Here is a 259,233-nt window from a genome sequence, read left to right on the forward strand (position 1 = left end):
GTTTTCAAAGCTGTCTTTTCAGACTTGTAGCAGAGGAAACAATCTCAAAACTCACATGGAAGAAAGTGATGACTAAAGTTGGAAACTTAGCAACAGATTGGAAAGAGAATTTTAGCAGACCAAAAATAGCACCTCAAAAATGAGATAAAACTGTTCTAGAAAGATCAATGGAGAGACAGGAGAAATAGAAGGGCCTTGTTTAGAGTAGGGTTCTTTCAAAATGAGAATCCAGGCTAGGAGGGACCACAAGGACAGGGATTAGGGTTAGGATCCAGAAACTGGCCATCTTTGCTGGCGCCTGGGGGGCTACACAAGACTGGAGCCAGGATCCCGTTGTCCTTTGAGGAGAGTACATGTCTTGTGGCCCAAGAAGCTATCATAAAGAACCTTCTTGTTTCCTACTGATCATCTAGAAGGAATGTTAGGCTACCATTGGTACCTTGAAATTTTGCTCATCAATTGAAAATTGATGAGTGTAGGCCCACTTTTAAGGGCTAAGTATGTACGTACTCATAGAGTGGAGGCCTGGGCCACTGCAAGATCGAAATGGTGTAGAAAGAAAAGTTCCCAGTGTCTGTATGGGGCCGAGAGGTGGTGTGGGGTACGCATCAGCTCTACATCCTCCCCAACACGAAGACTGCGGTGGGGCATGTCCTGTGGGCACATGGAAGTTGTTAAGAAGTCAGTAAGAAATTGACCTCCAGAAGTTCCTAAGTATTTCTCTAGTCTCTTAGATTGCTCTACCACGTATAATAGTGACCAGGCAATGCCTTGAGAGCAGTGCTTGCAGAACAGGTGCTCAATGCATGGTAGTTATTGTTTTTGTTACCGAGACCAAACTAGAAAGTTTGACTTTTACTGTTTAATGTAGAAATTCTCTTTGTTTCTTTACGACAAACAAGCAAAAAGCACTTAGTCTGAAAAGTCAGTGTAGCATTCAGATTCTCATCCCTGGAAAATCTTTATCCTAATCACCCCCTTTTCCTCGTTCCTTGATGAGCTCCTTATGTAGCAATTTGTAGAAAGAGCCACTGCCCAGGGCCATTCATGAGCTAAATGTGCACTACTCCAATCTGCTTTTTGTTCCTAATTCTTGAATGAATGTCCTAACGTGATAATTTCCTTCACCAGCTCTTTCTTTCCCAGAAATACTATGTTTGCTCTTTTGTATGTTTGCGGGATAAAAGAAATGTAGACATTTAAATAATAATGTATTTTTAAGGGCATAATGGGTTTAGTTTAGAAAAAACAAGTCATCTCACATCATCTGCAGAAGGAAGCTAATAAGTTTTGGAGTTCATTGGGGAACCAGAGAATATTCAATTTTATGAGAGTATTAAGTTTTTATTGAATTACGTATTCATTCAAGGCACTTTGGTTCATCTACTGAAAAGGGAAGTTTAACTTAGTGATCTTTGGGCTAGTAAAACTTAAACCACAATAAGAATCTTTTGATGAATAAGTTCTTTTAACAAAGACTCTGTTGGGCCAGATATTGGGTGGTGGCTATTGACTTCTACAAATTGCCAAAGCAAGCGTGTCCTGTGCCCTTACATGGCCCAAATGCAGTGGAATGAATGGTGGAAGGAGACTTGGGAACACCAGGTTCTAGTTATGGTTTCACCCCTAAAAGTTGAAGCTCCCAAACTTGTCTGGACTTCAGTTTTATCATCTACTAAAACAAGGGTATAAGCCTATTGGTGATTTCAAAATGCTGATCTGATGTCAAGTTAGTTACTTAAAACTCTCCAGGGGAGATTGTTTAAAAAAATGCACATTTCTTAGCTTAAATCTGGAGACAACTTAATTGTCCATCAGTAGGGGACTGGTTAAATAAATCATGGTCTATCCAACCATAAGTGCCTTTTACAAAGCATGAAGTAGATGTGCATGTGCTAATGTAGAAAGATCCTAAGTAATATCATTAAGTGAAAAAAACCCAAAGTACAGAGCAATGTTTATGGGAAAATTCCTCTTGTGTAAGCAAACAAGCACATATGGGACATAAACTTGTTTCAGGTATTACCAATGACAATGATAACATCATCAATTAAGGGCTGATTCCCGTCGCCTGTTTCGATGTCTTGTTTCCTTTGTGACCTTCAATAATGATCTGACCATAACAAGGAAGTAACTTGAATGAGCAGAAAGTAGATCTGAGTTTAAGTCATATACTAATTGAGTGATCTTGTGCAAGCAACTTCCTTCTCTGGATCTCAGTGTTCTCACCTTTTAAATGGGATAGTATGACTAGCTATCAAATTTGGCAGTTCTATAGGAATTTGCACATAGTTTTTATAATCTAAGGAGACACAGACATGCAGAAACACACCCAAACAACAACAACAAAATAAGAATGTGCATTAACTTTCAGCAAATATTTCAAAGCACTTTTTCTGCTAGTACTTTTCTAGGGGAACAGAAAAGAAATAACCCATCCTTGTGATATTTTTTGACCCAATTTGGAAGATAAAACATATTTGCATGAAACAGAGAATAATATGAAGCCACATGTGAACAACTCTGGGTTTCTCTCATTGTTATGGAACTCATGTTAAAATATTACTCACCTGAAACTCAAGAAAACCAGACTCAGCAATAAAAGTAAAACCCAAGTCCCTTGGCCATATTTACACTGATCTGTAAAATAAAGAGTTAGACAGATGATCACTAAGTTCCTTGGAAGTGATAAAGTTCCATGATTCTACAATCTCTGAGAGCAGATCCAAACTGAAGAATTTATTTTTCCCTGATAGCAGATTCCTCCCTGTTCAGGAGTCTCCATTTCCAATTTAGGACTTTGACAACCCCATATAACTCCTGTGCACAGAATTCCCCAAAGATAGAGCCAAAGGGAAGGTCCTACATTAAGTCAGCCCCATTGTTTCTCTTGGCTCCACCCTGTCTGGGCAGTGCAGTGGGACAGGGAACTTAGCTTGGGGCAACCAGGTGGCTGTCTGGCCTGCCTCCTCACAAAGGCTCCAGTGAGCGTGCAGACCAGCACATCACAGGGTCTCTAGGCAGGTCAGACTTGACGCCTAACTTGACCCCATTGGCAGCTAGAGTCTGATAAAAGACGTGATTGAAATGGGGATTTCTTCTTGACAGTTTAACAGATGGCTATAATTAGGGGGTCTGCACTGAGGGTATGGAGATACATAGGCTTCATTGTAGGGAGGCTAAGTGCAAGAAAGGTCAAGGCCAAAATATGGTATGAAAGAAGCTCAGAGTTTTCCAATATGAGGGAGGAGTGAGTCTGTAAGGAAATGGGTTTACTGAGCATGACCAAATGTACCCATTTCCTGTCAGTTCCTGGGCCCAGCATTGTCATCAATGGTGGGTCTTTGTAGTGGAGTTTCGACCCTCAGATTGTGGCTTCAGAGACTAGCTGTGTAAGGGTGGAGCAGAGAAGATGTACTTTCCAGCTTAAGAGGTTGTATGCGGGAGATCCCAGAAAGCAATGGGCTTTCTTTTCTTCTCCTAGAACATTCTCCCACATGAATAATAATATTGACGATGACAACAATAACCAAAACATGCCTGTAGATTTTTAATGTTAAATTTAATCAATATTTGTCATGTCTGTTTATGCTTCATTGTCAAAATGATGATTAATGAAAGTGGCTTTAGGCCCAAAACACTTTCCGAGAGTTTTTAGGCCTTTTTCTTAGAAGCAAGAAGTCACAATGTGCCAGCCATAGTAAGATCCAACTTACAATGATCAAAAATACAGTGAGTAATGGCAATAATGTCCTCATAAAGGAAAACAACAGCTCACGATTTGGACAGAAACCCAGGGAGTTAGTGAAACTCCCAAACGTGTAGGGGTTAGAGGCTGGACTTGAAAATATTCTTACCTGTTCTCAGCACTAGTGAATTCATTTCCTGGTGAAGATGGTAAAGCAGACATCTTGAAGGAGACTTATTAATCAAAGAATGAGATAATCCCAGCTTTGGCAAGGATTTTAGAGGCTCCAGAACTTGCATTGTGCCTCCAGTGTTCCTGCCAAGTAGCTGACCCTTTGCTGTAAGGATCCTGGTGACAGGAAGCTCTACCTATTTACAGCCTATTCCACTTTGGGCATTGACCAGATAAAGCAAAAGTCTTCCCAATATTGAGGTAAAACCTGTTTCTCTCCACTTTCCAGTGGTCAGTCCCATTGTGTGTAACTAGGCCCAGCCGCATCACTTTCAGGGCCCATGCAAACTGAAAATGTGGGGCCCCTTGTTACCAATTATTAAGAATTTCAAGATGGTAGCAACAGAGCCTTAAGGCGAGTCTGGAGCCCTTCTAGGTGCAGGCCCTCATGGCTGCTCAGCTAATCCTACTTTGGGGAACAGTTTGTTTCTGAAGGGCTGCACTTGGTGGGATGCAAATAGGAAAGAACTTCATTTTTCCTCCACTTTGTATTAAATTCTTTTAAAATTTCTTCTTCCTTCCTGAAGATCCCAGTTCTGGTCATTTTCAGATTTTCAAAAGCCCAGTGTAGTCTTTTACCAAACTCCAAACTCTCTTTTGACAACTACCTTTGACCTTCCCTGTTGAGGCCTGCTTGGGGCTGGGGAGCCTGCTGAGATCTTCCCTTCCTGGCCTACTCAACCTTCCTGCTCTTGAGTTGCCACTGGCTCCCTCAGGGAGAGAGGTGGTGGGAAGGAGAGGCCTCCTAACTTGACTTAATGCAGATGTGACCTGGCATAAGCATCCTTGGTGTTGAGAACCCAAGTGCTTCCTCTTTCTCTCAAGGAGACTTTCCCAGGCTCCTCTGAGTCCTTCCCACTGGGGACTTTCCACAGCCATTTGGTGCTGCCTTTCTTGGCTGGTTGCTTAGGACATTCTCCCTGCCCAGAACTGGTGGTTCACCTCAATCTTCTTCCGTTGAGGTGACCCACTCTGCATTCCTCCCCCCTTCAGTGGCCCCTTGGATAGAATTTTTCAAGCTGCTTCATGGTTGGGCTCTCCCTTGGGGGCCATATTGGGACCTTGGGAAACACGTATTTTTGTCCTGCCTTTGGCACAGTGCACTTTGATAGAGCTTTCTCCTCCTTCGCCGACACAGCCTTCCCCACCCCCAAGCCCTAGTCTCTTTCTTCCAGATTTTCTTCCAAATGTGAGTCAGATACCAGCTCCACAATCCTCCCTCATTCCAAGGGACGTATGTCAAACCTGCTGGGAGGTTCTTTGAAGCTCCTTTTGGTTGGCTTGAGCGGTGGAGAACTTCAGCACACGGGTTTTTCCTAGGGAAACTTCACATTATTTTTTCCTCCAAATGGATTCCTAAACTTTCCTATCATCTGGAGGTGGGCGATGGGCTAATGAAAACAGGATAATCTTGGCCCAGCACGTTGCTTCAAATTTGGAGTGTTGATGGGACACCTGGGTGTCTCTGTTGGTTAAGCATCTGACTTCAGCTCAGGTCATGATCCCAGGGTCCTGGGATTGAGCCCCTTATTGGGCCCCCTGCTTAGTGGGAAGGCTGCTTCTCCCTCTCCCTCTCCCTGCTGCTTCCCTTGCTTGTGGTCTCTCTGTCAAATAAAAAAAAAAATTGGGGGTGTTGACACCTATTCCATGTTCGACAGAAACTGAGGTGATAAGAGATGTTCAATTTTAACATCCTGTTACACAGTGATGCGCTGTGAAACACTGGAGTATAACTACTGCTAGGGACTGAATGTGTCCCCCCAGATTCATATGCTGAAACTCCAACCCTCAATGAGACTATATTTGGAGATGGGGCTTTCATAGAGGTAATTAAGGATGGGGACCTGATCCAATAGGATTAGTGTCCTTATAAGAAGAGAGTAGAGAGTTCTGCCTCTCTCTGCCAGGGGAGGACACAGCTAGGTGGCTGTCTGCAAGCCAGGAAGAGAGCTCTCACTGGGACCCAAATCAGCCAGGCCAGCATCATGCTCTTGGATGCCCAGCCTCCAGAATTGTGAGAAAATAAATGTCTGATGTAGAAAGTACCCAGATGATGGTTTTCTGTGAGAGTGGCCCATGCAAACTAAGACAATACTCTGCACTTTCCTGAGTGGTGCTTTTTAAATTTGGGCATATTCTGTTCCTGAAGTCTTTCCCAGCAAAGCCACATCTATCTGCTCACTTCTCTGAATGTGCTCCAGTTTGGTTGCATAGCAATGTCACATCCTCCATAGCAATTGGGTTCTAGCAGAAGATAAAAATGGTTTGATCACCTCACCCTTGGAAACCTCTTTAATTGCTCATTAAATATACATAGGTGATACGAATAAGAAGAGATGATGACGATATAACTAAGGCTTATTCTCTTCTCAACATCATTTAAATGATGATAACTGACTCACCTGTATTTCTTCTGACTCACCTATTTATTGTCTTATTTTCTTTCTTGTACCCTTCTTGCTGCATTTTTTGAATGCAGGTGTAGAATTTATATTTACAACCTTTTTAACTGATTTTCTTTCAGATTCAGTCCTTTGTTCCAACATTCATTGTTTTATTCAAAAGTATTTATTGATCTTAAAGTATCTCCTCACACAATACTTATTAATTGCAAAGGGAAAAATTGTAAGTTTAGAGCAGAGCACCTAGCAGATACCACCATAACCAAGTGATCAACATTAACATCTCAGGGATAAGTCACACGAACATCATGTACCACCTGATAATGTGCTTGGAGAAAGACAAAGCATCACTCTTTGATCTTCTTGCCAAAAATACATAACCTCCATCTAACCTTGAGAAAATGCTAGACAGACCCAAATTGAAGAACATTCTATCAAATAGCTGATGAGAACTCTTTGAAAGTGTGAAAGTCATGAAAGACAAAGCAGGACTGAGGAGCTATCTCAGGTTGGAGGAGATGAAGGAGACATTACAGCTAAATGCAATGTGGGATCCTGGATGGGCTCCTGGGTGAAGAAAAGGATCTGGTGGGTTTGATGCTGATACCAGTTCCAGTGTGTGTTTCCCACACCACCAAGCAATTAACTCAGTTCTGACATTATCTACCTGAAGCAAGCATCAGATCCCACAGGTTAAGGGCTCAGTCTTACAAGACACCCAGCCCCTTCCCCCGCCACACACACACTTCAGATGTCAGTTGCAAGCTCAGGTTGTCACCTGTGCTTCTGACAACTGGGCAAGAGGGTTAGAGGTTCCCAGTTCCTGGGGTTCCATGAGTTTGCTAGAATGGTTCACAAAATTTAGAGAAACATTTACTTACATCTACCAGTTTACTATAAAGGGATATAGCTCTGGAACAGCCAAGTGTAAGAGACATGTAGGGCAAAGTATGGGGAAGGGGTATAGGGTTTCCATATTCTCTCCAGGCAGCCACTTTCCCAGCATCTCCATGTTCACCAACCTAAAAGCTCTCCAACCCCATCCTTTTGGTTTTGTGGAGGCTTTGTTACATGGGCATGATTGATTAAATCATTGACCATTGGTGACTGAACTGGAGATGAGGGGAGGGGACTGAAAGTTCCAACCCTCTAACCACATGGCAACCAGCCTCCATCCTTATGTGACCTCCTCTGCAAAGGTCAGCTGATTAACATAACAAAAGGCAGTTTAACTGTTTTCATCACTGGAAATTCCACGTGTTTTAGGAGCTCTATGCCAGGGTTGGGGATGAAGACCAAGGATATGCTTCATATTATAAATCAGAATCTCACAGTAGGAAAATTGATAAAATTCAAATAAGATCTCAAGATTAGTTTAAAGTATTGGATCAATGATAATATTTTGGTTTCAATAATTTTACTAGGATTTTACAAGATGTTAACATTAGGGGAAGATGGGTGAAGGATACATAGGAACTTTGTGCTATTTTTGCAACTTTTCCTTGAGTCTATCATTTCAGACTAAAAGGTTAAGCAATATATTTACTGAGTATCTATTCTGTGCTATTCTCTGAGCTGAGGAGACAGTGGTGAACAAGACACGGACATTGCCCTAGGAGACTTAGAGCTTGGTCTGCAACAGGACAAGTAAGCATGCATTTTTAGTAGGACATTAAGTTCAGACAAGTCTATGCACTCAGGGCAATGAAGAGCACATAGGAGGATCAGAGAAGGCCAAAAGTAACATCTAAGCAGAGCCCCGAAGTTTGAGTAGAAGTTATCCAAATAAAAAAAGGGTCCATGCAAGAGAGATATGGGGAATCATCTAGGAAGAGGGGATAAGTTATGAAAAGCAGAGACTTTTGGAGATATATAAGTCCTGTGTGCACTGCGGGGCAGGAAGGGCTGGATGTGTGCATGGTCTGGGGGAGACCAGAGGGGAAGGGTGTCCATGGCACAGAACAGTGAGGGTGGAGCAGTAAGTGGGACCAGTTCTTGAGGCGGAGGCCTCCTAAAGCCCTGCTGAGGACTCTGGAACAGGAAGCCATTGAAGGGTTTCAAGTGGGGTTTTGAAATGAGAGTTAAGATTTAGTAACGGCACTCTGGCTGCTGAGAGATTGACTCAAGATCAGAAGAGGCTGGAAGGTGAGCTAGGTGAGGGGACAGTGGCCTGGTTGGTGTAGAAATCCGCAGATGATTCAGCGTCTTTGTGATTTCCACTTCTCCCTCTGGAAGAGGAAAGGAATTCTGTGAGTGCCCACTGTGAGCTGGACACTTTGTTTACACCCTTCACTTATGTGCCCATAAAAAGTGTATGTGAGCAGCTCAGCTGTCCTCATCTTATTCGTAGGTAACTGAGGCCCTGTAAGTATCCGTGATTGGCCTCTAGTCATTGAGGAGCAAATAGAGCAGTGGAGATCCAGCCCAGGTGTGCACGACCCCAGCTCTTCCTCTCTTTATGATCGTAAACATCACATCTGATGAACCATCAATCCCTGTCAGCTTCATGTCTCCAGCAAACCTGGCACCCATTTTTGGCCAGCCACATGAGAAACACAAAGACAAGGACGCTGTTATTCCTCTGGGACACCTCCCCTGCAGGAAAAGAGTGCTGGACACACACAGGTTACGCAGGGCAAGCCTTCCTTCACCACAGGGTCAGAGCACCCGACACCTGGTCCCTGGTCCCTCAGCCGCTCTGCACCCAGACTTCCAGGTGAGATGAGCATTCACATGTTGCTCCAGTTCGAGATTTATTGAATGACTTTAAATTATTTCTTGTTCAGATTTGTGCAGTTTTTCTTTTCCACACTTGGCCATGCTTCATGTTTTACTTGAATCTGGGGTCAAAGTATTTCACAAGATGGCCTTGGATAATTCGCTATAGAGTTCAAGGAAAGCAGGGACATTCACAACAAATTAGGCCTAAAATCATACAATTCTATGAATGGTTCAGTCTACAAGTACATTCTTGTGTTGCCTCTCCTCTCCTTGGGGTCATCATGGTATCTCTTGTCTTTGTAACAGAGGTTCTGGATGTTTCTCCTCAAGACCTGTGTGTTTGGGTCCTGATGCCTTATTTCCCCAACCCTCCTTGAAACCTCTCTTCCCACGTTACAACGTTTTCCAGATCTTCTCACGTCCATTAGTCTGTAGCTGTGTTTCTCCCTACAGGTGCTCACCATGGCTCCCATCCTTCCTCTTTCCACTGACTCCCAGAAAAAAACCACACTTCTCACTGAACAATTTCAGCCTCAACTTAGGGAATCCACTTAGGGCCCAGAGCCTTTGGTGGATACTGATGCAGGTAGTTTGGGTTCTAGATAGCACAACGATGGTTCTTGTTAATTTAGTCCTCCTGGGACGACAGGCTTCTGGCCCTCCTTAACACCAGCTGCAAACAACAATAACAACAAACCCTCTACTGGAGTTCTTTTGGGAAAAAGCTACTTAAAAAGAGAACACCCTAAGGAACATTTTAATCCTCAGAATTGAGGTATTTAACATCTAGAAGCACAGCCAATCCTTATGTTACCAGGTCCTTTGGGTTATTTCTTTAAGACTTCAAGGCTGGAGTGATTGTTATGAGTTGTCGGGGCAGGTCCTAGGCAAGAGGAGAAATCTGCTTTAACCCAAAGGAGTAAGTTTCTAATGATAGAAAAATGTAGGTGCCATGCTGGCAGTGGGGAAAGATTTTGTGCAGGAGGCTCCTGCCTCCCAAGGGCTCCCGTTGTATTCTCCTGTGATACAGACCTTCAGAATTTCCTCTCAGTTCCATGTAGCTCCTCCCCACGTGGAGGAGCGGGGATTTGACCCTCCGTAGAACCTCAGAGCAAACAGCCAAGCAACTATCTGCAGCAGTGGTGACCATTCCTTGTGGGAAAATAAGAGGGGGAGTGGGATTGACTGGGAAGCCTGTGGGTCCTTGAAAGCAGGGGCTGAGGGCTGGATTCATCAGGGTGCCCTTAGCACAGTGCTGGCACCCAGTCTGTGTGCTGACTCCCTAGTGACGAGTCCGCAACAGGAAACAATCAGACCAAAGACCAAGGATTCCACTTCTCCAACAAGCGAAGCTATAAACAGGGAGAACATTGTCTGTAGAGTTTCCACCCTAATACCGCCAGTCATGATAAGCATTCCCATCCCAGTGCCTTCCTGACTCCCCAAAGCTGTGGTGCCTGACAAAGCTGCTGTTGTCCAGGAAAAAGATGGTATTCTCATTTCTTTATCCTTATTTATTCAATAAAGATGTGGGAGAGGGAGTATAAGTAGACGGAAGTTATGGGCTCCAGCATCGAACACACCTGGTTCCCTTCCTGGCTCTGTCACTTATGAGCCATGTAATGGTGCAAAAATCCTTTAATAATGCAGAGCCTACTCTTTACCTATAAAGGAGTAATAGCACAGATTACCTCAGAGGGTCACTGTGCAGATGCCGGGGACGTGGAAGTCCTGTGCTCATCACAGCCACTCAGGGACTCCGGCTGACGAAGCCGCCACCACCTTGAGCGCTGCCAGTTGGCTGAGCTGAAAGGCAGAGAGCTCTGAGGGGTCCCTTGTTAGCACTCTGAGTGGGTACCAGGCCCTTTTACGTCTGATTGGCTAGAACCAGTCACATGGTGCCACCCGCCACAGAGGGCCTGGGAAGTGCAATTCCCACAAGTGCCAGGGAGGCCGAGAGCCGGAAATATTTGGCAATTAGTGCAACGTGTAAAGTACCTAGCACTATGACTAGAATGTTCCAAACGCTCCATCCACACTAGCTGTATTTTAGTTTGGATCTGTTACATATAAAATCTTGTTTATGTATTACTGTAGTATATTCAAAAGTGTTAATGGCTGATAATTAATTGATGGAGGATGTTCTTCCTTTCAGAAGTACCCACAGTTTCATAGAAGACTCTTAGAGGGACCCCTGGGTGGCTCAGCGGTTGAGCGTCTCTCTGCCTTCAGCCCAGAGTGTGATCCTGGAGACCCAGGATCGAGTCCCACGTCGGGCTCCCGGTGCATGGAGCCTGCTTCTCCCTCTGCCTGTGTCTCTGCCTCTCTCTGTGTCTCTCGTGAATAAATGAATAAAGTCTTAAAAAAAAAAAGACTGTTAGAGACATGATATCATAATTCAAGATGTGAATCTTGCTGGGAAGTGATGGTGGAAGGATTCAGGTTTCCTGGAGGAGGCTGCATCTGGGACCCAGCAAGATGTTTGGGCAACAGCCCAGCCACAAAGGGCCAGGGCTGACTTTCCTCGTGTGGCGCTGAGCACCTGAGTTCTCTGCTTGGGGCCTGGGGATTATTTACCATTTGCTCATTTGCTCATTGATTCAATTACTTTTTCATCAAGTGTTTATCGAATGCTTCTCTGTGCCAGGCACCAGGGATATGTCATTGAAGAAAGCGTCAACAATGCCTTCACGAGCTTGCATTTGATAGGAGACACTGAACGGCGACAACCTAAAGGAGCACATACATAGCAAGTAGATGGTGAGATCTCTTCCCTATGACTGAAGCCAAGTAAGGGGTGTAGAGGGTGGAGGGTGTTGCCATTTTATCTGGGGTGGCCAGAAAGGGAATGAGGGAGTAGGCTCCATGGAGACGTAGGAGAAGAGTGTTCCAGACACAGATGCTGGGACCTGCAACCTCCATGGCTCTGAGGGGAGAACCTTCTGAGCCTAACTGAGGAGAGAGCAGAATGGTGGAGCAAACAGGACCAGGGGGCTGGGGCATCGGGGCTTTAGTCTTGGTTCTGCAGCTGATTTACAACAGTTCCGGGAGCGACTGGCTTGTGAGGATGGGCTTGATTTGGATCCTTGACCTCCCTAAGCATCTGTTTCACTTTCTGTCAAAATGTCCGTCAATATGGACACTTCGTGCCCTCCCTGGGATGATGAAATGGGTTAATTCACATGGAGTATTGGAATCAGGATCTGGCCTCCTGGGCGCCCTCCCTTGATGGTAGCTGTTTCTACCAGAGCAAGTTGGTTCCCTTATGTGGGGTTCAGTAGCATGATCTGGAGAGATGGTCTCTCTAGGCTCTCAACTCAAAGATTTTTTTTTGGAAATCTGATGCTAATTTACATGTTATTCTTTGGACTATTTGCATGTCATGTGTTCCATTCTCACAGATTGTTTTTTTTGTTTGTTTGTCTCCTCCTCCTTTTTTTTTTTTTTTACACAATCTACCCCCTTCACCATCCTCCTGTTGGATTCAGCTTCTTTCCCGTGATGTTGAGTATGGGGTCCTCCATTTGTCTTTGCTAGATTTCCACTTCTCTCTGCCTCACTGGTGGGTTGTATTCCTTCCGGGAACTTCACATACTTCAGTACACTTGGTTGATTAAAAACATTCTTTCCATAAACATCAATACACTGGCAAGGATTTTTGTAGCAGAAACTTTAAAAAATGAAATTTCAGGCTGTTTTCTGTTTGGAGGCTGAGCATCTGGGAGAGGCGACATTAAGGGTGCATGAAGTCACAGACACACATGGATGGCCCTCTTTGCAACGTCGTCCCAGATGCCGACAGAGCATTGCACCCGGTCTAACGACTGCCCTAGCTGTAATGCCCGTGCAATGATGCATTTGCAGAACCTCTCTCATCTCATTAGAACCCGTGGTGCACCGTGTGCTGTCAGTGCTGGTGACCAACTGGTGCGCATTTTAGAACAGGGGATTTTAGGGTGAAGACTGAAACCAGAGATCCAACATCTCTTTCTGTGAACACAGCATCCTGTGTGAGACATCAACCCCTCTTTATGGCCTTCTAGGTCACAGAGTGAGTAAATGCACTGGGTACCAGGGTTGCTGGACATCCTTCCCCCCAGGATTGCTGGTCACTCAAGGTGAATCGTCCTGGTGAAAAGGAGAGAATGTGTAGTTAGATCAGCAAATCCAGAGGGCCAGCCCCACCACTTATGAACCGTGTGTCTGAGTCTCCTGTTTCTCATCTATAAAACATGAACACATTTTTTCTGAAGAATTATTTTAGAGAGAGATCAAGAGGGCATGAGTGGGGGTAGAGGGAGAGAACGTCAAGCCAACTCCCCACTGAGCGCGGAGACCGTGAGCCTGAGATCATGACCTAAGCTGAAGTCGGATGCTTAACCGGAGGAGCCATCCAGGTGTCCCCTTACCTATGTTTCGATAAATAAATGACAACATGTGCTTTTATAAACTGGTGACTTACTATCTTGTATGAACAATATGCATATTGATCTTGCTAAATAAATATATGGCTGCTCTTCAATTTTAGATTTTTAACAAGTTCATATCCTAACGAGCATGTGGAACTCCTTGATCAGGAAGGACAAAGAGAATAATGTGCCCAGTGGTGACTTCAAGTCAGGCTAAAGGTCAGCCTGGGTGGCCCAGCAGTTTAGCACCTGCCTTCAGCCCAGGGCCTACTCCTGGAGACCCGGGATTGAGTCCCATGTCAGGCTCCCTGCATGGGGCCTGTTTCTCCCTCTGCCTGTGTCTCTGCCTCTCTCTCTCTCTCTTTATTTCTCATGAATTAAAAAAAAAAAAAAAAAAAGTTGGGCTAAAACCCAGAAGAAGGTGAATGTTGTTCTGATGCCTCTCCCAATCCTGCCTGGCCCTTAGAGGCTACTTCCTTATCTCCTAATGAGGGCAGACTTATGCACCTGTAAATTGACACATGTGTCAGGGACACAACGGGTCTCCGCAGGAGTGTCCCTTCCTCAGAGCACGTGGACCACAGGCCCGTGGAGGGACATCAGGACGGGGCCTGTAAACCCCAGCCTCCTGGCCCCCGGGTCCTCACCCAGCTCCACTTTCTAGCATGACTCACCCACATGAGAGCCCCACTCACCTACCGGGCTGTTTCCTGCCCCCGCCTTGGCTCTGGCCACTGCCCCTCGGCCCTTCCAAGTCTCCTCTACCTGCATGGTTCCCCCTCAGCTCCCGGACTGGAATCCCCAGGAACTACTCACCGCCCATCAGGGGTGATGGGGGCTGCAAGGGGGGGGCCTCCCTCCCTCCCTTCCCTCCCCAGCCTGTGACAGTCTGGTTATGTGGCCTCCCTGCCCCCCCACCCCCGCATCCTGCACACGAGGCCTCTGGCCAGGACATGAGCAGTGTTTTCTTCTTCTTCTTCTTCTTCTTCTTCTTCTTCTTCTTCTTCTTCTTCTTTCTTCCTTTTTAAAGACTTTATTTTTTTATTTTTAATTTTTTTTAATTTTTAAAATTTATTTATGATAGTCACACAGAGAGAGAGAGAGAGAGAGAGGCAGAGACACAGGCAGAGGGAGAAGCAGGCTCCATGCACTGGGAGCCTGACGTGGGATTCGATCCCGGGTCTCCAGGATCGCGCCCTGGGCCGAAGGCAGGCGCCAAACCGCTGCGCCACCCAGGGATCCCAAGACTTTATTTTATTTTTATTTATTTACTCATGAGGGACACAGAGAGAGAGAGAGGGAGAGAGGCAGAGACCCAGGCAGAGGGAGGAGCAGGCTCCATGCAGGGAGCCCGATGCGGGACTCGATCCCGGGACCCCAGGATCACCCCTGAGCCACCCTGCGGGGTCTTGCATCCCCAGCCCGCCTGGCAGCCCGCATCCTAAGCCAAGTTGGCTGAGTGCATGACAGGTCAAGGGAGCTGCGGGAGCAAAAGAAGCAGCGCCGAGGTCCTAGCAGCTGGGGGACCCCGGCTGCGCGGGATCCGGGATCCGGGCGCCGGCCCTAACCCGGGGTGGGGGAGCGGGGCGGGCCGCGGCCGCGTCGCCCCGCCTGGGGACACCTGCCGGCCACCTGCCGGCCACCTGCCGCTCCTCCTCGATGGGCGAGCCAACAGCGCCACCTGCTGGCCGCAGGGCCCCGGGTGCCCAGCGACGCGGGAGGTCTGGGGCGCCCCCTCGCGGGCGTTCGGGGGCCGCGCGCAGAGGACCGACCCGGCGGGGAGCCGCGCACCTGCGAGGCCTTGCAGCGACCCAGGGTGCAGGCGGGCGGGCGGAGGCCTGCAGGGGGCACGCGGGTCCCCAGCGTCCGCAGAGCTCCTCCGCGGGCACCTCCCGCCGTGGGGGGCAGCAGGTGGCCTGGAGGCACTCGTGCAGGAGGGAGGCGGGGCTGGGCGGCCAGCAGGCCTGCAGGGAAGGGGAGGCCAGGCTGCTCGGACCCACACCCCTGCTCCCCGGCTGGACCGCCCAGAAGGCCTTTCCAGAAAATCGAGCTGGAGCACAGAGGGCCCTTTCCAGCCCGCCCGGGCATGTGCAGCTCCCCGGTGCGAGGCGCCCAGGAGCATACCCGGCCCCGAGTCTCCTCTCCGCTCGCTCCTGTTACTGACGGTCCCCAGGGCCCTGGCCCGGGCTCAGCCTCGGCTCCGGTGTCAGCCGTGCAAGAGTGTCCGTGTCCTGGGAACGTGCGTCCAACTTGCAGTGCACTTCCTTGAAAGGCTCACTTTGTTTTGGGACAAGCCGCGTGCCAGTCCGTCCTGCCAAGAAACGATTGCTGTTGAACTGTTGGTTTTCACTGCTGTCAAACGCAATCTTAGGAGAAGAGCAAGGGGGCAGCCACCCTCGAGGGCCACCTGGGAGGGAAGACTTGGGGTGGGATTTTCTTAGAGCCCTCTGGGGAATTAGAAAAAAAAAAGAAGCAAAACAAGGAAACCCTGGAATGGTTGTGGTCTGATGAGTCGTGACAGCGACAGTCAGCGGAACCCCTCGGCAGAGGCACTGGGTGGCCCCGGGCCATTCCCGCAGCGCCAGCACCTTGCAGGGGCCTCCAGACCAGGCCCAACCAAGACCTGGAGCCCCGCTGCGGCCGAGCTGTGAGCATGAGCCTCGAGTTCCTCTTTATTCCAAACGGAGATGGTCCTGCAGGGTTCCCGCCTGAACACAAAGGTTGGGGGAAATAAAGCAGGAATCTCCAGTATCTGTGCGGGTCTGGCTACTGAGGGGCGTCGGACAAAATCAGCGGAGATGCTTCCTTTTCAGTAACACCTCGGAAAGACCCCGGGAAGCATGAAGAGGTGAAAGTTGATGCAACTGGGTTTGTTCTCTTGTCTGTTTTTGGTTCTAATAAGAAGTATTCAAATGCAAAACCACTAGAAGACTGGTAACCCCGGATTTGTTCAGGCGAATTGTCACGTCAGGCCATGTTCTAGGAAGAGTTACTATTAGAAGTCAGACATACTAACTTTTTCAAGTGCTTATCCCATTCGTTTTTCCCTCCCTGGGACTCAGCTTCCCACTCTGTACAAGTGAGAGTTGACCTCCTTTCAAGGACCTGTTATTTTTATTATTATTAAAGATTTTTATTTATTTATTCATGAGAGACACAGAGAGAGAGAGAGAGAGAGAGAGAGAGGCAGACACAGGCAGAAGGAGAAGCAGGCTCCATGCAGGAAGCCCGACGTGAGACTCGATCCCGGGTCTCCAGGATCACACCCCGGGTTGAAGGCAGATGTTAAACTGCTGAGCCACCCGGGCTGCCCTCAAGGACCTTTTAGATAGTTCTGACGCTCTTTGGTTCTTTGTTAAGGAAGCCTGTGCTGTCCCCCAGCGGACCCCATGTTGCATCATTTCCCAGAAGGGTCCTTACTTTGCAGACAAATATTGGTGTGCTCATTCATCTTCCCATTCGTTTAGTGACCAAGTATCAAGAACCTACAACAGGGATCCCTGGGTGGCTTAGCAATTTAGCGCCGCCTTCAGCCCAGGGCGTGATCCTGGGGTCGTGGGATCGAGTCCCACGTCTGGCTCCCTGCATGGAGCCTGCTTCTCCCTCTGCCTGTGTCTCTGCATCTCTTTCTGTGTCTCTCATGAATAAATAAATAAAATCCTAAAACAAAACAAAACAAAAAAAAGAACCTACAACATTCCTGACATGGCTGTAGGTGCCACTGACAGGCTGTGAGAAAGCCAGGTCTTGGCCCTCATGGAACTTGCATTCCTGGGGGTCCCCCAGAAGAAGAGATGTGAAAATACGCAGCGTAAGGTAATGTAGGACAGGATGGTGAGGTAAGGTCGGCAGTAAGTGCTGTGCTGAAGGATGAAGCAGGATGGGCCTTATGGGACCAGGGCCGCGGTTCTTTAAACAGGGTGGTCAGGAAAGTCCCCTCTGAGAAGATGGCCTTTGGGGACAGGAGAGAGGCAGGTGGAGGTGGGGGAAAGCCCTTGGGGCAGAGGGAAGAGCAAGTGCAAGGGCCCGAGCAGGCGTGCCTGGTGCGTGGGAGGAAGGCGCAGAGCCGGGCCTCGGAGACGAGGCTGTGTGGCCGCCTCCTGGGTTGGGGCTGAGGCCGGGAGCCCCGGAAGGAGACACGCGGGGTGAGCTCGCGGGGGACAGGACACACATGGCCAAGCGCGCCCAGACCGGCCAGCTGCACCCCGCAGTCCCCTGTGGTGCCGGCCGGGGAGGCAGGTGCACCCGCCGGGAGCTCGCGCTGAGCCGGGGCAGGGCCAGGAGGGCAGGGCTCTTCCTGCGGGAAGGAGGGAGCGTGGGGGAGGAGGCCGGGCGGGCAGGGTGTTTGGGGGATTTGTGGGATTTTGGGGGATGGCTTGGCTGGCACAGGAGCCTTCCTCCAAGCGGAAGAGGTGATGCAGGAGGGGACCCCCCACTCAAGGGCGGGTGGGAAGGTGTCTCTTCAAGCCAGAGTTAGCTCATGGTCAAAGCGCTCAGGACTCCCACGGCCTCCGTGACCTGGGGGGGCTGAAGGTTTCCCCTCCGAGAGCTGAAAGGGGTGGCGGCCTCGGGGTGCACCTGCCCACCTGCCACCTGCCGGGCCCAGCGGTCCTGCCGCGCGTGCGGGGCCCCTGCACCCTGGCCGAGCCCCCGGGGGCACCAGGGGTCGCCCGCGGGAGCCTGTCTGCCCCTCAGCTCGCGTTCCTGCCCCTGCAGAGAAGCTTGCGGGACCCCAGCTGCTGGGGGCGCCGATGGGCAGCTGAGCCTCAGGCCGCCTGTCCGCGGGCCCGGGGACAAGGCCTCGCAGGGCCACCTCCTGACCCGGCCTGCCAGCAGCACGCCGGTGCCTGCCTGCTGCCACTGTCTATGAGATAATGTCTCTCCATTTTGGGGTGGTGACATAGCTCCGTGCGGCCTCCACGGCCAGCGCTCGCATTCCAGGCCCGAGACCAATGTGACAGCAGAGAAATCTGAGCCTCGAAGGGACATTCTCAGGCTCGAAAATCACAAACCCGACAGGGAAAGGCATTTGATCAGAAAACGACACCATTCGGGTTATTTTAATGCCCTGGATTTGTGCTGCCCTTTAAGTGGAGCCCCTCGGGTCACAGGCCTTCGGTGCCAAGGGACCCTGGCAGATGGCTTCCACTTGTAACCACAGAGCGAGGTCACGTCTGGCCCGGGTGCACCGTGAGGGGCGCAGACCGTGGACGGAGGGCAAGCCTTGGTCGAGGGTCAAGCCCTCCATGCACACGGGGTGCAGTCAGACAGTGGCAGGGGCCAGGTTCCCAGGCTTTGTGGCAGCCAGCCTGGGCGACAGCAGGGGCACCTCGCCGCCCTCCCCCTCCCCTGGGACGTCTACTGCTCAGTCACTGTGGGGTTAAATGCCATCGAGGCAAGTTCTTTGATCATCCTGAACTTGCAACTAAGAGGGAAGGACAATTGTCAACCCCTGGGAGACTGCGCTATCGTCGTCCGCTGGGCCACCAGTCGGTTCATGAATCAAGGACCACTTAAATACCTGCTAATTCATCACGTGCAGTGAACACACACCTGCGTGCAACCGTCGGGGCTCTCAAGGAGTCGTACTGAGAGCAAAAATCCAGGCTTGCACGCAGGGAGCCGAAAATGGTCAAATACTGAATCGTCTGGCCCTGATGATAATTGGGGTTGGAAGGAGACGAGGGGAGACTATCCCAGGGGACAGACAGGATACGGACAGCCCTGCGGGGAGCAGTGCGCGGGCCCCGTTGCAAGGAGCCGTCTCGGAGCCTTTGCTCTCTTCCCGCGGGGGTGGAGGAGTCCGCCCAGGAGGCTGGGAGACGGCCGTGGGGCACCAGAATGCTTGCTTTATGACGTGTGAAGCCTTGAGAGCAGCGGAGGGCAGCATGGCTTACTGGTGGAAGGACTAAATGGGGTCCGAAGACGTCGGTTCTAGACCTCTGTGTCCAAGAGGGGCTCTGGGGGTGAGCTTCGCACCTAGGCGTTGCAGGCTTTAGGTTCTCGTCCGTGGAGTAAGGATAGGATTGGCGTCGGGCAGCAGAAACATCGCCAAGCCAGGTGTTGGAAGACCCGGGTTCTAGTCTGGGCCTCGCCAATAATGACAGTGAGGACGTGATGTGTGCTAGACGTTTCCCTAAGGATCCTAAACACATGAACTCATTTAGCCCCTTCCCCCGCCTAGTCCCTGGGAGGAAAGTACCGTCATTATTCCAGTTTAATGGATAAGGAAACTAAGGCCCCCCCCCTTCCCTCCCTCCCTCCTTCCTTCCCTCCCTCCTTCCTTCCATCCCTCCCTCCTTCCCTCCTCCCTTCCTCTTTCCTCCCTTCCCTCTTCCCTTCTTTCTTTCCTTTCTTTCCTTCTTCCTTTCCTCCCTCCCTCCCTCCCTCCCTCCCTCCTTCCTTCCATCCCTCCCTGCCTCCCTCCCTCCCTTCCTTTTGCTTCCCTTTTTCTTCCTGAAATTGAGACCCAAATGAGGTGGGAGAAAATCTCTACTGAGATAAACTTCGAGATGAAATATAATAACACATTCATCTCCACGACAAGCATGCAGAGAGCACTGTCGCTGCTCCAGAAGCGGCCCAACACCTGGACGGCCCAGCTCGGATGCTGCAGGGCCGGGCGGGCGCTTACCCGCTACAAGGTCCAACCTGTGTGCGGAGGCAAAATCCCTCAGTCGGGCCAGTAGAGATTTGCCCAGGATCACCCCGACTCCGACTAGAAGCCGGTTCTTGCAATGCCCGGGCAAACCTGCTACTCCCATTTGTTGCTTCCCTTCCCTGAGTTTGGGGTGAAGGGGTCGTGTCATGTGACAATTCCAAAGAAGTGGTCATTTGGTAAGGCTAATGTTTGAAATGTTTCCGTCCCTGCCCTCTCGCGCCCCAGGGTTGACTAGGCCCCATTTCTATGGGTCTCACGGGCACTACTGCTTTCCTGTGTTCCCGTGGGAAGGAGGGCTGTCCTTTCAGATTAGAGTCCGCGGGGAGCAACATTACAACCACATCCCCCTCCCCACAGCAGAGCATCCTCCCGGAAGATACTCCGACCCTTTGGCCGTGATGCTCCCAGCCCACATTAGCTCAGCATCCTGAACACAGAAGATAATGAGAAGGGGAGGAACCCTCTCATGGGAGGCTAGGCTGGGGACTGGAGAGTACGTCTCTTGGAGGGGGGAAAGCAACACCCCCTTTTGAGCCCAGAATTCATCTGATTGCTCCCGTGTAACAGGGAGGCCCCCTCAACCCAGCGAGCACCGCATTCCAGGCAGCAATGTGCTTCTGAGAGGGGGTCATGGTCAAGAGCTGCCAGTCCAGGGTCTGCTTTTGGGGACAGTTCCGCATCAGATCGGACAGTCTCAGAGGGCGTGAGGGTCAGGTGGTGGCCGGTTACCATGGCGACAGGCCCATAGGAGCTCCCCAAGTCAGACGAAGTCTGCAGCTGCTGCTGTGAAATTTGTACCAGATACCCTCCTCCGATGGCGAGGTGACAGTGGGTACTCTCACAGCGGGGGGGGGGGGGGGGGGGGCAGCCACAGGCCGGGGCTCCACCTCCGCTCCCAGGGGACGCGGTGTTCTTGCCCTCCTCTGTTAGCCAAGGGGGTATCGGGGGGTGTGGGCTCTAGGTGCGTGTAGGCAGATGGAAAGAAAATTGCCACGTGGCAGTGGGGATTCCAAGAGCAGAAGGAAAGAAAAATGTTACTCATTGACACGAGAAGGCTGCCAAGTTCAGTTGTGGATCAAGCGACTGTGCATAGGCGAAGTCTCACGGGCCTGTGTGGAGAAGACAGAGCAACTAGACAAGCTCTCTGAGAATTTGTGAGATGACAGCGTAAGGAGAAACGAGGGACGTGCCGTGGGGTTGTGCTCCCTGCTGGGGGTGGCGCAGCACGCCAGACAGTCTGGCTTCCAGGGCTTTGCAGGGAGGGCAGGCGGGCGGGCGTCCTGCAAGCGGCAGCTTAGGGGGCGCACTACCCCGGCCTCACTACCCCGGGCCTCGTCGAGACAGCTGCGCACGTCTCCAGCACGTTGTGCTAAGTCCGGCCGATTTAAGATAAACTTTTAATTACATTTCATTTTTTAAAAAGGCACTGCTTTATTTGCTGGGTAGGCCAAAGGCATACAGAACTACAGACAGGTGCAATCAGCAACCGTCTTTTGCTTCCACTCAGCTCTTTCCCAAGGAAGCTATTAATTATCCAGTATTTTGTCACCAGTTTTCAGAAAGTGCCTCTAGGAGGGTAAACTCGCAGAGGAACTTTGAAGGAGAGAAAGCTTTAGCAATGTCTCCAGAGGTGGTTTAATAATTTTTAGAGCCTGAACTGTTTTTCACAACAGGTTTTCCATGGAAGGCTCAGAAAGTCACTATATTCTCTGAGTCTCAGAATCTGGACTTAAAATCAGGGAAAGAGATGTACGAGGCTCAACTTCCTAGTTGTGGATCTCAGCTCGGGCTGCCAGAGCAGAAGACCACAGACTGGTGGCTTAAACAACGATTTACTTCTCACAGTTCTAGAGGCTGGAGGTCCAAGACCAAGGAGCCGGCAGGGGGCTTTCCTTCTGCAGCCTCTGCTCTTGGTGAGCAGGTGGCCACCTTCTCTGTGCTCACATGGCCTGCCCTTCACGTGCAGGAGGAAAGAGGAGCTCTGTTGTTTTCTCTTCTTCATATAAGGGCACTAATCCCATCATGGGGCACCACCCTTGTGACCTCTTCCAAATCTCATTACCTCCCAAAGGCCCGGCCTCCTAATACCATCACACTGGGGGCTAGTGCTTCAACATATGAATTTGGGGGAGACACAAACATTTAGCCTACAGCATTGTGCAAGTAGCTTGGAACATGGAAAAAAATTATCAAAATGTTTAATCTTAGAGATTGGTGGTGATTCTGACTTCACAGGAGGGGACAGTAGGGCAATCTTCCTCATAGGATATGAAATGTGAGTCTAATGCAAGAAATATGTTTAAGATTTACATGTAACCTTAAGTTGCTGTCCACATTAATTTATCAAAAAGATAATTAGACTAGTGGGGCAGCCAAGTCAACCCACAAAGATCAGTAAACTGATATAGGAGAAAAATTTAGGGATGAAGAAAAGAAGTTTTGGTGCTGCACACACACAAAAGAGAAAAGACAGAAATATGAAGTTTTTTGAGAGTTTTTTTTTTTTTTTCTTGTTACTTAGTGTTTAAGAAAAGGGTTTCTGAGGGGTGCCTGGGAGGCTCAGTTGGTTAAGTGTCTGCTTTTGGCTCAGGTCATGATCCCGGGGTCCTGGGATTGACCCTGGGTTGGGCCCTGCCCAGTGGGAGTCTGCTTCTCCCTCTCCCGGGGCCCCACCCTTCTGCTTGTGCTCTCTCTTAAATAAATTAAAAAAAAAAAAGAAACAAAGAAAAGAAAAAAAAAAAAAAAAGAAAAGGGTTTCAAAAATAACAAAGAACCGAGGAATTGAGGGAAAAGAAAGAAATTGGCTTAGGCAAACTATTGGTCCAATACTGCCTGCTATGGACGATACAAGGAAAGGAAAATTTCTATCACTTGGGAAGAATCCACAGAAACTCTAATCTTTTTTTTTTTTTAAAGATTTTATTTATTTATTCATGAGAGACAGAGAGAGAGAGAGAGAGAGAGAGAGAGAGAGAGAGAGAGGCAGAGACACAGGCAGAGGGAGAAGCAGGCTCCATGCAGGGAGCCTGATGTGGGACTCGAACCCGAGTCTCTAGGATCAGGCCCTGGGCTGAAGGCGGCACTAAACTGCTGAGCCACCCAGGGATCCCGGAAACCCTAATCTTATAAAGAACTCAGGCCGTTCCACCCCAACCGTGGGCATTCTTCTGTATCCAAAGCGTCGCTGAAACACAAGCTCTTGCCTCCGTGCTCCCCAGACTGCTAAAAGGAGGCGCCTAGCCCCGCTCTTCCAGCATTCAGGCTGCAGATACCACTTCCAAATCCGCACACACTTTTCTCCCCTCTTACCTGCCCAGACAAGCTTCGGCCTGGTAAATGCCACTTGCCACCCACAAGCCCCCATCTGCAAGGCACACACCTGTATGTGGGGGAGCTTTCTCCATCCCATCCAAACAGATCACCAAAACAACTTCTTGGGTCTTCATCCGTATGCAGGATGTACAAAGCTGTCTGGAACAGATCTGGTATTAATTATCCAGCGCACAACACTGGAATAAGTGGTTAATCCCAAGGAGGTTTACACTGGAGACTGACCAACCTGCCCTGGGGTGGATACAGAACCAATCTTGGCTCCAGAGACTATTCCACATCATGTGTTGTGCAAATGTTCACTGGCACCAGAACGGACTTCATTCCACAGCAGATGGGATCCTTCTTATGCAGACCTACTCTAAGATAATATATGACCCAAGCACTGTATTGTCTAGAGTTTCCTTCTTTACATGAGATGCATCATTTTTTTCATTCTCAGACTGAACCTCCTCCTCCTGTGCTCCTTTACCTGCTCTTCCTCTCTTTCAAATCAGGGCCTGGAGGCTGGCTCTGGCGCTCCAAAACAGCAGGTGACTTTGTCCCTCCAGGGCCAACATGTTGACCTGTCGCTGATCCAGGTGTCTTGGATTCATTAGTTTTCATTCTTAGGGCAGCTGCCTAGTTTTGATCCGTCGTGTTTGAGCAAATAGCTGCAGTGGGAAATGTGGTGCAACCACCTGTAAGAGCGAGGGGGAATTTATGCTAGCCTTTCTTCTCTTCAAGGTTATTACTTTGTCTTTGAAGAGTCTTCCTCGCGGGATCTTAGCCGTGGCTTAGATAAGCTGTTGGAGAAGGCTTGAAAAGAAGAATTTTAAATCTGGGGCCAAAGGATTTCCAAGACAATTTTAAAGAAGTCAGGTAGCAAGCAAGTCTTTCTCTTCATGGTAATCACTTTCTTACAAATTTGTCTGGGGCAGGGAAGAGTTGAGAATATTCCCTGCTGATTTTTGTTTTGTTTTCTGATCCAGGAGGTGAAGGTGGGGCCTAGAGAGTAGACAGGGTATGTTGTGTATTTTGTGACTGGAGGATTTTTAAAAAATATCTTCAAATCAGGACTAATTTTCTTTAGAGAGCTCACAGTTTTAGCACCTTATGGCCTCTATACTTAGACTGCAAATAGTACCGTTATAAAATGGTGTGGGTTTTGGCACAGGAAATACAAAAACCAATTTCTTTCACTTGATATTTGCTATTAAACAAAGACACAGTGGTCAGAAAAACGAAAATGTGCTTCCCCCTTGTCTTTCTCTCACATCTCCTGCTCCCAGGAAATTCATTGTGTTAACATGTTTTACCTTCTAAAAGTTAAGCGGCAGAATCTCCTTTAATTAAACGAGGCTCAGCATTTCGTTTGTACCCACTATCCACTAGGTGAATCTATAGGAACGGTGAGGCATAGGGATATGATGGGGATAAACCAGATAGTATGTTCCTTGCCCTTGAAGAATTAGGATCTTACCGAGGACCCCTTAAAATGCACATTGACTTTGATCGCATTGACAGGCAGTGTACAGTCGTACAGGGGAAGGAGAGAGAAGTTTGGCTGGCACAGTCAGATAAACCTCCATGGGGAAGTGAGACTAACTGGCCCAGACAGAGGGTGCCCACGTGTGCACAGCCGGAAGAACGTGGGTCACAGGCCAGAAGTAGGAAAGGGTAGGATGCAGGCCCTTGGATTTCCGGGAAACCATTTCCCTAAGACATTCTGTCTCCCAGCAGAAGTCCTCCTGCCAACCAGCCCCATGCGACTCTCTTGGAGACTCTTCACGAAAGGTGCCCTCAGGATTCTTGAATCATTTGCGTTTACAGGCAAACTTTTGACACAAGTACATGAAGCTGGAAAGGAACTCGCTTGCCCATACTTTGGATTTGGACTCCGTGTTAGTACAGGTGAAGAATGTACACTCCAAAAAGGCTTTGTAAGTTTTTTCTCCTTAATGAGGTAGATCCTCCCTAAGGGCAAACTACGAAATGCAGACACGTTGCCATATCTTTGTTAATCTCTCCGTTGCTACTGGGGCAGGATGATTCTCCAAGGAGCACAGACAAAAGGGGCGATGACCTGAGCTTGAAGGTCACCAAATCCAGTTCAGCCCCGAACCTCTGTAACCTTCTCTTAAGTCACAGATTCTGCACACATGCCAGAGCCTTTCTCTGTAATCGCAGACTTTCGGGTTTATCTAGCTTGGCCTTTTCCCTCATTGATTAACACGAGTGTTGGAAAGTAATTATAGCCAGCTTGCCATCGCTTTAACAGGCTGCAACAGTGACAGGGAAAGAGTGAAGGGGGAAAAAAAGCCACGATATGGATGTAGGTATGGACACAGACTTCTCTTCTTAATCACTAAAACACCCTAATACTGAAATTAGCTTGCATTTCCTAAAGAAACTCTGGTGACAGGTCTGTTTTGAGTTGAAAGTAGACAATGTTTCAAGACATTCAAGAAATCATTTCTGAGTTTGGATCTTGATGCCATTATTTTTTTTTTTTTCCTTCCCAAACCTCCACGCCTAGAAACAGCCTGCTAGTGACTTCTACAGCAGCACTTGCAGGTAAGGTTCCAAGGGTCAAGACGTGGAGAGAAACGAGATTTTGTCATGTTGAAGACACATGAGAGACTGGAGTTCTCTGCAGCCTGTCACATTCTTGTTTTCACTCCTGAGAAAGTAGAGTTCACACATGCTTTCGGACCAGAGACAGGTGAGGGGTGTAGGGAGGCGGCAGGAGGGCTTGGAAGTCAGAGAAGAGCACCACGCATCTGCCCCAGTGGCCGTGGGTACCATTGCTCCACCATGTCACTGCCCTCTCGGCTTCAGGGCCCACTGGCTCACAGCGGGAAGGGGACTCCGATGAGTTTTACTCGCTTGACACATTCTTCTGGTTTTTTTTTTTTCTTTCTAAAATGAGCCAGTGATGTCTTTGTGTAATAAACACTGGGTGAGTCGTAGGCTACGGAGGCGAGAGCTGTGTGGTCTTCCCTGCCCAGCTCCTGGCTGGGAAGGCCCTGGGTGCCACGGCCTCCCTCACGCCCTCTGCCGCAGAGGGTGCCCTTTCCTTCTCCTGTCCACAGAGGCGGAGCAAGTACTGCCTGTGATTTCTGGCACTCTCGGCGGAAAGGAAATGGGGATGCTAAGCCCCGCAGGAGCTTGCCCAGTGGGGCCTTGGACTACAGAAGCATCATGGTTTCCTTCCCCCCCTGGCTGGTTCCATTCCCATCCGTACCCAGCAGGGTTGGCCAACTGTCCCTCCTCCTCCTGGGAGAACGCACAGGGCAGGTTCTGAGGGCTGGGGAGCAGGGTTCGCCAGAGGGCAGCGAGGCGTCTCCACTGGCCCCCGACCAGGCCACCAGGGAAGTCTTCATGTGGTCGCCACACGGCACTTGTTATTTGATGAAGCTTGTTCTGGGAATTCACTTCTCAGAGTGGTTGTAGCGTCTCTGCCCCTTTCTGTGAGAGAGGGATCAAAGAGCCACTGAGGCTCGGTGACCGGACCCCGTCCCCACAGCCGCTGAGTGCGGAGCGAGGGGGCAGCAGGCCTTCCAGCGTGGAGCACCCGCACTCTGCAGGGCCCCGAGGCCATCTCCGCAGCAGAAATGAGGGGAGCAGACTCGGGGGAATGGAGGCTGGGGCCGGGAGGTGACAGAGACACGCGTGAGTCCAGGGGAATAGGACTAGGAAGGGCCGTGGACGTGTGCGGTCCCACGCCCGCGTTTCCCGAGCAGGAGCTGTGAGCTTGGGCGAAAAGTACCCCTCAGGAAGGTTCCTCACAGTCCCCACCATGCAGAGGGAGAACAGGGCCGGGTTCCTGGGCACACCGCTCTGCCTGTAGCTCTCCATAGCTTTTCAAAATTTTACGTCTCTTGATTGTGGTACACGGAATCTCAAATGGACCATCTTCACCCCTTTCAGCGTACAGCTCTGTGGTGTCAGATCCACTTGGGATGGTGTGAAAACAGATCTCCAGAACTTTGTCATTTTGCAAAACTGAAGCTCTGTAATAGTCTCCTCTCTAATTCCCAACAACCCTATTTCTACCGTTTCTGTGAGGTTGACCATTCAGGTCCTTCACATCCGTGGAATCATCCAGTCTTTGTCTTTCTGTGTCGACTCTGTCTTCGCACACATCATTCATTGTTCCTCTGGATACCCTCCCCATGTTTTCACTACTTACTCATCTTTCAGGAGTCACTTCAGATACTATGACCTCAGGCTTTCCAGGGCCTTCCACTCCCAGTGAAGTGCCCGGTCCATGTCCTAAGCCCTTGCTACTCAACGTGTGGTTGAAGATCTGTATGCCCACTGGCATCCATCTGGGGGCTTCTTAAAAATGCAACATACTCTTCAGTAGGGCCCCAGGTAAATCACACATTCACTAAAGTTTGATAAGCGCTGTTCTAACTCCTTAGACAAGAGGCCTGCAAACAACTCATGGCCACACGTGCTCAGCTGCCTGTTTTTGTAGGTAGTTTGATTGGAACATACAGCCGGCCCTCCCTATATGCATTGTTTAGGACTGCGTTTACGCTACAACGGAAGAGCTGAGTGGCTGCAACGAAGACCACCACGTGGCCACAAGTCTGTAATATTTATTCCTGCCCCATTACCAAAAAAGGCTTACAAACTTCTTCACTAGACTGTGAGCTCCTTAAAAATGAAAATCTGGTCTTATTTTGCTTTGTGTAAGAAGAAATGCGGACGAGGATGATGGTGATTATGTTTGTTGGCTTGAGGGGAGACCAGCAGGATTTGTTACCTATGCTCTGCCATTTCTTCAAGTGACTGCGGGCAACTCGCGATCTGTGTTCCTCATCTACGAAATGGAGACACGTAATAGAACCTACCTTACAGGGCTGATGTATGGGTTACGTAAGTCACTCTAGGGGAGTGCTTCATGTAATGCCTTCAGCGAAAGTTCAGTTCCAGAGTGCCATGGGGGATTTGTTGATGTACAGATGATAGAACACTGTCTGCTAGCACCCATTCTCTGCTTCTTCTTGGGTAACATCTAATAATTTTTTTAGGTATCTAACTTTCCTGGAGGATGATCTCCTCTCCGGGGCAGGGAGGTGGTGTGGGGTGGTAAGTACTATTGCAAGCCAACCAGGTAATGGCATTTTCAATGGCTGTGGATTGGCCTCGGGGTGGACAGTTCTGGCCAATGGGTCATGAGGAGAGCATTCCTGAAGGGCTTCTGGGAAAAGGTTTCCTCTTTCTTCAGAAGAAAACATGGGAGAGATGCCCCTGTTCTTTCATAGTTATGTACAAATGTGATGCCCAGAACTGCAGCAACCATGAAAGTAGGCAGTCTGGGAACAGGACAAGCATGTTTATAATGGCAAAACAGAAAGATGGGAAGAATCTGAGCCCTTTATGGGGTCAGAGGTGCTGAATCCATCATCCCCTGGGGCTTACCTACTCAGGTATTCATTTTATAGAAGAAAATAACACTTCCTAGGAGTCTTCCTTCAGTCCAGAGCATCCTGACTCATACAGCCATATACATGTATTTTTACTCCACCTAAGACCTAACAGCTGTTGTTGGTGCTATGAACAAAGAAAATAGTAGTAACTGGAAATGAATGTGCTGGATAGCACAAAAGAAAAATCAGGAATGTTCTGGGTTAATGCAGGCCTGATTCTTCATTGCCTTTTATCAGTCTTTCAGCTGGGAGCATCTCTTCTTAACACCTGTGGCTCCCTCCCAAGTGCTCATCTCCCTTGTTGTCTGTGCCTGCTACCCACACTCCACAGGTAGGTTTTGATTATTTCCTTGGGGATACCCATGATTTCCCTTCTGGGTAGGAGGAGGGCCTGAGGACAGCTTATGTTTTGGGACAGACAACAGAGGTGGCATCTCATATGTAACATGAAATACAGGCAAGTTTTCTTTGGGTTGGAAATATCAAAAAATTCCTTAATTTACAGCCACAAGGATTTTATGGTATGTCAACTGACGTACTGGCTTTGTGTGACATCTGGGCCAGATCTAGCAGCAGAGATTCAAAGCGATATAGGTGGCTAAGTACATATGAGGGTGAAGTATGGGGAGAGAAGGGTAGTAGAAATGAGCTGGCTACTGCATCTATCCCGATGAGCATCCTGGCCCTCGCTGAAAAAGGTGGAGGATCAGCTTCAGTGAGCGAGGCAGGACTCCCTCCAACCCCACACTCCTGCAAGTACTTCCTAAACCTAGACATGCTGAGCTCCTTCTGCCCATGATTGTCCGGGGTGGGAGGAGCCCTGGAGCCATAAAGTCACTGTAACAATCGTATTTTAAGGCTAGAGGGTGCCATGAGACATGATCTCATTCATCTCCTTGTCCTTAGGCAGTAATAGCCTACCTAAAGCTTTCCAATCATAGCAGAACACTTTATGGGTACAAGCCTCCAGAGGGGTAAAAAAAAAAAAAAAAAAGGTAAGAGATTGCACAACATTCTCCCATAACCACTTTAATTGTGTGCACATCATCTACTTCAGAGTCTAAGAGAACTTGACGCTCATTCTAGACCCTTCCCATTCTCGTCAGTCTAACCCCAAGATCCCCCTCCAAATGGGAGGATCCATAATTCAGTGACAGCAGGGCACTAACAGGCAGGCTCATGGGATGAGGGCGGCACAGGTCTCCCGGGACCTCCTTAAACCTCTTCTGTTAGCTACTCACATGCATTTAATGTATAGCACTTCCCTTGTCACTCTGTCTGCCTCCCTCCCTACCAACAATTTCTCCTAACTGTTCCATTCTTCTAAGATATTACATACCACCTTTGCCTTCATCTTCAAGTTTTCTTAAAGACTAATCAGATCTTTAAGGAACAGGAAGTAAAAAGCTTCTCGTGGGTGAGCAACTCCCTGCAGGTTTGCTAGTATTATCGGTTCAGGTTAAAAGTCCCCTGCTGGAGACTGGTGAGGAGAGAAGCCCCACAGCCACCTGGGTTTCCTACTCTTTGGGCATTCCCAGCTATGGAGCATGTGTCCCTTCCTTTGGAAGCACTGGGCTGAATAAGCGATTTGCCATGTGATTCTGCTGAAGGAAGACAGAGAAGGTCACAAAGACCAAAACCAACTGCTCTTGGGGACGGGCTGGGAGGAAAGCTAATACATAAAATCTGTGACACAGATTTTCTCTTTCAGGAAAGGGTGTGGAGAGTGCGGTGGATCTACTGAGAAGTTTTGGAAGTCGCTCCGAAGTCTTCTGAGCAGGAAAAGTGTAGCCACCCGGGGAAGCAGCCTTCAGTGACATCCTCCATGATGTGTTGGAAAACAGCCAATCAGCAAAAAGCCCCTTGAGAAATGTTTGCCCTCCTTCTTCTGGAATTGTTGGGAAACGAGACAGAGTGTGGGGCTCTGGCTTTCAAGAGTGGTCCTGGATGAATTTCGGTTGCCTGGTGGGAATAGAGAGCTCTAGAAAAATGCCTACTCCTCCAAGGAATCTGGCTATCAGTTTTCTCTTGGGTCTATCTACAGCTTGTGTATTGGTGGCTTAGGAAAGTGCATGCACAGGGCCAGGCTCCTGGCAAACAGCCTCAGGGAGGAGGGCAAAGGAGAGGCAAAAGGGGCTCATTCTTCTACCTCACAGATTCCTTTTCCAGGATCTACCCACCAGCAACAATCCAAACACCATAAAAACAGTACGGAAATGTATATGGATACAACTGGTACATACTTCCCCCATCACCTGCTACGGCATCTGCTCTATGGAGTAGAGCCAGGGGACAACTGTGCCCCGGGGACCCCAGGCCTTCTGAGCTACAGGCCAGCTGCAGAGGGCACAGGTTCCTGATGGTCGCGGGGTGGCAGAGCTACTCTCCTCTCTCAGCCTTCCAAGAATGGGCGAATAACCTATGGTTAAGGGGAGACACCCGTTCTCTTGGGGTTGCCTGGGGTATCTGAGGCAGAGGCGGTTACAGTAGGCTCCTCAACAGAGGCACTGAGATCCAAGAATTCCAGGATGATGTCCCAAAGGCAGTAAATCAAATGCCTGAAACAAATGGACAAAACAACTTAGAGGAGGGTCTGGCTCGGTCAGCAGACACCAGATCCTGTTTATGACATTTGTTTTCCCTTCCCCCTCTTGCCCATGACTGATCTCCTTAGTGAACTCTATGTTTCAATAGCTTGATGAAGCTTCTGCCATGAAATAAAAGTCTGGTGAATAAAGGTTATGACCCTGATGAAGGTGGGAACAGAACTTGAGACCTGATTTTTGGAAGTTCCCCATTTATTTATCTAGTTATCTTAGCACATCAACTCCGCTCTGAGGAGCTGTGAGGGAGGGAAAAACCCCTGCGATATCAACTTACTGAGCAGAACTCCTGACTATGGCTGTTTCTCGTAATTAATCATTATAGATCCACAGGTGACCTTATAGGCAATGAAACAAAAGCCAGAGCCCTTGGGTGGCGACAGTTAATAGATACAGTCCACTTTGGGACAGGGTCTGAGAAAGGACTGGAAGTCCTGAATACTTCTCAGAAGACTTGTATCCCACGGTACCAGCCAGGGAAATATCTACCTCTTCTGGATTATTCTATAGCGGTGTTCACGCGGTATTTCTGGTCCTTTGATCAGAGTCCAACCTCAATATCTTGTCTCCTTCCTATTAAGCAAAGACAATTCCTGATTCTAACACTAATCAGCCTTACTGTGAGGCCCTGAACATAAAGCTGAAAATCACTATCCCGCCTGGGTTATATAGGCCAGGGGATATTCTCAGTGTTCACGGGGACTGGCAGATGCTGAAAGAACTGTTAAGCACACTGAATAAGCCTGGAGGGTGATAGGGCATTTCACTAGCTCATACGGGGCCTACGCCGAGTTCTTCCAAGTACAAACAGTGGCTGGTCCAACACTGGCTCACTACCCACAATAGCCTGCTCAGAAGCCGGCAGTGTGGACTCCTTAGTGTGTGCAGATGTGGTCATCTCGCTCTGCAGTCAGAGTCCAGGGCAAAGAAAGACTGCGGTTCCGTTCTTCTCAGTGTGGGCTGCTCTCTCAGAAACCGTGGACACTATGAGGCCAGAGCTGCGGAGATGCTGTGTACACGTCTTTCAGCCTACCTGTTGATGAGGGGTTGCTGTAGTGACTCCAAGACTAGACTCCAGCTCAGTCGACATCTGTTCACCCCAAGGATTTCTACCACAATATCTGAGGAGGAAAAAACAGATGTGGTTTCAGTGTTACCACTGAAGCCCCAGGTTCTAAGATTATCTCATGATATCTGCTATCTGTATTCAGACTGAGTATTTCTGGCAAACTTCTCAACCACACAACCACACCAGAACGGAAAAGCTAAGAAAAATGTTTCTTAAGTGTTTAAATAATTCTGTAACCTGCCATAGAAGTGCAGGTACTTCTGATGTAAGCTTAGGGTGGAGAACAGAAGTTGATGAGTATGTAACAACGTGGATGGAACCAGAGGGTATTAGGCTAAGTGAAAGAAGACAATCAGAAAAAGACGATTATCATAGGATTTCACTCATATGTGGAATTTAAGAAACAAGACAGAGGAACGAACATAGGGGAAGGATGGGAAAAATCAAACAAGATGAAATCAGAGAGGGAGACAAACCATAACAGACTCTCGATCCTAGGAAACAAACTGAGGGTTGCTGGAGGGCAGGGGGGTAGGAGGATGGGGTCACTGGGTGATGGGCATTAAGGAGGAGATGTGAGTAAGACTGATGAATCACCGAACTCTACCTCTGAAACTAATAATTTTTTAACATATAATAAACTATATGTTCACTAATTGAATTTAAATTAAAAAATACATATATAACGGAAAAAAAAGAGTACATAACACTGTCCTAAGAGCTAACAGTTCACTATTGCACCCTGGTTACCACAGCATAGCCACAGGCAACACGCTGCCTTCCCCACCTAAAAACCTATAGAAAGTAAAGAAAAAAAGATCCTCTTCAGGTTTGTTTTTATCTACTGCTAAGACCTTATTCAATGACCCCAAGTTATCAAGGATGAGCTTCTGTGGGACATACCGTTTTCTTCCCTGGTCCGAATACCAGGAGTTGGCAGAGAAGCCGAAGTCTTCATCTGGTGGGAACAGTTCTGAGACCTGCCTCTGTGGTGGAGGCCGAACTGTTATTACCCCAAATATCTGTAGGATTCTCACCTACTATTTATGGTGTGCTCACAGCGATCCTTTCCATTTCCTTAGCATCACTTGCACGAGGGGTAAGAGGATCACAGCTCTGATCGTTTACCTATTAGCCTGAGAAATGGTGGGTCCACAGGGTTTTGAGGGGTACGGGGTAATGGTGGCAAAGCTGGGCAGGAAAGGAGTATAACCAGTATAACCAGTCTCACTGTCCAATTACCTGGCAGGATTCCCATCAGGCTCTGCAAGGCCTGTTTTTCAGCAGCCACTTTCTGCTCCTGGGTCCTTGCGGGCCGTGGATACTTAGGTAAAACCCCACCAGGCCAGATGGACTCCTGAAGAAGTCGGAGGTACTGCACCCAGCGCTGTGGACACGTTAGATTAGCCACCTGCACCTCTAGCCACCTGTGGTGGAAGAGAGGAGAGAGGTCGGATAAGCGGAAGGAAAGGAGCTACGTGCTGTACTAGGGGTTGCACAGAACAGAGCACGCAAAGGGCCCCCGTTTCTGGGCAGGGTTGGAGCTTTCCAACTATCCTCTGGTGAGAAGCACTGTCACGTCTCAGCAATGCGCGCACACAGCCTTTACAGTGAAGGGCTTGGTGATTTTGTACAAACACGTCTCCCTTTGGCACCCTGTCCATATCCAGCTGCTCCTCCCGTCCCCACGAGCTGTTCTGAGAGTCCTTCGTCGGTCCTTTGCTCATAGTGTCCCCTCACTGACAAGACCCTCTTCTTTCCAGTAGAGAAGCCCACGTCCTCCACAGAGTTCCTCTAGATCATTCCAGCTAGCTAAGAGTGCCCTTTCCCTCCTTAGACCTCCTTTGGCATGTAGTTCTACAGCTTGGGTTTGGAAATATTTCACTTTGGAATATAAATTATTTCCTCATGTGTTTACAGCTTTACTTTTCCAACTAAATTATAAGCATCACAAGAGTTCTATGTCTTACACTTTTAAAAAGTTTCCCACAGTGCTCTGGTGCTCAAGAACTGTTTGCTGACTGACTAGCAATTGTTCCTATTACGATGAAGATGTCCTCTTTCATCTCACATTCAAAAAATGAGGCAGTAACTCTGAGGGGGCAAACATACCAAATCTGCAGTTCCTGCGAAGCATTTCACTCTTACCCTATTGCTCCTGCCTGTTTTCAGAGCGATACAGTCACTAGCTGAGGCTCAAGACTGCCAAGGCCTCCCCAGTATGCAGCAGGGCCGACACTGGCAAGGCTGTGACTCTAACGGGTGGACCATCGACCACTCCTGCTCTGTTTGGTTCTGCACCACATGGCAGCTCCTGCCATTGCTCCTATACCCGAGTTACTTGTCGCCCATCCAAGAGCAGGAGGGGCTGCCAAGGCAAACTTTATTTAACCTCCACTCTGCCAGACAGTCTGCATTCCACTCAAGCTAGGCATTCCAGCCTTGGGGGCTGCAATCCCCCAAGTCGAGAGCTCACAAATGATTCTAAGAATAGGAAGTCCGAAAGGTAATGGCAGGGCAGGAATGGCAGACACCGATGCAGATCAAGAGCGGCACAAAGCTGCTCTTGCCCAAAATAGCCATCACGATCGTATTTGTTATTATTAGGGTCGCATCTCCTTTTTATAGGGTTTTTCATTCAGCGAGCCTAAGACGCCTGATGAAAGGGATCCAGTAGCAAGAATTTCTGCTCCTGTTTATAGAAGAGGGTCAGCAAAGGGAGGTGGATGTGATGCCCTGATCAGATTCTCTGCAGGGGATCAAGTGACCCAACTCTCGTTCTTCACCTCGAGCCACAAATGTTTGTGTGACTTCTGCTAAGGTGAATGATGTGTATCCGGGTCTCATCTGAGTGACTGGAGGGAAGGGGCAAGCATCTGAAAATCAGAATCTTTTTTTTTTAAGATTTTAATCATTTATTTGAGAGAGAGAGAGAGAGAGAGAGAGAGAGAGAATGAGCAGGTAGAGGGAGAAACAGACCTCCCGCTGAGCAGGGAGCCTAACGTGGGGCTTGATCCCAGGATCACGACCGGAGTCGGAGGTACACGTGTAACTGACTGAGCCACCCAGGCGCCCCTGAAAAACCAAAATCTTGAAGTCCTCCAAAGAGCCAGGAGGATCTGTAACAAGAGGCCTTCGGCTGGAATTCGTCTAGCTCAGTTTCTCATTCGCATTTGCACATTAGCCACTGTGCCCTTACTGTCGTCCTCTGGGGCCACGGACGCCTGTGACTCCTCCGAGGCACCTCATCATCCACTCAACCCTTCTTAGAGCAGAATGTTCAACAGCGCATCTGGGTACCTCGGTCACCTTCTGGGCTTGTCTTACGATGTAGGAGACTGACTGTTCTGAACTCCTGTCAGCTCACCCGACAGGAACAGGCCCTTGCGCTGCATCATGGCAAGGACGTCCTGTCTGTTCTCTTCCATCGTGCCTTGGTGACTCAGGCACACCAGCTGAGTGCAAAACAAATCTTAGCATGTGGCAAAACACGAATGTATAAACGTACACAAATTTACAGGACGACAGCTTATTAAACTCTGAATAGGAATGTTGGGAAGAGGAACCAAAGTAGGGAAAAGTAAAAATAAGCCCTTTCATGATGAGGATGAGTCAGGGAGTCAAGTCAAGTCGCGGGAGTTAAGCAGAACTGACAGAGAGAACTCGAGTCTCCAAGTAAATGTCAACTGCCGATAAAGAAACTGTCAAGCACTGTAAACCCTGAGGCACTGAACTGATCAACAGAAGGCCCTAGAAGAGTCAGTCCCAGGCATGTGAGGAACATAAGAAAATTAGTCTTGTGCAAACCGGCAGAAACGAAACAGGCTGCACGTCTATAGAGGCACGTAACGTAGAAGGCGGCTTCCACCTGCGAGGTGCCGTGGTTTCCGTCACCCTTCCTCCTCTTCATACCCTGGAGGTAACAGACGTCAACCACACTCCGGTACCGTGCAGATGTGAACGTTCACCCTTTGCAGGACTCTCCTCTTGCCCTGGTCCCGCCCACCCCTGCTCCTCCAAGAGGACAGAGGCTTTCCCCTGGACATCTGGGGCTGGCCGCGTTCATTTCCGACCCCACGCCGCCTGTGCAGAGAGGCAGGGCAGCAAACCCCTCTCACCCTCAGACCTTCTGAAGTCGGCTGTCTTGTCAGGAATGCCGAGCATCCCAAAGTGGAAGGAGAAAGGGGCACAGCCCAAGCCAAGAAAATGACCAGGGCCGACTGCCCCTACCCCCAAACTGCCCTGCCCCTCGGACAAAACAGAAAAACACCCGTGAGCTTTAGAACAATTTCTTTTCTTTTAATTTTATTTGTTCATGAGAGACACACACACAGAGAAGCAGGCTCCACGCAGGAAGCCTGCCTGATGTGGGACTCGATCCTGGGACTCCGGGATCACGCCCTGGGCCAAAGGCGGATGCTCAACCTCTGAGCCGCCCAGGTGTCCCTAGAACAAAGATTTCTAAGGCCTGCTTCCCTACTTCGTTATCCCACAGTAGGTGTTCCTTAAGTTGTAAATGGCCACATGCGGGGCTTCTGTATTATTTGCCTTGCCTACCACCTCGCCTAGAACCAACAACTGATGACAAGGAAGAGGGCAGGGGTTTCTTCGTCCAGTGGGCTCTTCTCCCCCTCCAGTCCCCGTTCTCCCTTCCTCTTCCTCTGTCATCCCTCTCCAGAGTGGAGCTCCACACACCACCACGCTTTACGCTTTATGCAGCCTCACTAATTCCCTTCATCCTGCTCGGTTCACTCTGACACTGGGCGAGAGCAGAGGAGGCGAAGAGATTAACTTTGGAAAATTAAGAGAGAGACTGACGCCTTAGCTTCTTATCAGTTCCCTTCATCTCTCTGCTCCACATGTTGTCTTTCTATTCTTAACCTACGAGTGGGAAAGTTAAAAAGAAATCTGTGTCCCTATAGCTCTCTTGAAGCAAAAGGAATGGAATGCATGTGTCTGAAGTCCACAGGAGCTGTTCCAGTATCAGTTTCTGGAATCTGCTGGTACCGCTTACTAGCTTACTACTATGTTTGCAGAATCTAAAGTTTCAAGGTGGACACACACACGTATCCCTTGGTTTATTTATTGTAAATTATTTATAAGAATTCATTTACTAAATACAAATGTTATTGTTTATGTAATTCAAGACGCATGAGGTAAATACGCTAAAATAAATATGGAAGAGAATAGCCACAAATAGCATTGGTTTCAGTTTCTACTACTGTTCCAGTTCTGATATTTGATTTAGAGCTACCTCCTTCTACCATCCTACCTTTTTCCCAATGAAAAGACAGAGGGGGGGAAAAAAAGCCAAACCAGGTCTGTTCTCTCAGGCTGCCTCTGAATGATTCAGAGCACATGGCAGCCATACTAGTGGGCCCAGAAATAGCCAATAAAATGAGAAAAAAAGCAACAACAGATTGACACTGAGATATTCAAGAGCTTTTCTGATGCCAGACGTGGAAGGAGGGAGATGTGGAGATTAGGGCTTTCCATTACACCGGGAGTGCATGTCTAGTCCGTTGTTCACAAGAACCTGGTCTGAAATAGCTACAGATAGAGGAATGAAGCAGAGGCTAAAAAGGAGACAGTTTAATACTAGGGCTTAAGATGGCACCTCAAGGTTAGCAGAAGGTCACTTCCCATCAAAACAACAGAATCATGTCTCACGAGTAAGGGGAGAAAGCTTCAGGGACCATGTCTAATCTAATTAGCCAGCGTCCCTTCACTTCTTTGCCAAGAGCTGCTAGAGCAGAGTGAGGAGGGACCCTGAGCAAGTTGGTCTAACAGTGAGGACAGGGGGAGGAGAGTGAAGTTGGAACATAGAAAATATTCCTATTAGCAGTAACGATATTTTAACAAAATTGCCTGGTGCAGTCTAAATGAAAGAAAACAACAGACTCATTGCTTGTCCTCTTTGTATCCACCCCAGGACGATGACCCTCCCACCTCACCTTGCTGTACAAATTATGGTTCAAAAAAAAGAGAGTAAAAGAAGATCATGTTAAAGCTTCTACCATCGTAAACAGATCTACAGCACATTTGGAGCGTCAACTCATTTTATTACCCTTAGATTAGGGTTTTCCAACCTTGGCGCTACTGACATTTTGGACTGCTAATTCCTTGTTGCTGGAGGGCTGTCCTGCGCAGTATAAAATGATTAGCAGCTTTCCAGCCCTCCCAGGTACCTCTTTTGTACAATCAAAAATGTTTCCAGTCATTGCTGCATGTCTCCTGAGGGACAAAATCATTACCATTTGGGAACCACTACCTGAGACTTAGGGTCTTGGATGCCAAGTGCTGGGCTATTTCCACTCGTTTCAATACTGGTGGTTGTAGCACAATACTTCTCAAAATTGTGGGCTGAACAGCACTAGAGGCAGCCACGCACTCAACTTTGTGGTTTGTGACATTTAAAAACATCTCCGTAGAAACAGATTAGAAAACCTAATATGCGTCTCGTGATCTGGGAGCCTTTTGTTTCCTATATGGATGCACATAAGGATCTATCGGACGTGTATTTCTGTGTGCGTGCGTGTACCGTGCAGTCACAGTGGGTCATGATGTGGATGTATTTCTTACTGTGGGCTGAAGTTTAAAAATAGTTAGAAAAACACTGATACAGTATAAGGAATTAGGAGTTCCAAGAAAAGGGGGAAAAAGCCCAAGCTACATTTTTAGCTTCCTGGAAATGCTCCCCACCTCCACCCACCCCCAAGTACCCTGTAAAATGTTTACAATGGCATAAAATGTGAACACTGTGTTCTGCACCCATAGTCCTAGCACCGTACTAGGAGGATTTGCTCATTAAATCGGTAGCCCCAATGCATTGGGTGGAGAGAAAGGCAATCTTGAGGGCGATGGTGTGGATCCAGGGTATTTCCCATTAAACGAGCTGTTTTTGCCAATTTCACACCTGATAAAAGTAACACTTCTCTTCCCTGATTCCTTTCCCAGGGCTCTGCCTTCCTGTCACAGCCCCTGTTTACAGACGGTTCCTCCTCGTGAGCGTGAGCGCTAGCCTTCTCGGTCCTAGCACTGGCCAGGCCCAAGTTACTCAGCTGTGCCTGAACAATCTCAGCATTGTTGCCCTCTGACTGTGTATCTAGGTCACCATCCTTTCCTGCCCTGCCTGGGGAGAAGAATGGGGAGGAAATAAACTTCAAGGGCAAGAAACTCCTATTTCTTTTTCTCAATGACTATTGTGAAATCTAAAATGGCTCAGAGTCTACACAATTTCTTCTTTGATTTTTGCTTTCATGTTTTAAATCATGGACTCACATCTTTAAAACATGTGCTTCAAGGGAGGACGACATACTTGCCTGAAAACCATGCTTTAAGAATCTGAATTCCATGCTTCTATATCTAGCCACAGCTTTTGTTTTTGATTAGTAACCTACAATCACAGCTACAAATCTAATGTGCATTAAGAATTAAAGCATTTTGAATCAAGGGAGGAAGTCAAAGAGTCAAAGAAATCATTTGTTGAATCTTAGAGGTTATCTATTCCAATAATCTCACCAATTGACATGTGAAAACAGACGAAAAGGAGCACTGCATAGCCAAAGACTTATAGGAACATATAACTTCATAGCTGGAAGGAAACAGACGATCCCTATCTCACCTCCTCCCAGAGTTGAAATCCCCTGTGTATCATCATGGCAGAGCCAAGGGTTCTGGTCCGAGAATCTAGAAAGTTGGGCTTTTATCTTAACTCTGCCGCCAATTAGGAATGTGACCGTGGGGAAGTTGCTTAATTCCTGAAAAGGATAACCTTATTAGACTTATTAGAGATGCTCTTTAAATACTGGCAACCAAAATCTGCCTCGTTGAAATTTCTGGTCATTGTTCCTACTTCCTACATTGTTCCTCTGGAGTTAATGGGAAATACTAAAGTTACTAGGTCAAATCTCTTTCAAAATGGATCAAAGACCTAAATGTGAGACCTGAAACCATAAAGCCTTGAAGAAAACAGAGGCAGTCATGTCTTTGACATTGGCCATAGAAACATTTTTTTTTTTTTTTTAAATTTATTTATTTACGATAGTCACAGAGAGAGAGAGAGAGAGGCAGAGACACAGGCAGAGGGAGAAGCAGGCTCCATGCACCGGGAGCCCGACGTGGGACTCGATCCCGGGTCTCCAGGATCGCGCCCTGGGCCAAAGGCAGGCGCCAAACCGCTGCGCCACCCAGGGATCCCATATAGAAACATTTTTTAAGATATGCCTCCTCAGGCAAGGGAAATGAAAGCAAATTAAATTATTAGTAACACACTGAAATAAAAAGCTTTTACACAGAGAAGGAAACCATCAATAAACGACAAGGCAACCTACTAAACGAGAGAAGATGTTTGCAAATGATATATCCAATAAGGGATTAATATCCAAAATATATTAAGAACTCACATGACACCAAAATCCCTGAATAATCCAATTAAAAATGGGCAGAGTTCCTGAATAAACACTTAGTTTTTTTAAATTCAACTGTTATTTCTCCAAGTCTCTTTTATATCCTTGATTCTGGCAACCTCAAAGTTGAGCCCATAGAATGCACTCAATAAAGGTCTGCAGAATGAAGGAGAGAAACAAACCATTCCTCATCCTGGTTCCATCCCCTGGGTGTGTGCTCCTTTCGGTTCTCTCTTAAAATGGAGTACCCAGAACCAAACACAGCCTCCAGATGTGCCCTGACCAGCAAAAAAATGAAAGAATGCAGAGGATTAGTGCCTTCCTTGATCCATACACTATACTTCTATTAATATAGTCAAAGACTGTGCTGGCTTTTTGGGCGCACACTTCAAAGCACTGACTCATACTGAGTTTTGTAGTCAACTAGGACCCTAGCTCCACATATGTACTTTAACAAAAAATCACATGCTCCTCTGTTAAGCCTAGTCTTGCCCTTCTGTACTTGTGCAGTTTTTTTAAAAAAAATCTAAATTCTGACTTACAATATTTTTATTAACTTTATCTTGTTGGTTTTGACCTATTATTCTAACCTTTTGAATCTTGATTTTGTCATCCAGAGTATTAATTATACCTCCAAGATTAGTTGCTAGCAAATTTACTGATGAAAAAATTGACCAGGATAAAAACAAGAAAAATGATCTATCACTAGAAATTTCCCTCCAGGATGACATAAATTTGTTAGATACTCTTGGGCTAAAGAAACTCAATTAGCCATGAATTACTTAAAAGTACTACATACAGTCCTTGCCACACCTGGGTGGCCCAGTCAGTTCAGAGTTGGGACTCTTGATTTCGGCTAAGGTCATGATCTCAGGGTTGTGAGCGCAAGCCCCGAGCCGGGCTCCACAGTCAGTGCAGAGTCTGCTGGGAATTCTCTCTCTCTCCCTTCGCCCCTTCTCCCATTCACGTGCATGTTCTTTAAATACATAAATAAATTCTTAAAAAAAAAAAAAAACGTACTATAGTCCAGGCCATGTATGTCCATTTTGTCCACACAGATATTAGGATAATACGGCAAAAGCTTGCTGAAATCCACCTACATTTAATAACCAATGCATTCCTTTAATGGTTGAATAATCACACTAAAGAAAGAAACTATGCTAATCAGGCAGGGCACCTGAACACATACTGATTTCTGGGGCTCGCCATTTCCCTCTCTGAGCATGTTCACAAAACGCCTATTTAATAATCTGCTTCAGAAATTTCTAGAGATAAATGTCAGGGTCCAATGATTTGCATCCATTTTTTTTAAAAGGCAAGATATTTGTCCATATCCAACCCAGCATATCCTATATGCCAACTTTTTTTTTTTTTTTTAATGATCTTAGGTTTTCAATGATAAATACACTTTTTTTAGTTCCATAGAGTATAATTCATCTGGGTCACGTACAGGAGCTTTAAAATAGGTTAAGTGCTCTCTTATTTACATTCCTAATTTGGTCTTCTGGTTTAACTGTGTCTGTCCAATTCTTGTCAAACCATTTTCCTTGAGAGAAAAAACCCAGAAATTAAACAGCTTAGCAAACAGATCAATTCACTGTTGAATAAATGAATAAATGCTTTCTCAATATAGCCAGTGAATAATATAGCTTCTGTTTCAAAAGATTTACCTGTATTTCCTGTGCTTTTCTTGTTTTTCTTAAGTCTTCTCCCCTAACATTTATCTACAACTTACTGGACATCATTCTTATTAGTTCTATTGCTATTACTTTGCATTACTGAGGACGTGTCCCCCCCACCCCTTTTTAAAATATGTGCATACTTGTAGTCTGATCTCCGTTAACCACCCTGGTTTCATCTGACCTTGATTCTTCCCTTTCCTTACTGGAATTCTGTGTTTAATTTGTTTATTCCATTTACTCCATACATACTGGTGGAGCTTTGTGTAAGTGCCAAAGAATTAGATTGTAAGGTTTTGTGGGAAGGGATCTTACTTAATGCAGTTTGGTATCTTCCTCAGCATTTAGCATCGTAGTGTCAGTCATACAACAAGCCATCGAAGTGAATGAATCAATCTTATTGCAAAATTCTCAGTGATAACTTCTGAGTTAGAATTTTAAGTTAACTCATTATTATGGCCTATAAAATGTTATTATTTTTTTAAATCTCATTTGCTGTTCTCATGTGAATTCTATTAATAACATTCATCCACTTCCAGTCTCCTGTTAGCTGTTTTCCGTAATATCCAGTGTTAGCTTTTTTATGTCAAAAGAAAAATTTTTTTAAAAGATTTTATTTATTAATGAGAGACACAGAGAGAGAGAGAGAGAAAGAGAGAGAGAAAGAGAGAGAGGCAGAGACACAGGCAGGGGGGGACGCAGGCTCCATGCAGGGAGCCCGACGTGGGACTCGATCCCAGGTCTCCAGGATCACGCCCTGGGCTGAAGGCGGCACTAAACCACTGAGCCACCCGGGCTGCCCCAAAATTTCTTTTTTTAAGCTTCTTGGTCCTCAATGAATTGACAGGTCTTCGGCTGTGTATATTCTCTCTACTATCCTTGAGTTTTGCTCTACTCGAGTGGGGAATCTGCCATGTGAGCATCGTGTGCCAAAGAACAGAAAGTCAGAAAGCCTTCCCTTTGTGCCACCTACACATCCCACATTTCCCTTTTTCTTCCCAAGACAAAAGAACTTGCAGAGAGAAGATGAAGGATACAATCTGGGCTCCCAGGTCCTTAAGTTATCTCAAAAAATCTCAGAATTACTAGGAATACAGTCCCTGCTTCCTCGTGTATCGTCATTTATTTCTACACAAAAGGAGATAATAATCTACTGATTTAATGAGTAGCTGTGGACTTTTAATCACACGTCGGATATGGTCAGAAGGCTGCTATGCTGTCCTCTGAGTTACGCATCTCAATCTACACAGTAGAACACGGGGTCATTCTCTGCTCCTTCCCTGTTTGGAATCCACACACCTCCCGACAACAACACAGAAGTACATAAACAATCACTGAATCTAGGGGGTGCTACGCCTCCGCACCCTTCCCCACTGCTGCAGCCGTTCCTCAGCAGCCTTCATTTCTACTGGTGCAACCCCTTCCTAATTTGTCTCCCTGGTTCTAACTTTGCCTCCTACTAATCCTCTGGGGCACTCTTTCAGTGATTTCTCTAAGTTACAAAGTTGATAGTGTCATCATCTGTTTGCACGTTGTAGAAGGCTTCCCCACAAATGGGGGAAAACTTGATCTGTGAATGGCTCGTAGGCTTTCTTCAGGGTAATGTGGCCACTCCTGCTGCATATCTTCTATTCCTTTTGTTTTGTCTTTAAAGGTTTTATTTGACAGAGCCAGCTGGAGATGAAGACTGAGATAGCATGAGCAGGAAGGAGAGGGAGAAGCAGGCTCCCTGCTGAGCCCCAGGACCCTGGGATCATGACCTGAACCAAAGGCAGATGCTCAACCAACTGAGCCACCCAGGGCTCCCATACATCTTTTATTCCCAATTATATATGACTTCTTTGGATTATCACAAATCTGCCAGGCTGTTTACTGCTCTGCCACCAATACTTTGGTCTCCAATGTCTGCTCTGAACTTCCCTTCATCCTTTTCAATCCTGTCTCAGAAGTCATCTCTCCTGTGAGCCTTCTCTGGACCTCCCATCATCCATCACTTCATCCCTTCTATTCACCACATATAGTTCTTTTTAAAATCCTCACTTTATATTCCAATCCCTTATTTGTAAGATTGTACCTCCAACTGGATATTAAACTTTCCAGGATAGGAATCTGGGGTCTTCTTTGTATTTTGATCACTTAACATACTGTTTGGCACAGAATGGGTAATCAACAAATATTAGTTACTAAAGGAAGTAATGCTCTCTGTGGGAAAAACAATGGTCTTAAAGGATTAAAGGTCAAAATAAGCTTTGCAAAAGGCAAACATCCCAATACTTAAAGCAGCAAAAGAATAGTTAAGTTCTTCAGTATTCATGCTTATGGGGAAAGACAGTAAGAGATTTAAAAAATCATGGACAATTTAGAAATCCTTTGTATTTGGCATTTGTATGTATTTATATAAACATTTGGCAGACTTATTTTCCTAATAACCTTTTGTTTTGGCTAACATTAAAACTAAACTGTGTGCCAACACACCAGCTGTAGGGTAAATGTTGTAAGTATCCTGGGCAGTAAGTCAGCTGAGCTAGAATTAAGAATTCATCATGAATAATCCATGCAATTCACACCTGGTTATGCATTCCCCTGGAAGGCAAGAGAGGTAGAAGGAAGGGAGTGGGTCAGCCATGCTTCGTATCTGGCACACTATAAATCCTAGAGAAGAGAGACACCTGCCAGCAGTCTATGTTTTTGTCACTTTTCCTGGCAAATAGGCCCAGAGGACAGAAGAAACTCAAAGTCAAACAAAAGCAAAGGGGTTATGAGGACTGTGAGTCACACTTGTATTTTGGGAAGTGCCCCTGATGGATGCAGCAGCATCAAACTGATTCCAGCCCATTACTTGAAACTAGTAAGAAGAAAAGAAAGTGGCACAATGTTTGGGTAAAAAAATCACCAAAAGCAAGAGTGAAGTTACCTTCCTAACAAAAACAGGAGAGGAACATACTTGAGAGGTTCTGTGTTCATGGGATAAATGAGACGAACTGCAAGTGGAGAGCTCTAGAAGTTTGTTCTAGATTTGAGTATCGTGATACCCTTAGGCTTCCAATTCAAAAGCTTCTTTACACAAATCTAGTATACCTCTGAAGACCTTCAGATCAACTTTTTCAGCTCCTTACTATGTTGCTAATGCACCATAATCCAGCTTTGAAACATCACAGCTGATAGACTTTAAAGCTAGGCAAAATCAAAGTCATGCTCTTGGATGACTGCCTGTGCTCTTCGTTTGATCCATGTAAAAGAAGCAGCAGGACATCTGTCTCACAACCAGAAACCCCCTAAGAGTCTCTGGAACAGTCCACGTCTCTGCTCTAAGCCCAAGAGATTCCTCTGTCACCACAGTTTTCAAGGCAATACAGAGTATAAAACTAGTTCATACTCTTCTGTGGAAAAGCACTCTCAGTGGTGAGAAGAGCCACAAAGGCTTCACACAGGCGGTGTGCTGCAAAGAGTGGAAATAACACTGAAAAGTTGCAGTTTTGGGCTTGGCTTGACCACTTGCATGAACTGAGGTCTGGCTTCCTTCTTAATAAAATGGGCTAATTCTTGCCTTGTCTTACTCACTAACAAGAGCAAATGAGAAAAATGAAAGCATTTTTGAAAGTGCTTGTGTGTTGGTGCATGAGTTGAAGAAAGACTCCTTTGGATCCTCTTAAAAGACTCTACCAGGCCCTAGGAACTTAACATTGGCAAGATCCTGAGTGAGCTTTTTGCATTTCATGCCTCAGTTGTCCCTTTTGCAAAGCGGGTTCTCCTCCTGGCAGGCTCAGCAGTGTAAATATTAGAACAACGAACCATTTCTGTCCTGTATATTTAAGACTGGGGGCAGTCCCCAAGAGATTATGGGTAATGTGAAGAAGATTATATTTAGGAATCCTTCCTAAAACAAGACCCTAGAAACTTTCACTGCAAGTGAAAGTTTTAGACTGCATGATCCAAACATCTTTTTCTTCCCTTCTTTCCTCGCTCCTGTGTGAATAGCAAGCTTGGGTCATTCTCAGTCACCAGGCACCTATCCTGAGCCTTTCTTTCTCAGCACCTGGGGCAGGAAGGTGGGGAAGGCTGATTAAAATGGCCACCCATTCAGAAGAATATTGAGTCCATGGAGGGGAAAGGGCAGGGAGAGGGAGAGAAATGCTTAGAACTGGAGCACTGGAAGAAAGGTGAGACACAAAGGAAGGCAGAAGGCAGGAAGTTCATTGTTGTCTTGACAACCACACCTCTGCTGTTTCCAGTGAGTTCACCCCACAGGGAGGTGTCCAGCTCTGCTCTGGGCAAACCCCATCACTGTGGGAGGGGAGGGCAGAGGGAGAACAGGAGGCTGGAAAGGTGGTAACTGCGTGGTCTACATGATGGGACCGGCTCCCAACTTCTACTAGACTGCAGGTTAAAGTATGCTCAGCCATGATCTGGGAGAGAATTAGGGACTGGGCTTAAATAAGCACACGTGGTAGGGCTCCAAGTTATGCTGAGGAAGCTTGAAAAGACTAGCCTCAAAGAACGAGGCATGGACAAAAACAGATGTCAAAGAAAAACACTGAAAGGAGGATCGGGAAAAGTAACTATAATGAACAGAATCACCTTGGGGTAGAAAAGCTACCCAAAGGTATTCGTTTCTAGTTTCCTGTCTATAGGCTGAATTTTAAAATCTTTCCAAATAGAAGGTTATCCATCCTGATACTAAGGGTGTGGAACAGATCTCTGGCGACGACTCCAGAATCTCCACATAGTAGGGATTCTGGGGGAACCACTTGTGGTTAGAAAACAAGGGGCACAGGGGAGGAGGTGGCCAAGGGACTTATCTTGAAGCTGCATTTACACAGCAAGCATACCATGTTTACAGATTATATATTTATTGGGGAAGGACTAAATTCCCCCCAAGAAAATCTCTGGCACCATAATTACATCAGCAGTAGTATTTCCTACGGGTTTACCTGTACTCCCTCCCTGCTCTAGTACCATCCAGGTCTACTCCACGGGGCATCTGGTGAATCTATATCTAAAGATAGAGGTAAAGATCAAACCTCAAGCATAACATATGGCTATGTCTCCAATATGTCTGTCTCCAAGTTAACAGGAAAAGGCAAATAATCTCCCCCCATGGCTGAAAGCAGTAGGAAATACCCTGGATCATTTAAGAGGTGGATAAGATTCCCAACATGGGTGCAATCTGACCCCTCAGTGAGATGGAAATCTAGGATTCTGGTCTCCAAAAAGGAGCAACTAGCTTACAGAGAGTGTACCAACAGTTTTTTTCAACGTTAGATGTCCAGCTGGTTTAATTACGTAGACTTTCTGGTTTACTCCGGGTTTCTGAGTCAGAAATGTTCTCCAGTGAATCAGCTCCAGGGCTGACTGCCTGAGGGGTGCGATATACTCAGCAGGGCACATCTGGCAGGACATCCTGCTCGAGGCAGCAAGTGTCCACTGAAGACCGATCAGAACCGAGGGGAGGAGGGTGAAAGATACAAAAGTCACTGGCCCAGAGGAGAGGGCAGATAAGCAGCTTCTGAATCGTGGAGCACGCACGACAGGGAATGGTTTCCGTGACTATCCCCAAGACCAGGACCTGTAATCCCCAAGTGAGCACTCCCTCCAAGAAGCGGACCGGGTATAGGTTAGCCTGCAGCGCCACCTGGTGCCCAGAGGGAGGATTCCTAGTCCAAGTCCCCCACGTAGCAAGAGCTTGCGGCGCTGAGATGTGTTTAACAAAATGATCTTTCTCTGTCTTCTGGGCGCATGAACACTCTGTCTCGCACACACACTGTTTCTGCCTCTCTCAGGTATTAAAAATACATTTAAAGGTTACTTTTTCTCTAAAAGTAGAAATAATGTCCTCTTTTAAAAATGTTCACTGTCTGGAATATTCTTTATGCAAAACCTGTCTAAATAATATTACGTCTACATTACGTCTAGCTTTAAACGCTTACTTTCCTCTATAAAGCCTCCCTAACGTTTACCCCCAAGAATCCTACTGTTTTTTTTTTTTTTTACTGTGTTTACCGTCTACACCATGGCATTTAACCTCATATTGTTCAATAGTTCTAACTGGTTCATATGGGTTCTCTCTTCACTTAGGCTAAAAGAACCTTAAAGTAGAAAGAGTCACATTATAAAATCTGGAGAGCTAGTATTCAGCTGCTACTGGATGCAGACGCATCAAATTTTATCCAAAAATTATTTGTAAAGAGGTCACTATAACAAAGACTACACAAAGTTAATTTCCTAGAGAGTAAATGAAGAGCTGGTTAGGAGCACCTGCATTAGGAGGCAGTTCCCCAGTCTGAAGAAACTCTGAGGTTCTGCTCTGGATAGGACTGGGGAAGGAGACTTTAAGTATGTAAGACAGGATGGAGAGCACAGATAAAAATCACAAGAAGAAAGGGTGAAGAAAAGAATTTGTCTTTTGCTACTAAGAGATCCAAAGCAAGCACACTATAAAGACTTCTCCAAAAAGAAACACATTAAAATGTAAATGTACTCTTTACATCAGATGTTACTGCCCTAGCAATTTAGAGTCCCCAAGGAAATGGAACACGGAGCTTGTAAACATGGACGAGAACTCACACTTAATGAGTGCTCCATGCGCCAGGCATGCACCGGGAGGCTTTCGTTATCCTCTCTTATCCTTGGACTACCTTTATGAGCTATGTACTGTTATTCCCATTTGGAGAGTAACTGAGGCAGAGAGAGGTTAAGTGACTTGTTCTGTCACAAAGATAGTAAGATGCAAAGTAGGATTTGAATTCAGATCTGACTTCAAAGCCCATATTCTTACTTCCCTGTGTGGAAGGAAAGAGGTTGAGAAGCACGACAGCAGGAGATGCTTCCAGAGAGGGCCAGCTTCCATGGGCCACACGGTGGGAGGTCCACAGCAAAGAGGTCACTACGTTCTTTTGGAAAGGAGAATGGAACTAGGATAGGAGAGGGCCTGAAGGGCCCAAAGGAAAAACCTCTTCTCAGGTTCAACTGTGGCTCTGGGAATTCAAGGTCCTCACTTAGAGAGCTGTGGAGGAGGCATGTAACAGACACTCAGTTTACATTGTTGTTTCCGGTCCCCCAGCACTACTGAGGAATCCCTGAGATCCTCGCTAGTGATTATACAGGGACTGATTGGAATGGCATGTGATGTTCATTTGACCAAATTTCCATGTGTATTGAGAGAATGAGGAATAAGACAGAATCCTTGCTCTCAGGATACTGACAGTCTGGAACTGTCCTTCGGAACTATCCTAGGTTCCCACGTGTACTTATGGACGGCCATGAGACACCAGCAACTTGACTTGAAGAAGGGTTCTGAGGTTTAAATAGCTCCTGATATTGTTTTATTCTTAATAGATGCAATGATCAATTCTGCCTCTCTGAGTGTATGAGAATTTACAGGCAGAAGGACAAAAACACACAGGCACAGGCAATCAGATACCACCTACCTGTTACAACCTTAAAGATGTATTCAACTAGAATATGGTATGATATTACCATCAAGAGGGTATTATCTAAGGGTATTATCATACCCTATTATCCTCAGGATATGATAGAAAAAACATGATGTCTTCATCCTAAGATGGGTGTAGAGTAAGTGACACCCAAGAACTATAGCAGGGAGACCTCTGGGGCCCATCCTGGCCCAATCTACATAACTTGAGAACTCCCCTTTGTCAAGGTCTAGTGGAAGAGGCATGGGACAAGCAGTGCTCCTTTCCCCCAAGGAAGCACAATACAATGTGAGCAAAGCCATAAGTGCAAAAAATTATTTTCAGTACATCTAAAAGCTACTTGAGTCAATAATGAGAGGGCCAGAAAGTAATCTGACAGGGTTTGAGATAATTTTGAGACTTAGTTTGTGTCTGGGGCTCTTGCAGAAGTATGCTACCTTCCTACAGAACCTGTGCATAGAAAGAGATCAGGTGTAAGAAACCACAGGGCACCAGAAGCAAATTAAAATAAAGAGAAGTTTATGGAGGAAAAAAGAAAGCTGCAATCTGTGTTTCTTGAGTAACTCTGAATCTTAACTCTGAAAATCTTTTTCTGATTGGGAAGAGGATGTAGACTAGGGATACCTAAGGAGACCATGCAATCTCTGATCCAGGAATGTTAAATAAAAAATATGCAGACAAAAATGAATCTATATACTACCATCGTATGCATGTGTCCAAGTCCACTCAGGTGGAAAGCAAGAGAGATTAGTTGCAAACGAGGGAGGCCGAGGGACTCCCCAGTGAGGCCAGTTCTAGTGGCCATGGCTTGGTGAGAAACTCTGCAGAGTGAGGAGGTGGGGGAGGCAGTATGGAGTACCAGAGACTGCATGGACTTTGAGGCCAGGATGATCGAAGTGGAATCTTGGGGGTGGTACTTACTAGCTCGATGATTCTGGGAAGGTTAATCTGAATATCCTTTTCCTTACTTGTAAAACGTGTAAATATATGTGTTTCACAGAACTGCCCGGCATGTTAGTACATGAAGCACACAGCTGCTTAGCTGGTATTGTTAGTGTTAGTATTAAATAAATGTCAGCCCCTTTCCTGTTGCACTTGCTTGTACCCTTTGGTGGCCTGGAGTTTCCCTGAAGATATGACCAATACGGAAAGACCCTTTAGCCACCTACTACCTAGACATGAGCACATGGACTCCACTTAAAGAACACCTAAGACTCCAGAGAGGCCGAAAAGAATTAGTGCAGGCAAACAGGACGTGGTCAGCCATTCAGACGGTCTCTCAGAGAGAGGACATTCGTGCCTGGCAGCACAGCCCTCTGCGATGGTCCTCTCCTCGCTCTCCACATGCCTTCTCCAGACTTTTCCTGGGAGATGGTTTGTAGAGACTGCGTTTCTAAGAAAACGAGTCCATGGCCTGGCATAACGTCCAGAGCTGGCCATTTAATTTTCTCCTGGGTCCCCTGTTTGTGGGACTCCTTAAACCTGACACATTCTATCTTTTCTCCTTCATTTCTCTATAATTCCTGATTTCACATACTTTTCTACTCTCCTTTGCCCACAGATTCCAGAACCTTCTCCTTTTTTCCTTCCTCTTTTCACACTACTCCATTCTCACGTGCCCCCCAACACACACACATACGCACACAAACACACTCACTCACTCACTCTTTAAGAAATCCTGATGTAGATGCCAGGAATGTGTCTGCTGCCCTTTTGACACAGAGTCTGATGCCATCTTCGGGGCCACGGGGAGGGCAGAGCCACGGGACGTGGCATTCGTGTACTCTACTGCTAGCTTGCCTCATATTTTTATCGTGGCCTTGCTCTGGGCATCCAGGCAGGGAACCAGTCCAGCTTCTTCTCATTCCTTTGATCTACATCAGGCCTCCATAATAATCTCACCCCTTACCTTGGCTGGATCTTCCTGCCCCAAACCTTCTACCATCAATGAAGCACAGTACATCTCTCCTCTTTCCCTCCAACCTAGTCATGTCTGAGTACTTGTCCAACTTCCTAACCCTGAATCTGATGCATGCAGGGATATTGTTAAGTTTCTTCTGTTTTCGGACATGAGCGGTCTGCACAAGCTGGATTCACTCCTTGGCTTAGACTGCTCCCCCCACTCCTCTGCCCCTCCCTTTGTCTCTAATTCCAAACAAGGAGTGCTCCTTCTTACATAATTGGATGTTCCCAGCACAGAAGCTGACATACGAGGTCAGGCGCGCATGCGTGCAAGACTTTCCTTTGACTTAACAATGCCTTTTTTGGGCATCTAACTTCTCTTCAGCTCCCTTCCCCCACTCTCTCCACACCATCAACAATCAAAGGAGATTTATGAAGGCTGGCTCAGATCAGCACTCTTCCAACTTTGGCTTAGAAGGAGGGGTCATGAGGTTGAATTTACTCTCTCTTTTTTTTTAGGCTAGAGAGAAAGCTCAAGAGTGAGCGAGTACACGCTCATGATTTGGCAGGAGTCCTTGGCTTCCAAGGCAGTTATGTATATAGATCTTTTAAGGGAGCAAGGAGAGTAAACAAAGCTGAAGACAGAAGAACTTATCTTCTTGGAGCTGATAATGGTGGAGGTTGGAAAATTATGACATTTTAAGGAGATAAACGTAAGTGTGGATGGCTGCACCATCCCTGATGCCCAGGCTGCAGGGTGTTCAAGATGACCAGAGAAGTGGCAGTAGCTATCAGTGGCACCAATACCGACTCTCCTTCCCTTTAAAGTGCAGAACTTAAAGAAGGAGAGCCCAGTACTCTGCAAAAGGATACAGCTCCGATACTCGTGGCTTCAGAGACAGAACATGATGCCCCCTGAGCAGGCGTCATGGGGACAGTCTCCCAGAGGTCAACCCCGAAGCAGGCAGGGACCACACCATACCTCTTGTCAGAGTAGCACTGGTAGGTGGAGGGGTGGGGGAGGTGCTGTAGCTTTGTGGGGGGGGGAAGGGATCAAATTCCAGCTTATTTGCTTACCAAAGCAAGTAAAGCCCAAGAATGTAGCACTGTATGAACTCCTTTTTAAAAATAAAAAGTAATGTAAGCTGTCCAGGGGAGAAGTAACACGGGCTGACCTTAGGAAGCTGCAGGGCCCTTTGTGTTACGTGTGAATGTGCGCACACTGAAATGTGGTTTGGATTTTACAAAGTGACTGATAATCTCCTCTTGAGGAATGTAGACTCTAAGGCAAAAATTTTTACTGGTTTTTAATCTCTCTAAATCCCAGGGTAATCCCTAAAAGATAAAGTCATTATAGCTGAAAATCAGGCAAACGTGCATTCAATTTTGCTTGTGGTATACTTATTAGCTCTGTGATTTGGATTAAATAACCACAATTCTTTGTAAGCCTCAGCTTCCTCATCTTTGAAATGGGATCATGATCCCTCCTTCACAGAGTTGTTAAGTGGATTAAGTGATATAATATGCTGTGTGTTCAGCATAGTGTCTGTACAAAGTAAAATTGCAACAAAGGCTTGCTGGATACCAAATATTCTGAAGGTGACAAGGTTATAATGTCTACACTTTGAGTCCTGAAATAAGCCCTGTCTTGTCCATGTCTACCATACACAGGGGAACTTGCTAGTATGAGACCACAGATCCTGCAAGCCTATGGAAGGGGAACTGGAATTCTTTTTCTAGATATCCATGGTTTCCTCTTGACTCCTATCTTACAAAAGCTTCAAGAGTACTGTGAACCCAACACAAGGGATTTCAGAAGAGGGCCATGTTTATACATCATTAAAAAGATGGAATGATTTCTAGGGAAAGATGGAAGGCCTTGACCACGGAAGGATGAGACTCTTAATTCTAGTCTGTGGAGACTCGGGGTGAGAAGGGTGTCAGCCGGCTGTGTTCCCATTTCCACTGTAGCTAACACAAAACAAAATGGACTTAAGGATACACTCTGATTAGAAATAAGTAGGAACCTTTTGACAGGAAGGGATATGAGACAACTGAACAAGCACAAAACATCACTGCCTAAAAAAAAATCTATGATGAGCAAAGATAACAGATCACAGTTATAACAAGTTTTCAAAAAGTGATCAACCACAGTATTTTGTTCTTGCACAAAATTCATATTGGCTTCATTCAAATTCACTAGAAACATCCAGAATTTCCTTCCTGTAACAAATGGAGATGTCACCCCATTAAAAAAAAAAAAAAAAAAGGAAAAGGAAAAAGAAAGTCAAGAGAAATTTAGCTGTAAGCCCTCACCCTCTCCCTGATTTCGTTATGGTGTGAACTCCCTGTGGGTTTTGCCACCAGGTGGTTACCTACCCAGCTAACTAGAAGCATGGTTCTAGTGGAAGTGTCACGGAAAGGAGATGAAAAGGTTAGAAACGTAGCCTGACTCACAGTCCTCTTCATGAGGAAAGGCACTACTTGATTCCAGCAGCTCTTTCCAGGCATGTAACCAGGAGCACCAGTAATCCTGGAAAATACTACTGAACTCTGTACTTAACCTATGCCTGTCTGTGCCACAAAGAGACCCAAGTGGTCTGCTTCCCCATGTAAGACACAGAAATACTCTGCCAATGAGTCCACTGGCACAGGGTCACCCGGAAAGGCTTTATGAAGCCATAGTTGTTTAGGAGCTCTATTCTGCAAAACTCAGAGCCAGGCACACTGAGGACGCTAGCCTTTGCAGGAGAAGACTGGTATAGAGTCGGGCATCCTGAAGACATAAAAGTAGTGCAAATTTGGGGCCACTAGCAGGAGGAATTAGAAACAAAAATATTTGTTTTTCTTTTCCTTCCTTCCTTTTACTGAAGTGCAAATATTAGGACCTAACATCTACTGGACACCTTTTATGAACCTAAAGAGATTGATATAATTACTATTTTCCAGATGAGGAAGAGAGATTAATCAGAGCATAGTAGTATATTGTGTAGATAAGAGCTTGGGCTTTGGAACACCTGGGTTTGATTTCTGCCTCCACCACACCTTAGCCTGATGACCATGAATAAGGCCCTCAGTTCTAACCCCCACGAAACTGTACAAAATGTGAAAAGTAGGAGTGGAGTCTGTTTTGTTCTCTACTGACCAGCCCAGTGAATAAAGAAGTAAGACCAAAACAAATTCCCAGCTGGACAGAGATGTCGGAGTATTTCAAGGTAAAGCGGATGAATGCTACAAACAGCCTGGACAACTGGCTACCAGTATGGTTAGACCAGAGGGCATGACACATTTACTTCTGCACATCCCATCGGCTCCACTTTATCCTTTGTCTCTTCCCTATCCCTAGGGAATTTATAATCATTGCCCACTGAGAGTAATGCAACCTGGCTTAGAATTCTCAGTCTGAAATTCCCTTGTATTTAAGTCCTGTTTTAGATCTCCAAGAACCCTAACTACGTAAAATACCACTTCAATGATCTGCGTATGATTCTCGAATATATTTCTCTTTATCTGGTACTGGCTCTAGTCCTTTAATATTCCGAGTTGTTCAAACTTTAGGTAAACTTCTTCTTACCTTTTTAATATATAAATCTTAATCTTTTTAAAATTTCCCGACTCATCTATACTTTTCTGTTCCTATTGAGTGACTTCCTATGTTTTGAAACCAATTCATCATGTAAATGACTTCAAGGACAGGGGTAATCAATGATCACATACCAGCTAGTTTTAGAATCTTCCAATTTTTGGAAAGCACTTGGAAGATCAGCAAGGAGAAACTTAATAGAGGAAAAAAGAAACGAAGGCTCGGTCAGCAACGTTCACAAGTGACTGAATAAAAACACAGACTCTACTTCAAGTATGAGGGTAACGAGAAAAGAACTGTTTATTCTTTTATTTGAGATAGAAGATAATTAAATTATTGGACATCTAATGAGCATCTTCTATGTCCTGGGTCCTGTGTAAATTGCTGGGGATATAAAGCCAGGTCTAGTCCTTGGAGAACTGGTAGTCTAGGGTAAAGTTTCTCAACCTCTGCACTACTGATATTTTGAGTAGATGATTCATTGTTATTTGGGGGGGGGGGGGAAGGTGAGGAGGGAGAATGCTGTCTGTGTCATGTAGGGCATTCAGCAGCATCCCTGGCCTCTACCTACTGGATGAAATAGCTTCCTGCCTCCCTTCTCAGTTGTGACAACCAAAAATATCTCCAGATATTACCAAATACCCTTGGGAGAAAACTGCTCCCCACTCGAGGACCACTAGTTTAGGGAAAGATCGTTTCTTTAATACACTGTGATAAGTCGTACAATCATCACAACCGTGAGTAGAAAGGAGGGCTCCTTAGATTTTGGGGCAGGTAGAAGAATATGCCACAAGAAGTTTCACAGAATAAATGACATTTAATGCTTAATTTTTGAAAATATTTAGCAGTAGAAGCAGACAAGAAGAGGGAAAACTCTGGACATAGGGAAGGAGATGGAATGAGAGAGAGGAGAGAGAATGAGCAGAAGAATGAAGAGAGAAAGACCATTCTGGCAGAGATAAGAGGATGAACAAAGGCCCAGAGCAAGAGGGACCACAGAGTGTCTGGCCAAGAGGAAGGGTTTGCATGGGGCAGAATCAGAAATAAGGCTGGGACCAGACCATGTCACATAAGGAGGAAGCTGAAATTTTCATATAATAAATAAATACATACTTTAAACACAGTGGAGCCCTTTTTTAAACAAAAACTTACCTAAATCTCTAGCCTATTATACTGACCAAAATAAAATTGCTTAGACCATGGTGCACTCAGTTTTCCCCTTAGCTTCTAAAGCACCTCTGTGGAACCCTAGAACTCTGGGAAACATAGTAGAATAATCACTTTTGTAGGCAACAGGGCACCACTGAAGGATGTTAAGCGCAGACTATATGTTCATATCTGCTTTTCAGAAAAAGCACTCTAGTGGCAGAGTTGAGTATAGAGGAGGGACAAGGGGGAAAGTCAAAAGGCATGGAGACTGTCAGCCTTTATAAGTGGGTTTCACTTAAGAGACCAGTCGTCAGCTACAACACGTAGGAAAAAGCACATTGGCTTTGGACTTACACACATGTAGCTTCAAAGTCCAGGTGTCACTAACTATGGCCTTGGGCATGCTAGCTTGGGCTTGCCAAGCTCTATTTTCCTCTATAAAATGGGGCTACCTACCTCACTTGGCTGCTACAAGAAAACATATGTACACAGAGGTCAGGTGCTGGCATATGAGGAGAACTCAGCAAATGTAAAAGCACATCATCTTCTTTCACTAGGTCTTTTTATTATTAAAGCTCATTAAGGCTTCCCTAATCTTAAGTAACTCTGAGTGTGGGAGGGGAGATTTACTTGCTTGTTGTTAATGAATTTTCTACTTGTAGAACTGACACATAATTCTGTTTTTAACATTGGTTTTTCTTTTTTGGAGTGACTTATTATCATGAGCCACATGCCAACAGAGGAGGTCAGAATTTGGCTCCTTACTTTAGTATCTGCCAGGATGTCTCAAAGGAGAGAAAAAAAAAAAAAAAAAAAGAATGGTCAAAAGGTCAAAACAGGTATATCTGTTTAGTTCTGAGACCATGTCTCTGGCCATCCTGAGTTTAGCAAAGCTTGTGTCAGTTTCATGGTTAGGAAGTCAGCAACTAAAAACTCCACCCACGTACAGATCTTTTAGGAGACGCAAGTGGCTTTGGGATCACAATCCACATCTTACATCCAAGTATACTTTGATTCCTTACCATCCAATGTAAGTAACTTTTTAAGTTAATATTTATATACCTTTTGGAGAAAACAAACTTAATTTTCAGAGCACTGATCTGTTTTTTCCTTGTCTCACCGTTTATCATCCCAGTGAAAAGGTCAGTGAAGAGAAATGTCCACTGTACACAGTGAAAGGTATAGGGCTTGGGGGTTTAACTGGGTGGAGAATTGATCCCCGAGTAGGAAGAGTTAAGGTAAAGTGTCTTAAGATCACAGGCTGGGTCTATAAATCAGTGGATTATGCCAGAAGCCTCACAGAAGCAGACCCATTTATACTTTAGACATTGAGGTGATTAACACAAGCCTTTCGGTACTCTTGAGGCAGTCTCATCCCTGTGCCCCTATGAGAGAACCTGTCCTCCCTCAGGGCTGCAGGGTTCCTAGACTCTTATTTTCCTCTCTAGTGCAGAATTCAGCATCACATCCACCCTTGCCCAGCTTGAGACTCTGATACAATGGCGAACTCCGCTGTCTTACCTCTGAATTAAGGTCCCAAAGACAAGATGAAGAACTTTCTGCATGTTTTCTGTACACAGCCATCTCCACTGTTCCATGAGCAGCAAGAGGAGCAGATCTAGGGCTGTGTCAGCTAGCTCTGTCTCTGCTCCTGGGGAATGAAAAGGCATCAAAGGTAACTCAGAAGCGACCCAAGCTGGAGGAACATATTTCCATACATTGGATCTTCATCTTTAGATCAATTATTGTGTATTTCTGTAATCCTTCTATACTCAACAGATGTTTACTTTATATCTAAAAGGTTTAGTTGATAGGCTCTATATTTCTTTACAATTCCTTTGCTTATGTTCCTTAGTCACTCAATAGTATATACCTTTCTAAAAGATTTTGCATATAATTATTTTGCCCATCTAGCTGCTGTTTCTTTGGTATTTCCCCCAAGTAGCTGAATAATTCTGTTCCAAGTAACTGCTCCCAACTAGTGACTAACTGGAACTGGCAAGGCCCAGTTTCTTCCATTCTTATATTCCACTGGCCTCCACAAAGCTTCACGGAAATGTTGCGGGCAACAGATTTAGGGAAAGATTTGGGATTCATTGTCCCGTAAACAAGTTGCTTTGAAAGCATCTCCATTACACAGAACTGTTCGATTGGGATCTAGAAGGCTTCAGTTTGCTTTTGAGATCACATGTGGTTCTAGGAAGAGAACTCCACCTTTGGTAAAATATGCCACGACAATGACTGATTCCTTTCCTTTTTCAAAGACTGGAAAGACCACAAATAAGTTCACACCCATGTTAAGCCAAAGTCTCCTGAACAGATGTACTTTATGGATGGAAGCACCTGTTCTTTTTTTTTTTTTTTTAAAGATTATTTATTTATTCATGAGAGACAGAGAGAGAGAGGGGCGTAGACATAGGCAGAGGGAGAAGCAGGCTCCATGCAGGGAGCCCTGATGTGGACTTGATCCCGGGTCTCCAGGATTATGCCCTGGGCTGAAGGCAGGCACCAAACCACCGAGCCACCCCGGGATCTCCACACCTGTTCTTTAACCCAGTTCAGGGGGTCCCATGTCATCTGTGATTTGCTTCCTAGGAGATGTCCCCAGGAATACATAATATTCCAGAATGAATCTCAACAATCTGGTGCTACTGCTGCAATTAGTATCATAATCAATCATCAACACTAATTTTGTTAGTCTGGGACCAGTGGGTATTGTCTGGGCCAGCTTGCTCAAGCTCTCCTCCCTAAAGGGTTCTTTAGGACATTAATAATTTTAGATTTGGGTGAATCTGCTAGAACCGAGTCCTACTTTTTCTTAATCCCATCTGATATATATTTTTTTCTTACACTGCATTTCAAGGGGGCATGGGGACTGGTATAGTTACTTTCCAGTCATTTGCTCAAAGACAGGATATTCAGTTCCTTGGGAAACAGCACCATCCTGAGCATCAGCCACCCTTCTGGATTCTAGGGTTTTGTTTCAGTGTTTACTTAGAGCTGCCACCACGTGGTGACAACTGGTCATAACAGTAAAAAATAAGAAAGCAAAGAGGCACCAAGTCCTCTGGAAGAACACTGGTAAATTTCTTATCAGGTGAGCATTTTGAGTTTCTCAGGGCTTGAAGAGAAGCTGAGGCATAAACTATACCCTTAGAGATATGACGTTTGAAACTTACAGGCCTGACTTTGGCTAGAAGTATACTGTGTTACCCATTTTGTCTTATTTGTAATTTCTTACAGTTCTCTGATGCTTTGCTATTATCACAGTTCATTTACTTAACCGGTGAGATATGCGTGAAGAGGTGGAGTTGTGAACTTCACGTTTCACACAGTTAAGTTGAGGTCCATACAGCAGAGGTCAGGTGACTATTCAAGGGCACCTGAGAAACAATGCTGAAGTCAGCCTTTCCCCCGCACCCCTTTAGAACCCAAGATTTTGTGATCTTTTCTTTTCAGTGAGAGACTGTCTTGGTGGACTTGAAAAACCTTTTATAAGTTCTGGCTCAGCAAACAAACTAATGTCCAGGGCTCTCAATTTTTCCTCTGTGAAAAAAACATCTGTGCTTCTTCTGGGAAGCAAACCTGCCCTGTCCTCACCTCTTCTCCCTCTCTGCTCTATGTTAGGGAACTGGGAGGCAGCCTCTGCCAGGGCAGTAAATGAACCAGAAGGAAAAGATCCAGGGAAAAGGAAGGATTCCATGTTGCTCTTCAGTTGCCCTGTGGTATATCAAAGCAGAGATTTCCAACAGGCAAGTGGAAAGACAACATCCAATAGTTAGGCACCATTAGCACACAATAGATTTAAAATCAAGAGTACAAATGAGATCACTCAGGGGGAGTATGCAGAGTAAGAACAGAGAGCCAAAAATAAAGTTCTGGAAGGCTACCAAGGGAATCCACAAAGGGGACTGAGGGAGGACCCCAGGAGACGGGTACCACAGACATGAAAGAAAGTAAGTTTGCAGATAAAGGGAGTCGTCTAAAGATGCCCAAGTGTGGCAAAAATAACATAAATAATGATATTGTAAGCATGGATCTTATTTTGCTGGACCAGAACCCCGTTTTTGTGCCGTTTCTCTGTTTGACTCAGCTCTAGGGACAGTGTCAAATTCCTTCGTATCCCAGGCCTCGGCACAGTACCGCAAACACTGGTGTTGAACACATGGCTTGCCTCGCTGAACGCAAGAGGAATTAAATCCATGAATTCCAACTGTCACAGCCTGCCTCCCTTCTCTGTGGGAGCAGAGATCTTGTCACGTACCTGGATCACTACTGCTGAGGTCTTGGGCTGGCACAGGTGCATCTGACACATAACCATCCACATAGCCTTTGGGGCTTTGTTCAGGCTCTTTTTCTGGGACTTCTGTTGGCTGTATTTCTAATAACTTTGTCTGTTTTTCAATAAAGGATTCCATCCCAGACATGGACAGGATCTCTGACTCCTGAAGAAAGAGCCAGTGGCACATCACATAAAGAATGAAGAAAACAGGAGAGCATCTGTGGCACTTCCGATTTTCCCTGTTCCTTCCCTGTGTAAGTATCGTGAGAGTATAGAACCCAACTGACTCTGTGACCACTTTCGGAAAGTTTTTATTTTCTACCTAAATTGCAAGTAAAGCAATGCCTTTGTATTCTCACTGGCTGCAAATGCACTTGGGTCATCTGTTCTCTCCCTGGAACTGGCTTCCCTTCTCATTCTACCATCCTTTATTCCAAACTTATGACCCTTGAGAAGCCAACCTGCCAACCTAGACCTGGTAGGAATTAGAAACCGAGAGAAAATACTTTTAGAACAAAAATTAGAGATCTAGATGCTGGTTAAGGTGCTTTAGCAAGGCACTCACATCCCTCCTGGTTTTGGAGAATGTCTCAATTGTCTCTAACTGCGGGATTAACATCCCAGCTATTAATTTTAGGAGTTATCCAAGAACCTCTTACCACATTGCCTTCCTGGAGACAATAGAGAATCTTCTCAGGTGCCTCAGTTATATTCAGTGCTGGAGCAATCTTACTGGAGAACCTCAGTCTAGACCTGGTATTGACACAAGGCGCAGAAACAAGATGTGATTCACGGTTTTGATCCCCAATCAAGGGCTGACAAGAATTAATACCTTAAAATAAGAACACTCATAGTTATCCTTGGGAGCTTACTGTGGTCAGAGTTGCCAGGAGAGACCTGGCCCTGAAATTCCTGAAATGATATACGCTCTAGCAACTCTTAATACATAGTACAGCCATTGCCTAAGCTATGTTCACAAGGCATTTGTGAATGGGCTTTTGCTAATGTAAAACAGGGGCCAGTCTATCATGGCTGTATTCCCATAAGCTAGAAGAATGGCTAGCATACTCATTAAAAATTTGTTGGAGATTAAATAGACAAGTGGCATAAACCAAGGTTTTTGTTGTTGTTATTACCCTTTTTGCACATCCACTTATTCCCCTAGCGTTCCAAATAAAACCAGGGGAGGGACTGCAAGTGCTAACCTCATGTTTCAAGGATCTTCTAAGCACAGATATCATGGTCACCCTTCAAAATATGGGCTCAGTAGAAAAAGGCTAAAAATTGTGTAACTGCTGGTCCCTGAGACAGGAACACAAAAATAGTGAGACACACACACACGAACTTACAAACCTGCCACCCTTCCTTCTCCCCTCTCCAAAACACACACACACTCACACACACACACACACACACACACACTCACTTTCACTCACTCACTCTTTTTCTTCATAATGGTTCAGGTTCAGATATGAAGTTTGCAGTAAGGGTTAAGTGTGGAACCCTTTCCCTTCTACGTATTGACCCTGAACTGTTTCCTCTGGGACCCTAGTGCAAGAGAAGAGCCTAAAACAGGCTCTACAGGTGTCCAGTCTGGCCTTTCCTGCTTATTACTAGCATGTGCATCTTCTGAGCTAAGATTTCCAGGAGTGACAAACAGTTAAAAGCCGTCATTCTTAATAGGAAAGAAATATTTCAATCATCCAGGAAAAATCTTTCCTTGCAGGAAAACGAGATTATCTAGAGTTTGCCCTCTAGTCAAAACTCCCTGGTCAGTTAAGTCCTGGGTCCCCATGGCAAGACAAACTTCAGCAGGGTGCCTATGCTGATCTCAGGCTCCTCTAAGTTGAGCACTGAGGAGTGTGGGGTCTGGCTTTGTATAAAAACCGGTGTGTGTGACCCATCTCTTCTTCTCTCCTTGGGCTTAGAGAGTGGGGATGGGCTTGGGCTAAAGACTGACAATCAATCTGAGAACTGGCAAGGGTCCCTGGGTGACCGAAGGGTTTCTCACTTGCTAGGCTTCTTGCCTTCTGTCTGGGGCTTGCTTTCTGTCTCAGCCTCACTCAGCTCTTCTGTGGGGCTCTGGGGTTCGGAGCGCGGAAATGCTGTCTTCAATGTGTCCACAATAGCACTCACCACCATCTGCAAGGGTCAGAGGTGCAGAGTCAAACAGAAACCACCAAATGAGCAATTGTCTCAGGTGCTTTATGCAATGAAGATGAGCAGAGAGCTAGGCTAGCTAGTGGAGCCTTTTCACCCCCACCATAGTCTGAGAGCAGATAGAGTTACTGGCAACTATCCTCCCTTTTCCCTAGGGTCATAAAAATCTGCTTCTTCACAGAGTTAAGGCAAACAATGCCATAGGAAAAGCCAAGACAAACAATGAAATAAATAAAAACCTAGAAGCTCTTCATGCTAGTGAAATATTTTGCATTTTTCAATTTCTCTCCTAGTACATAAAGGAATGATTTTTAGTTCTCAAATCAATAATACTTTCGCCAAGATGTGAATAAGTAGAAGTGATATAGGTAGGAATATATGGAAAAAGGAAAGAGTAAAGATTATCAGAGAAGAAATACATTCTAGAAGCATATGTAATACTAGCATGCTCAGAGTAATTCACAAAGAACTGGTTTTTCCAGTTAATCCAAACAATTTCTCTCCTTTATAGAAAGAGTAAATCAAGGAATCTGGAGTTGATATAACTATTCATAAAGACCAAATAAAATAATCCTCACTGAAGAGTTGTATTTCTCAGAATGGGAAAATCACATATAGATATTTGCTAAAAAAGAAAATGTACAGACAAACGAAATCCTAAAATACCAAGGAAATGAAAAGAAATCTTTACTTTTCCTTTGGTGCTCCTTGCTAATTAACACTGCTAGCTCAGAGCAGCACCATGCCTTCCTTAACTCATGCTTGTGTTCATCCTCTACGAGGAGCACAGCTAGCACAGCTGAGCCAAGAAGGGGGAGTAAGGCCACAGTGAAGCGCAGGGGATAACAAACCAGGGAAACCACACGGAGCGAGGGAAGCATGAAGAGACAATGCAGCTTAAAAAATAGCACTTGCTTTCAAGGCTCACAAATTGTAGTCTGTGGGGAGGGTCCTTAACTGCTCCGTCCAGTGCCGTATCGCCAGCAGCTGGTACTTGACCAGGCAAGCAATGAGTGGATGGTGACTCAGTGAGTAAACACGTCTGCGTGGATGGACACGTCTGCACGGAATGCTGGGGACTCTACCTCACTCATCCCTTTCCAGTTTGCAGCTTTTTCCTCATAGCAGTGAATGTTTCCTAATTCCTACCACATGAAATTCCACTTTTTCATTTTATCCCCTGACATCTAGAGAGAGGCCCCCCCTTCTGCCAATGAGTCAGTGTTTTCTAACCTTTTAAAACATATGCCTTCTTTGGATAAACATAAACCTTAGACTTGTGCCTTGGAGACTTTAAAATCAGCTGGTGATCACTGCCTACAGGACACAATGTGCTACACAAACGTCCTTTTCCCACCATCTCCAAAGGTTCTGAGACACCCTCTTGAAAAAAGAGTATAATTCTTTCCACACACTGTTCTCCAGAGAATCACCACACCAATCTAAATCCAGCTTAGTGTCCAGTCTCAGGCTCTTTCCTGGGTGACCAACACCAGGAATGATCTTTATCTCCAGGAGAGACTTTCCTGCCCTCACCTATCTATGGAGTTACAAATTGATCCTTATCGCCCTCCTTTAGAATTACTGTGTCATACTATCCCCCAGGAGACATGTGTACACATGTAGTATCATAGTTGCTCACTGTCATTCAGCAAGGTGATGATCCAACCAATATTTACAACTGGTCTTGAAAATTCTAGTCCACGTTCTACGGACTCCTCTCTGTTGTCTCTCCCTGCCCCCAACCTCCTTTATTTTTCAGTCACTGCCTACACTCTGGTAAGAGACTAAAGCTGAGCGCAGTGGCCCTGCTGGTACCTTGTCTATTCTGGACACCATGAATGGTTTCTTGACAAAGGCAATACGAGCATCTGTGTTCAGAGCAAGGAACTCCTGCATCTCCTCACTGTTAGTGATCTCCGGAATGGCACAGAGTTGCTGCAAAAGACAAAAAGGATTTCAAAGAGAAATTCCCAGTCTCCAGGTCTCTCTGGCTTGGCTGAGGTATCTGGTAATTAGAATGAGAGCACAGCAGAAGCAGAAGGATGCTGACCTTTAGAAAGGATTCCAGGAGGCTCTTACGGGCTTCTACTCTGTCACTATCCATGTTTCCAAATGGAAGATCTGGAAAGAGCTTTTTAGGACCTTTCACATCTTAAAAAAACAAAACAGAAACACAAACTCATTCACTTAGCATTCACAGAGAGATATTCCATATAAAACACATCATATATGTAAAGAAAATAAAACTGTTGGATATATTCCTGCAATTTTCCTATTTCAGGGGTTCCAAATATATCCCAAGGATATAGTACATGCAATCTACTCTCGTTATCAGTGTTCATACTAAGGTACAGGAGACCATACATACAGTGGTTCGACATGAGGGCTCTGAAGTCCAGTTGCCCAAGTTTAAATTTTTGCTCCAATCCCTACTGTAAGAATGACCATAGGCAAGTTGCTTAATCTTCCTTTGACTTTTTTTTCTGCAAAGTGAGGATAATGATAGTACCTATCTCATAAGTTGTTAATTAAATGAGCTAATATGTGTAAAGTATTTAGTAGAGAACCTGGCATATGTTTTCAAGCTTGGTTTAGTAGCAACTATTATTATAAAGAAAGAAAATGTATAACTGAAACCTTTAACTTATGCCTAAGCTTATTAAAAGATTTGGGTGATCATCAGTAATTTTTTTTTTTAAACCATGTAGCTGCTTACTAGCTTATTTTTAGAGTTAAATTTTAGAGAGTTATTTTAGAGTTACGTTTTCTTACTCTTACTGTGTCTTATGGATGTCAATTAGCAAACACACAAAAAGACTGGTTGTTAAAGGATGGATGGCAAGCATTTCTGGATACTATTTTAATACTTAAGAGCAATCCATCTATATATCTGGAAAAGTTAATTTAACTCCTCACATTACCTCACAGACATAGGAGGAAACGTGAAAGTTTCTTAAGCTTACTCTAGATGGGCCCCAGAACAAAGCATTAAATAGCAAAGAAGTGCCTCTGAAAGAATGTGATCACTGCTATCCAGCACAAAAACCCAAAATATCTGAAAGCAAACTGGGGGAACATGGACCCGCGTTCTCCTCCTCTATTTCCCCCCACAAACTAGTAGGCCTCCAGCCTTTTGGATCAAGTGGCTGGATGTGTAAAGCAAGCAGGCAGTCTGGGCTAGGAAAACTCCTGACTTTTGATGAATTTTCTCAGATCTGATTTCTCTTCCAGACGAGTCTGTAGATTCAGGAACTCGCGGTAGCGGCGGTTCACGGTGTGGTAGGCCACCTGCTGCAGGCCACTGCTGTTCTCACCGTCCAGGGCGGTTTCATACTGTTGAAGGAACAAATCTGTTTAGTGCATCACCTCAGTGGCCACACGGTAAGAGCAGAGTAGGGGTAGTGGGAGGGAGATGTTCCTATGCTGTTTCTGAACCTACTAGATCTGATTGTTGCTCTGAGTTGTAACGAATAACTCCTATTCCCATAGCGGCTGAATTAAGGAATGAGAAGCAGTTCCCAACATATGTGGCCCAGAAAGAGAGTTTTGCTATTCTCCATTCCTTTCTTCCATCTCAAAACTCCCTCCTGCAAACACTTTCTTTACTTATAAAAATGGCTACAGGGCTCCTCACAGTGGCACAGTTGGTTAAGTGTCCAACTCCTGCTTACAGCTCTGGTTGTGAACTCATGGTCGTGGGGTTGAGCCCTGTGTCGGGCTCCATGCTTGGAGCCTTGGGATTCTCTCTCCCTCTCTTTCTTTTGCTTGTATGCCATCTCTCGCTCTTTCAGAAATAAATAAATCTTTTAAAGAAAGGCTACATTATTATTTTTCAAATCTCAAAGAATATAAAACAGAAGGTACAACGGCAATAAAAATGATACTGCCTCTTTTGCTCCTAAACTATGGGTTGGACGTTCTAAGAGAATAACCATTTGCCATTGTACTTCATCAGTGATGATTTAGTTAGTTGGAGGTGAAGAGCAAATAGTCCAAAAGAGCTAATGAATAAAATCATTTGTTTGCCTGGAATGCATTAAAGGAACACGTGTTTTTATTTTGCTTTGGGCAGATTAATTATTATTCTTGGAGCTAAGCTGATTTTTTTTTTTCCTGAGTACATATCATCTGTATGATTGGAAGTCACATGAAGACCGAAGATGTTGTAAGGGGTCAAAGTTTGCGGTCTTCAAATGCGTGGAGGGCCAGTAGGTGAGAAAATACAACTTGTGCTGAATGTTCCCTCAGAGCAAACACCCTGAATAGCATGGAAGCAGCAACTCAACTCAGTACAGGGTAGACTTTTTCAGAGAGTAGTTAAGATATAATGAGTGACGTGGAATAACTGTGTCTGTACTTCTTCTCGTTAAGGGTAGGTTACCATTATTGTTTGGGGGAGCTATTATATCGTGGGGCAAGCGATGGAAAAAATGGTGTCTTTGTTGGGACTTAAGGCTGTTTTAAATTTTAAAATTTTCTAGAGCGGGAGAGAAGTGTTCATTATGAACTGACATAAGCAAAGTAGTAATCCCTCAGACCAGCACCGAGAAGGAAAGGCCTAGGTATGAGACACAGAGAAAATACAGGGTGGGGCTCTCACACTTGGAGCACCTGGGAGTTTCTATGGAATATTCTGCTCCTTGGGGAACACTAGCCAATACTCATACATTCCCAAACCTGGCTGCACCTCAAAAATCACTTGGGTTGCTCTTTAAATAGATTTTGGATGAAAATTCACAGAAATGCCCTCTTCTTGTTTGGAGGCAGTCTGTCCTAAAGCTAGTTTTAGGGAGCTGCTGCTGTAATTGAACTCACCATCTGCTACATGAACCCCTTCGTATCATCTCTGCCAAGTAATTCCTACTTCTGTGCTTAAACACCTCTAAGAGTGAGGAATTTGCTACCTTCTGAGGTATATATAGGTAAATAAATCTCCTTCCTAAACAAGGTACAAAAGATACTAGTAATTAAGAAAGGAAAGAAAGAAATTCACAGGGATGTTTGGATAGAGAGTTAGTTTCTGGACAAGACTCTGTACGCTGGGAACCACTGAAACACATGACCCTCAGTATCCTAAGAACCCTGAGATTCTAGGATTGTTCCTGTAGGTTCTAAAGAGAACCCAACTCTGCTTTCTTTACAAATAATCTTCAGACCATTCACATATAGATTTCTGTCCAACTGAACCCAGCACATCAAGTAAGAGGAGCCTCTCTCCCTTAGAATACTAGCTTCATTGACTGTACTTTCCAAACCCATTCCCAGCCCGGAGTGGGTGGCCATAATTCTAATCTTGTTACCTTCACCGTGTAGAGGGTGTATGGGTGGAATCCAGTGCCACTGTGCTCTCGAGCAGTAATGGTACCAGTGATACGAAGGTTCTGGATGACAACCGGGCCATCTGGACTGGTCAGGGGCTCAAAGCTGAAGGTGGCTGAGCTGAGAGGACCGGTTGGAGAGGAAGAAAGCAGAACCTGTGGCAGACTAGGGTCTACGGAGCTCACACCATTGGTGAGATCCTTCTCTAAGCACGAGGGGCGTGGGGGGCAGGTCCTTTCTGGATCTGGCAGCAAAGCTGTAAGAGAGGTGACATCCCCTTGTTCTCCTTCTTTGTCTGCTGCGTCAATGTGGATCTCTGGGCAGGAAGTCAGCATGGAGACCAGCAACCCTGTCTCTGTTCCTGGACCCTCCTCAGCCTCTGCTCCTTCGATTCCTTCAGATGCCTCAACATCCTTAGACTCCAGAGACTGGGGACCCTCTAGGGCACACAGGGCATCCTGGATCCTGTCAGAGAGGAAGTTGCCTGGGGTCATGAGCATGATGGTTTCTTTGCTCAGTTCACACAGCGGAGACTCCAGCTCTGTGTCTTCACATAGGAACAAAGGGCCTCGAATGTCTGGCTGTAAGAAACGGGAGGAGTTGTTTCCTACTTTTCGTTCTTCTGTCACCGCACCCAGTTCTCCCTCTATGGCTTCGTGGCCCTCTTCAACGTCTGGGGAGGGGTGGGAAGGCCCGTCTGGCTCACTACAGCTCAGAAGCACCGGCGGTGCGCCTGGAGAAGGGGCTCTCACTTCTGGCAGACTCTGTACCTCAACAATCAGTGGCAGAGACGTGGGCACTGAGGGCTTTTCCAGGGCACTAGCTGCGGACGTGGGTTTAACCACCGCTGCTGGATTATTTCTGGCCTTGGAAAAGACGCCCACAAGGACAAGGTGGATCCAGTCGGGATCCGACAGCTTGCTGATTAGTGGCAAGACTACATTGCAGGTAATGAGCTCCACCACCACGTGGCGGCCAGTGCGCGTCTCCAAGTGCGGCTTGGGCACCAGTCCCTGAAGCAGCACGCTCACCAAGCCGCGCGTATAGGCCACCTCGGTGCTGGGGTTCTGCACGGCGGGGTGGGGGGCAGTGGCTCGGCAGTAGGCCTCCCAGAGCCGCGAGGGCTCGGCTGTACCACTGCGCTCCGCGGCCACCGCTTCCTTGGCCTGAATAAAGCTCTGCAGGTGACAGCTGCACAGGGTCAGCACCCTGCGGGCAAGGGCCTGGCTGTCCACCACGCCCATCCTCCTCCGGAGCTCCCGGACCAGCCCTCTCATGGCGGCCTCCATTTCCTCCTCAAAGGCCGGCTCCTGGCTCACCGAGCGGTACCAGGACGACACAAAGTCCCGAATAATCATCTGGATGGTGCGGTCGATCTCCTGCTCCAGCTGCCTCTCGGCCTCGGGGCTCGCGGGGCAGGAGGCCACCGGGATGAAGCGCTCCAGGTGCAGTCGGCCCGAGGCCCCCACCACGGCGTCCGAGCCCAGCCACCCGCCCAGCAGCGCCAGCAGCGCAGACAGGACGCACAGCAGCCACACGTTCACCAGCAAGTGGATGACCAGGAGCCAGCCCAGCACGATCCCCGCGGCCACCAGCTTCCGGCTGCTCAGCAGGCTGGGGAGGCTCCAGCTGGACTGGGCCGGAGCCTCCCGCGGCGGGGCCACGGTCTCTGCCTGCATGGCCGGCCGGCCGGACGGATGGACGGACGGACGGCACCGACGATCGATCGGCCTCTTTCTACTCCGGGTGAGTCAGGGGTCGGGACCTGAGCTGTGCACGGAGACCAGGATATCGGGGGGCGGCTCGGGCGCCTCGGCTCTGGGCCCTCGGCGTCCTACAGGCGCTGCAAACAGACAGAGGCGGCCCTGCCTGTGCCCCTCGCTCCCGCCGGGCGCCCAGACGGTGCTGCCTTCCTAACGCGGGGTCCGGGAGCCTCCACACCACTGGGGGGAGGGGCAGGGATGCTGGAGCCTCCGCACGGCCGGGGGGGGGGGAGGGGGTCAGGGATGCTGGAGCCTCCGCACGGCCGGGGGAGGGGGGCAGGGATGGTGGAGCCTCCGCACGGCCGGGGGGGGGGGGGGAGGGGGTCAGGGATGCTGGAGCCTCCGCACGGCCGGGGGTGGGGGGCACAGGGATGTTGGAGCCTCCGCACGGCCGGCGGGAGGAGGGCAGGGATGGTGGAGCCTCCGCACGGCCGGGGGGGAGGGGGGGGGAGGGGAGGGATCCGGGGTCCGGGAGCCCCCGCGCCCAGCACTCACCGTCGCCGAGGGCCGGGTCACACAGCGCCGGGGCGCGCCGGGAGCGAGCCGGGAACGAGCCGGGAAGGGCGGGGCCCAACGGCGTCCCCCGCGCCCTCGGGGGAGCCTCCGCCAGGCCGACCCGGCGACCGCGCGGGGCTCCCGGCTCCCGACCCCGAGGCCGGCGGCCCCGCGACTGCTTCCGGGTGGCGAGGGCGGAGCGGGGCATGCCGGGAGCGCGGGCGGGCTCCCCCTGCTGGTGCGGGGCGGCGGCGACGGCGCGGAGCCTGGGCGGGCGGGGCCCAGCGGGGCGGCGGGACCGAGCCTTAAGGACCAGATGGTCCGGTTGCATCCTCGGGGCGGGTGCCGGGTGCTGGGTGCTGGGTGCTCTCGCTTCCGAGTGTGCACCACGGCCGCGTCTCCATCCACCACCTGTCGGACACCGAGGCTCCTCCCTCGGCGGCGACTGTGCACGTTGCTGCTGAGAACACTGCGCTTCACTGCATCTGTATCTTTGGGGTGAATCCCCAGCAGTGCAATTGCTGGGTCGTAGGGCAGGTCTATTTATGACTCTTTGAGGAACCTCCACACAGTTTTCCAGAGTGGCTGCCCCAGTTCACATTCCCACCAACACTGCAAGAGGGTTTCCCTTTCTCTGCATCCTCTCCAACATTTGTGGTTTCTTGTCTTGTTAATTTTCCCCATTCTCACTGGGGTGAGGTGGGATCTCATTGTGGTTCTGATTTGTATTTCCCTGAAGGCCAGTGATGCGGAGCATCTTCTCATGTGCTTGTTGGCCACGTGTGTCTTCCCTGTGAGATGTCTGTTCATGTCTTTTGCCCATTTCAGCATTGGATTGCTTGTTTTTTGGGTGTTGAGTTCAATAAGGTCTTCATAGATCTTGGATACCAGCCCTTTACCTGATAGGTCATTTGCAACTATCTCCCCCCATTCTGTAGGTTGTCATTTGGTTTTGTGGACTGTTTCTTTGGCTGCACAGAAGCTAATCTTTTTTTTTTTTTTAAGATTTATTTATTTATTTATTTATTTATTCATGATAGACAGAGAGAGAGAGGCAGAGACACAGGCAGAGGGAGAAGCAGGCTCCATGCAGGCAACCCGCCACAGGACTCCATCCCAGGTCCCCAGGATCAGGCCCTGGGCCAAAGGCAGGTGCTAAACCGCTGAGCCACCCAGGGATCCCCAGAAGCTTCTTATCTTGATGAAATCCCAAGAGTTCATTATGCTGAGTGAAGTAAGTCAACCGGAGATGGACAAACATTATATGGTCTCATTCATTTGGGGAATATAGAAAATAGGGAAAGGGATTATAGGGGAAAGGGGAGAAAATTAGTGGGAAATATCAGAGAGGGTGAGAGAACATGAGAGACTCCTAACTCTGGGGAACGAACAAGGGGTAGTGGAAGGGGAGGTGGGCATGTGGATGGGGTGATGGGGTGACAGGCACTGAGGGGGGCACTTGATGGGATGAGCAGTGGGTGTTATACTATATGTTGGCAAATCAACTCCAATAAAAAGATATACAAAAATATTACTAAATGAAGCTGGCCACATCTCTTGCTAGTTAGGCAAACTCTCACTGATCCAGTTTGTGTTAATCCCATGTGGACATTCTTTCATTGGCCTAACACATTTTAACATTTACCCTGCTTCCTCCGATACACCCCCTGCAGCCCCCAAAACATAACTCCCCTACCTTGTTTTCAGGAATTGCAGAACACGAGGCGTAAAATATTAATACAGAGATAGATTTATTCCTTATATTTCATATGCTGTGTAACAAAATCCTATTTGTGATTTGGGGGTTATTTGCTGGTGGCATTACCCAAGCGATCAGATATTTTGAGGATTTGATGTATTCAGTCACTGTGAATAGGTACTGTGGACGAATCCAGCAGTCCTTGTCCTCCAGGACCTAGCAGGTAATTGAGGAGACAAGTTCCTGCATTGTGAATGGATAACTAATAACGCAGGTCAGTATGGTACACAGTAAAATGCAAAATCTTATAGATATTCAGGGGAAGGACAGATCACTGTGGGTGGCAGTGGTTTAGAGGGAACCTCACAAAGAGGGTAGCCTTTATGTTGAATCTTCAAGGGTGACAGTTGGTTTCTAATCCCCTCCGCGTTGTCTTCCCCCATTCCCCCTAAAGAGAGATGTATTTTTCAGACAATCCTCAAATGTATCTGCTTTGAAATCTTCACAGACAGAATTACCTACAGGAAGATTGACTACCTGGCAGTAGAGCTGACCATGCATAAGAATGTCCCAGTGTCACGTGAAGCCAGCTTTCTTCCTCATCTTCGTCCCTACCAGCTCTGCCTGCAGTGTGCCTATCCTTTTTATTTTGGCACAGGATGCATTTCATTTGTATAGAGCTACTTACGATTGCTCAGCTTCAGCTTTCTCTATGAAATTAGCAGGCTTCATCATTACAGCGTCAGTTCCCAGATGTTTAGAGGAATCTTCAGGCAAAATCCAACCAAACACTGTGCCAACAAGGAGCAAACATATTGTAGCTTCTCTCATTTGTACTGTTAGGGCAAAGATTTCGTTTGAATACAAAAGGAATCATCATTTAGATGTGAGGCATAGTTAGTGCCTATCAATAGTAACACAAATAGTCTGATTTAGGACAGAATGTCCACGAAGCTAACCGGACACATCCTTGAGACCCCAGAAAGTTGCCCAATGTTTCCATGGCACAGACCACGTCACTGCTGCTGTCCTTCCCGCAAAAAAAAAAAAAAAAAAAAAAAAAGTAATATAAGAAGTGGGTGCTGCCTCCTTTGTCTTCCCAGACCATTTCGTTGTTCTCAGTTAGAAGGACAATTAGATCCCGATGATGCTCTGGAGAAATATACCTGTCGCTTAGCCAAGAACTAAAAGAAGCGGATGAGAGAGAGACCAATGCGATTCTGAAGATTTTCCTGTGACCGTTCAGAGAGAAAGTTTACTCTGCAGCATAATCTGAGTGTTCAGGGCAGTAAGGAACTGACCTTGTAAGTGGGCACTATGCCACCTGACCAGATGGCCTGGAGCACGGAGGTAGCCAAGAGTGCCTTCCCGATTCTGAAATGGATTTGATGAAATAGGACTCTCAGATGAACATGCCAGTGCACTTGTCATTTTGACTGGAATGAGTTTCTGCCTAGAGATCTGGGACCAGCCTTAGTCTCCAAACAGATTAATCACAAGGAGGAGGTGAGAGGCAGAACTGATGTTTGGTGCTGGTGACGGTGTGTATATGTGGTGGGAGGAGGCTGGCTGTTTGGCCACATCACTCACCATCTCACTAAGTCCTTCCCACTTTCCTTCTTACCATTTCTTAAAACATTGTAGGCAACATCCTGGTTGGAGATTACAAGACAAATAAGACACAATAATTCACCACAAGAGACTCTCAGTCTAGTTAAAGAAGAAAGACACATAAACAAGTCAATGTAATAAAGCATTCTCATGCGTGGTATGACAGGTGCAGTAGAAATATGTGTAATAAAATGGAAACACAAAGGAAAGGTGGTCAATTGGGGAATTGGTGGTGTCAATAAATTCTTCAGAGAAAGTTGGGAAATGTTGGAAAAAGAAAAAGAAGTAAGTTATTTTAGGTGAATGGAGGATAGAGAGAGCAAGGGGATGAGAGAAGGAAGGTCTGTTAGGCAGAAACAGCAGAGAGAAATAAGAGGAACAATGAGAACAAGGGGCACTGCATCAAGGGGGCCATGCTGGAGGCAGGTCATGCCATACCTCAGTTTTCTTTCAAAAATAGAAGTCAAAGAAACCCACTAAAGAGAGGACTAGTGATGGGGCAGGTGACTTGGTTTAGAATTATTGCTATGAGGAACAGAAGGAGAATAAAGAGGGACTGAGGACCTAGCTCAGGTTAGGACCTTGAAGTCTTGAGAAGAGAGCTGTTAACATTCTAAAATCATCGTGTCCAGGTGTCTAGGAAAGGAAATGAAGCCAGGAAAGAGACAATCAATTGTGAGAATAGGGTTAGTCGTACTGAAAGACTAGTGAGCCAGAAGAACAAAAGCTTGTGATTAGAAGTTGGTTTGTTGGAGCCTGTGTTAGTTTCCTATTGCTGCTCTATCAAATTACCATAAACTTGGTGGTTATAGCAATGTAAATTTTTTTCTCAACAGTTCTGAAAGTCATAAATCTAAATTCAGCTGGCAGCGATGTGTTCTTTCTGGAGTCTTTATGGAAGAAACTGTTTTCTTGCCCTTTCCAGGTTCTAGAGGCTGCCTGCCTTCTCTTGCTCTTGGTCACATTGCATTGACTTCTGCTTCTGCTGTCACTTCTCCTCCTCTCATCCTGACCCTTCTGCATGTTTCTTTTTTTTTTTTTTTAAGATTTTATTTATTTATTCATGATAGTCACACAGTGAGAGACAGAGAGGCAGAGACACAGGCAGAAGGAGAAGCAGGCTCCATGCACCGGGAGCCCGATGTGGGATTCGATCCCGGGTCTCCAGGATCACGCCCCGGGCCAAAGGCAGGCGCCAAACCGCTGCGCCACTCAGGGATCCCCCCTTCTGCATGTTTCTTATGAAGACCCTTGTGATTATGTTGAGTCCTCCCAGATAATCCAAAGTTATCTTCTGATCTCAAGATTCTTAATCACATCTGTAAAGGTCCTTTTGCCATAAAAACGTAGTCACAGGTTCTGGGGATTAGAGTACGGACATCTTTGGGGGTCATTATTCAACTGGATGCAGAACCAAAATATCCAGAGATGAAAATCTTGTGACCTTGAAGTCTGCGTGTGGCCACATAATGAATTCCTGGAGTAGAGTGTAGATAACACATTAGGGCTGAGGAAGAAATTTTGAATCTTGTTTTTGAGAAGGATGACCTACGTAGCATAGAATGTCATTGATATTAGAATAGTGAGGACTGAGGTCTTGGTACAAAAATTCTCAGTAAATGAGGAGGATGACCAAAATAGAGTGTGATAATACCAAAATAGGAAGGGGAAATTTTTTATAAATTGGAAAACAAGTTACCTGGAAGAAGCCATGAAGATGCCTTAGATACAGTGTTGTAGAATACAGTGTTGTAGAATACAGTGTTGTAGATGCCCAGGGGGCAGCAGAGAGTATGGCATCTTAAGGGGAAATTACATCTCATGTATTAATTCATTCATCCATTCATATATCCATTCATCCATTCATCCATTCATCCAACAGGCATTAGGCTAAGTATTGGGAATTCAAAGATGGACTTTGTATGACTGTATAGTGCCGCCTTCAGTCCAGGGCATGATCCTGGAGTCCCGGGATCGAGTCCCACATCGGGCTCCCTGCATGGAGCCTGCTCTTCCCTCTGCCTGTGTCTCTGCCTCTCTCTCTCTCTCTCTCTCTCATGAATAAATAAATAGAATCTTAAAAAAAATAAAGACCACTCATTTAGGATGAGGGCCTACCCATATAACTTCATTTAATTTTAATCACCAGAGAAACAATCAGTATATATGTGTACACATGCATATAGATGTAGATTCACTGTAAGAAATTGACTCTTGCTAGTGAGGCTGAGAAATCCTGTGATCTGCTACTGGATACCCAGGAAAGCCAATGGTATCATTCAGTCTAAGTCTAAAGGCCTGAGAACTGGGGGAGTCAATTATGTAAATCCCAGTCTAAAGCCTGGAGAAGATGAGATGTCCCAGCTCAATCTTTGAGGCCGGGGAAAAAAAAGAGTGAGTTCATTCTTCCATCTGTTACACTATTTAGACCCTAAATGGACTGGATGATGCCAATCCCCATTTGGAAAGTCAGTCTACTGAGTCCATTGATTCAAATACTAATCTCTTCCAGAAACACCCTCACAGACACACCCAGAAATATTTTTTAACGTGGGCACCCTGGGACTAGTCAAATTGACAGGTAAAATAAACTACTACAAGGCCTTATTTCTAAGCACAGTCATATTATGAGGTGTATTATGAGGTGTACATATTATGAAGGTTAATACTTCACTATATGAATTCTGGGAAGACACAAAGCAGTCCATAATCGTTCCTTTCTGTCTGTGGGTTAAGTGGATGGTCACATTTTGATGATCAGGATACTGAAAAGGAGGGTGATAGTTTTTTTTTTTTTTTTAAGATTTTATTTATTCATTCATGAGAGACACACACAGAGAGAGAGAGAGAGGCAGAGACATAGGCAGAGGGAGAAGCAGGCTCCATGCAGGGAGCCCAATGTGGGACTCAATCCTGGCACTTCAGGATCACGCCCTGGGCCAAAGGCAGGTGCTAAACCACTGAGCCACCCAGGGATCCCCAGGATGATAGTTTTAATAGTTGCCAACATTTGCTTTCATAGCATACAAAAATGAAAAGATCATTGAGACATAGACTTAAGTTTCACATCTGACTGTACATGGTACTAAGTGCTCTATCTACTAGGCCTTCTCACTGCAGGACAACTGGATCCTGAATGGAAACAATTTGTGGTGAATTGATGGACTCATAAGAGGAGAAGTAGGTGATGAGTTCAAGGTACACTATCCTGTCCATCTCTCAAAACCAAAGAGAATGGAAAACAAACTCTGAAATGAAGGCAGAGTGGGAGGGCAGGGTGGCCCTAAGGACAGATGTCTTCAGCAAGACTGTAATCCAGGTTCTGAGCCTTGTTCCAGCAGAAGGAAGTAGAACTGAGCCCAATTCCTGTCTTAGTCACAGTCCTTGAGCAGAGTTTGAAGAAGTTCCAGGCCAGTGGCTTTCCCTAGCTCCCGGAAGACACAGATGAAAATCCTTTCTGAAAAAAATATTCTCATTTTAAACCCCTCAAATTACCTCACATTTGATATAGACTGAATATGAATTCCAAAGTCATCAAGTATAAGGGAAGGCAAGCCACCCTGAGTGAGAATCAAAAGAAATAACCAACAGATTGGATTTAGACCACAAAGGCCATAGAAATGGAAGTTAACATACTTATTTGCATATGAATGCTAAAGAAATGAAACATAAATATGACCTAGCAATGACAAGTGATCAAATATGGCCATGTAGATTTAAAAAAATAGTCAAAGAGAATTTCTATAAATGAAAAAACTGCTGGAGGAGTTCAGAACATGTGACCCCCAAATCTGCCACTTTGGCATTTGGATTATTTTGAACTAAATGAAAAAACAGCCTAACGTATAGTTTAATTTTCTCCTTTTATAAAGGAAATTTACACTTAAAAATGAAATTTCCATTTGTCAATGTACCTGTACCACAAAGAGAGCTACTCCCAGAGTCAACTTTTTTCCCCGGGAGAGACTCTTAACTGCACAACATGGCAACCTTGACTCACTATCTATTTCCTCCTCTTTCCTTCCCATACTTTGTCTCCCCATCTGCAGAAGCCTGAAACCCCTCTCCTCTTTCCTTAGCTCAGGTAGTATATAAGTCTTAATCATCTGGCTGCTTCATTGAATCTCATGTTTTTATGAAATTCCCATGCACGCACATATATAATTAAAATGTTTTCTCTCTGTTAATCTCTCTTATGTCACTGTAATTCTTTAGAGAGAGAGAGAGAGAGAGCTTGAGCAGGGGGAGGTGGAGAGGAGGGGGAGAGAGAAAAATCCTTGAGCAGACTCCCCACTGAGCTCCATCCCCACTTGGGGCTCCATCCCAGTACCCTGAGATTATGACTCCCCACATGGGGCTCCATCCCAGTACCCTGAGATTATGACCTGAGCCAAAACCAAGAGTCAGCCACTCGACCAACTGAGCCACCCAGGTGCCTTGATGTCAGTGTAATTCTTAAATCAGACATGGAATCCAGGAAGGTAGAGGAAAAGTTTATCCTCTGTCACACAACTGAAATAAAAATCTTAATAGATGTCTTTAATAGTTGATTATAATTGATTATCTACAGCTATATAGCTGAAGAGAGAATTAATGACTTGGAATATATGTTTAAATAAATTACCTAGACTGTATCACAGCAAGGAAATAGGATATATGATAATATATAGATAGAATGAAGAAGAGGAATCATTTAAAGAGAAATTGGCAGAGAACTGTCTGGAACTGGAATGGAGATATATATATACACAGATTTAGGAAGCATTAATAATGTAAAGAAGGTCAACAAAGCCAAAAATTGATTATAAGAAAGTCAAAAGTTGATTTTAATAAGCGGTAAGAAAAGATCAAGTGAAATTGAGAATAAAAAGGAGAGAAACACATTAACAATATTGAGACAGAATTACAGATATAGGGGAGATTAAAGATAAAAAAAATTTGTGATAGCAAGCTTAAACTCTGAGATAAAATGGAAAAAAATTAGAAAAATATAAATTACAAAATAATTTCAGGAAGAAATAGAATGTCTGGATAGATCTAACCTATTAAGAAATAAAATAATTTTTAAAGTTTACCACAAATAAAACACTGGAGAATTTTACCAGCCAATTCTCCCAAATCAAGTCCAAATGTATATGGTTATTCCAAATTTATATAATACTGTATAAAATTCTTAAGAGGATAAAAATAAAATGAAATGAAAGCAAAATAAACAAATCTCATAACAAGCTATAAGAGGCATTTAACTTACAACATCATTTTGAATAGGAAACAGAAGTATTTGCCCCATGCAGTTATTTTCTTGTTTAAATATTTTTAACGACTCGACTGAAGTAGAGTTGGCATTAGATGAATTTCACATACTTAAATTGTGCAAGTTGATTAAGTTTTGATGCATATACACATATATACACCCATGAAACCACTGCCGCAGTAGTAGCTAACATATCTGTCATCTTCAAAACTTTCCTCCTGCCCACTCAGCATTGCCTTGCCCCCTACCCCAGGTAACCATTGATTTGTTTTCTTTCACTTTAGATTAGTTTGCATTTTCCAGAATTGTATATAAGTGAAATCATACGCCATACACTTTTTTTGTGTCTGGTTTCTGTTACTCAGCATAATTGTTTTGAGTTTCATTATATTGCTGCATTAATCAATTGCTAATTGATCTATTTTTTATGGTTGAGTAATGTTCCATTGTATGGATATGTCATAATGTGTTTATTCATTCATCTGTGGATGGACATTGGATTTTTTAATGTTTATGACTATATCGAATAAGTCTGGTATGAATTTTTGCATGCAATGTATTGGTTTTTTTCAGGATTTTATTTATTTGACAGAAAGAGCACAAGCAGAGGAAGCAGTAGGCAAAGGGAGAGAGAGGGAGAAGCAGGGCCCACACCGAACAAGGAACCTGATGCAGAGCTTGATCCTAGGACTCCAGGATCATAACCCAAGCCGAAGGCAGATCTCAACCAATGGAGCCACCCAGGTGCCCCATGTGCAATTCTTTGTACGAAGATTTCCTTTTGTTTTTCTTGGAAAAATACCTATAAGAGTCTGCCAAAGGCTCTAAACAGCATCTGTATCGCCAGTGGCACTTTAGGCACCATTGATCTAATGGATCATATGGCCCAAGTAGCAGAGCAGCTTGCATGTCACCCTGGATGTGTTACAGAGCCTTTTCTTCTTCTGAGCCCTACTCAAACAGCTTTTTGGGTCACTTGGTATATGGGCCAGAGTAGCATGCCCGAAGGAGGAATATGCTGCCTCTAAAACTCGAGGGTTGCTAGGCATTGTACCTAAGTGATATAAGAATAGCTTGACATGGGGATCCCTGGGTGGCGCAGCGGTTTGGTGCCTGCCTTTGGCCCGGGCGCGATCCTGGAGGCCTGGGATCGAATCCCACGTCGGGCTCCCTGCATGGAGCCTGCTTCTCCCTCTGCCTGTGTCTCTGCCTCTCTGTCTCTCTCTGTGTAACTATCATGAATAAATAAATAAAATCTTTAAAAAAAAAAAAAAAAGAATAGCTTGACATGTATGACAACACTGAACTTCTAGAAACTTCACTGAGGGGGAGGGCATCTGAATTATCTTGTATTTATTTCTCAACCTCTGACATGCAAATTTCTTACCAATAGTTGCTAGTTTTAGCTTATTAGCACATCAGCGCCATCAGTGTAATGGGACAGTGTGATAAAATACTTTATGGAAGGGAAAGGCAATCAGGTTTCTGTGGACTGAATTATCACATAAGGCCGGAGCATTGACATACTCCTAAATTAGGATAGCGAAGGCATATTTCCATCTGAAGGTAAATTGCTTCTGGTGGTCTTTATTAACAGGTATCAAGAAAAAATACATTTTTTCCAGATCAATAGCTACATACTAGGAATCAGGGATGTGTTAATTTGTTCAAGCAACGAAATCACATCTGGAACAGCAGGTGTAGTTGGAATCATTACCTGATTAAATTTATAATAAATCCACTGTCAGTATCCAAGACCCATCTGTTTTCTGCACAGACCAACTAGGGAGTTGGATGGGAATATGGTGAAATCACCATTGCGCTGTATCCTTCAAGTCTTTGATGATGGCATCAGTCTCTGAGATCCATCTGGGAATGTGGTATTTATTGCTTTCGGTTTACTCTTTTCCTAGGTAGAAGCAGTTTTAGTGGCTTTCAGCTAGTCTTTCCCACCATAATGGCCCTTCCTCTCTAGGTTACGGAAGCAGTGTGGGGATCCTTCTAGTTGCTCAATGTGTCTATTCCAATTATGCATTCTGAAACTGTGAAAATAACCGTGGGATTTGTTTGGTGACCCATTGTACCCACTGTGAGATAGACTTGAACTAGAACCTTATTGATAATCTGACCTGCATAGCTGCTGCTCTGAGCAGTGGACTACGTTGACATTTTAGGTGTCCTAAAATCAGTGACAGTTCAGAGTCAACGTTTCAATAACCCCCAAAAGTCTAATTATTTTCTTTTCCTCTAATGTACAGTCACCCTGGTAAAACTTGATCAAGTCTGAAAACTGATTGAAGGGACAATACTTTCTGTCTTGGTGATTCAAGTTAGACTTTTGCTCACTTGACCTGAAACTCTTGATTTAGTAGATGGTCCATTATGTCTCTTCTAGGGACAATGATCAAATAACAAATGGCATAGATCTCTGTGTCGGATTATTCTGATTACTGCCTTGACCATGCTTTCCATTTGTAACCTCACTTACCTTGTCTGTGATGACTAAGTGCCACCACTGAACACACCGCTACCTTGGGATCCAGTTACAACCCATTCATCTAAGTATCCTAGTTAAGAGACAGCAAATCTCATTGTGATTTCTGGCTTACAGAGAAGAGCGACCTCAGATAAGAATGTGAAGGCCCACCTCACAATTTATTTCCCACAGTTGTGGTGAAAGGGATGTTACTTGGACCCTCCCACAGAGGCCTAGCAGATCTTACCTGATAAAATTACTGTGACATTCTAATCTTCTTAAGCTTTTGGGTACTTTATGGTATACCAAGGCAGTCTTGTCATGTTGGTTTCATTTAGCGTTGGCTAATTTTTGGTTCATGTCTTAGCTAACAAACCAAACAAACTTTTAGAGCACTTTATAACCCCTGGAGCTAAAACACTGAAATGAGAATCTCTGCTACTGTACCATATTAATACATTTGATCTGATCCAATTTTATGTTCCACACCCTTAATATCTATTCCTACATATATTCCCCAGACTTCTCTCTGTATAAATTGGAAAATTCATGCAGTTATTTTAGAGTATATATACTTCCTTTGTAACTCACCCTTGAGGGTCTGCTTGGGCTTTAATCTTGCCACAGATCTAGAAGCAAAGAGGGGTCATATGCGTGTAGCCCTGAGAAGAATTAGTAGTATCTGGCAAGGCAACTACCTCAGGAAAGGTCATTAGAGTTCTCTCATGAAAAGCAGGTTAATCTCTTCAGACAGGTGCAGCAAAGAAGTCCACTGGCAAAGAAGACTCAGCAGGACTGAAGGGTTCAGTATCTCCAGCTTCATCAGGATCTGCCCATATGTCTCCATTCTAGTTTTTAGGATCCCGTTCCTTCCTAGACAATGTCCTTAGTTGAACAGAATATATCCTTTGAAGTTGATAATTCAATTTGCTTTGTAATTCAGCTACTTGGAAGATGAGACTCTGAGTTTGGTTTTTAGAACTCTCAGTTCTGTTGCTATTAGAGATAAGATTTTCTTTCAAGCATAACATAGACATTTTCAGTTAATTTATACTGAGCTTGAGCTAGGAACTTGAAGCCCTGAGTTCAATTTCTTTTTTTCCTACTTTCTCCAGTGCACTTAGGAGCAACCAGCCAATCTTGTTATACTTGTTAGTCTAAATAAACTAGATACCAAATAGATGGTCACTAAGAACCTTGACTTTTGTAAGTATTTGATGTAGATTACCCAATAATGATATTTTGTATATCTTTATTGCCACATGGTGCCACAGACTATCACTTCTTTTTTTTTCAGACTATCACTTCTTTACCACTGGAAATAGAATTATTAATAAATTTAAGTACAGTAAGAGTAGAGAATTAATTCCAGAAACCCGCAAACCAGTTCAGAAAACTTAGCATTCTGTTTCTCAATCTCTCCATATTTTTTACATATACATATACATAACAAATGTGTATTTCAAAATATGGTAAGTAAATGATATTTATTTATTTATTTATTTATTTATTTATTTATTTATTTATATGTTATTTATTTATTCATGAGAAACACAGAGTGAGAGAGAAAGAGAGGCAGAGACACAGGCAGAGGGAGAAGCAGGCTCCATGCAGGAAGCCTGGCGTGGGACTCAATCCTGGTCTCCAGGATCACACCCTGGGCTGCAGGTGGTGCTAAACCGCTGAGCCACCCAGGCTGCCCCCCATGTATTTATATTTATAAATTATCTATATAACTATCTATCAGGAGATATTTATTTTATGGAATCACCTCATGCAATTTTAGGGGCTGGCATGTCCAAAATCTGTATGGCAAGCTCAGGCAGGAATTAATGCTGAAGTCTTGAGGCAAAATTTTCTATCTGGAAAATCTGTTTTTGCTCTTATGGCCTTTCAACTGAGTGGATGAGCCCCTCTACCCTTATTAAGGGCAATCTCCTTTACTTAACATCAATCAATTGTAGATGTTAACCGCATTTACAAAATACCTTCACAGTATACTTAGATTAGTGTTTGATTAATAACTGGGTGCTGGAGATCCCTTGGTGGCTCAGCAGTTTAGTGCCTGCCTTCGGCCAAGGGTGTGATCCCAGAGTCCCAGGGTCGAGTCCCATGTCAGGCTCCTTGCATGGAGCTTGCTTCTCCCTCTGCCTGTGTCTCTGCCTCTCTTTCTCTCTGTGTCTCTCATGAATAAAGTCTTTAAAAAAAAAACTGAGTGCTATACCCTAACCAAGTTGATGCATAAAACATTCATATTATCAACTACATTTTCTATATTTACTGAGATAATCATATGGTCTGTTAATACAGTAAGTTTCATTGACTAATGTTAACCCAAACATAAATTCTTGGGACAAGCCCCATTTGCTCATAATGTATTATTTAAAAAAAATCATATTAGATTTGAATCCTAAAATCTTAAGAATTTTTGCATCAATATTTATAAGGGATGTATATACATGTAATATATATACATATATAGTATACATGTATATTTGTGTGTATATATATATATAGAGAGAGAGAGAGAGACAGAGAGAGAGAGAGAGAGAGAGAGAGAGCGCTGTTTTCTTTTCCTATAATGTCTTAGGTTTGGATATCAGAGAAATGGTGACCTTATAGAATGAATTGGAAAAAGGCCCTCATTTTCCATTTTTCTGGCATTATTCTTTTTTATGGTCTGCCACAAATTTGGCTAACAAGATCACTTTCAAGCTGTGTTCCAGCTTTCTTTTGATCAGTGTTAGAGTGATAAGTAGTTTTCATGCATTTACTTCTAACAATGTGTTATGTTTAAAGTGGATTTTTTTTGATAACTTTTAGTTCTTGCTTTTCTATCCATCTGAATGTTTAGACCACACATATGTAATATGACTATTTATATGGCTGAGTTTTAATCTACCATCTTGCTGTTTGTTTTTCATTTGTTCTATTTTTTGTTTTCTTTTTTATGTTTTTCTCCTTCTTTTGGATTAATTGAACATTTTAGTGATACCATATTTTCTTCTTTGTTGCCTCATTTGCAATATTTTTTTGTTTCATTTAAGATTTTTTAAACATATATATATATATATATATATATATATATATATATATATAAACTTTTTTGAGGGGGGAAGAGGGAGAGAGGGAGAACTGAAAGAGGAACATAGGGAGATAATTTCCAGCAGACTCCCTACTGAGCACAAAGTCTGACCTAGGGCTTGATTTAATGACCCTGAGATCATGACCTGAGCTGAAACTAAGAGTTGGTGGCTAAACCAGTTGAGCTACCCAGGCACCCCTCGTTTAAGGTTTATAGTATGCATATTTAATGCAGTATGGTCTGTCTTTAGAAAATATATCACTTTATAATGTATAAAATTGTTGAATAACTATATTGTATGCCTGAAAGTAATATAACACTGTATGTTAACATATACTAGAATTAAAATAAAAATATTTAAAAATATTATATCACTTGGGGTGCCTAGGTGGCTCAGTCAGTTAAGCATTTGCCTTTGGCTCAGTTCACTGATCTCAGGATCCTGGGATTGAACCCCATATCAGGCTCCTGCTCTGTGGGGAGTCTGCTTCTCCCTTTCCCTCTGCCCTCACCCTGCTCATGTTCCCTCTTTCTCACATAAAGAAAATCTTTAAAAAATATTGTACCACTTTACATATAGTTTAAGAATATTACAACAACGTTCTTTTATTTTTCTATTTCTGACCATTGTGGTATTGTCATACATTTAATTTCAGCATATTTTGTAAATCCCAACATACATTTTAGTATTTTTGCTTTTGCTTTAACGAGTGAACTGTCTTTGTCTTTTAAAGTGATTTAAGTAATAAAAATAAATTTTATATTTACTCATGTATTATCAGACCTGGTGCTCTTCATTCTTTGTTGTATATTCATATTTCTTTCTGGTATCATTTTCTTTCTACCCAAAGGACTTAGGACTTCCTTAAAATTTTTTTGTGTGTATGTGGTGACATTCTGCCAGTAATAAAAGTTTCCAGACATTTTTATGCCTGAAAAAGTCTTTATTTCACCTTTGCAAGATATATTTTCTGGGTATGGAATTCAAGGTTGACAGTTTTTTTTTTTCTTTCCCTAGTACTTCAAAAATATTGCTTCACTTTTTTTTGACTTTCACTGTTTCTAATGAGAAATTTGCCATCATCTTTATCTCATTGTTCTGTATGAAATATGCCTTTTTATATCTTGCTGCTTTGAAATTCTTTTTTAAATTCTGGCTTTAAGTAATTTGATTATGATGTGCCTCCTTGTAGTTTCCTTTGTGTTTCTTGCACTTGGGTTTATTGGAGTACTTGGATCTCAGTATAATTTTGTAGTTTTCATCAGCTTTGGAAAAATTTTGGCTATTATTTTTCAATTTTCAATGTTTCTTCCCTTCATCTTCTTTTTTTTTCCAGACTTAAAATCACATATGTTAGGCACTTTAAAATCACCAGACAGTTCCCTGATGCTCAGCTCATTTTGAAAATATTTTTCCTTTCCATGTTTTGTGTTGGATAGTTTCTTCAAATTCACTAATATTTCCGTTTGCTCTGTCTCATATACTGTTGATTCCACCCATTGTATTTTCTATTTCAGACATTGTAGTTATCATCTCTTGAAGTTTGGGAATTTTAAAAAGTTTTCCCCATCTCTAGGCATGTTAACTATTTCCCCTGTTTCTGGAACATACAGATTATAGCTATGATAATGTCCTTCTCTATTAATCCTATCATCCATATCATTTATTGTTTTTTTTTTTTTTTGGTGGTGGGGGGGACCACACGATTAGTTTTATTTTTAAATTTTATTTAAATTCAATTAACATAGGGTGTATTATTAGTTTCAGAGGTAGTTTAGTGATTTTATCAGTTGCATATAACAACCAGTGCCCATTACACCAAGTGCCCTTCTTAAGGTCCATCAGCCAATTACCCCATCCCCTCACCCACCTGCCTTCTAGCAACCCTCAGTTTGTTTCCTATAGTTAAGAGTTTCTTACGGTTTATCTCCCTCTCTTATTTTATCTTATTTTACTTTTCCCTTTCTTCCCCTATGAGCTTCTGTTTTGTTTTTGAAATTTTGTTTTGAAATTCCACATATGAGTAAAATCAAGTGGTAATTGTCTTTTTTCTGATCAACTTATTTTGCTTAATGCCCTCTAGTTCTATCCACATCATTACAAATAATAAGATTTCATTTTTCTGATGGCTGAGTAGTGTGTGTGTGTATATATATATATATATCTCACATCTTCATTATCCATTCATCTGTTGACGGACATCTGGGCTCTTTCTGTATTTTGGCCATTGTGGTCATTGCTGCTATAAACATTGTTGTGCATATGCCCCTTTGTATCACTATGTTTGTATCTTTGGGGTAAATACCCAGTAGAGCAATTGTTGGGTCATAGGTTAGCTCTATTTTTAACTTTTTGAAGAACCTCCATACTATTTTCCAGCATGGCTGTACCAGCTTGCACTCCCACTAACCAAGTAAAAGGATTCCCCTTTCTCTTCATCCTTGCCAATGTCTGTTGTTTCTTGACTTGTTAATTTTAGCCATTGGCATAAGTTGGTATATCACTGTGGTTTTGATGTAATTTGTATGGGTTGGTTTTCATTGAGATTTATTTTTTCTTTATTTAGCATATTTTCCTGCTTCTTTGCATGCCTCATAATTTTTATTTTAAAAAATTTTATCTAGCTATAGTTGACATATGTTATATATGTTGACAATGCTATATTAGCTGCAGGCGTATAACATGAAATACTCACCATGATAAGTATAGTTACCACCTGTCATCATACACAATAATTACAATATTATTGACTATATACCCTATCTTGTACTTTTCATTCTTGTGACTTATTTATTTTATAACTGGAAGTTTGTACCTCTTTATTACCTTCATTTATTTTGCTCATCTTCCCACTCCATTCCTTCTGGCAACCAACAATTTGTTCTCTGTATTTGTGAGTCTATTTCTGTTTTTGTTTGTTCATCTGTTTATTTTTTATTCCTATTTCCCATCTATTTTTTAGATTCCACAAGTAGGTGAAATCATGTGTTATTTGTCTTTGTCTGTCTGATTACTTTAGTTAGCATAATATTTTCCAGGTCCATGCATGTTGTTGCAAATGTCAAGATCTCATTCTTTTTAATGGCTGAATAATATTCCATCAGATATATAGATGCACATCCCACATCTATCAGTGGACACTTAGGACACTTACTTCCAAATCTTGGCTATTTAAATAATGTTGCAATAAACATAGGGGAGCACATATCTTTTCAAATTAGTATAAATTTGTATCAGATGTCATAAATTATAAATTTTATCTTGTTTTAAGCTAAATATATTTTTTTATTCCTATAAATATTCTTTTTTTTTTTTTCCTATAAATATTCTTGAGCTTTGTTCTAGGCACAGTTAAGTTACTTTGAAACAATTGATTCTTTTGGTGCTTGATGTTACAGCATTGTTAGGTGGGACCAGAGCAATGTTTGGCTTAGGACTATTTTGCCCTACTACCTCGGCAAAACCCTTCTGGGTACTCTGCCTGATGTTCTTTGAATTGTTAGATTTTCTAGTCTGGTGGCAACAGGTACTATTCTCATCCTGTGTTGTGATGGATACTATTTAATCATTTCAATTCCCCCTGGCCTTTGGTAGTGTCCTCCTTTGCATGTGCTAATGTGCTAATGAGTACTTAGCTGAGACTTCAGTAGGATCCTCTGCAGATATTTGAGTTCCCCTCTCTAGTACTCTGTTCTGTAAGCTCTAGGCATCTTGGCCTTCAGACTTCTAGTTGTGTCTTCTCAAGTCAGGGAGGCTGCCTGTTTTTACCTGTTGCGTGGCCCAGAAACTCTCTTCAGGCCATTAGCAGGGCAATTGTAGAATTAGCCTTGTTTGTTCTTGCTGCTCAGAGATCACTTTGTTTTGTTATCTAATATCCAATGTCTTGGAAAGCATTGTTCTGTGTATTTTTTTCTGGCTCTATATTTGTTTTGGAGGGAGGTAGATATGACCTCTGTTACTCCATCTTTTTCAGTAGTGAGAGTCCTAATTGATTCCCATTCCTCTTTCATAAGTCATTCTTTTGTTCTTTTCAGATTTCAGATTCAGAGGGTGGTTAATCCTTCATTGCAGTTCATGTCAGGAAATAGCATTGGTGTACATAAGGATCTTCTCTTATTTTAATTTTCCACATTTTTCTTTTGATCCCTAGTCTCAATTCTTTCCCTCACCATAGGTAACCAGTTTAGCAAGTTAATTTGTATATTTTTGTTGGAACTTGTGTGTATGTGTATTGTTAGATTTTAAAGTATATTTTACATCTATATAAATGGTGTTTAGGTATAAATTACTTTTTTTTACTTAGCACTATGTCTTTAAGAGGTGTCAATATTCCCATGTGTGCATCTAATCTACTGATGCTCTCTGCTACATGGTAAAGCTTGTATGTTTACCACATTTACGTATTTATTCTCTTAGAGATTAACACTTCAATTTATTTCTTTTCTTTTAAAAATGTATTTATTCATGAGAGAGGCAGAAACATAGGCAGAGGAAGAAGCAGGCTCCTCGTAGGGAGCCTGATGTGGGATTCGATTCCAGGACCCCTGGATTACTCCCTGAGCCAAAGGCAGACGCTCAACCTCTGAGCCACCCAGGTTCCCCCACTTAGATTTCATCTACATCTTGTCACCAGATAATGTTATGATGAATATCTTTGTACATTTTCCCTTATAGACTTGAGTGAGAAAACTTCCATAGCTTTCCCCTTATGGCATCTAAGTTTTCAAGTGTTTTCTCTCCCCACACACTGAGTAAAACTCTTTTCTTTCTTTCTTTTTTTTAATTTATTTTTTATTGGTGTCCAATTTACTAACATACAGAATAACCCCCAGTGCCCGTCACCCATTCACTCCCACCCCCCGCCCTCCTCCCCTTCTACCACCCCTAGTTCGTTTCCCAGAGTTAGCAGTCTTTACGTTCTGTCTCCCTTTCTGATATTTCCCACACATTTCTTCTCCCTTCCCTTATATTCCCTTTCACTATTATTTATATTCCCCAAATGAATGAGAACATATAATGTTTGTCCTTCTCCGACTGACTTACTTCACTCAGCATAATACCCTCCAGTTCCATCCACGTTGAAGCAAATGGTGGGTATTTGTCATTTCTAATAGCTGAGTAATATTCCATTGTATACATAAACCACATCTTCTTTATCCATTCATCTTTCGTTGGACACCGAGGCTCCTTCCACAGTTTGGCTATCGTGGCCATTGCTGCTATAAACATCGGGGTGCAGGTATCCCGGCGTTTCACTGCATCTGTATCTTTGGGGTAAATCCCCAACAGTGCAATTGCTGGGTCGTAGGGCAGGTCTATTTTTAACTGTTTGAGGAACCTCCATACAGTTTTCCAGAGTGGCTGCACCAGTTCACATTCCCACCAACAGTGTAAGAGGGTTCCCTTTTCTCCGCATCCCCTCCAACATTTGTTGTTTCCTGCCTTGTTAATTTGCCCCATTCTCACCGGTTTTGAACTCGGCCACAGTAACTTCTTGCAAGATACATCCACGAAGGCAAAAGAAACAAAAGCAAAAATGAACTATTGGGACTTCATCAAGATAAGAAGCTTTTGCACAGTAAAGGATACAGTCAACAAAATTAAAAGACAACCTACAGAATGGGAGAAGATATTTGCAAATGACATATCAGATAAAGGGCTAGTTTCCAAGATCTATAAAGAACTTATTAAACTCAACACCAAAGAAACAAACAATCCAATCATGAAATGGGCAAAAGACATGAACAGAAATCTCACAGAGGAAGACATAGACATGGCCAACATGCATATGAGAAAATGCTCTGCATCACTTGCCATCAGGGAAATACAAATCAAAACCACAATGAGATACCACCTCACACCGGTAAAACTCTTTTCTAATAACCCAAAGTTCCATTCAGCTAATGTACCTTGTTCAAAATTCAGGTTATCTGGACAATGCTTATTTTTTCCTATGAGGCCTTATCTTAGCTTCTTGTAATTTACTTATGAACAAATAAAGGGCAAAGTAACTTCATTACAGTACTTCACACTCAGTATAAAATAATGAGTTAATGTGATGGCTGATTGTCTCTAGGAATTCATTCTCCCTTTCCTCCTTCAACAGTAGAGTTTTATACAGGACATATCCAGTCAGCTATAGACCACATTTTCTAAATTCCCTTGCAACTAGGTGTGGACAAGTGACAAAATTTGGGTCAGTGAAATATATGTAAATGTAATCTGTGTACATACTGTGATATCCCCTTAAAAGACAGTACGCTCACTCTGGACTTGTAGCTAGTAAGGAATTCATAACAATTTGGACACAGAAAAAGAGGCTACAATCATGTATTAAGAATAACAGTCCTACTTGGCCGAACCTAAGACCTTGAGTTGTTTCTTAGAATCTACTTTATTTGGAATATTAGCTCAGGACAAAATAAATTTCTATTTTGGTATCTTTTTTCTATAACTGCGTAGCCTACAGATTTACTAATACAATTAATAAAAATACAATTAGAATGAAAACTGCCACTTGGAAAGCAAAGAATGAGAAGTACCAAAGGTCATCAAATCTTGCTGGGCATGAATTATGAGATCCTCATCCTGGAAGTAGAGCAGGTTCCTTGCTTAGCATAGCTGGCTGCCCTTGTTTCTGCTCTCTGGAGGTAAGTTCACTATGCATTTTTCCTTGCTTTGCCCTCTGCTTTTTCCCTCCTTTTCCATGGCCCTCTATTCATATACCTAGAATTGGTATTAGAAAATGTGCCTTTTTTGGGGGGGGGGGGAACTGCACAGCCTAATTCCTGTTAGTGTAAGTTTTTGGTCCACGTATGGCTTTAAGGATTAAACAGTTTTATACTTCTAAAGGCAAAAAGTTTGTGGTTTTTTTTGCATTAATAAATGCCCCACAAACTAAATAGCTTTCAATTTGTGGGTTTCTAATCAATTCCCTGGAAAAGGTAACACATTCAATGATCTCTTCATATTGTAGTTTTAATATCTGTCAAATCTTTTTTAGGTTTTACCTTTTGTGTTCAGCTCATAACTCAGTCAATTTAGCGATGGCTGTATTGAGGCAATTTGCAAAGACAGTTGGCATAGGAAGGCACCATTCTTAATCTGATTTTGGCCACTAGATTATCTCTCATTCTGTAATTGATGAAAACAGTTAATGGGAGATTTTTGAGAAAGTCTCTGAGTATCAATCTCTTGCCTGCTGTTTGGGGATAGGGAACCAGTTGACCTTTCCAGAACAGCCAAACCCCAAATCATAATCTTAGTCAATTAGATCATATTCAGTTGCTTATGGTTATGATATGGAAGTTTCACATATCATTTCTGCTCACAACTCAGTGCCCTGAACCTGGTCATTTGCTCACACCTAGCTAGCTGCAAGGCAGCAATTAACCAGTCTGAAATTCACAGTGTTCTATTACTAAAAGGAAGAGACTATATATACATAATACAGTTAGCAGTCCCTGCCACATATGCAGATTAGAATAAGAAACAGAACTGTTATCATTTTCAGATATAATGACTTGTCTATATAGAAATTTCAAATAATTTATTGTCAAATTATATATATAAAATTAGAAATAAAGAGATGGTTTATCTAAATGACTGGTTAAAGAACAGTGTATAGAAATTATTTATATTTCTATATTTCTATACTTTATCAACAGAACATTAGAATATAATATTAAAAATAAAATTTACAATAGCATTTTTTAAAAAAGGTATTTAGATATAAACCTAACTAAACATGTAAAAACACTGTGGAGAACATTATAAAACTTGATTAAAAGATACTAATGTTCAATGTTCATGAAAAGAAATCCTCAGTACTATGAAATATATCAATTCTTCTCAAATGGATTTATAATGCAGTCTCAGTATAAATCCCAACAATATTTTGAGTGGAATATGAAGGACTGATTTTATAATTTATGTGAAAATAACACGGGTTAAGAATAGCCAAGATACTGAAGGAGAAGAAAAAGGTGAAAGGATTTTCCCTGTAGATACCAAATTTTACTATAAAATTGTGATGATTAATACTCTGTGGTATTGGTGCCAGAATAGACAAATTGTCCAATGAAACAAGACAGAGTCCTGAAACAGATTGATGAACATATACGACATCAGAACCTTGCAGATCAACTGGAAGAAAGGAGAGACTATTCCATAATAGTTCTGGGACAATTGGTTCTCTGCTCTAAAAAAAAAAAAAAAAGACATTAATCTGTACTGTACCAGGAGCACAAAAATTAATTCCAAATAGATTAAGGACTTAAATATGAAAGTCAATCTTTAAAACTGTTAGAAGAAAACGTAGGAGAATATATTTTAGACCTCAGGGTAGAGTAATATCTCTTAAAAAAGACAAAAATTATTAACCAAGACAGAAATAAATTTTATTACAGTAGAACTTAGAATTTCTGTTCGTCATAAGTCACAGCGAAGAAAGTGGAAAGAGAACCTATATACTAGAAAAAGCTATTTGCAACATGTGTGATTGAAAACACATTTGTATCTATAAATATAAAAAATTGCAAACCAATGAGAAAACCCCAAATAACACAATAAATAAACTGGCAAAATACACAGAAGAGAAAATACCAATGGTGAGAAAGCATTTAAAATTATTTTTGAACTCATTGATAAATCAGAGAAACATAAATCAAGACTGCAGTAAGTGCATCCATTAAATAGACCAAAAAACAAGAAATCAGACAATACTCAATGTGAGAGAAAATGTGAGTTAGTAGAAACGCTTACATACTCCTATAGGTATGTGAATCTAAAAGTACTTCAGAAAATAATTTGGCACTATTACTTTGAACATCTATGTAGTTTATTTTCCATCAAATCTAGGTATCTGTCCTACGGTACCTCTTCACCTGTACAGTAGGAGACATACAAGATTGTTCATAGCAGTATTTTCTATAACATAAAAAAAATCTGGAAACATCCTAAGTATTCATTCACAGAATTATACCTATATATAACAACTTGGATAAATCTCAGTGATAAAATGAGTCTTTAACTTCTGAAACTTTAATATGTGGGCATCTTGTTAAAATGAAGATTTTTATGTAGTGGATCTGGGCGAGTGCCCCAGATTCTGCATTTCTAACGGACTTTTGTGCGATGCTGCTGCTGCTGCTGCTGGACCTCATATGGCAAACACCTTCTTTATGAGCTCAAAACCAAGCTACATCAAACAGTTTGTCATGTGGGTAAACAGTACACACAGATGGGATAAATTAACAAAAAAAGCAATTATAAAATTCAGTGTAGTGGTTCCTATGTGGGGGAAAAGGACTGAGAGAAGTGTATTAGATGCAAGGTAATGGTAATGTTATAGTTCTTAAGCTGTATGGTATAATTTGTTATATTGACTAGCTTTATAATTTTGACCTCAACCTTTTGACAATCATTCATAATCAATAAAAAAGATAGGATTCTATTAGTAGGCATTTTAAGTCCTCAGTATGTACCAGAATCACTTAAGGAGATTTAAAAAGCACCAATACCTACTAACGATCACTAGATCATTATTCTAAATTAATTGGTCTGGGTGGAAAGTCAAGTTGTATTGGTGTTTACTGGAAGAGTGCCATATAGGGCTAATGTATAACTGGATTTGAGAACCACTGTTATAGAGCACCTTTAATGTCCCTCTTAATGCTAATAGTCTGTGATTGGAACACACACAATTTTTTTTTCTTATTAACCAGACATTTTGGGAAGGGTTTCCTGCTTTAGCTTAAGTATTATGTTTTTTTTTTTTTTTTTTTTGGTAATTAAAATAGGAACCTTTAATCTTCCTGACCAATAGGAGCTGTCATCTGGTTCACCATTGTTCCCCTATTATCTGGTACCCAGTTAAATTGTCACTTAGTGCACGTAGGAAGGTATCAGTGAATGATGGTTCACTGAACATTAACCAAAAGTTTCCTCCAAACCAACTATATTCTCTTTTAAGGGCTCCCATGGCAATTTACATTTACTGCATTAAGGTTCTACTACTTGTTACAATTGATTGTTTGCAGGTCGGTCTCTCCCACTGCACTGTGAGTTCCTCAAAGGCCAGGGTCAGAGTTTTATTATTTTTGGACCCTCAGAGATTAGTCTAGTGGTTCAATAACTGTTTAGTGAAGTGGTAGAGAAGTTATTTTTGAAAAAATTTTTACAAGGTATTATGATCCTTTGCTACTCAGTCCTGGTCATAATTGGATTGTTCAGGAGTCAGGACTTCAGAAGCATTAGTCTGGAGAGATTTGCTATTCAAGCTCTGTAGAAAACAGACCTAACATTTTAGAGTGGTTTTATGTTCACAGAAAAATTGAGCAGAAAGTATAGAGTGTTCCCATATGCTCTCTGGCCTCTGGCCCCACACATACAACCTTCCTCACTATTGGCATCCTGCACCAGAGTGGTACATTTGTTGTAACTGATGAACCTACACTGACACATTATTATCACAGTTGGCATTAGGGCTCACTCTTTGTGTTATACTTTTAATGTGTTTGACAAATGCATAATGACATGTACCCACTATGATCCCATATAGGATAGTTTCCCTGCCCTAAAAACCCTTTGTGCTGCACCCATTTATGCCTCCTGGAGACCACAGGTCTTTGTATTGTTTTTATAGTTTTACCTTTTCCAGGATATCCTATACGGTTATTCCTCAACTTACAATGGGGTTATGCCTAATAAACTCATTAAATTGAAAATATTGTAAGGTGAAATTTAATACACCTAACCTACTGAACATCATAGCCCTACCTTAAACGTGCTCATAACACTTATATTATTCTACAGTTGGGCAAAATCATCTTGTACAAAGCCTATTTTATAATAAAGTGTTAAATGTCTCACATAATTTATTGAGTACTATACTGAAAGTGAAAAGCAGAATGGTTTATGGCTATGGAATGGTTGTACATGTATGGGTTGTTTCCTCTCATGATTGTGTGGTTGGCTGGGAGCTGCAGCTCACTGCTGCTGCCCAGCATCCTGAGATAGGAATGCACTAGATATTACTAACCCAGGAAAAGATCCAAATTAAAAATTTGGAGTATTGGGGTGCCTGGGTGGCTCAGGGGGTTAAGCATCTGCCTTTAGCTCAGGTCATGATCTCTGGGTCCTGGGATCGAGCCCTGCGTCGGGCTCCCTGCTCAATGGAAAACCTGCTTTTCCCTCTCCTTCTGCCTCTGTCTCCCTGCTCATTCTCAATAAATAAATAAATAAATAAATAAATAAATAAATACAATCTTTAGAAAAAAATCTGGAGTATGATCTCTACTGAATGCGCATCATTTTTGCACCATCACGAAGTAAAAAATGTGTAAATCAAACCATCGTAATTCAGGGACTGCCTGTAGTTGCCTTCATATAGTATACAGACTTTTCGGACTGGTATTCTTTCATATAGTAATATATAGTTAAGGTTCATCTATTTCTTTTCATGATTTGATGGCTCATTTCTTTTTAATATTGAATAATACTTTATTTTCTGAATGTATTACAATTTATCTATTACCTAGTGAAAGGCATCTTGGCTGCCTCCAAGCTTTGGCAATTATTAATAAAGCTGCTATAAACATCTGTGTGCAAGTCTTTGTGTGAACACAAACTTTCTACTCCTTTGGGTAAACACAAAGGAGTATGATTGCTGGATCATGTTGTAAGAGTATGTTTATATTGCCAAACTGTCTTCCAAAATGGCTATGCCATTTTGCATTCTCATCAGCAATGAATGAGAGTTTCTGTTGCTCCATATCCTCCCCAGCATTTGATATTGTTACTGGCCTGAAGTTTGGTCATTTTAATAGGCCTATATCTCATGGTTGCTCTGATTTGCATTTCCCTAATGACATATGATGTGTGGCATTTTTTCATATGCATTATTTGTCATATCTTTTTGGTGGGGTGTCTTTTCAGGTCTTTTGTCCATATTTTAATCAGCTGTTCATTTTCTTATTGAGTTTTATGAGTTTTGTATATTTTGACCAGTAGGCCTTTATCAGATATATCTTTTAAAATATTTTCTTCTAGTCTTTGGCTTGTCTTCTCAATCTCTTGACATAGATTTCCAAAAATGTATCTCTGACATGAATCTGAAATTTGATTATTTGCCTTTCATGCCAAAAATGGGGGAAAAAAATCCTCTAATTGAGGATTTAGGTTATTATTGCCCTGATTGATTGAGGCTTTATTATCTTTAGTTTTGGCAGGCAGTGACATGCTCATTATTTCTCCATCTTTGAAAGACCGTGATATCCTCACACCACCCCATCTTTGTGCCTGATTCCTCTTCACCTCCTCTTACCTGGTCTGACTACCAATGACCAAATCCTGGGAAAATAGGAGTGACAATGAGGCCCCTCCTTTTTCTCCCCCACAAAACTGTAGACTTTCATGGTGATTGATAACCTCTGAAAAGGAATTAAGTGGATGGAAATAGAAAGACTTAACTCAGCTAAGAGACATGTTGCACTGTATATTCCTCCCTAGCAGTTGATTAACTAATAACTCCATGGATAAAAGAGGTCTTTGGAGTTGATTGTGTGTGTGTGTGTGTGTGTGTGTGTGTGTGTGTGGAGAGAGAGAGAGAGAGAGAGAGAGAGAGAGAGAATGAGAATGAGAGAGAGATTTGTGAATGTTCACAGTGTTTACATTTGGGGCTCCTTGGGAGGTGAAAGAGGATCCACAGAAGTAAGTTCTCTGTGAAGGACAGAAGCCTTTGATGACTGACAGGCAGCAGGCTGTGGATATTGGCTCCCAGAGCAAATAGCTGTGGGAAATTTCCTTAACAAGTAGCCTGGCCTTGTAAGAGGGGATCCTGGAGACCTAGGTTATGTCTTGTGGATTTCTCTGGGAAACAGAAGAGATGACAAAGTCTCTGAGAACAAAGGGAAAGGACATTGGGAGGACAGTTCTGAGTGTCGGGAGGATCACCAAGTCCTGTCCATTCCTCCTCCTGCTCCACTGGTCCCACGGGAAAAAAAAACATTGCCTAACTAACTCTTTATTCTGATGTTTATGGCCTTATGTAACTTGTTCCAGTTCATCTTTTCACCTAACTACATCTCCTTATATTTTCCTCCATGAATTTTATCCTGCAGAGACTTTTTTCCCCATTGTCTTCTTAACATGCATGATGCTTCTCTTTCTGGATTCTTCTGTTTCTGTTGGCTTTTAACCCTCCTCCCTGGTCCCGCTCTTTTTTCCCATCATTTTACCCAAAGAGAAAGAACACAAGCATACTAGAAAAAGGACTGGTCTTTTTCTGTTTTATAGAATTTGGAAAGCAGCTTTAAACATGTATAGGTACAATGATGCTGGAAGAGGAACTGGGAATTTATTGTCTTCTACCTTTAGGCAGAACCTCACTGAAGTCATTGCCAGGAAGACCAAATTCTCAAAAAATGCCCTCTGGAAATTTCAGGAACATGCAGTTTTAAGAGAGGACACATAGTGTGCTGGTTAAGAGCACAGGCTCTGGGGATGGTACCTAGAACTGATTTCATTGCCACAGTTTGAAAACTCTCCATCTTTGGCCATGTCACTGAATCTCAGTTTTCTCACATGAAGATAGTGATAGTATTTACTTCCTAGGATTGTAATAAGGGCTAAGCCATGTATGTAAAATACTTTAGAATCTGGTACATAGCAAATGCTATAGAATATATAAATGTTTGCTATCTTTTTAAAATAGTTTATTTATTCATGAGAGACACAGAGAGGCGAAGACTTAGGCGGAAGGAGAAGCAGGCTCCCTGTGAGGAGCTGGATGCAGGACTCAATTCCAGGACCCTAGGATCACGATCTGAGCCAAAGACAGATGCTCAGCCACTGAGCCACCCAGGTGCACCAGCTATTATTTTTAATGAGAAGCTAAAAATCTGTTTGTTTGTTGTTACTAGACCATATTCTTTTTTTTTTTTTTAGACCATATTCTTTAGGCTTTTGTCAGTCTTTACCTTTTCATATTCACCTTGGTTAGCGGGGTGTGTGGGGGTGGGGGGGCACAGATGAAGAAGTGAAAATCCTTCCAAACATCAAGGTTTGGTGCTCAACCCCAGGACAGACTGAACATGGGAGATTTGTGCTGGCTATCAACAGGTTTCCCAGGAGTCTCCTCTTCACATTATCATCCAGACAAAGTCATTTTCTTGCTGCAAGCTGCAGCTCAGGTTTGTCTTCTGTAGCTGCCTGCAGTAGGGACTTGTCAGAGGTGAAATGAAAAATTTTATCATTATTTCTAATTTTTCTCCATGTCTCAGTCATTGAAGGCTTCACATTCAGGGCCATTTGGGTGTCATCAATGCATCAGGTTTAAAGAGGAAAGATGATGAATCGTGAATGTTTATGAGAAAACGGCAGCAATTATGATGATGGTAATGAAGAGGGAAGTGAAGAGATTGGCCCATTGGGATATTTCTCCTGAGCCCAGGACGATGGAGGAAAGTGCTCCGGTGGACTCAGGCATTACCATCACACCACGATGGATGGGGCGTCTTACTCAACAGTCCTTCCAGATTCATTATTTTTTAGAAATATGCCTTGTGGAATCAGGTTTGCAAGTTTTACATAGAGTGAACAGCTATTTCTTATGTTAAGTTATTTCAGCTGTAGAATAGAGAATTGTTGAAATAAATGGCTGGAGAATTCAAATTGCATCCATTCTTGACATTGGAACTGACAAATAGCTTCATTCCCCCACTGAAATGGAAAGTTTATTACTCTGAGACATAGGCGGGCAGGAGAGTGGGGGCGTCCACATTTTATTTTATTGTAACTCTTCTATGATGCTGTGATAGAGTAAAATAAAATGCTTTTCTGAAATCCTCCTGGGATCCATCCCTTGCCCCATTCGCCACATTTGACTGGAATAAAACCAATTAAAAAAGATTAATTTATAACCAGGGTAAAACCCAATCTGACAGCTGGTTATTACTGCATGAGCGTGGAGTTGTCAGGTGGAAGGAAGCTGGTAGATGGTGAGGTGGCATGAGAACTCAGCATCCTGATGGGTTGAGCTAGAGCACCTGCCAGTTGCTGGGCATTTCCAAAGAGAAATAAGTGATGCTGGGGATGGATGTATGGGGTCTGAAGGAGAGTTTTGCCGGAGTCCTGGAAACTGTTCACATGAAAATGAAAGACTTCTTCTTGACATTTCCTCACTATTGGATGCCTTTCACCTCCTTGCCATCAGGGATCACTACAAGGAGAGATGCAATGAATGGGGCGTCAATGAAGCCACGAAAATGGTGAGGCATACGGAAGCTGTGGGATTGCTGGGGTTGCTGGGTTAGACTCACCTGAGCCCTCCTGTGGTGAATCTGCCCAATCCTTCTGATGGTGTCATCAGAGGAAATGGGACACAGCTGCTCATTCTCTTGATGCCATCTCTTCCTGCCTTAAAGTCCTTGATCACTGCATTTCCTTACCTTTTCTTCTTGAACTTGTCAGAGGCCTGCACATCTAACAGACTTCATGAATTATAACTTACCCAGTTCCACCCTGGAGAACAGCCACCCCATCAAATCCTGTTGACTTAATGCTGATCATTAATTTATAAAAGCCTGATGAAAGGCCTCTGGAGCCCTGGCATTGTCCATATGGAAATCACAGATTTCTACTTCATGTCTCCTCAGCATCATGTGCCCTTTATTTTCCCACTCCACAGCCGGAATCCCCAATGCAGAGAGTGGTAATCAGTGCAGCCATATGTGTGACACTTGTAGGTATTTCTGGCCACTTCAAAGCTTGAGCTATGAGAGCAGGGGAGCAGGGCCAAATGCTGGGAGCCAAGCCTCTGTTGGAAATGGAATTTGGCCCTGAGCGTTCAAGCACAACATAGCCCAGGACTTCTGGGACCCCCTCTTCCACAAGGCTTGAGAGGAGTCTTCTGCAGTTGTAGGGCTCCAAAAAGCATATGATCAGAGGATTGTGGATGTGTCCAGTTTTCTTAAGGAAAGCTCTTTCTTCGATGACCTCACAAGTCCCCCCAGTAGAACTTGCACTGGTTTCTCATAGAAGATCTAGAATCTTAATGGTGGTGTGTAACGTTTGATAGCATATGGAGATAAAATTAAAGCAATTACTACACCTGTACCCAAGTGGAATCCTCTGTTGTCCTGCTGATCTTGATCCTCCTTAGTGCAATTCATTTATCTATGTTTGTCTTACCTGAAAGCTCATGCTTTATCCATACTATCCCTTATTAAAAGGGAATCAAGAATTGAATCCTATGATTAGAGAAAGAACAGGTAGGAAAGAAAGAGCTCTCTAAGTTTGAGACCAAATAGATTTTTTGCAGTGACTCATCTGTGCCAGATAAACCTGGGGTATGAGCCAGAGCACCAAGGCATAATTTTAGGGGGCTGCAGAAGATGCTGTCATGAGTACCATCCTAAGTGTATGCATCAGAATGGATCTTAAAGGCTAGGAATTGAGTACGGTAGAAGCGATTAAGTCTCTGTCCATGAGTGGTCTGAATGTTATTTTTCCTTAAGAACTTTGACGTTCCATGGCTAGATACTAAAATGTTGATATTTTACAATAGGTGATTATTTCACGAGTTGAATTCATTATATAGCTACTGTTGCTAATAGCAGTCATCAGTTTGGAGCTTTATTATGTGCCTGCCATTATACCAAGCACTTTAATATTTCATTTTATTCAATCTTCATCTGGTTTGAGTTTTCTATATCCTAATATTCAGTGAATGGACCAGAACAATCCTGCTTTTTTACAATTTTGGTTATACTCACTCTAGACGAAGTGATAACATGATTCCCAGGGCTGTTGGATTTTTTAAAAAATATATTTTATTTATTTATTCATGAGAGACACACACACACACAGAGGCAGAGACATAGGCAGAGGGAGAGGCAGGCTCCGTGCAGGGACCCCGATGTGGGACTCAATCCTGGGTCTCCAGGATCACGCCTGGGACTGAAGGCGGTGCTAAACCGCTGAGCCACCCGGGCTGCCCTGGATTATTATTCTTTTTAAAGATTTTATTTATTTATTCATGAGAGACACACAGAAGCAGAGACACAGGGAGAGGGAGAATCAGGCTCCCTCTGGGGAGCCTGATGTGGGACTCCACCAGGACCCAGGGATCACGACCTGAGCCAAAGGCAGACGCTCAACCACAGAGCCATTCAGGTGTCCCCAGGGCTGTTGGATGTTATTTGCAAGCTAAACATTGATAAAGATTCAGAAGAGAGAAAAGAGTTATAAATCTACCAGTTTCTCAATAATATGGGAGACATGATCTAGCTTCCCTGCTAACGCAGGAGAGAGTTGTGAGCTGGTATCCCTTCTCTGTTAGGTCCTGCTCACCTAGACCTATACAGTGGTCTTTATTGATTATTGGCATTCTTCTCATTACTAGTGAACTATGACATGGTGGGGAAGCTTCCATGGGAAATTAGGTATGCACATTCTGGGACATGGTGGAGGAATTAGAGGGGACAAGATAAAATGAAGCAGGGGTTCTTCAGCCTAAACACAAGGTCTAGTTTTACCCCAAGTAAGCGTGTCACTTTAATTCGGTGGTTTTGTTCTGTCTCTGGGACATGTCCTATCTACTCTTGGCTTCTATGTCTTTGTGCATTGTTCCCTATCCCTGGATGGTCTTGGTTTATCAAATCTAATTCCTGATTTTTACTCCTAATCTTACAAATTCTTCCGTCCTACATTGGACATGTCCCTTCCTCTCTCTTACCTTCTTTTTCTTCCTTCTCCCTCTTTGATTCTTGTCTATACCATTAAAACTTTACTCATCTCATTGTTCAGTATGGAAGTTAAATGTGAAATAATGTGGGTTTTGTAGCAAGATTGTTTGCATTTCAATCTCAGCTCTTCAGTTGCCCATCTACATGACCATGGGGAAGCTCCTAACCTTCCCTGTGCCTCAGTTGCCTCATGTGTAAATAAGGTTGACCTTAAAAGCTCTTCTTCTTCTTCTTCTTCTTCTGTATCTTTTTTTTGTGTTCATGCAATGGTGAAAAGAGGCTCATTCAGGTACTGTAAGAAAAAGAGAATTAATTGTGTGGATATGAAGAGATTGGCAGTGGGAGTGCATCAGGATAGGGAGGTGCTTTGAGGACTGGTTACTCTCTTTATCTTGATCTTACAGACTCCATGGTGTCTGGGTCAAAGCATCTGCTTATTCCTTTGAATTGCACTACTGATCAACTAAAGCTCTCCATACCAGAGTAAACTTTAGAGAAAGACAATCTGATCAGTTTTCCTCACTGCTATCACTATTTCTGAGTAAAGCTCTTCAATGCAGGTCACTTCAAGATCACTTGAGTTTAGGTGGCACCTATTATAGAGACTCACACATTTCAGAGACCTAAGGGAGAATGTGTAGTCTCTTGAATTACTGTCATGAATGCATTCCGTCAAACCCTGAGGCACCAATTGAAGTAAGCTTCCACAGAAAATTCCCATTAAAATGTTTCCAGGTTTCAGAGGTATGAAGTAGTTTCTATTTCCCACGTGAGAATTCTCTCTCAACTTTCTCTGACTAAATGCAGTCATGTTCTTCAGTTATAACAATTTGCACCCTGGTGTTACACATACCTTATAGTTTTGTTAAACCACAAAGCAAGCCAACAATCTATAGCAGAAGACTAAGGGGACTTTGGAAAGAATATCTGCTTTTGAAACGTCCTGGAGGCGAGACTTAAATTCAAATACTTTTATTAATTTATTTTTAAAGATTCATTTCTTTATTTTAGTGAGATAGAGAAAGGGGCAGTGAGAGAAGGAGAGAATCTCAAGCAGATGCCCTGTGGAGTGTAGGGCCTGACCTGGGCTTGATCCCATGACCCTGAGATCATAACGACCTGAAGTCAAGCGTACACTTAACCAACTGAGCCACCCACGTGTCCCAAAGTACTTTTAAAAAGTAAAGTATACGTGTACTTTGGCTTTATCTGTATAGAGACCAAAGAGTTAAATAAGTCAGTTATGGCAACACATTTCCTGAGTTCAAATTCAAAGTTTGTCCTGGACATAGAGACAACCTCACTAAGATCCTTGTGTATTCGATGACAATAATTATCCAAACGTGACTCTAGAACTCTAAAAGGAAAATCTTTTCAATTTTAAACATCTATATTTTCAAGAAATTTTCTTGAATGCCAAGACTCTAAGGCTAGAATTTTGGAACCAGAGTCCTTATGGTACTAGAACAAGGCAAGTCTGCTTGTTCCACAGTGCTCAGGACACCCAAGAATGGAAGAGCTCACAGCTTCATGTGCTACTTAACTGTAAACTGTGGGTTAATTTTGAGGTTTCATAAATAAAAGTTCAGAAGTTCTCTTACCTTCCTAAGGTTTATGTTTGTTTGTTTGTTTGTTTTTAAAGATTTTATTTATTTATTTGAGAGAGATATAGACCATGAGCAGGATGGAGAAGCAGAGAGAGAGGGAGAAGCAGGGAGCCTGATGCAAGGCTCAATCCTGGGACTCTGAGATCATGACCTGAGCTGAAGGTAGATGCTTAACCCACTGAGCCACCCAGGTGCCCCTATATTGGTTTCATAATACATTCACTCTCAGCTTAAATGTGTTTTAAAGTCATAGAAGCTTGAACTTATAACTAGAAAAGGGACATAACTTTTCAAAAGAAGCCAAAACATAAACACTGCCAGGTAACTGCAATTATAATTTTTAAAAACAAACTTAAGCAATGTACAGAAATTGCCCATATCTGCTGGGAACCATGTGGGGTGTAGGTTATAGGAAAGAACCGGAGGCTGGCTTCCCCTCTGTCCAAAGGAATGCACATAAGAAGAGATGGCGATGGTATTATATTATGATATACTTCTCTTTTATCTATTGAGCTTTTGGCTGTGTTGGTGGATGAAGGGTGATCCACTGCTGGTGACTGGTCAAGCTGTTAGAACTGTTAGGAAGGTGAAGAGAAGTGGAATTAGGATAGGGTTGTGGGTCTGTGTTTGTTTGGGGAAGTCAGAAACACCCAAGGAAAGAAGTGAACTCAAATTGCTGCAAGTGGTAGGATTAACTGAGAAAGCACTTTACATACTTCAGGCTGTTCATGGCACAGCAGATTTATATTAGATACTGAAGCCAATGGGATCTCCAGGGTGAAAAAACCGTGGAAAAGAATAAAAGATTAACACAGACTAAAACAGAATTTTCGATGGATCTGGATGTTTTCCGTAGTGGGTAGCACATTCAATTCTATAAAGGGTTAAGGTTATTGGTTGGTATGGGATTGATATTATGGATATCTGCATGTAATCAGAATTTTATACTAAAAAGACTAATGGCAGACTTTGAGATTATAAGAAAGAATTATAGCCCATGATTAAGAGTCTGTGTTCCCTTCGCTGCTTAGTTGGAACAGGGGAATTAGCAAGTGGTTAACTAGAGCAATGAATCCCTGCTCTCTGCTTGTTACATACACCTTGGTGTTCTTTTTTTTTTTTTAATTTTTATTTATGATAGTCACACACAGAGAGAGAGAGGGGCAGAGACACAGGCAGAGGGAGAAGCAGGCTCCACGCACTGGGAGCCCGACGTGGGATTCGATCCCGGGTCTCCAGGATCGCGCCCCGGGCCAAAGGCAGGCGCCAAACCGCTGCGCCACCCAGGGATCCCTACACCTTGGTGTTCTTGAGGCAAGGTGAGATTTCCATGGGCGTGAATACATCTTTATTCACTTTATTAGGATGTTGAGAGAAGAGAAGTGTTTGAAGACAGTGCTCACTATGGCCTATCCTCTTGCTCTCTCCCTTTTATACCCAAAGGGCCGTTCTTCATTGTTCGTCGGGATTCCATCCTAGCCTTCCATAACCCAGGTCTCAGAGCACTTAGGCAAGGATCCTTAACAAAAGCCTTCTAAAACTGTACACTCTTGTCAGGACAATTAAAGGCTCTATAGAAGAAAGGCGGCAGAGACAAACTGTTGAAAATGCCTGAAAATGAAAAATTGTGCATCTTTCCACAGAGGGGCTTTCACAGAGGTATACAAATTTAGCTGAGCTGAACAAATTATTCAACTGGAATCTGCAGGGAAAACCAGGGGTAGATTAAGCAATGATTGATAAATTAAGTGGGTAATTATTTCTATTTTTTAAAATTTTTGCCTTAATTGCATTTCCCTTTAAATATGTATGGTAGGAGTCCTATCTTGAGTTCAGACAAGTCATTTGATGTTTGGCAAGCTAGTAAAGAATCTTTCAGGGTGCCTGGGTGGCTCAGGTTGTGATCCTGGGGTCTTCGGATGGAGTCCCACATCGGGCTCCCCGCAAGGAGCCTGCTTCTCCCTCTGCCTGTGTCTCTGACTCTCTCTCTGTATCTCTCATGAATAAATAAAGCCTTTTTTTTTTTTTTTTTTTTAAGAATCTATCAGTATCAGTTGTAGCTTGGAGTAAGAAATTCTAGGGGTTGCCAAGAGGGTGCTCATCCTTAGGGAAAGGGAGCCTGGCCTATAAACTTGATCTATTGTAAAAGGGAACCACAGGATCCAAAAGGAGAGTAATTCTGAGTACAGAATTACTGCCACTTGGATTTTTAGGAAGCAGAAATCACACTCTCCCTGTCCCCAGTTCCTGTGCTGGGTTCTTGGAAGAAACGTGACTATACAGAAGAAAAAACAGAAAGCTATCTCATAATTCTTTATGACTTGGAGGCACTAGTGGCATGGCTTTGGTATCACTCTGACCAAATCTACTCTTAAATGAGAGTAGATGGCCACTTGGGTGGCTCTGTCACTTAAGTGGCTCCCTTTGGCTAGGTCATGATCCCAGGACCTGAGATGGAGCCCCACATTGGGCTCTCTACTTGGCGAGGAGTCTGCTTCTCCCTCACCCTCTGCCCCTCCCTTCCCCACCTTACATGTGTGCATGCTCTCTTTCTCTTTCAAATACATAAAACCTTTAAAAAAATAAATAAAATTGGAGTAGAGGCGCTCTTGCCACATACCCTCAGACCATTTTGCAGTATTTTTTAAAATGGTTTCATTGAGAGCCTATTATATAATAGGCTGTACATTTCATTTTGAGAAAATTATATATATGCATATGATGTTTGTATATGTATATATCCATGAAAATATCACTACCATAAAGATAATAAGCATATCCATCACCCCAAAACTGTCCCTATGCTCCATTTTAATCCCTCCCTCATAAATTTCCTGAACATCCTATCCTCAGGTAACCACTAATCTGCTTCCTGTAGTTACAGAGTTTGCATTTTCTAGAAATTTCTAGAAATAGGATAATACACTTTTTATTCTTTTTTTCTGGACTTTGCATGTAGCATAAGTATTCAGAGTTCATTCACATTGTTGAATGTATTATGCATCTAAAGCATTTTCTATTTCTGAGTAATATTCTACTGTATGGATATACTATAATTTATTTATCCATTTACCTGTTGATGTGCACATGTGTTTTTTGTTGATTTGCGTTATTACAAAAAAAAAAAGCTAATACAAATATCTGCACCTAAATCTTTGTATGAACACATACTTTCATATCTTTTGGATATATAATTAGGAGTGGAGTGTCAGTTATATGACTTTTTTTAGAAATTGCCGAATTGTTTTCTAAAGTAGTTGTGCCTTTTTAATAATCCCATCAGCACTATACGAATGTTCCATTTGCTTTGTATCTTTACTAGCTCTTGGTAAGGTCAGTCATTTTAATTTGAGACATTCTAATATCTGTGTGGTGTGCTATTTCAGGGTATGAATTTGCATTTCCCTAATGACTAATCCTGCGAACATCCTTTCCTGTACATTTTTGCTATTATCTTTAGTGAAGAACCTTTTAAGTCTTTTGTTCATTTTTAATCGGGTCGTTTGTTTATTTTTACCTTATCTATTGTTGAATTTTGTGAGTGTTTTTAATGTACTCTGGATACACATTCTTTATCAGATATATGATTTGCAAATATTTTCTCCCAGTCTTTCATTCTCTTAAAAGAATCTTTTGGAGAGAGCAACAGTTCTTACTTTTGATGAAGTGTCCAGTTTATCTTTTGCTTTTGTTTTTGGTACAGATCATGTTTTGGGTGTTGCATCTAAGAAATCTTTGTCCAAACCACGGTCACAAAGATTTTCTTCTAGAAGTTTTATAATTTTAGTTTTACATTTAGGTGCATAATCCATTGTTCATTTTTTATGTGGTGTGGGATATAGATTAAAATCTATATTAACCTCCCCCTCCCCATATGGCTATCCAATTGTTTCAGCAAGTCTGTTGAAAACACAATCATTTTTCTACTAAATTTGTCTTTCCACCTTTGTAGAAAATTGATTGTCAAGATATATATGGATTGAGTTCTGGACACTATTCTATTCCATTGCTCTATTTGTGTTTCTTGATGGCAATGCCATACTCTCTTGCTTACTGTAGTGATAAAATATCTCTTGAAGGCAGGTAGTTCAAGATTTCTCTGTTCTTTTTCAGAGATGTTTTGCTATTCTAGGACCTTTGCATTTTCATGTGAATTTTAGAATTAGCCTGTCAATGTCTTCAAACTAATGTGACTTTGATTGAGATTGCATTAAATCTCAATTTGGAAGGAAATGACATCTTAACAATATTGAGTCTCCAGTTAGTGATCATAGCACACCTGTCAATTTGTTTAGGTTTCCTTTAATGTCTCTCAGAAACATTTTGTGGTTTTCAGTGTTTGAGTTTTGCACATCTTCCATCAAATCTATCCATAAGTATTTCTTATTTTTAATGCTATTATAAATGGCATCTTTTATAATTTCAACTTCTGATTTCTTTTGCCAGCATATAGTATATATACAGCTAATTTTTGCATATTAACCTTATGTCTTACCACATCGATAAATTCAATTTTTGCTTTTGCTAGTTCTAATAGCTTTAGTGTAGATTCTATCTACACAGACAATAATATAAAGACATACATAAAAACAATCTTTCATTTTGAACCTTGGTGTTTTGGATATTTTTTTCTTTTTCTTGCTTCATTGTATTTTCTGGGACTCCCAGTCAATGTTGAATATAAGTGGTGAGAGTGAACCTCCTTACTTTGTTCCTGATCTTAGAGGGGAAAGAACTATTCAGTCTTTCACTATTAAACCTGATATAGGCTTTAGTTTCATGTGGATGCTCTTTACCAGGCTGAGGAAGTTCTTGTGTATCCTTCGCATGTTGAAAGTTCTTACCTGAAATGAATGTTGATTTTTTTAAAGTATTTTTAATCTCTATCAGGATGACTTTTTTTAGTTTAGTTAATATAATGAATAATGAATTAAATTAATTTATTTTTAAATGTTAAACCAACTTGCATTCTTTAGATAAACTTCACATGGGGTCATGATTTATTATTCTTTCTTATAGAATATTAGATTCAATTGGCCAAAAATTAAAAGCTTATCAAAATTTTGTTAGTTCATGTGGGTGATAAGCACCAGGAGTTGCATGGAAGTGTTGAATCCCTATATTATACACCTGAAATTTATATTACACCATATGTTAACTAACTGGAATTTAAATAAAAACTTGAAAAAAAGAATTCATGAAGAATATTGATTGCTAGGCTTTTTTTTTTTTCTTTAACACCTCTGTTTAGTATCAGAACAATGTGACTCAGAATGAGTTAGGAAGTGTCCTTCCTCTTCAGTTTTCTGGAAGAATTTGTGTACGATTCATATTATTTCTTCCTTAAATGTTTGATAGAATTTGCCAGTGAAGTCATCTGGGCTTGGAATGGGAAGGTTTGTGGGAAGGTTCACAACTATACATTCAATCCCTGAATAGATACAGGGCTATTCTGGTTACCTAATTTTTTTCTTGAGTGAGTTTTGGTAGTTTGTGTCATTAAAGGAATTTGTTTTGTCTAGGTTGTTGAATTTATTTACATAAAATTGTTCATAATATTGCCTTATGATAATTTTGATAGACATGTAATCTGACCTTTTCAAGAAATACACTTTTTAAAAAAGATTTTATTTATTTATTCTTGAGAGAGAGAGAGAGAGAGAGAGAGGCAGAGGGAGAAGCAGGCTCCATGCAGGGAGTCTGATGCGGGACTGGATCTCGGGTCTCCAGGATCAGGCCCTGGGCTGAAGGTGGCGCTAAACCACTGAGCCACCCCAGCTGCCCTACACTTTTGATCTTGTTGATTTTCTCTACATTTTTGTATTCTACTTCACTGATTTTCATTCCAACCTTTATAAATTTATTTCTTTTGTTTCCTTGGTTATCCTTGCCCTTCTTTTTCTTCATGTGGAGGTTGAAGTCATTGACCTAGGATTTTTTTCTTTTCTGAGTTGGATATTTAGTGCTATAGATTTCCCATGTATTACTATATTAGCTGCATCTTACAAATTTTGACATGTTGTAATATGTGTATGTGTTGCAGTATACTATATGTATTTAATGTTTATTAGCTATGTATCATTGCTGTGTTATTTTACTTACATGGACCTTTAACTTGTCAAAGTCTACTTTCCAGTTACAACATAATGTCATATGTATAATATAAGAATCTTACAACAGTATATTTCCATTTCTTTCTTCTTGGCCTTTAGGCTACTTTTTACATACTTTTTACTTTTATATGTGTTATAAAATCCACAGTATATTATTATCTTTTTTTAAAATAAATTATATCTTAAATTAAGATATTTATTTATTTATTTATTTATTTATTTATTTATTTAGATTTTTTTAAATGAGAAAGAGAGAGAGCATGAATGGGATTGGGTAGGAGAGGAGAGGGAGAAGCAGATTCCTGGCTGAGCAGGGAGCCCAAGGCAAGGCTCCATCCTAGGACCCTGATATCATGACCTGAACTGAAGGAAGTCACTTAGGTGCCCCTAAAGATATTTAAAGAATGGAAAAATTATCTTAACACATACCTACATAGTTTACATTTTTGATGATTTTAGTATCTGCATTTTTTTTTACTTGTTTGCTTGAAACAACTTCTTCAATTTTTCTTATAGAACGGGTCTTCTGGTAATTAATTCTTTCAGCTTTTAAAAATGTCTACAATAATTTTTACTTTACATTCCTCCCTGAAACATATTTCACTGGGTAAAGAAATGTAGTTTTTCTCTTTCAGTACTTTAAAATAAATTGGCCTCAATTGTTTTTAATTAGTAATCTGCCATTCTTATGACATGTGTTCTTCTGTATATAAGATGTATTATTTCCATGACTGCTAGAATTTCTATTTCTCATTGGTTTTAAGAAAGTTGGCATGGTGTAGTCTTTTTTTCACATTTCTTTTGCTTGGATTTGTTGAGACTCTTTTTTTTTTTTAATCAATGGACACTTGGGCAGCTTCTATAATTTGGCTGTTGTAAATAATGCTGCAATATACATAAAGGTGCATGAATCCCTTTGAATGAATATTTTGTATTCTTTGGGTAAATTTTCAGTAGTGCAATTTCTGAATCATAGGGTAGTTCTACTTTTATTTTTAAAAGTTTTTTTTAAAGTTTTTATTTATTTATTCATGAGAGAGAGAGAGAGAGAGAGAGAGAGAGGGAGACACACAGGCAGAGGGAGAAGCAGGCTCCGTGCAGGGAGCCCAACGTGGGACTCGATCCTGGGTCTCCAGAATTAGGTCCTGGGCTGAAGGCGGCACTAAACCACTGAGCCACCCAGGCTGCCCTATTTTTTTAAAAGTTTTAATTTAAATTACAGTTAGTTAGCATACAGTGTAATATTAGTTTCACTGTACAATAGAGTGAATAATATAGTGTTCCATACAACATTCAGTGCTCATCACAAGTACACTCTTTAATTCCCATTACCTATTTAACCCACTCCTTCACCCACTTCCATTCTGGTAACTATCAGTTTATTCTCTACAGTTAAGAGCCAAAGAATACAAAAATACTTACTCAAAGGGATACATGCACCCAGATGTTTATAGTAGCTTTATCTACAATAGCCAAATTATGGAAACAGCTTAAGTGTCCATCAACTGATGAATGGATAAAAAAGATGTGGTGTATATATATATACACATACACACAATGGAATATTATTCAGCCATAAAAAGAATAAAACCTTGCCTTTTGCAATGACATGGGTGATGCTGGGGAGTATTACCTCAAGCAAAATGAGTCAGTCAGAGAAAGACAAATGCCATACGATTTCATTCATATGTGGAATTTAAGAAACAAAACAAATGGGCAAAGGGAAAAAAGAAAGAGTGGCAGACCAAGAAACAGACTCTTAACTGTGGAGGATTTGGTGAGGTTATAGTTTTCATAAAATTTGAAAAAATTTTAGACACTATTTTTTGAAAAATTTTTCCTTTCCCTCCCATCTCTTATTACCTTTGGTAACTCCAAGTTTACATATTGGACCACATGAAAATTTCCCAAATGATGTTCTTTTTTCTCCAGCCTTTCTTTCTGTTTTCATTTGGGATAGTTTTATTGCAGTACATTCAAGTTTGCTTGTATTTTATGCAATGTCTAATTTGCTATCAGTTCCATCCTGTGACTTTTCATTCTCAAACATTGTGTTTTTTTATCTCTAAAAGTTCAATTTGCACCTTTAAAAAATACCTTTTATGTCTCTATATCACATGTCAATTTTTAAATCTAGTTTCTCAGTCATATGGGAAAAAGCTAAAACAATGGTTTTAATGTCCTTATCTACTAATCCAATTATCTTTTTTATTTCTGGGTCAGATTGGATTTATTAATTTTCTCATTATGGATTGTGTTTTACTGCTTCTTTGCATGTCTAGTCATTTTTTTACTAGGTTCCAGATATTGTGAATTTTACCTTGTTGGATGCTTGGTATTTTTGTACCCTTATCAATATTCATGAGTTTTGTTTTGGGATTTTTTAAGATACTTGGAAACAATTTGGCCTTCTCAGATCTCAATTTAATCTCTGTTAAGCAGGACCAGAAAAACATTTAATCCAAGGCTGATTTCTTTCACAACCATTCAGGAAAAACCATTCTGACTACTCTACTCAATGCACTGTTAGCTATGAAATTTACCCTTATTGCTGGTAAGAACAAGCATTTTTCCCAGCTTTATGGGAGTATCATGTTGTGTTCTTTATAATCATTTTGGTTGCTTATTTTCTGATCTTACATAGCTTCCTCACATGTATGTACTTAGCATATTCTATTGAATACTTTAGAGAAATTATCTGGAGATTTTTGAGGTTCTCTTTCTGTGCAACTCTCTCCTTACTGGTACACTGCCATGCTGAATTCTAGCTGCCTCTACCTCTCTGGGCTCCCAGTGCCATCTTCTTAGTACAAGGAGGGTGCTGGGCTCTGCTGGGATTCTCCTCTTGCACTCTCTTCAGTCAGTGGACTGGGACAATAATAGGGCTAACTCTGTTCATGTCTCATCACTCAGCAATCAGTGTCTCTTGATGCCTAACGTCTAATATCTTCAGGATCATTACTACATATATTTGTCTTGATTTTTAGTTGTTTTAAGTGGGAGGTATATCTAGTCCCTGTTACTTCTTCTTGGCCCAATGTCCATGTTTTGAGTGTTGTGGGACACTGGTAGTAATGCAGGGCAGGAGACCATTCTGCCTGGAACGTGCCAAGTCTCAGGATTACAGAGTATGCTGTTCCCTCTGCAGAGAACTTTATTTCATACATTTTTCACCTAGTTAACCCCTATTAGTCCTCTAAGTCTCAATCTACACATAGGTTGTTCAAAAGCCTGTCCTATGAACATCTTTTTAAACTTCTTCTAAGCGATTCCACAGTATTTTATACTTCTCCTTTAGCCACACTCATTCACAATTGTATTTCTTTTCCTCGTCCTTCTTAACTGCAAGTTTATAAGCTCTACGAGGATAAAGACAGTTGTCTTATTGCCTGCTGGATCAATGAAAGGTGTTTAATAAGTGTCTGACCATAAACAGGAGAAGATAAAAGCAGATGTGTATGGCGGAAGCAGTGGTACCTGGTGGGTGATGGGCACTCAGAATAAACATTAACTGTGGCTTGTGTGAACCACATGGTAACTGACTGAAATTAGTGATTAGATTTATCTATATCTAAGATATATCTTAAAAAATTCCAGAAATACTTTGGGGTTAGGAAAAGAGGAAATACTATAAAGGGAGAAGGTCAGTAATATCTAGGTGATTATTATTGTGATTTAATCTTTCTTAATGGGTGGGTATGCCTCTGGATATACTATATATATTATATCATTATATCATAATATATCACTATATATTATATTGCATGTTATATTATCATGTGATATAGGATAAATATTTATTTTTATTTGCTGCTTGTTTTACACTCCTTTTCCTGTAGAATGTAAGCTCTATGAAATCAGGTACTTAGTTCGCCATGTTCTTCGCCCCATTCCTGATTCTAGAGGGTTATTTGTCAGATAGTAGATATTCAATAGATATTGGTTAAACACATAAATAGGATGTCTTTATACTACTCTACTTTAATTCTGGTTAAGCAGTATGTTAAACTATTATTTTTTTCTCTTTTGTTTATTTTTTTTAAACAAAATTACATGGGAATCAGACTACATTCTTTCTTCATTTTATCATGCCTACAGGGACTCTAGCTACTGAGATTAAAATGGCTTAACTAAGGCTCCAATGTCCACCTGGTGGCAGCTTAACTTAATCACACTCAAATTACCTCAGAGGAAATTAACAGCTTTCCAAGAGCTGAACTTGACAACTCAAACATGTAGCAGCCCTAGGGTGCCTACGTGCCCACACTGCGCCTCACTCTGGAGACGAGAACAGCACCATATTAAGCAGTGGGGAGACATCATTAAGGTTATGATTAAACTGCCTTGCAGGGCAAAAATTATCATGCTGAGAGAAGGCCAAAGTCCTGCCAAAAACATCACTGTTTTGTTACATATTACACATTTCTAGTGATTTTTCTTCTCAAATCAAAAATAGCAAGAGGAAGTGTTCTGCTTCAACATGAAGGTTGGCAGGATAAAGACTAGGAAGTGTAGAGTTGGGTGTTACAGAAGCAGTGATTAAACGCTCAGTAAGTAGAATTATGAGGGACAGTTAAGGTCAAGTATAGAGTAGGGTGCCCAGTAGGGAGCATTAAGAGCTGACCCTGGAAGGATCAGAAACATGACCAAGAAAGAAGCCCAAAGATCAGTAGTTTGAGAAGTAGTGGGAAAGCATGTATAGCACTGGTGATGATGACAAAGTGAATGGTTTCCAGGGTGATCTTAGAGCAAGAGGATGGCATCTTTCCCCCAGCTTCTTTTAATGAAAAGCTAAGCATGTGCCAGCGACCGCTGCCTGGGCGTGGGTAGCACTTGGCCCCTCACTCCAAAGCTAACTTGGCTCATAACAGAGCAAGTTCTAGAAAGGCTTGACTCTTTCTAGATACTGGATTTGATGTGTCTTTTAGGGCAAAGCAAAAAAAAAAAAAAAAAATCAAATACCAGTGCCATTTTAAAAATCCTTTTGTTGCTGTTAGAGTTCAATGCATAAAACAGAAACCAGTCTGGGTATCTTAGGCAGAAAGGGATGACTTACTCTGGAAAATTAGGTTCTTCAAAATAATTGGAATTGCTGCAGCAATAGAGTCAAGGGTTGAAATCATTGAACTCAAGGACACAATACTAAATCTGCCATCAAAGGATCAGAAAGCCACTGTCTTTGTCACAAATACCTCTTGACACCCACAGATGCTATGTTTGGCTACCATTACTGCATCTTGATTCTTACACTTTCAAGCCTTCAACTGCCAGCACGAACAGCAACAGAAAGATGACCTATACTCACTTTCATTTTCTAAGTATCACTGAAGGGATCCAGTTGGTAGAAACTAAATTGTATACAGAATCTGAGAAAAGGTGGAAGGTGGGATTTTGATCTTGTTCATAGTATTCATGTTTTTCTAGCTAAGGTCAGGACCAGGGTGACGTAAGAGAGGCATCTATGACATAAAATTTACAGAGGCACGGGTTTCCACCTCACAGGAATATTGTGATAATTAAATGAGATAAATTTTTATGGAACTTAGTGTAGTTTTTAATATGTAGTGAGTGCTCACTGATTCCTAGAACAATAATTATTAGCTGTAGGGATAATACAGCTAATATTATCCCTAATAATAATAGTAGGGATATTAATATCTGTAATATCCCATTTTTCTTTTCCAAGGAAAAATGATAAAATTTCTCTACTTCTATGAATTATTTTCAAAGAACTCCCTTGTTCAATGAATCTCTAGCTTTATGTTACATAGGCTTTTGACAGGGTTGACCGTAGGGCCAGTATGGCCACATTTAGCAAGTCCTACTGTTCGTGTGTAGCAGTCCTCTAGAATGTGTGGGCTTCTATTACCTTTATTCTAAGCTTTGAGCCTTTATCAACAAGGAAAGACCTTTCAACATCTTGTCACCCCTGCCTAATTCTTCCACACATAACAATAGCCTCTCAAAAGTCTATCTTAGAGCATCACCAGTTTTTACTTAATGATTGTATGAAATGTAGATCCTTATGGGAATTATAACACTAAGCTGTGACCAATGATACCTTACATAAATACAGAAAATATTTTTAAGTGCCGAAGTAGTGAGAAGAACATTAGGACACTGGCCCTTGAAGAAGACAGAAAAGAGAAAAGAGGAGGGATAAGAGATTTAAAATTAGAAGTTAGGTCAATAGCTACCAGGACCTATTCATAGATATGTGACTCTGGGAAAATCACTTCATCACTTTGAATTTCATTTCAGCACCCATTAAATGATAATATATATTATAGCCATGTGATTTTCATTCAAACTCTTGCAAGAGTGGGAACATTATTACCTCCCCATGCCCCCTCAAAAGGAAAAACTAAAATGAAAGTCTGTCTCTCACCACACATAAAAATTGATTCTAGATAAATTTTATGTATAAATGCAAAAGGTAGTGTAATACACATTGAGAGGACAACAGAGGAGAATTATCTTTATCCTTGAGATAGACAACGTTTTTTTTAAGAAGGCACAAAAATAATTTATTTTAAAGGAAGTATTTAGTAAGATGGACTATAGTAAAAATTTAGGAACTTCTGGTCATCAAAAGAGTGAAAAGGTAACGATAGAGTAAAAGATACATGAAATATACAGTAACCGACAAAGAACTGATATCTGGAATCTATATTTCTGTCTTTATGAAACTCCTAGAAATCAATAGGAAGGAACCAGATATCCAATAGGAAAATGGGCAATGGTCTTAATGGTCTTTACCAGGTACTTAACAAATGACCATTAAAACATACAAAAAGAAGCTTTGATCTCATTAGTCATCAGAGAGATGCAAATTAAAATCATAATGTTGTATGTATGATATTATATATAATATCTCATGTTTTCTTTATTCATTATCCATCAATGGACACTTAGACTGTTCTCATGTCATAGCTATTATGAATGTGATGAACAGGGAGGTGCAGACATCTCTTTGAGATAGTGATTTCATTTTCTTTGGATATATATACAGAAGTGGTGTTGCTGGATCATATGGTAATTCTATTTTTAATCTTTCGAGGAACTCATGTACTGTTTTCCATAGTGGCTGCACCAATTTACATTCCCACCAGCAATGCACAAGTGTTCCCTTTTCTCCACACCTTCACCAGCATATATTGTATTTTGTTTTTTGATAATAGCCAGTATCACCTTACTGATAAGTAAGGTGATATCTCATTGTGGTTTTTGCATTTCCCAATGATTAGTAATGTAGAGCATCTTTTCATGTATGTTTTGTCCATTTGTACGTCTTCTTCGGAAAAAAATGTCTTTTTAGGTCCTCTGCCCATTTTAAAATCAGATTTTTTTCTTTTTGCTATTGAGTTATATGAGTTCCTTTCTTTTTTTTTGTTTTTTTAAAGATTTTATTTATTTATTCATGAGAGACACACAGAGAGAGAAACAGAGACACAGGCAGAGGGAGAAGCAGACTCCCTACTGGGACTTGATCCCAGGACCTCGGGATTATACCCTGAGCCAAACGCAGACACTCAATCACAGCCACCCAATTGCCCTGACTTAATGAGTTTCTTACATATTTTGGATATTAACCCTTATCAGATATATAGTTTGCAAATATTTTTCTCCTTTTCTGTAGGTTGACTTTTTATTTTATTGATTCTTTTGCTGTGCAGAAGCTTTTTAGTTTGATGTAGTCCCACTTGCTTTTGGTATCATACCAAAAAAATGTTATGAAGACCAGTGCCAAGGAGTTTTTCCGTATGTTTTCTTCTAAGAATCATATGGTTGCAGGTCTTAAATTTAAGTCTTTAAACCATTTCAAGTTAATTTTTATGAATGGTGTAATTTCATTCTTTTGCATATGAATATCTAGTTTTCTCAGCATATTTTTGAAAAGGCTATCCTTTTCCCATTGAGTATTCTTGGTCCTCTTGTCTAATATTAGTTGACTATATATATGTGGGTTTATTTCTGGGCTCTCGATTCTGTTCCATTGGTCTATGTGTATGTTTTTATGCCACTACCACACTGTTTTATTATAGCGGCGTAATACGGTTTGAAATAAGGAAATGTGATGCCTCCAGCTTTGTTCTATTTCTCAGGATTGTTTTGGCTACTTAGAGTCTTTTGTGGTTCCTATGAATTTTAGGATTTTTTTCTATTTCTACAAAAAATGCCATTGGAATTTTCATAGGGATTACACTGAATCTATAGATGGCTGTGGGTAGCCCATACAACCACTTTGAAAAGTTATTTGTCATTATCCACTCAAGTTCAATATATGTGCATCTTATAACCAAAAATTTATTATGAACTATAATACTACTAAAGAATGATCAAAATTGACTTTATAATAATAAAAAAATAGACAAAGCCAAAATGTCCATTAAGAGTGAAATAGATAAATTTGGTATATTCATAAATTCTAAATATCTTTGAAAATGAATAAACTATCATTACACATAACAAAATGTAGGAATTTTATAAATACAATGTTATCCAAAGAACCTAGTCTCAAAATATTCCATTCTGTATTATTTCATTTATATAAGGTTTAAAAATAGGCCCTCTGAATTTATGGTGTCAGATTAGTAAGTCAGAATTGTATTTATTTTTGGGGAGGACAAAGGCACAAGTGGCTAAGAATGGGATGAAGGGCTTCTGAAATGCTGCTAGTGTTCTATTTTTTGTTCTAGGGATGGTAACATGAATGTGTTCTCTATATGACATTTCATGAAGCTTAAGATTTATGATCTTCCTTGTATGTTTGTTTTATTTCAGTAAAAATGTAAAACAACAACAAATAAAGGTAAGAAAAGTACCCCAATGGAAAAGAAAAAAAAGAATAAGAATTGTATTTTGTCATTGTAAATCATTTTTTACTTTAAAATTGAACAATATGCACAAAGTTCAGTTAGAACAATAAGGCTATTTTAATTACTAGACATCAGCCTTTATGCGTAATATTTGCATTGTTTGCCCCAGTGGCCTATTCGTTCTTCTATCAACAAATCCCTGAATCACAAAGATAAGTGATTCAAATGATATGCACACTTTTAAATAGTTCACCTTGCAGTTTTGAGATGGTAGGAACATTTTCCACTGAAGTCTGCACAAAACCTAACTAGTATCATTCTACTATTTAATGCATTTATTTGTCTCTTATGCATTAAAAACCAGAGTAAGGGACACCTGGGTGGCTCAGAGATTGAGCGTCTGCCTTGGGCTAGGGGCATAATCCTAGAGTCCCAGGAATGAGCCCCACATCAGGGCTCCCCGCAGGGAGCCTACTTTTCCCTCTGCCTGTGTCTCTGCCTCTCTCTCTCTCATGAATAAATACAATCTTAAAAAAAAAACAGTAAAATATATTTGTATATGCATGCTCTTTTCTTAAATATAGACAGATAGAAACCTGTCAATCAATCTATCATCTATCCATCTATCTATCATCTATCTATCCATCCATCCATCCATCACCGATCTATCTATAACGTGAATTGAATATGGAGAGTACCCTAAAAACCTGGCAGGATATAGTTTGGAACCCCTTGGCTGGTTTGGTTTGTTCAGTCTAGTTCCCACATTCTGCCTGCCTGTAAAATAGTGGCCAGGGACATAACTCATCTCCTGGGAGGAGGCTGTTTCCCTGCTTCTGAAGTTCAGCCTGCCAAGAAGGCAATCAAACATTACCTGATCTCTGGCCAAAATTTCCTATTTTCACTTGTGAGTAGAAGGCCACGGTGGGTGTTTGCTTCTATCGTAGACTGCCTGGCGGTCCCTCCTGAAGCAGAGTGGTGACTGAGGTACTGTGGAATAAGTGAATTCACTCTGTAGTGTTAAGGTGGAAAGCATAGCCTCTTGCTGTTTCCTGTCTGTCTTTGTGCCAGCTAACGGTAACAAGAATGTCTCCACAGACTTCGTGAGATCCAAAGGGTTGAGTAAAGCTGTTCCTGTTGGCAAAGTCAGGTTTTTCGCTTTCTGACTTGCTTGAAACAGATTTGACAAGACTTTGACACAATACCTATGCCTCCTTACTGTAACAGTCTTGGGTCTGTAACATGATAGCCTCGCTTGTGTTCCTTTTTACCCCACTGGCTCTCAGTAGTCTTTGCTAAATTCTCTGCTTTCCCTTAACCTTTAAACATTAGAATTCCTTTAAGCTCCATCATAATCCTCGTCTTGTCTCACTCTATATACTTTTTCCCTAGGTGATCCCATCCATTTCCATGGTTTTAAATATCATATGTATGTCAACAATACCAAATTATATGCCCGAGCCCACTATCTTGTTCTGAGCATCCAAGGAAGCCAACATTGTCAAAGGAATACAAGTTCACAAAATAATCAAGCAGCAGAGTTACATAAGGATTAACAAAGGGAATGCACAAACAATATAGTACCTATTCTAAGAGGAATAATTGGTGGAGTAGAACAAGAATTCATGATAAGTATAAAAAGTGTTTTCATAGAAATAAAGAGGTTAGAAACATGAAGCAAAAATAAGCAGTTATTAAGAAAAGCCCGACACTTGATGGGATGAGGGTGTTATGCTATATGTTGGCCAATCGGAACTCCAATAAAAAAATATACAAAATAAAAAAGAAAAGAAAAGCCCTAGTGACATCAGTGATTTTCTCTTTGTTAGAGTTGAGGAAGAGGATGAAGAATGTCTTCCAGGATGGAAGGAGCTTAGGTGAGATCCCAGGAAAACAGCGCAACCCGATGCAGTAAGATCACTTTGATAAAGGCCACAGATAGTAGGAGAAGCAGACCAAGATCAGAGGAGTCTTGCCTACTCTGAGCGGACTGATAGTCACATAGTCAGAATCTCCTCTCTCCCCTGCTGCTGCTTCCTCTCCTGAACAAGACAGGTGAGGGTGAGGCAACCAGAGTTTGCCTACTGATGGGAAGGTGAGAGTGGGAGAACCAATAGTAAGGGGTAGGGAGTGAGGAAAGAGAAGGAGAGAGAAGGGAGGGAGGGAAGGAGGAAGGGGGATGGGGAGGGAGAGAGGGAGTGGGCAAGAGTGAGTGTCTTACCTGGAAACTGGAGAGAAACTTCATGGTGACTATAAAGATAATATTTGAATTTATTTTTTTATTATATTTACAGAATATTTTTCGGAATGAGACTGAGATTTTAGTCAGTGGATGAGTAGGGGATAATAGAATATATATTGACTCCTGCCCCCCATTCCTGGCACAGAACTCCTGCAACCCTCATCATTTCTTAAGTGAATAGGGCACTTAGGACTAGCTCTTGTTCAGATATTGGTCTTTGACCCTATTCCTGACACAGAGCTCCTAAAAACCCTTGCAAATTCCTGAGTGGTGAGAATAGTAGGAACACCTTGTGTTCTAATGAGGTGACTCTGAGTCAGTGCTGGATGTCACCTGGATGGGGACTGGTCACCAGAAAGACCAAGCCATGATTAGAAGCTTGGAATCTTCAGCTCTGCCCCACTCCCACTCCAGAGAGGTAATCATGCCTGCATGATGAAGCCTCCATAGAATCCCAGAAGTATGGGGTTTGGAGAGCTTCTGGGTTGGCGATCACATCCATGTACCGGGAGGGTGACAGGCCCCATCTCCACAGGGATAGAAACTCTCATACTTGGGATCCTCCTGGGCCTCACCTTTTGTATCATTTCATCTGGCTGTTCGTCTGTATCCTGAATCATTATCCTTGAATGAACTGGTGGATGTAAGCAAGCATTTCCCTGAGTTCTGTGAGCCACTCTAGCAAATTAATCAGACTCAAGGAGGAGGTGTTTCGATCTTCCAAACCTATAGCCAGTTATTCAGAAGTATAGGTGATAACCTGAATGTGTGGCTGGCGTCTGAAGGTGTGTCTGTGTGTGTGTGTGTAGGGGGGGTTGGTGGCAGTCTTGTGGGACTGAGCCCTTAACCTGTGGGATCTGGTGGTGTCTCCATATAGATAGTGTCAGAATTGAGTTGGATTGTTGGTGTTGCAAAGAATTGCTTATAGTGGGGGCCAAACTTCCACATATTTGGTGACTAGAAGTGTCAGAAATGAAGTGTTCCATGTAAATAGGAAAGGAGACACTAAGGAGAGAAACACAGTAGGGAAGAACTCGACAGGAGGGAAAAGACTGAGCTTTTCCATTTTAATGAGACTATAGAAGTCATCACACTGGACTAAAATTTAAACAGGAATTGAATGGAAAAAAAAAAAGGAGACGTGTACTCTATGTGTGCTCTAGGCAGATTGAGCGTTCAAGGCCAAGAAAAGTACAAGAAATTTTGAAAATAAAACATATTGCCTATTATACCTAACTGAATCGAGAACTCTGAATTCACCAAGCAATTACTTGTTGACCACCAGGTATATATAAGCTATTGTCTTGACATTAGAGATAGAGCAGTTACTTTGAAAAAATCTTTTCCTTCATGGAGCTTACTTTCTAGTGGCAATCAAACCCTTATATAGATTATAGACTGAGGGGTGTCCCAGCCTACAGCTGTGTCTCCATACCAAAAAGAACACTGTTCAAGAGAATTTTCTGCAGTGGTGAAATGGTTCTGTATCTGTGCTGTCCAATAGCCATATGTGGCCAATAAATTTTATTTAATTTAAACTCATTTCAGTTTAAATAACCATCTCTGTCGAGTGGCTGTCATTTTGGACAAGTAGGTGTAGAGAGTTTAGTAACCTGCACAACCAACGTTTATGCAAAGTCCTCTTATAACGTAGGACTCAGAACCAATCTATATGACCGTTCCATGGATACTTGAAAAATAAAGCATGTCTTTTCAGAATATAAAGTTTAATAAATATCATCTAGAGATACCCTATTATTTATGCTATTTAGGATGTTGATATAGTTATTGATTACATTCAACCAGTTGATCTGTCATGGATTGAGAGGAATAAACTAAACATTCCTTCACTTAGGTGCTTCTGCTAAAGTCTCAGTTTCTAGAATTCAGTAACTTTATTCTCAGCTGGACACTGTCTTCCCTGTAATTACTGCTTATTTGAAAATAAGAGTTTCAGGAAAATGTCTCAATTAACATTTTGTATTTAACATTGAACATAGTAAGGAAATAGATATTTTCTTTGCCCCACTGCAAACCACCACATGTTTTTGGAATTTCAAGGGCTTTCCAGCTTTGCTGGAGCATGAGGCCACATAATCAGCAGTAGGCCCTTGAACTCCAAAACACAGAAGCTATCTAGACTTCACAAACATATTTGCTTGTCTCATAAATAAATGGGGGAGAGTTATGTAGAATTGGAAATAAATATCTGATAGAGTTGGTTTAGCAGCTTAATAGTGTCAGGACAGCTTCTCTGTGAATCTTTTGACCTTTACTTCATGTTTATCATTTCATGGTTATCAGATGGCTGCTGGAGGTTTAGATATTATGTCTACATTCAAGGGATGAAGGTATGAGAAAGGGAAAAAGCTTTTTCAAGTACCTCCATTCCTTTTTCCCAGAAAGAATAATCCTTCCCAGGAACATCTTGCGTATGTGTCATTAGCCATAAATGTGCCTGCCAATGGACATGGTAAGCTTTTAGGGAGAAAGCAGAAGCAAGAATTTAACCTGACACAGTGACACCCAAAATAAAATAAAAGTTTAATCAGCAAAGAAGAGGGAAATAGATATTGAACAAGTGACTAACAGTAGGGATCCAACTTATTTTTCTTCATATAGTGAACCAGTTTCCCAGAAGAGAAAAAGCAATTACTGATTTTACACAACAATCTTTAAATCACAAATCTCCCAGTCCGTGGGATTGGAATGAAACAAATGCTAGTAATAGAGCCATGGCATCCTCAGAATCACTTTTATATTTCAATGAACAGTGCTAATAGATTGAGCTCATTTCAGTAGCTGGATGCTTCTTATCCTATTAGAAGTATCCCAGGAAGCTCCTCAGCCCCACATACACTCCTGTCAAACCCGCACATCAGTCTGACATACATGCTTCAACACGGTTGAACCCCTGTGGAAATTATTCAGTGGAATAGAACAAATGGGATGGCACTCTACAAATGTGAGGAAGAGGCAAAATAGTAAAGAAAAGAAAGTCAACGTAAGCAGAATAAGCCACGGGGATACTGGCTGGAGAGATAGGAAGGGGCCGTGCGTAGACTTGTAGGTCAACGGTCGGGATCAAAGATTTTGTTTTAAGTACAATTAAGGTATTTAGCTCACACAGAGTGCATGCTTGGTTTGCAAACTTTCGTAGTGTAGTCATCCGTGGGAAAAACAGTATAATGCGTTCAGATATCTTTTGTAAAGTTGGATAAGTAATTTATCAATTTCAATATATTTAATATATTCAATGAGTTGCTTTGATAGGCATCTGCTGTACCTCAGACAGCCAAGGAGGAAAATGTAGCTGTGTGTATCGGAGGGGGCTTTCAGCAGACCTCCCTCTCCTGAACCCACAGACTTACGGAGTTCAATGGCAAATAAATATCCCTTTCATGGACTCTAGTTTCTCTTTTGTAGTCTTTTCTTTTTCTTTTTTTCAAAGATTGTATTTATTTTATTTATTTACGAGAGAGAGAGAGAGCAAGCACAAGCAGGGGGAATAGCAGAGTGGGGGGAGAAACAGGGAGCCCAATGCAGGGCTCAATCCCAGGAACCCAGGATCATGACCCAAGCTGTAGGCAGACGCTTAACCAACTGAGCTACCCAGGCACCCCTCTCTTTTGTAGTTTTATACCCTTATGTGTGAGCTTCATGACCTGTGTGCCACCCAAATAACTGGACCTATCATGTCTGTTAAAGAAACCACTGGACATTCTGACTGATTGGCGATAATGGACACAAAGAACTGTGGACGGCTTAAGATATAAATTGAAAATGAAATAGAATTAATGATGGATTCGGTTCAGGAAGGCATGAAGAGGGATTAACAAAAATAAATACTTCCCTAGTTGTGGGTAAAATAGTGCTTGCAGGGTATTGGTTATACATCAGTAATCCTATTGCATGAATGAAAAAACGAAGTTACAATAGTCACAACACGTACAATGTTCTACAGTTTTAGGATATTTATGATATTGGGAGGACAGGGTTTATTATTCTGCTTTTTTACAGATGTGGAAACTGAGGCTCGCCCTCTCATAGTTCTACTTTTGCCAATCTGGAGACTGGTCAGAGACAAAAGATGTAATGTGATAAAGATAATAAAGGCAAAGAGGGCCACCGAACTGCAAGGAAGGTTAGAAGAAAGTGAGGACCCTTGTGTAGGTAAGGAGAAAGAGGCGTGCGGGAGATACGGAGGCTGCACAATGGACTTTGAACAGTTTGGTTGTGGGTGATGTAATTTAAAAGACATAAGGAAAAGATGATTTTGGGTGTGTGTGATTACTTTTGACTGGTATTTTGGGGGTATTCCTGTTTCTACATGATTCTAGGCAGAAGACTGAGTTCATTAAGATTCCAACTCTAATGTTGCTCAGCTAATTTTGTCACCTTGAGTGCATACATGACATGTAACTTGAGCAAAGTTTTGTTTAGGAGGCAGAGCATGATTTTGGGGCAGTGGGAAAATGCAGTTGGCCAGTTTTATGTTGAACTTCGTGAAAGGCAAGATCAGATGGGCCTGGAAAAATGTAAATTAGAAAACCTTACTAACTGAATTTGTTGTATATTATTTCTCTTGCTGAAAGAAATTTTAGAAAATACAGAGAATTAGGATGAAAGTATTCACAGTTCCATTGTGTGAAAAAACAATATTTTAGGGTACTTCTTCTAGCCTTATGTATTGTATATGTAAATATGTGTATAAAAACTTCATAGTATGGTTAATAATGGAAATGATACTACACATAACATTTTATAACCTAGTAAAAGTGTTCTGTGAGGACTTTCCTGTTAAATTATCTTCTCAAAATGACTTTGGATGGCACACATCATGTGGGTGTGCCGTGAGTTATTTGACTATTTCCTTTTAGACTTTATTTGAGCTATTTTCCCATTCCCATAATGAACCTTATTATTTGCTGTTTCTTTTTTTTTGCCATTATAAATTCTACATCATTAACATTCATGTACTAAATCTGTAACTGATAAATTTTCCAGAATTAGAATTACTGATCGGAAGTAATGAACACTTGTGCTCGCTTTGGCAGCACATATACTAAGATTGGAATGATACAGAGAAGATCAGCATGGCCCCTGTGCAAGGACGACACACAAATTTATGAAGCATTCCATCCAGTCTCACACCTGAAACTAGTATGATGTTGTATGTCAGTTATACCTCAATTAAAAAAAAAAACATGATGGACATTTTTAGAACTCTTGGTAGACAACGACAAATGGCCTTTCAGGTTTGAACCCCTTTGTATGCCTGGCAATAAATGACTGAATTTCCAATTTCACTGCTTTCTCCCCACTACGGGGAATTAGCTTTTAAAACATGAAAAATAATACCTCATAATTTTAGTTTGCATGAGTTGGTTGTTAGTGAGTTTCAGCATTTTTTCATGTGTTTATTAGCTATTTTTCTCTTAAAAATTGAATTCATGTGTTCAGCTTATCTTTCTGTTCTGTCTTCATCATTTATGACAGCTTGGACCCAACACAGAGGGATAACTAAATAAATATTTTTACAATTAACTGAAAATCCATATGGACTTTCACCCAGGAACCAATAATGCATATAGTTTGCTGCTCTTCTTCTATTAATTTTCTTAAATTTAACGATTTCTCTTATCAAATGTATTATTCAGGGAAAATGTGACTTTTCCCCACTGCTTGCTATAGTCCTAAGAGACATTCTCCCAGTTGAAAGCTCTCTCTTCATTTTCACTCTACTTCATACATCAGCAGCAGGGACTCTTAGGTTATGGAAGGGCAATGTATGGACTGCATATTTATTGAACTCTAATTGTATGACTAAATGAATGCACCAGCCATGCAAATACAAATGTAAGTCTTAAAAATAATAATTTACATAATTAGCTGACAAGAAGGCCTGAGCTATTATTTAAGTTCATATATAACATTACATCGTCAAGTGTTAATTTATGCTCTGTTCTTTCCCGAGTGATTGAGCTGTTTGGTAGTTTTATTTATGACTCATGCTTAGATTCATTTTGCAGTGCTGATAATGTTGAGATAATGGGAATTTATAGTTAGCTCTGACAAGAGGCCATAAAACAAATGACTGGATGTTTTCTCTATTGCCAGAGGCTCGATTTATAACATAAAGTACTTAATAATTGTTATTAATGAACCCGCTGTGGTTGGTATATAGACACAGCTGGAAATCACATCTGTTATCAGACAGCCTGGGTTGAGTAAAGTACAAACACGGCAGGGAACTAATAGCTACAAAAGGAAATGACATCACAGAGCCATAGGAAGTGCCCGTAGATGTTAGCTATACTGAGACAGAAAAATTTAGGATACATTTGAGGAGAATTTGGAGCTTCAAAATTTTTTTCTTCCATATAGATCCCATATAGATGTCTTCAATTATGAGCTACAGTTCCAGGGTCAATCCATGTATTGAATATTAGCAAAGTTTATGTCTTATTTTTTAGATAAAAATAAATAAAAATAGTCCAAATTCAGCCTACCAACTTACATTTCCAGGCTTCTCTTCTGCTACCGCTTTAGAAACATTCTGTTTTATTCAAATTGGGTTATTTGTCTTTGTTTTTATAGACTTATGCTTTCTTGCGTGTATGCTTTACCTTATGTTGTTTTCCCCAGTTGAGGCTATTTTAAACTAGTTCAAGAGAGAAAGAAGTATTCTTACTTATTTTCTATCTATCTATCATCTATCTATCTATTGATCTATCTATATCCATCTATCATCTATCTATCATCGATCTATCTATTCCCATTTGTCCCCATTCTCAAGTTTCACTCTCTGCATTCACCATTGTCAATCATTGTAATACATATTATATGTATTATTTGATTCTATTTGAAGTATATTTGATTATGTGCTTTTTCGTGCGTGCCTGTTTATTAATTTGTGGAAGTGTGATAAATCACAGATCTCATTTTACATCTTTCACTTAGCACTGAAGTACCAGCCATGGTACTCCATGCACATCTAGCCCAGTCTTTGTAAATGTTTTGTAAGATTCCATGTGTATCCACTAAAACTAACTTGTCTACTCTTCAGTCAGTGATGGGAACCCAGATTGCTCTGAATTCCTATCACAATAAGGTAACGACAGGCATTTTTTAAAATTTTTATTTATTTATGATAGTCACAGAGAAAGAGAGAGAGAGAGGCAGAGACACAGGCAGAGGGAGAAGCAGGCTCCATGCACCGGGAGCCCAACGTGGGATTCGATCCCGGGTCTCCAGGATCACCCCTGGGCCAAAGGCAGGCGCTAAACCGCTGCGCCACCCAGGGATCCCATAACAGGCATTTTTATGTATGACACCTGTGGATCAATGGGAGCCTCTCTTCAGGCTACATACCTAGGAGGGTACTTGCTGGGTCACAGAGTGTGTGTAGACTTGATTAGACTATATACTGACAGAGTGCCTATATCCTTACATACAACTAATAGTTGGCATCACCTAGTTTTATATTTCAACTAAACTAACAGGGGTAAGATAATATTTCATGATTGTTTTCATTTGCTTCTATGATTACGACTGAGTCTGAACATCTTTTGATCTGCTTATCCTTTTGGGGTTTGTTCTGTTTTAATTGCCTATTCACATGCATGCCCCTCTTTTTTCTCTTGGGTTATCTATCTCTTGTGGACTTAAAGGAATTCCTTGTATATTTTTACATTGTCAGTTTTGATACTGCAAATTTTTTCTTACAGTCTGTCACTCCTCTATTAACTCTATCCATACTACTTTTCATTAAACAAAAATACTTAATTTTGATATAACTATATTCAACAAATTTTTGCCCAAGGATTTGTGCTTCTCAAGTATTTTTTCCTTTTTTTCTCAAGTATTTTAAAGACAATTCTTCCCTACCTCTAAATCACAAATACATATTCTGACATTTTCTTTTATTGCTTTTATATTTTCTCCTTCATTAACCTGGATTCTACTTTTTATTTTTATTTTTATTTATTTTTTTAAAAACATTTTTATTTTATTTATTCATGAGAGACAGAGAGAGAGAGAGAGAGAGAGAGAGAGAGATGTGGAGACACAGGCAGAGGGAGAAGCAGGCTCCTTGCAGGGAACCCAAGGTAGGACTCGATCCCGGGACCCCGGGGTCATGCCCTGGGATGAAGGTGGCGCTGAACACCTGGGCCACCCAGGCTGCCCTGGATTCTACTTTTTAAAAAAAGATTTTCTTTATTTATTGAGAGAGAGAAAGAACGAGTGATGGGAAGGGGGAGAGGGAGGGAGGGAGAGAGAGAGAGAGAGAGAGAGAAGCAGACTCCTTGCTGAAGAGGAAGCCCAATATGTGGCTCCATCCCAGGACCCAGAGATCATGGACCTGAGCTGAAGGCAGACGCTTTAACTGACTGAGCCGCCAGGCGCCCCTGGATTCTACTTTTTATACATGATGTATAACATCATATACAAAACAATCTATCCTTCCTCTTTTGATTTGTGGTGCTTTATTTCCATATTTATCCTATATTAGATTTTAACCTATACATGGTCTTTCTCTGAGTTCACTGTTTTCATTGATCTATTTGTCCATCGGTTTTTATATCAATACCTACCCGATTTATTACTATGTGTCAGGGCAGGCAGATTGCCACGGACCCTGAGCATCCCTGAACCTCCTGCTGAGTAGGCCAAACTGCAAGGGTTATGCGTGTCTTAAACTGAGTATTTTCTGGAGCTGGTCACACAGGCAGACAAGTAGGCCAAGTGACCACAGTGTGACTCCTTGACACTCTCTGGTGGGGGTGAGGGGGAGAGAGAGGGAGATACTGTCTTGTCTGTCGCTTACCACAGAAGGTGCTGTGACCATCTGGTAGAGCTGTTCGGGCCACTGCTGTGCACCGCTTTTATTGCTCTCAGTGCTGAGTATAATTAGTATTGATGTTTTATATGCTTATGCTGTGAACCCTCATGAAATTCGAGGGAGACTGTCCCAATTGGTAAGAGTCACTTTTAGAGAAATGAGAGTGTATACAAGAGACCAACAATTAGGCTTTCAGCTTCCTCTCATGTTGTACAGTGGAAACTATAAGCTTCCGGAAAGAGAAAAGGAAATCACAGTCTTGGCGTCTGTAAACTCCAAAGACCCTTTTGAACTACAGAGATCTGCTACTAATAACTATGCTGATTGGAACCAATAGTGGTGAATGTTCCGCCAACACTCCAATGCGAATTCTGGTGTTTGGGGATAAAATATTCATTACTATCAATTATGTCAAGTTGGTTGATAGTGTTGTTCAAGTCTTTTTGTTTACTAATTTTCTATCTGTCCTGTCTATCACTTCCTGATAGGAGTGTTGATATCTCCCATTATAATTGTAGACTTGGGGCAGCCCCGGTGGCACAGCGGTTTAGCGCTGCCTTCAGCCCAGGGCATGATCCTGGAGACCCGGGATCAAGTCCTGCCTTGGGCTCCTTGCATGGAGCCTGCTTCTCCCTCTGCCTGTGTCTCTGCCTCTCTCTCTCTCATGAATAAATAAATAAAATCTGAACAAAAAAAATTGTAGATTTGTCCATTTCTCATTTCAATTATGTTTGTTTTTGCTTTATATATTTTGCATCTGTTATTAAATGCATACACATTTTAAATATGTTATTTTTTTAAATATGTTATTTTTTTAGCGAATTGACAATTTTATCCTTAGGAAATATTCTTTTTTATCTTTGGTGATAATACTCGTTATGAAGTCTACCTCATCTGATGTTATCTTAGCCATGAGTGAATGGCTTATAATGAATGTTTATTGGCATCACCTTTTCTGTCTTCCACTTCTTTTTTTCTTTTTTTTTTCCCCCACAGAGGAATTCTACCAAACATTTATTTATTTATTTTTTTGTATATTTTTTTATTGGAAGTCCACTTCTAACTTATCAATCTCTTTATATTTAAGGTGGGTTTCTTGCAGATCACATTTAGCTGTTTTTCTTAAGTCTGATTTGAGAATCTGGCTTTAAATTGAAATATATAGACCAACGGTCAACAAAGTATCTCTGAAATGGCCAGATCGTAATATTTTAGGCTTTTGGATCATACAGTCTCTGTTGAAACTGCTAAACTCTGCTATTATAGCATGAAAGCTGCTTAGACCACACGTAAGTGAATGGGCATGTCTGTATTGTATGTCCAGTAAATTTTTAAAAAATATTTTATTTATTTGACAAAGAGAGAGAGAGAGAGAGAGAGCAGAAGCAGGGAGTGTGGCACGTAGAGGGAGATGGAGAAACAAGCTCCCCACACAGCAGGGAGCCTCCTGCAGAACTTGATCCCAGGACTCTGGGATCAAGACCTGAGCTGAAGTCAGATGTTTAATGGTCTGAGCCAACCAAGTGCCCCTCCAGTAAAATTTTATTAACAAAAAATCACAACAGGCTGTAATGACCCATGGTTTACACCCTTTATGTTTAATATAAATGCTTATAGGCTCAAGGTTAAATCATCCAACTTGTCTGTTTTCTATTTGTCTCAGTGTCATTCATTCATTTTCATTTGCTTTCCTTTTCTTTTCCCACCTCCTTTTGGACTGAGTATTTTTAAGATTCCATTTTTTAGTATATCAAAAACCTCTTTTTACATTTTAAATGATTGCTATATGGTTTATGATATATAGCTTTACCTTTTCACAGTCTACCTTACAATATTATTGCACTTTTTAGATTAAGATTCTTTTTTAAAAAAAGGTTTATTTGTTCACTTAAGATAGAGAGAGGGAGAGAGTAGGGGGAAGGGAAGTGGAAAAGGGAGACAAGCAGACTCCTGGCTGAGTGCAGAGCCTGACTTGGGGGCTGATCAAGACCCCAAGATCATGACCTGAACTGAAGCCAAAAGTTGAGATGATCAAATGAGCCACCCAGGTTCCCCTGCAGATTAAGATTCTTAAATACTCTCACTTTCCACCCAGTCGTTTGTGCTATTTTTGTCATACATTTTACCTCTATGTGGGTTATGCTGTGTACGTGCAACTATTTTTTCCCAGCTTTTTTGAAGTACAATTGACAAAGTGTTATATTATATTTAAGGTGTGTACATTGTGATGATTTGTTATATGCATACACTGCAAAAGGATTCCCATACCCCCAAGATAATTAACACCTCACATATTTACCTTTTTCTTAGGAGGAGTGAGAATACTTTAGTTCTACTCTCTTAGCAAATTTCAATTATACATATTTACCAACTACAGTAACCATATCACTCATTAGATCCTCAGACCTTAGTCACCTTATAACTGACGGTTTGTACCCTTTAATCAACCTTTCCCTGTTTCCATCCCCCCCTCCCCCCGCCCCGAGTCCCTGGCAACCACTGTTCTACTCTGTTTCTATTAGTTCAACATTGTTTTTTTTTTTTTTTACATTTCACATGTATGTGGTATTATGCAGTATTTGTCTTTGTCTGCCTTATTTCATTTAGCATAATGCCCTCCAGATTCATTCATGTTGTCACAAATGGCAAGATTTCCTTTTTTTTTCTTTAAGGATGAAGATATTCCTGTGTGTTTGTGTGTGTGTGTGTGTATGTGTGTGTTCTATCTGCCAATAGACGCTGAGGTTGTTTCCATATCTTGGCTATTGTAAATAATGCTGCAGTGAACTTGAGAGTATAGATATGTCTTTAAGATGAGGATTTTGTTTCCTCTGGATATCCAGAAGTGGGGATGCTGGGTCGTGTGGTAGTTCTTCTTTTAATTTCTTGAGAAACCTCCCTTACTGTTTTCTGTAGTGACTGCACCAGTTTGCATTCCTACCAACAGAGAGCATAAGGGCTCACTATTCTGCATGTCCTTGACAACATTTGTTATCTTTTATCTTTTTGCTAATAGACATCCTAACAGGTATAAGCTGGCATTGTGGTTTTGATTTGCATCTTCCTGATGATTAGTGATGTTGAGAATCTTTTCTTATATTTGTTGGTCATTTGTATGCATTCTTCAAAAAGACGTCTATTCAAGTGCTTTGTCTGATTTTTAATTGAGTTGTTTTATTTGTATTGAGTTATTTGAGATGAGTTCCTTATATATTTTGAATATTAACCCTGTATCAGATATGTGGCTTGCAAATATTTTCTCCAATTCCGTTAAGTTGACTTTTTATTTTGTTGATGGTTTCTTTTGCTATGGATAATCTTTTTAGTTTGATATTCTCCCACTTATTTCTTTTTGCTTTGGTTTCTTTGCTTTTGGTGTAAAACCCAAAAAAAGTCATTGCTGAGATCAATGTCAAGAAGTTTTCTCCTTATGTGTCTTCTAGGAGTTTTACAGTTTCAGTTCTTTTTTTTTTTAGTTTATTTTTATTTTTTAAGATTTTATTTATTTATTCATGAGACACACACAGACACACACACACGCACACACACACACACACACAGAGGCAGAGACACAGGCAGAGGGAGAAGCAGGCTCCATGCAGGGAGCCTGACGTGGGACTTGATCCTGGGACTCCAGGATCACACCCTGGGCTGAAGGCAGGTGCTAAACTCCTGAGCCACTTGGGGATCCCCTACAGTTTTAGTTCTTAAGTTCAAGTCCTTAATCCATTTTGAGTGATTTTTGTGAGCAGCATAAGATAGGGGTCCAGTTTCATTCTTCTGCATGTGGTTATTCAGATTTCAGATTTGCCAGACTCCACAGTGGTGTGAGCCAACAGAAACACGTCTGTCTGTGTCTCTAAACACACACACACACACACACACACATTTATGTTTGTCTATTTATGCAAGAATTTATTTTATGCAATATATATACACACACACATATATATACTATGGGTTCTATTTCTTTTTTTGAAGGGGGGGTTCTATTTCTTTGGAGAACCCTGAGTGACACAACATATAAACTTGATTCTCCCTCAGTGCACTTCCAGGCTTTCAAATATGTAATCCTCTAAATTTCTGCCTAGCTTTGCCATTCACTTCTGTGACTTTAGTTTTTATATAATTTTCCAGAGCTTATAATTGTTAGCTATGTGATAGTTAATCCGATACAAGTTATCCTCCCATTTCAAATCTAATTTTTTCCCAATCATATTGGGCATTCCTTAGATGTAATCTAATCTGGCCATTACTATATTCTTACTAGAAATTGCTTGATTTGGTTTGCTAATATTTGTTTCAGGATTTTAAGTCATGATTCATTATTAAAATTTGCCTGTAATTTGTCTTTCTTGTACCCTCCCTGTCAGATTTTAGAAAAAAGGAAATGCCAATTGCATAAAAAGGGTGTTTTTCCTCTTTTAAAGTAATTTGAAAACATTTATCTATAGTTAATTTGTTTTTCTTTTTTCTTTTAATTTTAGGTAGAACTTGCCTGTTTGGACCTGGCATTTTCCTTATAGAAAGATTAACCACTGATTCAATTAAAAATGATTATAAGGTTATATGACTTTGATGTTTCCTACTTCTTTTTCAATTAGTGTTAGTAACCAAATTTTTCTCAGAAATTATCTTTTCTTAATGCTTTAATTATGCCTTATAATTTAGTGGCATGAAGTTTTTCATAATACGTATAATCATTTTAATTTTTGCTATATCTCCAGTAATACCTATAAAGATACTTAATACTTCACTTTATTTTGTTGCTGGTAGTGGTCGCAGTATTCTCTCTCTCTCTTTTTTTTTTTTTCTCTCTCTCTTTTTTTATTCTCATTATAAATATGTGAATTTTATTGGCCTTTTTCTAGATGCTTTTTTGGCTTTGCTGATTTTCATTATCTTAATTTTTTTAATTGAGATATAATTGACATATAACATTGTGTTAAATTTAAGATATACAACATGTTGCTTAATACATTTATATATTATAATCAGATTACAGTAATGCTAGCTAACAACTATATTATATCACATATTTATTATTTTTTGTGTTGTGAAAAGCTAGAATCTAGTCTCTTAGGAACTTTGAAGTTTATAATTTAGTGTTTCTGAGTATAATCACTATGTTGTTCATTATATTTCCAGAATTTATCTACTAGTTGTAAGTTTGCACCCTTAAACAATATCTTCCCAACTCCCCCACCTCGTACCTCCTACCATTCTATCCTATTTTTACAAGTTCAGTTTTCACCATACAAGTGAAATTGTACAATATTTGTCCTTCTCTGACTTGTCTCGCTTCGCATAATGCCTTCAAGGTTTATCCACATTGCCACACATGGCGGATTTCCATCTTTCCTATTGCTGAATAATATTCTGCTTTAAATATATATGTATATATATATATATATTTATATATCTCACATCTTCTTTATCCATTCATCCGTTGACAGACACTTAAGTGGTTTCCATGTCTTGGCTATTGTGAATAATGCTATAATGAGCATGTTTATGCAGATATCTTTTCAAGAAACTAATTTCAATTCTTTTAGATATATATCCAAGAGTGGGATTGCTGGGTCATATGGTAGTTCAATTTTTAAGATTTTGAGGAAAAGACACTGTTTTTTATAGTTGTTTTACCAATTCTTCATTATCTTTTTTTTCTATTTTCTTAATGATTGGTCTTAAGTTATGCCCTTACTTTGTCTTTCTTCATATTTATTATGCACTTTTAAAAACTTCTTCATTATTATTTCCTCTTTTTATTCTTTGTTCTTTTCTTCTATAGCTTTAAGATCAGAAATTTGTCCTAAGTACCACTCTAACTGTATCCCATAACATTTTAAAATGTTTTATTTCATAATTTCAGAAATAGCTTTTAAAAAATGATTTCCCTTTACTTATTGATTTCTGTTAAGTGACTTTTTAGTTAAACAAAAATATATTGTGTATGTTAACAATTCCTTGAAATTTTTTGAAACTTGCGTTGTTAGTACTTAGTATGTTGTAGATTTTCATAAGTGCCCTTGTGAATTTAAATAACACATGCTTCTCAAGTGGTTGTTGGACTTTAGAGGGGAGCCAACAATAATACACCTGTCTTCTCCATAAGAGTTCTGGTAGCAATCAAAAAATAAAACAAAAATTTGACAGATGGAATCCAAACTATCACTTCTATAATGATCAAGCTAATGTTTGAGAATATGGCTGATAGTCATGGGAAAATAAATGTTTTAACACTAAATCTCAGGTTTGGGCAGAATTATCCATCTGGTCACAGGGAATGCTGGTCACACACACCTCTCTGATAATGGCAGTGGCTCTAATGATCAAATTATGGCATAGAGTAGTAAAGCCATGTGGTCCCTGTTGGAATCTTGGTTCTAAGAGAAATTGAAGAGGAAGGGTCTAGCAGCTACATGTCACATTTTTTTCCTTCTACACTGAACAGTCAGATTAATCCCTTAGAGAAGAGTGTGTTGAATTAGAATTAAAGAGAAGTCAAAAGTGTTACTCCAGTGAAATTCCCACCACATGAAATGACATGTCAGGACTGTTCCGCTCCCTAACATTATTCTTTATATGTTTATCATATCAAGCTTATTCATTGCTTTGTTTATCTTTCAAATCCTTATTTCATGCCAGCTCAGCGAAACATGTGAAGTATTTATATATATTACCTAGTATTTTCAAGTTTGTGCATGTGTAGGATGCATTTATTATTTATTATATATATTTGTTATGAAAATAAATGTTTACTTTTCATCTTATAGATTTCTGCCCTTTATTAAGTATCTGTCTTCTCTTCTAAAATAGTTTTTGTTGCATTTTCCCAGTTTAATAAGTATTTTTTTTTAAGATTTGTTTACTTGACAGAACGCATAAGTGCACAAGCATGGAGAGCATAAGGCAGAGGGAGAAGTAGGCTCCCTGTTGAGAGGGGAGCCCAGTGCAGGGCTTGACCCCAGGATCCTGGGATCATGACCTGAGCCAAAGGCAGACTCTTAACTGACTGAACCACCCAGGTGCCTCATATTTTCCTAATTTAAAGGGGCTACTAACTTCCTTTCATTTTTAGTTTTCCTGAATAATAGAAGTATTTAATGTCATATATGTATTTTTCTGATTATGGTTTTTACATTGCCTCTTGCTTTTGGTATTTTTTGTTTTACTTTTCTTTGATCTTAAGCACTTTTTAAAGGGGGAATAAGGTTAACATCAACACTAAGGGTGGTCTCTAAGAAAAGCTTTTGAAATAACAATAAATAGTTGGAAGGTTATTTGTGAAGATAAACCTCATTCTATAATCTTGGTGACAGTAGGAGGGAAATTTGATGGAATGTAGGCTAGTTGTTTTGATGTGAGTCACTGACTTTTGTTTTGTTTTTTTATTCCCCAAGTTGACTTGGCTACATTTTTCTGGATCCCTTCTTAAGTCAATTTCTAAATTACTATTTTCTGCTTAATGACACAGTCTCTGTCTGCTTCTCACAACTTTCCCTTCTCCTTACCTTTCAAGCCCAGTATTGCTAAGGAAGACAGTGCTCACATGGTGAAGAAGATTGGTATCTAGGGTTGTAATTTAGGTGGAAGTAACTTTCTTTCCTGTATTATTCTATCCCTAGGAATGACTTGCCCATTCAGAAGTTAATGAGAAAGAAAAGTTGGCTTTATCTCTTTCTAATCCTAGGAAAGGAGGAATGTCAATTGGAGGAAGACATAGGGGTAAAGAGGCAACAGGATTTTTCTAAGAAGTTTTGAGATCAAGTTAATTCTCCACCGCTGGTCATTTGTTATGATATACAACAATATATGACTCCTGAGTAAGTGGGTAACTGCAGTTTCATGGAGTTACCTGAAATGATGAACTTTTTGTCCTCTTGGTCTTCCAGATTAAACCATACACCTTAACAGGAAAACAAAACATTTCCTGTTATTTAATGTAAATCTTAAGAGCACAGAAAACTGATACTTCAGAAACATGCAACAACACTAATTGATTTTATTGCTTGATCTGAGATGCCTGCAACTTTATATAATCTCATTCTTGTTATACTAAGTTTTTATTTTATTTTATTATTTTTTTTTTATTTTTATTTATTTATGATAGTCACACACACACACACACACACACACAGAGAGAGAGAGAGAGAGAGAGAGAGGCAGAGACATAGGCAGAGGGAGAAGCAGGCTCCATGCACCGGGAGCCCGACCTGAGATTCGATCCCGGGTCTCCAGGATCGCGCCCTGGGCCAAAGGCAGGCGCTAAACCGCTGCGCCACCCAGGGATCCCCTAAGTTTTGATTTTAAAACAGCTTAGTACTCTTTCTGATTACTTCCATTAAATTGAACTAAAACACCAAAATATTATACATAAGACAAACATAAGACTCTGAAAAGTGGAGAGAAAAATATTGACTTCTTAGGGTCTTTGGGCCTAAGAAATGGCATGCTGGTCCCAAGCTTGTTGCTGGAGAAACCAGAATGCAGAAATGTCAATGAGTGCAGGATAAATAAAAACCCCAACAAAAGCCTGCTCTCTAGCTAAAATTCAGGACAGAGGAGTCTAGCAAGATCTAAAACTTTTACATAATAACTCCTTTACTGTAGCCACAGAAGAAACTGTGGCCCACCCCCATTTCTACCAGTAAAGGACAAGTGAGGAGCATAAACTCCCACCCTTATGTGGCTCTAATGAGACACTTTAATACCCCTACTTGGATAATGTCAGAAAAGGCCGATTGGGATGATAAGACTTTCATCTTCAATGGCTGATGACAAGGCATCCTCACCATGATGTCAATGAAGATCATGTGAGGAGCCTGGATTTCCATCCCCACCTGCCAGTAATATGATACCCCTCTCTCTTCTCACTTTGGTAGCATTATGGAAGCCCAATGGAGAGTTAGGATTTTTGTCATCACTCACTGGCAGTGAGGCCACTACCACTAAAATATCAATGGATATCACATAAGGATGCAAACTACCACCCTGCCCAACAGTAATGGGAAGTCTCTCTATCAATGAAGGCCAAATGGGAAACCTGGACGTCTACCTCTAACTGGCAGTGACAAGGTGTCATATATCCTTCCTCTTACTGGAGCAGTCTCAGGGAAAATCAGATAAAATGGAAAGTTTAGCTAAGATCCATTTTTATAACATAATACAAATATGCCCAAATTTCAATAAAAAAATCATTTGTCATACCAAGAAGCAGGAAGAATTCAAAGTGTATAAAAAAAGCAATCAATATATGGCAACACAAAAATGACAGACACATTAGAATTATCTGACAAAATTTTTCAGGCAGTTATGCTATAAATGCTTCCATGAAGAATTATGGACATATGTGAAACAAATGAAAATATATAGAACCTCAGAAAAAATAGGCATAGCAAACAAATGGAAGATATAAAAGACCACATGGAATTTTAGAACTGAAAAATATAATAACCAAAATAAAAAAGCTCATTGGATGGACTCGACAGCATAATGGAAGGAATAAAAGACAGAATCAGTTAACTTAATTATAGAAGAGTAAAATCACCCGATCTGAACAGTGAAAAATAGATCAGAAATAAATAAATAGAGCACTCAGAGACATTTTGGGATATAACAAAATAATTTAAGCTTCATATCATTGAATTTCCAGAAAGAAAGAATAAAGAGGGCAGGAATTAAAAAGTACTCAAAGAAATGATGACTGAAAACTTGGCAAGAGACATGAACTTACTAATTTAAGAAGCTGAGTCAATCCCAAACAAGATAACAACAAAAAAAAATCTATGTCAAGACACATTAGAATTAGAAAACTAAAGTCACAGGAGAAAATCCTGAAAACGGTCATGGAAAAATGATACTTTAACCATAGTGGAAAACTGCTTCAAACAGTGAGATTTCTCATCAGAAACTATGTAGCACAGAAAGAAATGGCACAATATGTTTCAGAATTGCCAATCAGCATTTTATACGGAGCAAACATACCACAAAATTAAGACATTACATGTTAGCATGAACATATCAATATTACATTAAATTATTAAAAGTTCTAAATACACAAATTAAAAGACAGAGATTGGCAGAGTGGATTAAAAAAAAGAAAGTGATACAATGATCTATTCATTATAGAAAACTCACATTCTGTGTGCAGGTTAAAAATAGTAAGATGAGAACACGTAAAATTATGCAAATACTAGTAAAAGGAAAACAGAAGTGGGTATATTAGTATTAGGTACAGTAGACATTACAGCACAGAAAATTATCAGGGACAAAGAGGGACATTATATAATGACAAAAATGTCAATACCAAATGCTCATGTACCAGACAACAAAGCAGCAAAATATGTGAAGCAAAAACTGATATAATTAAAACAAGAAATAGATCAATCCAGTTATAGTTGGAACTTTCACCCCTCTCCCAACAATCGATAGAACAACTACACAGAGTATGAACAAAGATACAGAAGAACTCAAATCTTCCATCAACAAAGAGGATCTAATCAACATTTATAAAACATTCCATGCAACAGTAGTAGGTAAGTTCTTTTGTTTTTCAAGTGTCCATGGGACACACACCAAAGTAGACACTATCTTGGGTCATACAACAAACTTAAACAAATTTTAAAATATTGAAATCATACAGAGTATATTCTCTGACTACAAGGAATAAAACTAAAAATCAAAGCCAGAAAGATAACAGGAAAATCTCCAAACACTTGGAAATCCACAGCACACTTAACTAAGCTATGGGTCAAAAAGAGGGCCTCGTGAGAAATCAAAACAGACATTGAACTGAATGAACGTGAAAATAAAACACATTAAAATTAGTAGGACACAACCAAAGTGTTGCTGAAAGGGAAATTTGTAGCACTAGATTCCTACATTAGAAATGAATAAAAGTATCAAATCAATACTGTAAGTTCCTACCTGAAGAACCTGGAAAAAGAAGAAAATAAACCCAAAGTAAGTAGAAGGAAGGAAATAACAAAAGTAGGAAGTGATAAGTAGGGAAATAAAAATGGAAAAAAATAGTGTAGGAAACCAATGAAAAAAGACCTGGGTGGTTAACAGAGGGGCGGTAGGTGGGGATATAGTGAAATAGGTGATAGGGGATTAAGGGGTGTACTTGTGATGAGTATCAGGTAATGTATAGAATTGTTGAATCACTATATTGTACACCTGAAACTAATATAAAACTGCATGTTAACTACTGGAATTAAAATAAAAAACTTAATAAAAAATTTGCCAAATCCCTAGCAAAACTGACAAAGAAAAAAAAAGAGGGCACAAATATGCCTTATGTTTAGATATATTTGGTCTATTTTTAGCATTGAAAACAAATATTCAATATGAGGAATGAAACAGTGTAATCATTATAGACTCTGCTGATACCAAAAGAGAAATAAGAGAATGGCACAAACAACTCCACATATACAAATGTGATTTTATTGGTTAACCATTTCCTAGAAAACCGCGAACTATCACAACTCACCTAATATGAAATGAATTATATGAGTAGCCTCATAACTGTTAGGTAAATTCAGTTCATAATTTAAAAACTCCCCCCAAACAAATATCTAGGCCCAGAATGTTTCACTGGAGAATTTTACCAAACATTTAGAGAAAAAACTGATATCAAATCTATGTAATCTCATTTAGAAAATAAAGGGGGAGAAAATAAAAATTTATGTTATGAATCTAGTATTACTGTGATATCAAACCAGAAAATACAGTTAACAGAAAATCCTACAGACCAATATCTGTCATAAACATAGATACAAATTCCTTTGTAAATATTCACAAACAGAATTTAGAAATATATTTAAAATATTATACAGCATGATCAAGTTGGATTTATTCTGGAAATGCATGTTGTTGGTTCAATATTTGAAATCAATCATCAAATGCACCATCTTAGCAAGTTTAAGGAAAAAAATCATATAATATTAATTGACACAGAAAAAATCATTTGAAAAACTTCAATATACATTCATGATTAAAATTCTCAAAAAGATAGGAATAGAGGGAAATTTTCTTTTTTTTTTTTAAAGATTTTATTTATTTATTCATGAGAGACACAGAGACAGAGAGGCAGAGACACAGGCAGAGGGAGAAGCAGGCTCCCTGCAGGGACCCCATGTGGGACTGGATCCTGGAACCCTAGGGTCATGACCTGAGCTGAAGGCAGACGCTCAACTGCTGAGCCACCCAGGCGTCCCTTGTGAAATTTTCTTAATTCTATAAAGAACATCTAAAAAGAAAAAAAAAGCCTCACAACTTTTACATAATAGTGAAGACTACATGCTTTCTCCCTAAGATCAGGAACAAGCCAAAGATGTCTGCTCTCTTATTCAACATAGCGCTGGACATTCTTGCCAGGTAAATAAGATGAGAAAAGGAAATAAAGGGCATATGGCTCATAAAGGAAGAAATAAAACTGTTTCTCTCTACAGATGATATATTTTTTTTTTTTTGGAAAGCAAATATCAAGGAATATTGAAAAAAGGAACTTCCAGATGGACAAAATCATTTGTGATTTTGGTATATTAACAATGAACGCTGGAATTAATTATACAGAAATATTTATAATATTTATAATTGCTCAAAAAATGAAATGCTTATGTAATAACAAAACATGTGCAGGATTATATGCAAGAACTACACAACACTGGAAAAAATCAAAGAAGACCTAAACAAATGGAGAGATATGCCATGTTCATAAATTGGAAGACTCAACATAGTAAAGATGTCAATTCTCCTCAATTTGATATACAGGTTTAATGCAATCCCTATAAAAACTTCAGCAAGCATTTCTGTAGATATAGACACTGGTATTCTAGAACTGGTATGGAAAAACAAAAGAAGTATAATAGCTAAAATGATTCTGAAAAAGAAGAAGAAATGGGTGAAGGTAAAAATAGATGGGCACATATAAAAGCCAATATTATTATAATTTTGGTCTGTAATTCTACCTTTTATCATCTACGGGATTTAAAAGATAAGTGCATAAAAATACTGTGTACATAATGTGTAAAGATGTAATTCATGACATCAATAACATAAAAAGGGGGACACAACTCTATAGGAGTAGAGTTTGCAACTGTGGTTGAAGTTGTTCAACCAGTTCAAAGTAGATAGTTCTAAGTGTAGGATGTTATATGTAAACCCCATGGTAGCTACAAAAACAAAACAAAACTCTAGAATATACAGAAAATACACATTGTATACAAAAAATGCTAAAAATAGACCAAATATGTCTAAACATAAGAGCTAAACTATAAAACTCTTAAAAACACAGGGAAAACTTCATGAATTTTCACTTCTAGGTATCTACCCAAAAAAATCGAAAGTAGGCGCTCAAAGAGATACCTTGTGCGCTAATATTCATTGCATTATTCACAATGGCCAAAAGGTAGAAACTGTCCATTAATATATGAATGAAAAAATAAAATGTGATATATTCACACAATGAATATATATATATAGATATAGATATTCATGTAATGGAGTAACCTTAAAAAGAAATGACATTCTGACAGAAGTTACAACAAGGAAAACCCCCAAAAACATTATGCCAAGTGAAATAAGCCAGACACAAGGGAACAAATATTGTATGATTCCACTTATATTGAGGTACCTAGAGTAGACAAACTTTATATATAGAGAAAGTGGAACCAGGGGTTCCAGGGGTCAGGGAGACAGGGAAATGCGAGTTATCTTTAACGGGTACAAAGTTTCTATTGGAGATGATGAAAACGTTCTGGAAATGGATAGTGGTGATGGTTCCACAATACCGTGAAGGTACTTAATACTACTGAGTTTGAACTTTAAATGGTAAAGTTTATGTTATGTATATTTTTTCCCCAATAAGAAAAGCAAAAAAAATCGAGGAGATCCCCCCAGCTCTCTCACGTGTTTTTGTTTTTTTTTTTTTTAAGATTTTTTATTTATTTATTCATGATAGTCACAGAGAGAGAGAGAGGGGCAGAGACACAGGCAGAGGGAGAAGCAGGCTCCATGCACCGGGAGCCCGATGTGGGATTCGATCCCGGGTCTCCAGGATCGCGCCCTGGGCCAAAGGCAGGCGCCAAACCGCTGCGCCACCCAGGGATCCCGACGTGTTTTTTTTTAAAGTGCTTTCACACCCGCTTTCTTGGTTCTCTGGGTTACACTTCTTTGCCCCGCTGTTTGAGGTCACCTGTACGTATCCTCTCATACTACTGATCCCGGGGAGCTATGGTGTTTGATTCAATTGCTGCCCTTAGGAGCCTGCAGACTTGGAGAGGGCAGGCTGTCTCCACCGTGGTGTCCTAGGATCTATTATGGGTTTGGCAAACAGTGGGTGTTTCAATATTTATTGTACAATAACAAGCCTCAAAGATGGGTAAAACGATTGCTAGAAATCTCAAGTCTTCTGACCCTAGATCCAGTCGTCTTTTACGGGTACAATGCAATATTTTCTAGTGATCCCTCTACTTCTAGTACTTCTAGCATTTAGGCAAGTAGCTGTCTATCGTGGTGGATGGTAGTTTTGTCTTCCCCTGAAATAGCTTTTGCAACGGGCACATTGCTTTTAGTTTTAATCATGAGTCCACCACAACCTTTGAAGGTTTCTTCCTGTCTACCTGCCACCACCTTTCCCTCACCCCTTATTAGATTGCTTGTAAAAATAGTAAGGTGGAGTATCCCAGGCAAAAACAGAACTGGAGCAATTCTGAATAAACCAGAGATTTAATCATCTATTACTGGGTTTTTCTGAAAAGTTCCTTTTCACTCCTTACATCTTCTGGCAATCCAAAAAATTTCCAGGGTACAGTGTATTCAAAACCTGGGTCAGCCACACACACACACACACACACACACACACACGTTTTCAAATGAACAGTTTACAAATGCATTATTTGCAAACATTTGGCTATTTTGGCATTTGAGGGGGATATCAGAAAAACTACAAAGCACAAAATTTTGGCTGGATCCCGGGAAGGGTGGGGGAGAAGGCTGGAGAGGAGGAGCTCTTGGACGTGCCAACACAGTGCAGTGGGCAAAGACATCCCAATGCCGACTCAGCCACCTCAGGTGCGATGGCAGGAGTGCCCGCAGCAGAGGGCGCTGTGGGTCTGCGTGAAGCCTCCTGGGTGCCCTCTGCCTCCCTCCATCATTGCAGGTGTGTATTCTTGCCATTACTTTTAAGACCTAGCTTTGGGCACTATGACCTTAGGAAAGCCTTGAGATCTGAGGTGTGGGCAATGGTTCAAGGTTTTTTTTGGGAAATACTGTATTCACTTTCTCAGGATGGAAAGAGCTCTCTCCTCGTTGGCACCAAAGATTTGGGGACAGGGACTGAAACCAAAATGAACGAGAAAGCTTTCAAGGCAATCGGCTCCATCTATTCTCCCAGACCCAGCTTCCTCTTCTCTTTGAACACCCGGCTTTGAAATCAGACCTAATTTGTGCAGGTTGCCGAGCAATGCGGGAGCATGCAAGGCCGGTGTAAGTATGGCTTTTCCTGGAGAAGTGTGCTTCCCAGACTAAATTAGCTGAGCATTGAAGACATGACAGCAGAGAGAGACAGGGGGATGATATATTTTTCATTCGACACCAAGCTAAGGGACATCTTTGTAGCTCACGCAAGAACCCTGGGAAATGCTGGGCAGTCATGAATGCTAAAGCCTTTGGGATTCCTGCCAAGGGGACCCGGCTTACATGCTCCAGGCCATAACAACTTTATAGGCAACACGGAGAGTGACAGGTTGGCTTCCGCTGGAGGTTTTACACTTTGTATGCTCGGAGGCACTACTTAGCCACCACTCCCCACTTTTTTCAGCCACCTCCACCTCCAGAGATGTTGGAAGACACCTTTTACACTTTCAGTTATCCATGTGAATGGGAAAGGAGAAGTTCTGGAAAGAATGTCTGTGGTGTCCTATCACAGACAGTTGCTGGGGGTATTAAATCATGGATTTCTTGCTTTAAAAGGTCATGTCTCTTATTACTGGGTGAATGGAAATCAGGCCTTATGGCTAAAAGCTGAGGGTAAGAGGAGAAAATTAACATTTACTAAAGCACCTGCAAAGTGCCAGGAGCTTTTCCTCCTTTAGCAACCCTGCTGCCTTGTTGTATCAGGATTATTTTTTCCCTTTTAACATTTGGTAAACTTAAGCAAGTTTAAGGAACCCATCTGAGGTCACACAGGGTTAGAATGCGGATTGGCAGATTTGTCTGCCTACAAAGTCCTGGTTCTCCCCCCCGCCCACTGGCCTTCTCTGGGCTTAAGAAGTTCAAATATTCCCATATGTGTAGTTCAGCTTCCTTACCAGGGAAGGTGCACATTGTTTGCGGGAAACTGAAGGGAAGCTGTTATAAGGGAAAAGTGGCTTGCAAGTGTGGGTATTCACGTCATGGCTTCTTTTCAGGTGTAGAGGATACAGCCTGGACCAGTCCCCGAAACTGCTTCCTTTGTGGGAAGGCACAGGCCAGGCCACTCTGGTCTAAAAGCCATATTAACCAGAGCCCGGGCTATCAGGCTCTGGGGTCCAATCTATAAAATCTCTGTTCCCCATATGCAGGCCTCTGAGGCTTCTGGGAAGAAGACATTCCCCTGAAGAGGCAGTTAGTGGCTTTATGAAAACCTCAGAGAAGGAGGGCACACTGAGAAATAAGAAATCACTGGCTATGGAGGGCTAAAAGTGTGGGACTCTAGTGAATTCTACTGATCTGCTTGCCTCATCTAGATTCTGATGCTGATGATGGTGATGAAAATGGTGCAGTGATGATGGTGGTGGTGGTGATGATGGTGGTGATGATGGTTATGCTGCTGCTGATGGTGGTGATGATGGTGGTGGGGATGATGGTGGTGATGCTGGTGATGGTGTGGATGATGATGGTGGTGATGATGGGGGGGATGATGGTGGTGGGGATGATGGTGGTGAAGGTGATGGTGATGCTGATGATGGTGGGGCTGGTCATGAAAACAGAATGCCTGGCTCAATGGTTTGTACATGCAGTAGATTTGGAGTTAGTCCATGTGAAACTGGGATGACCTTCTGGACAGCAGTGAAGTGGAAACTAAAGAAAACTGGACAATTAATATGATGGAGATAGCCTGGGAGGTGAGGGAGCTACAGCTTGGAGGTGAGGCAGGTCTCCTCTGGGCATCTTGGAGCTGCTCTTTATTCCTAAAGATGCTGACAGGATACCCCTGCAGGCTAGAACTCCTCAGTCATGGGAAGGAGGAGCTTCTAAGATGCTGTCATTTTGTACCGGAGAAGGTTAATATGTTCCCTCAGACACAATGCAGTTTAAGCCCCAGAATGACCTGGGACTCATACCCTTGTAAGCCTGCCTGTCTTTGCTCAGCTGTTCTCCCCTCTTGGAAGATTCTTCTCTGTTTTTAATAGCTGGTTGAGTCCCAATCATTTTACAACACCCAGTTGTCACCTCTCTTTTTGTTCTTCTTCATTGTCAAATGTCAGCACAAAATAGCCTGTTGGAAAGACAGAGCTGAGTTTGTTGCTTCCAGTGGTAAGGAAGGACACTCTGTTGAGGATTCTTGTAGAGTTTCAGGGTGTAGGGCAAAGCCAGGATACTTACAGGGTTTTAAAGTCTCGTTTAAGGTAGACTTTAAAACCAGAAGCTTGATTAGAATTGGATAAACATCCTGATGTAAGAGTTTATGATTGGTGGACCCAAGAAGGTAAGGGTTTTGAGAACAGAATGGGAAATGATGTGGATCATAAACAATCAGTTTGATGCTACCTATTGAAAAGCTGTCAATTTAAAATAGATGTTCAAGAACGTTCAGTTATTTGCAAATTTATCTTTCTGGGTGAAGGTTTCCTGGAATGGTGAGGACAGCAGAATACTCAAGTCATATGAGTATGAGCTGTGTGGGGGTAGGTGGTTTGGGTTCTCACCGCCTCACCATAGAAGAATGACTTCTCAGGGCGACTGGGTGGCTCAGTCAGTTAAGCATCTCCCCCCAACCTTTTTTTTTTTTTTTTTAAGCATCTCCCTTTTGATTATGGCTAAGGTCATGATCTCAGGGTTGTGGGATCAAGCCCCACATGGGGCTCTGAACTCAGCATGGAGTCTGCTGGAGACTCTCCCCCTCTCCCTCTCCCACTGTCCCTCCCTCTGCTCAAAGGCTCTTCCCCACCTCCCACCAAATAAATAAATAAATCTTTGAAAAAAAGAAAAATGGCTTCTCTCACCATGATAAACATAGCCCTTTGTTCAGATTCCAGCTCAATACTCATCAAAGGGGATGCCGATTATGAGTCTCTCTGCCAGAGTTTACAAACAATCAAACATACAAATATTGAAACCGTTAGTGGAATTAATGAAAGAAAACTTCCAAATGTGGCACCCCCACCAGTGATGGGCTATGTTACAGTTTACAGAGAAATTCTTCAATAGACGTTCAATTACACTACTCCCCCGTCCTCCCTCCTCCTGTCCTGCCTCTCACAGAGGGAGAACATGGGAGAAAAATGTGATCAATCTGATGGGAGGGAGGCATGTGAAACTACCTCTTTCATCTAGTCTTTAACCAGAAGTGTGGGTATCTATTTGGGGGAGGGGAGGTCAAAATCAGCGTTAAGAAAATGTGATGTAACTTAGAAAACCTGGCATGAAATGTTGGCAGCTTGCCTCTTTCTTCTGAATCAGTGCATGAGTTTAAAGCCAGGTTACCTTTCTGGCTACAATATTATGGTGCCTTCGTTTTCTTGCTTAATCTTCCAGAATCAATCAGAATTCAGTGTCTGAGCTTTGCTACAGTAATTGCCTAGGAGGGAGCTTGGCCAAAACTAATAAGGGTCACTTCATGAGTTTTCTACGGGGCCCACAGCAGTCACTGGAAAGAAAATGCAGCTGGGACCTACAGCTCTTGCTTTATTTGCCATTTCTGTATTCAGACAACACATGGGAAGCATCTTCCAGCTGTTTCCTACCTATCTATGGCGCCATGCAGCACTGTAGTCTGCAGCTTTTCCACTAGAACCGTCAGTGGCAGGATCAACGAAGGTGGTGGGGGAGGGAGCTGAAGCAGGGCAGGATTGCAGAAGTGCCAGATAATAAGGATGCCAATACTGCCCTGTGATAGATTCGCATTTGCATAACAGCCTTGTCAATAAAAGCTCTTCCTGCTCCCACTGAAAAAATTAAAAGGCAACAATCAATTCAACTGTTCCTACCAGGTACTTGTCCAGGCCTCTTCTCTCCTTAGAGGATGGAGCAGACCAAACAGCAGGGTATGATTTAGGGATGCGGAGTCCTGAGGAAGGGAGGAAGGAGACAGGTGAGCGCAGTCCATGTCCACCTTGGTCTACTCCTGGTCAGAAGCGCAGATCTAGACGGAGCACCATGATGCCCAAGGTTGAAGTTAGGAGTTAGCAGAGGATGGTCAGGAACCGGGAGAAGGGTAAGGAAAGGTGGCTAGCACCGGCTAACAGCTGAAAATAACAGCTAATATTTACTGAGTCTTTAAATAATTTGTCTCACAACAGGATATTACACAGGAGTACAAATGAAGAAAAAAGATCTACATGAGGACACAAACCGTTCTCTCTACCGCAACTTTAAGGGACAAAAAGCAAGTCTCATGAGACCCCGTTTTTTTATAGAGCTTAACAACTGAAACTAAATATGTTAAGTATATGTCTTTTTTTAAAATATTTTATGTATTCATTCATGAGAGACACACAGAGAGAGGCAGAGGCACAGGCAGAGGGAGAAGCAGGCTCCATGCAGGGAGCCCGATGCAGGACTCGATCCCGGGTCCCCAGGATCATGCCCTGAGCCAAAGGCTGATGCCCAACCGCTGAGCCACCCACGCGTCCCAAGTATATGTGTTTTCATAAGAATAATACAAACAGTGCTGGGCAATGATTCACACATCATTCAGGATGGTGGTTATCTCTAGGGGAGCGAGAGGGAGCTGAGTTGGAAGAGGCTTACAGGCTGATGGGTTATTGGACGTTGATCATATTACAAATGAGTGCATAAAATAAAGGACAGCCCTGCATAGGCAAATGAGGGGAGTGTGTCATAGACCAAGGATTATCATTAATTCCAATTCTGTGTACCTGAGATAAACACAGACACATACCCACAGACAAAAATATCAAATGAACAGCTGAGCACAACCAATCGGATACTAAGCACTTATCACGGGGAGACGCCGGGCTCAGCATTTTGTACGTGTCACCTCATTTCATCCTCATGACTACATTATGAGGTAGGTAATGTTAGAAACCCCATTTTATGTACGAGGGTGTTAGGCACAAAGAGGTTACATCCCTCGCCCAAGGTCATGTGGAGATGGACGGTAGAGCCAGGATTTGAACTAAGTCCAGCAGCCACATTCTACTGCTCCAGGTTCCTGGCTCAATTTCTTCTTGAGCTTGATACTTCCGGGAACTCCTCACTGTGTCAGCACCTGCTGCCTTAGAACCCAGCACGTTGTAGACAGCCCCGGTCAGTCAGTGTGGACGAAACACCTGATGTCTCCTCTGGGGTGACACGGTCAACCTGGGGCCACGGCCTCGGGCAGTTTTGCTGAGTAGTTTTTGCACAGAAGTGAGCACTGATTGATTGGATGTGGTCCCTCCCACGAGTGGTCTGGCCACAGTCTGGTGGTGTTTCTGTGAAGTGGTTTGAGGTAAAGAACTTGGTCTAGGCGTGAAGAGTGCTAAGCTAATCGGACTTGATCTTCTGGAGTTTGGACTGTGGAGTAAGGAACACATGGGCCAGCTGACAGAGAATGGAGAAAACACGCAGAGAAAAGAGATGTCTCCAGAAACGAGACAGGTCCTGAGAAAAGGGAGGCCATCTATCTGCACAGGGACACCGAGCCTAACCTGTGATCCTCCAGACACGCGTGTGGATACCTTGCTTGCTTACTGCAGCCTTCATCCTCGTGAACACAGTAGGAAGACCCAGCAGGAGTAATCATGGATGGGGTTCGGTGAGTCCCTTTTTCTTTACAATGTGTGCAAAAGACAGTTGTAAATGCATTCGCTTTTCTCCAATGAGAGATTTCCTTTCAGCAACCCTTTCTTGGAGCTGACTTGGAGGCCGCAGACAAGCGGGGCCTCTGGAGAGCCCAAGGAAGGAACCAGCATGAGGAATAAAATTAAGTTGAAAATCTCCTTTGACATTTACGAAAAGTCAACAGCCATCTAAGTGATGAGAGAGACCAGAAATATAACTGGCTGAATGTCAATTTTAAAACTAGAAAGATAGCTGCTACTTTATCTCGCGGAGCAGGTGTTTCTGAGCAGTAAATAACTCACGGATGGTCTATTAAACTTTAATGCTTGTGATAACAGCAAAGAGCATGTTGCCACCCTCCTAAATACATATATATAAAAACAAACAGCAATTTTCAACATTTATGCTTTGCACCATTTTCTTTTCACAGTTGTTTTACTGCATTATCTTTTGCTATTATCTTGACCACAAGTCCCTGCTGCATGAAGTTGATTTGCAATCGTGGGCAGAACAACCTAATGTAATTAACTATCTGGCAAGTGTACAGTGATCACTTCCACATAAAAAAGTTTCTCCCCTTGAGTGAACACCCTCCAAATAAGGCACTGATTTCACTGCTTGTAAAACAAGGATGAGATTTTAATTTTGGGGGGGTGGGGCAGAGGGGTGGGGAGAGCACGGTTTCTCCTGCTTTCTTCATCCAGTGTAGACTCCATCATCCTATGTGAGGTTTTATTGAAACAGTAATTATGACACTTCAAAGTGACTTTAAAAAATATCCAGAAAAAAAATGAAGCAACGTAATTGGAAGAAGGTTAGATACAAAGAGATCTGCAATTTGAATCAGCCAGATGCGAATTATTACCTAATAATGAGACTTTGCACTCCTATTACACAGCCTTTTGTGTCTGAGTCTTTAAAAGCCACAAGCTAATGAAGCTCCTGCCTCCCCGTGACTGAGGTCGCTGTTGTCACTGCCTGATGAATGGAGAAAATAAGCCACCAAGACCAGGTGAACTTGGCTTTTCTTCAGTTCAAACCACTTATTGATATGATGGTTTGGAATAAAACTTAGAGATCTCAGCTCCTAGGTTCTCTTGCTTGTTTCCTTTGCCCCGATTTCTTACTCCTCGCCCCTGCGCTACGAGGCCCCAGTGTACAGAGATGGTGGGATGTGCTGCTGGTAGGAGGATTTGGGGAGCTGATTTAAGAACCCACAGTCAGGGGGGCTGAATGGACTTCGCGGTGGTGCTAAATTCTCTTACGGAGAGGAGAAGGAAGGCGGGGAAATCTGGTTGTCAAACCCGAGGCAGCTTGAAATCAGTCCAGTGGGAGTCGATGCGTCACAGATCTCAGCTGACATGACAATCGGGGGCCCCCCCGGCCCTCCCAAGCAGAGGGACCAGCTCACCAGTAAGAGCGAGGAAACGGAGTGTCACAAAGGATAAAACTGTTTCGTGTCCCGCATGAAAGGTAGTATTTTATGGTCATGAATCAGGAAGTGATACCGAAATGGAGAAGGACCCTCCTCGGCAGTTTAGTAACTCAGATTCAGGCTGGATTAGCTGCTCCAAGGTTGGGGCCGTCAACCTGGTGACCCTGGGGAACCTGGTCACCTTCCTTTCCCTGGGCGTTGGGCCTCCCCTTCTGGGTGCTCGGCCACCTCCGCTCTTTCCTCCTTCCTCCATGCAGCAAGTTAGTCTTAATGCCTCTCTGAAGAAGTATTTTTATTTGAAATGGGAAGGCCAAAAGATGAGGCCAAGACCAGCGGCTAACACTTAATTTAACATTTCGCTCACTTTCTTACACACTTTATAATTACTTACCGATTCAATCCTCAAACAAAGCAATTAGGCGAATGGTATTATTACCCCAATTTATAGATAAGAAAACAGTTTCAGGGAGTCTCGTGTAATGTATCTGTATTTTGGCAGTGCCTGGGCAGAACTTGCTCAATTAAAGTTTAACTAGGAACCTCTACACGGATGTCGGGGTGCTGGAGAAGGCCGTTCTGGGCCCCTTCCCCAGTCTGCAGAGGAAAGAACACTGAATTAGACATTCAAGACCTGCATTCTAGAATTCTTCTCTGCTACTCATTTCATGTCCTAGAGACTCATTTTTTTTATACAAATGCAGATAATATTGTCTTTGTTCTGGTGAGGACTGCAGAGAATACATGGAAAGGCATTTTGGTTACTGGTGAGGTGCTTGCAAATGTATACAAGCAATTGTTTCCTTCGTGCTAGAGTCATGCTGTGTCCCTTTTCTCCTACCATCCATCTCCTTTTTCTCAGGGTCTCCATCAATCCAAGAGATTAATTTCTACTTCAAAGAAAGGTGATCTTTTAAGTCATCTCCTTAACACCTGCTAAGATCCTTGCACTGACAAGCGATATTTTGTAAAAATGCCGAGTCATCACACCGAGGGCCAAATTTATGCCTAATTCCTGGGAGAGGGGTCTCGCTCCTCAGAGCAAGCGCTGACCCGCTGCGCTCGTAGCTGTCCGGGCACGTACGTGTACCTACACATGTGTGCAGTGGTTTCATTTAAACTGATGTGGGAAATATGGAGAGAGACGAGGCCAGCCATATGGCGAGTGACTCATGCGGCACTGATAGTGGAACTGCAAGTCATCACCTCCTCTGCTGTCTGAGCTTGCTGCAGAGAGACAAGGTCACTTCAGCACACCCAGATCTTCTGCTGCCCTTGTCTCCCTGTCTCCGTTGTGCTCCACCCACACACCCTCAACTCTTGGAGAGCCTCGCTGTCCCTGCACCTCCTCTCTCAAATTAGCCTCCAAGTCTAAGCATCTACTCATCCCTGGAGGAAAGCCACCTTCCCGTGCTGTGCTGCTCATTCTGCCGCACTGGCCATCCCCAGCCCACTCCAAAGGAAACGTGCCCCTCCATCCCCACCCCTGGGCATGCTGATTGGGCAGGGGAAAGGACAGCTTGGAGAGGCCGAATCAGGGTCAGCAGGCACAACAGGCTTATATTGGTGATAGCTTAAACTCTGCCTTTGGGGTTTTGTTATGGCTCTACCTCTAATTTGCCAAGTCATGATAGTTTAAACAACTCAGACTGGGCTAGACTCTGTTCTAGGTTGGCTGCAAGGAGGAGCGTGTTTATTAAGTTGACAAGTATTGAGCATTCATTAAGTGTCAGGCACTGTCTTAAATAATTTACAAGCATTATCTCATTTAATCCTCCCATCAACCCATGAGGTAATTATCATTACGATTCCCTGTTTGTAGGAGAAGAAAGTGAAACCTTGCCCCCTTGCCCAAGCTCACACCCTCAGTGACATTGAAGAGCTAGGATTTGAATTCCAGATGTCTGACTTAACAGTCTACGTTCTTAAACACTCTTCCACTCTACCTCTTTCCAAAGTGATTTTATACATTATTTTATGTCCAAATTGTAATTAAAAAGCTAGATGGTGGGGTCGGAAAAATGTTAAGAAGACCCTATGATGTGATGTGCATCCCCTGGTGTTAATCTCTCCCCCTCTTAAGTGTTGGTGGGAATGCTTCTAGCCAACGGGATATGGCAAAGGTGATGGGACGTCATTCCTTTTGATGTTGTTACGTTATGTACAACTCACCATAGCAGGTGGAGTGACAGAGAGCCCGCTGCTGGTCTTGAAGAAACAAACAGCCATGACTCCCCTATGGGAGGCAGCCACATGGCAGTGAGCCACTTGTGACCCCTTGGACCTAAAGATGACTAGTCCTTAGCCAATAGCCAGTGAGAGGTGGAGGCCCTAGGTCATATGTCTACAGGGAAATGGACCCTGCCAACAAGCTGAATGAGCTTGGAATTGGAGTTTCCTTAGATGAGCCTCCAGATAAGGATGTAGGGTGGCTGACATTTGGATTGCAATCTCATGAGTTCCTGAACAGAGGACCTTATTAAGCCATGTGGGGACTCCTAACACACAGGGACTGTAAGTTAATGAATACGTATTGTTTTTAGTTGCTAGCTTTGTAGGAGTTTATTTGCTGTGATAGCAAACTAACACAAGTTAAGAAATTTGCCCAAGGTCACATCCATAGAAAAATTACAGAGCTTATATTTGAACCCAGTTGTCTGACACAAAAGTCACATTCTTGGCCACTTCCCTATTCTACCTCTTTCAAGAGTGTTTTTATAGATGATTTTTCTGTTCAATATTGTAATTATTCAATTTTCTGCTTTAACAACTCATACCTCATAATGTCCTTGACAGAAGAGGTCTTATAGGCACCTTTTGATATATATTTTTTTAAAGAATTCATCTCCTCTTTGACTTTCCTTTTGTTGCTGGTGGCAACGCTGCCAATTGTATACATCACAGCCCCTGTCCATTTTAGACTCAAAAGTGAACTCACAGTATTTTCAGATTTTTTGCAGATCTATACACCGTTGAGCATCTATACCTCAAAAACTCTATACACACACACACACACACACACACACACACACGTCACTTAATAGATAGGAAAATTAGATCTCTATGAAGAAGGTTATAGAGATTTTAAAGGTGAGGAAATGTAGAATAAAGAAAGATGATTAAAACAGCCAGAAAAGTGAAATAAACAAAGAACCCAAATACTTAAAGAAATGGAAAGGATATTTCAGCCTTGGGTTAGGATGTCAAATGCCTTGTTCTGACTGATTTTTGTAATCCTTGCCCTTGAGTCCAGGCAGAAGTGGCAACATAATTTGCAGAACCCAGTGCCAAATGGAAATGTAGGGCCCCTTGTTCAAAAGTGAACAATTTCAAAGGACATGGAAGCATTAAACCATGCACAAGGTCCCTCTGAGCATGAGGCTGTGTTCAAGCGCACAGGCTCGCAGCATGAAGCTGGCCCTGAGTGCAACTCACCCTAATTCTGAGACGTACTGGACCTTGTGGTTATTATTAGATGTCTATCATTATTGTAAAAGTGGTAACTCATTTTCTCTTTGTATTTCGCACTTGTCTACTTATTCAAAAGAGCTTCCAACCTGATACTTAGAATCTACAATATGCTTCTCATCCCATCACCTCTTCTGCTCTTAGCTACCCTGGGATGTTTAATCTGTGAGGTAGGGAGGGCTCTTGTCTTTGGTTTTCAGATTGGAGAATTGAATAGCAAAAATGATCAATGTCTTGATAGCAACCGTAATAGGAAATATGGTTCTTTTATATCTGCATCTTCTTCCAGTAGGATCACAAAGCTAGGTGAAGGCACATTTCTTGTTTTTGTCCTCACTTTTGTGCCTCCACCCTCCACCTCAGCCCAGCCCACTGCCCTGGCACAGTGTTATACTCAGGGCTGTGGCTCAGATATATTGATTATTTGAAGATTGGTTGAAATTCGTTGGTAAGATGGGGGAGGAGACTTTTTGTGGGAAAGAAGACAGAGCAGAGTCTTAAATGAAATTGGCTTTCTGAGAGGGGACTTGTTTTAGAGTCAACCAAGGGTTCCAGTTCCACCCTATCTGGGATTCTGGTCTTCATCACTGCATCCTTTGTTTCTCTCTCTTTTTTGTCAAGACTCAGGGGAAAGGGTTAGGCATTTATCTCATAAGAATATATGTACTTAAATCCTTTTATAAAAATTATAAACGTTATGAAAAGAATTTAGAGACTTGAGCAATGAGGTTGAGGGTATTAGATCTTTCCTATACCGTCACGTCACCAGAGACCTAGGTATGCTTCATCACCTAGCTGCCAAAGCAAGTGCTGATTCAAATTTGACAGAGCTCAGTGGTCCTTCTTAAATGTGGACTGCCTTCATTTTTCTTTTGTCCCTATACTTTTCTTTCCTCCTTGCTCCACTATCAGCACAATCTATGGCCTTAGCTTTCCTCCCATTTTCAACCTTATTTGGACATCTATTTGCCTTTTGCTCAGGTTGCATGATTACAGAATAAGTACTACACAGTCCAGTTACAGGTTTCAGAGCTGTGAGGGACATTGGACTATAATCCCATCTTCTCCTCTTCTTCAATCTTCTCAAGGTGAAAATGCATTGTAATTTTCAGGATAATACTGAATAGCACTGGATAACTTACCAACAGACACACAGCCAGGGCTCGTGGCTTCTAATTGTTTATCCACTGCTCTTTACTGCATACTTAGCAACTCCTTCCTTTACTGGGTCATTTGTTACGTTACTAGCTATGACCTCAGCATATTTTTTTCTTCCACAGTTGCCCTTGGTCCTAAGATATACATATCATTCTTCTCCAGTTGTCCTAATGGGCTATAAATGCCTTTACTAAACCCAAATCTTCCATCTTGGGTTCATCTTCTCATTCTCTTTTCTTTTAAAGCTCAGTCTTCTCTTCACAGATGGGAGTGGGTAGTAGCGGTGATGTATGCTAACCAGTTCCAATTTGTTTATCCCTTCTCAATATTTTATCTTTATTGCTATCCAGCCATTAATATTACAAAAATTCTCACTTGCACACTTTCTAAATAGTAAAGACCTAGCACCTTTACAAAAGATAAAAAGCCTTTTTCTCCTATGTCCTCCAACCTCTTGTGGCCTCTGCTTTATGCTGAATCTATAACTTCAGTGGCTGAACACCAATGGTGATTTCTCTTGTAGAGTCTCTCTTGTCCCTATAGTTTACATTGAAGCCACCCTCTTTTATGGTAGGGTTTCAAAATTACAAGGTTCTAATTTATCATGTGTTAGATACAACTATTAATATAAATTAAAATAGGGCCTAAAAGTGCCCAGTCTATAACTTTTTCCATTTTGTTCTCCTGTTTTCTTCCAATAGGAGTTAGGTCTTTGAATGAGAAGAAGGAGAAAGAAATATGAGATCAGCAAGGCACGTTTGATTTATTGGCTGGTGTTTGATGCACAAATCACCACAACCCATAGATGGAGGGAATGTCATCTTGAGAAAAGAACATATTTCTGTCACTGCTCTCTCCCTCCAAGCTGGGCCCTGAGACTCTTCTGGGGATTTAACCCAGCAATTCTATAATTTCATAAGGTTTTGTAATATCCCAAGATAGATTCCCTAGGTCAGATAAGTGGATAAGGCTGGTAATATTTATCTATTTACACCACAAAATGGAGAGGGGAGCAGAAGTACCAGAAGGCAGAAATGCCTTTTTCCTGATACTCGAAGGAGTAAGATTCTGGGAATCAGAGGGGAAGTTGAAATCAAGGGTCAATGGCCAATGAAATGCTTAATAACTCTTGCAGATTTGTGTGTGGAGGCATATCAGGGACAAATGAAATCAGCAGGAATGTGCCATTTACTGGATGGCTGTCAGAAAGCTGTTCAGAGGTGGCTAATAGACATTATGTAAACCTTAGTCAATGGTGTCTCCAAACTGTGTTCTCTTTAGTTTTCCGATCGTTTTGCATAACCCAAGTCCCTAACTAACATCCATATTTCTATTTTATACCTTATTCCTTTTACTCCCTCCGTGTGACCCTTGGCCAATAAGTCGGCTGAGTGCAGTCACATCTGTGCTGAAACCTAATTGGACAGAATGCTAATGTCCAGTGCTCTCCTATGTTTGGACAAAATGGGCCAGAGCTTGATTCTATAGGTTTGCATATGGTGTGTGTGTGTGTGTGTGTGTGTGTGTAAGTCTGTGTGTGCTGCAGGATAGGCTGCAAGCCTTTGATAACAAATAGAATAATACTGTTTATATTCACATGGGGGAAGACTTGACTATCAGAACTGAGCTCTTCACAGCGTAATTACAACTTGCTGAGTGCTGTGGCTCTGGTGAACAATGAAGATATAATCAGTGCACCTATTTGTCCTCCTGAATTCCAGCTGCTAAAGCAATTTCTTTTTCACAGAACTGACAATTTTGCGGTTCTTGTGAAAATCCACCGTTTCCCCCCCTGAAATCCTGTGAAATGGAGCTCGCCGGAGGAAACACTATGAAAGCAGCCTGGTTCCTGCATCATCTCCATGAAATTAGGCAGATCATATTTCCAGCACTGCTATCCTGATTGCATGTTTGTTTAAAATGACAGTTGATGTTGTGTATCTCTTTCATTAGGGAGGCTCAACGATCTTGACATTATTAACTAACTGCAGCACTTGCTGCATATAAACACCAATCCACAGAGACATCTCAGACAGTACTTGAGGAAAAATAAAGCTCTTTAAATGTGAGGAGCCAACAGAAGGATCTCGGCCATGTTTGCAGTTTGCCAGGTGTATTGTTAGCCATTCACGAGTAATAATTTTCCATGGGGCCTAAATACCAAGATTCAGAGGGCAAACATTGACATCTGGGTTCAAGCACTTAAAGAGGCCAAATCAAGTGGTGAGGAGGCTAGGGACTTCCGCAGAATGAAAGCCAGAGCAGCTTTCTTTCCCTTCGTTCCTTGAGCCCTGGCTGCGTTGAGCACCTAATGCTGGATAGTAAATCACATACAGGCAGGAGTGGTCACTCTATTTTCTAGATATTTTGAGTTGGCACACTAGGCACACTAAGGCCTTGATTCTAAAGTATCACAGTTTGGGGGGCTGGGAGACTTAGATGTGATTTTAATGTTTTCTTTTCTTTTTTTTTTTAAGATTTTATTTATTTATTCATGAGAGACACAGAGAGAGAGAGAGAGAGGCAGAGACACAGGCAGAGGGAGAAGCAGGCTCCATGCAGGGAGTCTGATGTGGGACTCAATCCCGGGACTCCAGGATCATGCCCTGAACCAGAAGGCAGATGCTTAACTGCTGAGCCACCCAGGCGTCCAGATTTTGGTGTTTTCTTATAAGTATTTTTAGGGTCTATGTAGAACTTTGCTCCATGGGGAACTTCCCTTTTAATATTCAGGGTACGCTGCATTAAAGGCTTTTGTGATGGTAGAAACTGGTGACACTCACCTCTCTTTCTCAGTCAGGCTCATTTGTGGCTCTTCCCTCCAGACTTGACGTTTTGGCCTCTCTCTCTTGCATTGACATGAAAACCTGCTTTGCTGACCGTAAGGATATTCCAACAAGGCCTCTGCTCCTGCTCAGTTTTTGTCTTGCCATCTTCCTATTCAACTCCTTCCTAAGTCCATCCCATCTAGTTCCTAGCCTTGGGTCTGTTTTGGTCTACACATATCCCTTTCTACCTCTCACCCTCTGGCCATCCGAGCACTTGTAAGGCTTCCCTGAGAAGCTCACAAAACTGCTCTATCCTTAAAGAGTTGATCCCAAATTAATTCTTTGCTGACCTCATGTGGTCTACTGTGTCTCCATGTAAGTCTATTTCTGGCATAAGCCTCCAACCTCCAGTTGCATTCCTATGTTAAAAATGGAATCAGTAGCTGGGCAATAATGACTTTTATGAGAAGAAAGAGATGAAGTAAAGGAGTAAAATTATGTTTAGGTCTATCAAGCAGGAGGACTGATTTTGGAATTTCAGGATTATTGTTTTTACCTCCCTTTCTTCCTTCTTCCTCTTCCCAAGAGAAGTCACTGATTTCACCTGTTGATCCTTCTCCAGAATGGAAATGAGAGAGTAGAAAGAGTATTCTTGCTCAATCGTATGCTACCTGGAGGCAGAAAGTTTATTATAGATAAATAGACTCAAGATAGGGCACTTATCAGCATAATTACATTGACCACCGCTAATGGCTTGAATGCACACTTTATTTAACTGCACAAAATACTAGTTCATAGTCAACATTGGACCAAGAAAGACCAATTTCAGAAAGCTTGCATTATATTATCAGTTCGCCCTGGAAATAGTAGTGTTCATCTCCATGTAAGAGGGTTGTCTTCTTGTTTGCCCAGGACAGTCTCAGTTTCCATCCACATCCAAGGTTAATTATTGATAGTACCTCCTTTTACTGTCAAAAGTATTCTGATTTGGATGATAAATTATATGATAACCCTACCCCGAGTTTCCTTGATGCTTTTAATTGTCCTAAGACCCAGAGGAGCCCAGATGGAAGGTTAGAAATAGTCAAAAAATTAAGGGGAAAAATTATGTCCAAATGAAGAAAAGTTTGGAAAGTGAGTTTGGAAAGAGAACAAGTAAACAAGAATACATAACCAGGCAAAATACTGGGGATAGAAAAGAAGTGACAAAAACTAGAAGGTTCCAAGGAGGTAAAACTTAGAAAAGATCCTCAGGAGTGACAGTAGGGGAAGAGCCTTTCATGGCTACTATCTTTGGGCGGAAAGAGAGTAATCATTGGCTCTAGGGGTTTGGACATTAAGATGTTTATTAATCAAGAACCTTTGATCTTTCTTTCTAGACCCTTGTCTCTTAGGTTCTCTCGAGAGTCTATATGGGTAAAATTTTCAACCAAGCCCCTTGTCAAAGGAAGTGATGACATATTTTTTTTTGTTTTCCAAAGTGTTCTTGTGGGAATCGTCAATTTCTTGAACAAGAATGCTGAGCAGGTGTTTGGTTAGACAAGGGAAACCCACCATCTGCCATAGGCCCTTTGTCCTTCTGGAAAATTACTGAGGTGCAGTATATCAGAACTCTACACAAACAAAAATCAATCGCTCAAGATTCCAGCTCTGACCACAAAGTCAATAAGAATGACAGGGATAAATTTGTTCTTCTCTTAAATGCTCTTAGAACACAAAATAGAGTGGAGCTCAAATATGGAGATACGTGTAGAGGAGCATTTGAAAATTGAGGATAAAGAAGAAATGAGAAAACCCAAAAGAGGAAGATATGGCCAATGAAAGAAAAGAAATAGGACAAGGACATAGATATGTTAGAAATTACCAGATAAAATTGATCTCCTCTTCTTCCCTGAAACATTGTATAAGCTATTTTTCTGTAACTTTTCCATGTGCTTCAAGGGTAGAACAGGATAAAATAGCTACTGCTAATAGCTTTGTTATACTTGCCAGAATGTGGGAAATGAGGAGATTACAGTCCTATATAAAAAGGTGCAGAATCAGCACATTTAGGCAAAGTAACGATGATGTTAAAAATAGTAATAAGAGCTAATTCTTTTTGCACTATTAAGATGTGTCAGGCATTTTCTGAAGTGTATTATGTTTATTAATTCATTTAATTTTTATGACTATTCTGTGGGATGGATCTTACTATTATCCTTATTTTACAGGTGAGGAAACTGAGGCACAGAGCAGCTAAGTTAATTGCCCAAGTCACACAACCATTAAGTGGCAGACTTGCGATTTAGGAGAATTAGTTGGGAGTAGAGATGAATGGAAACTCTTGGCTACAGACAAGATTCAATTCATGAAGTGAGAAACTGTGGAAAATTTCCAGAGGCTAAATATAGTTCATCTATATTATATGGTTCACCTCACATGCATATTCAAAAAAGAAAGCCAAAGCCCATGATCATGAGTAAGGTAAGTGGGTTTCTAGGTGTAAGTCTTGAAGATATGTTTATAATTAATTCAATCTACTCCTTTACTATTCATTATATATATGTTTCATAACTGGACTTGTATTATTATTGTAGCTTTTTAATGTACATTGTAATGTAATTGTAGCTTTAAATAACCTTGATGGTTATTTAGCATGAGGATTGGAGATGTAGAGGATAGGTCAGACAGTAATATTTTATGAAACTAGCAAAACTAATAGAAGATTTGTGAAAGCATGAGTGATAGGGACTCATAAGGAGAAGAATCTGCGTCTTACAGAATGGAGGATATTCATCCAAACTCTAGCAACAAGACCACAGAGCATAATCAAGGCATCAAATTATAGAAAAATTCTTTGAAGTTAAGCTGATCACTTTTGTCCTCTCTACTGCCTTTGTTCATCACTAGTAAGACAGTTCTAAAGTATCTCTTCCCTCAAGAAGTTTATAATCTAGCTGGAAAGACTGGATTTCATGAAGTACAATATTGATATTTAAATCAGGTGGACTATAGACTTTGCAAGGTTAAGGGCAGGATCATCTCAAATAAAAGGAAATACAATTAAAAAGTGACCAAGAAGACATTTATTATCTCACAGAGCAAAGAGTCTGGAGACAGGGTATACCCATATTGATTAATTTGCTGGTCAAATTCTGCAAGAACTCCAGGATCCACATTTCTGTGATTTTCTTGGCCTTTTCCTCTTAGTTGTGAAAATGGCTGCTACAGTTCCAAGAACCATGGACAATGCCAATTTCCAGAGTCAGAAAAGAAAATATCTGTATCTTTGTTTCCTCTTAAGAATTTGGGTCTTCCAGGAAGTTTCTCAATGTACTTACCCTCATCAACGATAGGTCAAAGTTGCCTCGTGTGCCCATGACTCAAATGATAACTTGGCCAGGCAGAATGAAGTTGCTATGCTCGGCTTAGACCAGGAGATCTAAGGTCTTGGATGCAAGGGTCTCTCCAACATCCTTTCAGGGGGTCAGCAAAGTCAAACTATTTTGTAATAATACTAAGAAATTATTGGTCTTTTTGACTGTGTACATATCGTTTGGCACTGATAGTGCAAAAGCAATGGTAGCACCTTAGCACCAATCAAGACAAAGTCACCAAAGGAAAATGAAGGCATTGAAAGAAAAATGAACCACACCACATTTCTGGATATGGCAACCCATTTTGGGGGTGGAGCAGGAGTTCCTGGGATCAGGAAGGCTGCAGCCCCTCACTGGTTGGGTATGTTCCTATTTTTGTGAGTTCAATACTATGTACCATTGTATTATAGTAACTTTTATAAAGAAAAAAAAAGAAGACAAATTCACCAAATGTACTGTTGTGTAGCTGTTGTGTTCTCCACTGCCGCAAGCTTACTGTAAAGAAAATTTCCAATTTCACTTAAAAATGTCCTTGATGAAACAGTAAAAATGACTAATTTCATTAAACTTGGCCTTAAATACTTATTTTTTATTCTGTGTGACAAGATCGGAATCACACATAAACTACTTCTGTTACATTCTGAAGTATGATGGTTGTCTCGAGGCAAAAACACTTGTGTGATTATTTGAGTAGTAAGATCAATGATCATTTTTACTTGAAAGAACAGCAAGACAAACTATGGTTATTCACACTTATCCACTTGACAGAAACTTCCCCCAAAATGAATGAAGTGAGTCACTTTAAGAAAAACAATTGACATTATTTTTTACCAATGATAAAATTTGAGCTTTTGAATGAAAATCAGAGTTATGGAAAACCTGTATCTGCTACCATCAGCTTTCCAACACTTAAAAACTTTCTGGATAAAATTAATGGTGACATTAACAAACGCATTTTCGTGGGGTTTTTTGGATATTACGTAGTAAAATAAGTCAACATTTGGAAGATCTGCATAATTTAGTGAACTGATCTTTTCGAAATGACCAAGGCATGCTGTTAAAAAAATCATATATGGGTAAATGATCCATTCAAAGAACAAGATAAATCAATGGACTCTAGTGCAATAAAATATGAAAAGGTCATCACTCGGTTTAAGATTCCACATTGCAACTAAATTTTTAACAAATCACCACTTGCAAGTTTTAGACTCTCAAAGAATATCCGCAATGATCTGTAAAGGAAATATTCCTCTCTTTCTAATTTCATACCTGTGTAATTAAAGGCTAAATTTTCTTTATATGCTTCAACCAAAACAAATATCACAACAGATTGGAATGTGGAAGCAGAGATGGAAATCCAGCTGTCCTCTATTAAGCCATACATTAAGGAGATTTACAAAAGTGTAAAGGAATGCCACTTGCCTCATCAAATTCCTTTGGCACATGTAGTTATTTTTTATTAAAAATATGTTATTTACATTAGCATGTGCTTGGTTTATTATTTTTTAGGACAAATTTACAAACAAGTACTTTAAACTTCTCAATTTTAAATTTTAATATGGTAAATATCAATAGATATAATACACATAAGCAAAACTCCCCGAGGAACACAATTATTCTGAAGAATGTAAATAGATCCTGAGACAAAAAAAGTTTGGGAAATCCTGGTTTAAAGAAACAAGATTTATCCCTGGGTTTGGGTGGGACACAGTCTGCCTGGACCCATGTGGCTACCTGAGCCCGGAACCAGTGAGGAACCCTGGTAAGAAAAAAACAGATGGGGGAAGAATGGTAACTCAGGGTTTACCACAGGGATTGGCCCATGAGGAATAGAAAGAGGAAGTATCAGCTACTCTTTCAGGGCAAAAGGACCGTGGCTCAAGAGAGGAGACAAGGCCAGAGATGAATCCTGGTCCTCCCTCTCCTTCTTCTCCCCTCTTCCAACCCCCTCTTTTTTTTAGAAAAGAGTCTCAATATGTTAGGCAAGGAAGATAAACATCAGTGGAGGAGACAGTATACAAAGTACAAAAAAACATAGTTGAAAAGACCATCAAATCATCTCATTATAGCTTATTCTTTTTTTAACATTGAATAATTTCCCTCTTCTGGGATTCGTAGGTACACATACATATACACACATGATTTTCAAATGCATACATATTTTCCTAGTGAGGCCTGGAACATGTATCCTACAGGCAAAACACATCATATGCAATGTAATATATGTATGTTGGGAAATATTCAAGGGGAAGCATTTTTAATATTTTGTTTTTTTTTGGGGGGGGCTGCTGAAAAGGGGAAGAGGAAAAAAAGTAAGATTAAATTGTGTTCACTATTGCTAAGCCAGATAGAGACTAGGATAGAAATATCAGAATTAAAAAAAAAAAAGACATGAAATCTCCTAACTTGACAACCATGGATCTTACCATGGAGCTGAAGAGTTGGGATCCAGTGGATCCCAAGTACAAGTCTCCACATCAATAGCAACAAGTAGGCAAAATGATGGTTGCAACTACATAAATCCATCTCTAGTTTCTAGAGCCTCCTTCCTGATACTGTCACCTCTGAAACTTGGCAATTGCTTCCACTACCATGACCTCCACATGCATACAACAGTTTTCAGCTCTCTGTCGACTGGATTAGATCACAAGCTAGTCGTGGTACTTGTTGATACTAGGTCTTTTTTGACTTTGCATTCCTAGCTTGAAGGCATGTTTGGTATATATTGGGGACTTAGTAAATGTACTTCTAGGGGCAGTTGTGACCTAAAGCTGGTTAATGCTCCTGGAAGAGAACAGATGTGGGGGCACACCGTGAGCATATATGGAATACCACTTGGCAGCCAGGTTCCATGGGAAATGAAAGGCCGGGGTTGGACATACTTTTGGACCTATCATGTCTCTTTAGACATCTATAGCCGTCTTATTCCTGTTCATTTTTTTTCTCTGGCTCCTTGATATTCTGTGCCTTCTCTTTTGTTCTTTTTGGTCATTCCCCAATCCAAGCCAAGTTTTTCTTCAACTTCTTCGGGCCTCTAGTGATGCAAATCTAGTTTCCCATCTTGCTCCTGATTCCACCTTACTCTCGCTATTGCTCCTGCTGCTCTCTTGACCTGAAATGTCCTCCCTTGTTTTCCTATCTGAAACCACCCACTCATCCCTCAAGACCCAGCCCCGAAGTTTGATGTCCTGTGAAGTTGTCCCTGAGTCCCCCAGGAAGAATTAATTATCCCCTTTTCCACCATGGCTTTTTATTTGCATTTATGTTATAGCCCCTCTTAGGGGATCAGGCTTTGCTGTTTTCATACGTTTCCCACACGTATATCCTTCAAATGCTCAGAATTCAATGAAGGAATGAGAACAGCATCTCAGGTCTGAGTCTCTGGGCTACCTGTCTAACCAAGTCTTCACTTTCTGCAGGTTCATTTGTTCATTCTCCTTTCTTTTTTCCACTCTTCTTTACCTTCAGCCAGAGGCTTAAGCCTTTCATCTGGTGCTCTGGGATCCTGCTTCTCACCCAGGGCCCAGCTGCTGAATAATCATCACCAATTAGGATACACAGGTATTGTCGTTTAGCATAAGTTTTCACGAGGCAGTATTCTGTCCATATTAAATAGTTAGTTATACATGTGGGTACACTAGGAGGGTGTTTTTCAAGTGATGACTCAATTAACCAATTAACTAGTGTGTGTTAAGCCCCAATGCCATGCCTAGAACTAGCGATGTGGGGTGGAGGGTGAGGAGAGGGAACTGAATTAGTTTTATTTATATAGACCTGCCAATATTTGACCCTATAAAAGGAGCTATTTATATAATTGGAGTGGCTTAGTGGGCATATATTGAAAGAACAAAGACCAAGGATGGATGGATATAACCACCACAGGATTATGGAGGGAAGAGTAACGTGTGGTTGGGTTGTCAGGGGGTCAGGGAGCAGGACTTGCCATGGGTCCTTCAAGTGGGTAAGTCATGTGCTGGAGGGTACCAGACCTCAATGCTGGGGGGCTGATGAAGCTCTATGTTTGGGGTGCACTGGCAAGAGCCTAGAGGGGACTTCTGCTGGGACTTGGGGTGGAAGCAAGGCTGCACAGAGGAGTAGGGCTGGGTCACATAGGGGAGTTAAAGAATAAGCCTTGAGATGTCATTGTGATGTGGCTACTGTAGGTTTCAGGAAAGGGCAGCGATTCCACAAAGTTGTGTTTTGTGGAGATCAGACTCAAAATGTCCTAGGCCTTCGTGGAAGCTCCTTTTCAGTAAATTCACCTTTTAAGATTCGCGCCCCCCCCCCCTTTTTTGACCTAGGGATACTAAATTAACAATGAAGACATGTTAAATTTACTAATTTCCTCCAAAGGATGTTTGTTCTGAAGACTGGCCCCTCAATCAAGAAGGATTGAGAAATAAGTTCCTTATTCTGCTTTAAATTTTGATGACATCTTCTGGAGGCATGTTCCAGCTCTGCCCAGAGCCCCAACATGCATTCTTAGCACTCTGACCTTGGGTGGGATGTCTTGGTGCTGGCTTCCCAATTAAAAAGGCGTCTGTAGAATGCCATTTCCTAATTAGAACTCCGACCCTGAGGTTGTAGCAGCTCACAACTGCACCTCAGAAGTTCATTATACCCACTGTGCCCTGAAGATTCAAAGAAGTCTTTTACTTAATTTTTTTTTTGGCCAGGGATTTTACATTCAACTCATTGACTCAAGGCTACATGGCTCCTGCACTGGTCTGCGGTGGGTTATTTGAGACCATGGAGGCAAACTTATGAATCTAAAAACTGACAGTGAAACTGTTGGATCAGAGCAGAGGGCGGTGCCCCACTGAACATCCTTCTATAAATGCAGACCATGTTCTAAAAGAGAAAATTGACATCACAGCTCACGATGAACTATCCAATGACGTCATTGTTTTTGTGTGAAAGCCTGTTTTGAATTTCAAGTCAAAAACCCACGCACCCATTTTGTCCCTAGAGCGACCCTGGGAGGGGAGTGGATCTTCACTTGTTCTCTTCACACTGACTCTCAGCCCTGGGAGTGGGACTTGGGAGTTGGGGAGTCAGGGACAGTTCAGGTTTATCCCTTTTTGTCCTTCGTGCCTGTTACTAGTGCCTCCTTTCATTTTCACAAGTTCCCAGTTTGGCCAATAGAGCGAAACCCGTGAGACGTGGGATGGCTCGAGTCACCCTGCTTCTGAGGCTCTAAGGGCCATAGCGGGGTCGGGGAAGGGAGGGGAGTCCGGGGACCCAAGGAGTGTCCAGGAGGGGATGCGGGCTGGTGACCGCAGGCCCCACAGGCCCCTGCGACCATGCCAGCCCACAATCTTTCTGCCACCAGGGATCATGTGAGTGCTGCTTTCTGCTTTAGGAAAAGTGTTTGTTTCCAAAGAGAAGAAGAGGAAGCAAACAAAGTAGGGAACCTGGGGAGCTCAGCTAGCATTGGGCTTGCTGAGGCTATGCCTCTTCTGCCACCAGCTCTTCTCCCCTCTGCTGGAGAGGGGCAGCAGGCTTCACTGGCTGAGACCACGGAGGACCGGGCGGGGGGTGCTCACCGCCCACACTCGGGGCGCCCCACACTCAGGCCGGCGGCAGCCTTCTCCTGGGCTGTGCAGCTGCCGGCTGAACAGAAACTGGCTGTGAAGTGTCAGCTGGGGAAGGCGTCCTGGGCCTGAGCTGTGGGTCCTCCTCCCCGCGCTGTAGAGCCAGGCCAGCCAGCCTGTGGGTTCTGCTAGCGACTCCCCCACTGTCGATGGGGGTCATCATATCAATCCACCCACAAGTAATTGCCTCCACCAAGGGCTCCCTTCCCCAGAGAAGCTAGTCCCCAAGGAGGGGGTGGGGGGACAAGCGCTGAGGAACCACAGGCAGGGGGTGAAGCCAAAGGAAAATGTGTCCCAAGAATGGGAATGGGAATGAGAATGGGAATGGCCAGGCGGCACAGTCCTCTCCAGGAGATGAGAAGGCATCAGGGTTGGGCCTTGGAGGGTCTCTAGCTGCAGAGGCACCGAGGAAGGGGGGAAAGAAGGGAGAACAGAATCGGCTTTTTACCCTGCGTGCCTCATAAAATGAATGATCAAAAGTAAATTACAGACTTGCAAATGAGTGGTTAACGACGGAGACAATGTGAGTGCAGAGAGAAGCTCATCAAAACACACTGGGCACGAGCACGAGCGAGCGAGGGAGGGAGGGAGGGAAGGCCGGAATACAAATGATGCTCTCAGGGTGGCTTAGAGGCAGGCAGCCCCCAGGCTGCCCCCAGCGGAGGCCCGCTTCCTCCCCACACCTGTGGGGGCAAGGCAAGGGGAGCCAAGAGAGGCTCCTTTCTAAGGAGGAGGGAGGGAGGGAGGGGTGGTGATCAGAAGGGCAGGGGGCAGGGGGGCCCCCGTGGTGCGGAGGAGCGGTGGCACAGGTGCCTTCCCTGGGACAGAGACCCGTCCTCTGTGCCCCCTGCAGTGGGGAGGGCCGCCAGGGGCCTGGGGCCTGGGGCAGGGCAGGGGGGGCTCCTGCACAGCCTCCTGCCACAAATGCCCTGAAGGGTGGAAGTCATAAAAGGGAGAGGCGAGATCAGGGTCAGGGAACCCCAGGTGGGTGCGCTAAGGTTCCCTGCGAGGCCCCTCACCCACCTGGTGCTTCAGCCGTCGCTCATTCCAGGGAGGCCTCCTAAAACGTCGGGGAGCCCCAGCCTGGGAGGAGGATGCCAAAGCACAATGCACTGGCACTGGGGAGCCGGGGACCCTCGGGGTGCCGGCCTGGAGCCCGGCCGCTAGCTTGGGGCAGGGGTGGGGGCCCAGAGGTGAGCCACCCCAGCTGGCCCCTCTCGGGAGGACGGCTGCTTCTGCATCCTGCACAGCCCCGCATGCTCACCGGACGGTGGTTAGTGACCAGGCAGGTGCTGTTGGGCCCCAGGAGGTGCCAGGCTCCATGCAAGATGTGCAGGGCACACAACAGGCGTGAGCGGTGGCCCGTATTTGAGAAGCCGACGTACAGCAGGGAAGAAGGGATCTGGGGATGAATATTTGCAAGAAGAGAACAACCAGCTGCGCGTTGTGGGAGGCTTTGCAGAGGGAGTGACACAAGGTCCTAACGTGCAGGTGAGGAGCAGGGTGAGGGTGACATGCCGGAAAGGGGACGCAGAGGCGACACTGGAGCCCGACGTGCTTAGAAAGGGGCGAGTCGCTGAGTGTGGCTTGAGAGCAGGACATGAAAGTGGGAGGCGAACCTGGATCCATTGGGGAGGGGCTCTAAGTTTTGCCCAAGGGCCTGGGTTTCATGCCATGGGGGTTCCTGAGGCGGGGAGAGGCGCCCACGGAGAGGCCCGGGGACAGCCGAGCGCGGTCAGTGTACACTTGCTGCGCCAGGTGCCTACCTGCTGGGACTCGGGTGAATCGGGCAGGTAGGAGCAGGGTGGGCAGAGCTGCCAGGGGGAGCCCGAGGCAGCGGATTTCTCTGTCCCTCGCAAGGGAAGAGCCACCTGCTCCACGCAGCTTTGAGCTGAGCACACAGTAGGTTGCTTTTCCACTGCCCTTTGGGCTCAGGCGGTAAATATTCAGCTCAAAGGACGTCAGGTTGCAGGACAGGGAGCGCTGAGGCCACCGCAGGCACTAGCACGGGCATCGGCCCCGCGGCTGCCTTCAGAGGCCAAGAAATCGAGAAGCTTTCCTGGGGATTTGAGCTTCTGATACATTAGCAAAGAGAACCGAGACGGTCGCTCTGCTCCCCTTGTCACTGAAGCATGGCATCTGCCCCATGTCATCTCCATTTGTTGACATTTGCAAAGGACGTGGGGACGGGCATGGGCATCATCTCGCTCTCCCCCGCCCCGTCGATCCTGAGGTCACAGCTTAGGTGTCACTTCATCAGAGGAACCATTCCCGACTCTACAGACCGGCTCTTCCTCCTACTTTTTGTCTGTCCGGGACCATGTCCTCAGCAGTGGCCATGGGTTTGATCTTCTCCTCCCTCTCTTTCTGCTTCAAGACGTATCTGCCCGTGACATCACGCCCGTCCCCCCCTCCCCAGGCCTGAAGCCGTGAGTAAACACATTCGACATATAATGTTAGGACTGAACGTGGCCAAGGGTGTCGATTTCTTGCATTTGTTAGTGGTTTATGGGGGGCCCTCATCCTCGGTACAAAGGGCTGTACCCCCGTCAACCTTCAAGTCCCGTATCTACTACATAAGCCCATTCTATGGCCTGAGAGACCCTTCATCTCTGAGCCCCCCTCTACCGCTTCCAAGGTGTGGACTAATCCCTAAGGCATAGAGACGGCGAGTTGCTGAAGAACTTTGTTACACACGAGCGTGTTAGGGAAGCAACGTATCGAACGATAAAGAGTACACTTCCTCGCCTCCTTTGCAGCTGGAGGCGGACACATGGCACAGTGTAAGGTATCGGTGGAAGTCATCAGGTGGCTTCCAGGAAAGCTGTCTAGGGGGCCTAGACTCTTCTAGCACCTACACTTTTTGCACTTCTCTTACCCTGGAGCTGGAGTGTGATGGTTAGCGCTGGAGCAGCAATGTTGCATCCACGAGGCAAAGATCAAGAAAATTCCATGGAGCTTGGCTTGGAAATTCTTGAGCCACTAGACCCATGTCAACAACTGCCTGCGTCTGGATTTCTCACTAGGTGAGAGCAATAAACTCCCATCTCCTTTAAGCCATTATATTTTGGGATTTTCCTGTTACATGCAGCAGAACTTGGTCCCGAACTGACGTACCCATCATGTTTTGCAGGCACCCTGGTGAGTGAGTCGGCCAACACTCGTGAGGGCCTGTGGCATGTGGCACCTTATCAGGCGCAGGAGACGTCTTCTCTCCTGTGAGATGAGCACCAATGAGCAGGTGCTTGTCTCTATGCTTGTATGACTGGCTTTGGAAGGCACTGCCAGACCAGCTCCCGCCCTTCGTCTAACCCCATTTCATACTGACTCTTCTTCTTCTGCAATAGTCTCCAGTCCCACTGGTCAAATTTGGGGGACACCCCTTTCTCCAGGTCATGGTCTTTGTGCTCATTGTTCTTCCTGCTTCACGTTTCTCCCTCCATCTCCGTCTCTCCCCCAACTCTGCAGGGCCTCTCAGGTCTTCCCATAAATGCCGTCTGGTATCTAAGATGAGCCCTTTCACGAGGTGCCTGGGTCACTCAGTCGGTTGAGCGTTCAACTCTTGATTTCAGCTCAAGTCATGATCTCAGGGTGGTGGGAATGAGCCCTGCTTGGACTCTGAGCTCAGTGGAGAGTCTGCTTGAGATCCTCTCTCTCCTTCTACCCACCCCCTGCCCCTGCTAGTGCACACACACTCTCTCACTCAAAAACATAAATAAAAAGCATAGAGCAAACTGTTTCCTGTTTCCATCTGAAGCCTTTTTCAGCTTTATTCACAACACTACCATGATTTGAACTTTTATTATTTTTTTTGGTTTATTGTATTTTTTTTATCAGTTTCTCTCTGTGCATCCAGCTCCCTCCCCACCCACCTCTGATCTGAGGACCACAAGCCCTCTTATAGTCCCCGGAGAGCATCCCAAGTGGGGTCAACGTGAAGGACACGCTCAGTAAGTACAGCCCATTCTCATTATGCCTGCAGCCCGTATTTGTGAATTCACCCGCTCACTAAAACGTATCTGTAACCGCCTAAATTGACAGCCACGATACTTTTGCAGATGTGTGCAGAACCGAAAAATGTGAGTCATCTCATATGTATGTTGAGGTCCAACAAGATGAGGCTCGGCCTTCTTGCTTCAGCTCTCCAACAGGTGTCCCTTCTGTGGTCTGCTTAGTGTTTGTTTTGTTTTTGACACCTTTGTGCTTTTCATTGGTGTTTTGTTGTGTAAAATGGCCCACACGCCCGGTGCTGGAGGGTCATCTGGTGATTCCATGTATCAGAAGGCTGTGATGTGCTTATTGAGAAATAAATGTGTCAGAGGAACTTGGTTCAGGTCTGAGTTACAACATTATTGCTGTGAGTTGAATATCAGTGAGCTGCAATGTATATTAAACAAGGTGTCTCTAAGCACAAAACGAGGTTTGTGTATTGATGAGTCAACAAAAATCTCGTGACCAAAGGCTTGCAGGAACCCAGCCCTGTAATTCCCCTAGGAGCCATGGTTCACAGCTCTCTGGTTCAATGTTCATGGTGACTTTATAGAACAGTAAGCACGACCACAGGTAACAAGAATGGGTGGTACTTGCTGATGGACATCAATGTTTGTGCGGGGCGTGGCCCACGCAGGGTGCAGGGGGAAGGAGAGGGGACTCTCGGCATCGGGCCAGTGCACGGTCAGGCCAAGTTCATGCTGCGCTCTAGTTGGCAGACCTTGAGGTTGTCTTTTGTGGGAAGAGGGAGGGAGGTTTCTTTAATTCTCCTGGCACCATCCTGTGGAAGGACTGTAGCGAGATGCCCCGGAATCCACAAGGTGCCCCGAGGTGGTGATGTTTTTGGAAAGGGAATTAAGAGCCAGCACCTCTCTCTGCCTGCCTGTGTCAGACAATTACAGAGAAGAAGAATGACAAGGGAAAATGAAAAGGAAATGGGCTGACAGCCTGCAGAGTGGTATTTCAACTCCAACACAAAACATTCAGTAGTAATTATAGAATAACCTTCATTTAAATGCAAATAAGCCTGTAATTAAGATAAGGGACCTACCATTTGCCAGCGTTTTCGTTGTTTCTTTTTATTTTTTAAATTTTTTGGGGGGTGACAATTACGGTTTCTCAGACATTCCCCTGCTTTATTGATGAGTAGTCATTATGTTTATGGATTGTGTTGTGAGTGCAATATTTGGATAACTGCAGAATAGAAATTAGTGTCACTTTCAGCTGCCCCCAGCAAAAGAAAAAAATGTGTACAGTGCATAATGTTGACATAAGCAAAACTTCCTAAGTGGCCTGGCCCCGGACGACATCACATAATGTGCCGTCCCAGATCACCAAGAGCCTGAGACAAATGCACTGAGTCCAGAATTAGAGGAGGAAACAAACGGCTTGCTTGATGACTTTTAGCAGAGCTGCTGAGCCCTTGCAAAGCAGCTACACTTGTACCAGGTGTTTTTTTTCTTGGTTGAAAATGGGCAGGATGAAGGATAGAATTTTTAGCCATTTTCTCAATAGGATCTTGAGAAGGGGAAGACGATGATCTGGCCATGGTCTGCGTATTAGTCTACACCACAGGGCACGTCTCTTAACCTCTTTTGCCAAGTTGATGTTGGGATTACTTCGCTTATCACCTGCTGCTGACTGTGATGGACCTACATCCTGGATTAGGAAAAGTGGGATCCCAAATAAACCAAATGGGCTACCTGCTGCTGGGTAAGCAGCGATTCATTGATTTTTTTTCGACAAATACACCCCGGCCCCAAATATGCTTTTCTTTCCTTTCTTCCTCCCTCCCTCCCTCCCTCCTTTCCTTCCTTCCTTCCTTCCTTCCTTCCTTCCTTCCTTCCTTCCTTCCTTCCTTCCTTCCTTCCTTCCTTCCTTCTTTCCTTCCTTCCTTTCTCCTTTCTATTAGTGCCAGAACTATTCTAGATGCTTAGGAAATACAGAAGGGAACAAACAGGCATCAATCTGAAATAAACCATCCAAAGCATGCCATGGGTCACTGCCACAGGCACATCTGGCTACTATTTCTGGATGGTGTGACCCAACCACCCAAACCAGTTGTCGCTGCCACTCTTCCTTAACTCATGGACTTATGTGAGGATAGAAATCTTCTTTTCTGCTGGAAAACCTTAGAGGCAGTGTGTTTGAGAGCAGCTGAAAGGTCCAGCAAGTTCAATTTATTCTTTTAATTAGCAAGGGTGTTGCTTTAATAGTTCATTAGCCATCACCTAATTAAAGAAAACTTTTCCCCCTAAATTATACAGAACTCAAACAAGAACTTTCTAAGATGTTCTTTTCCAGAGGTTTGTTAGGCTGTCTAAATGCTATGCTATATTCTTCTGGAAGTAGTTGGATAATTGCCACATTAGATTTTTTTTTCTTTTTTAATTGTGCTTTGAAAGGATACAGTATTTTCCTAGACTTGTGTGCTGAATGGGAAAAGCTTGGGACAGTAAGCGGAACAACAGGAGCAAAGCCAAGTTCAGATGGCAAAGCTAACACGTCTGACTCTGCTCGCGCAAGTGTCTCACCCCCATCCTGACCTGTCCTCTGCCACTTTCCTGCTCAACACCAAGAAGAGTTTACCAAAAATTCTGTGATTTCAATGAACACACCTTGGCCTGAAAGGTGATTCCCTAGCTTTCCTTAGGCTCGCTCTATCTCTATTGAGCGCTATCTGTTGGGCTGGCTATAGATGTTGCCTAGGGAACCTCAGATGCCCTTGATAGAGTTTACACACTGCTACCTAAGACTGAAATGTGTTTGATGGATTAACTGGAGAACTTACAGAACTTTAATGTCTTTTTTTTTTAAGTGTCTAACTTTGTATTCTCTGGGGTGATTGTTAACTTCAAAAGCCATTTCAAGGTTCAATAAAACTAATGGAGGTGAGATGGGCCTAGTAGAGCATCCTCAGATCCCTGTTCTCCTCGTTCTTTATCACCCACATGATGAGCTTGCTAAGCAGGACTTCAGTAGCCACAGATGATGTACACTCATCCTTCATCTTAACTCAAATGACACCTCCTCCACGGAGCCTTCTCTAGTCTCTCCTAAGAACATTAGAATTAATTAGGTATTCCTTCTCTACATTCTTTGAAAGAGACACCTCCTCCTCTTCACCAAAAAAATAATACCACTTGAGGGTTACCAATAGTTCCTCCATGTGTCTTGAGGTAGGAAATTAGATCCTAAAGTTGTTGGAACTTGCTATTTGGGTAATCACATGCAACTTCAATTCCAAGGTGGGACCTCAGGTGTGTCCTGCCACACAGGGAGGTCAGTGAGCCCCAGTCACATGGCAAAAGGTTGAGAGAAGACGTGACTGTCTATGATCCCTATGGAGAGACTCGTCCATGGATTCCATATATATCATAATTTTATCTTTTTATTTTTTCATCATTTTAAGTATCCTTTTTAATTTTTGCAGTTTATTTCTTACCTGAACTTCGGCACATTTCTAAACCATAACTGTCCTGGGTGAGCAGTGCTTGGAGCCACAGTGGAGGTTATTTACATCTTCACTTTGGATAAAAGGAGATGGAGGAGGGTTGTGGCAGCATTGGGAAGCATCTCTGAGAAATCCGAGGGAATGAGCAGAGAAGACGGGAGCAGTGAATTGGAGAGAAAGCTGATGACCAGCTGTGAAGACAGATCTGTGCGAGGTTTAAGCATTCCCACTTGGGGAAGGGGCTGGATTTCTTGAAGTGATGCAGACAAGGGCTCAGTCTAATAATGGGGTTCTGTAACTTAGCTTCTAAATGAATGAGAAGCTCCACCTGCCCTAGGAGAGGTAGGTTTTTTTTGGGAGGGGGGTAAATTTACTCATTCCTCCTGTTCTCTGGCTTCTTCCAGTTGAAGGGCCCACGTGGAGATCAAAATGCAGCATTAGCTTTGTTACTGGCACATCTAAATTAGAGTATAGAAAAATCCAGTTACCTTAAACTGTGGGACCCGTAGAATCCTCATGTGCATTGGGACCATCAAGTTGCAGCATGATGAAGTAAGGATAAACGTGAAAGACGTTTTCAGATACCTGCGAACAATATTTGGAAGGTTTACTGTGTACATTCAAATTATTGGGAAATGTTCAACTCAGCTAGAGAGTGGTGGTATGGATGTACTTGCCATCCAAGGTCATGGCCCCCCCATTCTATTCTTGGACTCCTGAGGGGTCTGTGGACCCCAGATTAAGTAGTGGTTTCTTGGGAAGACATTTAATGAGCAAGGAAAATATCAACTAACATTTTTTAGAGGTTAGGTAGGCTGCAAAGACTTACATACTTTACCTGCCCCACCAGATGCATCTCCACAGGGACAAAAGTCAATGACAGTGGAGCAAAGTATCTTTTGTGCCCTTGACGCCCTGCCCACCCCCTTGCCCTGTCCCAGGTCCACCCTGACTTGGGTTTTTTTGTTTGTTCGTTGGCTTCACTAGCTCACCATGCTCTGAGCAGCCTCCCACAGCCTGCCTCATTCTGAATTTCATGTCGTTCCTAACCGGGAAAAGCTCATTTAGTTTCCCCTCACTCCCTCCTGAAGGGAAAGCAACACAAGCACACACACACACATACACACACACACACAAATGATGAGTATCTTTCCAGATGCAGACAGATTCATCTCTTTCCAGGACATTTTATTTTCACGTTGACAGCATGGTACACCTGGTCAGCAATCTCCCCCCAAGGATGGTTCATTAGGGATGGGAAAGGAGCCCCCGCCAGGGTCGCTGTCTCGACCCATCGCCTGCTGCTGTGAGGACCACTGGGAATGGAATACAGTCAGAAAAGCACACGGTTGTTAGGGTGGGCTTTTTATTAATACCTTCTGGATGAACACACTGGAGAAAAAGACCCCTCAATGACTCTGTTGTCACCTTTATCCAATTAGCTGTATTTGGATATGTCAGGGACGATGAATGTCAGCATGAACCGTCAGCCGAGGGCTTACTACATGCAAGGCACTGCACAGGGTTCTGTGTTGGCTGCAGGGAAGAGTGCAATGGTAAATAACAGTCAACATCAGCTTGTCCCCCACCTTCCTCCCACCACAAATATGTCCTGGTTAATTTTACGTGTCAGTGTGGCTCTGCCATGGTGTCCCGGTGTGTGGCTAAACATTACTCTAGATGTTTCTGTGAAGTTTCTTTTTTCTTTTTTAAATGAGATTAATACTTAAATTGGTGGACACTGAGTAAATGGATTGCCCCCATAATGTGGGTGGGCCTCATCTAATCAGTTGGAGGCCTGAACAGAACAAAGTCTGACCTCCATGAGCAAGGGGGGACTCCGCCAGCAAATGACTTTCTGGCTGGAACTACGACACCGAATCGCTCCTGGGTCTCCAGCATTTCACCTTCCCTGTAGATTTTGAACTTGCCAGCCTCTATAATCACACAAGCCAATTCCTCAAGATAAATATTTTTCACACACACACTATTTTTAAATTTTTAATTGAAGTATAGTTGACATAAAATATTAAGTTAGTTTCAGGTGTACAGCGTAGTGATTCAACAATTATACACAGTATGGAATCCTCGCCATGATAAGTGTATTACAATATTATTGACTGTATTCGCTATGCTGTGCTTTTTATCCATGTGACTTATTTATTTTGTAACTGGAGGTTTGTACCTCTTAATCCCCTTCATCCGTTTCTACCATCCCCCTCTTAGCCCTCCCCTTTGGCTACCTCCATACTAAATGAAATAAGCCAGACAGAGAAAGACAAATACCATATGACTTCACATACACACTATTGATTCTATTTTTCTGGAGAACCCTGACTAATAGAGATATTCTACGTCTTTCTTTTTCGTCTGATTTGTTACTTCTAGGGCACGTCTCCTCTCCAGGGGAAGTTGCCTATGACGAGGTTCTCCTGTAATAACACTGTTCTCTACTTCCTTAGAGACTTGCTGGAGAAATTAATCTATATCTTGAACAACAGGCTAGGTTTCTGCAGGAGCATCTAAACTTATAGAAATCATCTTTGACTTAAGCAAAGTAATAAGCAAATGAGAATGATTATAGAATACTTAATGATTTCCTTTCTTCCAGAATATTTGGGGGTAAAGAGTGATTTTTTAAAAAAATCTTACAGTATGTTTGTTATAATCTCTGGCTACAGACAGGGGATAAATCCCCCATATATCTGTTTGGGGTTTAGTAGGAATAGGGTCTTGGGGTGCCTGGATGGCTCAGTTGGTTAAGCGTATGACTCTTGATTTTGGCTCAGGTCATGATTTCAGGATTGTGAGATCGAGTCCTGTGTGAGGCTTCCTGCTGACAGTGGAGCCTGCTTAAGATTCTCTCTTTTCTTCTGCCCCTCCTCTCCTCCCTGCTCTCTGATTTAAAAAAGAGAAGGAGAAGGAATAGGGTCTAACTGGTAAACAAGCTTTGGTTCTGCTGGTTTCCTGCAGTCTCTTCTCCACCACACTGTCCTCAGTGGGGCTCATCCTAATCCATGACTTCAGTTACCAATGTCATGCTGATGACTGTTATGGCCCAGACCAGCTCTGAGTCCCAGATCTGTGAACCCAATGTATCTTCTCTTCTCTTAGATGTCTCATGGGCCTCTTAGTGTTGACATGTTTAAATCTAAGTGCGTCATTTTTGCTGCAAATTCCAAATCCTATCTTCTTCCTGTATTCTCTGACTCATTAACTATGCTTCTGTTTGCCCACTTGTCTAAACCAGAAACTTGAGCTCATTAATATAGCTTAAATCCACATTTTTCTCCTTCCTTTCTTTTCATTTTTTTTTTGGGCACAGTTCTTGATACGTTCAGGACTGGATTATTATGGCTGTCTCTTCCCACGTGGCCACTTTTCTCTTTCATTTTACCCTCCACACTGCTAACCCGATGACCTTTCCAATGTGCAAATAGTTGTATAGATTTTTCAAGTCCTATAAGGCTTTCTATCAATTTAAGGGTAATGTTCAGACCTCTCAGCATGGTGTATTAGTTATTTATTGATGCATAACAAATAATTCCAAGACTTAGTGATTTATGTTTTTTTTTTTTTAATTTTTATTTATTTATGATAGTCACAGAGAGAGAGAGAGGGGCAGAGACACAGGCAGAGGGAGAAGCAGGTTCCATGCACCGGTAGCCCGACGTGGGATTCGATCCTGGGTCTCCAGGATCGCGCCCTGGGCCAAAGGCAGGCGCCAAACCGCTGCGCCACCCAGGGATCCCAGACTTAGTGATTTAAAGCAACAAATCTTCAGTATGTCACACAGTGCCTGAGTATCAGGAAACTTGGAGTGGCTTAACTGGGTGATTCCAGCTTAAGGTCTCTAATGAAGTTGTAGTTAAGCTGTTGGCCTGGGTTTCTACACACTTACCTGGGGCTGGAAGATCTACTTCCAAGATTATTCACAAGACTATTGGCAGGAGTCTTCAGTTTCTTACCACATGGGTCTTTCCATTGGAAGAGATGTTTCTCCCAAGGTGAGTATCTGAGAGAGAGAGGGGTGGAGGGGGGATGGGAAAGTGGGGGGTGGGAGAAGCTCAAGATGGAAGCCTCAGTCTTTTCTTTTTTTAAATTTTTATTTATTTATGATAGTCACACACACACACACACAGAGAGAGAGAGAGAGAGAGAGAGAGAGAGAGGCAGAGGCATAGGCAGAGGGAGAAGCAGGCTCCATGCACCGGGAGCCTGATGTGGGATTCGATCCCGGGTCTCCAGGATCACACCTTGGGCCAAAGGCAGGCGCCAAACCGCTGCGCCACCCAGGGATCCTGCCTCAGTCTTTTATAACTTATTTTCAGGTGTGATTTAACATCCCTTTCATCGGATGCTATTGGTCAGACACAACAACCTTGGTAGAATGCAGGCGGGTACTGCACAAATGTCCAGATAGCAGAACATGGTTTCTTGGCAGGGCCATCTTGGAGGCTGACTACCATAGAGGGCATTTAGCAACTTTCAAAGATCTTGCTTTTGCATACTTCTCCAGTTTCTTTTCTTATGGGACTATCAGTCTTCATCATCACTATTAACTACTTCCTTGCACTGTGGTCTTTAGTCATACTAGACTCCCAATGCATTGTGTCTTTCAAAACTGTTTACCATTATATGCAATCCCCTCTGCCTAAAGAAATCCTCTTAACTCCCTTTATTTTGCCTGGATGACTGTGTCTTGGCTTTTATTACTTCCTACTGCCAAAGAGCCTCTTGAGACATTCTTTTCCCCCAACTGTAGGTCTTTCTCTTGGCTTTCAGAATTCACATCCACCCCTATCATACTACTTTAAAATCTACCATAGGTATTGGCTTATGTATCTCCTACATTCATCAGTGATATTCCTGAGATCAGAGATGGTGGATTTTTTATAACCCATTTTATTCCCAATGTCTCTCAAAATGCTGAAACATTATAGGAGTTCAGTAAATGCATGGTGAATAAGTGAGTTAGTGAACGCACAGTTTGCCACAGAATATGAGTTGTAGGTTGGAAGGAATATAAGCTCTTTTGTCAAGTTTTATTATATTTCACAATTTTATGGGTCAGGAATATGGGAATGGTCTTCTTGGCATTGAACGAAGTCACTCAGTGGTATTCAGCTAAGGTATGAGCTTGTCCAGAAATTTAAAGGTGGATTCTCTCCCATGACTGGAACCTTATCAGGAGTTTGGCCTCACCAGCGGCTTGGGGGTAGTCAGAGTTCTTGTAGGGCAGCTGAAGGGTCTTTGAGAGAGTTCCAAGAAAACAAGGCAGAAGCTGCAAGTCTCCTGACCTAGCCTTGGAAGCATCACTGACATCGCATTTTATTGGTTCAAGGAAGTCACAGAGCCAGCCCATCTCCAAGGAGAGGAGACTAGAAGGTCACAAGCAGCAGGTGGCATGGATCATTGGGGAGCCAACTTTGCAAATTAGCTCCACGAGTTACAATCACCTCTTGTCATATTTTACCTATGCTAAGTTTCTCTGTTATTATTCTGAAAGTGTAACTCTCAAATGTTTTCATCTGGTTTTTATTCATAAGAAGGAGATAGGAGGGTTTACTGTTATACATTTAGGTCAATATGTAGCTGTATAAAAATCGAATCTATACAACGTTCACCATAAAATACATGTCAACCTTGAAGGATGTCTATACTGGCCCGACAGAGGGCTCCGTTCTTCATACCACAACATTTCAATTGATAATTTGATAAGGATTCTCAATGTAGGGGTATCTCTTTCCTAGGGGTGTTTTTGGGGTGCACAGGGCTATTTTTGATTGTCACAAGGACAATGGAATGTTGTCACTAATATTTAATTGCAGTCTGTGATATATGAAACTGTCCCATAGAGCAAAGAATTATCCTGTCCAAAATTTCATTGGAACTCCTGTTGAGAAACACTGAATACATAAAGATAAGCCTCCCATATTTGCTAATGTCATGACCTAATATGATTATGATAGGAGAGTATTGGCTCAATAGCAGATTATACGGGAAAAGAAAACATAGAGATTTTAGTTGGATGTAAGCTTAATAAGAGCCAATACCATGATGTGTTTGCCAAAAATTACTGTTATCTTAAGCTATATTTAATAGAGATTTCAGTCCAGAACACAAAAAGCTATATTGATAGAAATTTCAGGCCGCTATATATCAGACGGAGCACTCTTGGAGTTTTATGGTTTCTTCTGGGAACCTGGTTTTAAGAGTGGTATAGGTAAATCAAAGGATGGCCACCAGGAGGACGAAGAGTCCAGAAGCCGGGCTTTATGAGTAGGAAACATGATAACTATCTTCAAGTATTTGAAATACTCTGTGGAAGAATGATTAGACATATTCTTTGAGATTCTAGACAGCAGAATTAGGAGAAATGAGGCAAGACTTTTGTAATAATTAACACAGTTTGTCACAAAATGGGGTGTTATGCCTTGTGGGATAATTAACCCTGGTTGAGCATCCCCGTAGAAAGTGGACTGCTGTAGCCCATGAGGTGATTTTAAATGAGCTGAGTATTATGGAAGGGACTCCTGTATGGAGTGGTACCCCGAAGTCATCTTCCATTATTATTATTATTATTATTACCATTATTGTTTTAGGATTCCTAGACTCATATTCATGGAGTACTTGTAGACATCCTTCCTACATTTATAGTAATGCCTCAGCTCTTTATGCCTTTCTCTGGCTTGGTAACTGCAAATCAGTCCCTTAAGCTATTTGAACTTGCATTTCTTCAATCATAAAGCAGGAAATCATCATGCCCAATGTATTTTCCTAATTGGGTAGCTACGATCATCAAATTACATAATAGTTTTAAACTGTGAAGTGTCTGAAAATACAAGAATATTTTGTTGTCCACAAAAGCTGTGGACAGTTGCTCTGACTCTCCTATGTCCAAGATAAATGATTTAACAGTCTTTTTGAAGGCCATCCAAATGACTTGTAATTGTTCTCCTTTTTTTTGATAAGGTGTGAAGGTCTCTAATAGCTGTCAACAACGTGTCATGTGGAGTGATTTAAGTAGCACTTACTGTTCTCGTATTGGCTGGCCTTTATTTGGTCCAAAATAGAGTACAAGTTCTGAACAAGGGAAGAGACAAGAAAGGGTGAAGGGGAGCGAGGCTGGATAAGCTTTTACTTAACTGATGTTTATTTGAGGGGAAATGCCGTCATCATTGTCTTCAGAAAACAAATGTATATTGGCATCTACTCTCTTTGAGATGGCTCCATAGTTAATGAAACTGTCCAAATATCCTGGTTTGATACGAGCGTTCAATCACAAAAATTCAACTGAGTAAATTTAAAGATCAAATCGGCTTTATTCAGTGATTCATGAATTGGGCAGCATCCCATCTAGCAAATAGGAAGGCGCTCCATGGAGCTGCAGAAAAGGAAAGCGTTTCAAGGCAGAGGGGGAGGGGATAAAAGGAAACCGTTAGCAAAGAATGCATCCTTGCAGGCAAGGTTGCCCTCCTGTGAGGTCTATGAGCTGTCTACTTCCTAGTGCTGACCAGGAAATTCCAGGTTGCCTGGATACAGGTCACATTTCTGGGAGACACTGAAGCTGCCCTGAGGTCAGATATTAGATCTTGGTGGCGTTTAGGATAAGCGACTCCATTTTGGGGCTGCTTTCTCTTTTCTAACACAAAAAATTGTCGAAAGGAAAAAGAACATTTTGTCTTAAGCTAACTTTTGTTGTTTTTTTTAAGACCTACAAGTTGGCCAAATCATCTTCAACCTTCTAAATTCTAAGAAGGAAAACCAAGTTATTGTTCATTTAATGTTTAATTAAATTTATTGTAGCTGGTATGCTGGTTTTAGGTTGAATTTATGATATGCTAATGTTAGAGTTTTATGTGTTCTATGTACACTTTATAGCACATTGGGGTCTCTTGTATAATCAGCATGTACAATACACTTATGCCCATTTTATGTGAGTTGGAGCACAGTTTTACTATTTTAAATGATTATAGAAGTTTATTGTTATATTTCTCCCCTTATATCATATTGTTAGTGATATCTATGATTTATTCGATGCCAAATTCTTAATGTGGAACACAATTCCCAATTACAGCAATCTTCCTACAGGGAAAATGGTATTTGGTTGGTAGCAATCCACTTCAGTATGAGATTTCTAGGAACGCAGTGACAAAATGAGGCAACTGTATCCACTTTTCACTGGAGGTAAAATATCTGCTTATTCATTTGTTTTCTAAAGGTAAAGAGGATATTTCCTAACAGTGGAACCAGAAACAAGCCCCGCGGAAGTGAAAGTGATTGTTGATGCCTCTGTAGACTGACCAGGGGTCTTCACTGACAGCCCGTGTAGACTCATTCCTCCCTCCACACCTCTGCAAGTGTTCCCATATCAAATAATGCTCCAGAAGGGACTTTTCAAGAACATCTTGTCCAAGTCCCACTCTGCACAAACAAAAAATGCTGAGATGTGGAGTGCTCACTGAAGTGATTTGCCCTTGGCTGTAGAGCCTGTGAAAGTCAGTGCCACACTTGAATCCAGACCTTTTAAATTCAAGCCCAGAGAAATGAACTGGGGGATGGAAGGGGAGGTGGGCAGGGGGTGGGGGTGACTGGGTGATGGGCACTGAGGGGGGCACTTGATGGAATGAGCACTGGGTGTTATTCAATATATGTTGGCAAATTGAACACCAATAAAAAATAAATTTATAAAAAAAAATAAGTCTAAAAAAATAAATAAATTCAAGCCCAGAGCCCAGGTGTTTTTTGTTTGTTTGTTTGCAATTCATTTGTTCATTGCAATTTGCAATGCAATTTTTCCTTACTATTGCAGTGCCATTGTAGGGATGCAAGTAGGAGGTCTCATTGTTTACCTGATACCGGTCTCTGCTAGGGAAATGCCCCCTCTCTCATTTCTTCTTTCTGGGTGTTCCCATCATAATCAATAGTCTCCCGGTGCATCCAGGAAAGTCTGGGAAGTTCCAAAACCTTTGAAAAAAAAAAAAAAGGAAAATACCTTTTGAGGTGCCAGAGCAAATCAATGTGACTGATGTACTCCTCTCCAAGGTATGCCCCTTGTGATGATTGCCCCTCATTCTCTGACCCTTCTGGGCCCAAGGCATCCCATACCCAGATTAACTGATTCCTGTACACTTATTTATGTGCCGTCAGCCAATATCCTTCAGCAACAGCAGCAGCAACCTTGATTTGTTTTCCCCTTTTACAGCTCTGTTGCTGGAAAAGGTGGATGGAACATTTAATTTGGCATTAAATTCTATTCTGGGGCATCGTCCCCTGTGGCAAAGGTGATGTGGATGGTTTGCATTTATGATTTTGCTCAGTTCAACTCATTTTTTATGCCCAGAGAAGAGTTTCTGCTCAAGCTTTTCTTGCTTCTCTTGCAGTTTTATTTCTGATTTCATATAGACGATTTCATAGAGTGAAACAGTCTGCTTTCCCTTTGTATTCAGACTACCATTTTTCCATTAGAAGTGTTGGCAACAACCTTGTTTCTGCATATACGTGCAGAAGAGATTGCGCATTTGAATTCTGAGTGTAGCTCTATTCTTGAGGGATGTGGTCTGTGTCAGGGGCAGACATGACAGGGAGCCAATGTGCATGCCAAGGAAAGGGATTCATCTCGGCTCTTCCTCTGCCTTTTGCATTTTTGCCTCTGATTTCATGGTGGCTGGTACAGTGGAGGGTCTAATTCTTTTCCCCTCCTTTATCCTTGAATCACCTTCAGCAGAGCCGACAACCAACTTGCTCTGCGTATTAGTGTGTGAAAGCCCGAATGTGCTGGAAACTGCTCTCGGTTTTCCCAAGGTGAGATCTCTTCAAGCCTCATGGCTTTGCTGAGTGGCCCCTGGCCCCCTGGCCTGCCCGCAGTCCCCATCTTAAGACCCCGCAGCATCCCTAATTGGTGATCTCTCTGCTCGGTAGCACCCTCTGTTTTGATTTCTTTGCAAGGTGGCCCTCTTTCCTCAGCACAGGATCCCCAATTCTTTTCTCCACAAACAGTAAAAACATTTGTCCCCAGTGTCCTCCCCCCGCCCCAGCACTGACCACATCATCCTTTCCCTGGCCTCTCTCTCTTCCTTCACACGCATCCTTGGCCAGGAACAGCCCGTGTGTGGAGACAAGCATCCCACGGGCAGAAAACTAAACGGAGGTGAAGTGAGAGGCTGAGGCAGGGGAGGCTTCTGGAAAGAAAGACGGGGCCTTGCCCCCCACCTCTCACCCCTTCGAGGGTTTCCTGATCACTGACTTTTTTTTTTGAGGTTGATACTAGCAGAGCCTTTTGTTTCTGATGAAGCCTTTGTTCCCCACGTTTGTAAGAGAAAGGGAATACAAAAGGGTAGAAAAACACCGCTAACTGGCAAAACCTACACAGAGCCTGAGGCTTTTGAAGACAAAAAGAATTGCACAAAATAAATTGCAAAAGTGAAAGAAGGAAAAAACCCCCACGATGTTTGGGTATGCTTGGCCTATTTCTGCAATTGCACTGTTAATATGTGTATATATTTTCCTCCTAACAGTCGCCCAGGACGGTCCTGACCCCGGGGCCAGGCGGGCCTCCAGCTCGCCCGCTGCAGCCCTCCCCGCCCGGGACACTGCTCGGGGTTCCAGCATCGGACGCTAGATGGAGCCCTTGCTATGCACAACCCCTGCCCCAGGGGCCCCGGGGTCGCCGGCCAAGCCCTGAGCTGGAGGGCAGCATTTTTTAAGAGTGGTACTTGGTGAGGACAATCCATCTCTCTTCCAGTTAGGCCAGAAGCCCAGCTGCTCTTGCAGGTGCTCAAAAAATCCTCAGTATGTGGATTCAGACGTAGTATCTTTAAACACACGCACGCACATTACCTCTACCAGCTATTTGTTGGAGCCCTGGACACGGCCCACAGGCAGCCTGGGCCCTCCAGGCTTCCCCGCAGGAGCTGGAAGCTCCCCAGTTTTGGGGTGAGGCTCTCTGGCTTCATGAACACGCAGCTTCAATATAATTAGCTGTCTAATTGCTCGCCTACACTGAGCCCATGTGTGTGTTACTAATTATGATTTATTTAAAAACCCTCTGTTTGCCATTCTTTGTTCTCTATTTCCTCCCTATTGAAGGGCCAAGGGAGGGATTTGATTTGCAAACTGTTCTGAGCGGTAGGCTTTACTTTCTTCTGCAATATCTGCACTTCTCCTCCCAGTTTCAGAGTCTAGGCAGCTTCTTGTACCTAATTCCCAGTGTGCCCATCGGCCACTCGCCACCCCTCTGCCCCACAATGGTGGGTATGAAGACGGGTGTAACTACCCTATCAAATGTCACCTTAACACACCTGCCCACCCCCGAATCTGTATTTCTGACATAGTTAACCACACCTGAGCTTCACACACACCCACATCTGCAGGTGTTTGCTGGGCTTCTCCCCGATTCCCTCATGACCAGTTCCTACTCAACATGCGCAAGACTGGATTCCAAAGCTTGGGCTGCACCTGTTCTCCCTTTATACCTCATCTTGTCCTTGCTCTCCCTCCTCCCTGTTTCTATCTTTGAGTCTGAGTAATACGACTTCCTCTTGTCTCTCTACCCATCCTGTGTTCTCTGCCCCCCCCCGCAACCCGTTCTTACCGGGAGCACTGTGATGGAGCCCTGGGTCCAGTCCTGAGACCCCCCCCCTCCAGCCTGCCTAACCCACAACCTGGCTGGCTGGCCTTCCTCCTGCACCACGCGGTCAGGTCCCTCAGAAGCACCCCCCAAACTGCTAGCCCATCTTAGCAGCACTTTCCAGGGGTGCTCCCTGCCCTACCCCTTCGCAGCCTCATCTCTTGGGGCTCCTCCCACATCGAATGCTCCAGCCTCACGCAGTTGCTGCAGCTCCCTCAGGCCAGGCGGCCTTACTTATCCTCCTGCCCACGGAGACATTTCTGCTCCTTGACTGAGTACACCCCATTTTCTTCATCCGTCTCTGCTTGAGCCCTGCCTGGCCCCAGGTCCAGGGGATACCACAGTCTCGGGCACTTTGTGTCACAGCAGCTGACTCTCTTTGTCCTCCCCCTCCAGACTGCAAGCTCCGTGAGGCCCCAGGCCTGGGCCGTTCAACCCCACGGGGATCCCCAGTGCCTTGCACAGCACCTTGTAGCGACTCCCTGAGTGCTTCGTGAACCGACAGAAAGCACAACTCTCATTAGCACTGTGATGCGGTGGTGCTAATGAAATGCCAGCTGGCATTTGTATTTGTGTGTGTGTGTGTGTGAGAGAGAGAGAGAGAGAGAGAGGGACAGAGACAGAACATGAGGAATTCTGGGGTACACAGCAGGTCCTCATTCTCTCTCTTTTAGTTAATTATTATCTAAATGAGAACCCACAGGGCATATAGCATTTTGCTTGCAGCCTGGGGGAGGCTAGCCACAAAGTGAAATACTCAGAAAGTACACGGACCTCACTTACAACAGATACGTGCCCCGAAGGTGAGAAGAGCATTTGATAAAGACCTGCAGGAGCAAGGACTGCTAATCGGAGACTAGGACTCAGAGCCTTGGATTCCAGACAGAACTTGACTAGTTAGTTACCCTCATGTAGGTGCTTATCAGTGACAAAGAGGTGCGGCAGGGAACAGAGATGCTCCTGGAGGTTATGTTTTAGCTCTGAAATGATCAAAGTTAAGACCCGGACGTGGCTGCAGTACTTCTTGAGCGTGGTGGGCGTGGAGAAGTGGAAAAGGCACTGCCCAGGCCCCCGAACACACAGCCCAGCTCAGGGGCATGGCCCTGGCGGCGAGCCTTGCTCTCAGCCCCTTTAGACTCTGTCTCGACCCCGCAGAGGGCTGGCTGCCTCACCGCAGTCATGCCTTCCCAGAGCGGCCACATCTGGTGACAGAGCCCGGTGGCCGTGGAGAGGCCCAGCCACCGCAGCCTCACAAGGACAACCCTGACAGACAGATGTCACTCCGGAGCTCCCTGCAGCTTTGCTGAGGCTTTGAAGGGTCTGCATCCCAGCTGGACTTCTCTCTTTGCAACCCTGTTTTTCCTTTATTTTTATAGATGTTGACTACCGACGGATATAAAATACCTCAAATTTCATTTCTGAGTCTGTTTTAGAGAATCCAGCCTAGAATGGGATTAACCCAGGATGGTAGTTAGTAGATGTAGTTTGTGGTGAGATTTGGAGCTGGTTCACTCACTCCTTGGCTGGCGAAGTGAGGCAGGGGGCCTAAAGAGAGCCTCGGGAACAAAGTGGGAGCCCAATGGTTACCATTCACTGGGAACCTACTAGCAGAAGGGAACGTGCTAATGGGGAAAATACATCAGGTGTTTGAAAGGTGTGGAGAAAATATTAGCTATAAGGATAACAGGATTGGATGGCTATTGCTAAGGGTTATTGACGCTTCACAGAATGAAAATAAACAGCTGAGAGCAACAGGCAATTGAAAGCCAGGTGTGAAAGCCAGAGGGCGTCTTTGGTTGCATACAAAAATTCTCAAGCGGGTGGGCTCGAAAGCAGAGGACTAAGCCCAGGAATCTGAGGGAGAGCAGCTGAGCTCTAATTACTGAGTTGACAACCCAACCAAAGCAGTTCTGTTTCATCTTGGGAAGAGCCCTGGGTATTAATACCTGGGATCCTGACTGGCTGACCTGGAGTAACAAAGATAGGAAGACCGGGAACTGGGAGGGCTAGGGCAGGAGCAAGAAGGTGGGCATATGGAAGTGAGTGCCAGGTGTGGGATCTTTGTACCACATGTCAATGCCTTCCAAAGATTAATCCCCAGGGAAGAGGCACATAACAACCTGCAAGACAAAATGGCAAGTTGATATTAGCCCCGGGCGTATGGATGAAGTGGTCTTGGTGGCAAGGATGGAGATGGTGCATGGGCCCAACGACGTGGACTCCCACTTGCCAACACTAATTTTTGCCATTGCTGAGTGTTCGATCTGCCAGCAACAGAGAATGATGGCACAATTCCTTAAGGAGACCAACTGGGCATTTGAGGATAAGTTTGCCACCATCCTAGTTCTTCTGGCTTCCATAACAAAAATACCATAGATTGGCTTATAAACAACAGAAATTTATTTCTCAGAGTTCTGGAGGCTGGGAAGTCCAAGATCAAAGTGCCAACAGATTTAGTGTCTGGTGAGAGCCTGTTTCCCGGTTCACAGATGCCTCTCTTCTTGCTGTGTCCTCACATGGCTGATGCAGGAAAGGAACTCTCTGGGGTGTCTTCTATAATTGCACTGCTCCCATTCATGAGTGCTCCACTCTTATGATCTAAGCATCTCCCAAAGGCCTCACTTCCTAATACCATCTCATAGGATGTTAGGGTTTCAACATAAACAATTTTGGAGGGGGGGGATATAAATATTTAGTCCATTGCAGCCATTTTTCTATCCTGAAAAGGCCTGGGTTTAATTTTCATAGGAATACACACATAGTTTAGGCATGGGTTTACCTTTCTGGTCCACTGATCTCAGCAAGCACTGTCAGCAGAGAGCATATGAAGAGTTTGACCCATTAACTCTGATTGCCACATTTCATTGTGTCAGAGCAGGAAACCCAGTTACAGCAAGAAAAAAAATGTATGGAGTGGTCCCATGACCCTGGGATCCATTAGACATATCACATTCCACACTATCCAGATTCTGTTGAACTGATAGAGCATTGGAATGGTTGCTAAGGCATAGACGGAGCATTAGTTTGGAGGCAACATTATATAAGGATGGGGTGCCATCCTATGGGTTGCATTATAGTCACTGAATCAAAAATCTTTACATGGCACTGTGTCCCCAACAGAAAAATAAAACAAAATGAAGCAAAACAAACACATGATCCCAGGAAGCAAAGACTGGAAGCAGGGCTGAACCCACTAGGACAACCCTAAAGCCTGCTGGGGAATTTGTACAACTCTAGGCTCTGTAGGGTTAAAGGTCCCAGTTTCCTGAGGGATACACTTTGACCAGGAACATAGCAAGATTTCCACTGAGTTGTATGCCATGGCTTTGCCCTTGGCAATTTGGGCATTCGTATCCATAGATGAATGGACAAGAAGAGGAGTCAACAAGTTTGGATAACTGATCCCAATAATCAGCATTGGGTGGAGCAGTAGGACACGATGGGACCAGAGAACAATATATGAGACATTTCTTGGGATGGCCTCGTGTAACTGTGACTGTAAGTGGGTAGGTCTAGCAATCCAGCCCTGAGAATGGCATGGTGACCGGAGGCTCAGGATCCTCTTGGATTAGAGGCATTCAGCTAGTTAAACCACGGTGGGCAGCACAGGGGGATGCATCATCCAGATCCCCTTTGGGGTAGACTTGTTGTCCAGATGTGAGACAGGCATTTTCCTGCCCTCAGCTTCCCGGGGTGTAGCTCAGCTGAGGGGGTGGCCTCACTGAGGTCATACCTTTCTGAGGCAATGTATGTTTAGTGCCTGAGCCAGATGGGCCTAGAGGCCTGGCATTGGGCCCAACACAAGGTAACCATGAAGAGCATGACTTGCTCCAAGCTCCCAGCCGGGTTGGGTTGGCTGAGCTTGTTGGTCTCTATGACAGTTCCTCTTTGTCCTCTGCTCAGTCCTGCTTCTTCCCCTTTCTTTCAATTATTGATCCCCAGTGGACATCTTGCACCCCAAACTCTGTCTCACAATCTGCTCCCAGAGCACCCGACCTGTGGTGCTTGTGCATTAGCACGAGTCTTACTGCTTCTGGTTCAAATGCTTCCAGGTGCTTATGTTTAGCCTCTACTGGTCAGTGTTGAGATTCTGAAGCTAAAGATAGCCTGAGTTCTTCCTGGTAGGCCTCTTCTTCAGTTCCAGCTCAGTTCTGAGATGTACTGTCTAGAAAGCCTGAGTGGAAAATGTGCTATCTTTAGTTTCAAAAATGAAAACCCTCCATTAATCTTAACCACACATCTGATTCTTGGCCATAAACCCATCTTTTCTCATAGATTCACTATGATCCTTTCATGGAATTGAAATTCAATTCAGCGAAGGAAGCTTTAATCTAATGTTTCTGTGATTGGAGCAGAAAACAGGAGAGAAACTTGTGTTCAGGGCCAGGTGGATAGGAAGTCAACAATTTGGTTGGCAGAAAAGGATAAAAACTCATGTTTGAAAATAGTAGTTTTCAGAGAACCACAATAGTAACTGCAGTGGACCCGGTCAATGGGATGTCCTCGATCCATTGGACCGTGGCTGCTGCCCTTTCCCTAAGGCCTTCACCACTTTTCCTGAGGCACTGTCTTGTCCAGAAGTGACTGGGGCAGGCCTGGTGGCACAGCACAGAACAGAGACTAGTGAAAGGTGGGCGATGCCAAGGAGACAGGAGAGAAAATGTCTGTTTTTTTCTTCCTAATAGCTTATTCTTAAACATGGTGGTTCTGTGTGGCCACCCTGGAGATGACCACTCGGATGAAAAATAAGTGACGCCTTCTTGTGGAGCTGTGATCGTCTTGTTAACATGGGCATTGGACCTTGTATTTGCATTCCCTGCTTCCCTGCTTCTCCTCCCTTTCCCCTCATTTTGTTTTCTGGAATTTTTTTTAAAGATTTATTTATTTATTTATGATAAACATAGAAAGAGAGAGAGAGAGGCAGAGACACAGGAGGAGGGAGAAGCAGGCTCCATACTGGGAGCCCAACGTGGGACTCCATCCGGGACTCCAGGATCGTGGCCTGGGCCAAAGGCAGGCGCTAAACTGCTGAGCCACCCAGGGATTCCCTGTTTCCTGGAATTTTAACCACCTCCTTTCCCCCTGTTAAGGGTTATTACATGGGCTTTGCCCCAAGATCTGTTTCCATGGGGAGCATTTCCAGGGCAAATAGCTGCTAATTACTGAGTTCTTGCTGAATGTGACACTGTCCTTAGTGCTATATAGGTAAGAACTCCTTTCTTCTCCACAATAACACGATGAAGTAGATACTACTATCTTCTTCTTCTTTTTTTTTTTTTTTGATACTATTATCTTCATTGTACAGATGAAAAAAGTGAAACACAGAGAGTTTAGGTGACTGGCCCATGCTGGTGAATCCAAGTTGCTGAATTTGTGTTCTCACCTCCTGAAGAATGGCCACCACCAGAGCATCAGCTAAGATCTTCACGTTTCAAATATCACATGAGCTGGCACCTTTAGAAAGTCTTCCCTAATGAATAAAGGAGAAGTATTCTTTCTGAAATGAAATTCTTCTAACACTTTCTGCATTGAAGCACCTTCATTTACTCGAGCATCTGTTCTTGTTGCAGACTGAGTTCTGAAAATGAATATATTCATAGATTTGTTTTTGTGGTTGTCGTCGTTATTGTTCTTGTAATTTTCTTGTTGGTTGCCAGTTCTGTCTGTTGAGGAATGTTCTCAAGATAGCAAGGGCCTTTCTCTTCTCTTCCCCTAAGTATACAATGTTGACCAGGTTTCAATAAGCACTGCTGTCCACTCAAGTTCTAATTCAAACCATCAAAAAGGAGCATATGGTGGCTCTGTGGCCTTGCGTGAAATATTGAAGGAAAAGTGATCCCAGTGAGCAGAAACTTGGAGTTTGCCAGAAATGCAGGGATTGCTGCCCTGGATCTATGGACCTTCAACATCTGGCTCCCATGGGAATCCATGGGCACACCAGAATATCCTGGAATATGTGAAAATTTGTGAGTAGGTCAGCATCTACATTTGGGGGTATGGAGCTAAGGGAGGATATACATATTTCATCAGATTATCAAAAATGTTGCTATTATGGAAAAGCTAAATTTTAAATCTTGGTATCACTACTTTCCATGTGATCTTGTGGAAACCATTTGACAATTGGGTCTCAGTTTCCTCACGGAAGTGGGCTACTAGTCCTGCCTAATGATTATTGTAATGATGAGATAAGATGAAAAATGTGTATAGGGGTACTTGTCCTCTCTAAAGCACCTTGCCAGGGTGGGATAGGAAGGATAAGTAGTCATTCCCATCCGCTGAAACAGATATTATAGAGTATGAATATGGAAGACTCTAACAGTAATTAAGTTCACGTCTTAGGTTTGGTTCATCCAGAAGTTGACTTTGAGCAAAGGATATGAGTATAAATAGTTTATTTGGGATGTGATGTCAGGATGTATTGGCAGAAGAGTGTTTGAGTGAGACAGGGAAGGAGGGAAGGTAACCCAAACAGCGTGTGATAATGAGCAGATTGCCTCTGTGAGCAGCTGGGACTCAGTGCCAGCGTGTGGAACATGCCTGGGTTGTCTTCCTGAGGGTTGTCTTCCCTGAGGGCCAAGCATGGTCGTGCAACCAGAGAAACCTCTCAGGTAGAGTTGCAGGCGGTTGCACGAGGAGGCCACCTACATGTACCAGACTCTAAGTGCCAAGAGCAAAAATGAGAGGGGCACAGGCAGTGTCGGCTACAGCAAATTGTGAGCTAGACACAGTCACATGCATTATCCATGGATATGGATTCTTAAGTTCTAAGTCAGTGGTTCTCAAACACAGCTTTCTGCTAAAATCGCCCAGGATGCTGAAAAAAAAAATTCAGAGTTTCAGGACTCATATTTGAGAAATTTAGATTCAGTATGTCTAGGGCAAGGTCTGATAATTGACATTTTTTCAAAGGCTCTCCAGATAATTCTAATGGTCAGTCAGTTTGGGAAACAGGGCACTTAAAAACCCATTTGATACAGGTATAATTTGCTCCATTTTGAAGATAAGAGAACTGAGACCTGATATATTAGGTATTTTCTATATTCTTCCTAGATTGTGGTGGAAGCAGAATTCCAACCCAGTGCCCATATCTTTATCTCTGCGTCCCACTGCCTCAGGGACTTGCTTCTTGTTCAGACACCACATCTCTTGAACCTCCAGAGAAAGGGAGAGTTGTATCTGATGAGATATGGAATCCCAAGTCTGCCCCCATCGAAGGCATCTGTATTATGGACCAATATAATGAAACCTCGGAATGATTTTTTTCAAATATGTTTTGTTCTCATCACCTCTTCCGCCACGGCCAGGTTCTTAACATCCCATGCTTGCATTTTGAAATGCCCTTCTAACTTGTCTGCCTTCCTCAATCACTCTTTCCCTAGTCCCGTGACCCACTGCCAACACAGCCTTTATTGGCTTTATAATGACATCGCCTCCCTATTCCTTATTATTAACTGGAGTCCAACACTGTTGATGGGATATGAGGCCCTCCACATTCCAGTTCCCATCCTATGTGTTTTAGGTAGGGAATGTCAGGTAGTATCCAGGCAGGGAAATGGAAACCTCTCTAGGTATCTGGACAGAGGAAGTTTAGAATTGGAATTAATTAGACAGGTGTGAGAGCCCTGACAGAAAGAAAAAAGTGACGTTGAGGTACTGCAGAGGTTATAGCTACAGGAAGCAGCTACCAGTCCTAAGGCTGGGGGTGGGGGTCAAAGGGAACACATTGGGGTTATCAGAAACGAGAGGCTCAGAGAAGGAGCTCTGTAGAGAATCTCTGAGGAGGTAGATACACCCCACAGCTACCAGTACCTTAGGAGCTCAGAAGAGGGGTCTCTGTAGAGGAGGAGTTACTCAGCTTCTGCTCTGCTTCATGAATTCGGAGAATGGCCCTCGTGCTCCTGAGCTTGAATTCCTGATGAGCCCGCTGGGGCTTCTATTTCCACAGGGCACAACAAATCTAGGAGTCAAAGGACCCTAGAGGTTGGAACCAATTGCTGCTGTCAGGGTAAAGAGCCATTAATGGGGCAGTGATGACAGGAAGAACAAGCCAACAGGAAGGTCCAGATCCCATATTCCCTCTGCCTTATGGCCTCACCATACTGGCCCCCATGTGTGGGACTTACCGGGGAGCCAGCTGACAGGGGAGACAGGTAATCTGCAGATCCCCAGCCTCAGCACCACATGGCCCAGGAAGAATGGTGCTTCTGAGCTGGGAGACAGCAGCTTTGTAGCCGGAATGACTCCTGAAGTGGGAGACCCACCTCACATGCCTGGCCCTCACGCCTCTCAGATTTTGGCTAATAGGATCCTCTCTCAGAATTTTCTTCCCAACCGCAGATCATTTGGCTCATGTCAACACTCAGATGCCTCATCTTTGTGAAGCCTTCTGGTTTCCCCCTATTTCCAAACCCCCAAGCCAGAAAAAATCCTTTTTCCTTATCTGTTTTCCCTTCCCATTCACGCTCCTATAAAGCACGAATCACTTAATATTATAATTACTTGCTTCAAATCTGTATCTTTGAATTGAAGGTCAACTCTTCCCAGAGCAGGTTGTTGCTTTATTGCTCCTTGTGTCTCCAAGGGTTCAAGAAGTATGTGCCCAATCAAAAAGCCCGATGTATCAATGAAGAACAAATAAAGTGGGTAGGTGCAGATTCCGTGCCTTCAGAACCCAAGGCCCCCAACAGTGTCACATCTAGGGGAGCTTGGTGGGCCTTTCCCTTTCTCCCAATCAACAATCTCACTGTTGCAAAACATGGAAACAAGAAAATGACATTGTTTTAGAATTTCGAAAATTCATTGGATTTCCAGCTACTGTGTCCCTTCTGTCCAAAGAAAATTGAGAATTTGATAAATGTTTGGTTCTGTTCAGCAGGGTCCCTTCTCTGGTTCCCTCCCCTGTGCCTCTATTCTCTTATTTCTGCAGGACCTCTCTTGTTTCCCTCTAGCAATTAATTCTTGCTGAGGTGTTAAGTAATATTGGCTTGAGGTTCTGAGGTGTCTTTATTTTAATGGTAATTCTCAAACACTGGCAATCTTTCTAGAACCTAAGGTCTGTATTGCTGATTGTAGAATTTTAGGTATTTACAACAGGCTGTGAGTGAAGGCATTTTTGGAAGGCTTCAAATTCATACTTATGTTCCTAAAAACTCATTTAAATTCAGGTCCAACGTGTGCTTATCCAGCATTGGTACAGTCTAAGCATTCTATTAAGCCCTTTTACATTCATTGTATCATTCAACTGAATTTTCATAGCAACTCCGAGATTATGATCCCATATTTATAGGTAAGGAAACTAGGGATCCGAGAGGTCAAATGACTTGCTTGTGATTACACAGCAAGTAAGTGACAGGGCTAGAATTTGAATGCAGGTCTGTTTGACTCCATGCTCACTGCTCATTTTCCATTAATTGTGTTGAGCTTCACTCAAAAATGAGCCCAAATGTTGAAGGAAAAGCCAGATCACTTCCTTCTCCAGAGGGCAAGGATATCTAGATATATATTTCTCGGAAACATCAGCCCGAGGTGATACCTGAATTTCCTGCTCCCGAGGAGAAATGGATGGACTGGAGGGATGTGGTTGGGTAGCAAGATCCTTGGCTGGGAAACTAGAGGCTTTTCTGCTGGGTCATTTGACTTCCCTGCCCTTGGATATCTCAGAGGAGACATTAGACGTTTGTGTGACCTGATCTCCAAGGTTCCCTTCAGCTCTAGGGTACAGAGAGGCATGTGAGGCTCTTTTTCTTCAAGGTCATGGCCTCTTTTGAGTCTTTAAGGACTCTCAGAAGATGATGAAGGTTGAAAAATCAGTTTTTTTGGGGTCAAAGCCTCAATTGCTGGTTTTTGACCTGTGAGGGAGAGGAATCAGCAGGTCTCAGGTCGTGGCATGGACAAACGTGCCCAACATAAACTTTGGTGGTCTAGGCTGACGACTCATGACCGATCCATATGGGTTAACCCACTTACCGCTTCCTCAGTATTTGGAATGGGCCTTAACTGCCTTGGTTAAATGCTAAATAATTCATGACACTATTTTCCTGCTATTGTTGCCTTGAACGGCTCTTGACTCTGTCCTTTGCTGCTACTCCCCGGAGCTCCTGTGAATTATGGTTTGGGGAGGAAGACATGTGAGGATGCCAGTCCCCAGGGAACAGAGACAAACATAGTCATGGTTTCTATGGCACCCCCGAGACCCCAAACTGCTGAGTCTCCCACATCTCTTATCGTAACATTTAGAGCTGCCTTGTAGTTCACCCGAGGACATGTTCCAGAGAAATCATAGAATATTTATTAGCGTTATTACATTTTCTCCAGCACCTTTCATCCCAGAGGATCCCAAAATGCTTTGCTAACAAAATATCCAGGGAGATTTTACCCATTTCTAAAATCAAGCTGCTGTTCCTCACGTTTCCCTCATCACACCCCTTCTATTTGCCTTCCCTCAATCTATTTCCACCTGAATTTTTATGACTCTTCATTGCTTAACAAAAAACACTCAAAGGCCTTAACCCGGTTATATTAATTTCCTACGATGCCCATATAACAAATGACCACAAACGTGGTTGCTTATACAATACACATTTATTCTCTTATGATTTTAGAGGTCAGAAATCTGAAATGCATGTTGCTGGGTTGAAACCAAGGTGTTGTCCAGGCCGTGTTCCCTCTGCAGGCTTCAGAGAAGAATCCGTTTTCTTACCTTTTCCCACTTCTTTGGTTCATGGCCCTTTCTGCCATCTTCAAGGTCAGTAGGGTAGTATCTTCAATTCTTTCTCTGTTCTTTTACCACATTGCTTTCTCTGTTACTGTGAAACCTTCCCCTGCCTTCCTCTTAATCTTTTTTTTTTTTTTTTTTAATATTTTTATTTATTTATTCATGATCGACAGAGAGGGAGGGAGAGAGAGAGAGAGGCAGAGACACAGGCAGAGGGAGAAGCAGGCTCCATGCACCGGAGCCCGACGTGGGATTCGATCCAGGGTCTCCAGGATCGCGCCCTGGGCCAAAGGCAGGCGCTAAACCGCTGCGCCACCCAGGGATCCCCTGCCTTCCTCTTAAAAGGACACCTGTCTTTACATTTAGAGTCTATTGGCATAATCCAGCATAATCTTATCACATCTGCAAAGTCACATTTGCCATATAAAGTAATATTAAGTTTCCAGGGATTAGAGTTTGGGTGTCTTTGGGGGGCCATTATTCAGCCTACCAAACCTGGCAATGATGGCTCTTTTCACATGACCAAAGTCAACATCTAATTCAGTGCCCCCTCCCCCTGCCCCAGGCCATATACATTAGCCACGCTGGGCTGCTCAGTTACGTTCAAAAAGCTTTTCATATTTCTTCACCACATCTTTACTCATGATTTTTTCTTTGTTTGGACCAGAAATGCTTCCTTGCCCCATGATTCCTTGCCCTCCCCGTTTACCCCGGCTGGAACAAATTTCTTTTAAGTGTGTGTGGTTTCTGCAGTCCGGTTTACCTCTGGTTGTGTAAGGTGCTTATTGGCTTCCCTGCTACCTTGAACACTCCCTACATGCGAGGACTCTCCTCCCATAAAACCCACTTCCTGCTTTTCACATGGGGAGCTTTTAGTAAATGACACATACATTATTTCCACGGGAATGATAGGACAGGGGAAGGTTTTTAGATTGATTCCAAAGGCTATGGTTTTGTCATCCAACAAATATTTATTGCTCATTTAAAAATATTTATTGTTTTCCTCTGATGCCAGTCCAATTCACAGTGATGAACAGTTAAGGCCTTAGCCATTAAGGAACTTAAGACCTAGAGGGGACTTTGGACACCAAATAAGTATGACTCCTGAGCAAGAAATCAGGGTGCTGCTGTAAGAGCACTCAACAGGGGCCTATCTGGCCTCGTGGTGAGAACCGATGGAAATTAATTCAGCAATTAGAGATTCTACTAAAAGGCCAATTAAAATATTATTATTCATAACAAAGATCCACCTTCCATTTGCATAGTGCTTTTTATGAGGTGTGACCATAATGTAACAGAGTGATTTTTTTAAAAAACAAACATAACCAATTATATTACAGGGAATCTCAGTGTGGGAGAGAATCTTAAAGGCTATATTGTTCAACTCTCTTTCTGATGCAGCTATCGTAACCACAGTTTGCCTGATATGTGTGCTGTTTTTCATAAAAGTTGCCTTAGATTCTATGTGTATGTTAGAGAATATAGAGGAAAATGGGTGCCATATACATCTATGTCTATCTACCTACATGTATAAAATTTGTATATATATTAATGCATAAAATTTATGTATGTATATTGCATATATAGATACATGTGTGTCTATGTATGTGTGTGAATATATATATATATATATATAGTAATTGTGCACAAATCTGCAATTTTGGCAAAAGAGTTCCAAAAATATTTTGGAAAATAGCACGATTGTTGAACCCATTGGATATATCTATATTCTCTCAAAGTGACTGATTTGACCAGGAGCATATAAATGTGTATAAAAGTCTGGAAGATTTAAAATTTATTTTCTTTACAATTATTTCAAAATAATTTCACAGGGATAACATCTACACACTGGCTTTTCTCCTTTTCTCAAATGAGGTCCATGCTCAGAATGAGGAGGTTTAGTGGAAAGACTGAATCTTGGAGTCACTCAGACGGACATGAGATCAGATTATGGCTCTTCTTCCTAGAAATTGTGTGGATCTAATTAAGTTATTTAATATCTCGGAGTCATAGTTTAATCTGCAGAATGAAGCTAATAACACTTTCTTTACAGGACAGTTGCACAAAGTATAACTAGCACAGAGCAGAAATGAATTATTTTCTAATCTTTTATGAGGAAGCGAGGACTGGTCTGATAACCGATTTTATGGTAAATAGAATAAAGAATAAGAGTGTAAGATGATTTTTCTAAGGTTCTATAATTTTCTAAATACAAAGACCATGTCATTTCTAATATACTATTCTTTTTTTCTGTTCAAAAGATGTGCATTGTTTTTCCATTTTTTAGAAATAAATACAAATGTATGCCTATTTGCACACACACTTTTATCATCTCTCAGCACTTTGCATTTTCAGTTATGTATATTAGCCCACTCAAAGACTTAAGACAGGTTGTTCCAAACCTTCTGTTTTGAAATCAGAATCTGTATCAGACGACCTATGGAGAGGCATATTTTTATACAAGGATACATTTTGTGATTTTAGGATGCTCTAATGATACATGAAAGCTCATGTGAGGTTCAGTGCCATCTTTTTGAGGTCTATCCGTGTAGTAGCTTTACCACAGGGTCATACCCTATTTCTCCACCTGCACGTGGTGCACTAAGCTCACATCACCCTTTACTCTCATTTAAGTGAAGCAACTCCAACATCAGAGAAGAAAATACCATTATATAATAAGTTAGGAAATCAGAGTCCCTGAAAGTGTTCCAGGATAAGGGATTTATTTTGGCAGTTAGATCATAATAATTGGGAAGGAACTGGAAAAGAGAAGGCTCAGAAAGGGAGTTAGAAGGACAAGAAAATGAACCAGTGACCAACCAGATAATCAGAGAATATGTCCAGCCTCTGAAGTGGAAATTTAAAAGGGAACTCCGGGGAAGGACTGTGGGGAATGTCGTCTCTATGCAGCTCTCATCTCTGTAGGTCCTCAGACAGGTGTGTGGTGGTGAGCGTGAGTCTGTTGTTGCTCAGCACGGTCAGTAGTGAAGAAAAAGGGCGAGACTAGGAACAGATGAAAATAAGAACAAGATGAGATGGACTGGGCAATTCTGCATGTGTCTGTCACCACACCAGGTCATGAGCTACTGCTTAATTTCTGCCTCCCAAATCTTGTGAAAATTCTTTTTTGGCCACTGCTAACTTGGAAATAATACAGAGAAGAGATTTTTGGGTAGGCTTTTTTCAGTTTATCCAAGATGACATAGAATAATCCATCAGAGTCATTTACTAAAGGAGAAAGAAGAGGAATTTGTTTCATATCTCATCTATACTCATCTGAAAGTCCCTTTACCTTCTGGTGAAGGAGTCTACCAACAGGAAAATCCAATTATTTATTATTTTTCTCATTGTGATGAAATTTACATACAGTTATAGGCCTGGGTCTCAAGTGTGAGATTTAATATATTTTGAAAAAATATATATGCCTATATAATTGACACCCCAGTAAAATCTTATAAGCCTGGAGACCAAGTAATGTGAGTTCTCTAAATTTTTTCTTTTTAAGATTGTTTAGACTATTTTAAACCCTCTGTATTATATGTTTTAGCATCAATTTGTTAATGTCTATAAAATATCTGGTTGGAATTTTTACTGGGGTTACATTGACTCTACAGAAAATTTGGGGGAGAATTGACAGTTGAACAATATTCAGTCTTCTAATCTGTGAACATTATATATCTCTCTCTTCATTTATTTATATTTTCTTCAATCTCAGCCACATGTTATAGTTTTTAATGTAGGCCTTTGGCAATCACTTATCACTGTTATTTCCAAATATTCTATGTCTCATCATGTTATTGTAAATGCTATTTTAAAATTTCATTATCTAAAATTTGAATACTGTTATTTGTATAGGGACTTCAAATCCTGTGACCTTTCTTTATTCACTTCTAAAATCTAATAGATTGATTCCTTAAGATTCTCTACATAAACCAATTTCTATGAGTAAATAGAATCTATGCCTTTAGATTCTTAAAGCTTTTAATTTGCTTCCATGCTTTATCTAACTAGTTAGAACCTCTAGTAGAATGTTGAATAAAAGCTAAAAAAAAATTCTCACTCTTGATATAAAGGAGAAAGAGTTCAATATTTCATAATTAAGTGGGTTGTTAATTGTAGAATATTTTGTAGATGATGTTTATCAGATTAACTTCTCTTCTATTCCTACTTTGCTCTGATTTTTAACCATGAATGGATATTAAGTTTTGCCAAATGATTTTTAAATTAAAATGGTCATCTGTTGATATGATATATAATTTTTCATTCTTGTTTTGTTAATATGGTAAATTATATTTATTGGTTTTTTAAAGATTTTATTTTATTTATTTATTCATGAGAGACAGAGAGAGAGAGAGGCAGAGACACAGGCAGAGGGAGAAGGAGGCTCTATGCAGGGAGCCCAACACAACACTTGATCCTGGGACTCTAAGATCATGACCTGAGCCAAAGGCAGCGCTAAACCACTGAGCCATCCAGGTTGCCCTTGATTGTTTTTTTATTTTTATTTTTATTTTTATTTTTTTTATTGTTTTTTTGAATATTAAAACGACCTTGCTTTCCTGGTCTAACCCAACATGCTCATAATTTAAAATTCATGTATATTGATGGGTTTGATTTGCTAGAATTTTGTGAAGGATTTTTGTGTCTATATTCATGGGGGATATTTGATCACATCTTCTTTAATTGCAGTGTTTTTGTCAAGTTTAGAAACAGGGTTTTGCTGGCTTCATAAACCAAACATGAAATGATCCTTTTTTCATTTTCTGAAGGAGTTGTTGAGTTTGTGAATTACTATATTATTTCTTAAGTATGTCATATAATTAGTAGTAAAACCATCTGGACTGTAAATTTTCTTTGTGGTTATGAATTTTACATTAAAAAAAGCTAGATGGGGCTATTTTTATTTTCTGTATTTTTTATGTCAGTTTTATAAAACTGTTTTCAAGTAATTTGCTCATTTCATCCCAATTGTTGAATTTATTGATGTAAAGTCATTAAAATATTCCTTATTATCCTGTTTATGTCTGTAGGATCTGTAGTGATATCCCCCTTTCTGTTTCTGATAGTAATAATTAAATAATTCTATTTTTCTCGATTCATCTTATTCATATTTTCTCAATTTTATTAACATTTCAAGGATGACTTTTATTCTATGTTTCTTCTACTTATTTTGGGTTAAATTTTCTGTCTTTTTTGGCTCTTTATAATGAAAACTCAGGTCAATTATTATAAATATTTATGCTACTTTTCATATAAGCATTTAAAGTAATAAAATTTCCTCCTAGCACCATTTTAGAGACTTCACACGAATTTTGATATGTTGTATTTTAATTAGCATTCAGCTCAAAATATTTTCTAATTTCTCATATGAGTTATACTTTGGTCCACAGATTATTTAGAAATATGTATTTCAAGTCCAAATATTTGAGGATTTTTATCTATCTTATTTTTATTATTTACTTATTTATACCTTTGTTGTCAGAAACATATGTGAAAATTTCAATCTTCTGAAATATATTGAAACTCATTTTATGATCTAACACATAGTTAATATAAACTACATGTGTATATATTTTATAGCATGTATACCTGTAACGTATATTCTATAGTTTCAGGGCTATATTGTTCTAAAAATTTCAGTTAAATCAAGGCAGTTTATACTGGTGCACAAATATTTGTATTTCCTTATTGATTGTTTCCCTAGCTATTCTACAAATTTCCAATTAAGAAAAAAATTTAAACTTCTGTTTATTTTTCTATTTTTTTTCTTTATTTTTGTCATTTCCTGCTTAACGTATTTTGATGCTCTATTATTACAATCAGCTATAAGATTATTATATCTTCCAGAATAATTGCTCTCCTTTATTATTGTGATATTTCTCTCTTTGTCTCTGGAAATATTCCTTATTAAGAAGTCTGTTTTTGTCTGTTCTCAGTATAGCCACACAAGGTTTCTTATGACTATTGTTTGTGTGATTATCTGCTACATTTTTTTTTTCTCTCAATCTATCAGAGTCTTTCTATTTATGGTGCATTTCTTGTAGACAACAGATAATTGAGTCTTGTTTTCTTTACTCCATCTGAAATTTCTTCCCTTACTTGGAGTTTGAAGTCCATTTGCTTTTAATATAATTATTGATGATTTTGGATTTAATCTACCATCTTGTTACTTATTTTTTACTTGTTTAATTTTTCTTTTGTGTTTCTCAGTCTCATCTGACTTCTTTTGAGTTTATCAAATTATTTTAGCATTTGATTTTATTTATCCTACTGATTTTTTAGCCATATCTCTTTTTAGTTTTTCAGAGTTGTTCTAGGAATTACTGTATAATAATTAACTTTTCAGAATCTTCTTAGAGTTAATATTGCATCCTATCTCATAAAATTTAAAAATTCCATGAGTATAATTTTGTTTACCCTCAATTTTTGTGCTACTGTATTCATGTATTTTACTTTTAAACATTTAAAAATTTTTTTTACGTTTTTATTTATTTATGATAGTCACAGAGAGAGAGAGAGAGAGGCAGAGACACAGGCAGAGGGAGAAGCAGGCTCCATGTACCGGGAGTCTGACATGGGATTGGATCCCGGATCTCCAGGATCACGCCCTGGGCCAAAGGCAGGCGCCAAACCGCTGCGCCACCCAGGGATCCCACTTTTAAACATTTTAAAACCAGAATGTACATTGTTTAATTTTTTGCTTTAAACAGTCAGCTGTTTTTTAAGGGTATAAAAACATATATTTATCTAGGTATTTATCTCTTTTCACACTCTTCATTCCTTACTGCATATTAGAAGTTCCATGCAGTCTGAAGAACTTCGATCTTATAGTGAAGGTCTGAACATGAATTCTTTCTGTTTCCACTTATCTACAAATATGTTTATTTAATTTTCATATTCATTTTGTGGATTATTTTTACTACCTATAAAATTTCAGATAATTGTTGGGTTTTATTTTTGTTTTCTTTTTTCATTTCATTCAGCATTTTACATAATTTGTTCTCTTGCTTTCTGACTTTCAGTGTTTTTGGTGAGAAATAAGCCATCCTTTGTATCATTGTTCTACTGTCTCTGATGCATTTTTTCACTACTTTTATTAAAAGATTCTTTATTTTTTTAAAAAGATTTATTTATTCATGATAGACATAGAAAGATTCTTTATTTGTATTTGGGTTTCAGCAACTTAAATTTGATGTACCTAGCTTTTTTCTTTCTGACTTTGGATTTGAAGGTCAGAAATTTTGGTTTATCTAGGAAATTTTCGGTTATTATTTCTTTAAATATTTTATTCCTCATTTTGTCTTCTTCTGGAAATTAACTGTATGTATGTTATACCACTTGTAATTGTTTCACAGAACAAAGAATCTATATTATGTTTCTTTAAAACATACTCCTTTTCTCTCTTCAGTTTGGATAATAAAAAGGGATTTAAGCTTATTGACTCTTTTTTTCTGAAATCTCTAACTTGCTCTTAAGCGTATTTAGTACATTTCATTTCAGATATTGAAATTTCAATATTAGAGTATTGATTGACTTCTTTTTATCTCTTCTTGATTCTCCATCTGTTTACTTGGTTATATTTATATTATCTTTGAACATATTTATAATAGCTATTTTAGAGTTCCTGTCTACTAATTCCAACATCTGGGTCATCTTGGAGCCTGCTTCCATTCTCTTTTTTCCCTTGATTATAGGTCACATTTTCTTGCTTCTTTACATATCTAGTAATTTCTTATTGTACACTAGCTCCTATGAATGACACATCATTAGTCTGGAGTATTTGTTCTTTTTGAAAGAAAGTTTAATTTTGTTCTGGTAAGCAGTAAAGTTATTGGTGGGTCCATCTAAATCTGTTGTTTTTATTCTTTTTTAGGGTAGGTTCAGTATAGTTTTGTCTTTAGCCCTAGAATATGGCTCTTATGTCCAGCCTCTGAAGTGGAAATTACGATATAGTCCTTATTCCTGAGGGATGGATTTCCTGAGTTCTCAACTGACTGCCTAAGTTTTTCAGTTAGATATCTACTCTGTCTCCTAGAATTATGTGGACATCTGGTACCTTGATTCACCGGTAAGTCCTGGAGCATCCATTCTTTGTTAGGCTCTGTGGACTCTTAGCACTTTTGAGGCCACCCTTCTGTATAGCTCCCTTCTCTCATTTATCCTGTTCTGAAAATTTAAGGCTTTCAGTAGTACTGAACTGTTTTCAGATGGCAGAGGGCCTGATGTGCTCTGTGTGAGCTCTACTTCTCTGTGCCTTTGGCCAAGAGGAGTTCCAGTCAGGAAGCATATGCAAATGTGAAATTCAATGTGTATGTTTTCCTTCTCTCTAGGCTTATTGTTCTATGCTTCCTGTTATTCAGCGCCTATGAGGAATTTCCTTGTACATTTTACTCAATTTTATAGTTGTGTACCTTGTAGAGTTTTCTTTTTCCTTCTTTTTCTCCTCCTGCCCAGCATCTCTCTCATTCTTTCCTTCTTTCTTCTTTCATCAAGTCTATAACAACAGCCAATCCCAATATTTACTACCCTTTTCCACTGCTTGAAATTTGTCTAGCATAATACTCCTCTGAATGTTGATAATAAACATTCTCTTCCTGGACTTCTCTACAAATGAAGGATAGTGACTATTTTGAATGGCAGTTTCTAGGTCAGTTTCTAGGTCAGAGAGTATATGATGAAGTTGCATAATAAGTTTTTTTGAAGTCCTTTGTTTGGGAAGCTAAGGTCTCAATGTTGCCCAACTGACTGTACCCCAAGGGACATATAAAGGTGAACTAATGAAATAATGAATGTTGGAAAAGAATTTGCCACCTAATATATATCTGAGTACTTAAATATTTTTTAAGCTTTAAAATCTCACTTACTTTTAAAGACAAAGAGGTCAGGATTGTTAGTTTGATTTTCAGCAACTACAAGAAATCTGCTAAAATCCCCAGAATAGAGGAATGATTCCATTCTCTTTTGGATGGCAGTCCATCAGGTGGCCAGTAGACTACAATAGGTCCCAGAGGTTCTTTAAAAAAAATTCTCTGGGGGTGCCTGGGTGGCTCAGTTGCTTGAGCGTCTGTCTTCAACTCAGGTCATGATCCCAGGGTCCTGGGGTCAAAGCCCCATACTGAGCTCCCTGCTCAGTGGAGATCCTGCTTCTCCCTTTCCCTTTGCATGTCCCCTTGCTTGTTCTCTCTCTCTCTCTCTCTCTCTCTCTTAAAAAATAAAATATTGGGATCCCTGGGTGGCTCAGTGGTTTAGCGTCTGCCTTTGGCCCAGGGCGCGATCCTGGAGATCCAAGATCGAATCCCACATTGGGCTCCCGGTGCATGGAGCCTGCTTCTCCCTCTGCCTGTGTCTCTGCCTCTCTCTCTCTCACTGTGTGCCTATCATAAGTAAATAAAAAAAAATTTAAAAAAATAAAATATTTTAAAACTTCTTTGCTAGAATTGGACCATTTATATTTCAGCTGCCTCCAAGTTCTTCTAAAGTTCTTGGTCACTAGCGTATTATGGGTGCTGAATCTTTTGCTCCACATAGATTACTAAATGCAACAACTGCAACAATATTTGCTTACTAGAGAAGAAAATATTACACTCAGAGGTCTGGGGTATTACAAATCCAATTCTGAAACTAGAGCATACTTCCAATTCAGCTACTTAAATCCCATGTGAGAAAGAAATGTTGGGCACTTCCTCTATTTCTCTATTTGTTATATTACATTTCATCTTGTATTATATTTTAATGTAATATATATTATTCCTTTATCTGTTTCTTTATTGTCTATTTTTTGCCACTATAATGGTAAGGTCCATGAGAACAGAATCCTTGTAGGTTTTATCCATTGCTCTTTCTTCAGAGTCTAGAATAGCAAATAGTATGTCCTTGGTAAGCATTTTTTGCATGTGTCTCTTATCTCTCTCCCTAAATTACAAGCCCTTGAAGATAGGTAGAGTCTTGCTCATCTCTAACATTTGTTTGACTGTGGAAAGCTCTTCATTAATAGTGATTGAATGATTTGATAAATGAATAAAACTCCTGAACATTTCAGTTAATGTCATTAAGTATTAAAGTTGAAAAAGTGCTTGAATACTCAGCACTGAGAAAAAGAGGAAGGATGCAGAGTTTGGAAGGGAAGGAAGTGTGTCTGATATTTGTGAAGATTCCTTCCTGGCTGTGGCCAGCAGCTACAAAATCTCTTTGGGTATTTTCTGTAGAAACACCAATTCTAAACAGACTATCCTCAATTATGGAGGTCGAGGATGGAAAGTTAGGATTCTGCAGTCTTTTCTTGGCTCTGTTATGCTGTCTTTGCAGAATGACCTTGGAGAATCATAGCCTCTTTGTGCTGCTCTGTCCCTATGGAGATGAGAGAGCAGAAGAGAAGAGCTTTCTTCCCCTTCCCACATAAGTGTTTGTTTTTAGCCTCATGAATTTGCCAGAGTGCTTAGATACCAAGGTGACAGACGTCAGAAAAAATATGACAGCAAAATAACTTGTTAGGAAGACATATAGAAATGGAGTGCATTTCTAAAGGGGTGTGGAACATGGGGTATGGAATAATGTTAGTGAAAATTTTGGAGGTCTTTTTATGAATTTAGTCGATAGTCAGTTTAGTCCTGATTCATACAGGATCTTGACTAAAGTTAAAGGAATGGAGTACTTCTAATGGCCACTGATCTAAGTCACCCCATAGGGGTCTTAAGCTGGGCATGAATGGCAGAAGCAGAAGCCAGAAGGAATTAGAATTGAGTGTGCCACCTGTCTTCCCCTAACACATTTAACCTGCTGTGATGACTGCTACTCCAAATTTGAGAAGCTGCTTCAAAAGTTATCACATATCACAACTTGCCACTCTAGCTCAAGCATTCTACAGTTCCATTTTGTTATAGTAGTAAATAATACTGCTGTGGACAGCCAGAGATACATAGGCTTTTATGTATGTATGCATGTATGTATGGATTGATTGATTGGCTTTATCACCTGTGTGTAGGGTTGGGGAGAGCAGGGAGTGTACCCACAGAGATAATAAGGAAGATGTGGAAAGGCCTAGAGGGGAGACTCAGGGGAGTGAAAGTTGTCTTTTTTTTTTTTTTTTTTTTGCTAACATTTTCATTTGCAATCACATAATGGGAGACAGAGAGAGAGAGAGAGAGAGAGATACTGGGAGCAATGGATTTTGCCATAACAACTAATAAACTGCAATTAGTCAAAGAAGAATGGGTAGAGTCAAGTCAAAAAAGTAAGAAAGAAAGAAAAAAAAGAAAGGAAGGAAGAAAGAGAGAAACATTTAAGGAAGGAAAGATTAAATTTCCAATGCACATTGATAGAGATATAAAAGTATGTTTTAGAGTATGTTAGTGGGAGACATAGGATAATGAATTAAAATATGTAAGAGGGGGATGAAGAAAATGACAAACATTCATATAATGGTATAATTAAAAAAACCTGAAGTTCTAAAAGTGAGAGTTGATTTGATGTAGAAAACTAGAGCAATCTCTCTGTGTCTCTCTCTCTCTCTCTCTCTCTCTGTCTCTCTGTCTCTGTCTCTCTCTCACACACACACACACACACATCAGGAGAGAAGCATCTTGAGGCCACCTTGCAAGGGCAAATTGACTTAGATGATTTTTGTGTCACAATTTCCAAGAGTGCCTTTCCATGACTGAATTGATGCATTGCACATGGGGGATAGCACTGTATCCCCTTTTCATGCCATTCCCTCCACCTCACAGACCACAATTCTATGCCACATTCACTGCCCCTCCAGGTGCCTGGAGAATTGTGCCAGCAAGAAGCAGCAGAAGAGCAGTACCCAGGAGATGGAATGGGAGGCAGTAGGCAAAGCCTGGAGATAAATGGATTTATTCATCAACAGGTATTTTGTTGAGTCCCAAATCCCAATCATATGTTGGACATGAGGTCCAGGGGAATGGACGAATAGACAAATATGGCTTATTACCATAATGAAGTTGAAGTTGTGTTTCTGTAATAATTGAGAGTGAAATTTAGGGAGCTGGGCAGGGAAGGAATCTCACTGTCTCTAAATCTATTCATAAACTCAACTGGGAATCAGAGAGGGAGCAACTCCAACTCCATGACAGAGCAGGAGGATGGAAGGGGAGGCATGTTTTTCAGGAAGAAGAGTATCAGGCATATTCTCATGTAGAAAAAAGGATTAAGGTGTCTGCAATTCAGGAGATTAAAATTCCCAATGATCAAACACCTCTGCTTCTTTCACCTTTTGATGAGCAACATGTAGATTCTTTTTGGTGCTGATTTTAGCCTACCCTCTGCCTTGTGAGGAGGGAGTATTCTGCTTCCCTCAGTGGGCCTGACAACCATGCCTTGGAACAGAATGAGACTGATGAAGTATGGCTGTGTCTGTTTTCAGTTAGAACATTAGCAAACTCAACTACAAAAGGCCACCTCACAGAACAAAAATCTTGCGATGTGCAAAGTACAATGGAAATCTCCAGGCTGCAAACAGAAGTGTCTTTGGCTGCCAAGACAGAGGGACCTTGCAGAAGATAGAGCATGAAAGTGATTCTGCACAAAACAAAGTCAGAACACAATGGTATATATTTCAGGCATATGAAAGGATATGTGGCAGCAATACTAAAGAGACATGATTTTCCTACAGAATGGGGGCAGAGGGAGAGCAGAAACCCAATCAGCCAATACAATTGTGGCAGAGAAACAGATTTGGTTCTGTAAAGGGAGAGGGGAAAAAAAGCTTATTTTTTATGAATTAATCTCTAGTTGGTTTTCATAAGTTGTTCAGAAACAAGTGAGCATATGAATAATACATACTGTACACAGGCCCAAAAACACAGAGCTATCTCCAGTTGAGACTGTGAGAATGAAGGCATTTGGAGAAATATAATTGAGTAAAGGGACCAGAGAGAAAGCATCTGAAGGTGGGAGTGTGAGCAGCAGCAGGGAACAGACACCCTGGGGGGGAAATATATATTTCTTATCTCCCCAATTAGGTTGTAAATTCTTGGAGAGCTGGGATAATCTTTACATCTTTTACTAATTTGGATTTTCCCAGGTTGCATAACAAAAATTTGCACATAGGAGATGGTAAAAAAATATTAATAGATAAATAGATTAATAAATAACATTAATAGATTAATAGATAATATTAATAGATTGATTAATAGATAAATTCAACAGTTATGTGGTGGTGAATTTGTCTGATTGCCAGGCTGATCATTATTGTATTATTGGAATGGAAACAGAAAATAAGAAATCCATACTCTTGGGACCAACATTAATACAGATGAAGCACCCTTCAGTTGCCTAGATAGAAAAAAGAGTCCAGGGATGGTGTGCCTATATGGTGTTTTATATGGTTGTGCAATTCATTGATTAGCCAATCATCCCCAAAGTGGCACACTTCCTTTATCTAAAGACTAGAATAGTGAGCTGAAGTTAAAGGCTGTGGTCACTGCTTCCACAGAACAATAGTTCCACAAAATGTTCTGTGGAAAAAGAATTCCATGGTCAATTAAGCTTAGGAAGTGCTTTCTATATTTCCCTCATTATCATTTAAAAGGCTCAGAGAAAACCTATAGTAAATTGCCCTGTTGAACCTTGTTTAATCCTATACTTTCCAAACTAAGTTGACCATGGAAAGTTTTTTTTCTTTATTTCCTTTTTTCCCCCTTAAATACCCATTAGCATCTTTCAGAACTAGTTCTCCATGAAGTGCACTTTGAGGAATCCTAGTTTGGGTGATTGTGAAGAAGCAGGGCATTTACTAAGCATCTTCCACATTACACAAATGGGGTTAAGGCTGGGTAGGGTAATTAACTCAAGGCTCCTTCTCCTAGGGGAGATAAGGGGTAGCAGAGGAGACAAACCACCAACCATACTCAACTAGACCCATACTCAACTCTGACCCTAACCATAGGCTGTAATCCTTGTAAAGCATTCCACAGATATGATCTCCTCATCCAGCAAGATCTTCCCTCTCCAGACTCCAACCCCCAACATGCCATCTACTACTGTGCCCCCTATGCCTGGCTCATGGCCTCCATCCCTAAACCAAGCAGACCTGACCCCTCACCATGGAACACTGGGAGTGTGTAAGGAAACTGCAAGGACCTGCTCCTACAAGCTAATGCCACTCAGCAGCCTTGGACAGCTGGTGATATTATTCATGGGATTCTCAGGTTGGCCCATGCCACAGCTACTTGAAAGAGTGGCACCAAAAATCCTTTACTACTCAAAGGACACAAGGGGCTGTTTCAGGTGCTCCGGCTGCTGGAGCTCTCTGTTAATAGGTCATATTCATCTTGTCTTGTGTCTGTTTTCATAGCAACACCTCACAGGGAATGAGCCCTACACTTGAGTCTCTACCAGCAGCTCAGGCTATGTTAGATGGATCTACTCGCATTTTCCTAACACAAAGAGGTTCTAATAACAGAGTTGAGCCCCGGGGTACCTGGAAGACTCCTTGGGTGGTGAGTTTTCAGCCAGCAGTATTATATGATCCCCATACTGCATTTTCCCCTCGCTACTTGACAGTGCAGTGTTGATGACTGCTCAGGGCTTCCTCCTGTATGAAACAAGACTGACATATCCATGGAGATGGCTCTCCTGCTTCTCTTCTTGGAGGTGCCTGGCGAGGGACAGGGAGTCTGCCTCTTCTGCTAAAGTGAGTTAGTTGAATTTCTGGCTCAGTCTTTCGTTATCTATTATTGTTGCAGCCATATACACATACTGTATACTTCCATCCTACTTTGGTCCCATCATAAGACTTATAGAAGAGTTTCAAGAGTGGACAGTTTTGGACATACCAGCTCTGCCACTAACGCTGTGAGGTTAACCCTCTTGGGGCCCCAATTCTTCATCTAGAAAGTGAGGACAGTATCATTTATTGCATAGATTATCAGATAACTTAAAGAACCACTGCAGCATAAAGATCCTGGTACATGGCAGGCACTTACCAATGTCTGGTTTGCTTACTCTTCTCAATCCCCCACCCCCCATTAGTACTATTCAATAGAATTGTCTGGAAATGTTTTCTATTTGAGCTGCCTGACATGGAAGCTACTCAGTGCATGTGGCTAAGTAGCATTTGAAATGTGGCCAGTGCAACTGAGAAAATGAAATTTTAATTCTTTTAGGTTTATTAATTTAAATAGCCACACAGGACTAGTGGCTATCATATTGGGTGACACAGCTTTATGTAATACAACTAGCAGTTTTTAAACACAAAATATCCGGAAGACGAATTAGAGTTCAATCTAGATGTCAGTGGCCAAAGCTTTTGGCTATCTACCCTCACTACCTTTCCCTATGGGATTTGATGCCATCATGAACCGAAGAAGCTTCTAGAAATCAGTCTAAGACAGAGGCAGCTGCTATGCTACTGTATCTCTGAGGGCTGGAGAGAACTCACATACTCATTTTATTGGACCTACTCTTCAAGGAAAGGAGACTGGGGCTTTGTGGTATTTCAAATACCTTGAGCCAGAAGAATATGTTATGCATAATGAGAGGGTGTCAAAAATCTTGTCACAGAAATGTAGGGGGCCCATGAGACTCCATCCTACTCTATTCTATACAATTATATCCACCTTTGCAATCACTGGCCCAGAGATAAAATAATGATATTTGCTAAAAAGATTTTAGAACCCTGCCAATTAACAGACCAAACCACCTAACCTCATATGAAATCACTGCTTCCTTAGAACTGGCTAAATTTATAAATGTCGAGGTCTTGGAAATGTTAAAACCATTAGAGATAGAGGGTTGGAGAATTTGGGGGGTGGGGGTGGGAGTGGAATGTAAATTTGGTGAAAAATTAGAATAACATGCAATATTTATTTTTGTAGTACAATTTACATATCTAAAATCATTTTGCTAAGAAGAAACATAAAATGTATTATGTATAACTTGATTTGCTCATAAAATTATCATTTAGGTAAAATTAGAGACGTGGAGAACTGGAAAAACAAAATGGAAAAAATAGGAGAGAACAGATTTTTTACTGATTTATTTTCTTTATATATTTATTTAACAAAAAGCGTCCTCAGAGGGAGAAAGTTCCTTTTGGATGTTCTTTCTCTCTCTCTTTCTTTCCTTCTTTCATTCCTTCTTTTTTTCCTTCCTTCCTTCCTTCCTTCCTTCCTTCCTTCCTTCCTTCCTTCCTTCCTTCCTTCCTTTCCTCCTATTTTTCCCTCTTGGGTCTTTAAGCCTCCACGTAAACCGTTCCCTTTTCAGTGCAAGCCTATTCTCTTCCTTTAGGCACTTCTGTGGACAACAGTTAGCCCTTATCTCCCTTAAACTAACATCTTCCCAAGTTACAGTTATTTGGAGAATTCTTAGGTGTTTCTCTTTTACAGTTACACATCTCCCAATTTTCTCCCATCCTCTGTCCCCATCTGCCTCAGTCCCCTGGCACCATTCCCCTCTGCTCTCAAACCCAGGGCCCCAAAGGGAACTGAGGTTGCCCAGTTGTCTGTTTCCATTTGGCTTCTCTGTAGATTCATGGATCTTGCCCATTTGGTCCGTGGGTAGGCTCTTGCTGGTTGAGGGATGAAAGAGAATAAGAACTCTAATCCTACTGACTCATACCTCTTAACTGTTTATCATGTGCCAGGTACTCTCCTCAGCACGTTATATTCATATTCCATTTAATCCTCCCCCAAACTCTGAAAGTACAGAGCTATAATTATTCTGTTTTATGGATGAAGAAAGTATGGCTTCAGGAAGGTTGAGTAGCTTGCCTGAGGTCATGCAGCTGGTAAGCTACTGAGCCAGCCTCTGAGCCTGGATTTAACCCAGTCTGTATGGCTCCAATCTTTGGCCTATTACCCACTACCCAACAGTGTCTTAAAACAATAAGAATACTATTTACATATGGCTTTATGGCTCAAAAAATTTCTGCACATGCACTAGCTTGTATGATTTTCAGGGCAATAACTTTGCTGGAGGAGATATAGGGGGCACTAGTATCCCCATTTTAAGATGTGCCGACAGGGTCAGAGAGGTTAAATGTCCTGCCCAAAGTCACACAGTAAATGGTGCTGCTGGTATTCAATGAGCATGTTTCCTGACCCAAAGTCTATTTCTGTCTCTGCACAACAGTTGGCCTGAGCACAGGGAAATGTCTTCGGAACTAATACGCACACATATGTTATTAGAACTACCGTGCACGTTCACATACTCGCAAACTTTCCAGACCCGGTGCAATGAATCAGAGCTGAGTGGAGGGAGGAAGGCTGGCGTAGCCTGTGGGATTTCCACCACTGTCCTGATACCAAGTTTATAACAAGGGTTGAGAGACATCAGGAGAGAAGGCTTCTGGCCTTTCTTGCTGTTTTTGTTTATTTGTTTCTCCTTTTAAAATTCTTTTTTATGAGGCTGCCATAAAAACACTCATTAGGCAGTGTTGATTTTCATTAATGTTGATTCTCCAAGAGCTTAATCAATCTTCTGTGACCAATGACCTCATTCCCATGGGAGAAGAAAGCTGTTTAACAAATTAGCTTTACAGATTGTAGGTAAGGCATACAGATGTGAGGTAGCCTGTGTTGCCAAAATAGGACGTGGATTAGTGGTTTAATATGCACAAAAACAATAGCATTAAACTGCCTCCTTGCTGTTACCCAAATGCATCATTAGAAAGCAGCTGTCCTCCTTCCCCTCTCTCACCTCTACCCCTCCTCACGCTCCTTCCTTGTGCTCACTTTTGCCCTCTGTGAAATCTATGCTGTGAAAGCACCTAGAGGCAATGGCACATCTGTGGTTCATGGGAAGGGAGCACAAACCACAGATGCACAAAGGAAAGCAGGAAGGGGGGAGCTGAGCATAGTTACCAGTGTTGACTTGGAGCCTAGCAACTTCCCTAGGAACTGATTATTCAAGGTTGGCAGGAAGAAACTTCACTCCCGAATAGTAGCTCCCATCCAGGAGTCACTCAGCTGAGCTTCCACTATTACGGAGACTACTTGCAATGGGTTGATCAAGTATTATGTCTTTTCCAGGTGGCCTTTCTGAAGACAGTCCCTCCAGGACAGGGAGCCCCATTAGTTACTGAAAGAAGCCCGGGAAGCCTAAATGATAGGGAGTCATGGGCCTTGGGATAAAGGCCAGGCAAAGACAACTCTTTCTTACATATGCCAGTGTTGCTCATGGCTGTGTCTGGTGGCACTGGCCTCCCCACTAAAGCCTTGTGTTTCTGCCATCAGTGCTGGTGGACTGGTCTGCACTCGGCTGTTCATCTGGGCTGGAGTGTGGGCCCTTCCTCCAGCAGACCCCAGAGGAGCTGGAGTCAGAGCAGCGTGGGGCACCAGCTACACTTGAACTTCCAGGGGGCTTCCCCAGGTACCATGTACTTTTATCTTCTTAACGTTCTGTGGGAGGTGAGGAGGGACAGAGTTATTGCTCCTCTGTGTAGACGAAGGCTGGGGCCCAGAGGCCTGGGTCCACTGATGGGCCAGGGTCCTTGAAGACAGACCGTGTCTTCTGATGGGAAAAGGAAAGAATGGTGCTCTCTCCTCTGAGGGGACTAGCTGGTGGGCTGGGGAGAGAGGGCACATTGGTGCTGTTGGCAAGTATTTTTTTTCCCCCCACTCTCTGCTTTCCCCCTTCTGTTTTCTCAGGGTCAGGTGCTGAGCTAGCTGCTCTGCTGGTGCAGCCCAATGAGAAGTCTCCAGATGTCTCAGGACAGGACAAATTCACATCCTGGTTTTCACCTGAGGCTGGTCTTTGAAATGCCTGCAGCCTCCAGGTGCAGTGCAACAGAGATGTGCTGGGGTGCCTAGAGTTGCTCACAGCCCCATTAAACACCTCTCCTTGCCAGGGCCCTGTCCCCAGATGGCCTGGCTTACACAACAGGGAGCCTCTCCCTCACTCCCGCCTGCCTTCTGCCCCAGGAGCCTGCAGTGCAGTCACATGTCCGAAATCAGGCCACTGTTGTCAGCTCCGCAGCCATACACCACAGCGAGTGGGGCCCAGCCCGGCTGCAGAGTCCTGCAGAACAGGCTGCTGTGGCCAGGGTGGGAGATGCCACAAACACAGGTCTGTGGAATTAAATCTGGTTGCACAGAAAGAAGTTGGTAGGGCCACCGACTTTCTTTCTGCTTGCATTCCTTTCCACTCGTATTTACATTGCTCAAATATGTTTTGAGCACCTTCTTCATACAAAGCCCCCAGGAGGGCCAAATATGAGTAAGTAAGAGTAAATTCCCCGACTTTATTTGGGACTACGGTCCCTGACTTCAGTGACCTTTCTTGTTCCCATGAGGAGGCCCCTTTTGCCAGTGGTTTTATGGGTATATGACTATTTCTTTATTTCTGTAAGAGCTTTTTAAAGCAGTGAACCTTTAGTTCTGAGCCCCCGTGCTTTACTCCTACAATTAGCATACTGGCAATTTTGTTAATATCCAGCACTGTGCCCATTGCTTATTTGGTCCTCAATAATTTTTGATGATTGACAAATAAATGGGTTTCTTTGGGAGGGCTATAAATATATCCCCAGCTCCTGGAGGAGGGTCCCTATGGATCAGTTGCTACAATTTCTTGAACACCTGCTGTGTATGAGACACTATGCTGGATGATTTAGACACACCAGCTCTAACCTTCACAACATTGCTCTATGGTGGATGTTTTTATCTACAGTTTATAGATGAGAAAAGGGAAATGCAGAGAAGTTAAATAATGGACCTAGGATTACATAACCAGGAAAGGTCAATCCAGAATTCAAAACAATGTTTTTTAGTCTTTAGAGCCGCAGCCCCTCTCCCCCTGCTGTTCATGACCAGGTGGGACAACCTGACTATTAGGCTAGGGGTTCTACTCATTGGTTATTTCTTTTTAAAGATTTTATTCATTTATTCATGAGAAACACAAACAGAGAGAGGCAGAGACACAGGTAGAGGGAGAAGCAGGCTCCATGCAGGGAGCCCGATGTGGGACTCGATCCGGGGACTCCCAGATCGCGCCCTGAGCCGAAGGCAGATACTCAACCACTGAGCCTCCCAGGCATCCCTACTCACTGGTTATGATGTAAGAAGATCAAACAGTGAAGGTCAAGTCATAGCCAACTGCCTGCTGGGACACTGACATCTGGATGTAGTTTGGGATCACTTCTGAGGAAGGGCTGTGACTCCTGGGTCCAACTAGGGCTCCTCTCCTCCTTGGTGGCCCTGAGAGGCCCTTAAGCCAAGGCCTCACATGATCTTCTAGGGGATCACAGAGGCAAGATAGTGTAGAAAAGAAGCTTGCAAGGTCTCTCCTGAACTGGGGGCCCATCCTTGAATCGAACTCAGATTCAGACATTTTCCAGTGGTTTTGGAACTGCTCCCCAAGAGCAATGACTTTCAGCTGAGCTGTCCCTTGGGCTGGAAGCGAAGCAGTGACCTCAAGGTGAAAGTCTCCATATCCCATTACCAATCCAATTACCTGGTGCTTGCAGGTTAGATGGGAACTGCCAGACCGGAACTCAACAATGGATCATTTAGTTTTGTGTCTTGTCTCTGACAGTAGTTGAGCCTGAGAGCCTCACTCAGACGCTTCTCATTGTCAGTCTGCAGACACAGCCACATGCTTTCCTTTAAATGAAGGAATAGAGCCAGTCATGGAAATGGTGCGCAGCACAGAAGCCCGTTATATCACCACAGCTCCCATCCAGTCCCAGCCTTCATTCCCATATTCATTAACTCATTGAGCAAATATTTTCTGAGCAGCTACTATATGCTAGGCAACGCTAGACACTGGGCATACAATGATGCACAAAATCTCTGCTCTCATGGGCTTTCATTGTAATGGGAGAGTGCAAATAAAAAATACTTAAGTAGATGGACATATATTATGACCATTGCCCTAAGTACTATGGAAGAAAACATAGCATGATAAAGAGGGTGGAAAGTGATGGACATGAGGTACTCTGGCCATTGGGTGGCCAAGGAGGGTCTCTCAGGCAAGGTGACATGTCGACGAAAGTTTGAAGGCACTGTAGGGGCATGAGCAGGCTGTCTGACGTGAAAGATGTCTGTCTTTTGTCTTCTGTGTTGGGGATTGGAAGACTTGGTGCTAGAAGGAGAAAAGCAAGTGCGAAAAAGAAAAATATTTGGGTTTTGAGGAATCGAGGAATAGCAAGGTGGCTGGTGGCTGATGTAGAAGGGAAGAAAGGGGTAAAGAGGAAGGTAGAGGTTATTTTAGGAAGGTTGAAAGGGTCCAAATCGTGAAGACTTCATGGACCATGATATGGACTTGGGCTTTTATTCTGAGGGACATGGAAGCCCTTGGAAGGGATTTGAAGAGTATAGACTACATAGTAACTAAGTGTTCATTAAACATGTCTTCCGATAAATATTTGTTGAACGAATACATGAAACACTCGTTGGATGATTGAAAGAACAAACATCACCGAAACACACAGGTAACTGCACAGAGACGAAGAGTTCCTAAAGTAACACACTGTCTATATTTGCTCAGAAGAGAAGAATGTCTTCCTACTGAAAAAGTGATTAGCTGTCGGCTGCTTTGCCTGTTGACTTCTAAATGGAGGATGGCTCTTGGTGGCAAGAGCAGAAAAATGAAAATGTACAGGGCAAACAATAGAAAGCATGCAATCTGGCATCCTTTAGGGAACACAGTGCTCCTGTCCTGCCAGCTAATGACCTCCCTCATGAATGAGGTTGTTCTCTCACTGAGGCAGATTAGGTGCCCTTGAGGCACTCTTTCCATGTCTCTGCCCAGATATCTGCCCCTTGTCTCGGGACCTGGAATTCCACGTTACAGTTCCATCCTTTTCTTGAGTTTTGAAAACAATTTCATTCTTAAGAATCTGTCCTCCAACAGAATGGGTGGGTAAACCTCTGACACTGTCCTCTCCTTTTTGCACCAGGTTTCCCCTTCAAATGTCACCTTTTAAAAGAACCTTTCTTTACTCTTATCCCCGACTCCCTTTCTTGCTCCACAGCTTCCCCATCACCTCATTTATAATTTGACCGAGGCCATGGTTTGCATTTCTCTCTCTTTCAAACCCCAGTCTCTTGACCACAGGGACTCTGACATTCACCTTTGTCTTCTTCACCCAGCATGGTGCCTGCACATAGTACTCATAGCATTTTTTCCATCTTTCCTTTTCATCTTTCCTCCCTTCTTTTCTTGTTTTCTTGCTTTTGTTTTTAGTGAAGCTGGTGAAAATCATTAGGAGGGCATATTTTCAGGTTGACAAGTCCTTAGGCACATCACGTAGGTGCAAGATTCCTACTGAGCCATTAGCCACTTGGATGATTGGGGCTTAAAGAAAATTTTTGTTTTTATTATCCAGGTAACATGTGATCACTGCAAAAAATTAAAAAAATTATGAATAGCCTTCTGGATATAAAAATCAATTCTAGTCTGCCACCAATATTTTAATGGTTATCCTTTTGAGCTCTTTTTCTAAAATGCAGGCCTTTTTCAGACCCCACTTGCTAGGCTGTTTTCAAGAACCAGGGAAGGGAGGGAGGGTGTGTCATGGTACGTATGCCAAGGTAGGGGCTGGTGTGGGAAGATGGCATCCATGGTGCTGTCTACAGTCTGACTCTAGTCCCATCCTCTGTAGTTCGTTTCCCTGTGAGCCCTACGGGCCCAGGTTGACCATCTATCTTCTGGGTTCAAGCTGTCAGAATCCACCGCCAGTGTGGTATCCTAATGTCAAACAGTCTGGAGCTTCTGCACTCACCTTTCCCTTCCTGCCACCAGTGTGCCACCTCCTTCTCCGACTTCCCAGTGCCTTCAGTGTCTGCCCTATGATGTCCCTGGGTGTCTTGCCTATGCATCTGACATCCCTTAGTCACAGAATACAAGAAGCATCTGTCCTCACCAGGGACTTCACAGGCTTGACTCATTTACCCACCTGAATGTTACTACTTAATTGACTGAAACTATGAAAAACAAACCTGTGCTGATCGATAGAGAAATAATTTTGCAAATTGTGGGCATAAATCTTTAGAGATCTGTGTGTACTGCCATTTGTTAAAATGCTGAAAAGGTAAATCAATTTTCTTTATTAAAACACAATTGCTTCATCTATTGCTAGTTTAGGCAGGAGCCAGGAGGCAGGGTGTGGGGAGGAGCAGAGGAGGAGGTTTGGGGCTTCTTATTTGACCTTCATCCAGGGGTCATTTGTTAGTCTAAAAAAGGGTCAAGTGTTGGGGAGGAGCTGAGAGCTTCCAGGCTGGCAAATGCTTTAATGTTAGAAGAAAAAAATCATCCAGGGACTAGTGTGATGTGTGTAGGAAATATCAGCTGCGGACTATAGATGAGGCACTAAGGAAACAAACAAACAAAAAACAAAACAAAACAAAACAAAAACAAGAAAACTCTTATCTTCATCACTCCAGAGAGTAGACCAGCCAGGATAAGTTAGATCAATGCTGTGATGACAAACCTAAAATCTCAATGGCTTAAAACAACACATTTTTATTTCTCGCTTACATACATTATTGGTCAGCGGGGACCAGGACGATAGAGGAACCTCTATCCCAACGTGGCTCCTCAACATGCCAGAGACAAATTGAGGAGAGATGAATCACACCTTGGTGAAGTTGGAGTCTCCTGCTCCATTCCACTGACCAGGGGATGAGGATGGGAAGTGCCATGCTGTCACATGTCCTGATGGTGGACAAGCAGAGTGCACTTGAGCACTTCTAATGACCACCATGCAGAGCAACCTGGTGCCTTTTATGGTGCCTTGCACTGCACAGTGGTGTTGCGTTACCATGTCTGTGGGCACTAGGCAGAGGCTACTTCTGATTCATCTTAGCGCCTGACATACAGCGTGGGCTAAAAAGAAAAGACTTCACTTTGCAGACTGAGTTAATTAATCGGTAAGCAACAAAGAAGGGAAGCCACAGAACTTAGCAGAATGGTACAGAGAGGTGACGCTATGGTGTGGTAATGTCTGGAAGCATCTTATCTTGAGTCTGGTGTAGGTGACATTGTTCCTGCATTTTCATGTGCCAGCCCCTGAGCTAAGGTATTGAATGCATCATCTCGTTGAATTCTTACAATAGTTTTCTCATCATCCTCATTTTGAAGATTTGGAAATTTTTTCCAAAATTAGGGCCATCCTAACTCCCATCACTCATTCATTGCAGGATAAGATCATTAAACAACAAAAATTCAACTGAGTACACATTAAGATCAAATTGGCCTTATTTGGTCATTCATGAATCGAGGGGCATCCTCTCTAGCAGTAGAGAGGAGGTCTGCGAAGCTGGAGGAAAGGAAAGTTTTTAAAGGTGAAAACGGGGCAGGAAAAGGATATTACTAATGAAGAACACATCATTTCAGGGTTGAAAGGGCCTGTAGGGCAGATTACCTCACTGGTGCTGACCAGGTAATTCCAGGCTGACTGGTTAAAGGTTATGGTCCCAGGGGCCTGGAGCCTGCAGTTAGGTTAGGTACTAAGTCTTGGTTTGCTGCTGTGGGGTTTAGCACAAGTGACTCCATTTTGAGACTTGAAAAGACCACTGCTGGTGGCCTGGGTTGAGTTACTCACTTGCCTTTTCTGGGCCTCAGTTTCTTCATTAGCTTAAAAACAGAAAAAAAGACTGGCCGAACTGCTCTCTAAGATCCTTTCACATTCTCTTATTTCATGGGATTTTAACGGCTTGTCTCTGAATGGTGTGCACCTGCAGTAACCTGCTAGCGAACCAAAGGACTATGGCTTCCTGGTATCAGTGCGCAAAGAATGTTACCTTTGAGTCACACCTGAGGAAGAGCAAGGCTCAAATAGGCCAAGTTTTAAGTCCACAAGGCCACAAGATAAAATATTGTTTAGCTAAAGGCTTTCCTATGTTAACACACTATGATCAGTGTTGAATTTCAAGAGGCGTGTAGTGTCTACTGTGTAATAGAAAATGTGCTCAGGAATTACCAGAGGAGGGAGGTTGCAGAGAGAGAGAGAGAGAGAGCATCAAGATGTATTTCATTAAACTTCACTGCTATAGGCCGTCTTTGGATGTTCATAATTCCCAACCCTCTTATAGGATCTCAAGACCACCAGAAAGTGAAGTAGGGCCCTGACTACCCTGCTTCTAACTGTTCTGTTTAAAATAGACACTGACTCTTACAGTAAAGTCCCCTTGGCCAGAGCTGGGGAGGCTGGGGTTTCAGGCAGTGTCCTCTTTGGATTGAATGTGATTGAACGACAGAACCAAGGGTTCAGTGGACTGAGGGGCACAGAGACATCCAACGCATTGTGGGAGATTGGGGCACAAGAATGTGTCTGAGTTCATCCATTCAAAAGTCCCAGCTGTCCTAGAGCTCCCTTGGACCAGCCTGGAAACAAGCTCACAGTTCTTGGATATTCATTCCATGCCAGAAACTGTTCTCAGCACTTGACAAGCTTGTTTAATTTAATCCTCTTACAATCAACACTTCGAAGAAGAGCAAACTGAGAAACAGAGAGTTTAAGGAACTTGTCTAAACACACACAGGCAACAAATAATAGAGCCAGACTTCGCAGCAAGGCAGTGACTTCACACTCCCAGCTAATGTTTTGCAATCTCAGTGGGGCCAGATCATTTAGCAAGTCACATGAGATCATGTGGTGCCCATATAGGACTATCAAAATAGCATATAGAAACCACAAGAAGGTGATTTTTCCAACCCTCAGGCCCTGGCAGCCTGTTGTAGCTATTTCTCTAGTTTGTATGATTACAGGGCTCTCTCTTCCCTGGGGTCCTGGCAGAGGAGCTATATCTCAATCATTTATTTCTGCTTCCCTGGCACTTAACGACATCTGGTACATAGTAGGTGCTCCTTAGCTATTTTCTGAAAGAATAAATATGATTAGATCGGGGCTCTCTAAAAGGATTTGAAAAATCTGGGGATAGGGCATTGGATCATATAAAGGATGACTAATGAAAACCCAAACATCTGAGTGAATCATTAGTAAAATGTAGTTTTTTGTTTTTTGTTTTTTTTTACCCAGAGGAAAGAAGGCTGGGCATATATAAGAATGAGTTCTATTTTCTATTTCTGGAGATGTTTATGCAGTTTTTGACCCATTTAACAAAAAAGTTCCTTGAGTACCTACTGTATGTGTGATGAGCTCTCTTCTATGCCCTGGGACTACAAGGTAAAGGCCCCTTCTGGAACACGGTTGCTAGTGCCCTTGCCCTGTGCTTGGAACAGGAGTAAACACAGGCTGAAGAGATTCAGGATTTTCCTTGCCCTAAAATAATGATCAGTGTGAGATGTCACCAGGCCAAGGTATACAGATTCTCCAGATCTTTAAAAATAGAAGTCTTGGTTTAGGGGCTCTGCTCAGAGAGGAGATAAATCAGCTTCTGTCTGTGTCAGAGGAAGATCACTGATGAAATCAAGTTAGTTATTTTTACATTCTGTTCTGTTTTTTCAATAGTTTATAATGGAAGCCCAGGGACCTGTGGGGGCTGCTCTTCAGATGACTGGAGCCTTGTGGGGAGAGGGGTGTCATGAAGGGAAGGCTTCGGGAGAGTCCCAAGATTCCTGACTGCACTTTGACTGGAATAGTTCTGTTTTGTTCTGTACATTTGGGGTCCACGTGTGGTTTCTCCCATAAAAAAATTTACAAGAATCCTGCTCTTTCAAGAAAACAAACCCAAATGGCTTAGAAAGTAGCCATGTGGGATTATTGCTTGCCTCTCTTCTCACAAGCAGTCACGGGAGCAGGGAAGGAAAGGAAACTATGTTCCTCAGGATGCAGGAAGACGATGATGAGAAATTGGCTGCTCTATTGATATTCGAAGACAAAACATTCCCTACGCACATGTGCGGAGGACAACCTCTATGAGAGGAGAGGGAGAAAGCTGGAGTTCTTGGGTCAGGAGCTGGCAACGACCGGCCCGGAGCAGAGAAGGAGGGGAACTGGTGTTCTCCTGTAGACGGAGGATCTAGGCTGAGGTAAGTGGGTTGGAGAGACACCGTCAGCAAGAGGTGGCCGCTGAGGTGTGGAAGAGGAGGCTGTAGGGATCGGCCCACCTGTCCCTAGGCTCTGCATTCCTAGACTAATGAACCTACGGTGGAAAACTGTAGGCTTTGAGGCAGACCTGTCAGCTTCCTAAATATACTATTAATGGCCACGAGACTGCTGCCATTTTAAAACTTGCCCATTTATAAGGTGGTGACGTCCAAAGCTATTACCTGCTGGTATATGAAGAACTATCTGTGAGGCTCAACACCTTTTAGTTGAAATCATTTTGAAGCAAAACAAACAAACAAATCTATTGTAAAGAGAGTCATTATTAGAGGGATGTGCTCCCACCTTCCAGAAATGTCCTCTCTCATGGGAAGACATTGGACAATGTGTAAACCTGGCACGCCGAGCAGGCTGTTAACATGAGTGTGTGGAGATGGTGGGCAGACATCACCCTGGAAAAGCTGACATGGACGAAGGGCATTTTCTCAGACACCTGGAAAGAGGTACGTGTGAGTTATTAAGGTCTGGAGGTAGGAAGAAGACGACTGAGCCGAGCTGGAGTTGCGGGCTTGGCACCAGGCCTCACAGGGAACCACCTGTCCATCCATCAGCCATGAGACAAGGGCACGCTGGGGCCCGAGGGGCCAGCCTCTGGACTTGTGGTGAGGGGTGGGCCGAGGTTCCGCAAGGACTTCCCAGAGATGGCAGGAGAGGCATGATGGAAGGTTCTGGGAGAGCCGGTGGCTTCAGCTGACAGGATAATGGAGTAGTGGATAAAAAAAAAATAAAGGAGAGGAAGAAGGAAACGCATGATCAATCCACCTTTCACAGATAAACTCTCCTCCTCAACGTTAAAGATTACTTTTCTCCCCTTCACTTTTTCAAGTTCATTGAAACTGACTCCGAGTTGCCATTTCCTTTCCCTCTTGACCCCCTTTGCACGGACTTCCTGACCTTTCCCACCAGGGCTTCCTCCAGCTTGTTTTCTGTGTCCGTGGTCGTAGATGTGGAAAATAATGGTGAAGAATGGCTTGTGCTGGTGAAAGCCTAAAGATTCTGAAAGGAGGACCCCTTCAAGAGGCAGCCCAGTTCTTGTCCCTGATGCACTCTTCCAAAATGCAATCCCCAAATCTACCAGGCACTAGCTTCTATTTTATTTCCTCCCTTGGACTTTCTTTTTTTTTTTTTTTTTTTTTTTTAAATTTCTTCTGTAAGTACTTATAAGTCAACTTCTATTGTAATGAGTTTACATTTGTGATATTGCCTTTACGTGTAATGTAGATATGAATTATTATCTGCATTGGAGTGATGAGAAACCTGAGATTCAGAGCACTTAGTTAGGATTAGAGTCGTGCTGCGAGCAACACAGCACCCCACATAATAGCTATTATTTAAAAAAGAAAGAAATTTGTTTTGCTCTCATTTAAAATAATATTTGTAAACAGGCAGTCTGGGGTAGTATGATGGCTCCATGAAATTGCTAAAGACTCAGGCTACATCATTACTGGGTGTGATTGTCATCCAAATGGGCCCAAGATGGCAGCTAGAAACAGCTCTAGCCATTGTATAGATATGTTCCAGGCAGCAGAAAGGAGAAATAGGGCAACAAGGGGAACAATCTCACACAATTGCCCCTTTTTGCCTCATTACCTGGAACTTGGTCGCCTAGCCACGACTAGCTCCAAGGGGGACTGGCTATGTTTTAAGTGGCCACGCGTAACCTAAAAGCAGGGCTTTTGTTATTAGGGTTCAGTGGATAACAGATACTGGGATGGGTAACTGACAGTCTCGTGCACATGTGTCTTGCCCAGGGTCCCAGACCAGCCAGGGAAGGAATTAAGCCTCCGTTTTGATTTAAGTGCTAGTGCTCTTTCCAATGCTTGGGGTAGACCCAGGGGAACATGACAGGCAGCGGCAGGACCCTAACCAAAAGATGAGAGTCATGTTCTGCTCTGAGAGACTACTTAGTCTTTGGGAAATCTAACTTGTGAAATATGTAATCAATATTTTCTTATTATTTTATTGACTATTTATGAGTATCAAGGGAATATGCATTTACATACAGTGACTGCATCAGGAGATCAAAAGGAAGGAGCATTTCCACGGGGGCTGGAGCTGCCAAAAACAGCTCCAGGAGTGAGAAGTTAAGGCCAACGTTGAGGGCTGGCTTACTCTGTGTGTGGAGAAAATGTGGGCTCTTTGATGGGGAGCATGTTGAAGATGTTGGTTTTTTGTCTTTGGAGGACAGTGTGATCCTGATACAGGAACTGAATTAACTGAATGTTGTATCTTTGAATACCAATAGAAGCAGCCAATTTTCCAACTGATGTCTGAGCTGAAATAATAAAATAAAACAAAATATTGTTTTTCCTTTCCTTCTGCGCACATATACTCAGAAAACTCTTTACTGTAATGACGATATCTATCCACAATCCCCTCCTGTAGTGAGAGTCATGGCTAACATTTAATGAACGCTCATGTGTTCTGAGCCCTCTGTGTATTGCATCCTAGTTTCTGTCAAGGTCACGAAGAGCAGGAATCATGAGACTTCCATTTTACAGTCCAGTAAACTGAAGTTGCTGAGAGATTTAGGACTTGCCTGAAATCTGTGTTTAAGTGTTACAGCTAATGTTCAGATCTAGGCATTCTGATTCCAGAAACTGCATTCTTCACTTGACGATATACAACTTCTCCTGCAGCAGCCTCTGTCTTTGGGAGTTTATACCGATAAAGCTTCAGACTGAGAAATGTTCATGCTATAGGACAAGTAGTTCCAGGGAACATAGGGAGCCATAACTATGGGAGCTGAGGCCAAAGCCAACACCGTGAATTAGCTTGATCTTGGGAGTTACTTTTGCTATTGGTTTGGTTCATTATGGGGAAAAATGATCATATTCAGGCTTTTCACATAATTCTTCTGATTCCAAAACAAAAATGAGAAGAGTGAAGCTCAGAGACTCAGGTAAGTCCTTGAAGCTTCCTTGGTCTTAGTCTCTTCTCTGTACTTGAGTGTTCTCTGGAGTTCCCAATTCAGTTCTACAAAGCTCTGCTGCATGGTGTAAAATTTGAGCCCTTTCTGGTTTCCTTTCTTTCTGTTTGTGAAATTCTAAAACATGGGCCCAAGACACTGACGGTGGCAGCAACAACTCCATCCTGACCAGCTCCAGATGTTACTTCAAAGCTCTTATATCCACAATGCTTGAAGCATGCGACTCCCGTGAAGCTGACATTCCCAAGTCCCTGACCTGCCCCACAGAGACGGTCTGAGCCCATTTACCGAGCATTTGTTAAGCCCCCAGTATGTGCTGCATGTTGTATTGTGCGTGGAGACACAAAGCAGGAATGAGATACGGGTCTCAGACGTCTCACTCAGGGTAGAGGTTCTTAACGTAAGGCCCATAGTGGTTTTTAGAGCATCTGCAAATGCCTTAAAACTTGTATGCAATATTTTGTATATCTGCCAAGATGCTCATGTTTTTCCCTAGGGAGAAATTTTATAGTTTTCATTAAATTCTGTAAGGAGTTGGTAATCTAGGAAAGTTATGAATCACTGACCATGTGGCCAAATAGAATCCAAACAAATATTCAGAACATAGTAGCAGAAGTGCCATGGTAAAGACGTGAGTGAGTCACCATAGGATACAGAGGCAGGGACATTAACACTCTTACCTGGGCCTGAGGTGGATCAGAGCCCAGATGATGTCAGCTGGGGCCAAGGGAATGAGCAGGAACAGGATAGGCAGGCAGGCAAGGAGAAGGGCATTCCGGGGTGTGAACTGAGGGGCCCGGTAGATCTAAACTGCTCTATACTGAGAGAACGCACATCTGGACTCGGATGCTGGGTATAGACGCTGCGAGGCCTGGCATGGTGGGAGAGTGGAAGTGTTAATCCTTAAAAGTCAGCGCCCAGGATGCAGAGGGAGGGTGGCTCTCGGTGATGGTGACAGTTGGGACTAGGTAGAGAAAGTCTTCCCAATATGTCCCCAATACTGAGCGGCAGGAATCTGACCTCTGGAGACAGGAGGCCTGAGTCTCGGAGAAGGTCAGCTTCATAGCTCAGCTTCCTCTTCCTGAAAACTGGGCTTGATATTTGATAAATAAATCATGCAATCTTCCCTTCACACCCTGCCCCAAATAAAAACATTCACCGTTACCACCACTTCACAACTGGCCACTGTTGGGCCCCTGACAATCAATTACCCACCGGAGATGAAATTATTGTTTAATGGCTCCTGGAATGGGCTCCCACTCTGACATTCATCACAATCAATAATGCATCAGCAGGGACAAAAGAAATTACCTGCCTCCTGCTAAGTGAAAGAGTCCATTTATATGCAGCACAGCCCCTTCACGCCTACTGAGCAGGCCACCACAGGTGGGTTTCCACATTACAGAGTTCCTCACTCCAAGGAGATGGGTAAGGAGGCTCTCAGGTGAAAGTGTGCACATCGCTACCTACTCAGGCTCGACAGTCAGGGCAGGTCTTGTGGGTGGGCCACAGACAGGGACGGTGAACAGGCAATAATGGCTGATCAAACTTACAAGGGACTGGCCGCCACTCTCCCTTCCCATGCCTTTTCCATGTACATTGCATCTCCGTGTTTCTCTAAAGGGATGACAGGACACAATTTCCTTTTAGATATTTTGTAGGCCACTGGGGCCGGTTTCTGGTGTGCCTGCACTTCCTGCAGGATGATTATAGATGAATTTTTCACCTCTTAGATCTGAGATCGCTCACTGAAGAAATGGGCTTAATAATACTGACCTTAGAGGACTGTGATGAGGACTAAGTGAAAGATCATATGTGATGCACATAACAGGCATTGTCCTGCCTCCCTCCTCCCTTATTTGGGGAAATAGTCTACAGTTAGTGTGATTGATCACTGATGGGTGAGGTTAATTGAAATAAGGACAGATCAAGAGAGTAATCATCTTTAAATTTTGAGTCCCCAAATCTGAGAGAGCTCTCATGCTATTTCACCCTTTAAATATCAGCAAATAGCATGGAGATATCAGCTCTGCTATTAGATCAGCTCAGAGATATTTTAACCAAACCAGAATCTAAGATAAAAGTTTTCTGGGCACCTGGGTGGCTCAGCGGTTGAGCATCTGCCTTTGGCTCAGGTCATGATCCCGGGGTCCTGGAATCAAGTCCCACATCCTGCTCCCCGCAGGGAGCCTGCTTCTCCCTCTGCCTGTGTCTCTGCCTCTCTCTCTGTGTATCTCATGAATGAATAAATAAAATCCGTAAAAAATAATAATTGACCTATCTGCTTAATAAGTCTTGGCTTCCTACAATGAAGAGTTTAAAGGAAAAAAAAAGTTCTCCTTCCTTCCTTCCCTCTCTCCATCCATTCATCTATTCACTCAACTTGTTCATCTATTGGAATTTCATCGAGTGCCGACTATTGATCAGGCCCTGGGGAAGCAGATAAAAATACACTGCCCCCACCACCACCCCAAAGCCACATGCAGTGTGGTGGACAAAAAGAGTTCTCAGTAGATGATCATGAAGTAGTACAGTGAGTACCAAGTCAGTGTGGAAGGCTTCAGTGAGGAGGTGACGCCTGTGCTCACCCCACTGGACAGAGTGGGAGTTCGCTGGTGCACAGGTGGGAGCTCCCTTAGGGAGACTCAATCACAACTTCTCCCATCAGTTCCGTACTCCTTCCTCTGATTTCAATATTTTGTGCTGTGCTCAATTTACAGGTGGTTAAAGCCATCCAAGGGAAACCAAGTGCTTTGTCTGAAATCAGAGGGTCTGGGGATACAGCCCCAGTGGAATTGCGCTTGTCCTGATTCATCCTAGGTCTTTCGAACCTTTGCTGTGCCTCTGAGCCTCATACCGAGGAGTGGATTCATTCAACATGGATTGGCTCCCGTTGGGACAGGAGTCCTGCTAAGCAACTCCTTCTGAGGAAGAGGTGGACAGAGATTAAAAACACCTTAAGGTAAGACATGCAAATAAACAAAAGCAATACCATCTAGTGAGTGTGTGGAAGGGATATAGCAAAGGATAAGGGTGCACAGAGAAAGGAACAGTCCACCTTTGGGGTGGGGAGAAGATTTTTCAGACAAGATGGCCTCTGAGAAGTTGATAACAGCTCAGCTCATGGTTGCCTTGAAGTAACGATGAATTCTAAGACTGTCTGCTTTCAACATTGCCCTTGTTTGTTACCCGGTTGCCCCACAGTTTGGACATGGGGGTTCCTGACTCACCAAAACCGATATTCACTCCTTCAGCTATACCCGTAACCCTTCCCTGTCTGAGGTTCCTTGAGAGCCTACGTCTGGACGCTTGGCAGTACCGAAGCAACAAGGCATGTATAAATGCGGTGCTCTCTGCCAGCGTAAGGGTGTTTTATTATGATTAAAAAACGTTTTTCCTTAAAACAACAATCTATATTGGTAATTATGTGCTGAGGTCCATCAGCTCTGTGCTCTGAAGGGTGCAACATTATTGTCAAGAACACTTGATTGCTTGCCTCTTGTTTTACAATCTTGGCTTGCACTTTAGGCTCCATCCCAAACATTAGTGGAGAAACCAAGAATGAGACAGTGGTGAATCCAAAAAAACTTGAATGTGCTTCGCCACAGGTTCCTGCTTCCCTGCAGAGAGGGGCAGTGGGATGGCTGACCTAAGCAGCTGCAGACATCTGTGCTGGAGATGAAGAAACACGAAACACTGGGCTTTCTGAACGGAAAGGTACGTACGTGGAGAGGCAGCCATACAAAAAGGCAGAGACACCAGCCTCTGATCATATTTTCTGTTTCTTCTGATCTCGTCTTGAATTTATTTTCCCAATCAGCTAAACAGCCAGTTGTGGTAAAATTCCATCATTGGACACTCGTGACTTTGAGTTGACGAGAGACCTGGTTGTTCCTTTAGTCACTTTCTTTCCTTCCCTCCCTGTCTCCCTTTGCCCTTTCTCAGTACTAATACACAGGGTTATGCAGTCATAGTTTTACCAACCTCAAATCAAGTAAGTACATTTCTCTGTAACTCGTTTTTTCTCTTAACACTATATTGTAGAAATCCCTCTGGGTCAATAGATACAGATCGAACGGGAACACATTCTTTTTATTAGTTGAAAAATAACTTATGGTATGAGTGTTCTACAGGGTATTTAACCATTATTCCTCATTGAGAGGCATCTAGTTTGTTTCTACTTGTAAAGCGATGCTGTACTAAACATCTTTGTACATGCACTCTTTGGCGCCTGACTTTCATTTCTAGGGGCTAGGTGCTAATAAGTGTGAGCTCGGGTGCAAAATATATGCATATTTTGAGTTTTAATAGATCCTGTCAGATCACTGTAGCTATTCACTTTCCCACCAGCAATGTTTGAAAGTGCCTTATCTCCAGGATTCTTACCAGGTTAAAATCTCTTTTAAAATGCAAATACTTCTGGAAAGGTGTTTAAATAGCAGTCAAAATAACAATGCCTGGAATTTATATTATCTTTTTGCAGTTTACAAAGTGCTTTTTATCACATATATTATCCCATCCAACCCCCATGAAAGTCCTTCAGGATGGTTTTTATAGAAGCAGAACGAGGCCTGGGGTACAAAGTGATTTGCTCAAGGCCAGATATCAGAGGGACATCAAATCTAGAACCGATGACTCCAGGGGTTTTCCCCTCTCCGTAGCCCCTTCTTTATATGTAACGGTAAATCATTTGATCACAAGTTGAGGCGAAAAGAGTGATGCGTTGTGCTCATGACCTGGCCTTGCCATTAATTACCTGGCTGGCTTTGGGCAAGTTATTTCACTTCTTGTGCTACCAATTACTTATCTGTTAAAAAAAAAGAAAGAAAGAAAAGGAAAAACTAAGTTGGATGCTCTCTGTCATCCCTTCTAGCTCTAATAACAATGACCTCAGGTATGGCTGACAGATGCTAATAGGGGTGCAGAAGCCTATGGAAAAGGGAATCCTAAGGGAAGTGGGGTATAAGAGGAAAGAATTTTTTAAAATCATAGAACACTGCACGAATCACAAGTGTTTTGTATATTGAGGATTAGAGCAATAAAATTTGAAATATGCCTAACATAAAGCTTGGCCCACAGCTCCTGCCATGTATTAAGCAGTTACCACTGGGATTATTGATACTGAGTATTTGCGGCCAAGTACGCAGTATAAGCAATTCTATGGGGGGAGTGGGAAAAACTTGGTTTCTTCTTTCAGCAACTTGGAATAAATATGCAGATGATCTTAGAGCACGTGTTCATGAATTACTTATAAATGCTGGCATTTAAAGACTTATCATGTGCCAGGCAGTTGGTGGCTTGATATACATATAGCTATCTTCCCCAGAGGATGTCATATTCTGAGCCAGGGGTTTGCTGGCAGATTCTTCAGGTCAGATAGGCTTTGACTTGCTCAACTTACCCCTGCGGTGATTTCTAGAAGCCTTGTCCTTAGATTAGGTTTACTAAATAAAACTCAGTTGGGCGTTATTTCAGACATAATCTAGTCTCATCCATTCTATTGATTTTTTTTCCTGATGATAAAAGTAACACATAATAGTTAAAAGGGCATTCATAAGCATTAACCTCAGTCTAAATAGCCTTCCAGTCATTTTTAAAAAACACCATTGAAGTCCTACCGTGTGTTTAGGTGTATGTATAATTGTGAGCTCTGCTGTTTTTTTTCACTTAACACTAAAATATCAGCAATTTCTCTTCTCCATCCCACCTGGATGAGACTTTCAGCCTTGTCCATAGGTATAGGTGGAGAAGCTGGGAAGAGGATTCCAGATGCATAATATCTTTCTTTTTTAAAAGATATTTTATTTATTTATCCATGAGAGACACACAGAGAGAGGCAGAGACACAGGCAGAGGGAGAAGCAGGCTCCCTGTGGGGAGCCCGATGTGAGACTCAATCCCAGGACCCTGGGATCATGCCCTGAGCCGAAGGCAGATGCTCAACCACTGAACCATCCAGTGTCTCATATGTTTTCTTTCAAAGCAATAATTTTACCACTGTTAAAGATGAGGTCCCTTAGATCCATGTCTCTAAGCAATCAAAAGAGCAAATCCTCCCCTCTGAGGGAACACTGGGAAGAGTATGGAGGGGAGGCAGACAGTGTGTTTTCTTCCAGGATTGAGGCTGCAGGCGGGGGAGACGTTTCTAGAACTTCCTCTCCCTGACACGTTTCTCCGTGGCCTTTAAGAAGACCATATGATGAAGTAGACTATTGGTATAGATACTTTGATTTGGCTTGTTTCCCTATGAAAGATTTCAAGATTTGGGATGACAGAGTTGAAGACACATAATTTTACATTTCTGTGTACTTGTGCAATTTAATTTTAAAACTAAATGTATGTGAAAATACTTGGAAACTGTAAAGTGATGTCTGAATACCACTAAGATCATTATTGCTATTAAATTTAATTTGGTTGTTTGGCGACCTCATTTTCAGTCTGCATTTTAAATTCTTAAGTACTTGTGAATATTGATTAGGCCACATCAGTTTCTTCATCTGTAAAATGAGTATGATAATCATGTCTACTCTGTTTTTTCTTTTTTCTTTTTTTTTTTTTTTTGAGGATCAAATGAAATAATGCACACAAAAATGCTTTTAAACTCTAAAGTACTTAAAAAAACCCTATAAAGTACTAAGTAGATATTAATAGTAATAGTTATTATTATATTCGCCATCTTTCATACCTTTCCATTATCTTACCAAAATACCTTTGGTATCTTCAATCAGTTCCTACCGAGGAGTGTTGTGATGTCCGGGGGAGAGAAAGAATGAGGCCTGCTCATGTGGTCCACAGTGGCCCCTTATATTGGCCCTTGGTGGATAAAGTGGACAGACTCATGGTACCTGTGGCATGACACTTGGTGACTCATTGCTGTGATACTTAGGGTAAGTACCTATGGCTTTCCGAGCCATAGAACCATATATAACATAAAACCTGTATGTTCTGGGGTGCCTGGGTGGCTCAGCGGTTGAGCGTCTGCCTTTGGCTCAGGTCGTGACCCCAGGGTCCTGGGATCGAGTCCCACATCAGGCTCTTCCATGGAGCCTGCTTCTCCCTCTGCCTGTGTCTCTGCCTCTCTCTCTGTGTCTGTCATGAATAAATAAATAAAATCTTTAAAAAATGTATGTTCTAACATATTTTGTGTATCTATAGAATGTGTGTGTGTAATTATTAAATGGCATAATGCTTGGCACATCACAGTGGTTTATTATGGTTATTATTAGTTGAAGGTTATCTCTAGCTCTAGGATAACAGATCCGGGATCACATGCTTTGGCCAACCAGTGAGAGTCCAAACTGGCTGGTGGAGGGCACTGAAATTGCTGAAGAATGCTTCTCAAAGAAATCCTTATGGCTTCAATGGTTCTAAGTTGTTTTTTCTTTTTATAAGCACATATGAATATTTATTAATAGTGATGCAACAGAGCAAAAGCCGATCCTGGTCCACATGATTATATTATGGGACTCTGAGTCTTTTAAACTCAAAAGCAGGCCACGCACCTGAAATCAAGTAGTTAGAGGGGAAAATGAAGATAAGGAAAAGGTTTTTGGTTCTAGTTTTGTCTTGTATTCATTTTGCAGGGGAGGAGCAGGAGTCTCGCCTCTTGACTTGCCAGAAGCTAACATTGAGCTTGGAATTCACCTCACAGTGCTCTCCTGGTTTGTTATCCTATTCAGTCAGATTCAGACTCAGGGGGCTGCCCTAGGACTGCAGGAGGGCTTTTCAGGTGGAGGATTCTGTTAAGTTTGGGGGAGGGAAGTTCCATCTGAGGTCAGGTTTCTCACAGACAGAGATGCAGAGCCCTGGGAATTGAAGCAGTGTTTCTGAGCAATGTGGGCCAATGAAGCCGGGGGATGGAGGGGTGGAGTTGGGGAAGCAGTGAGGTCAAATCTGGGAAAGGAGGAGAAAGAGGGAAAGGCAAATAGAAATCACACGGTGCTTGTGCTTAGCTGTGATCTAACATGACTTTCCCCTCTGTTGGCAAAGGGGGGCACATGATGTTAACATTCATTATCATGTCATATTCGATTGACTGCCAGAATTTATTATACTTTCTGCTGTTACACACTGAATACTGACAAAACCCATTCCCTTGCTCAAGAAAGGTCTCTGCTTTCTAATCTTCACACAATAACAGGGAGGTGGAAGGCCATCAATACCGGAGTAATGAGTGTCAGAGTGAAGCCAGGTCTGCAGCACCTTAATTCCAGAAGCAGCAGGAAAAGGAGAGAAGAGGCGATGGAGGGAGATGTGCCTGCCTCGGGATAATGAAGCACTGAGACGGGGCTGGGCATCTAACTAGGTGCAGGGGTGCCAGTGACAGGATCCCTCACTGTGTGTGTGTCACTGCAGACAGTCAACCATGTGGTTTCATGCCACCTCCTAGGAAGAACTGAGAATAGCTCTACGGGAAGGAGGAGAAGCCGTTTCCACTATTAACAGAATCCAGCATATCAGTGAAGATGCATTTTTGCCTAATTAATTAACTCCAAAACTATTTCTTGAGCATCCTCTATGGACCAAGCACTGTACTGAGCTTCTAGGGATACAAGCATGGACAGACACAATTTTTCAGAGTAGAATAGTCCACTGGGGGCCAGGAACAGACAATCTAACAGCTATTGGACAATGTGCTAAATTTGGTAATAGAGTTTCATTGAGACGCTTGAATATTTATTAAAACAATTTGTTCAAGGCACTGAGCTAGGTGCTGGGAATATGAAGAAATAATAAAACAGGATCAATGTTCTCTGGGACTTCACAGAGAGTGCTAGGGGAACACTGTGTAGGGAGGGGTCTAGCAGAGATCCCATGTGAGGGGGGATGAAGTGCTAGAGCAGACTCTTGGGGGTAACTAGTAACCAGGCAAATGTAGGGGAACAAGAGTTCAGGAAGAAAGACTAGTATGTCAAAGGCTCAGGTCAAGGAAGAAGCATGTATTTGAGGAACTTCAGCAAGTACTGGGCATGCTGGAACCTTGAGTCTGTGAATGGTGGTGGGTGGAGATGCCATCAATCCCACCCTGCAAAGTGCCATCAGCAGAAAACATGTGACCTTGGGGAAGCCATGATTCCAAGCAGTATTTGCCTTGTAGCCTGTTCACATTTCCTTATTTAGGGTTCCTTTTCCCATCTGCTCCCTCCCTCCCTCCCTTATCTTAAAGTACATTTCATCTGAGCCAAGTACCAAGTGACGATAGTGATGAGTCCAAGGGAACTGACATTTGAATGAATACTCTTAAGGGGTATTCAGACCTCAGAACCCAGAGAACTGGGTGGGATTTAGGGGGAGGCAGTAGATAACCCCAGAACCTTTCAAATTAAGCCAACCACTCATAATGCTCATCTGGTTAAGGGAAGTGAGAACACAGGAAGTGAATTCTGGGTGCTCCGAATTGAGGTAAACATGTGATTAAAGAAGTTAGACTACTCAAGACCAGAGCTATGCCCTGGCTTCAATCCCCAAAGATAGAACTCAGGCATGGATTCCTTTTTTCTTATTTGGAGAGAGAAAATGAGAGAGAGAGAGAGAGAGAGAGATTGATTTTGCATTTTACATTTATCTCAGCCTTAAAGAACATCATGAGGAGTCTAAAATATCCTTGATGGGGGGCCAGAGACTCAATGTTTTAAATTCTGAAGGAATCGCTCTCATATGGAAAGCTGGGGGTTTATTTATATTAGAATGATTCAGATTTGCTGAAGCCCTAAGGATGGGTCAACTGAGGTAAAGTTATCTTACCAGTTTCCTGTAAACCTAAGGATACATTTGCATCTTTGTTTGTAAAAATTAAAATAATCATTTACATACACATTTGCATTCTGTACAAACTCTGTGTACACAAGATTAAATTAATTAGTAGCTCTGACATGTAAGTTGTATCTAAAGACTACCAACAATGTGGCATTGTGGAAAGAGCTCAGGCTCTGAAGGCTTTGGGTTTGAATCCCGAATCCACCACTTATTGGCTATGCAGTTTCTCTTTGAGTCTCAGTTTCTACACATATAAAAATAGCAAAACGATATCTACCTCACCTGACTATTGTTTAACACTCATAGAGCTTCGTAGTAGATGCAAAGTTCCTAGCATGATGCCTGGCACGACGAAGGAATGCAGCGTAGATCTGTCCATTTGACAACTCAGGATTGTGACCCAAAATAACAGCATGAAGGACAGTCTCTTTTAGCAGATGGCTTTGTCTTCCTAGGTTCAGTTCTCTACAGAAGGTGAGGGTGATCCACAAGGCATATGTCAGATGGAAACAAGCTGACCCGAGTGCATGGCCTGTCTCTCCCAACCATCCTCACCATCCGCAGGGGTTCACGTCTCTTCTTAAACAGCATGGATTCCATGTTGACAGATGAACCCGCATATACTGGGAACTCCACATTCCTTTGCTTCTCTAGTACTCCTCTGTGCTCACCTGGAAAAGTCCAGCCCTCTGCTTACTTCATGTGTGGACCATGACCAGAGCAACTGAAGGTGACTGGAGAAGAAGATCCATAACCATGTTGTGTCAGTTGGTGTCTCTAGGAAGCAGGTGCCCAGATGGAGTTTGAAGTGGGTGGGGGAAGGAGGGACCTCTACGAAAGATAAGGCTGAGGAAGGAGTGGGAATGGGCAAGGAAAACTTTCAGAGTGTAAGACAGGTCTGATACAGGTGAGAGAGCAAGGAATGTCTGAGATTATGCTACAATTGTGAGAGATTATTGACCAGCCAATGAAGTGCCCAGGTACAAAGACTAGTGATAGGGCAGTTGTGCAAGGGGCTCCTTCCATGCTTGGTCATGGGCGGGGAGCTGCCAAGAAGAGCATGGCTTTGGCTCACATGTTCTCTTAGGTCCCAAAGACACGCATAGGGAGGTTGTCTGCTAACTTTCCTCCCCCGCTGACTGCAGGCTCTCTCTTGAACGGGGATCTGGGTGACGCACCCTCATGGAAACTATACAGACTGGGGGGGGGGGATTCCCTTAAATTAAGACGGAAAATATCAAATAGGTCTTTAGTGCTGCTGACCAATCCTCCCTCATTTCCTTAGTCAGTTTACTCTCCCTGCTCTGAAATGACCACTTCACATCTTTCTCTCTTCAAAGTTCTGAAACTCCCTCTTTCACCGTCACATAATTGCCATATTTTATTTCACTGAGAAAATGGCAACAGTCAGAAGTAATCCATGACCCTGACCCTATCACAATTCCTGCATCTGACAAGGTGGGAGAAGAAGGCCAGGGTGAAGGCTGGACTTCTTGGACCCTAATGCCAGGAAAGGGAGCCTCTAGGGGTCCAGGGCTCTGAGGAGGAGCTGGTGACGTTCGCTCCCGCAGCTGCGCCCAGACACTCTGCTTCCAGCCTGTACGTTATGCCTGTCCCAACTAACACTGACCCCCCGCCCCCCCCCACTGGTGTACTGGATTCCCTTCCAGGATGCTCAAGAAGCCTGCTCCTCGCTCCTCATCACCACGGCAGAGAGGTCTAGTTAGCATCTCACTTCTGCATTTTTCTTTGGGTCATCCTCCCTCAGATGATTTTCCTTATTCTTCAGCTTCATTTTTACACTTTTACACTTCCAAATTCTTGTGCCTTAAAGAAGGCATTCAGACCAAAACTCTTGCTATCATCCTTGATTCTTTCACACTCAACATGGAAACTATTAACAAATGATCCAGGTTTGACCTTTGTGATAGATCTGGGATGTGATTACCTTTCACCTCTTCTACTTTGACCCTCTACTCCAAGCCCATAGCATCTCTCATTGCACTACTATGGTAACCTCCTAACTGATCCCCCTCCTGCCACTTATGTACCCCCTTGCTCTACTCTTCACAGAGACCTCGGTCAAGTCATTCCTCTGCCAACAAGCCTCCAGTGGTTACCGTCACACTAAGAGCTTTACACTATCCCTTAATCTAGTGGCTTAAAGCAGTAGTATGGACTCAATGTTCGTGTGCCCCAAATTCTCATATTGAAAACTTACTCCTGAGTGTAATTAGAAAGAGGGATATAATTCGGATTAGACAAGGTCATGAGGTGGAGCGCTTATGAATGAGACTAGTGCCCTTATAGTAATCACCAGAGAGCTTACTTCCTCTCTCTGTTCTCCACCATGTAAGGATACAAAGAGAAGCTGGCAGTCTACCATCCAGAAGAAGGGTTTCTCCAGAACTTGATCTTGTTGGCACCCTAATCTTGGACTTCCAGCTTCTAGAAGTGTGAGAAGTAAGTTTCTTTTATTCATAAACCACCCAGTCTGTGGTATTTTCATTATAAAAGCCTGAGCTGACTGAGATGAACAGCAACCATTTTTATTATGTTTCATGAGTTTGTGGGTTAGAAGTCCAGGCAAGGCTGAGCTAGGTGATTTTTCCTTTCTACATGGTATCAACTGGGGTTACTCAGTGGGTTCAGCTGGAGGCTGGTCCTGGTCCAGAGGGTCCCAGATGGCTTCACTCTCATGCCTGGCACCTTGGCAAAGAGGGCTGAAAAACTGGACTCCACCGGGCCCAGGTGAGCCCCTCTTCTTCTTCACGTAGTTTATGGCCTCTCCACATCATCTCTCCAGCAGAAGTTGTACGTGATCCCTAAGTGCTCCCAGAGACCAGAATTAAAGCTAACAATCCTCAAAAAGCCCAGGTCTGAGGCTGGCCTACCATTACTTCTGCAGTAGTCCATTGTGCAAAGTTATCACAGGCCACCCTAGAGCCAACGGAAGGAGAAACATACCTTTCCTTCTCAAGGAAAGGCCAACAAAGGATTTCTGGCCTCCTTGGCTCCACTATGCTAAAAATATAATTGAGATTCTCTTTTATGGAGTACAATGCCCTACATGTTTGGTCTTTGGCCACCAGTATAAGTTTATTTTTTCTGTTCATTTCATTCCAGTCATTCATTTTCCCTGCTGTTTCTGAAATATTTTTCCAATTCAGGACATTTGTACTTGCTGGATAATCCCCAAACATTTGCACCATTCTCCTTCTCTTCATTTAGGCATTGGCTCACAGGCTACTCCTTAGAGAGGTCTTCTCTTAAGTGGCCTCGACTCTCTTTCTGTAACCCATGTGATTGCTCTTCACTGTCCTGCTTACCACCTGACCTTCTGTTACCTGTGGTTGGCTTACTCTTTGTCTTTCCACTGGAAAGGAATGTTTTTGTTTTGCTCACCACGAAACTTCAGCTGCTAAAAGACTGGAGGGCACTTAGAAGACCCTCAGAAAATGTTTATTAAATGTTGAGGAAATCAAGGAACTCCTCTGTCTTCAAGGAGATTAACAGTAAAATGGAGAGACCAGGTAGCAGTATGGTTACTCTTACTCTCCCAGGTACCACGTTATAAATGACTTGACTTGTATTTATTTCCTATAATTGCATGTGGGAATCCAGGGAAAGCAAAGTCCCACATGTAGTGATAGAAAAGAGGCTCCAGAGGGCTTCCTTCCAATCACTAAAGCTGGCAGCCCCCAGTGCTTTCTGTTTGGCTTAAGTACATCGGTATAATCGAAGCATATGTAGTGGGGGAGAATTCTGGGTTTGCAAATGCTCTTGTCTTGCAATGGTGGTGTGTGGGTTGGGGTGAAATGTTCAATCAGAGTGAACATTTCTTACTGAGAATTCTGGAATAAAAATGACTTTAGAATATTATAGCTCTGCCAGAAGATTGTTTTACCCTTCATCAGATTCCCAGCACAGAGCCTAGGGCCTGTCACATAATAGGCACTCAATAAATATTTGTCACATAATAAATTCTACTGGGGATTCCATATGTGGCTTCTGTTGAATTCAAATATGAGGCTTGATGCTACAGATGAAAACCCTGGCCAACTCTGGGTACCACTTATAAGGGCCATCAACTGGAGGCAAATGGGTAAAGGGGGGTGTTCTAGAGAAGTCTCACAGCCCATCCTGCCTACACCTGCATAAGACTCTTAGGATGCCTGTGGCAGTAAACAACAGAGACCCATTTGAACTAGCCAAAGCAAAGTGGTCACCTTCATGGGAATACTCTGAGATATCTTATGGAATCCATGAAGTCTGAACACCAAGGCAGAGCTGGGACGGCCAGGAGGCAGCTGAGTCTCAGAAGGAAGTGTAGCTGTGCTTGAAATGCTGGCAGGAGCCTCTTCATCCTTCATTCAGTTTTCCCCTGCTGCGTGTTGGCATCTTTCTATCCTGCTGAATATCTGTTTTCTACATATGGCAAAAAACATGGCCACCTATAACATTCAAGATGCCTGGCTTTGGTAAAAAGAGGGAGGCTCATAAGACCCTTTCACAAACTCCACTTCAGTGATTGAGAATAAAGGAGCTGTTGGCCCAGCCGGGTCATAGGTATAGTACCCTGATCAAATCAACTGCAGTTAGAAGGTGGAGTCAGATAAGAACACAGTGGCTCATGTGGAATTGTTAAGAATTGGGGGATGGGAAATGGTTCACAGAGAAGGGCAGGGTTGTAGGGATAAGACAATCATGTCGCTGTCTGCCTCAACCACCTTCTAGGTGAAGTTAATCCATATTTCATCCATTCTGAGAACAGTAGCTGTGCCTTACCCCATGTGGCCACATCTTCTATCTACTGATGATTGTGCCTTTGGCCCAGGGCAACACAGCAATATTCTTCATAGCTTATGCGACTAGTACAGAAGGAAGTATTAGGTCTGATTAGGCAATTTTCTAGGCAACTTGGAGATTGAAGGCATTAGCCACCGGCAGAGTCTGAAAGGGTACCCAGGGGAGATTTGGGCTCAACAGGATAGCCAAAGGCCATGCTGCTCAAAGGAAGCAAAGCCACAGGTGAGCAGAGGAGGGTGTTTCGTGGCATACTACTGGAACTGATACAGGGGCAGAAGCTGATCTTTGTAGTAGAGGTGGGGGTGGGGTGGGGTGAGATGGGACCCTGACAGCTGGTTCCTAGAGCTTCCTGGATTCCGACTGGCGTTTAGCTCCAGTCTCAGCCCACCTTAATATTAGAGTGAACCTCTTTTATACAGGTAAGCTCGGTCTCTGTGCCTTGAACTAACGGAGCTTGAAAGGAATGTTTGCCCTTACAGTTTCCAGTCCCCACAACCCTGGTTGTGTGCTGTGCTCTCCTGCTCTGACCAGTTCTGGAGAACAGATCAGGAAATTAAGGGACTGGGTATTCATGGCGAAAGTATAAAGATAGCTAGGATTTTCCCCCATTTGACAGAGGAGGAAACTAACTATATGAGGCAGTTACATAATTAGACATCTGGTTGCAGGTCAGAGAGTCATGAAAAGATTCAAACCGGGTACTTCCACTCCAACTCTAAAGACTTTTCATTCCATCATGCTGACCTTCGGTCACTTGCACCAAAACTGATAGAGTCCTAGGCTCTAACTGATCTAATAAATAACATTTATAAGAACAACTTTATTGTAGGTACCAATAAAAGCAACATCCTGCATTATAAATTTTAAATTTACCTGTTTTGTGCCAAACACACACGCATTCTCTCTCTCTCTCTGTCTCTCTCTCACACACACACACACCTCAAGAAGAGAAAAACTGCACAGTTCTACATTAAACCATTATTGTCCTCTGAAAATGTTTCTATTAAGATAATTTTTTCCCCATAGGAGTTGATTGATAAACTTTGAGTAATGCTGTTGGGAATGCAATTTTTTTAAAACTATCTTCTTAACTAAATTTACTATTTAACTTAAAAGTAACAGCCATTGCTTAATTGATACCTATAGTGGGTTGAATGGTGGTTCTCCCAAAAAAGATATGTCCATGTCCTAATCCCCGGAAGCTGTGAATGTGGCCTTTGGGAAAAAGGTCTTTGTAAGTTTAATTAAGTTGAAGATTCTGAGATGAGATCTTCTGGATATTCTGAATGTGTCCTAAATTCAAAGACAAATGGCCTCATAGGAGACAGAAGAGGAGAAGACACAGACATGGAGGGGGGAGCTATGTGAAGATTGAGGTAGAAATTGGAGTCATGTGGCCACAAGCCAAGGAATACCAAGAGCCCCCAGATGCTAGAAGAGGAAAAAAAGCATTCTCCTCTAGAAATTTCCAGGAAAGCAAGGACCTGCTGACACTTAGATTTTGATCTTGTGACCTTTGAAACTTTAAAAGCCTTAAGCATTTCAGAAAATCAAGTTCTGCCTCTTTGACTGTTTACTTACTTGCCTGCACTAAGATGTTCCCTGTTCCTTGCATGAAGTTACCTCTTTGGCTCAAAAAGAGCTACCCTCCTTCACACATCTTCTCTCAGCACCTCGGCTTGTTTCAAGCTCACTTCTGTGCCCCATGCCTTGTCTAGAGTCTAAAATTACATGGAAAGTAAATGTGGAGATGGTTCCAATGTGACATACCCTGACCGTCTCTGTACAGTTAGGTTAAAGGATAGTATAGCAACCAGTCTTCTAATCTTTCTATGAAGGCCTTCCTCTCAAATGACAGACTGAATTATTATTGTTGTTGTTGTTATTATTTGCATACAGCACTAGAAATCATCTTTCAGATTCTTCCACAAAAAAATTGCTAGCAATTGTCTTAAAGGGCTAGGGCTAGGCTTGCTCTTTTTCTCTCTTAAATCTGTTGAACATTTAAAATGGAATGTGAAACCATCGACAAAACAACAAGGGGCCAACTGAATAAGAGACAGTATTTGTGAATGATATATCCGGTAAGGAGGTTTATAGTCATAACATATAAAGAACTTACACAAGTCAAGACCAACCCCCGCAATAATCCAATTAAAAGGTCAGAGGACCTGGATGGACACTTTTCCAAAGAAGACATACAAATGGCCGACGATACAGGAAGAAAGATGCTCAACATCGCTAATCATCAGAGAAATGCAAATCAAAACCACAGTGAGCTATTAGTTTATACCTGTCATAATGGCTACTATCAAAAAGACAAGAAACAAGTGTTGGCAAGGATGTGGAGAAAAGAAACCTTTGTGAACTGTGGGTGGGAATACAAATCAGTGCAGCCAGTCTGGAAAACAGTCTGGAGTTTCTCCCCAAAATTAAAAAAAATTGAATTATCATATGATCCAGTAATTCTACTATTGGGTGTTTACCCAAAGAAAATCAAAACAGTAATTTGAAATGTTAGATGCACCTCTATGTTTATTGCAGTATTATTTGTATATAATAGCCAAGACATGGAAGCAACCCAAGTGCCCATCCATAGATGAATGGATAAAGAAGATGTGGTTTGTATACATATACACACCATTTATATATTAAGCACATTTTATATATATATATATATATAATGCAGCCATAAAAAATGAAATCTTGCCATTTTCAGCAATAAGAATGGACCAAGAAAATCTAATGCATAGTGAAATAAGTCAGATAGTGAAAGACAAATAATAACTGATGTCACTCATATGTGGAATTTAGGAAACAAAACAAAGAAAGAAAAGAAACCAAAAACCAGACTCCAAATGCAGAGAACAAACTGGTGGTTGCCAGAGGGGACGTGAGTGGGAGGATGGGTGAAACGGATAAAGGGGATCAAGAGTACATTTATTGCACGTGCCCCAAGTAATATATTGAATTATTGAATTATTACATGGTGCACCTGAAACTAATATAACACCGTTAATTACACTTGAATAAAAAATACAAAATAATGGATTTTGAGAGAAACATTTGTCAAACACACACACGGTTTTCTTATGTCAAATATGGCCAGTTAGGATGAGACCTTAACTGATTGTTTTCTTGGCATAAGCCATTATTTCTCATTCTAGGCTGATAGAAAACTGAGCAGAGCAGGTAAGCTTTACCACTCCTTCCCAGGGGCTCTCAGATTTGCTCATATATTTGTGCTATCTTAGGACTCCCTGATACTAACAGTCCCCTTCCTACCGACAACTTCACTAGTGATAGAAAGGATATGTGAAGACAGCCTGACAATCTCCTAAAATATTGAAGCAGTAGGAGAGGAAAGTGGGCATTATGGCTAACGTCAACTTTAAATTAAACATACTGGTCCCCCTCCCAACACACACACACACGCACACACGCAAGTGCGTAACTAGTCAGGATTATTTATGTAAATGCTTTAAAGAATGGGCCTAAAGATATTTTTCTTCTCAGCAGCCTTTTGAGCAGTTTCTATCTTTTTCATCTGTTTTCATCTAAGCTGTACTTTAATGTCTTTTAACTGTATAGTTTTATGTGTCACCACTGATGCTAGTCGCCAGATAAATACAGCAGAGTGCTGGCATAGATCTTCTTTATGGGGTATATATATACAAAGTTGCTTCCACATTTGTACACGTGCTCCATATTTTTGGAACCTGAAACTGACAGGAGAAATAATAAACCAACTTCGTAAAGTAACAGATTCCCAATAGTTTAAGGCATTGAAGAAATCTTGACAAGCTTCCTTATTATGATGTATAGACAGCATTCATCCAGCAGCAAACATTTATTTTGTTGCTACCAAGTTCTAGGCACTCTGCTAGGCATTGGGGATACCACCATGACTAAAATATGGGTTGTGCTTGTGACTTTTGGGTCTTGAGAGGCAGGCGTGGGTATAAATGAACTAAAAGAAAACAATGCAATAATTTAAATGGAGAATCTTGGGAGCACAGAGGAGAGAGCAACCAATGTTTTCCAGGAGTAGGGTTAGCGAGAGCTTCAGAGCATGACAAAATTCAGTGGCTTTCTGAGACCAAAGAGTTAACGGAGGTAGATTCCCGTGCTGAAAATAGCATTTATTCCACCTGAAAAAATAGGACAGTAAGTGAGTGACAAATTGCTCCATGTTTATTTCTTCCTTAAGAAATGGAAATATTACAAGTCACTATGAACAATGTCTCCTGCTTGCCAAGGTCTGCCCCTCGCTCGTGTGGGAGAAGAAAATAATGAAAAGTAGCTATGACAGTTGCCTTCAAATATTTGAGGGGCTGTCATATGGAGAAAGAATAACTCTGATTCAGAGATACTCCAGAGGGTCATTGTTGGGATCCAAAGGCAACAATTACAAGGAAGGGGATTTTAGCTTCATGTGAGGAAGAGAGCTATCTCCCGTGGAACTGGCTGCCTTGTGGGGGTAGTGAGCTGCTCATCCCCAGGTTTCGAGCAGAGCTAGGTGATCATGTCTGGAGGAAAAACCAGGCTAAAGTTTCTCTTAACCCAGTGTTTGGTTTTGTTTGTTTGTTTTTTAAACTGGATACATGCATTTGTGCTGAATTTGGAGGCAGGAAGAAGTTTTAGGGGAAGGATGAGGCGAAAAGGCACAATGGTGATACTTAGGACAAAGGATCTTCACTTCTTCCTCAAGGCCTCCAAGTGGGATAATTCTACCCATTAGCCACTCAAACTCCTTCATGTGTCCGGAGGGAAAGAAGTAGGAATATTATCATTCTGGTCCTATTGAGGAGGGAGCCTCTGCAGCTCAGCAAGGATAGCACCAACCTTCCATTAAGGTGGGAGCATAAGACTTCTTTCATTATGAGATGTTGGAGGCTTGCAGATTCTCAGAAGAAAGGAAAGCAGAAGGGCAAAGTAGTGTTTATTTATAAAGCCAGATTTTACATACAGTGCCCGCCAAGGATTTAATGCCGTGCTTCAAGTGAATAAATCCCTCCAGTGTCAGAGACATAAGACGTTGTCAAGCTGCCTCTGAGACAATGTGATCATAAAGTCTTAGAACCGAAATACCTCCAGTCACCTTGGTAAGAAAATAATCCTCTCTCAAGTGATGCTTTGAAGTTTAATGGAGTTGCTCCCTATCCAGTAAATGAAATCTGGAGTTGTGTGTGGCAGTGCTGTGCTGCTGAAGAGGGCTTCAAAGCAGAGGAGGGATGCTCCTCTCTCTCTCTGAATCCTCCCCAGGCTGACCCCAATCTGCTTTTATAGCCCTATTTCCCATAACTGTCCTAGACGAAACATATGCCTCAACCAAACTGTCTACTCCGCCTGCCCAGGAAGGCCATGGAGAGGAGTTCAAGCCAGCAGAAGTGCCGCAGCCCGCCAGGGAGTGCCCGTCTCTTAATGCGGGTTTAGCTAAACAGGCAGGATAAAGTTCAAATGAAGGCCAGGCTGGAAAGTTGGACCCAGTGAACATAAATGCACCTGGTCAGGTGACCATGGGTAGGAAGGAGCCTCGTGGGAATGCGCTTTCCTTTCAATGAGATCCTGACCACGTCAAGATTGAATCCACATAGGTATGGAGAATGGGACAGGTGGAGCACGGTGATTAGTCCGAGGTCAGGAAAAGAGTCTCTAAGGTGGGAGATGGGGCATCAGCAATCTGGGGTTCATGTCAGTCATGGGCTGTCCTTGGAGAGAGAGGTTTCATTGAAAGAGACTTGGAACCAAATGCCAGTTCAATGTGGGATCACCGAAGACTAAGTGCCATTAAGACAGCATTCTGCACAGGAGTGAAGGGCGCGTCTGGTCCTGTCTTGTGCCAGAATCTTGACTTCAATCATCGGGAAGGATCTGACCTCGCAGACCTGGCAGTAAGATCCAACAATGGCCAGAGAGATTTTTTACTGGAGAGCTTTGTGGCAGTGACTAAAGGATTTAAGTGTGGCTGAAGTCACAATGTGTAATGAGGATGATGTACAGTTCCTTTTACATCGCAACATAGAGCAAAGGAAGCGCAGGTTTCCAGTTACTTTCAGGTAAGGTATTAATGATCATCCTTACTGTGGTTTAGCCCTCGGGGTTCGATATAATCTGCATCGCTCTTGAGTATCTCCCCATTGCCCTTACCTCAAATACCTGTGCTAATATAAATACAGCTTGCCAAAGGAGCTTATTTGCCACAAGTCCTACATCACTGTTAGCTGAGTTCTATACGGAAAGCTGAAAGCTGTACTTCCCCCCTAATGTTCCTCAAATGGCTGGTTGTGCTGACATGTCTCTGAGGTACACTCTAGTGTAAGCACCCCTGGACCCCTACCTTAGGTGAATGAAGCTAGGTGGATAGATAGGAACCAGATCTGAAATGGCCTGTCACACTAGGTCTAAGGCCTAACCTGGAGCTTTACACCGTGGGAAGTGGAGGGTCATTGAAGACTATAAATCAGGGCAATAGATGAGTCTGGAAGGAGAACAGTTGAGAGTACACAGCAAAGAAACTAAATCCTAGGAGCCCGTGGGGCGCAATCTGATTTATCTCTCTTGAGACTGGACCCACTTCATATATCCTCCAACAGGAAGCTCAACTCCCAAGCAGAGTGCGGTGCTGGTAGTGAAATGCCGATTGTTCACACAGTACATGGACATATAGGGAAGATCCTCAAATGCTTGAATTTGGAAGTACAGGAGAGAAATGGATGAAACAAAGATAGATTTTGAGGATATAGATGTATTTGCTGATGGGAATGGAGTTAACTTTATCTTTGAAACTTTGAATAAGAATTATTACAAAGGCAATCAAATCTGTCCCTTATTTGCATGGGAACCGATACTTTTAATTTTTGTTTTAAAGATTTAATTTATTTATTTGAGAGAGAGAGAGAGAGTATGAGTAGTGGAGAGGGGCAGAGGGAGAGGGAGAAGCAGGCTACCCACTGAGCAGGGAGCCTGATATGGGGTCAACCCCAGGACCCTGAGATCATGACCTGAGCCAAAGGCAGACATTTAACTGGCTAAGCCACCCAGGCACATCTGTTTTTGACTTGAATCCAGTACACTTGTTTGGCCTTCTGAAGCCCATGAGATTTCACATTTCTAGGAAGAATTTGTCAGTGATTGGCCTAGTGGTGGAGACATGGAAGAGGAGAGGTGTACCCAGCTTAGTTCTCCTGTTCTGTGAAGGCCTGGCTGACCTTATAAGTGATCAGCTTAGTGGTGGGTAGAGTAATACTGAAAGGTTCTTCAAGGCCATTAGTTCTTCCTGTCTGTCAGCCTGGGAAAAGGAGGATAGGATGATCAATTGAAGTTGCAAAGTGAAGATGAATTTCCATCAAAACTAGAAAACAGATGGGGGCCCTCAGGCAAAGATGATCAATGGGGTTGCTTATAGAGGTGGGATATTTCTTGGATAAACAAGTAGAGAAAGAAAGAGAGACATTGTAATGAGAGTACCAATGACTGTCAAACTGATAGTTAACCCCTGATGTGGGTGGTATCAGTGGTAAAACTCAGCCCCCAGGGAATGGGGTCAGTTAGGGCTTGGCAATATCTGGAAGAGATTTTCAGATTTTCTAGATCCTCTTTTGGCACAAATAGATCCTTCAGATACCTCGGCATCTTCCTGATAAATGATTACCACATTTCTGTCACTGAAATCTAAAGGATGAGCTGGGGGTGCAGTCAGTTAAGCATACAACTCTTGATTTTTGGCTCCAGTTATGACCTTGGGGTCATGACTGGAGGTCATGAGATCAGGGTCATGAGATCTAGCTGCATGTCAGGCCCCGTACTCAGCATAGAGTCTACGTGAGATTCTCTCTCTTTCTCCTCTCTCTTTCTCACTCCGCCCCTCTGGCTTGTGCTCGTGCTTTCTCTCTCTCTCTCATAAATAAATAAATCTTTAAAAATTTTAAAAAAAGGATGAGATGGAGCTAATGAGGCAAGGGATAGGAGATGATAGTGAGTTAACTCCTGGAAAGAGGGGTGGCTGGCTGGCTCAGTCAGAAGAGCCTGTGACTCTTAATCTTGGGTTCATGAGTTTGAGCCCTGAGCTGGGTGTAGAGATCATTTAATTAAATAAATAAACTTAAAAATAAATAACTAAAATAAAATAGTCCTGAAAAGAGAATATTATGTTAAAAGCCCAAAAGCAAGAAACACCCTATTGTTTCCAGCATGTTGAAGGTATGTCATAGAAAAGGAAGAGGAATCACAAGATATGGATTTATAAAAATCCTTGTTGGTCATTTTGAAGAATGTGGGCAGTGAGAACCTTTAAATGAATTCTGAGTTTTAAATTGGAGAATAAAATGACATGCTGAGATTTGGAGTCCAGGTAGTTAATGATGATGGAAAGTTTGAGCAGGGAGACAATTAAGAAACATGGGATGATACAGACGAGGGATGAGGACTATCTGAGCTAAGGCCTAGGCTGTAGGCATGGAGCAGGTGAGAAGTATTAAAAATAAATAAATAAATTATGGTTGGTCTGACTTGGTGATTGTATTAATTAGGGTTCTCCAGAGCAATAGAACCAGAGGATATACAGTATATGGATATAAAGAAGAGATTTGTTATGTAAATTGGCTCAAGGGGTTATGGAGGCCAAGAAACCCCATGATCTATAGTCTGCAAGCTGGAGGCCCAGAAAAGCTGCTGATGTAATTCAGTCCGAGTCTGAAGAAAGGCCTGAGAGTTTGGGGCCAAGGATGTAAGTCCCACTCTGAGTCTGAAAGCCTGAGAACAAGGACCACAGATGTCTAGTCTGAGGGCAGGAGTAGATGGATGGCTCAGCTCTAGCAAATGAACCTTTCCTGTGCCTTTTCTTTCTTTCTTCTTTTTTTTTTTTTTGTATATTTTTTATTGGAGTTCGATTTGCCAACATATAGTATAACACCCAGTGCTCATCCCGTCAAGTGCCCCTCTCAGTGCTGGTTACCCAGTCACCCCATCCCCCTGCCCACTTCCCCTTCCATTACCCCTTGTTTGTTTCCCAGAATTAGGAGTCTCTCATGCCTTATCTGTTCTATTTGGGCCTTCAAACTACATGATAGCAGCACATGTGCAGGAGGGCAATCTTCCGAGTCTATGGATTCAAAATGTTAATCTTTTTCAGAGATACCCTCACATACACAGCAAGGAATAGTGTTTACCCTCTATCTGGACATCCCTAGCTCAGTCACATAAAATTAACCATCACAGTGACAAATTAATATGAAAAGTCACAAGGAGGAGACAAAGATGACTGCCAGGTTTCAGATTTGGATGCTTTTGAGCAAAGCTGATAATGGCAGAACAATCAATTGACAAGACCTTTTAGGCAAAGGCGAAGGTTTGGGGAAAGAGGGTCATCCACTTTTAGATACGCTGAGTATGAGATATTATCGCGAGACAAGCAAGAAAAAATATCCATCTGAGGCTCAGTAAGGAGTCGAGGCTGGAGATTTGATTTAGAAGACATTACGGGTGGCAATTAAGATAATGAAAGTGGATGTGTTGGCTTAGGGAAAGCCTTAACTGCATGTGAGAGAGAACGCACGGGGCCTCTGGTGATCAGGTCTTCTGGGCCTTGGAGATTCATCCTCTCCCCATTTCTACAGCTCAGCAAGATGCCGGCCAAGCTGTTCTGAGTAAGCTCGATGGTACAGGGGGATACCAGGGGCTGAACTCCAGAGTCTTTTCCTTTTTTTAACAAGCCATTCCTTGAAAAAGAAGTTCCCACTGTTGAATTGTTGACTAGGTGTTCCCTGCCCCCTCCTCACCTCTCCTATAACATGTAAGGCAGTAGGAATTTATACAAAGGGATAGAATCTCTCGCAGGGCCCTTGCCATGGTGCCCACGGCCACATCCGGCCTAGATACAGTTCCTTGTGGGTAAGGATGCAGTTGTATGCACCCTGCCAATTCTCACTTGTAGGTATTTCCTCAATAACTCTTTCTTACATTTTTAATGCATGACACCGGGGGGTAGAGGGAGGAGGGTGGTGGTCGTGGTGTGTTTGTGTGTGTGTGTGTGTGTGCCTGTGTATACACCCCCTTTTACCTGACAGCTATCCTTTCTTGACTTGGGCAAATGGATTTGGCTCAATGAAATGACCTGAAAACCAAGGTTCTGGCTAATATATCCAGGACCCTCCCTGGAAATTACCTAGGAAGATTAGGAACATGTAATGTATTCCAATCAGAAGTTGTTGCAGGGTTTTATGCAACTGACATGACTTTCCATTCTTTTTGGAGTATTACTGGCATGAAATTCCACAATAAAAATAAAGGCCAGGCCCTTTAAGACTATCCCCGAAAGGAGAGGCTCATGGGAGGGAAGGGCTCCTGGAACTCAGGACTCATATTCTTCCTCTAGAAACTCCTTTTTTGTGAATTTCTTTCTGATGTCTACTCTCTTGGCCAATTCAGCAAGATGGGGACATTTTTACTCTAAAACTTTCCCTTTTATAACTCCTATGGTAAGGCTCAGTGTTCTTGATAATTATTTCAAACTTTTATAAACCCTGAGTAGTTTAAATGACTTGAAACTAAAATTAAATAGTCCTTTTTAATGGCAAGTGTTTTATAGCAAATAATTACCGAGTGCTCCATGCAGGGAGTGATCAGAAGTGTATTATATGCAATAACTTACTCGATCTTCATAGCGGCTCCATGACATAAGTCCTGGACATTAAGGACAATGAAGAGAGGCAGAGTAAATAATTTTTCTAAGATTACTCACTGAATTAGTGGTGGAGTCAGGATATGGATGAAAGCATGGGGGACCTGGGTGACTCAGCGGTTGAGTGTCTGCTTTCAGCTCAGGGCGTGATCCTGGAGACCTGGGATCAGGTCCCACATTGGGCTCCCCATATGGAGTCTGCTTCTCCCGCTGCCTTTGTCTCTGCCTCTGTGTCTCATGAATAAATAAAGTCTTAAAAAAAAAAAAAAAGAAAGCAGTTTGGCTCCAGGGTCCTTGATCAGAACAACTCTGATACACAGCCTTCTAATAGTAAACAGGGAGTAACGGCTACCTAAGGAAATTCACAGTCTATGGTTGATCTCTCAGGTTCAGAGTCCTCTCAATGGCGAGTAGGGAGTAAGTCCTCCTATTTGCTCCTAGACAGGTCCCTTTTTCTAGACATCAGTTCAACACCCATTCCCTGGAGGGACACACCTATACCTCTACCACTAGAAGCGCAGGCCCTGGAGATCCAAGACCAGAAAAAGAGATAAACGCAGTCCTTTTCTCTCTAAGCCCTGCTTTCTATACTCTGGAGTCCTGCATCTGTTCTTTCTGGGAGATCACCAACAGGAATTCTGGACTTTTTCAGTGTTGGCCCTACTTCCCACAAGGGAGCAGGTCTCAGCTCTGTATTTCCATCAACAGAGCAAATCTGAAGTATATACAGCAATTGTCCACTTGTACCACCACCAGAAAGCTGGCTATGCAGGGTGGTTAGCTCTTCCTGGGTCCTCTAGTGGAGCTCACCCCTCTCTCCCTTTCCAGTCCCCATGGTAACCTCGTGGTGATTTAATTATGACTCCCCCTGCTAGGCTGTAAGCACCTTGAGGACAGTGATGGGACCTGTGTCTGTAGCGCATCGCTCTCAGTTGCACGTGGTGGGTTCCTACAAAATATGGGTTTAATGGATAGTGAGTGAGTGAATAAACTTCAAGTAGCTAATCCTTTTTTGTACCTTCCAGGCTCCTTCCCTCAGGTCCCTCTCCCCAAAGGCCTCCTGAATTTTTGAGTCTGTTGAATGTTAAAACAAAACAAAACAGGTCACACAATTCCATGGTAACTGAATAGATTCCTCCAGAATCTTCTGTTAATTAACCGAGTGATTTAACAACATTGGACTTTATTGTCATTTTATAGTGCTTTGCTAATACTTCATTTTTATTCTCATCTTATTTCCCCACCCCCTAATCTGAAATAATTTTTACTATCTTCCATGCAGCACTTTTTATCCCTCATAATCAATATTCATTTCATTCTAAGATCATATTTTGAGATGGGGCTGTTTGCTTGGTTCAAGTTTGGAGATCAAGAAGTAGTTTGTAGAATCCGTGTTTTCAAAGAAAATTTCTTATTAAGATAATTATCTGCCGGGCTAGCAGGTTAATTTCAATCCCATTGTTGCAGAACTCACACATTGATGTATTTCGGCTTCAAGGTGATCGGGTCACTCTTTGAGAGAGGTTGCCACAGCTTGGGTGAAGCGGGCATGGAGGGGGAGAGGGAAAGGAATCCAATAAGCAGGTGGCGTTCACCCCATCGCCCTGGATTTCTGTACAGCTGGCACCACCAGGCTTGGCGTTGGGAGCCTGAAGCACACCTCTCCAAGCTCTCAGAAGCATTTGACACTGCACAGAATGAAGGTTCTAGGAACAAAGCCATCCATGGGAGGGGGCTAATGGGAAAAGAAGGTAGGGGAGAGCAGGTGAACAGCTCTCCAAAGATAACTTTCAGGAGAAGTGATCTGAGAACACATTTTGGGATAGTTGTGGGGAATTTTTCCTTCACATTCCAAGTACTTTGTTAATTCAAGACACTCCATTTGTCATAAGCCTTTAAAGGGTTTCGGTAGAAAATTTTTTTTATTAAGATGAATAATAGGGTTTACTTCTTCATCATTTTAAAAGCCAAGAAGTCGCTATACAATTGCAGAACAGGAGCAAAATAAGAAATCATTTCTGTTCTTTTTTGGAATCAGCATTCTGGAAATTCAGAGTGAGCCTTTCTTTTCTTTGGCTTGTTTTTTGGTCAGGAGAATGTTATCAATGGGGTAATTATGCAAAGGTTCACACGGGGGGAAGCAGAACATTGAGGTAACTCTTTTAAAGCAAACCTAAATAGCATCACGGTTTATTCAAAAAGGAGGCCTTCCGATTCATAAATAGATCCAGGGGCTGGTGGAGCCGGAAGCAGAACACCCCGAGGAGGGGAATGCACTTTTTGTCTGCTTTCTCCATATTTACACATTAGTCTCCCCCCCAGCCCCCCATTCTCTACTGTAAACAGATAAATGAAAATGGTCCTTGAATCCTTTCTCCCACTTTTCTCTCTTTCTGTGTTTCTCTTTCTTCTCTCCCTTGCTCAACGTTTGCTCCACACTTCAGATGCCTCCTAGGACACATGCAAGTTTTACAAGCTTGTAAAACATGATTTTCTCCAGGCTTTGTTTCTTTGGGGTGGGCTCATGTGAGCAATAGGTACCCTAAGCTTATCTTGATTGCTTCTTTGCTCTCAGTGTCCTATTGCGGTACATGGCGCACGTTCATTCTCATCACTTAATTTGATCTTCAAGAGCACCCTGGAAGGAGGTTAGGAAAGTGTCTTCCCCAGTTTTGTAGATGAGGAAACCCAAACAAGGACAATGCCATGGTGGGCTGCCTCGATGCGCTGGGCAGAGGCCTCAGAGCCCCACTTTTGCACTCTAAGGCGATCACTTTTTTCACCCCTTCTAGCTCCCGTGGCCTAATGCAGTGTCTCCTAACCTGCCTCACGCATTCACTCTTGCCACTCTGCGATGTATTCTCCAAGGAGAAGCTCAAGGGGCCTTTTCAAAGTGCAGATCTGGTCTCGCTTGTCGTGGCATAAATGACTTCATTTTGCTCATGGGATCAAGACCAATATATTTCACATGCCCACAGGTCCCGTCGGGTTTGGCCCTGCCTGTGTCTCTGGCTTCATCTTGTCCTGTGCTTCCCCGTGTGCTTTCCCCTCTGAGCGCATTGCTATTCTTTTTAAATTTTTATTTCATAAGATTCTTTTATTTATACATTCATGTAAATATTTTTTTTGCTTTTTAAATACATTTTGTGCTTAAATTCAATTTGCCAACATATAGTATAACACCCAGTGCTCATCCCGTCAAGTGCCCTCCTCAGTGCCCATCACCCAGTCACCGCCCACCTCCCCCCTCCTCTTCTGCAACCCTTTGTTTGTTTCCCAGAGTCAGGAGTCTCTCATGTTTTGTCTCCCTTTCTAATTTTTCCCACTCAGCTCCCCTCCTTTCCCCTATAATCCCTTTCACTATTTCTTATATTCCTTGTATGAGTGAAACCATATAATGTTTGTCCTTCTCCGACTGACTTACTTCACTCAGCATAATCCCCTCCAGTTCCATCCATATCGAAGCAAATGGTGGGTATTCATCCTTTGTGATGGCTGAGGAATATTCCATCGTATGTATAGACCACAACTTCTTTATCCAGTGCTATTCTTTCAGCCACTGGTTGTCCTCTGCTCCCTCCCACCACAGCCTCTTTGTTTCCTCTGCAAGACATGATCCTCTCTCCTCCTTTCTGGCTTTTAGATTTTGGCTCAAGTATTGACTATTTGAGAAATCTCTGACAATCCCGTCCCCTCCTCTCCTACCCGTGGTCAGATCCCTGTCTTCTGTGTGCTTGGGGCACAGTCGAAATTTTATACTTATGTGTATGAAATGTCATATAAGCTTTACATATATTTAAAGAGTACATATCTCCTCCAATGGACTTTAAGCTCCATGAGGCCAGAGGCTCTGTCTTTATTTGCTTACAATTATATGCTCAAAAAACATTTATCGAGCCATGCCAGTGATAACAGAAGTGAAGGACAAGAAGACATGCAGAGAGGCCAAGAAAATATGACTTTTCTATGTAACTCATCTTGGGACCGTGTGACCTTGGGGTCTGGCCAATGTAACAATCTCTTCAGGAATTGAGTAGAACAGAATGGTTAAGTATGAAAATTGAACAGTTGAAGATTACCTGGAAAACTAAGAGGTACCATTTACAAAGGAAGTAAAACATAATTCTCCAAAAGCAGTTCAAATGCCTTTGGTGAAGTCTGTCCCAATCAATACAGGCTCGATTGGATGTTTTCGGCTCTTCTTCCCTTCCCTCACCACCCTCTACAGTCTGAATTGACTCGTATGCCTGTACCTCCAACTCCATGCCAATGTTCTCAGGGCAAGGATCATGTTGTCTTTCTATTTGCTTGCCATCTCCTCACAGGATCCCTAACATGGCAGGAATTTAGTATTTGTGATGTGAGTGAAATTGCATTTATTAAGGAAAGCCAACCACACCCAGTACAATTAGAAAAAGCCACGAGCTGACATTACATTAGGTTTGAAACACCAATTGCGTCACAAGCCAAGGGGGAGTCATTTGCAGTGTCCTTTGGTTTACGTCTCTTACCCCTACACCTGCTTCACCTAAAGGATGATGAGAAATTGATTTATGAATCTTATTATTCTTATTATAACCTGAGATTAATCTGACCTATTCCAAGGGATGTTTGTGGTTGGGTGAAAAAATGGTGGGTTTTGTTGTCCTATATACCCAGGTTCTCCTAGTATGACCTTTGCTAGGTCTGTGACCTTCGACAACTCACCTGGGGTTCGGATTGTCCACCATGGAGTAGAGATAATATCACCTCCTGAAAGTTGTCACATGCTAAGCATCTCAGCCTTTCCTGTCCCCTGCCTCATCGGCCCCAGCCCACCAAAGCACATTTTGTCTTTGCAGCAGCCCGCACAGGTTTCCTTTCTCCTCCTTCCTAATGAGAATTCAGCCTTTGACAGCTAGTTCTGCGGCTGTGTGATATAGAATCCAGTGAATGAATAGAGACGTGTCTGGAGAGGTGGGAGTTAACGGAGAGAGGAATAAAAGGCCAGGGCCTCCTGGTAGGTGCTTTGGGGCTGCTGGGAGGCCGTGCGGCACCTAGAGAGGGCTTCCCATGCCTGTGGGGCGCAGGGAACTGGACTTGAGGTCACAGTGTTTGCTTGCTTGCTTGTTTGCTATTAGGAAGTGTTGCCCTATGTTATGAATTGGAGTCTCTTCCAATAGTTTTAGAGAGAGTTCAAATTGCAATCCCTTTTAAACTTATTTATGATTTTTCGACTGCAAGCCTTTGAATGAAACTACTCCAAGACTGAGCCACATGGAGGCCCGGACCGTAATGGTTTGTACTTAGATGATGTAAGGAACACGATAAGCACTT

At 42.6% G+C, this 259,233-nt stretch overlaps 1 protein-coding gene, 3 long non-coding RNA genes and 1 other non-coding gene across 12 annotated transcripts; 4 read left to right on the forward strand and 1 right to left on the reverse strand.

The window, feature by feature from the left end:
* Positions 1 to 7,425: 7,425 nt before the first annotated feature.
* On the forward strand, positions 7,426 to 12,683 carry LOC144311537 (uncharacterized). The gene is made up of 4 exons (XR_013377137.1): positions 7,426 to 7,968; positions 8,672 to 9,037; positions 11,690 to 11,802; positions 12,531 to 12,683. It is a non-coding gene; the product is annotated as an uncharacterized LOC144311537 (long non-coding RNA).
* Positions 12,684 to 19,312: 6,629 nt separating this feature from the next.
* Positions 19,313 to 31,391, forward strand: LOC144311539 (uncharacterized). Of its 3 annotated transcripts, XR_013377140.1 has the most exons (5): positions 19,313 to 19,417; positions 24,169 to 24,303; positions 25,255 to 25,364; positions 25,961 to 28,524; positions 29,103 to 31,391. It is a non-coding gene; the product is annotated as an uncharacterized LOC144311539 (long non-coding RNA). The 3 variants fall into 3 exon arrangements; XR_013377139.1 differs by having other exon boundaries at positions 25,961 to 31,391; XR_013377141.1 differs by having other exon boundaries at positions 25,255 to 25,335; positions 25,961 to 31,391.
* SNX19 (sorting nexin 19) lies at positions 29,879 to 70,856 on the reverse strand. 5 transcript variants are annotated; one of them, XM_077894204.1, is made up of 13 exons: positions 70,714 to 70,856; positions 69,775 to 70,298; positions 68,437 to 69,036; positions 66,331 to 66,469; positions 65,187 to 65,287; positions 64,952 to 65,071; positions 62,985 to 63,115; positions 61,633 to 61,726; positions 60,956 to 61,136; positions 58,213 to 58,342; positions 33,780 to 33,964; positions 32,502 to 32,589; positions 29,879 to 31,423 (listed from the first exon to the last, which is right to left on the reverse strand). In XM_077894204.1, the coding sequence occupies exons 2-13, from the start codon at positions 70,132 to 70,134 to the stop codon at positions 31,291 to 31,293; spliced, it is 2,262 nt and encodes a 753-aa protein (XP_077750330.1). In that variant the 5' UTR covers positions 70,135 to 70,298; positions 70,714 to 70,856; the 3' UTR covers positions 29,879 to 31,290. The 5 variants fall into 5 exon arrangements, with proteins under 5 accessions (XP_077750330.1, XP_077750327.1, XP_077750328.1 ...); XM_077894201.1 differs by having other exon boundaries at positions 68,437 to 70,298; XM_077894202.1 differs by having other exon boundaries at positions 68,437 to 70,225; positions 70,714 to 70,831.
* Positions 70,857 to 70,977: 121 nt separating this feature from the next.
* LOC144311540 (uncharacterized) lies at positions 70,978 to 184,970 on the forward strand. Of its 2 annotated transcripts, XR_013377143.1 has the most exons (9): positions 70,978 to 71,947; positions 72,577 to 72,686; positions 72,921 to 73,918; positions 120,955 to 121,180; positions 125,388 to 125,540; positions 149,724 to 151,183; positions 152,108 to 152,221; positions 162,246 to 162,498; positions 184,654 to 184,970. It is a non-coding gene; the product is annotated as an uncharacterized LOC144311540 (long non-coding RNA). The 2 variants fall into 2 exon arrangements; XR_013377142.1 differs by lacking the exon at positions 184,654 to 184,970 and having other exon boundaries at positions 162,246 to 164,862.
* On the forward strand, positions 126,409 to 126,515 carry LOC144311668 (U6 spliceosomal RNA). Its single transcript, XR_013377252.1, has one exon. It is a non-coding gene; the product is annotated as a U6 spliceosomal RNA (small nuclear RNA).
* Positions 184,971 to 259,233: the final 74,263 nt, after the last annotated feature.

This window comes from Canis aureus, chromosome 3 (genome assembly GCF_053574225.1).
Source record: "Canis aureus isolate CA01 chromosome 3, VMU_Caureus_v.1.0, whole genome shotgun sequence".
NCBI lineage: Eukaryota > Metazoa > Chordata > Mammalia > Carnivora > Canidae > Canis > Canis aureus.

Excerpts from the sequence above, each read along its gene's own strand:
- SNX19 (XM_077894201.1), bottom strand. The coding sequence starts at position 70,134 with ATGCAGGCAGAGACCGTGGCCCCGCCGCGGGAGGCTCCGGCCCAGTCC. Across the intron at positions 66,470-68,436 it reads ACACCCTCTACACGGTGAAG|TATGAAACCGCCCTGGACGG; the intron begins GTAACAAGATTA and ends TTCCTTCAACAG. Across the intron at positions 65,072-65,186 it reads TCCTGGAATCCTTTCTAAAG|CAACTCTGTGCCATTCCGGA; the intron begins GTCAGCATCCTT and ends TGTCTTTTGCAG.